Here is a 204,928-nt window from a genome sequence, read left to right as displayed (position 1 = left end):
CTCTGCTTTACAGAGGGAGAGTGGTGGGGGGGCGTGGCTTAGGAGACAGACAGACCTGGCCTGGGGAGGCCTCCTGGCTCCTCCACTCAAACACTGAAAATCAGGGGCTTTCATGATTGTGTCGACTTAAAAAAACAAACAAAAAAAAGCATAACGTGAGAGTAGCGAGTTAAGTTTTATTTGGGGCAAAATGAGGACAGTAGCCCAGGAGACAGCATTTCAGATAGCTCTGAGAAACTGCTCTGAAGAGGTAGGGGAGGGGTCAGCACTATATATGATCTTAGCGAAGGGGGTACATGTAGTCAAGCGCACATTTTGGCAGAGACCTGCTGCTCGTCTCGTGAAGGTTACTGCTAGTCTCCAGGAGCAGATGGCTCCATTAATGATTTTAGTGCTTTTCTAGATAAGAGAAGATGCAAGAATTGGGCTCATAAAATCTTCTCCTAAAAATATCTGCCTGTTCTGCCTGTTTTTCCCAGAGCACAGAGTGCCTCATTCCTGATTTCCACCCTGAACTCCTTTCAGGGTGTGTTGAAGGTCAGCGGCTACAGGGGCTAGTGACCTAATCCTTGTAGAGGCAGATGGCAGTTGACAAGTTTTAGTTGGCAATTGTTAGGATTACATGGCAGAGTCCAAATGCAACTGAAGGCCCAGGACCCTAGAGCTTTTCCCCAAGGCACAGTCAGGCGTCACCCCAGGCCTCAGCGGCCAGTGGGGTGGGGACCCTGCCTCTCTGTGGGAGGGCCTGGGCTCTGGGCTGCCCTCTGGGAAGTAGGGTTCAGGCCAGGCGGGCACCCCACAAGCCCCACCCCACTGAGGTTAGGAAGGGGGTCTGCCCTTGGAGGGGCCCTCTGACAGCATGTCAGGTTTCACAGTGACTCTCACAGAGCCGTCCACGCCATGGATTATAAACATGTGCTTCTTCCTCCGATATTTAGGGTCTGGGCAAGTAGGGGAAGTAAGCGATTTAAAAAACGCTTTACAGACATCCAAGTACCTGAAAGCCAAATGAAAAAGCTGCCTCCGTTTTGAAGGTGAAATGTCTGTGCCCAGATCCCCAGAGTGGCTTGTTCACCTGTCCTTTCTTAATCTCGGCCTTTAGAGAGGGCACTTTAGAGAGGATTCAGGACCTGCCCTGGGACCCTCTCCTCACAGAAGGGTGGAGGCTCAGAGAGACCTGCGGCTTCCCTCAGGTCACACAGCCTGTGGGTGTCAGAGCCCAAGTCCCCACCCACTGACCCCAGCCCTTGCCCCTGCACCGCCTTGCTGCCTCCCCACCTCCCGAGGAAGCCTCCCATATAGGGGAGGCCAGCTGTGGCAGGTCCCAGGCCAGGCTAGGGGGAGGGTGGACTTAACTAAAGGGAGCACCCCTGCACTGGGCTTTCAGCGTCCACGGTCTGGATGTGATCCTCCCTCTGGAGGAACTGTCTTAGTCGGGATGTGTTTGGCTCTGAGCAACAGGGAGCTACTGAATCCTGCTCAAATCAAAGGATATTTGCTGATGGACTTTCCTGGCGGTACAGTGGTTAGGACTCCATGCTTCCACTGCAGGGGTCGCAGGTTTGATCCCTGGTCGGGGAACTAAGATCCCACATGCTGCTCGGGGTGGCAAAAAAAATAAAAAAATAAAATAAAAAAGGATATTTGCTGAAAAGACTCAGCCCACCAATTTAAGGGCAGCCGAGGGCAGTAGGGAAATGGAAGTTGGGGCTCAGGGCTCCATCCCTCCACTACCCTCAGTCTCTCTCCTCTCCGTGTCCTCCCCCTCCATCAGCTTCCTCTGAACGTGGCCCCAGCAGTGACTCTGCTGACTTCCAGTTTAATTCCCCAGGCCCTCTTATCTTCTTAGCCTGTGTCCCAAAGCCTGGAAAGGGGTCTGACCGGCACAGCCCACTTCTGGGCCCTGGGTCATGTGTCTAGTCTGGCTCCATCAGCAGGGACCCCGAGAAGGGGCATGGGTGGGAGGACAGTCATGTCCACAGTAAGAGTCTGACAAGCAGTGGCCCCCCTGGAATGGGGGCCCAGGTTTGCGTCTGGCCTGCATTTAGAGCTGTGTGACTCCAGACAAGCCGCGTCCCCTCGCGCAGCCTGTTCCTAACTCACAACTGTGGGGTGGCGCCTTGGTTTACGTTCATGCCTGTGAGCTCATCATAGATCACATATGGGGAGACTGAGGCCCCGCAGTGAAGTGACTGGTCTAGAGACATGCAGCGACATGAGGAGAGACCCGTCCCAAGCCTCTGCAGCTCAGTTGCTGGAAATGGGTTCTTCTTCCCTCCTGGTGCCTCCCAGGGTCCCACCCTGAATCACCTGCTTCCTGCAGCAGTGGTGGGGGGCGGCAGGTGAAGGGCAGCACTCAGACCCAGACCGGAGGGATATGAGAGCCTGTGGGCAGGGGCAGGCTGCTCGGGGCTGCTCTGGGCTTTCAGGTGGACCCCAAGGGGTGCGAAGGAGCCCCTGCTGCCCTCTATGAAGCTGGGTGCCCACCCCCGCCATTCTCCCACAAGGGAACATCCTGTGGAGAGTCTTGCTGCCTGCAGGTCAAGGCAGGTTAAAAACTGGGGCTCGGGAGCCAGGTAGACCTGGTCTGAATCCCCCACCACCACTCAAGCTGCACAATCCCTGCTTTGGGTTCTGCCCTCAGCCTCCCCCTCGCCCCCCTCCCCCCCCCCAAGGGTGTACAGCTCTCTCCCTCCCACCAAGGCCAACACAGGCCTCATCTTGGTTAATCCTCATTCCTCATAGCTCACCCCTCACCAGGCCGGGCAGGTGGGAGTGCTTTTTGGCAGTCTTGGAGGAGGTGTAGACACTGCCTACCACTCAGCAGTAGCTCAGCTCTTAGAAGATTGGGGGGGTGTTTACTATTTTTTAATTAAATGCTGTTTTTTTAATTAAAGGAAGCTTAACTGGAAAACTGACAAAATCTCAAAAAGAATCTAACCCTTAGAGGCCCTGATTCCTCCTCTTCAGGAAATGTGGGGCTAGGGGGGCTGCCCCCTTGGCTGGCTCAGTTTCCCTCCCACAACCCCTCCTGGAAAAACCCCATCTAAATACCTGCATATTTTGGTCTTTCACCTGGAAATCTCCTGCCCTACAATTTGGACTATTCAGCAGTGATTTGCAGGCTCATGCGGGTGTCAGAATCACCAGAGGCAAGTGAAAAAAAATTCACATCCCTGGGCCCACCAGAGGGTATCTGAATTCAGCAGGTCTGAATCAGTAGTGAGGCTGGGGAATTTTAATCCCAGTCCAAGGATTGTGATGGGGATTAGGGGACACTTGCAGCCATTCTGTGTTCTGACCACCAGAGGGCGTCGTGGACGGAGGTGAGCGGTCTCCCTTTGAGGTCTTGTTTCTCCAGACAGGTTGCTGGTTCCTCCATCAAGGACTTGCTGGTCAGACGACAGGCTAGGGGTGAACCGTGTCCCAGTGGGAAGGAGCTTCCACAGAGAAGGAAGCTGGACGTCAGGAAAGAGGCTCACAGTGGGCAGTGATTCTTGCACACTTGGACTCCTGAGCTCAGAGAGGCCAGGGCCCAGCCTGGAATCCCTATCAGCCTGTCCTGCTCTGGGTTGTGCTGTTTACCCAACACCGATGCAAGGGCAAAGGCTTAGTGGCAGCTGCTCTGGCTCCCAGCCCACCTAGGGCTCTTTGTCCTGCCAGGGATGGGGGCAGAGGGTGGACCCCAGGAATTTCAGCTATGAGTCAGCTCTGAGCGCCCAGGGGATGGGACAGGGGCTGCTGGCCAGGGATAGATGCTGGCCGGCGGGACCCTGCTTCCGCAGCTGTGGGTGGTCTTGGTGATTCAGTTTCCCTCTGCCTGCCTAGAGGGGGCCCGCCCTGGGCTGGGAGAGGGAGGAGGTGTTGGGGTTAGGGAGGGGCGAGCGAGGGGTATTAAGGGGCCCCGTGGTCCAACTCTTCCGGATGCTGAGGCCCCCATGGGATAACTGTGGCCAGAGATTGGGTGGTTCCGAGACTGGTCCTAGGATGAGGTCTCCTGGGGGGAGGGTGTCCTTGAAAATGTAATCTCCTGAGAGGCTAGGGCTTTTTATCAGGCTCCCTCAGAAAAATACCCCAGGGTCTCCCGCCCTGTGTTCATCTCTATGGAGGGCCTGCCTTGGCGCTGGGTGGGGAGGGGCCTGATCCCCCACCGGTGTGGGAAGGGGGGACGACAGGCTGACCACTCCAGCTAGGAGGAGGTCTGCTGATGGAGGTAACGCTAGGCTGATGGAGGAGGAGCTGCGAGCGGGCGGCGTGGGGGAGGGGCGAGACATCCCTCTCGGCTTCGGGGGCGGAGCCTGGCCGGAGGTGGCGCGTGGGGCTCAGCCCAATTTTCCGGGTGAGGCTCGAGGGGCTGCCGCGGAGGCGGGGCCTAGAGCACAGAGCCTCGCTCTCCGCCAGAACCCGGCGAGAGATCCCGCCGCAGCCTGAGCCGCCGGGAGAAGGAGCTGGCGCGCAGGCCCTGCCCGAGCCGAGCTGAGTCGAGCTCGCCGTCTGACACCGGCCGCACCGCAGGCCGGCGCGTCAGCCCGCCGCGGGGTCTGGGCACTGTCGGAGGTAGCGAGCCCGACCACCGGGACCACCGGCACCACCGGGCGCGGGAGCCCGGATCGCCCTTGCAGGCCTGTCCTGAGCACGCTGGAGGACCTGGGGTTTGGACTGAATAGAAAAGGGATGGAGAATTCCATGTAAGCATAACGTGGGCGCTAGGAGGGGAGAAGAGTGGAGACTTTGCCTGGCACGGGGCAGAGGTGCCCGGCGCTTACTAGGCCAGGCTTCAGCACCAGGGAGCCTGGCATCCCAGCAGAAGCGACCTAGGCTCTGCCCTGCCTGAGCCGGGGACACAGCATAGCTCTTGGACCTCGGCTGCCGCAGGCCGGGCACCAGAAACAGTGCCCTCACCTGAGACCGAGCGGGATACAAAGTGGGGCTCTCTGGTGGCCCAGAGCTGGTCGCTGGGGAGCCGGCCTCCTGCCCCGGCCCCACTGGTACGGATGTGCCGCTGCCCGCGGGAGCGCCATGACGGCAGGATGACCTCAGCTGAGGCAGTGGCGGTGGCTGGCGGTGCTCGGTGGGCGTCCCCTCAGTGGCCCCCTGACACCCCGCAGGCCCTACGGCGGCCTGGCCGGGCCTGGGTGGCTGTGGCAGCGCTGGTGTGGCTGCTGGCGGGAGCCAGCATGTCGAGCCTCAACAAGTGGATTTTCACGGTGCACGGCTTCGGGCGGCCCCTGCTGCTCTCGGCGCTGCACATGCTGGCAGCTGCGCTGGCGTGCCACCCGGGGGCACGGCGCCCCATGCCCGGCCGCACCCGCCGCCAAGTGCTGCTGCTCAGCCTCACCTTAGGCGCCTCGATGGCCTGCGGCAACGTGGGCCTGAGCGCTGTGCCCCTGGACCTGGCGCAGCTGGCCACCACCACCACGCCACTGATCACGCTGGCCCTGTCCGCGCTGCTGCTCGGCCGCCGCCACCACCCACTGCAGTTCGCCGCCATGGGCCCGCTCTGCCTGGGGGCCGCCTGCAGCCTGGCCGGAGAGCTCCGGACACCCCCAGCTGGCTGTGGTTTCCTGCTGGCGGCCACCTGCCTCCGTGGGCTCAAGTCCGTTCAGCAGAGTGAGTACCCAGGACACTGGTTGAGGAGGTGGGGTTCGGGGTGGGAGTGTGGCCTGGGTGGCCCTGTGAGGGGCTATGGCCATTATCCAGTTTTACAGATAAAGAAACTGAGGCGCATGGCTTGGGAAGAGTTAGGAACTGAGGCTCAGAAAGGGCCAACCGCTCAGTGAGTTCCAGGCCCCAGACTTAGGCTCTAGAGGCCCAACCAGTGTTTCGTCCAGTTGGCTGCCATAGATCTGTGGTCCATGTTTTGTCAAGCCTGGATCTCCATACCTGATCAAGGAAGTCACTATATTGTCCCCATTTGACAGGTAGAGGGGCTTGCCCTGGGCCATGTGAGCAGCGGAGGCAAGATTTGAACCCAGGCAGGCAGACTTCATGCCGTCCGAGTGATGTGGCATAAGGCTGTGGACCCGAGGGAGGCCTGATAGTGGAGACTGGAGAAAGAGAAAGAGGGCAAGGCCATGAGCTGGAATTTGGAAGTCGAGGGCTTTTGCTCAGTCTGGGAAGGGCTGGTGTTTACTGGGAGCTGCAGTGTAACTGGTCCCATGCTAGGTGTTGACCTTGAGTCGTCATGGCAACCACCACCTTCATCCCCATTTTAGAAGATGATGGAACTGAGACCCAGAGAGGTTCATGATTTGCCCACAGTCACACAGCTCCTAAGGACTGGAATCCTAGTCCATGTGGCTCTGGACCTCAGCTCTGATGAAAGGGGGTTGGGGGCTCTGGACAGAGGGTAAGGTGGAGGCTCCAGGCCTAGACCCTGCTAAATCACTCTGCCTGAGGGTGGAGACCACCTTCCTGCCTGTCCTACTGAGGGTCCTTTGAGTCACAGCCTCCACCATCTCTCTGCCTCAACCCAAGGGCGCCCACTCAGGTTGAGGAGGCTTGGGTTCCAGCCACACCTGGGCTCGTGCTTCCTGGGCAAACTTGGGCAGAAGGGGAGATCTGGATCTTGTCTGGGCCTCAGTCTCCCCATCTGTTTGGTGGAGGAGGTCAGAGCTGATAGTCCCAGGGCTTTCTTGGTCTCCCTCCCTTGCAGCTCTGAGATCCTGTGACCCAGGCCTGGGAGAGAGAAGGGGCTGCTCCAAGGGCCCTGGGCTGGGGTTAGGGCAGCCTGCAGCCAGGGAAGGTTGAAGTCAGAGCTCAGCCCTGCCTTGCAGTCATTGGAGCCAGGACCCAGAGTCCCTGTACCCATCCTCCAGGGCCCTGAGGTGGGACCAAAGCCCAGTTCTATTTTTGCCTTCAGGTTACATGAGAGCTGGGACCTGAGCTCTGGGCATGAGTCAGTGGGAAACTTGACCTTGTACCCTGCCCTGGGCAGGGCCAGAAGGCTGGGAAGGCCCCAGCCTCAAGGCTCACATCACGCCTGCTGAGGCCCAGCGCTTCTCACACAGGAGGAGCCCCAGCCTGCAGGACAGGCTATGGCCGGCCAGGCCTCGGGCACATGGACATGGGGTGGCAGGTGCCTGGCATCAGGCTGCTCCTTGGCTCTGCCAGCTCTCTCCTTGTCTCCTGCCTGCCCCTGAGGCTGGTTGGATGCTTGCTCCAGGCTCCCACAGCATCCTCTGCTTCCTCCATCAGGACTCCACATGCCTTGTATTATAGCCTCTTGTTTACCTGTCTGCCTTCCACCAGACAGGAGCTCTGAGAGGGCATGGCCTGGTTTTGAGGCAGCTCCATGTCCCCAGCACATGGTCTGGGGCCTGGCCCAGGTAAGGTACCCCTTAAATGGTGGATTTATTAATGGTCTGATGGCAGACTTGGCAGGCTGGTTAAACTTCTTGGCTCAGCGTGCTAAGGAGGGAGCTTAGGAGGCTGGAGGCCCCACCAACAGAGATGGGAGCCCAGCAGAGGTGGGGAGGAACAGACTGGAGATAAGGGGTGAGATGGGGTTTGGACAAGAAGAGGTTTCTACTGCCAGAATTTCCAGGCAAGTCATCAGGGCCAAACTTAGACTAGAGTGTGAATGGCTGACACCAGCTCCTTCCCTGAGGGCAGACTCCATGGGAGCAGAGGATGAAAGTCCAGAAAGAGGAGTGCCCAGCAGCCATGGGCAGGTCCAGCAGCTTCTCTCCTTCCTGAGCCAGTTGTGGACCTGGGGGGCTACATGGGGAGAGGAGTGATGCCACCTTCCCATTCACAGAAAGGCTGGGAAGTGGGGTGCCAGCGTGCTGAGACTTGTCCTCAGCTACATCCACCCGCATGAGGGAACAGCCTGACCCTGCCCGCTGAGCTCTCAGGCTGCTGGGGAGAAGTAGAGATCACAAGGCAGGGGAGAAGTGCTAGAGCCAAGGTGGGCATAGCTGTGGTTGGGTGGCTACTTCTAGGGGAAACCAGAGAAGGCTGCCTGGGGGAGGAGGCAGGCAGTGATGGTGACTATAATGTAATAATAGTGGCGAACACTTGCTGAGCCCTCACTGTGTGCCCACACCATGCCCAGCTCTTCATACAGCCAGAGTAGGAAGGGGTGTTCTGGGAGGGAGAAGCAGGGCTTGCGAGGGCACGGGTGTCAGCCAGCGGGGGCAGCATATGGGGGATGGTGACAGCTGCTGTGGCCAGCACTTGCTGCTGGGCACCAGGCCCTGCGCTCAGCACCTCACAGGCCCCCGTGAGGGGCATGTTGACACCTTGCCCATGCTCCCACGAGGGGACAGGCATAGAGAGAGGGCGACTTGTGTGATATCACACAGCTCGTGACGGAGCAGAGACGGGATAAGCCAGAAGCCAGCGGAATGGGGTCTAGAGAACATTTGTCCACAGGTAACTGAAGCTTGGCGTGTTCAGATGCTGAAACAAAAGTGTCTTTGGAGGAAGAGAGGTTGTTTGTTTTTTGTTTGTTTGTTTTTGGCCACACGTGTGGCATGCGGGATCTTAGTTCCCCAACCCCACGCCCCCTGCATTGGGAGCACAGAGGCTTAACCGCTGGACCTCCAGGGAAGTCCCAGGAGAGGTTGAAATGCAGGGTTTGGTGGGAGCTGGCAGAGGAGGCGTCGCTGAGGAGGCAGGATGACAGGCTGGCATTTTGGGGCCCCGGGTGGGTGGCCTCTGGCAGAGGATCCCTGCTCTTTCCCTGGACTGCAGCAGAGGGAGGCGGAGGGCTGGGTGGGATGCAGAACAGGAGCAAGGGGCAGGGGGAGAAAGTTAGGACCTTCCTGCCTGGCTGCCTCTCAGAGGGTGAAATTTGCCAAAGGTGAAGTTCACCTGAAATCCTAAACACCTTCCAGTGATCGCACCTATAACACGCAGGCCACGGGCAGCTCGTAATGGTGCTAAATTTGGAGCGGACGAACAGGAGCCATTCCAGTTATCTGTTCATTTCTAGAAATGCTTGACAGAGGGACTGTTGCCTAGAGAACAAAGCCAAAACATCAGAATGAAATCGAGAGAGAAATAAGATTTCCTATTCTAAGCATAGCCTATGAGTAAGCACCTCTGTGGCTCTTTGGAAAGTGTGTGTCAGAAAATGCATGGAGGCTCAGAGAGCCCTGGGAGGGTATGGGGAGCCATGACTCATCTCTCTCCACAAAAACTGTCTCGTTGCCTTCATGCAAGTACTATCATCTCATCTGAGCCGGGTGTGATTTTATGATGGGCACCGCTGCTTTTGTGAACCAGCTGGGTGGTAACATGAATACACACACACACAGGCACACATGCGCAAGGTGGTAGGATCCCCTCTTTCCTTGCAAAGACTAAGGTTTCCTCTGTGTCCTGGATTCATCTTGACAAGCCCCAGCGTTGGTAGCAAAAGATGCTGATTATCAGTGATAAACAGTGAGTGACAGCCGGGAGCAAACAATGACCTTCTTGTTGTTCCCTGTCATCCCAATGGTCATCTAGTGATCGAACATTTGATTCAAACGGTTTTTATTATTTCAAACTCTCTTTTTTAATCTAAAAGCCACATAGCTAGTAAGTGGCAGAACTGGCCTGCTGGTGGCCTGTCCCTACTCTGGCGTGGGAGCTGCACTGTGGGGCTGAGAGTGCGAGAAGGGCTGAAGCCAAGAAAGCTGGGTCGGGGCCGCTTGGTTCAGGGCCTTCAAAGTTGGTTAAGAGCCCAGGATGTTTTTCTCCAGGGCCTGGGGAGCCCCTGAAGAATTTTTTTTTTCATGTTTATTGATCAGTGGGACATCACAAGCAGATTATTGTTTCAGCCTGTGGGAGGAGTAGGTGATAACGCTTATTTATCTTATCTTTCTACATTTACTGAGCACTTATCTTCTAAGAGCTTTATGTACATTATCTATTTTAATCTTTACAACAACCCTGCATATTTAAGGTTTTATTATCCTCCGATTTTGCAGGTGAGGAAACCTAGGCCTATAGAGGTTAAGTGCCAGGTCACAGGTAGTCAGGAGCGGACCCGGGTCACCACGGGGGTCACCACTCAGGCAGTCTGACTCTGGATTCTTGACCTTCCCGTTACAGAGCGGGAGCCACTAATTCCACCTGAGGGGTTGGGGCAGGCAGGCTTCCTGGAGGATGGGCAGAGGAGGAGGTCGTGCCGGGTTGGCCTCGTGGGGGTTGTCTCGCGCCGGGTGCTGATGGCTGCTGTCCTGGTTGCAGGTGCCCTGCTGCAGGAGGAGAGGCTGGACGCGGTGACCCTGCTGTATGCCACCTCGCTGCCCAGCTTCTGCCTGCTGGCAGGTGCGGCCCTGGTGCTGGAGGCTGGCGTGGCACCGCTGCCCGCCCCCACCGACTCCCGCCTCTGGGCCTGTATCCTGCTCAGCTGCCTCCTGTCTGTGCTCTACAACCTGGCCAGCTTCTCCCTGCTGGCCCTCACCTCGGCTCTCACTGTTCACGTCCTGGGCAACCTCACTGTCGTGGGCAACCTCGTCCTTTCCCGGCTCCTGTTTGGCAGCCGCCTCAGCACCCTCAGCTATGTGGGCATTGCGCTCACCCTTTCAGGAATGTTCCTTTACCACAACTGCGAGTTCTTGGCTTCTTGGGCTGCCCGCCGGGCCTTCTGGCGGAGGGACCAGCCTGGCAAGGGTCTCTGAGACCTGAGGGAGCACAGGGACCACGCGGGACTGCCTCAGCCTGAATCCAGCCTTGGCCAGTGGCCATGGGAAAACGGGGAGAGTGGGCAGCTGCTGGGGCCGTTGGGGGAGGTGGGTCTTCCTGCAGGGCCACCTTGGAGGCTGGAATGGGGACTCCCAGAGAGACCCACCTCCTGTCCCTGCCTGCCTCTCCTTATCAGAGACCCCACTCACCACTGGATGGTGGGTCCAAGCCCGGCACAGTCACTGTGCTTGTCAGAGTAATTATTACGATTAGTATCAACTACTACGCTGAAAACTGCTGGCCAAACTTTGAAAACCTCACCGTGTTCTAATGATGAAGATGATGATGATGGTGATGATGATTATGATGATTCTTAGGGGTCGCACAATCCTTCCTCCAGGAAATGGGGGAGGCAGCTAGGAGGCCCAGGGAAGGGCTTCTTTGCTGCTGGGCTTCCTTAGGGAGTTGGGGTCGTCTGTGCCAACTCCAGGCAGCTGCTGTGGCCTCAGCCCTGGGCCCCCCAATTTTGGGTCTTCCGTCCTCAAATAAACTATTTTTGCTTGTACACCTGTGTCATTCCTCGGGGTGGCAGCCAAGGGCCGATGGCTGCCAGCTGCCCACAAGGAAACGAGGACCCCCTCCCTTACCAACCAGGGCCTGGCCAGGCCCCCACCCCAGCCCTCTGCTCCGGCCCCTGCACGCCATCTTCCCACAGCCCCGGGGGCATCTCCTAAAACACACGCTTTCTGTGGCTCCACACTGCTCTTGGGACAAGGTCAGAGCTTCCTGCCCCAGACCACAGGGCCCTCGGGGCCTGGCCCCACAGCTTCACCAGGCTCCTCTGCCCTCTCCCCTCTCCCCTCCTTGGGCTCCACCTTCCATCTGCACCCGCTTCCTTCAGGTACCACCCCCCCGACACCAAGCCTCCCCACCGGAGCCTCTGCACGTGCTGGTCCCCTGTCTGCTGTTCACTTCCTACATCTGCTTCTCCCTTTCTCATGGCGAAACCCTTGCCTGGGGGTGAAAACCCAAACATGCAACCCTCCTCTAAAAGAAAAACCAAAAAAGAAGCCTGAGAAAGGAAGGGCCTGGACGAGGGGCTATGCCCAGGGCTGTGGGTGCAGAGGGCAAGGAATCTGGTGGTTCCATGGAAGGAGGAGCACTGGGGGGTGGGGGCACCTGGAGGGCTGGCCGGACTCAGCTGCATCACGTCTCATCCTTCCCTTGGCTGTAAGCACTTAATTCCCGCCACCTACCTGCCTCTGCTGGGGGCCGCCTGTTAAAAACCATAAGGTCCCTGCCTGGGTTAGAGAGACCTGGGGCCTAATCCTGCTCCGCCTGCCTCACTGTGTACCTGGGGTAGGTACCTCCCCTCCCTGAGCCTCAGTTTCCATATCTACAAAATGGGCTGATGATCCCCGTGGAGAGGATTCCAGTGAGGAGCCTGGTAGGTAGGGCCCGGGGAGGAGAGAGAACGATGGGGCCAGTGGGCTTGGTCCCTATCTTGGGCTAGTCATCCACTCTCTCTGAGGCTCTAGGCTCATCTGGAAAATGGGAGGATGGGAGCTAGACCAGGCCGGGGTTGGGGTCTGGGGGGCCTGGGACTCAGGGAGGAATCATGCATTCCTTCACGTAGCCAGAATTCGTGGAGGACTGCTGTGCCAGCCAGTGCTAGACAGGGCTGCATGGAGGGTCGGACCCAGGCTGGGGGTGGGGGCAGTGAGGGCCTGGGAGGCACCCGGCCCGGGCAGGACAGGCGCAGGGTTTCCTGGCTCTGGCCTCAGCCCAGGCCCGTCTTGCGGAGGGGAAGTGGTCCTAGGCTGAGTCACTCACCACCCACACTCCCTGTGACTCAGAGATGCTACCGGCCCAGCCCTGTCCTGGTGCAGCCTGGATACCTCCGGGCTCCGCACTGAGGCTTGGCCAGACAGGACAGAGGATGAATGGCTTCAGGTGGATAGGGCCTCCTTGGTCCTCAGGACCCTTCCCCATTCAAGGAGCCCCCTGCCAATAGTAGGAGCCTCCTGCAGCGCCCTGGCCCTGGCTCCCGGGCCCCAGGGAATGCTTGGCTTTAGAGTGAGCCTCCCATCCGATCAGAGCCAGCCCCGGGCGGTTGTGGGGGCAGAGTGGGGGGACTTGGAGCTGTGCTTGACCTGGGGGCCACCCAGCATTGAGGTGATTCCCTCAGGGTCAGAGTTAAAGCCCTCCCTACCACCCCTGCCAGCAGTGGGCACAGTGAGCACTGGCCTGGCAGTCAGAAAGCCTGGGTTTGTGTCCTGGCCCCCTTTCTCGCCTGTCTGACCTGTCTGGTCTCTGCCGGCTTCACAGGGATACTCACAGGGAAGGGCTTATCAGGTGATTCCCATTGACAGCCCTCTGGACTCTGCTTCTCACTTGTTCTGTTTCCTCGGGCGAGACACTTCACCTCCCCAGCCTCCCTCCTTGTACCCAGTCCCTGCTGGGAAGCCATCTCTGGATAACAGATGTCACCTTCCTTCGGGGGGCATGTGGGGGGGGTCTCTTCCCTACACTCACCCCTGCCCTGCCCCATGCCAGGCTGGGTTGAAAGCCACAAAGCTCACCCCAGCTCCCTGCACCTCTCCAGGCAGGGCCCTGAGCACATCCCACTCTCAGAACTGCCTGCTCACCGCTGTCTCCCCAGCACCAGCACAGAGCCTGGCGTGGATGGAGTAGGCGGGAGAGAATACCAGTCAAGAGCAGTGTTTGGACCCGGGTTCAAACCCCAGCCCTGGTGTGTCTGAGCTGTGTGACTTTGGGCGGGAGTCTTCCCCTCCTGTGGCTCTGTGTGTTAAGTGGGGACAGCGGCAGAGCCTCACCCCGTCTGGCTCTGGGAGGCAGCAGGGGCTAAGGTACATGCCCAGTGCTTAGCGACAGTGCCTGAAACTTGTGGATGAAAAATTAACCAGTCGATCTAAGAAAGAAACGGAAATTTTATTCGAGCCAATTTGAGGATGATAACCCAGGATGAGCATCTCAGAAAGCTCTGAGGACTGTTCCGCCCGTTAGCAGTCCAGGCACAGTTATGTAAGTTTTTTTTAAGACAGAGGGCTGTACATCAAATGACATATTATTGACAGTTTACATAATCCAGATCTAAGCATCATCGTGGTGGGTCATGTGACCCCTTACAAGATCAGGAAGGGGTGTTATCTTTTAAGGAGTTGCCTGGATGCTGGAAGAATGTTGCTCTTTATGGTTGAGCGGGTATTCCTGCCGATGGGGGAGGTTTGGTCGATGCATAAATGCAGATACACAATGCACAGTGTGGGGAGAGAGGAGGCCAAAAGGCAGAGAAGAATTTTATATGTTTAGATTTATCCTGTCTTGCCATTAGACATGAATTTTATTTCACGAACCTAACAGGTCCTCGAGACATGTTAGCGGACTGGCTCACTACAAACGCCTCCCAGTTCCTCTCCCAAGACTTCCCCTGCTGCCCCCACCCCCAGGCTTCCCCTGCACATCGAGGGCCCCAGGGCATGCTCTTGCCCCAGCTCCCACCCCCTCACCCTGCCTTGGAGGAAGCTGGGTCTGTGCTGGGCATCCTGCCATTGTGGATTCAGAACAAAGCTTCTGCCTTGTCTCAGCCCCAGCTGCCAGGGGGCCCCTCCCAGCCTCCCCAGGGGAGCCTTGAATTGTCATTCCAGGGGGCTAGGGTAAACAAGGACTCTTGCTCCCAAATCAGCTCAGGGATGCCAGGGACTCCACCATCACACCATTCCTGCTCAGTTGTAAATACTTCTGAGAAATAACGCAAAATACAGTGGAGAGCCATGGAAGGTTTTGAGCAGACAAGGACCGTGATGGAACAACAAACGTTTTTTGATAATGGCCCTTCAGTTTAGTCTGGATCCTACGTGGAGGAGAAATTGAAGGGGCTTGGGACAAGAGGCAGGGAGACAAGGGAAGAACTATTGTTGTGGTCCATTGAGCAGATGACAGTGGGGCCCGTGTCTTGGGCGTGGTGCAGAGTAGCATCACTTGTACTGATTTGGGGTAACAAGTTATCCCAAAACATTATGGCTGAGAGCAATGAATATAAATTATCTCAGCTTCTGTGGATCAGGCATTTGGGAGTGGTTGAGTGGAATAGTTCTGACTCAGGGTCTCTCATGAGGTTGCAGTCAAATGTCAGCCAGGGCTGCAGTCATATAAAGGCTTGACTGTGGCTGGCAGGTCCACTTCTAAGATGAATCATTCACATGGCTGTCGGCAGGAGACCTCAGTTCCTTGCCATGTGGGCCCTTCCACAGGGCTCCTTGAGTATACTCATGACACGGTAGTTGGTTTCCACCAGAGTGAGTGATTCAAGAGAGCAAGAAGCCACAATGTCCTTTTTGATCCAATTTCAAAAGTCACACTCATTTCTCTAATATCTTCATTTATTAATTCAAATTATTGTCATTTCTCTGATGTCTTATTGGTTACAAGTCAACCCTATTCAATATGGGCCCTCCCACCTTGACTACATAAGAGCATGCACCAGGAGGAGGGGATCATTGAGGTCAGTTGAGATCATTGAGGTCACCTCTGAGGCTGGCTACCACATCAGCTTGTTGAGTGAGTGAGTGAGGACACAGCCTGGGGCCATGTGGAATGAGTCTGGGAGCTTCCTGCTCCAGGTGGGATCTCATCAGCTACACTTCTGAATCCTTCCTGACACAGTACTATACAATCCTGGCCCACAGCAGGCGCTTGGCAAATGCTTGTCTCTGTGACGGCTGGAGGCTTCTTCCTCTGCTCCCCACTGCAGACAAGGAGAAGGCCTGGGCTCCTGGGTCTGGTAGGTAAAGCTCTGGTTCTCTGATGTTTCCAAGCCCACTCCCCGTGACCTCTCCAGCTATATGAGGCCACCCCTGCTCCCTGTGCCTGATGGAGCCTTCCAGTACCTAGGCCTCCTTCTGCCCCCTCCTGACTGCCACAACCCTCATGTGCCCCCTCCCTCCTTCTCCGAATACTGCCAGCATCCCAGTGGGTAGATTCTGGCTCAGCAGTACCTGCTGCCTGGGCTGGGCACTTCTCTTTATATGTTTAAGCTTTCTTTGGTGGAAGAACCCTTGTCCATGCTTCTTATGCTGGAGCCCGATATCAAATAAGCCAAAGCAGAGTTGCCCTAGATGAACCAGGAAACCCGCACACCTCTGCCAAGTTTCCCAGGTGAAAACCACAGATCTTGTTCAACCCTTATACACATAGAAAACTGAAGCCCAAAGAGATGGCCTTGGTCCACTGGGCTGCTACAACAAAATGCCACAGACTGGGTGGCTTATAAACAATGGAAATTTATTGCTCACAGTTCTGGAGGCTGGAAGTCTGAGATCAGGGTGCCAGCATGGTCGGGTGAGGGCCCTCTTCTGGGTCACAGGCTTCATTTATAAGGGCTTCATTTATAAGGGCACTAATCCCATTCTTGAGGGCTCCACTCTCATGACCTCATCACCTAATTACCTCCCAAAGGCCCCACCTCCCAATACTATCACCTTGGGCATTAGGTCTCAACATGTGAATTTTAGGGAGACACCAGCTTTCGGACCATAACAGCGATCTTGCACAAAGAGGGAGCAGCAGGGCGAGGTCTTCATCTCCTAATTCTTGGGATTCTGCCGTTCCTTGCTCCCCACTCTGTTGTGAAGAACAGAGCCAGGGTGTGAGGTTATAGGGTTGTGTGGGGTCCGGCCGAGGTTCACAGGGGGTGTCAGCCGGATATTCCCCAGCTCAGTCAGCAAAACATTTTTTTCTTCAGGGGAAAGGCATTACAGATATTTTGCCAAGGGAAGTCTAGAAAGATCTGTGGTAAGAGGCTTTTATGTGTATTTAAATCTTTCTGCTTTTGAGTGTCTCTTGGCACCTGTGAGAGGGGGAGTAGGATGGTGTATTAGTCCAGGTCCTCTGAGAAGTAAGCACCAAGATGGGATTAAAAGTGCACGGATTTTATGAGGGCAAACATTTGTGAGAGAAAATGGGAAGGGGGCTGGGAAGGCTAGGAGAGCCCATCAGACTGTGATGCAAGTGGAGGAGAGAGGGAAGGAAGTTTGGCGGGAAGCATTCTTGACCACACAGTTGACAGCAAGGAAGCCAATCAGAAGAATCCATGTCTCCCAGGACCGGGCCTGCCTTAGTATCTCTGCTATATTGGGGAATTGGCTAGAGGGAGCCTGAGGGAAGTCTAGTCTCAGCATAAACATGGCGATGGATTTCAGAGTGTCACGGCGGGGCCCTTGTTCGGTATTGCATCCTGTAATCGGAGCCCTGTGGGACACGTTCTTATGGCCACCCCAGATGGCATGGTGACTCCCATTTTACAGGCAGAATTCCAGAAAAATTCCAGGGTCTGCCTGAAGTCACAAAGCAGAATGAGAATCCTCACCTCTCGACTCTCATCCCAAGCTCCTTCCTGTGTGACGTAAGTCCTCAGTCCAGAGGTGGTTGATGGATTCTTAGTGCATCTGGACTTAGCATCCCAGGTAGGTAAGCAGGGCTGTGTGCTTCAGGGTCAAGAGCTACCTGTCCCTAGATTTGTAATGAGATCACCACCTCAACAGAGGCTGTTCAGGGAAATCCTCAGGGCCACCGTTTATCTGGCAGGGTATTATGAACTTCACAGAAACGTCTCACACCAAATTTAATTGACTTTAATTCATCATAAAGAAAGAAAGTGATTCTGTACTTTTGGAGTAGGAAAGTTAAAAGTTCATGAAATCAGAGGCTTGGAATCTCTGCTCCAAGCCAGGCTGTTGGGCTGTGAGGGACATTTCATTCTCCCCTCTTACAGGATTGCGTTAAAACTCCAACATGACAGGAATTCCAATGGTCAGGACTCCGCGCTCCCACTGCAGGGGGGCACCGGTTTGATCCCTGGTCGGGGAACTAAGATCCAGCCTCTCTACTCTGAATCCAGAGGAACAGAGTAGACTGTTTGCAAAAAAGGACTTGGACCCTCTCAAGAGCTTTCAACCTCAACTTCTTCCACTTGGGATGTGAAATGCTGGTCCTGCCATATCCAAATCTGAATATTGAAAGAATAATTTAAAAAAGAGGATCCAAAATTATATTTTCTCAACTATGAACAAAAAAAAATGCATAGAAAGAAGGAAATATATCACAATACCTAAGTGTTGACTTGGTTACTGCTTGAGGATAGTATTGTAGATGGACCGTATTTATTTTCCTTTTTCCACAAATGAGTATGTAGTTTTAAAAATACATTTCTTAGGGTTCCAGTTCTGACTAAGATGGAGTAAACATAGTCTGTCCTTCCACTGAATGCAAATAAAAACCCTGGACAGAATGCAGGAAGCAGCTCTCTGAGGACTCTGAAAAAGAAATGGTAGCAGGTGGACTGGGAAAGGGAACCAGAACTTGGAGTATAAACAATCTGGTGGCGGTCTCCTGTTTTGCTTTTTGCTCCTGTATCTGCTGGCCTGGTCTCAGAGGCAGCGTGAATCCTGGAACTGTGCAGTAGACATGGAAAGAAAGAATTCCAAGAGCAGCCCTGTCTTTCTGGTCTGAGGAGTAGGAAGGAAGGCCTCTTCAGGACATAAAGAGTGAGGGAAATCTCTTTTTTTGTTGTTCTTTTCTCATATAGTCCTGTCCCCGGGCAAGCCTCATATTGAAGTTGAAACTGGGCAGCAGAAGTAGCAGTAACAGTGGAAGCCGGGAAAGCACCTAAAACTCGGAGGGGAATCCTTTTGTCTTACCAAGAGAACTGTGGCTTGAAAGGTGTGTGTGCTGGGGAGGAATCCCCTTGCTTTTTTCTCTCTGTTCGTCCTGTCACCTGTCCCAGAGCAGAACCGGTCACAGAATGTATGCAGGAGAGCAGGGAGACTAAAAGCCCTGATTTCTAGCTGGAGGACCAGGGAAAGGGTGGTCTTGAAACCTGGGGAGTGTGGGAGAAACTGTGGAGAGGAAGCTTGAGAAATGGATCCCATAGGCTCACATGTATGGATCTGACCCTAAACAGTATTCCAATGACTTTGAGAATGAAACTACTATGCAGACCACCCGGATTTCAGACTGGGCCCTGGGTGGCACAAGCTTAGGGCAGATCTGACTTACGTTGCAAAAGTTTTGAAAACTGATAATTGAACCATGGCCCTGTTAAAAAAAACAAAATTCAACTGCGTAAATTTTAAAAATCTTATTGGCTTTATTCAGTGATTCATGAATTGGGCAGTATCCAATCTAGCAAACAGAAAGAGCTCTGAGGAGCCGTACAAAATGAAAGACTTTTATAGGCAAAAGGGAGCAGAAACGAGGAAGTTATTCTAGGCAGAAAATCGCATTGGTTATTGCAAGGTTACTTTCCTTTAGGGGATGGCAGGGGTCTATCAGGCAGATTACCTAACTAGTGCTGATCAGGTGATTCCTGTTTGACTGGTTTAATATTCCATTTCTGGGATAGCTGAAACTGTAGTTAAGTCTCAGTTTGGTGATGTGGGGCTTAGCATAAGTGACTCCATTTGGGGCCTGTTGTCTTGTTTTTAACAGACCACAGGAGGCAGACCAGAACTGATCCTAAATGGATCAAATGCCTCCTAAAACAAAGACTCAACATTTTCCATAGTATTTAACCAAGACCTAGAGTCTTACAATATAATATTCAAAATGACCAGGATACAATCCAAAATTACTCTGCATACAAAGAACCAAGAAAGTCTAAACACTGAGATGACCCAAATGTTGGACTTATCAGAAAAAGACCTTAGAAATGAAAATATAGAAAGTCTCAACAGAGAAATAGAAGATATAGAAAATAACCAAATAAAAAATTTTAAACTAAGAAAATACATTAATCAAAATCTGAAAATATATCAGATGGCCTTAGTAGCAGAATGGCAGAGGAAATTCAGCAAACTTGAAGTCAGATCCATAGAAATTATCTGTAATAAGCAGAACATCCACCTCTGCCAAATGCCCTGTTCCCTGGAACATGTGAACGTTACTTTACATGATAAAAGAGAGTTTGCAGATGTAACTGAGGTTATGGACTTTAAAATCCAGACTATCTAGATTATTGGGTGGGCCTAGTCTTATCACATGAATCCTTAAGAGCAGAGATTTTTCTCTGGCTGGATTCGGAGGTGCAGCAGAAGGAAAAGTCAGAGGTATTCAAAGCATGAGAGGGACTCAACCCACTATTTTTGGAGGGGCCACATGGAAAGCATTAAAAGGACTGTGGGCAGCTTCTAGGAGAACAGAGCAGCCCCCAGCTGATAGTTAGTAAGGAAGTGAGGTCTTTTTCAACTACAAGGAACTGAATTCAGTCAACAATCTCAATAAGCTTGGAAGCAGAATCTTCCCCAGAGCCTCCAGTAAAAAACACACATGATTTCAGCCTTAGGAAATGCCTTGATTTTGGCCTTGTGAGACCCTAAGCAGAAGACTCAGTCAAGCCCAGCCAGACTTCTGACCTATAGAAATTGTGAAGTAATAAAAAGGTGCTGTTTTAAGCCACTAAGTTTGTGGTAATTTGTCATAGCAGCAAGAGAAAACTAATACATTTCCCAATATGACTAGCAGTGAGAAGTAGTAAGATATTAATTTAAGTGGATTATGAAAAGTTATATGTATATTATAATCTCTAGTGCAACCTCTAAAAAAACTATACAAAATTAAAGTGGAATACTTAAAAATATTAATAATTCAAAAGAAGGCAGGAAAAGGGAAATAAAGGGATGAAAAACAGAAAGGACAAATAGAAAACAATAAAATGGTAGACTTAAATCCAAATATCAATATTTTGGGCATAAACACACCAATTAAGAGACAAATTGGATATATTAAAAAAGACCCATCTACATGCTGTCTACAGGAAACACACTTTAGGTTAAAAGTAAATGGATATAAAAAGACGTATCACGCAAACACTACTTAAAACAAAACTGGAGTGGTTATGTTAATGTCAGACAAAATAGACTTCAAAAAATTAAGAAGGATAAAGAGACAGTGCATATTGATAAAAGGGTCAATTCACCATGAAGACATAACAATCCTAGGTGCGTATGCACCTAAAAACAAAGCTTCAAAATACATGAAACAAAAATTAATAGAATTGCAAGGAGATGTACACAAATCCACAATTTTAGTTGGATACCTCAACATTCCTCTCTTAGTAATCAATAGAACAAGTAAAAAGAAAACCAGGCAGAGTGTAAAAGAATTGAAACCACCATCAATCAACTGGTCCTAACTGACATTTATTGAACACTCTATCCAAAATAATCTTTTTTCCCCCAAGTGCGTATGAAACATTCACTAAGACAGACCATATCCTACATCATTAAGTAAACATTAACAAATTTAGAAGAAATGAAATCATACAACATATGTTCTCTGACGTTGATGGAATTAAACTAGAAACCAATAACAAAGAGATGGTTGTAAAATTTCCAAATACTTAGAAGTTAAATTACACATTTCTAAATAATACATGGGTTAAGGAGGATATTACAAGGGAAATTAGAAAATGTTTTGAAATGGACAAAAATGAAAATGCAGTATACAAAACTTTGTGGGATGCAGGTATCAAATCAATAATCTAAGTTTCCACCTTAGGAAATTAGAAAAAAGAGCAAAATAAACTCAAAGCAAGCAGAACTATGGAAATAGTAAAGAGCAGAAATCAATGAAATAGAAAAGGGAAGAACAATAGAGAAAATTAAAGACACAAGGTAGGTAATTTTTTAAAAAGATTTTTTAAATTGATAAACCTCTAGCCAGACTAACAAAGAAATAGAGAAGACAAATAATCAGTGTGGAGAATGGAAATGTGATGTCACTATAGACCCTGCAGTTAATAAGGATATTAAGGGAATACTATAAACAATTCCACATGCATAAATTTGACAATTAGATGAAATGGACCTATTCCTTGAAAATCACAAACTATCAAAACTCACCAAAGATGAAATAGATAATTTGATTAATCCTTTAACTATTAATGGAATTGAATTCTTTGTTAAATCCTTCTGAAAAAGAAATCTACAGGCCCAAATAGTTTCACTGCTGAAGTCTACCAAACATTCAAAGAAGAAATAACACCAACTCACATATCTCTTCCAGAAAATAGAATAGAGAATACTTTCCAACTCTTCCTTAACCTAATAAAGGGCAACTACAAAAAGGCCTATAGCTAACATCATAGTTAATGGTAAAAGACTGAACACCTTCTAAGATTAGGTATAAGGTAAGACTTACTATAAAAGCTACAGTAATCAAGATAGTGTGGTATCGGTAAAGAGAAAGACACGTATCAAACAGAATGAAGAGTATGCAAAGGTGCAAAGGCAGCTCAATGCACAAAGGACAGCCTTCAACGAACGGAGTTGAAACTATTAGACATCCACATGAAAAAATATGAACCTCAAACTAAACCTCACACCTTATACAAAAGGATCATGGAAATAAGTGAAAATTTTAAACTCTCAAACATTAGAGAAAATCTTTGTGATATTAGGTTAGGCAAAGTGTTCTCAGACGTGACATCAAAACAACGATCCATAAAAGGAAAAACTGGTAAGTAGCACTTCATCAAAATTTAAAACTTTTGCTCTGCAAAATACACTTTTAAGAGAAATGAAAAGACAAGCTAGACTGAGGAAAAATATTTACAAACCCATATCTGATAAAGGACTTGTATCCAGAATATACAAAGAATTCTCAATATTCAATAGTGAGAAAACAACTCAATTTAAAAACAGGTAAAAAAGTTGAATAGACACTTCACCAAAGAGGGAATGTGGAAGGCAATTAAACACACAAAAAAATGCTTAACATCATTAGGGAAATGCAAATTAAAACCACAATACGCTAATACCACACACCTATCAGAATGGCTGAAATAAAAAATATTGGCAGTTCCAAATACTGGTGAGAAATTGGATCTCTCATAGTGGAAGGCAAAATGGTATTGCCACTCTGGAAATCTGGTAGTTTCTAAAAGTTAAACATAACCTTTACCATACAACTGAGCAATCCCACTCATAAACTTATGTTCACATAAAAACCTATACACAAATATTTGTAGCAGTTTTATTCAAAATCGCCCCAAACTGGAAACAATCCAAATATCCTTCAACGGGTGAAGGTAAAACAAACTGTAGCGCATCCAACAATGGAATACCACTTAGCCATAAAAAGCAACATGTGTGAATCTCAAAGACAGACAGAAAGTAGCCAGTCTCTAGGTGTGACATTCTCTATGATTCTATGTATGTGACAATGTGGAAAAGACAAATCTATAGGGAATGGAGAACAGATAGGTGTTTGCCAGAGGTTGGTGTGGGGCAAAGGTGTGACTGCCAAGGGGCAGCATAAGGGAATTCTTTGGTTGATGGAACTGCCCTGTGTCCTGATTGTGGAGGTAGTTACACGAATGTGTTAAAAAACAGAGAACTTTACACAGGAGAAAGTTAATTTTATGGTGTGTTAATTAAAAATTTTTAAAAACTGAAACAAAAGATATTCAAATAAATTTCTCTTTAAGAATGTTTTCAAAGAAATTTTCCACCTGGGTTTCTTCCTGATGGGTTTCTGCAGCTTTGGGGGGGCTCTGCCACACCAGCCCTGGTGTTTGTGGTTCTGTTTATTCATCTGTAAGATGAGATCAGTCTCGAGTAGCGATTTTCCTTCTCCCCCGACCCTAAAATTACACCCCTGGGCAGGCCCTTTGCGGAAGTGAGGGTGGGGCAGGTTTGGAGAGAAGGAGCATTTGGCCTCCAGTGGGCTCTGACCCACAGAGCGGTTGTGCTCTTGACTGGCCCATGTACTGTTTGTCTGAAAATCTCTGGATTAGAATTGCTGCTCCTGACCCAGATCCACACACACCTGGGGGGTTTGAACAATCCTGGATTTTAGGGCCCACTCATTTATCCCTTTGGCACATACCCCACTGGACCCCAGCGGTCAGCCAGACCAGCGCACTGGCTCTAATGATCAGCAATCTAAACAAGGCCCTTTGGGGGAAGCTGGAAGTGTGCTCCTCGTTCTAGGAGTCCCAGATTGCGCATGGATTAAACATTGTGCTTAATCCAACGGGAAGTCTGAAAAGGCTTCGAGGTCTAGGCCTCCTTAAAGGCAGGGTCTGAAAGGACTGAAACCATTTTTCTCCCACACAGGATGACTTTTTGGAAGAGCACTTTCTAAGCAATAAAGGGCTGTGCGCAGATCGGGGAGCTGCTGTTGTGAAGACGACTTGCTGGCCCGGGCCAGCAGGGCCAGAGTATCATTCTTGATGAGAGCTGCTGGTTACACCGAGCACCAAGCACCTACCATGTGCCAGACACCGTGCTAAGGAAGCACTGAATCTTCACGACAACCCTGTGAGGAAAGGGCTGTCATCGCCTGGACGAGGAAACTGAGGCTCCAAGAGGCCCCAGATCACACAGGCAGGAGGTGACAAGGCTGGGTTCCGGTCCCCAGCTCCAGCCTTCTGAGCCGAGGCCTGTGAGAGGAACCTCTGAGCCTGATGTCAGGCCTGCTCTCCACACGTGCCCCGAGATGGAGACCAATACCACCTTTCATCAAAGGCTGGTAGGGGATCTTGCCACGTACAACAGCGCTCAAAAAGAAATGTTTTTAAAGAAATTTTATACAATGGAATGCTTCCTTTGAAAACTATCTTATGCGTAAATCCAGTCTAGAAAACCAGAGTTGAAGGTGGAAGCAGGGTTGGCTTGGGGCCCCCAGGGCTCCTGGAGTACCGCTTGAAGGCTACTTATCCAGTAGGTTGGCACTTACTGTGAGAAGCATGGGAGGTGCCATGATGCTTAAGGCTGGCTTCGTGTTCAAAAGAATGAGGCGGGATTGTGGCAGACTCATTCCTGGGTTGGTCGGTCGCGGGGAGGGCTGCAGAATACCAAGCTTGCCATATGCATTGGGTGCTGGTCCATTTGGTTCACTCTCCCCTCTGGTCAGCAGCTATGAGTTGTCACTCGCAGGGTAGGAAACTTATCTTCACCATCTTACATTTAATAAGCTGAATCTTTAAAGATATGAGTTATAAGATTAAGAGCTGCAGTACCCTTCCTTTTTTCTTGCCCTTAAAAAAGGCATCATCTGGTTTTTCTGTATCAGTGAAAGTAGAATGTTTTAAGTACAGATCTTGGTGTAGGATCAATGGCAGATCTGTACCTCTGACCTGGGGCAGGGGCTGGTGGAATGGCTCACAGTGGAATCATCAGACGGACCTCCTTCTCATAGATGTCGGGGATCACTCCCATGGGGGAGCTGACCATGTGCACAGTGTTCTTGCCAAACAGCTGGAACTCATAGTGGATGAGCTGCTCCCAAAAGCCATTGTTGGGCCGGATGATGGGCCGGCATGACTTGGTCCATGTGTGGGCATCCAGCAGGGACATGGCGTGGTACTTCATGAGATAGGCAAGGCAGAGGGCGGCCGAGCGGCTCACACCGGCGGCACAGTGCAACAGGGTGCGGCCCTGCTTCACTTCCACGCTGTGGATGTGGTCTGCAATGGGGTCGAAGAAGTCACAGAGACGTGACATGGGTGTGTCAGCCACAGGCACCTGCACGTAGTGGATGTCCTCGTATAAGGTGTTCACCACCTCCACTGAGACGTTGATGACCGTGGTGATGTGGTTGCTGGAGAGCATGAGCTTGTTGTTGGCGGCTACCCCGTTGCTGATATACAGGCTGCTGGTGATCTGTGAGAGGCCGCTGACCGAGGGCTGCCGGAACTGAACTGGGAAGGCACACGGAGATGCTGTCATCGGGCCGGTGGGTCAGCGGCCAGTGAGACATGGACACTGCACCTTCCTGCTAGGCTGTGTCCGTAGAAAACTGCAAGGAGGGAGAAGGGACAAATGAGGAGCCAAAGTTCTGTCCCCCCACTTAACATAATTCAGTGGCTGCCCACTGTCACGATGAGATGGAGCCCCTAAGCTTGGCTGTCAAGGCCATTTGTGGCCCAGCTCCTGCCCATCTCTTCAGCCTCCTGTTAACCTTTCCCGCGTCCTGAAGGGCTCGGCTGGGCTGAGCCACTTACAGTTCCGTATGGACACTGGTCCTTTCTGGCCCAGGGCCTTTCCTGCTCTCATCCTAGAACCCCCTTTCCTTACAAGCCTGTCAGGTCCTAATCTGTTCCATTCAGCAGAGGACTGTTGAGCATTGGGATCTTAGCCAAGGGTCACTTCCTGAGGGAAACCTTCCAGAACTACACCCCTCACCCATATATGATCAAGTCCCAGCTCCAGGCAGGCCCTATGTGCCCTGCTTCCTAACATTTCCTGAAGAAGTGCTTTTGCCGTGATCTGTCTGTGAGTTCTCTTGGGATATCACTGTGTCTATCTTCACTCCTACTATATCACCAGTGCCCAGTTGGGTGTCCCCACAAGTAGGTGCTTAAAAATATTTGCTGAATGAAGAAATGACTCCAACAACCACAACTCTGCCTCCTGAGAGGTTTTCTGGAAAAGATGAGGTCTCTGGCCATGTTTCTCTAGAATTTTGGGGAGGAGCTGGGTGGAGGTGAGGGTGGTTCTTAGGCTGCTGGAGAGGAAGGCCAAAGGCTGCATAGACAAATCCTACCTGCCAGTACCCCAGAGTCCAATGCAATAGGCTCACCCCAGGTAGGGCAGATGGGGCTGGTTTGTTCTAAAAGTCTTGTGAGGGTAGGGGAAAAGCCCCACCCCCAACCTCACCCAGTTGGAAGCCTAAACGCTAAGGAATGTTCCGGATCCTCATCATCTGAAAACCTAGAGAGAAATGGACTGAGGGCCCCCAAAACTAGTACCCAGTGGGCAACAGGAATAGGGGAGACTGCTGTTCATCACAGGGACAAAAAGTGTGCAGAGGAGATACTGCTCTGCAAGGTGAGGGTAGTAATGAGAGGAAAGTCATTTTCATGCTAGTCAAGAAATATTTATCAGGCACTGTAGTAGGTACTGGGGATACTGAAATGTACAAGTCAGCCATGCCCCCCCCCCCCCAGAGCTCAAAGTCTAGTGGGAGAGACAGACATTAAATAGGCAATTATGGGCGCAACAGAGTTGGAAAATAGGGATAACAGTGCCTACCTTATAAGAATCTTCTGAGGATTAAATGAGGTAACCCGGGTAAAGTGTTTAACAACAGGGCCTGGCACATTTATCTACAAATGATAACTACTGTTGCTGTTGTTAGGGAAGTTAAAATGCAGGGCATTATGGGAATGAAGAATAATGGTATTTATTTCAGGCTGGGGCTAAGGAGTTGCGAAGATCGCCTGAAGAAATGACACAAAGATCTGAAGAACGTTTCGCGTGAGGGGGAGGGAGAGAGAGAAAGAGCGACTCGGCAGCATCTCAGTTTCACCATTTTATAGCGTACAAAGCCTTTGGTTCGATCTCCAAAACAGCATAACGAGCCGGTGTCTGGAGTTAATATCTACATTTTACACACGGGGAAGGTGAGGCAGAGTGGGGAAAAGGACCTGTCTAGGGTCACAAAGCAAGGTTCAAAAGCCGGTCTTTCTGGCCTCATTATGTGTGGGAAAAGTGGGCAAACACCTCGGAGTTTTCGTTAATACTGGGTTATAAACGTGGAACAAAGTCCAAGGGTTGACGGGAGAAAGGGGCCGCTTCCAGGGCTGAGTCAGGTAGGTTTCCTGGGGAGTTGGCGTTGGAATGGGCTTCTTCGCCCGCTCAGTGTCAAGACCTCGGTGTCTTACCTCTCTCTCGCGGGCGGGAGGGCAGGTTAGTTCAGGAAACAACCTTGGGCGAGGGTCTCCAGGTGAGAGAAGACCGGTCACGACCCAGGAGCCGCAATCCCCGCCGGCCCGGTGCTCCGGTTTCCATAGCAATGGTCCCTCGTCGCGGGGAGGAATGGGCCGTGCTGTGGGTCTCCGGAGAAACCCAGGCCTCGTCTCCCCGTCCCGGAGCTGCCCCGCCCGGATTCACCCGGTTACCCGCCCTGCGATCACGCGGGGACCACAGCAGTCCTAGTCAAGAAGTAGGGTCTGCTCTGCGCGCTGCAACCAGCAGCTTGTCACCCAGCCAGTCTCCATGGCAACGCGCCGGGCCGCACCACGGCGGCCGCCGAGGGACAATCCTGCCGCGTCCGCAGCCTTCCGGGCTTTGCGCACAAGGCCCGCCCACCCCACTCCCCCATCCGCCACCCCGGTCCCGCCTTCCTCTCGCGTCTCCCGGGCAACGCGCGGTGTACCGCGCCTCGCGTCTGCGCAGAGGCTCGCTCCGCGTCTGCGCCAGCCTACAGAGCTTGGGTACCGACCTGGCTCGCGTTCCCCAGTCGCTCCCAAAGGTGGAAGAAGAGAATCCTGCAGTTAGCCAGCAGCCCAGGCCCTCCGTCACATGGAACCTAGGCTCGCCCATTGCCTGTGCGGTGGCCCCCCGGGCGACCACCAGTTCTGGCACCAGCCCGGCCTCGGCCTTCTTCCGGCGCAGTAGGCTCGGCAGCCGCCCCGACATTCACGTACGGACCAAGCCGCAGATCTGCTTCCTGCGGCCGCGGACCGCTCAGCCGCCGGTGCTCTTCAGGTGCGGCCCGGGGGCCCAGAGCGTTCGTCAGAGCCCGGGCCGCCCGGGGGAGCCGAACTCCCTCAGACCCCTGCTCCCTAAGCCGGCCGAGGGGACCTTGGCCCTGGCTCTCCAGAGCCTCGGGCCCCTCAGAGCCCGGCCCTTTCTTAGACCCCAGGAGAGTCTGAATTTCCCAGTCCAGCGCCTCGCCCGCCGTGGAGCCCGAACGCCCTCAGTCCAGACTCCAAGGGAGTCTGGAATTCCCACCTCCAACCCACATATCCTCCGAATCGCCGCGGGCCCGGCCCTCTAGTCTACCAGGTTTGACGTCGTGTATCCCGAGGGTCCCTAGCACCCTCTGGGCCGAGCCTTGAACTTCCTTAGAGCCTGATGAGGCGCAGGTCCCCTCAGGCCTGACATTCCCCTCCTCAGCCTCTACTTTCCGCAGTGGCCCAGGGAAAGCCCCCAGTTCCCTCAGCCGGGCCCCAATCCCCACAGACCCCAGTCTCCCCTCCCCTCCTCCATTTCACAGCCCCCTCACAGCATCCTCCAGCCTCCCACAGAGGCCTTGCTTTGGAAAGCAATTTGGTTCAAAATGATCATTATTTATTACTTGTAAGGGAATATTTCCATAAAACTGCCTTTTCCCCCCCTTCCCAGGAAGTAATGGTAAATTTGGTGCACCACTGAGTGGGTGAAGACTGTTTCATGTGTCTTTAAGTATTTTAGGTCTTTTTTTTTGTTTTTCTAATGGAATTTGGGAGACTTTTGTTTTGTGAGCATCTTGATCTCTAAACTAGCCTTTTCCAACCCCTCATGTCTTTGCTGTCAGAAAAAACATAAATGGGAGATAAGGGGTGTTTGTTTCTACTAGTTTGTAAATGTAAAAACATTCATAAAACCACAGTTCCAAACTGGCTGAAAATGAATTAGGAAAAACAAATTTTAATCCTTCAAAATGTTTTATCCTTTAAAAATTGTCCTAGTTTTTGTCCTATCAAAATAATATACACTTATCATAGAAAAATCAGGCAAGGAAAATGAATGGCTAGAGACGATCACTGTTACCATTTTGGTGTATATTGTTCCAGATCTATTCATATATATGTACTGCAACATGCTTACACATTTTTTTTTGCGGGGGGGTGGGGGGGTATATGTCACAAAAAAGTATACTATTTTGTAATCTTTTTTCCCCCACCCAATACACTTTGGATGTCTGTTTTATTCATAACTGTGTAATATTTTATTGTATGACCTAACCACAATTTATTCATTTGCTTCCCTATCGTATATTTAGGTAGTTTCCAAATTTTAGAAAGAAAATATTATGAGTAATTATTTTTAAGTGGGCAAAAATATGTGTGTAGTTGCAAAACCACTTCACGGTGTCACCAAATTGTCAAAAAGTGAAAATTCAAGGCCTGGTATTATCCATTTTTGACCAATTCCTCATTTTGACCAAATTGTTATCTCTAGTTTGTCCTGGAGCACCTGGCTCCATTCCATCACCCCCATCCCATCCCAACTTCTGCCTCTCACTCTACAGAGTCTCCTCAAGTCCTTGTCCACCCCAAACTTCCTTCACTTTTCTAGACTTTTCCCAAACCCTTTTCCCTTAGAATTCCCCCATCAACCAACCTAACCTCTGTCCAAACACTTTATTCTCTTTTTTCCTGTTTCCTCTGACCTCCCCCACCCAGATCCCCCTTAGACCTAGGCTTGAGCAGTGACCCCCCCATCTCAACCCCCCTCAGATTCATCCCTCTGACTTTGCTTCTTTCACCTAAGACCCTCGCCTCCCATTTCAAACTGCGTTTTCTTAAGATGACTGCTCCTGTGGACAGTTCTGAATCCCTGTTGACACTTCTCTTGTGGATTACTTTGACCTTTCTACATCCTTCTCAGGATGGTTTTCCCTCTCAGCATCCAAGAAACACCCATTTAGTGCACATTTCCTACAAGAAGAAACCTAGGCCTACTCCCTTGCTCCTCTGACAACTATGACAGGGTGGTGCCTCTCCCAAGAAACTTGGGGAAGCCTCAGCCACTACCCCAGGATCCCATCAGATCAGGTCCTGTCCTAGCCCTGGCCTAGCCATCAAGCCTGTACCACCTTCTCCTCCCTCTCCAGCTTAATGAATTCCAGTGAAGCAGCAGTGAAAAAATTTTTACCCAAGAGCCACTTATCTCGGGTGATTATTCGTGACAACCTCAGTGCACAACGAATCTATGAGATGGAGGTAAAGTTGTCACAAGCTTTTGCATTAGAGGGTGTTAGTGGCTTGATCCATGTTCATTTCATTCTCCCCAAAACCTTGCGGGGAGATCACAGATCTTAGAGGTGATAGGAAGCCATCAAAATACTCTAATACAAGCCCATTTTACAGAGGAGGCAGTTGAGACTCAGGGTTACTGATTTGCCCAAGGTGTCACAGCTGTTCCTGGGCTGAGGGAACCAAGGAGACTCCATGTCTCTTGGCTCCGGTGGCATTTTTTTCCCTCAAAGTACATTAGCTTTCTATTTAGGGACTCCCTGAATGGATTCCTACTATCTCCCATAAAAAGAAGTCTTGGCGCTTGAAGTGGCATTGACACCATTTGGTCACTTTTTTCCTTCAGGGATTATCCCCCACTTTCCACATGAGAACTGAGGCTCTTCTACTTTTTGTTTATGGACAAGAAGGGTTTGACCTGCTTACCCAGAAGCCCTCAGAAGAAGAGGGAAACCGCAGCATCATCATCCCACAGACCCTGATTAATTCATTAAATACATCTTTGGGGCCTGCTTGGGACAGGCACTGTCTTGGGCACTAGGAAGAGGCTAGTGAACACGATGGACTCTGAGAATGTACTTGTTTCTTCCAGCAGAGCAGGCAGCCCAGAGTTGAGCTGCTGTCCCCTTCTTGACTCTCTTGAACCTCCCTCCATGTTCCAGGACCAAATCTGGATGGGCGCATGGGATTCTGACATTGAAAACAGTGGGAAAGATGTAAGAGATGGTGTCAGATCCTCTTAAGGGTCACAGAGACCAAAAGAAGACTGGAGGCCTGGATGTTTCTCCCTCTGCTAAACTTCCAGTGGCGTGGTGTAGTGGAAATAGGGTGGACTTGGACATGGGCAGGCCAGCTTTGTGTGAACTTGGGGAGTCACTTTTCCTCCAGGACTCTTTTCTCATTTGTAAAATAGGATCTGTTGGGATCCTCTCAGTTGCAGGTGACACAAACTGAACTTGAACTCGTTCAAGCAAAATAGAGAATGATGAGTTTACATAATCGAGGGTAGATAGGGCAGGGTCACCAATGTTTGGGATGAGAGATGGCAGGGGCTCCAATGCCATTGGATGTGTCTTCCACTCTCCCTATCAGCTCCCCTTCTGCTTCTTTCTGCATGTTGGCATCGTCATCAGGCTGGCTGTCCCTGGGGAGCATGGCCACAGGAAACCCTGGCCTGTAGCCCAGAAAGGAAATGGAGTGCTTCCACTGTTGGTCAAGTTAGACAAATCCTGGAGAAGGACTCCAGTTGGCCCAAGTTGGGTCACGGGCCCATCCATGCCCCAGTCACTGTGGTCAGGTAGTGTAGGCTACTCTGACTGGCCCAGGATGGGTTGGGGGCCAACCCCTATAGCCAGTGGATTTGGAGATATTGCACCTCTGGTAAGTGGGGTGAGGATCTGTGAGATATAACTGGAAACTCTCTTGAGTTGGCTTTATATGTGCCATCCTCCAGCCATCCAGAAGGTCTCCTTTTGAAGCTGTATTGAGCCCTTACATGTTTTGGGTACACAATGTCCATTATGTATTATTATCCCATTTAATAGTTCAGCAAACCGAGGCTCAGAGATGGAGTAACTTCACTAAGGGCTGTCATTGTGGACTTGCAAACCCAGGTCTGACTGACCATGGTGCAGAATGTTCTCCCTAAGGACAGGGACTGTCTTCTCTGTAGACCCAGTGACTTGCTGAGGGCCCAGCTTGTAGGAACTCAGTAGATTTGAGAGGCTTGAGTGGCAGCGTGGCAGTCTTTCTCTCTCCCCCGCAAAGTGCTCCCAGCTTTGGCTAGCCACTGGCTTCTCAGGGCCTCCAGGAGGGCAGCTAAGAGCTAGTGTCCTGGGAATCCTCTGAGCAACGCTCTGAGAACAGTGGATGATGGCCGGTATCCCTTTATCTATGGCCACAGTTCTCAACCAGGACAGCTTTGCTCCTCAGGGACTCTGGCGCTGTCTGGAGGCCTCTTTGGTAGCACAAGTGAGAGTGGGATGGTGCTACTGGCATTTAGTAGGTGGAGGCCAGGGATGCTAATGCTGCTGAATATCTTATAATGCACAGGCCAGCCCCCCGCCACAAAGAATTGCCTGGCCCCGTGTCAGTAGTACCAAGGTCAAGAGACCCTGATCCATAGTAAAAGTGCAATCACTCTGTGCCTTGCTTAGAAATATCTGGGCATATGTCCCACCTTCCTGACTACGTTGTAGTTGCTGTGAAGACCTGCAGCTGATTTTTCATAGTATCCTCTCCACAGCTACCTCATTGGAATAAGTAAATGAATAAGACAAAGGATATGCCTTCCCAAAGCTAGCAGTCTTGTTAGGGACAGGGTAGAAATGGTAGAATAGAATAAATAAGTAGAGTTCAGTGTGACATAGGGGGTGTCACCAACAATATGTGGGGGGCATCAAGTGAGTAATAGGGACTGGGTGATAGGAGTTAAGGAAGGGGGTTTACAAGATGCACCCTTTCTCCTCCTCCCCTCCCCTCTCTTTCTCACCACTCTTCAAATAGAGATGTTAGGTCAAAATCAGGCTCTGAGGCTGCAGACTGTCAGAAGGTACCATAGGAGTTACCTAGCTCAATGCCCTCACTTTGAAATAGGGAAACTGAGGCTCCCTGTGAGCCAAGTTATTGATGAAATATTGGGTCCATCTGGCTCCTTTTCCACCCTCATATCTGGAGCACAGATACCTCTCTTACTGTGAAGTAGCTTCTTCATCCTAACCTCATCTCTGTTTTTTGTAAGACAAGAGCTTCAGACAAGACCAAGAAAAAGATGGGCCACTTGTATGACCACCTGAAAAAAAAATTCATGACAGACCAGCTCAGAAAGCTGGGGCGCTGGCGACGGGAATCCATGAATGTCCGGCAGTACCTGGATAGCATCCGAGTGTACAAGGAGCCTAAGAAGAAAGACCAGCCACCCTAGTCAAGGTAGAGTGATCTGCCCTGGGGCCATGACGACACTAGGTGGACGGGAGAAGAGCTGGAAGGGAGCCAGTCTACACCGTTGTAGAACAACAATAAATGAGACCAGTGGACAGTGGAGCACAAAACCCCTTAGCAATTCTAATATTTCTTGCCCTGTCCTATCCCCTCTTTTCTGGTGAAGGTGATTCTGATAGTCCTGTAGCTGCTGAAGTGGAAACGGCTGAATCGAACCGGCTTCCAAGATTAAGGCATGACCTTTGGTACCCACATGTCTGTTACAATGCCAGGCCAGGTGCGCTGGGACAGTGGTACCTTGGATGGGAAGGGCTGGGTAATGCTGCTGCCTGGCATTCCAGTGGTAAGGAGTCAGGGTGGGGCATCAGGCAGACCTGGGTTAAGGTCCATTTCTGCCATCCATCAGCTGTGTGACTTTGTAACCTCTCTGAGCCTCTGTTTCCTTATCCTAAAGAATGGGGAAGTAGTGTGGGAACCTACCTCCAAGAACTGGCATGAGGATGTGGAGCGCTTGGCCCGGGGCCTGTCATTCTCAGTGGCTCTCATCACGATGCCTGCAGTTAGCTTCCAGCCTTGTCAGTCCCCACCTCCTGGGCTGCCTGCTGTCCTAGCTACGCCCTGACAGCCCATGACATGCCTTTACTTGCTCAGGCTCCTCATCTAGAATGCCTCTTCAGCTCCCCAGGGCTCTCAGGAAGCTCTCTGCATGCTTCAAGCCTTATCTCAATGCTATACCCCCCACCCCACAAGCTTCTCTGACCGTCTTCTGCTTCCTGCCTGCCCCTCCCCCACCCTGCCCAAGCCACATGGGTTCCCCTCCACTCTGAACTTGGCTTACCTGTGGTGGCTTCACTCTGCCTTCCGTGGTGGATGTTTGGGTATTTGTCCCAGCCCTTGATTAGACTGTACAGTCTTTGACAGCGGGGGCCAAGGATCCCCCAAGATTTAGTTCAGGCCTCTTCCGTGCCATTTCCCCCGCCCAGCCCCACCAGAAAAGGCTGCTTCTTCCTGTGCCAACACATCTGTCTGCACTGAGCATGCGGTTGGCCATTTCTTGTTGCTCCCTGTCTCCCTGACCACGTTGTGAATGTTTTGATGGCCAGGATGCTGACTCGTTCATCTCTGCAACCACAATGCCCAGTAACATTGAGTAGTCACTCTATGTTTTTTGGATAAATGATCATTCCTTTGTTTAATTACAGCTTCAGCACAGTGCACAGAGTAAGGGCCTAGTACATATTTTTTTAAGTTAACTGAGTCCTCTCACTTTACAGATGAGGAAACTGAGGCCCAGAGAGGTGACCTGACTTGCCTAAGGTCATGCAGCAAGTTAGTGGCAGAAAACTAAAAGCAGGTTTCCCGACTGCTGTGGAGTGGTCATTCTGCATCACCACAGTTGCTAGGTAAGGACCTCAGTCCTCTTGGTGGCTTTCAGAAGCCTTCTTCATTCATCCTCGTCCTCATCCTCATCCAGTTGTGGGGAACCAGATGTCCATGATGCTTTTACTTTCCCTTTTTTTTTTTTTCTGGCCGCACTGCGCGGCATGTGGGATCTTATTAGTTCCCCAACCAGGGATCAAACCCACACCCCCCTGCAGTGGAAGTGCCAGATTCTTAACCACTGGACCGCCGGGGAAGTCCCCAATTTTCTCTTTTAATGGTCTTCTTTTGAAAACATGCTACTTTTCAGTGGGAGCCCAAACAGACTTTTTCTAGGTTTTTGTCTGTTTTCTTGGCTGAGCACAACTGATTAGAATAATTGACTTTAAATATTAAAATTTTATTACGCAAGCAATATGACTACATTTGCCCAAAACAAAAATTCTTCTATTAGATCAACCACTGCTAGCATTTTGATTTGTTTCTTATATTTTGTATATTCATTTCATTTCAACAACAGTCTTTTTCCTTGGCACTGTACCTAGAGAAGGGGAAAGGGAGGCTTTGGGGATCCTGGTGTCTTCAGAGGGCCCACAGAGCAGCCCCAGCCCCTCTTTTCTCCAGAGTATCCCCAGGAATTCTCCACCTACTAGATCTTCCCTAATGCAGCCTCTCTGAGCTGCACCCCAGTCTAGCCCCTGGCCACATGCACCCTTCTTCCCTAGACGGCTGGCCTTGGCAGAGGGTCTTTGCATCCTCATGCTGTGGCCCAACGGACTGGGGGACCCCTGGGGGTGGGGCGGGTGGGGGAGTTGGGATGTGAACCTAATAAGTCAATTTATAAGCCACTAACTCATCTCAGACTGTGTGGACTTAGTCTTCCCATTTTTGCATGAAAAAACCAGAGGATGTTGCATTTAAGTAAGGAACAAGAAGTGATGGAATTCTGGAGAAGCCGCCTAATTGTTGAGAGAAAAAAAAAATAAAAGGGAAGGAAAATCAGTGAAGGAAGAATGGAGGAGTGTTGAATGGGAAGATATTATTTGAGAAAAAGAATCTTGAAGCTAAGGAGGGCCTTAGGGATTCTTTAGTCCAGAGGACACACACACACACGGAACTCTTCAAATGAAGTCTCACCTGGAAGCCCATTCCAGTAAAACCACTGACATATTCACATTTATTGAGCACTCATATTCCAGGCACAAGGCTCAGCTCTTTTCAAACATGAGTCATTGATTCCTCCCAACAACAAAGTAAGTAATTTTCTTAGCCCTGTTTTATAGATGAGAAACTGAGGCTCAGAGAGCAAGAATCCCACCTAAGATTGGGCAGCTAGTAAGTGACAAAGCCCACCTCAAGCCTGTCTCATCCAAAGACCATCTCCTAAGTGCCATGTGATAAGCTCCCAATCTTTATCACTCTAGTTGGAAGTGGAGGCTGGGGACCCTGAGCCCTCGGGAGCATGAGTTCACAGACAGTGATGTGGCGCCTCAGCTGTGTCGTCAGCTACCTGAGGTTGGCTGTTTCACAGACAGCTGGACTAAACTCCAGGTCCCCCTTCTACTGGGTAGCTAAGGGGAACTTGTCACCCATTTTGGGATGGACAGACTGTTAGGGAGAGTTAGGCTACGTTAGCTGTGGACGAGGCACATGCCCACCCAGGAAGTGGAAGAACAGAACACAGGAGTCCTGACCATTGCCCATTAGCTATGTAAAGATGTTTTCAGTTTTGTCCTCAGGAAACCTTTGTGGAATATCCTTTGTGTCTGAAGAACCGTGCTGATGGCAAGGGGCAGATGAATGATACTCTTTTAATGGGATTGAGTGTTTTGGATGTACCTTTAGTTCTTGCTGAAGACACATTTCCTTCCCTCCTCCCCTTTCACCACATGCACGTCACTCCTTTAGGGTACTTGAAAAGCCTTCCCAGTTTAAAAATCTTGCTAGGTGCACAGTGAACCTAGTTCCTTCTCCAGAGTTTCTCCATAACCTGGAACAAAAGGAGGGAACTTCTGTTTACCAAGCACCTGTTACACGCAAGGCATTTTATATCCTACCTCACTGAGTCCTCACAACTGTACTCTTCAGGTATCACGCCCACTTTTAAGGTGAGGAAACCAAGGCACAGAGAGGCTAAGGAACTTGCTTGGAGTCGCTAGGTTTGAACCAGGGTGTGAGACGCATAAGGCGTGCTCTTTCCACGCCACCCGGCCGCCCCAGTGATGCTCGGCTTCATTGCATGCACCGCCCTCAATTTCAGCCATTGTCAGCTGCAGGAACTGCTCTGTGAGGGATGCCCATTCATGGCCCTGGACCCTGACTTTCCTCCTAGGCTACCACTGTTGGCCATGTGGTCAGTGACACGGCAGGGAGGAATTCTTGGGTGAGGACTTGTTCTCTTCATGGCATGTCCCAGCTCCAGGCTGTCAGGCAGGGGCAGTGGCTTCAGATCCCAGCAGGTGGATGTGGAGCAGCCTACCAAGGGGCTAGGCAGCTAGAATTATAGGGGCAGTTAGGGAGCAGGGGAGGCAGTTGCAGCTAAGAGTGATCCCAAAGTTCTTACATATCCACCCCATCCATCTATCCACATACCCATCCACCACCCATCCACTCACTTATCCATCTGTCCATGTGGCACTTCACCCCACAATCAGAACACAAAGGTGGAGAAACTGATTTTCTTGTTTGCTGTGACACCTCTCACTTCTCCCAATCATTGTGGGGAAGTGGGGTGACCTGCCAACTGGTAGTGCCTCTGCCCTGATTCACTCCAACCTTGGGCAAGTCACATCTCCGCGCTGAGAGTTTGGGGAGCTGGAAAAACCTCAGAGCTGCCTCATGCAGGCCATTTCTCTTATTTCATCAACGGGTGACAGAGGCAGAGAGTGGGGAACTGACTGGCCAAGGTCAGATAAGGAATTAGTGTTGGATTTGGGACTGGATGCCAGGGTGCTGCCACTCATTTGTAAAGTGGGAATGGGAATCCTGGCTCTCCTCACTTCCTGGGATTGTAGGGAGGACCCCACAAGATAAGTGGTGGGAAAGTGCTTTGAGAAGTGAGGTCACCAGGGCAGAAAGTCCCAGAGATGCAACCAAGGCCCCAACTGCTGGGCCAGCACAGATCCCACAATGACCACAAGGGGTCAGCAGACGCATGTGCACTCAGCTGGGATCTGCTGGAAGGCACATACCTGTGAGCCAGGGCCTGGGAGGGAGACCGAATCATTTAATTCCTGGCGACCCCTAGCACAAACAAGAGAATGGATGCATCCCAGCCCAGCCCATTGTTGAATCGGGAAGTGTTACTCGGGTATTACAATTCAGAGCCTCGTCCAGCCGCTGACTCGGGAACTCTGCAGGGTTTTGAGGGCTGAGCCAGGAGCAGGCCTTGGCTGGGACGCCCTGTCTCCCCCAGTAACCTTTCTCTGGGCTTCAGCTCTCTCACCTGCAACTGTTCCAAGGGGGGTGGTGCTGGTGGCTGATGTCTGCACTTCCTTCTGTTCTCAAGCCTGGGATGTGGCACAGAGCTTTGCACACATAATGCTCCATAAATGTCTGCTGAGTAACGTTTACTCAGGAGCAACTCCTGCCCCGAGCAAAGCCAGAAAAATCCAGGTCAGCTTGTGGCCACAGATACAAATGTAGATGCTGGTTTGTGTCTCCTTTACCCAGGAAAAGAGATGCACAAGCTAAGAGGGAGGCAGGGCAGCATGTAGCTAAGAGCACAAATTTGGAAGGAAGGCCTCAGTTCAAATCCCAGGTCAGCTGCTTTGCAGCTCTATGCCCCTTAACAAGTGCCCTGTAAAATAAGTCAGTGTAGATTTCCTCTGCTGTTATGCAATTAGATCTGGCTTACCTCTTGTCCCTTTGCCGAATGAGAATATCTGGCTGGAAGCTCTGCGTAGGGCAGAATGTGAAATAGCAGAGTCAGGAGGGTTGTGTTCTGTGGTGCCGACATCCACTCTGCCACCCCTTGCTGACCTCAGGTGTTTCATTCAGTTTCTTTAGAGAAGAGACATACTGTTTTCCGCCTGGGAGAAATGTTCTCTGCACGTTGCAAACTTCAATGTAGAGAGGGGTAGGGCAGTGGGTTGGAGCAGTTATCCTCCCACCAACCCCGCCCCCCCCCCCCCCCCCCGCCGTCCCTGCTCCAGGTTGTACGTGAGTCTATGTTTATTATACACTGAGCAGATATAAAAGGATATTGGAAAATATGTGTACGGCATACAAATAATACAAGAGACCCATGGGCTCACAAACCTGTTTGAGGAATAAAATCCCCCATTTTAGTTCCCTGTTCTTGCTCCTACCCTCTGTCATAACCTGTTGACTTTGAGCCCAAAGCCTCCCTGGATTCTCTCAAGCCAGCTGGCTCCTACCTCCCCTTTAGCTGGCTTAGACAGTGTTCTCAGCTGCTGCTTCCACCTGTTTTGCTCATAAGAGCTCTCATCCTCTTTCCATATTCTAAGCACTTGTTGAAATCTCTCATTCATCAGTGATCCATCTTTCTTTCTACCTTTCTTTCTTTTTTTTTTTGGCCATGCCACACGGCATGCGGGATCTTAGTTCCCCGATCAGGAATCAAACCCGTGCTCCCTGCAGTGGAAGCTCGGAGTCCTAACCACTGGGCTGCCAGGGAATTCCCTCAGTGATCCATCTTTATTTAAAATTGAAACACCCCCAACATGGCCTTCCCAAGCCCTCTTAACTGTTCTCTTTTTCTCCATGGCATGTCACCTTCTAAATGATTTATTTGGTATATTTCTGTCTCTTCTTACTAGAATGTAAGCTCCAGGATGGCAGGAATTTTTGTCAGATTTCTTTCACTGCTCATTCATCAGGGCCTAGAAGAAGACTTGGCATATGATATGAATTCAATAAACATTTGTTAAATAAAGTCTTCTTTCTATCTCTATTGCTGTTGAATGCTTAGTACTTCTGGAATTTTTTATACTTTTGTTTCAGTGGGGTCTCTTTGGGTCTCAAGAAAGATGGAAGGCAAACATGGGTTCTTGTTAGATACCCTGAGCTAAAAGTCTCAGTGTCAGTGGTCCTTAATGTGGAGGGATCATGGACCCCTTTAAGATTATGATGAAACGTACCACAAATCGGCACTTACACTTAAAATTTACATATAATTTATGAAAACCATACACTTCATCTTAAGGACCTGTTCTCTTAGACCATTTCTGGAAAGATGTGTAGAAACTATCAACACACTAGCCCCAGAGAGGAGGAAGAGGGGAGTTCTTCTTTCATTATGTATCCTGTATACTTCAGTTTTATATAGTGCAAGCATTACAATTTCAAAGTTTTAGAAACCAGTTAAATATTTTAAAGAAACCTATGTTCTAACCCCTTGAGGTGATCACAAGCTCACATGTGTTCAGGGGCCAGGGAGGTCAGTGCACGTGGCTTTAGGACAATAGGCAGAGGTGGGAGCTGTGGTTAAATGGAGCTTGCACACCCCACCCCAAGATGCTTAAATGCAATGGCATGAAAAACATGGTGTTGATCAAACTTTTCTGGCCTGTTCTTTTTTTTAAATATATTTATTTATTTTTATTTTTGCCTGCGTTGGGTCTTCATTGCTGCCTGCGGGCTTTCTCTAGTTGTGGCGAGCGGGGGCTACTCTTTGTTGCTGTGCACGGGCTTCTCATTGCGGTGGCTTCTCTTGTTGCAGAGCACCGGCTCTAGGCGCACGGGCTTCAGTAGTTGTGGCACACAGGCTCCAGAGTAGTTGTGGCACACAGGCTTAGTTGCTCTGCAACATGTGGGATCTTCCCAGACCAGGGCTCTAACCCGTGTTCCCTGTATTGGTAGGCGGATTCTTAACCACTGCACCACCAGGGAAGCCCGGGATAGATTCTTTAAAATCAGTGATGTTAACCTTTCTGGGATCACAGACTCCTTTGGGAATCCCATGGAAACTAGGGACCTTCCACCTAGGAAAATGCACAGACAGGTAAAACTCCATAGGCTACTGCAGCATCTTCACAGACCGCCAGCTAAGATTACCCAGGGATGTCCAGGAGCTCCAAGAACTTCGCTTTCGGATGCGTTCCTTGTACTAAAACGCTCGGCTTACTAAACTCTTTCTCTATTCCTTTAGAGAGCCTGAACTATGTTGCCACTTGCGGCGAAGTGCCCTGGCCGAAGCAGAGGCCAGCTGGCCCAGGCGGTGGTGGGGCGGTGGCTTCAGGCCCCTGAGCCTGGTGGCAGCGGGAGGGACCCATAGACAGGTAATGGCTGCCATGGGGGGCGGTGGGCGTCCTCCTCAGCTTTTAGCATCATCCGGCTGGGCCCCTGCGCTTCGGGCGCATGTTCTGGGTTTTGGGGAGCGAACCTGCCCGGGTCAGAGGCGGGGAGCTCCGGCGCGGGGCCCGCGAACAGAGCTGCGCTGGGAGCCGGCGGGCTCCGCATTCATCATTGTTCCCACAGAGCCTGGCACGGGTTGGGGCGCAGGCAGGGATGGTGGTTCGAAGCGCGCCGTCCCTTCCGCGTCGCCCGCTCGCCGAGCTCTCGCCCCACAAGCGTTTCCTGGGCGCCTTCCAAGGGCCAGCCCCGGAGCCGAGAGCTGGCGACGCAAGGGAGGGACGAGGGTCCAAGTCCAGCCCGCTGACGAAGACGGCGCGGGGCGCACGGGCAGCAGAAGGACCCGCGCGCGCCCCCGCCGCGCGCTCGTGACGGCGCCCCCGGCCCCGCGCCAGGCCTCCGCCTCTCGCTTCCCCCCTCCCCCCGGCTCGGCCGCGCTCCGGTCGGCGGGCTCCATGGGGAAAGCGGCCGCTCTGTGCCGAGGCGGTGGCTGTAGCGGCCGCTCCCGCGGGCTCTCGTCGTTCTTCACGGTTGTCCCCTGCCTGTCCTGCCACACGGCGGCGCCGAGCATGAGCGCTTCCACGCCCGGCTCCGAGCCGGAGCCCAAGCCTCGGCACCAGCCGGTGCCCCAGCCCAAACGGGATCTGGTGTCAGAACAGGAGTCGGAGCCAGTTTTTGAGACGGTGCCAGGATCGGAGCCTGAGTCCAGGAAGATGTCTGAGCCAAGGCCAGGGTTCAAACAGCAATTGGAACTGCTGCAGGGGTTGGGGACCGGGTCAGGGCCCCGGGAAGAGTTGGGCTCAAGCCTGGGGGCTGGGCCCTTCACCAAGACCCCATCCGAGCAGGTGCTGACGCTGGGGCCAGTAGTGGGGAGCGTGCCCTTGACCAAACTCGAGTCCGGGTTGTTGCTGGCATCAAAGGCCCCGCGACCAGGGCAGGTGAAGACACATCTTGGGGCTCCAGTGCCAGGGAGTGGCACACCCTCCGCTCTCCCGATGGTCTCACTTCCTCTGGACAGCTTCAAGGGCTGGCTTCTCAAGTGGACCAACTACCTGAAGGGCTACCAGCGCCGCTGGTTCGTGCTCAGCAACGGCCTCCTGTCTTACTACAGGTATGGAAGTGTCAGGGTGGGTTGGCTGAGTTGGGAGGGTGGTGATGCTGCAGCCATGGTGACAGAGGGCATCCAGAGTTGGAGGGCACTGCCATTGGCCTAGGGATGTTTGGGAACGGGCACTCCAGCAGGAGAAATAATGCCTCTGGCCAACCTTCAAGGGCTGGGGCCCTGACCTCAGGCAGGGGAGCCCCTGTGGACATGACCTCTGGCAAGCTTGGGTCTAGGGAGTGAGCAGTGACGTTGGGGTGAGGGAGTGATTTGGGACCTCGGGACCCCTCTGGTCCTGTTAGTTGTGGGACCTGGGGCAGCCAGCCAGAGTCAGCCCCCAACGTCCTTGATTCAGGAGCTTTCTGGTTCAGGAGCTAAGATCACTGTATTAGGGACTGAGGGGGACAGTAACCTTGTTCAGTCCTTGGGACCCACTCACGGGAAGGGCTCCTGCTCCCTCCTCAGTTGGTCAGACTATTTCCCACTTTTCCTGGTGCCTGCTGGTTGCTGGGCCTTGGCCTGGGGGCACAGCAGACTCACAGACGCATCAGACGTGGCTTCTGCCCTTCAGGAGCCCATCTTGGCATTCAGTGGAGAACCAGGAAGCGTCCCACTGTGGCCTTTCTTATTCTAGAAGCAACGTGGGATTCAACAGTGAAGTCCAGTGGTAAGATAGCTAACACTGTGTTCCACTGAAATGGATTGAAAGGGGGAAAGATCCTGAAGGCCGTCTAGGTATATTTCCTGGGGATGGTCGGTTTAAACTTTGAGATCTCTGATCACTCTATACTATCAATTCTCAAACCTGAGCAAGCACTGGAATTCCCTGAAGGGCTTATTGAAATATCAAGTGCTCAGCCCCGCTGCTGAGTTTCTGCTGCAGTGGGTGTAGGAGGGGCCTGAGATTCAGCTTTTCTAACAGGTTCCCAGGTGATGCTGCTCTGGGCCACAGTTTGAGAAGCACAGCTCCATTGTCATTGCAGACAGGAGGGCCCTGCCATTCTGTTTGCTGAAGCTCGGGTCACTTTGCTCACTTCACTCGGCTGGGCAGTATCTCTTCAGGTCAACCACCGGAGCATTTATATGGTCCTTCCTCGCCTTTTTGGAACACAGCTTCTAGAGGATAGTTGAGTCTGTGATGCCACTGAGAATTTGGGAGCTCCACTGAACTTATGTGATGGTTCCCACTCAAAGTGGGGATCACTGTCTTTAATTCCTGGCAGGGGAGAAAGCTGACCTGTGTTTCTATAAATTTATTTATTTTATTTTATTTTTGTGTTGAGTCTTCATTGCTGCACGCAGGCTTTCCCTAGTTGCGGCGAGCGGGGGCTACTCTTTGTTGTGGTGTGCGGGCTTCTCATTGCGGTGGCTTCCCTTGTTTCGGAGCACAGGCTCTAGGCGCGAGGGCTTCAGTAGTTGCAGCACAAGGGCTCAATAGTTGTGGCTCGCGGGCTCTAGAGCACAGGCTCAGTAGTTGTGGCGCACGGGCTTAGTTGCTCCGCAGCATGTGGGATCTTCCCGGACCAGGGCTCGAACCCATGTCCCCTGCATTGGCAGGTGGATTCCTAACCACTGCGCCACCAGGGAAGCCCTGACCTGTGTTTCTAATGTGTTCATCTCATGTGGTGTCATTGGTGCCCCTCGGCCCACTTGGCTGCACCATACAGATCACAGGACAGAGTGTTCTTAGAATTTGGCAACTGAGCAAAAAGAGATCCTTTTCCAAATGGTGTTTTTATCCCACTTCCCATACTCCGTCAGGTGTGTAAACATTTTACCAAGGCATACAATGATAGGGATCATCAGTGATTTGCTATAAATGTCACTCTGTCTTCTTATAGGCAAGGGACATAACACATAGGGCATGTCGACTGTGGACCACACTCTCTGTTTTATGTTATGTTCATTTATTTCATCATTGAAATCACACTGTGAGGTGGGTTCCAGGATTGTACAAATGAGGAGTTCTGAGGTTTGCCAGAGGGATGTGGCTTGTCCAAAGTCACTGGGCAGGGTAGGCAGTAGAGAGAGATTCTGACCCAGGCCCTTTGCACTCCAAAGTCTGTGCCTGTCCCAGATGTGTGTCCTAATGCCTATTCATCCTTGAGTTCAGCATTTCTGAGTTATGTGCATTTTACCAGGTACTACTAGGGGTCAGTATTTGAGGTCAAGGTAATGTTTATGAGTCTAGGGTCCCACAGTGACAGGAAGGCCTAGTTCTAGTGGAAGTAAAATCTGACCTTATGTATTTTTATTTTATTTTAATTGGAAGAGCAAAAAAGTCCCTCTTTTTTTCTTAAGATAACTATGTATAGACAGCATTTCAAGATTATCTCAAAAGTACAGATTCTCTGGGTAATTAAGAAAAATTCTTCTTGCTTGCTGATAAGGTTGTGGGGACAAATAATGGTTTTGGGGGGAGAAGGGGGTGGGGACAAGTTTTCTTGTTGTGTGCTTGCACAGTCCAGCTCTGTAGTTTCATTTGTGGACACTTCTAGATTCCAAGGTGGGCAGAATTGTTGCTCGACTCACTTGGGTAGGATGAATGATCCCTGACATTTGTACAGCCCTCTCCCTCCTTTAGCCCCACGTGAGGCTGGCCACGAAGGTGTCTTCATTCCCATTTTAGAGGAAGGGAAACTGAGGCCGAAGGAGCAAACTTTAGTGGTGTATCCTGAGGCACCCAGCTTGCGGGCTGTGCCTCCAGTGCCACAGGAGATGAGTCAGTCTCCAAGTGCAGAAAAGGCTCGTCCGAGGTGGAGCTGGAATCACCACTTCTCCCTGCACTCCAGTTCTGCCTTCTGGAAGACGGCTTTGGTCTGCTCTTCCTCGGGCCTCGCAGCACTTCAGATGTTTGACACCACTCTCCTGTCCCTGCTTCTGGTCTGAATCCTGCCTTCCAGACCAGGCCTGGCTGTCGTGCCTGCTGGGCTCAAGGACTGAGCGCCCTTTGGGCCTGCCGCTCACAGTCCTGACAGCACAGGTTATCCAGGGCTCCATTTGCACCTAGCGCCGGGCATGGGTCACCTCCTCCAACCTGCCCCAGAACCTCAGTTCTCAGTAGTTCTCCAAGTGTGTGTGGTTGGAATAGAGGCAAATTCAAGTGCTCGGAGCTGCAAACAGAATGAGAGAACTTTTATTCATGATCTCCTTTCCTTAGGGGTCAGGTAGAGTTGGCTTTAGTCCTGGGATGACAGCTGGGGAAGGAATCAGAGCTGCTTCTCTTGCTAGCTTCCCTTTTGGAAAGACCACTCTCTAATTTTTTTCTTTTAATTAAGCGAAGCCTGGTGTTTGGAGAAAATGCGGGCACGTGTCTTGTCCTCCCTCCCTGATCCCATCTTCCAGCCTTCCCCCCTCCAAGATAACCATCGTCCAAATCCTGGTCACCATCCACTTTCTTTTCTTTTCTTTTCTTTTTTTTTTTTTTTTTTAAGGATTTATGCTATGTTTATTTACAAACATATCTAGGATGCTGAGTTCAAGAGTTTGATCCTTTTTTCAAAGAGACTGCACATCTTAAAATGTTCCTCTTCGTATCTGTCTCATGGATTATTTTTTAAGCAGTTGGTGTCTTACTATATAGAAAGGTGCAGCAAATCCAGACCCAAAGTACAAAGTCATCATAGCTAGTAACCGCCACTTGTTTTCCACTGAAAATGGTATATTCTTCCCTGGACCCTCCCCATAGTGGCTCCTACGGACCACAGAGGTTGTGAACCTCCGGATGCTTTGTCCCAACATAGCGCTGTTGGAAGCCCTGCGAAAGGCGCAGAAACTTAAGGCGGAAGAAATGGCGGCAGCACACCCAGCACTCCTCTTTTCTTTTTATTTAGTTTTATTTAACCTATATGCAATTTTTTTTAAAAAACACATTTTTCATTTCAACCATTTGAAACTTTATAAAAAAGCATATTGTACAGCATATGATTTTGGGGGACTAGTATTTTTTTTTTTAAATTTATTTATTTTATTATTATCATTATTTTTAAGCTGGTGGTTTTTTGTTTTTTTAAAAATTTATTTATTTATTTATTTATGGCTGTGTTGGGTCTTCGTTTCTGTGCGAGGGCTTTCTCTAGTTGCGGCAAGTGGGGGCCACTCTTCATCGCGGTGCGCAGGCCTCTCACTGTCATGGCCTCTCTTGTTGCGGAGCACAAGCTCCAGACGCACAGGCTCAGTAGTTGTGGCTCACGGGCCTAGTTGCTCCGCGGCATGTGGGATCTTCCCAGACGAGGGCTCAAACCCGTGTCCCCTGCATTGGCAGGCAGATTCTCAACCACTGCGCCACCAGGGAAGCCCTGGGGGACTAATTTTGACTGCTTTATAACAGCCCAGGATGTGAGCGCACTTTTTACTTATTCATGCTCCTCTTGATGGGTGACTACAAAAATGCTTGTACACGTGCGGGCGTTCCTCTTGGGTGAAATCACTGGGTTGTGGAGAATATGAACGCCAAACTCTTTTCCAAAGCAGTTGTGTCAATTTATAGTCCCACTGGCAAGAAATAAAGAGATTTTTGTGGATCTCTATCCTTTGCTGAACTTGGTATTGTCAGCATTGATTTTGCCAATTAAATGGTTATTGCACTGTAGTCTTGACCTGCATTTCAATCCCCATTATTTTTACTTTGATAGAAAATCAGTGGGGGTTTGGATTAGAATTTCTCCATTAAGTATCGCTTCCTCGAGTGCTTCTGCCCTAGATTTTGCTGGAAAAGCTCATTCGATTGCTCAAGTTTATTCTAAGGGAGAAAGTACGTAGTGCCAACAGCTGGGCTTAGTAAATTTATATTATCAAGAATAAAAAGATGCTCTTTGTAAATAGTGTCACATATAGAAAGTATTTCTGGGAGGTCTGGGTAATTGTTGGCAGGTTTTTACTTCTTTCCAACAATGTGCTAGGAATATAAATACAGGAGACAAGGTTCTTATTCCGTTGCCTGGCACTCTTAATCCCATATCTATTTGAATTTTCGAATATCAATAAGGGGAATATGGTTTTGAGCTCTTTTTTTTTTTTCTTTTTTGGTTGTTAGTTCCCACTTAAAAAATTTCATCCCCAGTTCTCATCTCCCAGGGAACATGGAAGAATTCATAAATGATGCAGAATTTTCAAAGGTATTAGCCCCAGAAAGTCCTTACGGAAAGAGTGTTTTGAACATAAGTTTTATCCACATTAATGACAAAATTGATTTGATTAAACAAAATTCTGTTTTGTTGTATACAAGTTGCCTGTTTGGTGACATTATAAATGACATCTGTTTCCCAGGAAATGATTTCAAACAAAATATGAAACAAAAATGTTTTGTTTTAATTTATTATTGTTCAGACTGATGTATGGGTAGGAATGGCAAAGCCAGTTAGCAAGGAAGGGCTCAAAGAAATTAGTCTGGGTCTATAAGAAAGAAGGCTACAGTCAAGTGAAAGTAAGTTTTGAAAGTCCTCTGGCTGAGAAAGCCCACTGAACATATGGTGAGCTGGGCCCACTTTGGGGTGGTGGCCAAGACATCTTTGCCTCTAGGATGGATCAAGTACTCCTTCCTCCAGTGGGGCCAACTCTCAAAGGCAAACTCTCATGGAGACTATTTTTTTTTAAATAAAGTTTTATTGGAACACAGTCATGCCCATTCATTTTGTCTGTGGCTGCTTTTTTTTTTTTGGCCGCGTGGCTTGTGGGATCTTAGTTCCCTGACCAGGGATCGAACCTGGACCCCCAGCAGTGAAAGCGCAGCGTCTTAACCAGTGGACCACCAGGGCGTATTTTTTTTTTTTTTTTTTTTTTTTATTTATGGTTGTGTTGGGTCTTCGTTTCTGTGCGAGGGCTTTCTCTAGTTGCGGCAAGCGGGGGCCACTCTTCATCGCGGTGCGCGGGCCTCTCACTATCGCGGCCTCTCTTGCTGCGGAGCACAGGCTCCAGACGCGCAGGCTCAGTAGTTGTGGCTCACGGGCCTAGTTGCTCCGCGGCATGTGGGATCTTCCCAGACCAGGGCTCGAACCCGTGTGCCCTGCATTGGCAGGCAGATTCTCAACCACTGCGCCACCAGGGAAGCCCCCTACCAGGGCGTATTTTTAATATCAGTTTAGGTGATGCTTGAAGGATGGAGATGGAAAAGACTATCCAGTTGCAAAGTGTCCCTGAAAACATGAAGTTGAAGGTGCAAGTCTTCAGGTTAAGCCGCTGGGGTTTCCACCTCAGAAGGCGGCCTTATTATATTGGATTCAGCCTTAATTTGAAACATCATCCAGTGTTTCATACTATGAGGCCAGGTAGGAGGCTGAAAAGGAATGCCCAGGTTGATAATGTGTAAACATTGGTTTGAAGTCCGTTTCTTTAACATTTAGCACGAGGGTGTTGCAAAGAGCCTGCGAGTGGACTGGCAGAGTGTTTTGGAGAAGCACAGTGCATTCTTAGCAAGGTCTAGTGACACGAATTATGATTTCCCCCCACAACCCGCTCCCCTTCCTGACCTTCCTCTTTCTATGAATAGCTGAAAACCTCTGAGTCACGCTTGCTGCCTCCTACCTGCCTCACCCCACATCAGATGGAACTGCTGAGCCCTACCTGTCTCCTTCCTTTCATCCATCCTTCCTCCCCATTCCTAGCACCACATCCTGGCTCAGGTCTGCCTTCTGCTGAGCTGGTGCCCCAGCCCCCAGCTGTTGCCCTGGACAGGGTCCCCGGTGTGGTGCCACCTCCCTCCCCGAGGGCCCTGGATTTGCCTGTCTTCTCCAGGCATCTCTTTCAACAGTTCCAACCCCTGTGTTAGCAGTCCCCCACTTTGGGTTTTTCCCATTTGAAATATCCATAGTAGCCCCAGACTGACCTAAGGACCACATCTTCCTCCTTTGGGAGTTTACAGGGTTTGTGTATGGGCATCTCTGCAGACAGCTTTGTGCCAAAGGAACACCGTGGCCAAGTTTGGCATCTTCTTCATGTTCTACATGAAGCCTAGCATGGTGCTTTGCCACTGATACGCCCTCAGTAGCTTGGTTAATCTGAATGGATGAGTGAGTGAATGAATGAGAATTGCCTGCAATTTTATGGGGTTTCAGAAAGCAAGTATGTTAGTGCCAAACTTGGACTTTTCTTAATTTGTTTTCAATTTTGAAAACTTGTTTGCTGAAATAAGATTGGGAAGATGAATTGGAGGTTGCCGGCTTAGCCAGGAGTGCTGGAAAAGTGATAGTTATGAACTGCAGATTATCTGGATATGTTACGTTGACAGATTTGAATGTGTTGAAATAGGCTCCTCCATGAACCAACAGCCTTGTATCTGTGGTCCTCATTTGTATTTCCATAGGGTTACAAGGGTTTGTGCATGTTGTCTCTGTGTCCCTAGGATGATTTGTCACTTCATAAAGTGTGGCAGTGACTGGATGAGTGGCGAGTAAAGATAAAGCTTTTAAAAGGGCTTTTCACAATCCCAGAGCTCTTTAAACTAGTTTCATGTGCACCTGACGGTTTGCTTTGCATGTGTTATATGTGCAGGACCCTGTGGGAAGCAGGCTGTGTGTCAGAGGTGAGGCCTCTGCCCTAAAATGTTAGATCTAACTGGATAACAGGCCCTCACAAACATGGGGTTCTCTGTGGTGTCAGAGCGATTTCCAGTTCACGCTTGCGGTGAGGAGTGCAGCCTCTTCCTTATTGTCCTGTTAAATGGGGGAAGAAGTGGGAACTCGTGGGCAGCACCAGCCTGCTGACTCAACCGGTGCTAAGGCGCCCACCCACCTCACATTGGGGAGACTCCTTGCTGGGGTGCCATGTTGGGGTCTCCAAGACTAACCCAGATTCCATGACCCACTGGGAGGACTCCCAGCACTCGGCTCGAGGTGTGCTCGCAGCCTGCTTTATTACAGTGAAGGGAAGCAAAGCACAAGCAGAAAGCGAAGAGGGGCATGGGATGAAATCTGGGGAAGCGAGGCACAGGCTTCCAGGGCTCCTTTCCCAGTGGAGTCATGCAGGACATGCCAATTCCTTCAGCAGCTGGTTGTGACACACATGTGAAAGGTTGCCAAGCAGGGATGTTCGGTAAAGACTCAGCGCTCAGGGATTTTATGGGGGGTCTGGTCACGTGGGTACCCTCTGCCTGGCACGGTCCCAGAGTCCAGGCTCCCAGAAGGAAAGCAGGTGTGCAGCACGGACCACACATTGTTTGCACAAGCAGGTTGGGTGTAGTCAGTCACGCTTACCAGTTAGGGGAACCCCGAGGTGTTGCAGGAGCTCGCCAAATCCAGACTCTTAGGGCCAGCTTTGGATGCAGGCCTTTCAAAGGATGAGCAGTCTCGGGCTCACCTCCTTCCTCCCCGCAGACTTCAGTGATGTCAGTCAGGTCAGGACCGGCGCTCTCTGGTTCAAGGAGAGCAAGTGCTTACACTTGGCTCTGAGTGGAGAGGGGCTTCTTGTTTCCTGCCAGGCTTGCAGGGCGTCTCACACAACTCGTGGTCCGCTGCTCTGTGTGCTGAGGGCCTTCTCTTTGGGACCTCCGCCCACGTGGTTGGCCCTTGATTGCTTCTCAGGCACTTTTCTGACCTAGACCTCCCCTGAGGCCCTTTGGTGGCTCAGGTTTGCAAGTGACAAGGGTACACTTGCCACATGGACCTCCTTCCTCCGCAGGACCTTCCCTTTTGTGCCTTTGGTGGAGTGTCTGGTGTGAGTTCTTCAGCTCCTGCTGACCCTTTTACCTTCTTCAGGGAGGGTCTGTTATTCTAAGATTGGGGCCGGTGAGCAGTCTAGAACATTGTGACAGCAAGCGTGCAGCTTTGGTTGTATCAGTCATTGAGGGCCACAAGGCAGCGTGGGAGACAAGCACATGTACTGTCATCAACCCACTGGGTGGAGGAGGAGGAGGAGGAGGAGGAGGGAGGCCTGCATCCATCTTGGCCAGTCAGTAAGAGCCAGCGGGTTCAGGCGCAGTGCCGTGGGGCCTCCCAGTGGGCTTTATATTCAAGCCTGCGGCTTTTACACCTCCTGTAATCTTCTGGGATGCAGTTGGCAAATGATGTCAATAAAGAAAGACAGGCCTGTGAAAAGGATGTGAGGTTCCTTAAACCAAGATCAATATCTCCTTATCCCAGGGGGAAAGAGATACGGAGGAAATGGGCCTGTTTCCTGGAAGACTACTCTGGATACTGACATGTGGAGAGGAGGAGATGGTAGGAAACACCCCTGAACTAAATTGAAATTGGCAGCTTCATGTGTGGTGAGTCATGTGCCAGGTGTCACCACACAGATGTGGCTTTAGGAGGCTCATCACACACATGAAGCAAACTGTCATTGAGTTTTAGGGTCATGCTGGGTGCTGTATGCTTTTCTTCTTTTACGAGCGACTCTTTCCCGCGTCCGTTTCCGTTTTTAAGTGTTCTCGGAGGTCTGATCACTTAGCTTCACTCCTCTCAGCACCTCGTCATGTGCTTAGCCACAGCTCTGCACCTCAAATGCTGATTTAACAATCTCGACTCACACCATTTGATCTACGTTGCTGGGCCGTTGCCTAAACCAAGAAGAGGGCAGGTGGCATTGCTGTGCTTGCATCGGAACCGGCCAGATTGTGTGGTCCTTTGAAGCAGCAGTAGCTGCTGTCTTCCTGAAGTATAAATTATAGTTTGTGGCTTCCCTGGGCTCACCACTCACTGCCCTTCCCAGTTGGGTCCCCCCACCCTCCTTCCTCTAGCCTTGACTCTTCATCTGCCCAACTCGCCTTATTCCCCCTCTGCAAACCACATGCCTTTCACTCTCTCCTCCAGATCCCTGCACCTGCCACTCCCTGCAGCAAGGAGAACCCTCCTCATTGCTGCAGACATCCTAGCCGAGCAGTCTGATTCCAGGTCATCTCAGCCTGGGCCTGCCTGGATTCCCCTGCCATGAGCTGGGCTGGAAGAACCATCCTTCCTCTGATGCCCCTTTGTCTGTTGTGTCATTTGGCCGTGTACCCCTGTTAGCTGAATGTTGGTCTGTCTCCTCCCCACCAGAGCATAGGGCTGTGTCTTCCCACTGTAGTGTCCCCTGGGGGGCTGGGCATAGTGCCTTGTACTTGTAGATTCTCAAATTTCAGTGAAGTTTTTTTTTTCCATAGAAGACACTTTGTAATTTTAATCTTTCTGCATGTTATAAAGACCATGAACATGCAGCCTGGACTATAGCAGTAGCTCAGGGGGAGTCACTGAATTGCCAGGAAAATGGAGTGACCACCGGGGCTACACATGGCCCAGCTTTTCAGCTCCTTTCTGAGGTTTATCCTGATGTAATGACATTGAGAGCTCACTGTTTTCATTTACATTTAAAACTCTGTTATAAAGAATTTAAAACATATATAAGAGTAGCCAATAGTATAATGAACCCCCGTGCACCCATTATCCAGTTTCAACAATTATTAACTTCCTGGCCAATCTTGCTTCATCTCAGTGCCCCCACCCCACACCATTTTGAAGTGAACCGCAAATATCACACATCACCTGTAAATATTTCAGTATGTATCTCTAAAGGATGAGGATTTTAAAAAACATATCCACAACACCATTGTTACAACTAAAACAAATTAGCAATAATTCCTTGTTATCATCAAATATCCAGTTAGTGTTCAAAGTTTCAATGGTCTCAATTGTCATAAATTTTTAAAAAATGTTTTATTTTATATTGGAGTACAGTTGATTAACAATGTTGTGTTAGTTTCAGGTGTACAGCAAAGTGATTCAGTTATACATATACAAGTATCTATTCTTTTTCAGATTCTTTTCCCATTTAGGTTATTGCAGAACATTGAGCAGAGTTCCCTGTGCTATACAGTAGGTCCTTGTTGGTTATCTATTTTAGATATAGTAGTGTGTACAGTACATGCCAATCTCAAACTCCCAGTCTATCCCTCCCTCCACCATAAATGGTTTTTTGATACATTTGTTTGTATCAGGACCTAAATAAGGTCTACCTATAGAATGTCCCACAGTCTAGGTTTTGCTGATTGCATCCTCCTGGTGTAGGTTAACGTGTTCCTGTGTCCTCTGTAGTTCCTTAATTTGGTAGATCTAGAAACTTGATCAGGTGGTGATGTGTTCTTCTATCAGGAGCTCATAATGTCTGGTGGCTTCTAGGTCTATGACATTAGCAGGTGGTAACAATCAGTCTTAGATTAACCTAATTCTATCATTCTTCCTCATTTATTAGAAGGAATACTTCTATAAAGAGAAACTTACCCTCATCTACTACTCATTGGTTACTCAGGGATACAGTTCACACAGGAAAGGCAGGATAAATGCCATTTAGCCCTTAATGATGCTCGTATCATCCTGCCTTAACTTTGCTTAGTGGGGGCGTCTTCAGTTGGCTCTGGAGTCCTCTGGAAAGGACCCTGATGGTATTGATAGCTTCCCATGTCCCGCTTGAAAAGATGTTCTAGGCTCTTCTTGAACTTGTCTTGGCTCAGCCCTGGAGTCAGCCATTTCTGACTATACTCTGACTGGGAGGCTGGCTGGTGCTAGGATGAAGCATATGGACACAGGAATTGGCCTTGACACCGGCCTACTTTGACTTGCAGGAATCTTTGAAAAGAGGGGAGACAGAGGTATGAAACCTCGCTGTTCTATTTGCCCCATGTCCTCATGAGCTGGGCAGAGGCTGTCCTATCTGTATTTAAGGTCTTTGGTTCAACAAAGAAAAATTCAATGCATGAAATGAAAATGGTGATGGAGACCATACCCTGTATTTTTTCTCTGTTCTATCTTAGATTCTAATAATGACCACATTTGAACACTGCTTAATGGTGTATAAGGTGCTTATGCGTGTGTCATCCCACTTGATGACAACCCAGGGAGAAAGGTAGTTATTATGTCCTGATGACAATTGAGAAAGCCAGGGTTTGTCCCACTGCAGTGGCATCACTTAGTGGGTGGCCTAGCTGAGATCTGAATCCAGCACTTTGTGGAATTCCACACCACCGGAGCCTGTCCTCTTAGTGTCAGAAGCTCTGACTGTCTTCCCACCCAAACAAGCCATCCCTCCAGCTCTCCCTGGGGTAGATATGTCCCTGGTCCACTTGGAGACCTGTGAGTGGGCAGCCTCCCTCAAGAAGGGATGGTTGGGGGGCCTTTGCCCCCTCTTGGTTCCCCACCTGTTGCCTTCATTCAGGAGATACCCTGTCTGGCTCGCCTGTCTTCAGGATTGGGCCCTGCATGTGACCACACAGCAGGAGTGCTGGCTCTGGAGGCCTCATGAAAAGCTAGTCTCGTCCCATTGTGATCAGGTACTTGCTAAACAGTGAAACTGTTGGCAAGGACAGCTGCGCATGTGCACTAGGCTTATCTGTTATCTATCGCTGCATAACTTGGAGGCTTAAAACAACAACAATGGTTTTATTATCGCTCACAGTTTCTCTCAGTTGGGAATTCAGAAAGGGCTTGGCTGTACAATTCTGGCTTGGGCCCTCTCATGGGGCTGCAGTCAGCTGGTGGCTGGGGTGGAATGGCAGGTTCTGGAGCATCTGGAGGCTGGCCGGGCATCTCTCTCAATCCATAGAGTCTCAGGGCTTCTCCTTGTGCTCTGTCCACATGGCTGGTTTGGGCTTCCTTGCTGGTGACTTCAGAGCAGCCAGACTGCTTCCCTGGAGGCTGGCTTGCCTCAGAGCATGAGTTTCTTGTCCCAAGAAAACGGGGCAGACACGCACGGACCAGACCTGATCCAGAGACTACATTTTCAGCAGTACCGCTTTGATCACTGACCCAGAATTAAGGTCAAAGTGGCTTCCTAGTAATTTTCCCTTCAAATCAATAACGTGGGACATATTGAGCCCAGGAATTAAGTCCACAGTTGTCTTGATTTCTTAGGCTTTTTGATTGCAAGTAGCAAAAGCTTTCCAGAGCAACTAGAGCGATGTGTGTGTGTGTCTAAAAAATGCTTTCTTGTGAGACCACAGAATGGTTTTACAAAGGCTGCCTGGCAGTTTGCACACTTTTCTCATTTCTGATGTCTGATTTACTTCTTATTTTCCTCCCTGTAGTCCAGTCTGTTTTGTTTTTTTGCTCCTTGGGCCATGTGGCAGAAGGTGGCTGCTGCCTACAGCTCCTGAGTTCATGAGTTACAGGTATAACCGTCAATACAGCAGAGGCTGTCAAACTACCTTAACCCAATTTCTATGAAGGAAAACTGGATTGGTTCCATTTTAGTCAAGTTTAATCAACTGGAGTCTGGGAACAGGTCTGGGTCAAAAATGACTGCTCAGGCCACCTGGGAGTGGGGCTGGGGCAAAGTTCCAAGTAGGTTTGTTAGATTTAGCAAATAAAAATATAGAATACCCAGTTAAATTTGAATTTCAGATAAATATCAAATTTCAGAATAAATAAATAAAATTTCAGTATAGGTATATCCCATGCAATATTTGGGATATACTTATACTAAAAATTATTTGTTGTTTATTTAAAATTCACATTTAACTGGGCCTCCCATGTTTTTTTAATTGTACTATGTATTTTAGCTTAGGACTTTGTTTTTTTCATCCTGTATTTTATCTGGCAACCCTATTCTTTCTTTTTTTTAAAATTAATTAATTTATTTTGGCTACGTTGGGTCTTCCTTGCTCTGTGCAGGCTCTCTCTAGTTGCGGCGAGCGGGGGCTACTCTTCGTTGCGGTGTGCGGGCTTCTCATTGCAGTGGCTTCTCTTGTTGCAGAGCATGGACTCTAGGCGTGCGGGCTTCAGTAGTTGTGGTGCACAGGCTTAGTTGCTCCGCGGCATGTGGGATCTTCGTGGACGAGGGCTCGAACCCATGTCTCCTGCATTGGCAGGCGGATTCTTACCCACTGCGCCACCAGGGAAGTCCCTGGCAACCCTATTCTAAGGAGGACGAGGGAAATGCCACATAGTGTCTGCTACAGCCCTTCCTTGCCTGTTCAGAAGCTGTCAACAGTGTAATCTTAAATATGTATCCTTAGAGGGCTTTATTTCTCATAATAACATTTGTCATATTTAATATGTGTCAGGCCCTGTGCTAAGCACTCTGCATGGATTATTTCACTTTATCCTTTGAATGAGCCTAGGGGTTGTTGGTTCTATTATTATTGTCCCTGTTTTACAGATGGAGAAATGGGTCTAGAGAGGTTGAAAAGACTTGAAGATTTCACGACTAGTAAGTTGTATAGCCAGATTCAAGTCCAGGCCAAGCTAAGTCCAGAGCAATTGTTTTTAGTTACTACACTGTCCTGATCCCCTTTTTCCCCAAAAGTTTTGAAAATAGATGTGTTTGAATTAGAGGTCCATGTAGTTTACCCTTTGTCTGTTCTAAGGATCCAGTTGTCTAGCTGCTGGATAGAAAGTGAGAGGAAACACATGAAAGTACCTACTAGGACCCTTCCTGGGTCCCAGGAGTTCTCTCAGTCCCAAATTGTCCAATTCTTAAGTATTGTATTAAAATATTTCCATCAGATCATGTATGGAACCACATCTTTCATAATCAGGGTCTAACCATTGTTAGATTTGATAATCTATAGGCTGTAAAGACAGTGGGAAATCAAGCTCACCCCCAGCCCTGCTGCCTTTTTTGGTCATTAATTAGCAGTGTAATTTTTTAAATTATGGTAAAAACACATAACATAAAATTTACTATCTTCACCAATTTTAAGTATACAGTTCAGTAGTGTTAAGTATATTCACATTGTTGTGAAACAGATCATCAGAGCTTTTTCATCTTGTAAAAATGAAACTCTTTACCCGTTAAACAACTCCCCTTTTCCCCTTCTCCCCAGCCCCTGGTAACCACTATTCTACTTTCTGTTTCTATGAATTTGACTACTTTAGATTCCTCATAAAAGTGGAATAATCACAGTATTTGTCGTTTTGTGACTGGCTTAATTCACTTAGCATAATTTCCTCAAGGTTCATCTATGCTGTAGTATGTGACAGGATTTCCTTGCTTTTTAAGGCTAAATAATATTCCATTGTATGTATAGGCCACATTTTGCTTATCCATTCATCTGTCAATGGACATTTGGGTTGCTTCTACCTCTTGGCTATTGTGAATAGAACATGGGTGTGCATCTCTTTGAGACCCTGCTTTCAAGTCTTTTGGATATATCCCCAGAAGTGGGATTGCTGGATCATATGGCAGTTCTATTTTTAATTTTTGAGGAACCTCCATACTGTTTTCCATCATGGTTGCACCATTTTACAGTCCTACCAACAATGCACAAAAGTTCCAATGTCTTCATATCCTTGCCAACACTTTGTGTTTTTTTAATATTTATTTATTTTATTTATTTATTTTCTTTATTTCTTGGCTGCATTGGGTCTTCGTTGCAGTGCGCGGGCTTTTCTCTAGTTGTGGCGTGCAGGCTCCAGAGCGTGTGGGCTCTCTCCTTGAGGCACTGGAGCTCAGTAGTTGGGGCATGCGGGCTTAGTTGCCCCGTGGTATGTGGGATCTTAGTTCCCCAACCAAGGATCGAACCCAGGTCCCCTGCATTAGAAGGCGGATTCTTTACCAGTGGACCACCAGGGAAGTCCCTGTTTTTTGTTTTTTTGTTTGTTTGTTTGTTTGTTTGTTTAATAATGGCCATCCTAATGGGTGTGAAGTGATATCTCCTTGTGGTTTTGATTTGCATTTCTCTGATGATTAGTGATGTTGAGCGCATTTTCATGTGCTTGTTGGCCATTTGTATATTATCTTTGGAGAAATGTCTATTCGTCATTTGTCCATTTTTTAATCTACTTGATTTTTTTGTTGTTGAATTGTAGGAGTTCTCCATATATTCTCATTATTAATCCTTTATCAAATATATGATTTGGAAATATTTTTCTCTCATTCCATAGGTTGCCTTTTTACTCTTTTGATTGTGTCATTTTATGTACAAACATTTAAAATTTGACGTAGTCCCAATTGCCAAGTCCAGGGTCATGACGCTTTTCCCCTGTTTTCTTCTAGGAGTTGTATACTTTTAGGTCTTAACGTTGAGGTCTTTAATCTATTTTGAGTTAATTTTTGTATACAGTGTAAGTTAAGGGTCCGATTTCATTCATTTGCACGCAGATATCGAGCTTTCCCAGCACCATTTGTTGAAGAGAACTGTCCTTTCCCCATTGAGTGGTCTTGGCACCCCTCTCAAAGATCATTTGACCATATATGTGAAGGTGAAAACCAAACCCTTTTGAAAAACACGGACACTCATTGAATATGACAACGTGTCATCTTCAAGGTCCAGCTGCAACTCTGTCATCTGGGACCATGGGAAGTTAAATCTAAGAAGGCAGACCGCTAAGGTCCCTTCTCACATCTCTAGGCTTCTGTGACTAGCTACAGAGTCCTCTTCTCACAGAGTGTTTGCCATAGCCTAAGAGGAGGTGGGTGGAGATCAAGAGCAGACACTTAGGTTGCCAACAAGACTGCTGACAGCCCTCTGCGTTTCGACACTGGAGCCTCCTTTTCCACCTTCCCTTCATCCCATACCCGTACAGCCCACCCACCCTCAGGACCAGCCTCATCTCTGCCTCTCCAGGATCATCTCACCTCTTCCTCCACGGTCACACTCTGATGACAGTGGGCTCTGTGACCATCCTGACAGGAGAGAGAGTTAGAACTGGGTCCTCAGCTCACTCTCCTCCTGGATCAGGCAGCTCCAAAACAAATCACCCCCAAACCCAGAGGTTTAAAGCAAAGGGGGGTTTATTCTTGCTTGCGTATCCGCAGGTGGCCGGGACAGCTCTGCCTCAGGCAGCGGCACCTGGGACCCTCCTCCACTTTGAACAAGTGGGCTGAGTGATATGTCATCTGTGGGCATGTGCAGCTGCTTGAGGGCAGGACCAGTAGATCATATTTCAGTTGTTTCCTCCTAGAAGGCCCATTGCACGTTAGATCAGTGTTCAGTAACTCTTAGCTGGCCACACACTGGACAGACCTGTCATCGGTGCCTGGGAAGCTAGTGGTGGGAGAATGTCTAGGTAGGAAAGGAACTTAAAGGTCATCTGGTCCAACCATCTGTCTGTTCATTGACTTCTTCCTGTAGCATTTCTGGCCCCTCAGCACGAGCTTTGGGCAAACCTCTCAGGTGACAGAGAATAAACCTTTATCTCCAAGACAAACTGGTGTTCCTGAGATAATTCTGAATGTTAGAAAATTCTTCCTCTGTTGAGCTGAGGTGGGTTTCCAGGCAGCATTTGTCCTCATTGGGGTGTTTTTCTGTCCTGCACAGCTGGACTTATCCCTTCCATGTGGCCATACTCTTCATCTTCAGAGAGGCTGGCTTGGTGTCCCTGTGTATTATCTATTGCTGCATGACAAATCACCCAACATTTAGTGGCTTAAAACAATAATAACCATCTCACCGTTCCTGTGCGTCAAGAATTCATGAGTGAGGGACTTCCCTGGTGGTCCAGTGGTTATGACTCCACGCTCCCAATGCAGGGGGCCCAGGTTCGTTCCCTGGTCAGGCAACTAGATCTGCATGCTGCGACTAAAGATCCTGCATGTCGCAACGAAGATCCTGTGTGCCGCAACTAGACCCAGCGCAGGCAAATAAATAAATAAATAAATATTAATTTAAAAAAAAGAATTCTTGAGCAGGTGGAGTTGGAGGGCTTCTGGCTGGGGATGATTTCATGAGGGCGACACTCATCTGAAGGCTTGACTGGGCCTGGAGGCTCCACTTCTAAGGCAGGCAGCTCCCTCACTTGCCTGGCCAAGTGGTGCTGGCTGTTGACCGGAGGCCTCCATTCCTAGCTCTGTGGACCTGTCCAAAGTGTCCTCACAATATGGCAGCTGGCTTTCCCCAGGGGGAGTGATCCAAGAGAGAGCAGGCAGGAACCGCAATGTCTTTTCTGACCTACCCTCGAAGTCACACTCTGTCATTTCCACTGTATCCTCTTAGTTATACAAGTCAGCTCTGCCCAGTGGGGGAGGAAGGCTCCAAACCTTTGTGACCTTCACTTTCCTCATCCGTAAACGGCCCTACTTGGCTGTCTGAAATAAACCGTGAAGAAGCACTTGGTAAACTTTCGTAAGTGAAGGGGATGTTCTGAATGTCAGGGTTTTTCTAACAGTGAATGCATAACGAGTGAAAACCTCCTGTTGAACCCCACACTCCTGTTTAACCGGTCCAGTCAAGGAAAGCAGGGCTGGATTTGCCAGAGGATGAAGAAGACATACTTGAGGTCTCTTTCGGGGGTAGTCATGCCGGGGACTATCTTTCTAGAGTTGAGGAACCGTGCTGGGGGGAGACCCCTCTCTGCTGACAGGGCCCTTCCCTTGTTCAGTCCAAATGTTGGAGGGGAGACAGAAGGCACACTCTTGCTGGATGCTGTGAAGGCCCAGGAGATAGACTTTCCACAGAGGCCCCGACCTCATCTGTCTTGCTCACTGATCTGACCCCAGGGCCTGCCCTGCCACTTTGACTGAACGAAAGAATGAACGTGCCCTGCAGGGGTGATGGTTGTTTTAAACTCAGCCTCCGTTTGGGAGTCTGTGCCTGTGCTGTGGGGACTTTGGTTTTGCAGGCTGCTGTCACGGTTTGACAGGAGCTGAGCTGCTGTTTCTGCTTCCATTGAAGCTTGGTGGGAGTCACTTTTACGTAAGATTATTTCATCTAATATTAACGTCAATGCCTATAATACCGGAGCCCATGAAGGGAAGAAGTAGAATTCCTGAATAAATTAAGTCTCACCATCAGCTCTATAAACTCGTGTAGTAATATGTGCATTTAAATTTGTAATTGTCCTTAGTGTGTTAAATTTCGACTTCAGTGTCTCCTTAATTGACTTCTAATCCCTGGCATTTCAGTCTTTCTCTTGTCTTGGTAACTGATTTTCTTTTTTAGAGCCTCCTTTGCTTGGTGTAACATTATTAGGGGGTATGTTTTAGTGCTGCTGAACATTTAAGCTCACAGATCACTTGTAAAAGGAAGATTCTAGGTTGCTGGGACACCCTGTAGATTGTGGCTGCAGCTACAGAGATTGTGTGCTGATTTAAAAAATTCAAATCCGTTCAAGTATCCTGAATGTGTAGGCGCAGGACTGTGCTCAAAATAGATCCCGCCCTGTGCCCTAGGGACCCGTCATCGCGTTCCTTGATTCCCGAGACACTCAGCGCATAGCCTTGTGCGCTGGCTCACGGGGGCTCGTCACCAAAGTCCTTCATCGCTGCTGTTGGCCGTTGCTGTACACAGGGAAGAATTTAAAATGCGATAGATTTTAGATGGATTTTATTTTTTACTATGGAAATTTTCAAATGCATAAAAGTAGATGATGGCCCATCACCCAGTGTTAGCCAGTCTCACTGTAAGGTCAGTCTATGGCCTCCCCACCCTCCGTTAACTTGAAGTAAGTCACAGACATCTTTTACTTAATTCTAAGAATTAAGTTAAAAAACAATTTTAATAATAATGAATATTTGTAAATATTTCATTATATATCTCTTTAGAGATGAAAGTTTCTTTAAAAATTAACCTAAATGGCATTAACATGCCTAAAAATTTAACAATAATTCCTTAATATTATCAAATATCCAGTCAATATTAAAATTTCTCCATTGATTTCTCTTTAATTAAAAAAAATTTTGTAGGCATTCAATAAATATTTATTGAATGAAAGTTTCTTTGAATTCTATAGTGCTTTGCAATTTTCAAAATTTTTACACGCATGATTTCATATACTCCTGTAATAAAGTTTCCCCATTAGTTTAAAACTTTTTTAGAGTTTCCAGAAATCAGGATCCAAATAGAGTCCATTCATTGCAATTGTTGATATTTCTCCTCAGATTTTAAAAAATATTTTGTTTTGAAATAATTTCAAACTTAGAGGAAAGTTATGAAAGAACTTCAATGTACCCACCCCTCAGGTCCTCCAATTGTTAATATACTACGTTTACCTTATGATTCTCTCTATATATTATATTTATACATACTATTTTTAATTCTTTTTTTTTAAGATTTTTTTTTTTTGATGTGGATCATCTTTAAAGTCTTTATTGAATTTGTTACAATATTGCTTCTGTTTTGGTTTTTTGGCTGCGAGACATGTGGTATCTTAGCTCCCCGACCAGGGATGGAATCTGCACCCCCTGTATTGGAAGGCGAAGTCTTAACCACTGGACCGCCAAGGAGGTCCCTTTTAACTCTTTAAGAGTAAGTTTCAGACATGATGCCGGGGATCACTTAATACGTCAGCGTGTATTCCTAAAACAAGGACATTCTCCTATATATTCACAGTGTAAACACTGATACAAAGCTACCATCCAATCCGTGGACCCTGTTCATATTTTGCCAGTTGTCCCAATAATGTCCTTTCGAGGTAGAAGATCCACTCCAGGATCATAGATTGCATTTGGTTGTTGTGTCTTGTCACTTTAGTTTCAGTCTGGAACAGTCTTCCATTTTCCCTTGTCTTTCATGAGCTAAACGTTTTTGATAAATTCAGGCCAGTTACTTTGTAGAATCTGCCTCAATTTGGGATTGCCCGGTGTTCCCTTATGTTTAGATTCAAGTCCTGCATTTGTGGCAGAAATACCACAGGATGCATACTGTGTCCTTCACAGTGCATCATATCAGGACGCACACGATGTTGATTTGTCCTACCACTAGTGATCATCATTTGGTTAAGATGGTGTTTGCCAGGTTTCTCCACTGTAAAGTTAATTTTATAATTACTAATTAATGACTAATTAGAAAGTATTTTTATGGGGAGACACCTTAAGGCTATGTAAAACCCTGTTCATCAACAAATCTCCCCACTGATTTTTTAAAAAATATTTATTTATTTATTTGCTTGCACTGGGTCTTAGTTGCTGCAGGCAGGCTCCTTAGTTGTGGCATGCATATGGGATCTAGTTCCCTGACCAGGGATCGAACCCGGGCCCCCTGCATTGGGAGCTCGGAGTCTTATCCACTGCACCACCAGGGCAGTCCCTTCCAACTGATTTTTAACACCCTTTGGTGATTCTTGCCTGAATCCGTTATTACTTTGTTGGTTGCCAATTGGTGATGGTTGCCAATTGGTGATTTTCTAATAACATCATTCCTTCCATATTTATTAGTAGGCATTGTACTATAAAGAAGAGCTTTTAATTTATCCATTTATTTATATCAGTGTGAACCCATGGATTTCTAGATTATCCAATGGGTTGTTATCTGTAATTATCATTTATTTTGACACTCAAATTGTCCTGGTTTTGGGTAAGAGGAGTCCTTTTAAACTGGCTCCTGTGTCCTTTTGACATTCCCTATTTGAACACCTCCTTCCTTTTTTTGTACAACAGAATGATCCTGGTTCTTCTGTACTGGAATCTGCCATTTCTCCAATGAGCCCTGGTTCCTTTTAGTGGAAAATGGTATCTAGAAGCCAAACACTGGGTGCTAGGTGTGCTCATTGTCATTGGGGCATTATTGCTTCTAGGCTCTCTTTGTGGATATAGTTTTTTCTTACCTTTCTCTTCCATGTTTCCAACTTCAGACTCTGACAGTAAGAGATCTGGCTCCCATTATCCTCAATATATTTACTTATTTGCTTAGTCCCTTGTATGAAAACACCCTCCTGGTCACGCTGGCCAAATCTCCTCTGTTCCTGCTCAACCAGTCGTGCTGGCTGAGTTATCTCGACGCTGGTATTGCTGATCTTGGTGGCGGTCTTGGCCAAACCCCTCTGCCACAGGGCCTGGCTGTACTGTCTGAATCCCCACAGCTTAGTTTCTCCTGGGAAAGGGGAAGGGGCTCCCCAGTCTCTCTTGATTTATGGGTTCTTCTTCTCTCTTTCTCTTTTTCCCCTTGCAATTTATTTGTTGAAGAAACGGGGTCATTTGTTCTGTAGTTTCACACAAACTGGATTTTGCTGATTGCATCTCCATAATGTTATTTATCATACTCTTCTATCTTCTTTATTTCCTGTAAACTGATAGCTAGGGATTCCATCAGAGTAAGATTAAATTATACTGGCAGAATGGTTCATGGGTATATTGAAAAGGGGCATGTATTGGCTGGTTCTTTCTTTCTTTTCCCCTTCCTTCTTTCCTTCCTCCCTCCCTCCCTCCCTCCCTTCCTTCCTTCCTTTCTTTCCCTCCCCTTCCCCCCTCCCTCCTTCTCTCTCTCTCTCTCTCTCTCTTTCACACACACATATGCACACAAACATCAGAGGCCATTGTTGACAATTTTCTAGACCCATTAGTTTATTACAGTTTGCAAAATGCTGATATTCTATTATTGCCTTTTTCAGTTATTAGAGGCAATAGTTCTATAAAGAGAAACTTCCCCTCATCAACCATTAGGTTACCCAATGGTTTAGTTAATATGGAAATGGTAGGAAAATGCCCCATGCTTTCTTTTATTCACCAATTATCACACAAATAAATGGGTCCCTAGCATCCCTCCAAGGTTACTGATGACTTACTTTTTCAGCTTCATTATGAACTCCTTGACTTGATGTCTTTTAATGTATTACAGCTGTTATTCTTGTTCTAATCTTTGAGAGATAATTCACATACCATGCAAATAATCCACTTAAAGTGTACAACTTAATGGTTTTTAATATATTCACAGATATGTACAACCATCACTAAAGTCAATTTTAGAACGTCTTCATCATCTTCAAAAGAAACCCCATACCCTTTAGCTACCACTCCCGTGCGCCCCCAGCCATCTGCTCCCAGCCCTAAACAATCACTCAAATCCTTTCTGTCTCTCTGTATTTCCCTATTCTGGACTTTAATATGGATGGAATCATACAATATGTGGAATTTTGTGCCTGGCTTCTTTCACTTAGCATAATGTTCAAGGTTCAACCAAGTTGGACCCCATTGTATGACTCTTTTTGTCCATTCATTCATTGATGGTATTGTTTCCACCTTTTAGCTGTTATGCATAATGCTATTATAAATGTTCGTGTACAAGTTTTTGTGTGGGCATATGTTTTCATTTCTCTTGGGTGTATACCTCAGAGTGGAATTGTTGGGTCATGTGGTCACCGTATGTTTAATCATTCTTTAGTGTTTTTGAGTATGTCTCTTTGGATAACTTTTTTAGTGGTTCTTCTATATATTACATTACATATACATGACTTATCACAGTCTACTGATGTCATTTTACCAGTTTTAGTGAAGTATAGAGACCTTACCTCCTCATAAGTTCCTTTACACTCCCCCATTTACAGCATAATTGTCTTAAATATTTCCTCTACACACATGTAGAACCACATCAGACAGTGTTTTAATTTTTGCTTCAGCCATTAAAACATTCATCCATTTTCTACTTGACAAGACCTTTTTAGTCTAAATTTGAGATCTAAAGCATTTGCGTAATATTCTGTGACAGGCTTTCCACTTAATAATCTGAAGAACCACCTTACGTGTCACTGAGTAGTTCATGATATTCTGATATTTTGATGGAACCACAAAAAGCGTCTAATGGATTTTCAGTCAGTGATGTTGACGGAGTGGGGTGGTGTTACCCCCATTACTCCACCTTTAGCGTGTGAGGTCGGCAGAACTTCCGGTGTGGGCCAAGCCTGGATCATCTCCCTGGGTTTGTTCCTCTGCATGTAACACGCATGCATTAATTCACTCTGCCAGCCCATCATCTCTGAGCTCCCACCATGTGTCACGTGTGTAGGGACAAGACAGGCCAGGTCTGTGGCTCATGGAACTTCTGTTCTATCTTGTAAGCGGCAAATACAAACAATGACTGGGTAAAGCAGAACATTTTTTCTGGATGGAAACCCCAGTTTTCTCCTTGAGAAGAGCCCTGTGCTGGTGGCAGAGAAACTGAGTTCTGGTGCTGGCTTTGTTGTTTACCAGCTCTATGGATGGGGGCACATGATTTACCTTTTCCTGGCCTCCTCTCCTTTCTTGGATATAAAATGAGGCTAATTTCCTCCTACAGGTGCCTGCCATATAGAATATACTTGATAAAGATTTGCTGAACAAATCAATGTCTGCTTTGCCCACTTTCTGGGCCCTTGCAAGGATCAAAAGACTCATGTTTGTGACAGACTCTTACAGAAAGTGAGGTACTACCTGGATATAAGTTGTCTTGATAAGTGTGCTGTCTTTTATAAATTACTGTCATCCTCCATTTGTGTAAAAATGTAGCCTCGTGAATTTCAGCAACTGGAGGATGGATCCTGAGTCTCCTTTTTAGTTTTTATTCTAAAAATTACATTAGAAATATCCTTCCTGTAGAACTTGTGGCAGCATTTAACATTTCTCAAGGGAAACTCTAAATGGCAAAGAATGAGGCCAGAAGCAAAATGAAATGGGGTCAGGTCTGGTAGTGATGGTCTCATCTCCGGAAGCAAGCACTGCACTGTAGATGCTTCTGTTTGATGGGCCACGTCTGACACTTGCCATGTCGAGCATTTTCTAAATAGAGGCATCCCACCAGCTTTGGTGACTTTTGAGAGCACACATGAAGCCTGGCGGACAAATCTGTGAGGCCCTGTGGGTAAGAGGCAGGGCTGTGGGTGGGTGGGCCTCGCTCTAGTGGCGCGGTCCCCTTTGGGAGCTCCACTGAGCTGCCCACATCTCCGAGGCTCACCTTCCGCATCTGGAACAGAGAGGTGACATTCCTGCCTTTCTTGTCACACCTTAAATGACTAACCTGTGTGAGACACTTCTAAGGTAATCCCTCAGGATGGGGTAGTTAGAACAAACAGCTGAGCTTCATTACTTAGACCTGGAAGGGTCCTAACAGCATCCCCTTGGCCCGAGAGACAGAAGAACTGAACTCTGCTGTTTTCTCCTGCCCGCGTCTCTTACAACCTTCCTCACTGCCCTCCCCACCTTCCGACATCCCTTCTGTGACTGCTGCTCACGTGTACCAGCAGGTTCTCAGTTGAGAATAACAGTAAACCAGCTCTGGATATGTTAAATCAAAAAAAAAAAGTATTTACTGGAAGGATCTTCAGTTGCTCACAGGATCCCTGGAAAGGCAGAACAGAGATCTCAGAGGAGAGGTGAGAAGAAGGCAGGCTGGGCAGCCGGATCCAGGCTTAAAGTCGTGTCACAGAACCATCCCGGCAAGGACATTGCCACCGGGGCCCTGCTACCTCTACTGCCGCTGAGAACCAATTGTTGCTGCTGCCACCACTGCCAGCAGAGAATTCTCCCCATTCCTGTTCTTTTTTATTGACCACACGACTTGCGGGATCTTAGTTCCCAGACCACGGACTGAACCCGGGCCTTCGGCAGTGAGAGCACGGAGTCCTAACCACTGGACACCAGGGAATTCCCCCCATCCCTGTACTTTTTTTTTTTTTTTTTTGATTACAGTTTTATTGTAAAGAATACAAATCAGAACCAGCCAAAAGGAGAGATACATAGGGCAAAGTCTGGGAGGATCCCAAATGCAAAGCTACCCTTTTCCTCTCTCCGTGGAGGTAGGATGTGTTCCCTGTACTTTTTTTTTTTTTTTTTTTATTTAGCGCAGGCGGCCCGGGGCCGGGGCCGGGCAGCCCTGCCCTGGGACGGCGCCCTGGCCGCGCGGGCCCCAGCCGCGTCTCCGGGCACCCGCCTCCCGCCGAGCTGCACGTCCGCCGCCCCGGCCTCCCGGCCTCCGTCCCGCCCGGCCCTCCGCCTCCCTGTACTTTTAAATGTAAACTTTTAATAAAGTACAATATACAGAAAGGAAAGTGGGCAAATCACAAAATGAACACACTGAATAAGCTCTGCCCCGCTGAAGAAATAAAACATGACCAGCCCTCCAGGAGTCCCCCCATGTCCCCTTCCAGTCACTGCTCCCCCAAGGGTAACTGCCGTCTGGACTTCTCACCTCAGAGCTTTCTTTTGCCTGTTACTGTACTTTTTATCAGTGGAATCACACAATACGTCCTCTTGGTGTCTGACTTCTGCTCAACATTATGTTTGTGAGGTTCTTGCAGGTTGTTATGTGCAGTTCTAATGCTTTTATTCTCATTGCTATATAATAATACACCACCATCGGATAAACCACCAAACAAATAAACCACCATTTGTTTATCCGGTCTAGTGTGGACAGATGTGTGTGTTGTTTTCAGTTCTCGGTTATTAGGACGATGCTGTGGAAGTTTTGAAACATGTACACGTGTGCACATCCCGAGTGGGGAGTTCTGTAGGAGCAGAATTGCTGGATCGTGGGGCGTGTGTATATTTACTGATAACTGATGACACTGAGCACTGCTTTGTACGTTCATGAGCCGTTTGGATATCCTCTTTTGGGAAGTGCCTGCTTAAATCTTTTGCCCATTTTGAAATTGGATTGCTGGCCTCTTTATTACTGATTTTAGGAGTTCTTTATATTTTCTTGACGCAAGTTCTTTGTTGGATACATTTATTGCGAATAACTCTCCCAATCAGTGGCTTGCATTTTCCGAGTGTACGTTTTGCATCTCTAGATCCAGATTTCAAAACCTCTGCAAACACACAGGATTCGCCTGGTTGCTAGGGATCCCAGACAGCAAACATCACACCTTGTTTGCAGTCACAGGATTGCATTCCAAGATGATGTAGCCTCTGGGGAGGTGCCTGGGTCAGGACTCAGCCACGCACAGCAGACATGACTCTGGCTAGTGCGAGCAGAAGGCTGTGCGGCCAGGGGCGGGGTCACTTCCCACTCGCTGGGAGGGCTGGAGGAGCGGGCTGGAAGGAGTCAGGAGCAGTCTGGGCCCCCAGACTCTCACCACCTCTGCTGTGACGGGGCGAACCGCTGACACCACTGCAGGGAGCCCTGGAATCTGGGGCTGCCAGAGCACACGCCCTCTGTCGCAGTTCCTGCCACCACGATGGATGCCTTTCCTCTTGCTCACTTCCACATTTAGGTTTTGTGTGAATGCATGTCGTCGGTGGAAACTGATTCCTTGGAATCTTTGATGCAGGTTGTTTTTGGCTGTCTAGCCACTATGGTGTCGGAAGAGGGGAAAGCTCGAGCGGGACGGGCAGCTTTGGGGCAGGGCTGCTCCAGTAAGGAGAGGAGCCGTGTGGGTGCCGTGGTGCTGAGTATTCTAGGCGGGAGCTGTGTGGAGGGCGAGGTGCAGCCCTGTGGTTGGTGTGCTCAGCTGATGAACAGGCTCAGCTGCATGTGAGGTTCCAGAAGGTCATTCCTCCACCCATCTGTTCAGCCATTGTGTTTAGTGTCCTAGGCTGCCGTGATAAAGCACGAAAAACTGGGCGGCTTAAAACAAAGGAAATGTATAGTCTCACACTTGTGGAGGCTAGAAGTCCAAAGTGAAGGTGTCAGCAGGGCTGTGCTCTCTCTGAAGGCCCTGGAGGAGAGTCTGTCCCAGGCCCGCCTGGCCTCTGATGTTGGCTGGTGATCCTTGGCATTCCTTGGCTTGTAGATGCATCACTCCCATCTCTGCCTCCCTCCTGTTTCTGTGTCTGTTCCTCTTCTTATAAGGACACCAGTCTTATTGGACTAGGGCCCACCCTAATGACCTCATCTTAACTTGATTATATCTTCAAAAACCATATTTCCAAATAAGGCCACATTCACAGGTGCTGGGGGTTAGGACTTCAATAAATCTCCCTGGGGGACACAGTTTAGTTCACTTTTATGCCCATCATCAACTCGGGCCTTGGCTGGACCCTCTCTTTTGGCTGCTCCCCCATGCCGCTGCTCTGGGTTAGCCTGACCCTCCTCCTAGTCTGTGCTTGGGCAGAGTCCCTCACTGTTTGAGACACTGCTCCAGTGTACGCCTTGACCCCTCTAGGACAAGAAAGGGTCATTCTGTTTCCTGAGATCCAACCACCGGCAGTTTATCCTTTCATTTTTGATTTTAAAGCCAGCTTTTAACTGACAACTGATATGTATGTAGCATGCAATATATTGTATGTGTGTAACAGACACATAGAAAAATAGGTAAATTACAAGAGTGTAACTCAATGAATTTTTATAAAGCGAACACCCCCTTTGTTTTGAGTTTATTTCCCTCTGCTTATTAAATAGTACCTTGCAATTTATGGGCCTGTCTCTTTCACAAAGCGGAATGTTCTTTGAGGCCAGAAAATGTGTCTTATTTACCTTTATATCTACCACCTCTCCAGTTTCTAGCACAATTCCTGTATGTGGTAACCCACAGGAAGTACTTGCCAAATTAGAATTTAGAAGATCGGAGGGGAATTTACCAAGTGAATCAGAGTCAGCTTGAGCAAGCGTTAAACAGAAGTCTCATACAAGGCTGAGTGCTTTGCTCCACATTAGTAGCCTTTGTCTTTCTATGTGTCTGAGTTAAAACTTGTTGCCTGTCAATTTTTTTTCTTGCCTGTGGACATTTTTTTGTGTGTGTGAAGGTCCTCCAGAACGCATAGCCCAAGGCAGGGATTAAAGAGTTGACACTTTCCATCGACAGATGAATGGGTAAAGAAGATGTGGCACATATATACAATGGAATATTACTCAGCCATAAAAAGAAATGAAATTGAGTTATTTGTAGTGAGGTGGTTGGACCTAGAGTCTGTCATACAGAGTGAATTAAGTCAGAAAGAGAAAAACAAATACCGTATGCTAACACATATATATGGAATCTTAAAAAAAAAATAAAAGTGGTTCTGAAGAACCTAGGGGCAGGACAGGAATAAGGACACAGATGTAGAGAATGGACTTGAGGACACAAGGAGGGGGAAGGGTAGGCTGGGATGAAGTGAGAGAGTGGCATGGACTTATATACACTACCAAATGTAAAATAGATAGCTCGTGGGAAGCAGCTGCATAGCACAGGGAGATCAGCTTGGTGCTTTGTGACCACCTAGGGGGTGGGATAGGGAGGGTGGGAGGGAGATGCAAGAGGGAGGAGATATGGGGATATATGTATATGTATAGCTGATTCACTTTGTTATAAAGCAGGAACTAACACACCATTGTAAAGCAATTATACTCCAATAAAGATGTTAAAAAAAAAAAGTTGACACTTTGAGAGATGCAGTCGAAGGGCAGTGAAGCAGAAATGGGGAGTGGGAAGATGGAAGTGACAATGATGCAGTACGTTTCCTTTGCTGGATGTCGCTTCACAGCGAGCGGCAGAGACACAGCGGGCCTGGCGCACATACTCCTCCAGAAGACACACGAGGAGAAAACACACCACTCAGCAGTCCGCAGAGGCGCAAGTGGAGGGAGGATGTATCTGCCCCATTCACTCCCATCTCCCGTTTCCCACTGTCATTTTACGAGAGTCCAGAAGTGGAGGGACAGTTGGGCAAGGAGGAGGCACCGACTGAGAGACAGAGGAGGCGGTCGAGGGAATCTGGGGAGGTGCACAAGGTTTGTCTCCAGCACGCTCCACACCTTGCGCTACTCAGGTCCGCGCATACCTTCATTGGTATCTGCTCTCCCACTGCAATGGGGGGACCACCACCCTCCGAGAGAACAAAGACACGTTGACCCCTTCCCTGGGAGGGGACGTGGCAAGTCCAGTCAGCGACAGGGTCCCCTTCCTGGTGGCCAGCTGGGGTCGCCTGGAAGACTGAAGCAAGAAGGTTGTGAAACAGGCTCCTTCGGTGCTGCTGTGGCTGGTCCTGATGCTGTGGTCGACATTCATCCTCTTCTTCCTCCACCACCCCTTCTGAACCCTCTTCACTCTCTGCTAGCACCATGCAGATTTTCAACTGCACAGGGGGTTGGGTGCTTCTAACCCCTGATGTTGTTCAAGGGTCAGCTGCATATCATCTTCCCTAAGGAATGTAACCAAAGCAGGAGAGAATCAGAAACAGTAGTTCAAATGAAAGATAAATGTCTTACTGAGTGTCAAGTCATCTGACTTTGGAACTGGTAGAAGAGTCAAGGAAGTAACAGATGATGAACAGCCAGGGAGTGTAAGTGAGCATTAAAGAGCAGCAGGAGTGCCACATGAGCTCCGGCACTGGCAGGGTCACGTGCTGACCAGTTGCTCTTCCTTTTCCCACATCCTCTGTGGAAAGAGCTTTAGTACGTCAGGGGGGAGGCAGGGGAAGAGTGGTGTCTGAATTTCCTTTGAGTGTCTAAAGGAGTGAGTTAAGTAGATCCAGTCATGATAGTTGGATCTCACTTTTCAGACACTGGTCACAGTTGGAAATGGCCCACACTTTAGTCACCTCCGCTTCCCCTTTGGTACCATTAGCTCCGTGATGTTGTAACCAGCCAAGGGTCAGTCCCTTGTCGCAAGGGGTACTGTGTCAGCCCAGCCATTGCCTTCATCTCCTGGGGCCAGAGGAGAATGGTGGCATCCTTGCTCTGCAGATCTCAGTTCCCAGGTCACTCCTGGCGGTGTGGTGCGGGGGGCCTCCAAGTCTACCCCCTGGGGTTCCGGGTCTCTAGTCTCAGTTTGAGTGGCAGGTGCCCACCCTGCTCCATCTCTGTGGTTCTGAGACTTGGTGGAAAGAGCCTGGGATGGAGTCAGGGGTCTGTGCTGCCTAGTAGGACGCTGGCAGTCACCCCTCTCCATTTCCTGGTGTCTGCAAGGGTTCAGACCACAGCAGGCATGCCCTGTATGTAGCACTGACACAGGCCCTCCTCCCTCTGCCACTCTCCCCACTGAGACCCCCCCCCCCACAAGCCAAATCCCTACCAGTCAATCCCGAGAGGCCTTATTTCCCATCGCCCGTGCCAGCTCCAAGGGTCTGAGATTCCAAGGATGTGCCCTGAGGCTTTTTTTCAGTCTAGGACTATTGAGTTTGGGAGCCTCACCCCATCCCTTCTCTTGCATCCCACAGAAATCAGGGTGAAATGGCCCACACCTGCCGTGGCACCATCAACCTGTTCACTGCGCACTTTGACACGGAGGACTCTTGCGGTATCGTGCTGACCAGTGGGGGCAGGACCTACCACCTCAAGGCCGGCTCAGAGGTGGAGCGGCAGCAGTGGATCGCCACCCTGGAGCTGGCCAAGGCCAAGGCTGTCCGCTTGATGGGCAGCCAGTCAGGTAGCGAGTGCTTGGTGCGGCGGGAGTACGTGCAGTGTCGTGGGTCTGGAGAGAGTGGGAACTGAAAGTGTTTGGAGGCCAGTGGTGACCAGGCTAGTTCAGACCAACCTCGGAAGGTCAGGGTGCCTGTTTGCCCTTCCCGCTCAGCTCCGTGCATCCTCAACAGTGGGATGTTAGGTGGTCAGGGTGGCTGGCAGTTCTCGGGATGGAAATGTTGAGGTGGGCAGGGCTGTGTGTGTCTTTCTTTGGACAAGTCTGGCTCCTGGGCTTCAGCAGAACTTTCGGATGCTGCAGTGGGTCAGTTCCAGAAGCAGAGTCGGGGTGGGAGACCAGGATGGTGCACTTGTGCCTCAGGCCAGACTTTTTCCGAGGTCCATTTTGGAGATTGAAAACCATTTAGCCAGAGATGCTGTCTTTGCCAAGATGGAGGGTCGACTCAGAAGTCCTGAGCAAGACATTTTACTTTTTACTTTAATACATTTTTAAAAATATGTATTGTCTTTATAAGATTCATAAACCAGTGGTTTCAAAGCATGTGCAGTGCAGTCTGCCCTTGACTCTTATCCCCAGCTGCCCGCCCTGTTCTCCCACCCAGGGGCAACCAGAGCTACCAGTATCTTATGTCTTTACATGTGTATTCAAATAAGTACTTATTTTATAGTAAATTCAGTCCCCCATCTTGCTTTTTTTCCATTTAGCAATAGTATATCTTGGAATTTTTTCCTATAAATACATAAAAAGCTTCCTCCTTGTTTTTACAACAGTACAGTACTTCATTGTACGAATGTACCCTAGTTTATGTAACCTATAGCCTGTTGATGAACATTTAGGTTGTTTCTTTAATTTGCTATGACCCGCCACGCTGCAGTGAGTAACCTTGCATTTCATTTCATGTGTGTACAAGAATAAATGAAACGTACGTCTCAGGAAGGGGGGTTGCTGGGTCGGTGGGACTGTGCATTTGTAATTCTGAGACACTGTCACGCTGCCTCCCACCTGGGTCGTACCAGTAGATGCCTGCAGCCCTGTGTAAGAATGCTGGCCTTAGAGCCTTGCCCGCCCAGAGCAATAGCAGGTTTCTGATGGGTGAAAACTGGGTCCACACATAGGGAGGGGAGAACTGGGAAGCTGTGATCCTTTTGAAGTTATAAGCACAAGGTGTGTGTTTATATAGACCTGTGTGGTTTTTTTTAAATATAAATTTATTTATTTTATATATTTATTTTTGGCTGTGTTAGGTCTTCATTGCACGTGGGCTTTCTCTAGTTGCGGCGAGCGGGGGCTACTCTTCGTTGCAGTGCGCGGGCTTCTCATTGTGGTGGCTTCTCTCGTTGTGGAGCATGGGCTCTAGGCATGTGGGCTTCAGTAGTTGTGGCACACGGGCTCTAGAGCACAGGCTCAGTAGTTGTGGCGCACAGCCTTAGTTGCTCCGCAGCATGTGGGATCTTCCCGGACCAGGGCTCGAACCCATATCCCCTGCATTGGCAGGCGGATTCTCAACCACTGTGCCACCAGGGAATCCTAGACCTGTGTGTTTTTTAAAGGGTCAGGGCTCCAGGTGAGAAGGAGTCACAGCCCCTGTTCTCCAGGATTGTCTCCAAGGCTGGTCCGGGAGATAGTGAGTCCTGTGGAAGGAGCTCTAGCACAAAGCAGGAGGAGGGGCTAGTGACATCAGTCATTGTGCCCCATACTCAGTCTCCCTGCATTGGGGTCTCTCCCCCAGCACTAGCTTCTCAGTACACATGGAAGGTCATTGGCTATCAGTCTGACCTTCTCTTTTAGTCTCACCCATTTGGAGCGTGGGTCCCCCCATGATGACTCTTTTTCTTGGGGTCAGCACTCTGTGGCTTGGGTGTGTCAGCAGTGATGCTGAGCTTGGCCAGGGGTCCCCAGGGTACCACTCCATTTCCCAGTGAAGGAGGGTGTTTGGGGGCATCTCAGGTATAGGCTGCATTGAGACCCCCAGCAGGACCTGTGGTCTCAGTTTGGATGCTTGTAGCAAATGATGTAGCTGGTGTTGTGGCTGGGCTCGGGACAACCCCGTTGGCCAAGTGCAGGAACATTGCTGGTTGTGGAAGAACTAGCTTCCTCTTAGTAGCTTCTAAGTAAAATCAATCAATCAATCAATCATTACGTCATTTTTAGGAACTTCTTGAAAATAATGTAGCAGGTAGCGCTTACTGGATTCATCATTCTGGAACAATTTTCCTGGGACAGACAGCAGCAGGGGTTTCTTTTGCAGCTGGTATGGAAGTACTGTTAACTCAGCTGACAGTGCTAGGGATTGCTAGCCTGCACTTCCTCTAGGAGAGTCTGGGACCCCTGAGGGAGCAGCCTCAGGCTCACATTCCTTTATTTCATGTCCTTTAGGCGTGGTCAGAGGCTGGAGATGCACCACATGTCTTGTGTTCCCAAGGGGTTAGCCTTCTGGGTAAGGACACAGGACAGACATTCAGGTACAACTCAAAGTAACGCATGCTACCTGTCAGTGAGACATGGTAGGATTCCTCTCCTTTTGGTGTCTTGAAGCACAAATATTTCACTGAAGAGAAGACACAGATGGCAAATAAACACATGAAAAGGTGTTCATTATCATTAGCTATTAGAGAAATACAAATTTAGATCACTGTGAGATATCACTACACATTATTAGAACAGCTAAAATAAAAAATAGCGATAATACTAAATGCTGGTGAGGATCCATCATAAGTTACTGGTGGGAATGTAAAATGGTACAGCCACTCTGGAAAACATTTTGGCAGTTTCTTAAAAAACTAAACATGCAATTACTATATGACCCAAGAACTACACCCTTGCATATTTAGCCTAGAGAAATGGAAACTTATGTTCACGCAAAAACCTGTACACAAATGTTCATAGCAGCATTATTTTTTAATTAATTAATTAATTAATTAATTAATTAATTTTTGGCTGCGTTGGGTCTTCGTTGCTGCGCTCGGGCTTTCTTTAGTTGCGGTGAGCGGGGGCTACTCTTCGTTGCAGTGCGCGGGCTTCTCATTGTGGTGGCTTCTCTCGTTGTGGAGCATGGGCTCTAGGCATGTGGGCTTCAGTAGTTGTGGCATACGGGCTCAGTAGTTGTGGCGCATGGGCTTAGTTGCTCCGCGGCATGTGGGATCTTCCTGGACCAGGGATTGAACCCGTGTCCCCTGCATTGGCAGGCAGACTCTTAACCACTGTGCCACCAGGGGAGTCCCTTAGCAGCATTATTTTTAATAGCAAAGTACTGGAAACTTCTCAGATGTCCTTCAGTGGATTGAACAAACCCTGGCACATCCACTGAATGGAACGCTACTTGGCAGTCACAATGAATGAGCTATTGATGCGTACAATAACTTGGACGGATCTCAGAGGCATTATGCTTAGTGAAAGAAGCCATTCTCAAAAAGTTGTATGATTCCATTTATATGACATTCTGGAAAAGGCAGAAACTAGAGATGTAGAGCAGGTCAGTGGTTGCCAAGGGTGAGGGGTGAAGGGAGGGAGTGATACAAAGTTGTAGTATGAGGAAGTGTTTTGGGGGTGATGGAATTGTTCTGTGTCCTATCGTGAAGCTGTGTCATGAATCTATACATGCGTTAAAATGCATAGAACTGGGGAATTCCCTGGCTGTCCAGTGGTTAGGACTCGGTGCTTTCACTGCCCTGGCCTGAGTTCAATCCCTGGTCGGAAAACTAAGATCCCAAAAGACGAGGAAAAAAAAAAAAAAAAAAGCATAGAACTGTGCAGCAACAAAAAAATTGCTGTGTGTTCATTTGAAAATAAAATGCAGTTTTGACTTCTGTCTCTTCTTGGTTCTCCCCGCCCTACAGACCTGTCCAGCTTTCCCTCTCCTCATTGGCACACCGTCTTGCCGCCAGGCCGGCTTGCAAGCTGAGCCTCCTGCTTACAAACCCTCTTCGTTAGCACCCAGCCCCTTCCCACACCCTGTTTCCCCTTAGGTCTGCTTCCCCTTCAAGGAGAGGCCATTCTGGAAACCCTCCCTGAGCTGGCCCCCTGCCTGGGCTAGATGCTTGCTCTCTGCCACCGGGCTCAGCCCCTCATGCGCATGCACAGTGGCGTGCTGGTTAGTGTGAGCATGAGTTCCCGGAGCCTCAGATTCCCTGTCGGTCAGTCCACCAGAGGCTTTGACTGGGTGCCTCCCAACGTCCTTCCAATTCAAAGATTTCTAAGTCAGTGGGAGCCACCTTTCCTGGGTTCAAACCATGGCTTAGTAACTGTGTGACCTTGGGTGAGGTGCTTGATGTCTGTTGCCTCTTTCTCTCCTCTGTAAAGCAGGCTTAATCATAGAACCACCCCTTAGAGGGGCTGTGAGGACTATCTTAGACAGTGCATGAAACGAACTTAGCACATGGCTTGTCAAATGCTCAAGAAAAGTCAGCAGTAGTTATTGATAATAGTCACCTTGGCAGCTTTAAAATAATACAGGTTCCCAGGTCCCCCTGCAGGGATAAATCTGAATGAATGAGAGCACTGGGGACGGCGGGGTGGGGGGCGGGGGGCGGGCACCTGCATTAAAAAAAACTCTTCCTGGATAGGATTGCCAGATTTAGCAAATAAAAGGTCAGGTCACCAACTTTCATTTGAACTTCAAACATACACAGATGTTTTAGTGTAAATGTGTCCCATGCAATAGTTGGGACATACTTACACTGAAATTCATTTATTGTAATTCAGTGTAAAGGGCGTCCTACATTTCATCAACCTGCATTTAGCCGCATCCTGGGGGACTTTGATGCTCAGCCCACTTGGGTGGGTGTGGCCCAAAGTGGAACTTCTCAGTCAGAAAATAGAGAGTATCCTTTCACTTGACACAGTGGGGAGCTAGAGGGTAGTTTGTTTGCTTTCCTTGCTCCTAAATCAGTGCGTAAGGAAGCACCAGAAGTTCGGCTGGCTTGCAACCTACCTCTCAGAATCATTTTCATATCTTCAGGTCCGCCTCCCAGTGGGGGCTCCAGGAGGCTGTGAGCAGTGAACCCAGAGCCGGACACCTCTCTCTCTTGGGCCTTACCTCCAGGGGGGCTAATCCAGCCCCTCAGGGGCTGTCTCTCTCTCTCTTGCCCTGCTCCCCCAGGCTGACCTGTCCCCACCTTGATGTCATAGCCCTATTCTGATATCACAGCCCAGCACTTGGAATTATCCCAGGCAGCCCAGATTCTGCCCTTAGGGCAACCAAAGCGGCGTTTGAGCAGGGGGTGAGGGGGCCGTTTGTGGCTGGTGGCCCTAGGGACTGACCCTAAAGAACATCTGGGCACCCTGCCATCCTGTTGCTTCAAGATGAAAATCCTCTAAAAGTTAGGACTTGGAAGGCTTTCCTGCTGTCCCTATTGGCCATGGTCCCCCAAGGTAGAAATAAGTCCCTGGGGAGTGGTGGTGGGGGGGTAATCTGGCTCTGGATCAGCTCCTGGAAAACCTTCTGCCTTTGTGCCTCGGCAGGCAAGTGGCCTGGAGAAATGGTGGTCTCGCCTTGGTCCACTCAGCACTGTTCCCATTCAAAGGAATGGCTTCCTAAACTGGGGGTTTCTGACTTGTTGGGGAGAGCTGTTCCTTAGTGCTCAGAAAATCCCTGCAAGCACGGAGCCATGGCTTCTCCCATGGCCACCCCCAGAGGCTGGGTGGGGACAGGGGTGTGCTTGTCTCAGGACAAAGGGAAAACATAGCCACATTCAAGCTATTAACCCTTGGACCCCTTAGTCCCAAGGAAGAGGAGCCGCATCCACTTAGCTGGGCAGAAGGTGTAATGAGGTCTCTTGTGAGCTCATTAAGTTAGTAAAATATTGAGTGGCATGGATTAAACAACACACACACACATGCACACACAAACCCTGAAAAACTTCTCTCTAACTTTGGTGGGCACAAAGGCTGCTGGGGTGAGTGCATTAAAAGTCTTAGGGGAGGACCACCAAGATTCTGATGAGATGATCGGATGGTGCCCAGGGTCCCCCATTTTTAATATGCATTCCATGCAGCGCTCCTGCTCGCCCCCCATGGATCTCATTTTGAGAAACACGGTCTGCTCAGACTCCTGGATGGCTTGCTGCAGCTGCCTTGCTTCCCCCATTTCCAAATTCCGTGTTTTCCGTGGAGTGGGTTTTTAAAAATTTTTTTATTGAAATATAGTTTACATTTACAATGTTGTTTTAGTTGGAATGGGGGTTTAATTCTGTTTTACTACCATGTATTTTTTTGGCTCCTTTGGGTCTTCGTTGCTGCATGTGGGCTTTTTCTCTAGTTGCGGCAAGCGGGAGCTACTCTTTGTTACAATGCGTGAGCTTCTCATTGTGGTGGCTTCTCTTGTTGCGGAGCACGGGCTCTAGGCGCGTAGGCTTCAGTAGTTGTGGCTCGCGGGGTCTAGAGCACAGGCTCAGTAGTTGTGGCATGCGGGCTTAGTTGCTCCCCGGCATGTGGGATCTTCCCGGACCAGGGATCGAACCTGTGTTCCCTGCATTGGCAGGCGGATTCTTAACCACTGCGCCACCAAGGAAGTCCCTACCACGTATTTTTTTTTAATTCACTGGAACCACAGAGACAAAGGGGATGGTGTGGGGCGTTCACCAGGTGCACTTGTATCCGAATTCTTGTCCCCTTTCTTCTAGGTGTAGGTGCAGCCTTTTTCTCCACCTAAGAAGAGGGATTATGTCCATATTGGGAGTACTATACTATACTATACTATAGTATACTATACTATACTATACTATACTCATCAGAGACTCTCTCTTCATCGTCCTCACCTTGACTGAGAGAGTGGGACAGTGGGTGTGAACTGTTGGTCATTGAAACTGATAGTGGTGAAGGGTGTTGCTGACCAGAGGGGTTGGCTTTTGTTTCTGTGGTGGCCCCGGGATGAACATTTAACGGTACCCCAGGAGGGGAGCCATTGCTCATTGATGGGTCAGCAGCTCAAGGTGGGAATTCCCTGCTTGCTTTGGCTGTGAATTCGGGGCTCCAAGAGCATGCATGCCACACAGCCCTCTGAACAGATAAACAGATCTATGTCTAGTTTGGAGGGGAAGTCGGTTTCTGGTTTCGAGTCCTTTGGATTAGGCAGTGTCCAGCCTTCAGGTGTTCAGGCCTGGAGCCCCTCGTGATCTCAGCACTTCCCTCCAAGCTTCTGGCCCAGGTGGGAGGCATGACGTGTCCTGGCCCTTGGTCCTTGTCTCTCAGGTTGCAGGACAGAGGGGTTGACCTCACCCTACCCCTCCAAAACATGGATGGGTCAGCCTCTCTTCCCCTCAAACTCTTCTCTGCCTTGACTCACACCTGGGCCACCTCATCCAGACCAAGGGAGGAATGAGGGGCAGTTAAGATTTCCCCTCAGCGATGCCAGGACAGGAAGCTGAGCTCACTCCATTCCACATGCCCACCCTGGTGTTTGGAGAGAGAAAAACCTGTGCCCAATTTGAGAAATGAGGCCTTGGGGATTTTGTCAAAATAGAGGACCAGCCTCTGCATCCCGAGAGCTTGTTGCAGGCAGACCAGTGGCTTTTACTTTGCAGCTTCAGCAGCACCTTGTGTGGAGTTGTTGCTCACTAAACGTGTCAGTTGAAAGAGGTCCAGGTAAAATCCTCAGGTAGGACAGTTGGACTCAGGGATGCTGCAGAACCCCAGGGATGGGATTTTTTAAAATCCTTTTGTTGTTATGGAAAATTTATGACATAAACAGAAGCAGACAGAAGTCTCAGGAACCGGCACATACTTGTCACCAGCTATCAACTCAGTCTTGTTTCTGTGCCTCTACCCTCTTCCCTAATCCCGTGTCATTTTGAATATTTGTCAATATTTCAGGATGCATCTTTAAAAGATGATTCCTTTTTTAAACATTTAATATTTATTTCAAGGTACTGTTATCACATCTGCAAAATTAACAATGCAGTGGACTGAAGTTTGTTTAAAGGAACCTTTACTCTCCCTGGTGACTTCGAGGGTGTGAGGGAACTAGAAAAGGGGGTGCAGTGCCTGAGAAAGGGGGACACACATGTGCTTCCAGCAGAGAAGACTGGGCTTTATTCAGAGTCTGAAGGAACCCAGGGGAAAGTTAGCGTCCCTCAGCTGGGAGAGAATTCTGGCCCTTCCCGAAGAAGCGGGGCTTGGCACAGAGCAGGAGGTCCTGGAAGGATGGAGACCTCTGATGGCTTGGCCTTGCCAGGGAGCCTGCAGGGGGGGGGGGGGGTTGGGGTATGAGTTGGAGTCAATTCTCAAGAGTCCACATTAGCAAAGGCAAGAGCCACCAGAAAGGAACTTAGCAAAAGGATGGTATTTTGTTGTGCAAGAGGTGTTGACAGTTTGGATTTAGATGTGATCCTGTGACCCATACAGATGGCAGCGGCTACCCCCGAGGGACTCGTGTAAATCGGTGCTAGCTGAAGAGGCTCAGGGTAACTGGGTCACCAGCGAGTTCAAATGTTTGTGCACAATTCGAGCAGACTGACGCTCAGTTCTCAGAGAAACTGAGTTGGATTTTTGCAGCGAGGGCATTGTTTGTTCTGACCTCGCCTCTTCCCACAGGGCCCTCTGCCGGCCATCCCAGAGGTGGCCCCCCTATTTCAGTAGAAAAATAGGCATTCTGAAATGTTTGTATTGGAGGTGGTCTTCATAAGAGGATTAGTAGGTCAGAGTCATTTGACGAAAAAAGTAGACAAAAAAGTCACTTGTCTACATTTGATACATTCTTACCATTAAGATGCTTTAATTAAGCAAGAGGGAGGAGATAGGATATATGTATATGTATAGCTGACTCACTTTGTTATAAAGCAGAAACTAACACACCATTGTAAAGGAATTATACTCCAATAAAGATGTTAAAAAAAAAAATGCTTGAAGCATCATTTTCCTGCCAGGGCAATTATCCTGATTACTAACTGCTTCCTTTGTAACTAACCTTTGTAACTATAGCAGTTGCCTTTGTAATTACCAGATTCAGAAGGCTTATGCTTTGTTGCCATTTAGATGTTAACCTGCTGGAGGATCTGTGGGCATGAGTGCCAAGCCTCTGATGCAGGTGGGGCTGGCAGCTCATTGTGTCACTGGTTCCAAAATACAGCATGTGTCCTGAACCCAAGGTGAGCAGGGCTAGGATATCTTCCTGGGATCCTCCTGCACTTTACTTTGCCAGCTTGAGCTTTGATTTGGAGGTAAACTTTGAAAGGTCAAGGCTAGGTATTCTGGGCTATGGAACTGGAAGGCGGGGCTCTGTTCCCCTCCCCCCCCACAACCCTGCTGCCCTGGGCAGTTGCTGAGTCTCATTTGCATGATGGTGTGAAGGGGCTTAGTAAAAGCAGTGCAAAATTTGGGATCCTGGCTTTGCTTTGAGTCACTGTGTAACTTTTTAAAAAAATGTTTTTATTGAAGTATAGTTGATTTACAATGTTGTGTTAGTTTCAGGTGTACAGCAAAGTGATTCAGTTATATATATGTATCTATCTATATATATCTGTATATATATAGATGTATATGTTCTATTTCAGATTCTTTTCCATTATATATTATTATAAGATATTGAATGTAGTTCCCTGTCCTGTACAGTAGGCCCTTATTATTTATCTATTTTATATATAGTAGTGTGTATCCGCTAATCCCAGACTCCTAACTTATCCCTCTCCCCCCCATTTGCCCTTTGGTAACCATAATATTGTTTTCTATGTCTATTTCTGTTTTGTAAATAAATTCATTTATATCTTTTTTTTAGATTACACAAATAAGTGATATCATGTGATATTTGTCTTTTTCCATCTGACTTACTTCACTTAGTATGATAATCTCTAGCTAGGTCCATGCATGTTGCTGCAAATGGCATTATTTCACTTCTTCATGGCTGAGTAATATTCCATTGCATATGTATTCCACATCTTCTTTATCCATTCCTCTGTCAGTGGACACTTAGGTTGCTTCCATGTCTTGGCTATTGTAAACAGTGCTGCTGTGAACATTGGGGTGCATGCATCTTTTTGAATTAGAGTTTTTGTCTTTTCCATTGTGTGACTTCGGACGAGGCCCTCAACTGCTCTAAGCCTTAATTTCTTTGCTTCTCAAAGGGAGGAATAATGCCTATATCCTGAGATGGTGGTGAGGGTAAATAATAACAGCAACAACAACAATAATATAATAAAAAAACCCAGACCCTGTCTCCACCCCCCACCCACACCTGAAGGGACCGGGGCAGGGCTGGCTACCTGCTCCAAGCTGCTCTGGGAGAGGGACTGTGCGGCACAGCTGACCGATACCAGTCGTTATTACCACCCACCGACCCTGGCTCTTCAGCTGGCTCCTTAGTCCAGTACTGGTCCGTGGCCTGTTAGGAACCGGGCGGTGAGCGGCGGGCAGGCGAGCGAGTGAAGCTTCATCTGTATTTATAGCTGCTCCCCATCACTCGCATTACTGCCTGAGCTCTGCCTCCTGTCAGATCAGCGGTAGCATTAGATTCTAATAGGAGCGCAAACCCTACTGTGAACTACGCATGCGAGAGATCTAGCTTGCGTGCTCCTTGCGAGAATCTAATGCCTGATGATCTGAGGTGGAGCTGAGGAGGTGATGCTAGCGCTGGGGAGCAGCTGCAAATACAGATTATCATCAGCAGACAGGTTTCACTGCACAGAGACCATAATAAATCAATTGCTTGCAGACTCACATCAAAACCCTATCAGTGAGTGGCAAGTGAAAACAAGCTCAGGGCTCCCACTGATTCTGCATTATGGTGAGTTGTATGATTATTTCATTATATATTACAATGTAATAATAATAGAAATAAAGTGCACAATAAATGTAATGCGCTTGAATCATCCCGAAACCATCCCCCCACCCCCACCCCGGCCCGTGGAAAAATTGTCTTCCATGAAACCGGTCCCTGGTGCCAGAAAGGTTGGGGACTGCTGCCTTAGTCGACAGTAGGTCTGCATGCAGTGGTATCATGCCTATGGGGATGTCTCCTCACTGCGCTGGAAACACCTTTATAGACAGGGACCTGTTTACTAATTCTTTTCTTTTTTTCATGATCTTCTATTCAGGGTCAGTTGGTGGCAGGGAACAAAAACCCACTCAGAGTGTCCTCAGTAAAAGTAGGGCTTATGCAGCACCCTACAGGGACTCTCCCATGTCCCCTCTGTTTCCTTTCCTTCTATGGACTGGCTTCTTTGTTCCTCTATATCTTCGTTCTCCCGGGAGCTCTGACCTGCCCTGGCTGAGCTCGGCCTCGTGGCTGCTGTCTCTGTGCCCCAGATTCAAATTCTTGGGCAAGGGAACCCGGAGCAGCTTGGAGCAGGTCCCCAGCCCTGCTCACATCAGGTGCAGCTCAGGGTGGGGGTCATGGCCACACCTGAGGGGCGACCTGAACGTGTTTAATGAGGGAGTGTGAAATCCTGCCCACTCTTCTGGGTCCCCCTGAGATGTGACCTCTTCCCTGAGCACCTCCAGCCTCCGTGGAGTGGTCCCTCACTTCCACCCCCAGGAGCTGGCTCAGGAGGGAGAAGGTGAGGGCACGCAGCAGCTGGACGGGCTGTTCGTGCTCCGCGTGCTCTGTGACTGCCCTCTCCCGTGCCCAGCCCAGGCCAGGGAGCTGTGGAGAGCCAGGACCCAGCTCTGAGGGAGGTCAGGCGGGCAGGCTGGTGTAACAGCCACAGATTGTGGAAGGGAATCCTTGGGGGATAAGACACGTCCCCCGGAGGCAGGGGCAGGAAGCACAGAAGCTTCAGAGGCCCCTCACAGGTAGGCGGGGTTGCCAGAGAGGCCCTGTGAGCATAGGAAGAGCTGGGCCCAATGGAGGCTGGTGCCCCGTCCACACACAGCACACCGGGCACAGAGCACCAGCCACGCAGGGCCTCGGTGTGATGCCTGCACCTGGGGCCAGGCGAGCTGCCACCCTGCTCAGGAGAGGGTGCCGGTGGGTTGGGCTCCGGGCTGGCCTCCTCCCACCGTGTCTGCCCCGGTAGCTTCCCTTGTCCTGTGTCTGCTAGTCTCTTTCAAATAGGTTTGTAGAGAAACCTGTACAAAAGGTTTGAAAACCATTGGTGCAGAGCTTTCACCTGAGATCGGGATTGGCTTTGAAATGGAGGCTGACCTGAGGGTGGCAAGGGCTCGGGCCAAGGCGAGGGTCAGGGCCTGGCCGTTTTTACGATCTCCCTGCCTCCCCCCACCCCCACTCCCCAGACACACACACAAAAGGAAGCCAGTGGGGACAGCTCCCTGGAAGGCTTCCCAGACCTCAGCCTGGGTTTGCACTTGACCGTGTTTAGCTGGCATTGCTCTCCAGGGGCCACCACATCCTGGGTCCCTTCTCCTCCCACGGAAAGGACTGAGGCTGTGCCCGTGCACAGGCCCTCTGTGCCTGGAGGCAGAAGGAATATTCCGTCCAGTCCCCACATGTTTGGTGTGCACAGAGCCACACACTTGTGAGCCACCTCAGTCCAGGTGAGAGCGGGTTAGAGCAAAGCTGGGCCAGCAGGTAGCCAAATGCCGAGAGAGCTGGACCCAATGCAGCCGCCCAGGCAGGAGTCGGCCTTGGACACCGCCCTCTAGAGCAGGAGGAAATGGTTGTAATGGGTTTGTGCGGGACCAGGGCGGAGACTGCAAGCTGGGCTTCCAGTGGGCGAGTTCTGGTTTTAGGTGAAAGTGGTGGGTTTTTCTCTCCCACTGGCACCCACCTTACATTTCTCTTTTCTCTGGAAGACAGTCGGAAACACTGGGTTGCTCGGAGATGAGGTAGCCTCTCCTGAGGAATGGAATTTCCATTTTAATGAGGCCCCTGAGTCAGGGCCCTCTGCCTGCCTGGGGAGAAGTGCCACTACTGTGAGCCCATCTTTCCTCATCTCCGTTAAAACACCAAGAGTGGGGAGGTCACACTGGCCCACGGGACGTCTTGTCACTGATGAGGCAGCTGTGTTCGCAGAGAACTCCTCTTCATAGAGGTTTTGTGAGCGCAGCCAGAAGCCAGAATCCTTACCTTCAGGACTTGGCCACAGAAACCCTCGAGCCCAGACATCCCGGAGGCAGCCCTGCCGGCTCCGGGCACACCTGTGACTGGTTAGGCCTGGCTTTGAGGCCGTTGTGAGGTCTGGCTCTCCCTCTCTTCGGCTGAGTGACATCCTCTCCGGCCTCAGGTTCCTGTCTGCAGAGGGGAAACGACAAGAGCCTCTGGGCAGGTGGACAGCGGCGTGAGCTCTGTGCACTGTGGGGTCTCCCACACTCGATGGCTGTTCTTATGTCATGAAGGCTTTTCTCCAGGACCCCCTCCTGACTCCCCAGCCCAGGTCTGCTTCCCACCCGCCATGGGTGCCCTCCTGGCCCCTGGTGCCTCTCCTTTGAGCATTCACCATCCTGTGGGTATTATTCATGGTGCTCTCATCTGTTTAACGTCTGACTTCCCTGGTCATCCCTCTGCCCAGGCCGGGCTCATCTCAAAGTACGCACAGAACTGTTGGGTGGATGAAGGAAGGGATGGAGGGAGGGAGGGAGGGAGAATGAGTGAGAGAATGAGTGTGAGGAGTGGGTGCCTGGTGCTTTGGGCAGGCCTGGTGGCTCCTTTGGTCCGTATGCTCTGGGTGCAGGTAAATTGTGGGGGTCCTCACAGAGCCAAGTTTGAAGAGCGTCCTTCCAAAGGGCATTACCAGGAGCGTGAGAGGTCAGGAGGGACTGCATGTGACTCCAGGCAGCTCAGCCAGAGACACCACAGCGGGAGCAGCTGTGTCCTTCGCAGTGGGCTGTCCAGCAGCAGTCACTGTAGTTATCCCTCCTCTGGCTGATGTTCACGCGATCTGGGTGGGAGCTGGAGACGTTTGGCTGTGTGTGATAATGCAGGGGTCTGAGTTGCACCTGTGCAAGATCATGTGTAGTGGTCTTCATCTCCCGAGTGGAGGGCCAGCCCCAGGCCCCAGCGCCTGGGTCCTGACCCCCAACAAGGGGTGGCTCCTGGGAGAAGGAAGGGTCCCCTGGGGCTGGTCCTGCCTCGGCTGCTCAGCTGTGTGGTGTAAGCAGCCCCCCAGCTTTCACTTCCTCGTCTGTGAAGTAGGGACGGTCCCAGTCCTGGCCCAGGCGACTTCACAGGGTGGCTGAGAGAGGCTGGATGAACCTGTGCAGGAGAAAGAGTTGCAGGTGTCATTGTTGGGGTTGTCATCATTGACAGGGGTGTCCAGCTGTGAAGGTGGGCCCTCCTCAGCCCCCGCATGGGGAGATGTCCACTGCGGAGGGCGTTGCCACTGATCAAGTACCCAGGCGTCAAGCTAGCCAGGTGGCTTTTGTTAGGAATCTGCCATTTTCCAGGACCATTCTGTGAGAATGCTGGAGGTAAAAAGGGTGTTCTTAAACATTTCTGCCTTTTAAGAAAAAAACTTTATTGTTTTGTAAAAAGACTGAATGGAAAAAGAAAAGTGCAAACCATACTGGAAAATGGACCAAAGGGAGAAAAATCTCAAATCTACTAACCTAGAAATGATCATTGTTAAACCTTTACTGAACAGCATTCCAAACATTTCTTTATGCGTATGTATGCGTTTGGATCTAGATATGTAATTTCACACCACTGGGAAAATTCCCAATATGCAGTTTTGTAACTGGCTCATTAAATTCAACATGTTGTGGACATTCCATGCTAATAAATATGCATCTGTGGCATCACTTTTTATTATGGAAACTTTCTAATGAGCTACATACATGTGTATATAACATACTTGTACACATGTAGAGTCCCATGTTCTTATCACTTGCCTGTCAACAATTATCAATTTATGGCCAATCTTATTTCATCCCACTCCGTCATCTGGTTCCCCCATTATTATTTTTTTATTGTGGTAAATACACATAACATAAATTCACCATTAGTGACATTTAGCACATTCATAATGTTGTGCAACCATCTCCTCTATCTAGTTCTAGAACATTTTCATCACCCCAAAGGAAACCCCATGCCCATTAGCAACTACTCCCTATTCCCCCCTCCCCTCTGCTCCTGGTGACCACTAATCTGCTTCCCCCCGCCATTAATTTAAACCAAACCCCATCTGCAAACATTTTATGTGTATCTCTAAAAAACAAGGACTCTTTTAAAAGCATCAATTTGAGACCACTATCACACCTGAAATAATAATTCTTTAATGTTATCACCTGTTTGAATATCTAATTATAATGTCATTTTTAATGGTGCATGACATTCCATCAAATGGATATAGCATAATTTAATGAAACATTTTTTAGCCATTCAGGTTGCTTGCAGTGTTTCCCTATTATCTAAAAAAGCACTGGACAAGCATTTCTGTGCTCATTTTTTTCTTTCTTCTTCTTCTCCTCTTCCCCCTTCTCCTCCTCCTCCTCCTCCTTCCTCTTCTTCCTTTTTTTTTTTGCCCTGGTGTGATTATTTCCTAAGAGTAAATTCTTAGAGTAAGGATAACTGGGTCAAGTGCATGCTTTCCATTTTGATACTGTTGGAGAGTTATAAAGGTTGTTCCAGTTAACACTCCCTTAGCAGAAAATGCACGGCATGGTTAAGGTACGCCCACAAATACTCTCCTGTGAGCCTTCGCCATAACTTATCCAGAAGTGCTGCTGCTCTTCCATTTCTGCAGAAATGCCCGCGTTGCATTGGGCTCAGGGTCTCCCAGATGCGATCACAGCTCAAGGCCATCAACTGATAACTGAATTCGGGAGAAAAACGCCGTGGCACCTACAGTGAGAGCCCACGTGGCCCTTCTGCTGAAGGAGGGCGTGGAGCTGTCGGGGAGAGTGATGACCGCAGCCTCGTGAGCAGGAAGACGGAAGGCCCCGTCAGTGGAGCCAGGCTGGTTCGCAGACACACTCATCAGTCTGGAAACTGGGGAAGCTGTGGGAGGAGATCCATACTGTCTCTCGGAGGAGAAGGAGGAAGAGGGAACCGGTGAGAAAAATCATCCGCCGCTCTTACTTAAACTTGACTTTCTATGCTATTAAAACATTACAGCGATAGCAAAGGCAATTTAAGAGAAGAAATGAAAACATTGCCATGATCCAGCCATTGCCATTCCTTCCCCGCTCACACCGCACACACCCACACACAGTGGAGAGCTCACCTTCCACTCGGCTTTACAGCATCAGTATTCCGGATGAATGTTCTGCAGCCTCGCTTGTCACTTTTTATGCTTGGCTTCTGTTCTGTGGAGAGCCTGTGGCCCCAGTTTTCTTACCCTGTCGTCCTTTGGCTGGACGCTCGGGCAGCTTCCAGTTGTGGCCTGTTACAAATGTAACGCCCCATGGACCATGTCATGCATGTAGCTCCCTCTCTTTTCTAGTACCTTCCTAGGAAAAGTTGCATTGGGTAGGGGTGCGATGGTGTTGTGGCTCTTGATTCCACTCTCCTCTAGCCTTGTTGTTTCCAAGAAGGGGATGAGTGCCGCCCCCTCACCCGGAGGGCACATGGTCATAAAGCATAAGTCAAGTAGCAGTAGCACAGCATGTGTATAATCTAGAAATAATTATTCATATACTGTGGGCGCATGATCAAACATTTTTTCACATGGGGTGCATGATCATAACCGCTTGGTGGTCTGGCTTGTGGGTTCTTTGAGGGCCAGCATGACCTTCTACTCACTCTCTGTGCCCACCACCAGCACATCCCACAGACGTTTGACAGATGCTTCCAAAAGGTGGTCCCAGACAGCTCTGCCACCTTCCTGCCTCAGCCGCCTGGGCCTCCCTGCGCTTCCAGGGCTGCACTTGTTGCTGTGGGAGCTGGACAGATGTGACTCCAAGTAACGGGAGCGCACATACTGCCCTTTCCTGGGAGAGCTGCGGAAAGACAGGCAGCACTTTTTTTAAAAAAGCGTATCCAGGGCTTCCCTGGTGGCGCAGTGGTTGAGAGTCTGCCTGCCAATGCAGGGGACACGGGTTCGAGCCCTGGTCTGGGAAGATCCCACATGCCGCGGAGCAACTAGGCCCGTGGGCCACAACTACTGAGCCTGCGCGTCTGGAGCCTGTGCTCCGCAACAAGAGAGGCCGCGATAATGAGAGGCCCACGCACTGCGATGAAGAGTGGCCCCCGCTCGCCGCAACTGGAGAAAGCCCTCGCACAGAAACGAAGACCCAACACAGCCATAAATAAATAAATAAATAAATTAAAAAAAAAAAAAAAAAAGCGTATCCAGTTTCCTTCCAGAATGAAGTAGCAGTAGAGCCGAGGGGACAGAGGAGGGTTCAGTCTTGTGCTTGGGCGTTGGGGGCCCTAAGGCAGAAGGACTGCGGCCCCGTTGGTGGTCGGGTGCCCTGCCCCGGCCCCCCTGCGCAGTCCTGCCCTTTGCTCCTGATCCACCTCGCGTTCCCGCCCAGCTCTGTTACGCAGACACCAGCTCGTCCCCACGCTTCAGACGTGCCTCTTGCTCTTCAGTATCCCTTGGTTCATTATTTTTCCTCTTACGTGTGTATTTCACGTGTGCTAGTCAGATTCTCATTTAATACGAAGCAAAAACCGTTAATCTATGTGCCGTCTATTTAAAACCAAATGAAGGTGGCTGAACTGAATGATGGCTCAGGCTGAGCACTCAGTCCTTATGGGGCTCATGGCCACTCACGGTGAGCAGAAAGGTGCGGTTATTTAGTGTTATTTAAAAACTGCGAGTCGCCCAGTATCGGTTTTTCTGGATTCCAGTGCCACTGCTTTGGCAGTAAACATGCCTCAATGATCTGTCTCCTCTCAGAAAATGACCAAGTGATTATCCATTAACCGGTCCTGTGATTATCCATTAACCGGTCCTGGGGACACATTCAGTCACCAGTGGGTGGCATAGCTGCTGAAACTCTCATCAGTGCGTTTTCCTCAGCTCAGCCCCTACTGCGTAACGACCCCATCACTTGTGAGATGGGGACAAATGCCACAGGGTTGTGACTGCCATTTTCCACATTCCGCTGCGGTGCACCCAGGCCACTAAAATACCGTTAAACCCTTTTAATTTAATCCCTTTGGTATTTATGGATCTAACTTCTGTCACATCACCACGTTTCAAGCAACTGCAAAGTAAATGCCATGTACCAATTTTATTTTAATATTAAAAATGGATTTTTTTTGTCCCACTAATACATACACATAGGAAAGGAGGAGTGAAAATAGTGCTAATAATGGAAAACAGTGCCCCACTCTCCCTCACCCCCCACCCCCTGCCTTCCATGGTCCTGTGTTTAGTTAATGCCGTGGTCCCTACCACACACTGAGTCATTTGTCCTTGGGCTCAGACCCCAACTTGAGTTGTGGGTGTGGAGAGGTGGGTCCTGGGGGGTCTCTCGGCCAGGGTACCCACCGTCCACCTCTCCACTGGAGCCTGCACTTTCCAGACACATGCTAACTCTTGGTTTCTTTGTGTAAGATGACTGACTGCAAGTGGGTTGAAGCATTCTGACTGGGCCCACTTGGAGGGAAGGAGACCCATTAAGGAACAGACCCCATTTCCTTTCCCCGCACCCAGCTGCTGAGGATGACCCTGGGCGGTCTGGGTCCGGTGCAGGCACGGCTAAGGCACCGGCTCAATGAGTTGTGAACAGTCCGCTGAGAGGAAGGCACGGACACAGGGGCAACCTCGGCGCCTTGCCCGAGATCACTGTTAGGAAGTGGTGATGCTTTGATCAACATCTCTCCGTTCAACTAGACTGTCGGCTCCGAGCAGCGTGCAGAGTGCAGGGCCTGCCACACAGTAGGTGCTCAGGAAATGAATGAGTGAATGGATAGCGGTGCCGAAATTCAAATGTAGACTTTTGCAGCTTCAAAGCTGTGCCTTGCTGCATCCCCTGGATGAGAACACAGTGAAGAGCAAAAACAGGCAAGGATCGTTTTGTTTGTTATCTGGTGGGGGCATCCAGGAACAGGGAGCTTTGCTTAGAATCTGACCCTGGAGCATGAAAGATTTATTGCAGCTTCCCCAGAGCCTGCCTTCTTAGAACAGCCTCGGTTTTACTGCATTGAACCTCAGGGAGCGGGAGATAGAGCATGTGAGTGGGATTTTTATTGGCTGTACTGCTGGTGTCTCTTTGCCTAAAAGCAGCTAAAGAAGATAATCTGCAATCACAAATTGAATTCTGTCTAAAGAACACCTCTGCCTCACGCAACGTTCAGTCCTGGCTGGTTGGGGTGGGGATTCCCTGGGGAATGTGAATGTTGGCCATGTGTGGCCGTGACCAACGTGGCTGGTACACTGGCCTTGTGTGGGCTGATGGGGGGGGCAGGGTCTGCCCAGTGAGGGAAGGTGGGGCCCAGGGGACAGCTGGGCCTTCAGCAGTGGCATGTGGGAGGACTGACCACACGGAGGTGACAGGTCTCGTGGCCTTGGTGGCTTGCAGTAGCTGCCCCACCTGGAGGGTGTTCTCAATGGACAGCCTCTCTCTCTCTCTCTCTCTTTTTTTTAATATTTATTTATTTATTCATTCATTTATTTGGCTGCACCGCATCTTAGTTGCGGCATGCTGGATCTTCGTTGCGGCGTGACGGATCTTTAGCTGCAGCATGCGAACTCTTAGTTGCGTCATGTGGGATCTAGCTCCCTGACCAGGGATCGAACCCGGGCCCTCTGCATTGGGAGCGCAGGGTCTTAGCCACTGGACCACCAGGGAAGTCCCTCACTTTTTTAAAATTAGCTTTCCTTTTTAAAAATTGAGATATAATTAACATATAACATTGTGTAAGTTTAAGATGTACAATGTGTTGATTTGACACATTCATTTATTTTATTTTTTCTTCTAGTTTTATTGAGATATCATTGACATACAGCACTGTATAAGTTTAAGGTGTACAGCATCACGGTTTGACCGACAACCGTTCTTTATTGTCTTCAGTGTATGTGTGTGTGTGTGTGTGTGTGTGTGTTTTAAACATTGTTACTGAGCATAACTGACATGCAGTAAACTGCCTATATTTAAAGTGTACAAATTGATAAGGGTTGGCATATGTATATACCTGTGAAACCACCACCACAGTCAAGATTAGGGACAGTATCCATCATCCCCGTGCCTTTTTGTAAATCCTCTTGAGCTCTTCCCACCTCTACCTCCCCAGGCCACACTAACCTGCTTTCAGGCACAACAGAGTTTGCATTTTCTGGAATTGTACACAAGTGGACTTGTCTAGTGTATTTCCTTTCCATTTGACTTCTTTCACCCAGTATAACTGTTTTGAAATCCCCTCATGCTGTGCACACATCACTAGTTTTTTCCTTTCATGGTATTCTATCATGGGATGTGCCACAGTTTATCCGTTGCCTGTTGATGGACATTTGGGGTGTTGCCAGGTTTTGGCTATTGCAGATAGAGCTGCTATGAACATTTACATCCAAGCGTTTGCATAGACATGTGCTTTCTTTTCTCATGGGTAAATAGCTAGGGGTGGAATGCCTGGGTCATAGGGTAGATGGATGTTTAACGTTTTAAATTAAAAAATTTTTTTAATTTATTTTATTTTTTTGGCTGTGTCAGGTCTTAGTTGCGGCATGCGGGATTTTTCACTGCGGCACAGGCTTCTTTCTAGTTGTGGCGTGCGGGTTTTTTTTCCTCTCTCCAGTCGTGGCACAAGGGCTCCAGGGTGCGTGGACTCTGTAGTTTGTGGCATGCGGGCTCTCTGGTTGAGGCACGCGGGCTCAGTAGTTGCGGCAGGCTTAGTTGCCCTGCGGCATGTGGGATCTTAGTTCCCTGACCAGGGATCAAGCCCGCGTCCCCTGCATTGGAAGGCGAATTCTTTACCACTGGACCACCAGGGAAGTCCCAATGTTTAACTTTTTACGCAACTGCCAAATTGTCTTCTAAAGCGATTGCACCATTTTATACCACCACAAGGAGTGTGAGAGAGTCCAGGCTCGGAGAGGCTGAGTCAGCCACCCAGGACAACCTGAGGAAGTGTTGAACACAGGTTTTCTTGGTGAACACACTCATTTTGCATTTTAAAAATGATTGCGTGTTTTCTCAGGCATTACAGCGTCTTATATGTCCTCTTTGCTTTAAAGAACAGGGGACCTGTGTACAGGTCGTATTCATCAGTACCCCTGGCATGGGGGGTGGACCACTGAAGGCAGCTCACTGTAGATACAGGTTCTGCCTCTTTTCATTCCCCCGGGGCCTGAAATACCACATCTCAGTGGCAGGGAGGCTTGTTCAGAGATCATATTTCCATCTAAAGGTAAACGAATAACTCTGCAGTACTGCTAATACTGTAGCTCCCAAAATATGACTGATCATGTAAAATCTTTGCCTTTGGGAATGTTTGGAAAAGAATGCAATTTATGGAGATTCGTTATTTTTGGAAATATATAGAAAAAACATGGCACCTTGATGCAAAATGTGCCTTTTCTCAACCTGGTGTTCCTTGCCAACATCGCCCCTGGGGCCTAGAAGCTTCCCAGAGCCCTGCCTACTTGGGTCAGCCAGGCAGTGATAGAGCGGAAAGCTCTGTCTGAGAAATGACCACCATAATCACTCAGGACTGCGTTAATTGAAAGTGATCCTCAGAGTGTGAGATCTGCAGAATGACTATGTCCTCCCATGAAGCTGCCTCAGAAGCAGGGACAGCATTTTTAGAATTTGGGTCTGTGGTTGCTTATTTAAATGCTGTAGGTGAAAAGCCTTGGTTTTCATTCTAAAAACCGGAATGCTGTCTCCAGAAATAGATTTATGTACCTATGGGAATTCACTTAGTGATAAAGGTGCCATTCGAATCACTTGGAAAAGAAGAGACTGTTAGCAAGCGTGTTTTAAATTATATCCTCTGGAATTTGTTTTTGTGCAAGGTGTGAGGTAGGCATCTAATTTTGTTTTCCGAAAGTATATCTAATGTTCTCAACAGAATTTATTCTGTTTCTGAACACTCTGGTCTCCACTGATCTCTTTGTCAATTCCTGCACCCGTATCCCACAGTTTACTCCCTGTAGCTTTATAGTCTAGTTTGACAGCTGATAGGATAAATCCTTCCTCGTTGTTCTTTAATTTCAAAAATTTATTGGGATTTTCCCCTTCTATGTAAATTTTAGAATCAGCTTAAGTTTTTTTTTTTTATGTTTTATTTATTTATTTTTGTCTGCGTTGGGTCTTCGTTGCTGCACACAGGCTTTCTCTAGTTGCGGCGAGCGGGGGCTACTCTTCATTGCAGTGCGCGGGCTTCTCATTGCCGTGGCTTCTTTTGTTGCGGAGCACGGGCTCTAGGCTCACGGCTTCAGTAGTTGTGGCACGCAGGCTCAGTAGTTGTGGCTCGCGGGCTCTAGAGCCCAGGCTCAGTAGTTGTGATGCACGGGCTTGGTTGCTCCGTGGTATGTGGGATCTTCCTGGACCAGGGCTCGAACCCTTGTCCCCTGCATTGACAGGCAGATTCTTAACCACTGCACCACCAGGGAAGCCCCAGAATCAGCTTAAGTTTTATTTAAAATATTCCATTGGGATCTTGTTTGGGGTTGCCTTTAATTTACAGATTAATTTTTCCTCTCTTTGTAATGTGTGGACCATGTTTGTCCTGTGAATGTTTTTTTTTTAAATTTAGTTTTGGCTGCGTTGGGTCTTCGTTGCTGCGTGCGGGCTTTCTTTAGTTGCGGCAAGTGGGGGCTACTCTTTGTTGTGGTGCGAGGGCTTCTCATTGCGGTGGCTTCTCTTGTTGGGGAGCACAGGCTCTAGGCGCACAGGCTTCAGTAGTTGTAGTACGTGGGCTCAGTAGTTGTGGCTTGCGGGCTCTAGAGTGCAGGCTCAGTAGTTGTGGCGCACGGGCTTAGTTGCTCTGCGGCATGTGGGATCTTCCCGGACCGGGGATCGAACCTGTGTCCCCTGCCTTGGCGGACAGATTCTTAACCACTGCACCACTAGGGAAGTCCCTTTGAATAGTTTTAATCATAGATCTGGAGCAGCCAGTGCCTTCCACATATTAGTTCTTAATATTTCTGAGTTAGAAAACTTGCTTTCATGCTAAATTTTATGGAGGTTATTATATTTTATTATACAGTAAATCCTTACTGCACATCTCTCTGTGCCAGACAGTGTTAGGAGATAAAGATACAGTGGAGGGGCTTCCCTGGTGACGCAGTGGTTAAAAATCTGCCTGCCAACGCAGGGGACACAGGTTCCAGCCCTGGTCCGAGAAGATCCCACATGCTGCAGAGCAACTAAGCCCGTGAACCACAACTACTGAGCCCACGTGCCACAACTACTGAAGCCTGCATGCCTAGAGCCCCTGCTCCGCAGCAAGAGAAGCCACCGCAATGAGAAGGCTGCACACCGCAACGAAGAGGAGCCTCCGCTCGGCGCAGCGAAGACCCAACACAGCCAAAAATAAGTTTATTTAAAAAAAGAAAAAAAGATTCAGTGGAAAACAAAACGAGTCTCTGCAGCCAGGGACATCACTGCCTGCTGGGGGGAGGCAGACAGATCCACAGAAAATCATGGTGGATTGTGTCTGATGCTTCACCCTGGCAAAGGAAGCATGAGGAGGGGAACCTAACCCAGTCTGGATGGTCAGGGAAGGCTCCCTGGAGGAGGTGATACATAAGCCGAGACCCAAAGGGCAAGGAGGAATTATCCTGGTGAGGGTGAGTGGAGTACAGTGAAAGTGAGGCCCAGAGGTGGAGGAGAGCGTGGCCATCCTGAGCTGAAGACAGTTCTCAGGTGGCAGGAGCAGGGAGGGGTGGTGGCGGGAAGGGACGTCCCAAGATGAGACTGGAGAGACCAGCAGGGACCAGATCATGGATCGTGAAATGCCTTCCCAGCCGGAATCCCGGCTGGGTCCCAAGGGCTGCCGGCTGGAGTCTGGCACTCTGAGCTCTGTTCCTCTGGCTGCAGGGTGGAGAATGTGTCAGAGCGACGCTGGATGGTGGCAGAGGGGCCAGCGGATCCAGGTGGCAGGTGGTGCTGGCCAGAGGTGGTGGCAGTGGGGAAGGAGAGAAGTACTGGGATCTGAGAGAGCTTCAGGGGGCAGAGCCAGGCTCTGGGTCCTGTTTGTCCCTCATGGTGTCTGTAGTACTAGAACCCAACCGAGCTGGGTTCCCAGCCATGTCACTTTCTAGCCACATGACCTGGGACAAATGATCTAACCCAACACCCCTTCCCACTCAGCCCGTTCCTTTATTTGAAGAATTGGGCTGTTGTGAGGCTGTGTACAGTGTCAGCACTGTGTGTGGCCCGTGTGGCACCAGTACAGGTGACAGTGGTGATGGTGATAGTGGGGACAGTTTGATCAGCCACAAAGTGTCCTGCGGGTTAGGAAAGGGGAGGGAAAGGAGTGACGCTGGCCCCTTCGATCCTCTGTCTCCCCAGTGCCTCGTCAATCCCTCTGAAATCGCTGCCAAGGCACAAGGTGCAGAATCCCACCCAGTTCCCAGGGAGCCTTTTCCTCCAAAGACTACCTTCAGTAGGGAGCACCCAGCCCTCTGCAGCATGGTGAGCAGGTGGTGGATGGTGTGCTCAGAGCCAGGCCCTGGCCTCTAGGCCACATTCTGCCCCTTTTACTTGGGGGGCCCTCCGTCCGAAGGCCGAATGTGCTCTGGGGTGGCTGACAAACCAGCCAAGCCCTTTGGTATGATTGACTCTGACAGACTCAAAGGGGAGCATAAAATGATTTTGCTGTGGCTCAGACTTGCAGAGCTCCTGCAATTACACGTACCCTTTCATGTAAAATTAGATTAGCACTGCAGCTCCAGTATAATGAGTCTCTAATGCCAGGGACCATGGTAATTAATAAGTTGTAAATGTTGACTTTTGATTCGAGGCTTCTTGGGGGGTGAGTAATTAATTTTTAATAGCTTTGGATGAATCTACATGCAATATCATGAAAGGGCGAAAAAATGGCTTGGCATCAGCCCATTTATGGGTATGGAACTGTCTGCTGGCCGTCTCTGAGTCTGCACCATAAAGGAAAAGTGAACTTGAAGGGTGTGCTCCTGGTGTTGAGTGGTGACACATCAGCTTCTGATTGTTGCAGCCTCTTGAAAGCGCTGCATTGTTTTTAAACATGAAAGGAGGCTCTTGGAGGGTTTACTGTGCCATCTCTGAGATGCATCCTGGAGGTTGCAGGGAGAGGTTCTGGAATGAAGCCCAACCCTGACCAGAGGGGGAGGGCCTGAGTCTGGCAAGCAGGTGGGGACCACATCCTCTGCAGACGCAAAAGCCTGGATTTCTGGGCAGTGAGGTCGGCCCTCTCTTAGAAATGATCTGGCCCATCCTCTTTCCAGATTGCACATCTCCCACTGTTTCCAGGGGCCAGTAGCTAACACAGGTGAATGAGGTTTCCTTTCCATTGACCCAACCAACTCAGTTCAGATAATTGCAAAGAGGAAAAAATCAGTCTACAGAGTACACAAAAGTCAGGAAAAAATGGTGAAAGAGCCCTGGGACAACCCAGTGCCGCTCTGGGGGATTCACCACATAGAACAGGCATTTGCTTGGGCTCCTGAGTCCATTGGAGACCCTAAGGGGAGAGAAATGGTGTGAATGGAGGTGGTTTGGGTGCAGCCCTTCCGGGAGGCAGCCCCAAGGACCGGAAGGTGGGACAGACCTCAGTTCTGGCCCCAAGAGCCCAAGGCAGAGTGAAATTTTCTCTCCTTGAGATTCTTTCTCTGTAACAGCTTTGCCTCCTCCTCCAGTGGAAACTGTGTTCCCATTTTAGACTGTAGCTTAATTTGCTTTTGTGCCATGTTGCTTGGGGGTAGGAGGGATGTGAATCTCGGTGAGAATGCGTGTTTCTTGTACACCTCTCCATACATGGCGACACTGGCTGTCATCTGAAAGAAACAGAGGTGGCGAGGGTGACTCTGTCTCCCTGTTCCCAGGCGATCGGGCCCCTGGGGTTGACAGACATGCAGTTTTGTTGTAGCCAATGTTGTTTTTGTCCATTGGCTGTGGGCTCCTTGGGCTGGAGGCAGAGGTTGGCTGGGTGACACCCAGGGCTTGTTCTCAAGTTTCAGCCTCAGCCTGCAGGCATTCCTGGATCAGGAAAGACTTTGGTTATGTAGCCCCACGTGACACTGTTGTTGACCCCCCCCACCCCCTCTTTTTAGGGAGGGAGAAAAAGAAGGGATAGAAAAGATTTGACAACTTGAAATGGTGTCACCCACTTTTTAGAGGTTTTGGCTGCTTGTCTAGTTTGCACACACACGTGATCCGTGTGGATGGATTTGGAGGGAGACAGGAAAGAACAAAGCCAGAGGCCCCCTGTTAGTCCTGAGGATTCAAGATCTCAGTTTGGGAGCTGGATTTGGAGTGTGTGTGTGTGTGTGTGTGTGTTTCCTTCAGTTTCCACTGCTGCTTGTTCTCATAACCTGTGTGCCTGTAGCTTTCAGGCAATATAAAATAGCAAGATTCCAGGCGAAATGCAAAAAACAACCCTGAAGGGATGCAGCAAAGTGCATTTTTACCAAAGAGAGAGGGAGAGAATTGGAGGAAGACTTGATAGGTTAAACTTTTTTTGTTTTTGTTTTTTTTTGTTTGAGATGTAGTAATTTTCTGAGAATCCACTGGCAAATGCGGTTAAGGGTCTTTTCAAGACCGATAAACTTTTGGATAAGCCATTTAAAAATCAGTTAAGGGGTGTTTCTTCTGTTATCTCTGTGCTTGCCTTATTGCATCACATGGCTACCCTGAAACTAAAGGGAATAGGATCTGATAATTGGTTTTTAAATTCCATTGCTTGGAAGGACTTTGACAGTCAAGGCCAGTATGATCCCTGTTCCAAATACTGCCCTTACCCGTGTTGCGAGAGCTTACATATATTGGGGGATTCTACATACAATCAGTCCTGTGTCTTTACGATATCTGTTCCAAAGTCTTGTGAAATATGTTGTCAATTTTAATTCTACTTTGTGGATAGAGAAAAACGTATGGAATGGCAGAGGGCCTTAGCTAGCCCAGAACAGCGAGACGGAGAGGGTCACAGTCATCTCCCAGGGCTGGTTGCAGGTCAGTGGGGATTTCAGGAGCCTTTGCAGTAAATGGTTCAATTCAGAACCCAGCTAGCCTCCTACTCTGTCCCCAAGTCAATGGGTATATAGATAGATATCGCCAAAGTGCGGCAAAAGAGTCAGAGGACTGATGATTAAAAAAAATCCATAAGCATTTATCAAAACAGCAAGAAATTAAGTGTTTAAGAACCATGTACAGAAGCTTCAATCACCATGGTTTGCATGATAAGAAATAGTTTATGAATACAAGTATTTTTTTCATCCACCATCTGCAGTATCGTTTACTGAAGAAACTGAGGTTATAAACCTTCCTGCAATTGCTTCCTGCAGACATCTACTTGCAAGCCCAGGGATAAAAAAGTTTGCATTTGTATTTTTTAATAAATAGTCTCTCTGGGATTTAATTAGTCATTGTGTCTATGCATGAATCATTCATAATCTGGGTTTGTCACTAGCACATGCAGTTAAAGTCAGATGAATAGAAACAGTATTTTCAAGCAAAATGTAAAATACTCTTTGGCCGATTATGATTGGTTGACAACATGTTTTATAGAGATAAAAGTTGATTGGTAGCTGTTATAAGTTTTGGTTTGTCTTCTTGTCTGTTGGGGAGAAAACCAATACATAAACCTCAAGGATCTTCTTCACGGCACTTTGAGGACCCAGAGTCTCTAATGCTCCCCAGCCCGCCTGACATCAGAGAGACACCCTGAGCTCGTGAGAGTAACGTTAATAATCGCTGCCACGTTCGCCTGCTGTGTGCTTGGCATCTCTACATCCTTTATGTGTAATCCTCCAAGTAACTTGCCCACACTAGTGCACACTGAGCTAGTACATGGCAGAGCCTGGCTTTTGGACCCAGGTCTAGCTGACTGCAGACTTTCTGCTCCATCCTGTCTACCATGTTGTCTGAAAGCTGAAGGTAAAAAAGTGATTGAGATTGTATTTCAGCTAAAAGGATGATTTAAAAAGTGATTAAAGTTGTACACCAGTATTCGCAGAAGCGTTATTCACAATCACCAAAAGGTGGAAGCAATCCTAGTGTCCATCAACGATGAGTGGATAAACAAAATGTGATATAGTCTCACAGTGGAATATTATTCAGTCTTAAAAAAGAAAGAAATTCTTTTTTTTTTTTTTTGGCTGAGCCACATGGCATGCAGGATCTTAGTTCCCCAACCAGGGATCAAACCCCTGCCCGCTGCATTGGGAGTGCAGAGTCTTTAACCACTGGACCACCAGGGAAGTCCCAAAAGGAAGGACACATGCTACAACACAGATGGTCCTTCTCTCTCATTTAAAAATTCTTAATCAAGCATTTTTTATGATTTCGTTCTTTCCTCTCATTCTTATTTGTACCTTTTTTCATTCTTTTAATAAAAGAGATTATAATATGAATCTTTGACGTATTATAGTCTACTTTAAATTAGTACATTTACCACTTCCCAAACAATTTAAGAACCTCACAAGTTAAATTCCATTTATCCACTCCCACGCTTCATATTCTTGTTTTTTTTTCAATATACAGACATGTTTATTGACAAAGCGGTAATTCCTTTAAATAATTTGTCAACATAAATATGTCAAATGGGTTTTAAAATCATTTCTCTCTCTGTTCCCCAACAAGAATTACTCTACTGATATGATATTGCTGTTCACTTACTGCTAAACCTAAACTAGTGAAATGATAATGGGTAACTGTTATATGGCACATGACAACTAATTTGAGTGGTAATAATGAATGTTTAATGATCCTTCTTTCAGGCATGAACATAAAACTTTTCATGTATACCTTAACAAAATTATAACCATTAACCTAAAAATTATAGTTGCAACTGAAATAGTAGCCAGGAATTATAGATTATAGCCAAGTCAGAATATTGCATAAATATTCCATATGAACACAGATACAGGGGGCACATAGGAAGCACCAGTGTCCTGTTTTCATTCAATCCAAATCCTTGTTTTGAAATTTATGAAAGTTGTGATTAGTAGAGAAGATATTTGAATCAGATATTAAAAGGCTGTTATTTCTATCAAATAAGTACAATAGTCAAGGTCATTTTCACTTTTCACTAGCTCACAATTTCTAAACACAAATAACATGTATATAAAAATGTGTCCACTATATGGGTAATATTTTTAGAATACTCTATTTAGATCAAGGAAAGAGTGAACATAAAATTTATCAGAATTGCAGAATTTTTATACCTTAAATTTCATTTTTTATATCTAGATGATTTTCCAGTTGTGTCCCTCTATCAGACTATAAATGTGACGTTGGGAAAAGGAAGAAAGAGATCTGAAAAATGAATAAAGTGTTTTAAAATGGTCTTTTTTCACTGACGGAAAATATCTTTGGTTACATTTCCAAGTTACATCATTCTTGGTATTCAGTTAAGAGCCTCATTTCATATGCCTGCGATGTTGCAAAGAAACACCTCTGCCTCCTTTCGGGTTGGGTTTGCTTTCCTTGTTACAGGGTAGTTGAAAACCAGTGCCACTGCAGTCACAAATATGCAATTTTACATCAAATCCCAGGGCTCTCTATTATTTTTTAATTGTTTTAAAAGACACATTGTGCTTATAAAATTCAAGAGAGAAAAAACCCTAATAACATAAAAAAGAGTAGCCAGTAAAATCTGCAGTTTTTCCCAGTTATGATCCTCTTTATCAGAAATTAATGTCCAGTTGAATGGTGCATCATACTGGCACCAGCTCATCAATATGATTCTGCCTCTTTAAAACTCCCGTTTACAGGCCAAGGTGGCATGTGTTGGGTCACATTCTCCAGCTGTGTACATACTCACTGAACACATTTCTAACTAAGCAGGCATTCTTGACTAAAGCCAAGGCAAGATCAAATGAGAAAAGGAATTCCAAACGTCCTTTGTAAACTATAAAGTCCTTCAGAAATATAAGATGGCAGAGTCCCTCTCATCAGGAAACTTGCACAAACCTCTTAGATAGCCTCATCCACCAGAGGGCAGACAGCAGAAGCAAGAACTATAATCCTGCAGCCTGTGGAACAAAAACCGCATTCACAGAAAGATAGACAAGATGAAAAGGCAGAGGGCTAGGTACCAGATGAAGGAACAAGATAAAGCCCCAGAAAAACAACTAAATGAAGTGGAGATAGGCAACCTTCCAGAAAAAGAATTCAGAATAATGATAGTGAAGATGATCCAGGACCTCGGAAAAAGAATGGAAGGAAAGATCAAGAAGATGCAAGAAATGTTTAACAGAGACCTAGAAGAATTAAAGAACAAACAAACAGAGATGAACAATACAGTAACTGAAATGAAAAATACGCTAGAAGGAATCAATAGCAGAATAACTGAGGCAGAAGAACGGATAAGTGACCTGGAAGACAGAATGGTGGAATTCACTGCTGCGGAACAGAATAAAGAAAAAAGAATGAAAAGAAATGAAGACAGCCTAAGAGACCTCTGGGACAACATTAAATGCAACAACATTTACATTATAGGGGTCCCAGAAGGAGAAGAGAGAGAGAAAGAACCCGAGAAAATATTTGAAGAGATTATAGTCAAAAACTTCCCTAACATGGGAAAGGAAATAGCCACCCAAGTCCAGGAAGCACAGAGAGTCCCATACAGGATAAACCCAAGGAGAAACATGCCGAGACACATAGTAATCAAACTGGCAAAAATTAAAGACAAAGAAAAACTATTGAAAGAAACAAGGGAAAAAAGACAAATAACATACAAGGGAACTCCCATAAGGTTAACAGCTGATTTCTCAGCAGAAGCTCTACAAGCCAGAAGGGAGTGGCATGACATATTTAAAGTGATGAAAGGGAAGAACCTACAACCAAGATTACTCTACCCAGCAAGGATCTCATTCAGATTCGATGGAGAAATCAAAAGCTTTACAGACAAGCAAAAGCTAAGAGAATACAGCACCACCAAACCAGCTCTACAACAAATGCTAAAGGAACTTCTCTAAGTGGGAAACACAAGAGAAGAAAAGGACCTACAAAAACAAATCCAAAACAATTAAGAAACTGGTCATAGGAACATACATATCGATAATTACCTTAAACCTGACTGGATTAAATGCTCCAACCAAAAGACACAGGCTTGCTGAATGGATACAAAAACAAGACCCATATATATGCTGTCTACAAGAGACCTACTTCAGTCCTAGGGACACATACAGACTGAAAGTGAGGGGATGGAAGAAGATATTCCATGCAAATGGAAAACAAAAGAAAGCTGGAGTAACAATACTCATATCAGATAAAATAGACTTTAAAGTAAAGAATGTTACAAGAGACAAGGAAGGACACTACATAATGATCAAAGGATCAATCCAAGAAGAAGATATAACAATTATAAATTTACATGCACCCAACATAGGAGCACCTCAATACATAAGGCACCTGCTAACAGCTATAAAAGAAGAAATCGACAGTAACACAATAATAGTGGGGGACTTTAACACCTCACTTACACCAATGGACAGATCATCCAAACAGAAAATAAATAAGGAAACAGAAGCTTTAAATGACACAATAGACCAGATAGATTTAATTGATATTTTTAGGACATTCCATTCAAAAACAGCAGATTACACTTTCTTCTCAAGTGCGCACGGAACATTCTCCAGGATAGATCACATCTTGGGTCACAAATCAAGCCTCAGTAAATTTAAGAAAATTGAAATCATATCAAGCATCTTTTCTGACCACAACGCTATGAGATTAGAAATGAATTACAGGGAAAAAAAACGTAAAAAACACAAACACATGGAGGCTAAACAATACATTACTAAATAACCAAGAGATCACTGAAGAAGTCAAAGAGGAAATCAAAAAATACCTAGAGACAAATGACAATGAAAGCACGACGATCCAAAACCTGTAATGAAAGTTACAGTAATGAAATTGAAACTGTGATTAAAAATCTTCCAACAAACAGAAGTCCAGGATCAGATGGCTTCACAGGTGAATTCTATCAAACATGTAGAGAAGAGCTAACACCCATCCTTCTCAAACTCTTCCAAAAAATTGCAGAGGAAGGAACACTCCCAAACTCATTCTGTGAGGCCACCATCACCCTGATACCAAAACCAGACAAAGATACTACAAAAAAAGAAAATTACAGACCAATATCACTGATGAATATAGATGCAAAAATCCTCAACAAAATACTAGCAGACAGAATCCAACAACACATTAAAAGGATCATACACCATGATCAAGTGGGATTTATCCCAGGGATGCAAGGATTCCTCTATATACGCAAATCAATCAATGTGATACACCCTATTAACAAATTGAAGAAGAAAAACCATATGATCATCTCAATAGATGCAGAAAAAGCTTTTGACAAAATTCAACACCCATTTATGATAAAAACTGTCTAGAAAGTGGGCATAGAGGGAACCTACCTCAACGTAATAAAGGCCATATATGACAAACCCACAGCAAACATCATTCTCAGTGGTGAAAAACTGAAAGCGTTTTCCTCTAAGATCAGGAACAAGACAAGATGTCCACTCTCGCCACTATTATTCAACATAGTTTTGGAAGTCCTAGCCACGGCAATCAGAGAAGAAAAAGAAATAAAAGGAATACAAATTGGAAAAGAAGAAGTAAAACTGTCACTGTTTGCAGATGACATGATACTATACATAGAGAATCCTAAAGATGCCACCAGAAAACTACTAGAGCTAATCAATGAATTTGGTAAAGTTGCAGGATACAAAATTAATGTGCAGAAATCTCTTACATTCCTATACACTAATGATGAAAAATCTGAAAGAGAAATTAAGGAAACACTCCCATTTACCACTGCAACAAAAAGAATTAAATGCCTAGGAATAAACCTACCTAGGGAGACAAAAGACCTGTATGCAGAAAACTATAAGACATTGATGAAAGAAATTAAAGATGATACAAATAGATGGAGAGATATACCATGTTCTTGGACTAGAAGAATCAATATTGTGAAAATGACTATATTACCCAAAGCAATCTACAGATTCAGTGCAATCCCTATCAAATTACCAATGCCATTTTTTACAGAACTAGAACAAAAAATCTTAAACTTTGTAAGGAGACCCAAAAGACCCTGAATAGCCAAAGTGGTCTTGAGGGAAAAAAACAGAGCTGGAGGAATCAGACTCCCTGACTCCAGACTATACCACAAAGCTACAGTAATCAAGACAATATGGTACTGGCACAAAAACAGAAACATAGATCAATGGAACAAGATAGAAAGCCCAGAGATAAACCCACGCAGCTATGGTCAACTAATCTATGACAAAGGAGGCAAAGATATACAGTGGAGAAAAGACAGTCTGTTCAATAAGTGGTGCTGGGAAAACTGGAGAGCTACATGTAAAAGAATGAAATTAGAACACTCCCTAACACCATACACAAAAATGAACTCAAAATCGATTAGAGACCTAAATGTAAGACCAGACACTATAAACCTCTTAGAGGAAAACATAGGAAGAGCACTCTTTGACATAAATCACAGCAAGATCTTTTTTCTGATCCACCTCCTAGAGTAATGGAAATAAAAACAAAAATAAACAAATGGGACCTAATGAAACTTAAAAGCTTTTGCACAGCAAAGGAAACTACAAATAAGACGAAAAGACAACCCTCAGAATGGGAGAAAATATTTGCAAACGAATCAATGGACAAAGGATTAATCTCCAAAATATATAAACAGCTCATGCAGCTCAATATTAAAAAAACAAATAACCCAATGCAAAAATGGGCAGAAGACCTAAATAGACATTTCTCCAAAGAAGACATACAGATGGCCAAGAAGCACATGAAAACCTGCTCAACATCACTAATTATTAGAGAAATGCAAATCAAAACTACAATGAGGTATCACCTCACACCAGTTAGAATGGGCATCATCAGAAAATCTATAAACAACAAATGCTGGAGAGGGTGTGGAGAAAAGGAAACCCTCTTGCACTGTTGGTGGGAATGTAAATTGATACAGCCACTATGGAGAACAGTATGGAGGTTCCTTAAAAACCTAAAAATAGAATTACCATATGACCCAGCAATCCCACTACTGGGCATATACCCAAAGAAAACCATAATTCAAAAAGACATGCACCCCAATGTTCTTGCAGCACTATTTACAATAGCCAAGACATGGAAGCAACCTAAATGCCCATCAACAGATGAATGGATAAAGAAGATGTGGTACATATATACAGTGGAATATTACTCAGCCATAAAAAGGAACGAAATTGGGTCATTTGTAGAGATGTGGATGGATCTAGAGACTGTCATACAGAGTGAAGTAAGTCAGACAGAGAAAAAAAAATATCGTATATTAACGCATATATGTGGAACCTAGAAAAACAGTTCAGATGAACCGGTTTGCAGGGCAGAAATTGAGACACAGATGTAGGGAACAAATGTATGGACACCAAGGGGGGAAGGTGGCGCGGGGGTGGGGTGGTGGTGGTGTGATGAATTGGGAGATTGGGATTGACATATATACACTAATATGTATAAAATGGATAACTAATAAACACCTGCTGTATAAAAAAATAAGTAAAAGAAAATTTAAAAATAATAATAGAAGAAATATAAGATGGCAGCATTCTTAGGTAATACTACAGAAGGATACTAAACTCCTGATGAAGCTCCGTTTGTTCACCTCATTGACCTTGCTGTTGCCCCTACACAGACATGGCATTTAGTCAATAAAGTCTTTGTCTCTCCTGGGTTCTTTCTAGCCTTCCATTCTAGGTTTCTTCTGATGGAGAAGAATTCCTATTAAAGCATGTACACCAATTAATTATATTTTACCAGGCTTATTTTGCTATGCACATATACATTGACACTACATACAGTATGTTAAAGAACATGTTAAGAAATATCTGGAAGTTTATGTATCTTTTTCATTTACCCTGTGTTTTATGGCCTTGTTTATCACCTCCTTGTACCAGCTCACCAAACTTCCCTGGAGGAGCTGCAGACCAAACTCCTTAGCACCCAGTGGCTCTGAGCAAACATAGAATATAGTAGCAAGATGCAAAAGTAATGAGACAGACCAAAGGCACACATCAGAGGAACAATTTGTGAGTGGGGAAAGGGTTTTTTGTTTGTTTGTTTTGCTTTTTGTGGGATAGGGAAACACCTACTTTGGACAGTGGGAGAGAAAAAAGCTGCAATTGGTCTTTTTAACACACACAGAACAGGTTACTATTGTGCTAAAAATATGTTTATGTGTTAGGTTCGTTGAATAATGTGAAGGGTGGGCACCCAGAAGGAAGACATGGAACCTAATGGGCTCAAATATCCTCTCTTATTGTTTGAAAAGTTGTCTGGAAAGCAGTGCAAAGCCTCTTCTTCCTCTCGGGCCTGACGAGTCTGCTGCCATGCTGTCCCCAGCAACGCCATGGGGTGGTGACTAATTGCCCCTGTAAGTCACCACACCACTGTGCTAGTCTGTTTATTTTTCTGACAGTAATTTAGTGTTTGCTCTTTCCCACACTTGTCATTCCATGTTTTCCCTCACATTAGAAGCCCAGGGCACTTCTGTGAGGGCAGGCAAATAGCAGGTAAGGGAAAGGAGATACAACACTGGGCCTCGCCGGGAAGGACGCGTGGGCTCGCGCTGGGGAGGGAGCCCCATCAAGTAGCACCCGCCTCATATTATTGTTTATATATTTTACTCACATACGTTATAAATTCCACAGAGCATTGTAATTGTTATTATTATTTTTTTAATTAATTTATTTTTGGCTGCGTTGGGTTTTTGTTGCTGCGCGCGGGCTCTCTCTAGTTGCGGCAAGCGGGGGCTACTCTTTGTTGCGGTGCGCAGGCTTCTCATTGCGGTGGCTTCTCTTGTTGCAGAGCACGGGCTCTAGGCACATGGGCTTCGGTAGTTGCAGCACTCAGGCTCAGTAGTTGCAGCACACAGGCCCTAGAGCGCGCGGGCTTCAGTAGTTGTGGCACACGGGCTCAGTAGTTGTGGCGCACGGGCTTAGTTGCTCCGAGGCATGTGGGATCTTCCCGGACCAGGGCTCGAACCTGTGTCCCCTGCATTGGCAGGCGGATTCTTAACCACTGCGCCGCGAGGGAAGTCCTGTTATTGTTGTTTTAAACAATATTTATTCATAAATAAGTACATTTTAAAGAACAGTTCTGATGTTCTTTATGCCTTTCTGCATTTCTTTGCTTCCATCTGGGACCATTTTCTTCAATCTAAAGAACTCCTTTAGTATTTCTTGTGATGAATGTCGGCTGGTGGAGAATTCTTTGCTTTTTGTTTTTTATTTTTTCTGAAAACATCTTTATCTCATCTTAATTTTTGAAGGATCTTTTCACTGGGCATAGAATTCTAGATTCCTTCCTTCCATCCTTCCCTCCCTTCTCCCTCCCTCCCACTTTTTTTAAGCTTTAAAGATCCTATTGTCTCCTTTCTTCTATATTTTAGAGTAAAAAGACAACAATCAGTCTTATTGCTCCTTTGAAAATAATATATCTTTTTCCCTCTAGCTGCTTTTTTTTGGCACGTTTTTTATTTTTTGGCCACACAGCACAGCACGTGGGATCTTAGTTCCACGACCAGGGATCAAACTCACGTCCCCTGCACTGGAAGCACAGAGTCTTAACCACTGGACCACCAGGGAAGTCCCTTCTGTAGCTGCTTTTAAGGTTTTTCTCTGTATCTGATTTTCAGAACTGCCTATGATGTGCCTGGGTAAGGTTTGGTTTAGATTATTTCTCCTTCCTGGGGCTCACTGAGCTTCTTGAATCTGTGGGTCTTTCGCCAGATTTGGGAAAATTCATGGCCAGTATTTCTTCCCTGACTGCTTCTGACCTATTCTCTCTTCTCTTCCTTTTGTGGGACTTGAATTACATGTATTGGGTTGGCCAAAAAGTTCGTACGGAAAAACCCAAACGAACTTTTTGGCCAACCCAATATTTTAGACCTTTTGGCCATCTCCCACATGTCTTTTATGCTCTGTTCTGTCTTTTCCATCTTTATTCTCCCTGGATAGTTTCGATTAACCAGGCTTTGGGTTCATTAATTCTACTTTCTGCTTTACCCATTCTGCTGTGGAACCTAGTCAATGAATTCTTAATTTCAGGTATTATATTTTTAAATCCTAGAATATCCATTAGATTATTTTTATAGATTTCCAATTCTGTTGAAATTCTCCATCTATGTATCTGTCTTGTCCTTTTCTCTTTTTTTGACTTATTAATCATAGTTATTTTGAAGTTAGCTTCTTGCCAGTCAAGCTGCTTATTAGGGCACAGTAGACATGCCAAGTGGCTCTTTTCACTGGCTCTTGACATTTCAGCCATTTGTATTTTTGAAAGTCTACATTTCTCTTCTGTAGCATTTTCTTTGGTTTCCCTAACTGCCCATGGGCTTCATGCAGGGAGAACACTAAGTCTTTGAGAACTTCCCAGGGGTTGTGAGGACACAAATCCCCACATTTATGGAGGTTAGCTGCTTGGTGACGGCTGAGGGAAATGCTGGTCCCCTGGGCTTGGAGCCACCTAACTGAGAGCCCGTTGGTCAGTCAAGGCTACAAGGATGGTATTCAGGGTTGAATTTATTTGTTGTTCCTGTTTTACTCCTTGTATATCACAAGTTTTTAAACATTATAAACATATTTACAAGGGAAATAACTGATATTAAGCTCAACTACCTATCTAATGTTTTTTTTAAATTCTCTTCCATTCTTTGTTAATATATATATTTCAGATAAGATATACACACACCCAAAACATACGCACACACACATATACACATATTAGGTTGGCCAAAATGTTCATTCGGTTAATGAATACATTGTTCAATAAAGTTCTTCATGAACATGAAAAATGTCTTTCATTTTTACTTAAAACCGAACAAGCTTTTTGGCCAACCCGATATATACCCACATATATATTTGGGGGTTAAAATTGTTTATTGTGGTAAAAATATCCATAACAAAATTTGCAGTCTTAACCATTTTTAAGTGTACAATTCAGGGATATGAAGTACATTCATATTGTTGTGCAACCATCAATGCCATCCATTTTACAACTCCGTCTTGCAAAACTGAAATGCTATACCCATTAAACAATAACTCTATTTGCCCCTCGCCTCAGCCCCTGATAACCACCAAATACTTTCTATGATTTTGACTGCTCTAAGTACCTCATATAAGTAGAATCATACAGTGTATGTCCTTTTGTGACTGGCTTAGTTCACTTAGCATATGCCCTCAAGGTTCATCCATATTGCAGCATGTGTCAGAATTTCCTTCCTTTTTAAGACTGAATACTAGTCCATTGTCTGTATAAACTACATTTAATTCTCCATTCATCTGTCAATGCACACTTGGGTTGCTTCCACCTTTGGGCTATTGTAAATAATGCTGCTATGAACATGGGTATACAAATATCTCTTTGAGACCCCACTTTACATTCTTTTAAGTGTATACCCAGAAGTGGAATTGCTGGACCATATGATAATTCTGTTTTTAATTTTTTGAAGAACTTCCATACTGTTTTCCATAGCGACTGAACCATATTACATTCCCACCAACAGTTTTTCCACATCTCCCCCAACACTTGTTATTGTCTGTTGTTTTTTCTTTAAATATTAGCCATCCTAATGGGTATGAGGCGATTTCTCACATGTTGATTTGTATTTCTCTAATGATTAGAGATATTGAGCATCTTTTTATGTTGTTATTGGCCATTTGTATATCTTCTTTGGAGAGATGTCTACTCAAGTCTATTGTCAATTTAAAAAATTTTTTTATTTTTTAAAAAAAATATTTATTTAGGCTGCGCCGGGTCTTAGTTGCAGCGCACAAGATCTTTGTTGCAGCATGTGGACTTCTTAGTTGTGACATGCATGCCAGATCTAGTTCCCTGACCAGGATTCGAACCCGGGCCTCTTGCATTGGGAGCTCGGAGTCTTACCCACTGGGCCACCAGGGAAGTCCCTACTGTCAATTTTTAAATCAGGATTTTTTGAGTGGTCTTGGCACCCTTATCAAAATACCTTTGACTATACATGCAAGGATTTATTTCTGAAAAGCCATTGGGTTTCTAGTGCTAAAAATTGTTCTGTGGATTCTCTGGCAGCCTAGAGCCTCTTTCTCCCCTGCCTGCCATCCCAAGGTCGTCTTGACAGGATGTGGCTTGGGGGTGAAGAGGGAGGTGGCGGCGGAGTGGGGGAGAGAGGGAGGGAAAATGTATATGTATTAGCTCAACTTCTAAAGCACATGTAAAATTATGCCATTCTTGGTATTACCTGTGATGGGTTTGCTCATTCAAGAACTATTGAGCACCTCTCAAGAGTATATGAACATTGTGCTAGAAACTGACAGGCTCCCACAAAAACAGAAGACAAAGACTCTTGTAGGCTGCCTGGAGAGGAAGGATACCTGGGCTTGGAGCGGGAGGTGGCAGTGTAGGTGGTTGGAATGATTAAGTGTCTGGTGCATGGTACTGGTAGGGAGTGCTCTGGAGGCTCAAGGAGGTGGAGGCAGAGGCCACGGTGCGGAGCCATGCCCCAGGACAGTAGGCTTCTGCTTCTCATGCACCAGATCCAGCACTGGCCACTGAAGCACTTGGGAGCACTTCTGGATTAAGGGCTCTGCAGCTGCAGTGGGTGGGCAGGGAACCTGGATTCCAGGTGAGGGATAGTGGAGCAGAGGCTCAGAGTTGACAAGGGACAGTCAAGGTCATGAGGCAAAGACTTGAGATATCATGGCCAGAGAGCAGAGCTATCACTAGAGGGGCCTGGGAGTTGAGATAAAGAGGGAGTATCTGCCTGGGACCTACAGGGTTAGGCTTGGAAGTTGAACCTTACTTGGTCAGAAGCAGGGCAGTGGTATTTCAGGTTCATAACAGGGGCAGTGACAGTCCGTACTGGGTGTCTTTGGAAGAGTCATGTGGCCAGAGAGGAGGCAGGGCCCGGGCAGGAGGCTGCTGTGGTGGACTGGGGACAGAGGAGGAGGGCTAGGACCGGGTCCCTAGTAGGGTCAGAAGGAAGGAATGGGCCAAGGGCTGCAGGAGCTGGGGCAGGCTGGTCGTGGGCGAGGAGGAGGGGATGCACCATGGAAATGCTTGTGTTTTCAACGCACAACAGAGGGAGCAGAGCACAGCTGGGCTGGGAAGGCAGAGGGTGGCTCTGCTTGGGATTTAACAGCAACATCAGTAGTAACAGTGGCATTCCAGGCAGGTCAGGGGTGGTTTACTAGTCACAAGCAACAGTGGCAGTCAGTTTGCCCACCAGGATGAGAGTGTGTAGTGAGAAGGTCAAAGAGCGAGGCCTGAGCCATGGGGCAGAGGGAGGAAGAAGATTTGGGGCAGAAGTGTCTTCCTGCCTTTGTGGATGAGCATCAGTGGAATGTGTTCCAGTTTTTAGGCTTTTCCAGAACCTGAATAGAAAGTTAAGATCTTGCTGTATGGCTTGGATTGTTTCTGTTAGTTCCAAATCCTGAATCTTTTGGGGTCTTCAGTATAAATAAATGTGGGCATGTCATGTCAGTAGAAATTCTGGGCTTTGTGCTAGTGTGTGTGTGTGTGTGTGTGTGTGTGTGTGTGTGTGTGTGTAGAAATGGCCTTCCCTAGGTATCCTTCACTGGCCTCCCAGAAGGTGAGGACGCAGACATGCTGGTGATTGCTGAATGTGCCATAAGTTAGACAAAGGAATTAAATGGAAGGAATCATTTGTCGCAAATTGCTCAAGAAATTCCATTCCAAACAAGGAAATGTACAAAGACTTGAGACTCTCCTCATAAGTGTCAACGTGTCCACTCGGCAAATGTTGGGTGTTTGGAAGGCAGCTGGGCACCCCATCCCCCTCATCTTTTGCCTGTGACCATCGCAGCAGGAAGCCCACACAACCCAGTGCTCCTGGAGCCTGACCTGTTTCTTATCTTTGGATTCTGATGGTATGCTACCTTAAGAAAACAACAAACAAAAAAAAGCTCTTGGAAGTAATTTTCAAAGGAGAAAAAAAGATGTTAAGTTAAAAGACTGTATAGGTAGTGGTTTTGCTTATTTTTTTAAGGCACCACATGTGGATTGTGATTCTTCTTCCTTGATGTGAAAACGGAAGGAGCCCCTCTCCGCCCTCCCCCCCTTTCCTGAATGGCGGATGTCCACTCCTGTTCCCACCGTGCCCTTTGTGAATGTGTCAGCTCCGTGCTGTCTGTGTAGCAGCCATGGTCCATGTATGTTTGAGCAAAGTCCCTCATGCCTGCTTGGACAGCATTTATTAACCGTGACTTGAACTCATTCCATTTGGATTTCCCCCTTTAAACTGGGCTCTCAACCAAATAGTAAAAATGAAGTTGTCTTTGGACTTGAATTAATGCGACATAAAAAGTTGTTGTTCTAAAAAGAATTAAGGGGCTTCCCTGGTGGCACAGTGGTTAAGAATCTGCCTGCCAATGCAGGGGACACGAGTTCAAGCCCTGGTCCGGGAAGATCCCACATGCCGTGGAGCAACTAAGCCCGTGCACCACAACTACTGAGCCTGTGCTCTAGAACCTGTGAGCCACAACTACTGAGCCCGTGTGCCACAACTACTGAAGCCCGTGTGCCTAGAGCCCGTGCTCCGCTACAAGAGAAGCCACCACAATGAGAAGCCCGCCCACCGCAATGAAGAGTAGTCCCTGCTCGCCACAACTAGAGAAAGCCTGCGCAACAAAAGACCCAACACAGCCAAAATAAATAAATAATAAAATAAATAAATTTATATATTAAAAAAAAGAAACCCCTAGCAAAATAATAATAAAATAAAAAGAATTAAGGCAGGAGTTGCCAGTTTCGTCCAGTGAAGAAAAGGGTCGCCTCATCTTGGACTCCAGAAAGGCCTGAGGGAGGCCATGAAGTGGGCAGGGCCTGGGGTGACTGTCCAATCTGTGGCGTCCCCTCTGCTTGGTCAGACAGGCGCAGTTATCTCAGACTTGGAACCAGAAGGAACCCCACCCCACCCCCACATCCCATAGGGAAGCTGAGGCTCACTGAGGGCAGAGGTGAGGGTGGCCGCATGGTGGTGATGTTTCTGGTCTGCGGCAGAGGCAAAGTCAGAACCAGGGCTCCTCCATCGAAGTCTGGGACTTTCCTGGCTGGGGGCGAGGAGCAGTGGGAGGGATTTGAACAGAAATGAAAAAACGTGGAAGCGGCTCTGTGTGATGTCACCAGGCTCCAAGCAGCCCCATCTGTTGGTTGATTGACATTCTGGCACCAAGGATGTGGGGGAAGGAATTGAATTCCAGGTGGGATGGGACCCCAACAGCCCTCCCTCCCCAGGTTCTGAAACAGGCTCTAATTGGTTAACTCCTTGCAACCCCAGGGTATATGACAGTGGAGAAATGAGGGCTTGAGCCAAGGCTCCCCCGCCCCACCCCCCGGGCCCGGTGAAGGGCCAGCCTTCTTTGGCCTCGATCGGACCCAGATAGCGCCCTCAGTGCCGGCTCGGGTTCCGGGCCATGTGCTCGCGCATTTTAAGAGGCTGAGCTGCGCTTTCCGCCGCCCGCCCGCGTCCCGCCACGGAGAGCTAGCCTTTGTCTAGACTGCTGGGCTGGAGGAGAGCTAATCCCTGCTCGGGACGGGCCTGGAAGAGGCGCGTCCAGTCCTCCCGGGACTGGCGGGTGGCCTCGCGGGGCGCCCTTCGCTCTTGGAGCGGGGCCTGGGGGGGCAGAGGTGGCCTCCTAAGGCTGGTGGGGAGGAGGCTGGAGGAATGAGGACGCGCCGCGCCGCTCCCCTGCTGCGCTCAGGCTGACCGACCGGCGGGCGGAGTGGGGTCTCGGCTTGACTGCGCTCGGAGCGCGCGGGCTGGCCGCTGTCCGCGGTGCTGAAGAGGCGGCCGCGGCGGGGAGGCGGGCCCGGGGCCGCCGGGCAGCATACACCCAACCCGGGGACCGCCCTCCTTCTCCCGTTCTTGGCGCGGCGGTAGAAGCCGGCACTGCACCGAGATGGACTGAGAGCGTGGCAACGGAAAAGCGGCGGCGGCGGCAGCAGCTGCAAGAGCCCCCGCAGACTCGGGGCCAGACCCACTTCCACACCCAGGAGCCCCTCCCTGGGGTGAGTTGGGGCAGACAGAGCAGGGATGGGGCGGATGGGTCCTGGGGGCATGGGAATCTCTTGGGCTTTAAAATTTTCCTTCCCCACTGTAAATTTCTTCCAGCCCTGATCTTGAGTAGCTACAGGGCTGAGGGCTCAGATCTCTGCCCTGGTACTCCCCCAGTCCTGGGATAGAGGGCAGGGACGTCTGCCCTCACAAGCCAGGGGACAAAGGGTTCATCCAGAAGTCTAAGGACAGTCACAAGGCATGTCCTCCTCCCAACCCTGGGTGCAGCTCACTGCATGGCACTGGGAAGGGCTGTTTGTCCAGGCTATTGTCAGAGGAACAACACCTTCCCCTCCCTCTCTGTGCAGGGGGCTGGGTCGGGGCAGCCTGGCCACTGGAATTCAGCCCAGACAGAGGCCAGCCATCTTTTAGCAGGGAAGACAGGCTTGAGCCTTCACTGGGGCTACAAGTGAGAGGTAAAGTCCTTTCCCTGCCTTCCTCCAGTCTCCTTAGGCACCTGAGCTGCCATGACCAGGGCTTCAGGGGCCAGTGTCACAGTGCACCTGGCTGTTGTGAGTGAACTGGACTCAGGCAGAGGCGCTCTGGAGTGGATACTGGGCAGCACTTCCTGCTAGAGTGTGTGTGTGTGTGTTTTCCCAGCACACGAAGGGGATTTTAAACTCTGGTGGTGCCTGTCACAGGAAAAGCCCTTCTCCAGCTGGCCTGTGCCTCTGAGTAAGCAGTCTGAGGTCACGCTGGGCAACTAACTACCTAGTCAGAGGAGCCCTGGGCTTCCTCCGTCGCTAAAGCTGCCCCCCTCCTGCCTCAGCCATCTGCTGAAGGGGGAGATGTGCTTAAACTTGATGGGTCACCTCTGCCTTCGATCCCACCAGCATTCGGTTCCCATCTCCATCACCTGGCAAGGTCAGACAGATAGACCTCTTGATTCCTAAAACCTGATGGGCGGGCTGTTGGGGGGCTTTATGGCCTCAACAAAGGACTTTTGGTGTGTTGGGGAGGTGAGGGGCTGGAAGGAGGGGGACCATGTAGAAGTCTAGTTGTGCTGGATTCCAAGCTGTGTGAGGTGCCTGTTCTAACCTGGTGGATGTAAATGAAGCTTCTAAATCTCGACAGACTCATGCTGGAGGACTGAGGTCTGTGTTTTGTTCCGTCCGTCTAGCCTAAGCTGTGGGCATCAGAAATGACTCTGGTGGGCAGCTTCCTTGGACCATCGGGTGCCTCACAGTGCCGATGAAATGAAAGAGAGGTGAAAAAGATGTGTGAGATGATGTGCTGATTTTAGGGTCACTGTGAGCTGCAGTGGTGCTGCAGTGCTGATGGAAATGTGTGCCAAGGAGGTGCTAGCATTACTTGCATAAGGCAGACCACCCAAGTAACATTTGTCTCTGGCCAGTGTTCTGTAGAGAGGAAAGGTCATAAGGGGGAAAGTATGGTAACTGCACATCTGACATATACTCGACTTACATTATTCTTGATCGCTTTTTTCCACCCAGAAGCATTTTTGTTTTGGGTAGCTAGGTTTTTTCCTATCATGTAAACACTTTGTATTTTGGCCAGATGAATAAACCTTGGTAGAGTGTAATTGTCTGGAAGGATGGCTGACTCATAACTGTACTTTGACATCCTTGTTGACATCCTTGTTTCATTAAAATATGAAGTCCAAAACATATAATGGCAGGCCAGCTAAGCAGCAGACCATTGCTTCTGTTTTGGGAAAACAGTGTATTTGAGCTTTGCATGTTGTTTGTTTTGAAAATACAGTTATAGCCCCAAAGTTTTCCGTAACTAGATCAAGCTGGGGTGTATGTATATTTTTAGCATGCTCCACACCTGTAATGCAATCAGGCTACCTATTTTTATTCATAGTTTGAACAACTTAAAACCTCTTCAATAATTAAGGTGGCCTCAAGTTCTCTGTAACTGAAGAAGATAACATTTGAGGGTTGACTGGATGATGCACAGTCCTAGATTCAGCTCACAGTCTCTGCTCAGAAGTCCTGTACTTGGTTGAACACGTGCAAGCCTGCATCTATGCACAATTGTAAAATGGGCATGAAAAGTAGGAACCAAACCTTTCTGACTGGATTTCTCAAGGTCAAGGCAGAAAGTAAAGATATAGTGATGAATATTTAGCAATAGATCAAATTTTATTTTGTTGAAAGCAGTTGATCTCGGTTTCCAGGTAAAATGGTGTTAGGGATGGTGTAAGAGCTGTGTTGTGTAAAGAAGTGAAAAGAGTCCCAGCTTTGTAGATTAAGAGACCTGGGTTCAAATTCCCATTTTCCCTCTTATTAACTGTATGCCATGATGTGGTCTCTCTGAGCCTCAGTTCTATTATTTGTGAAATAGAGAAAGTAACAACTCCCTGGTATGTAAACTTAGCACGGGACTATAGGTGCTCCGTGTTATCCTGAACATCTCTTGCCATAGTCTGCCACCACCGGTTATTAGGAGAATGTGAGTGTGTTGAGACAAAATCTCCACACAGTGGTGTTCAGTCTCAAACCATGAGGGCCATGAAAGGACTCAGTAGTTTGCCTTGGGGTAGCCTGGTCCTGCTGGAGGTGGTGTTCCCAAGGTGGGGACTGTCCCTGGGTCTGCTGTCATCCAGGGACATTGGCTGGGCAGTGGTGGAGCTTGGGCAAAAGGAGTATTCTCTCCTGGAGGAATGGAGCCTAAATGCCAAAGTCCGTGAGGGCTCTCTGTTCAGAGAAACCCCTTCCAGGAAAGGGTTTGTGGTTGCTGCTGTTCCCCCTGAGGTTCTCTCTCTCTGAGACGTGGTTTTCCTCCAACAACGTGTGTCTTCTCCTCCTGCGTCTGTGCCCCAGGCCCCGTGGTTATAGCAGCTAACACTGGGTGGGAGCTCACTCCAGGCCAGGCTTTCCTGTCCATCCTCCATCCTCATGACAGCCCTGTGAGGTATGAACCATTACCACGCTTGTGATACAGATGAGGAAACCGAGGCCAGGAAAGGTTAGATCACAGGTGCCCAGGGTCTGACTGTGTGGCCCCTGTCTCTCCAGCAGGAGGAGAGGGCCGCGGGTGAGCTGATGGCACAGAAAGGGTAGTCACCCTGATCTCCAGGCTCACAATTCAGTGCTCCCTCCTCACACTGTGGCGACAGCACCCATTGCTGGGCAGCAGGAGGAGGAATGATGAGCAGGGGTTAGGGTCAGCCGGACAGAGTCCCAGCAGGGAGGGGTTAGTGTCCGAGACTTCCCTTCCAGGCCTGCCAGGTTGGCTTATCCTCACACGGAGGTGGGGCTTGGGATCTGGCAACAGGGACAGCAGCAGACCTCGGCTGTGAGCAGAGCTGGAAGGTGAAGGGTCCTTGGAAATCAACAAGGCTGAGGCTGACCTGTTAGGTTATGAAGAGCCTGAGGCCCTGAGAGGGAATGACTCATCCATGGGTGTGTGTGTGTGTGTGTGTGTGTGTGTGTGTGTGTGTGTGTGTGTTTATTCCATTTCCCAGGGCAAGGGCCCCCCCTAATGGACCGCTCCAGCACTGCTTCTCTGGGGAGCCTGGGATTTGCTGGTGGCTCTGTCAGAAAGGGCTTCCTAAGACCAGGGACCTCTCCGATCCCAGAGATGACCCTGAAGTGGGCAGCTCCCTTGGCCCCTGGCTCCCCTGACCGGGAAGCAGCTCCATCTGGCCTCTGCTGGCACATGGGTGCATTTGCAGACTGCACTGATTTCCATTTCCTCGGGTGATGAGGTAATTTAAAGGTTATTCAGTTGAGTTTCTAGTTCCCTTGGCTTGAGGCCTTTCTCTAAAAACACCTGCTGCTAACAGCCTGGGCACCAGGCATTGATATAAAAAGACATGCTTGTCGCCCATAAACTTGAATTATTTAACGAAGCGCGTGGGTCTCTTATAGCTGCTTTGCACACATGCCCCGTCTCAGTGGTTTCTTAATGAGTGTACCTGTGAGCTTGCTTTTTTAATTGAACGGCACTTCATGAGGCTAAACCGATCGCAGCCCCTGCGAGCACGCTGCTCTTCCTAGGCTGCCATTTGCAGTCACTGGCCCCCAACCTCTTAAGTCTTCCACCTTGAACCTCAGCCCCCATGAGCTTCGACTCCTTCCTCTCCTTGCCGTCTCAGGCCATTCTCTGTCTGTTCTTCTACCACACTTTCTCTGGATTCTGTGCCTTCCCTCCGGCCATGCTGCCACCGCTCTGATTCAGTTCCTCATTATCCGCTGACTTTTTGCCAGGTCCTTTGACCAGCTGCTTCCCTGCTTCAGGCAGCCCCTTTTAGATTTGCCCCAGTGTGCTTCAGGCAGATTAACCTTTCAGGAACTGGTTCTGCTCTTGTCACTGCTCTCCTGACAAACTTGCCCTGGCCACTTCCTGCCTCCGGCATGAGGGCAGATGCCTCAGCTCGGCCTCAGGCTGACCCAGCTCCCTGCACTGCGAGCGCAGAGCCAAGGTCTCTTGTGCAGCCCGGCCCTCCCTCCTCTCCTGGGCAGTGCTCCTCCCAACGCCTGGACATGTCCCTTCACTCTCCCACCTCCTCCAGGCCCAGCTTCAGAGCTGCCCTCCTCCAAGATGCCCTCCCGCTCAGACTTTTCCTCCCCTGCCTGGACCCAGAGCACACTGGCTCAGTCATCCATTCACAGGGGTCAGAAGAGCCTTGCCACAGGTGAGGTTCAGCACTGGGCACCAGGAATGCCAAAGTGAGTGGATTGTGGGTTGTATTGTGTCCCCCCGCCCCAAAAGATATGTTGAAGTCCTAACCCCCAATACCTGTGAATGTGACTTTATTTGGAAATAGGGTCTTTGCAGATGTCATCAAGATGAGGTCAAGAGGGTGGTCCCTAATCCAGTGTGACTAGTGTCCTTACAAAAAGAGGAAAATGTGGACACACACACACACACACACACACAGAGAAGGTCATATGAAGGCAGACACACAGGGAAAGGCCATGTAAATATGGAGTTATGCTGCCACAAGCCAAAGAACACCCGAAGAGACAAGGGGCTCCCAGAAGCCAGAAGAGACAAGGAAGGAACCTTCCCTACAGCCTTCGGAGGGGCATGGCTCTACCAACACCTTGGTTGTGGACTTCTAGCCTCCAGAATTGGGAGACAATACATTTCTGTTGTTTGAAGCCTCCCAGTAGAAAAATAATACAGTGAGAATAAGCCCTTCCTGGCCCTAGAGGTGCTGACCATCTGCAGGGAGACAGACAAGATCCTTCTGAGTCAGTGTGATGAGTGCACAAGAGAGGTGCGCGGATGTGATGGGAACCCTGAGGAAGGGCCCTCCCCCAAGCAGCCTTCCATCTCCTCTCTGGGGTGACAGTAGTCAGTAAGGTTCCCTTAGGGGGGCCCACACCCCAGTGTCCAGAGATGACGGGAGCCAGCCAAGGTGGGGGACAGGCAGGGCATCCCGGGCCAGGCGAGCAAAAGCATGGGAGGGAAGAGCAGCTGGTGGAGCCGAGGAGTGGGAAGCAGGGGGCTGCTGAGGCCCGCAAGGCTTCGCTCCTGGTAGGCTGTGGTTTGCCGAGGAGTTTGAACTTAAACTTGCTGCTGTGGGTATCAGGGAGCCATGGAAAGGAGGTGACAGGGAGCAGATGGTGTTTTCAGTAAATGGTTTCATGGCGGCATGAAGGATGGATCCGAAGGGGTAAAAGAAAAAGCTGAGACCTTGGAAGTGAGCCAAGGCGTGGAGAAGAGGGTATGGATTTGCAAATTAAGCTGAATTTAACATCATCAGGACCTGGGGGCCCTTTGAATGTAGGGACTCAAGGAGAGGGAGAGACACCAGGAGCTGACCCTCAGGTCTCTAGCCTGGTGCCTGAGGGCAGAAAGAAATGTCTGGAGAGGGAAAGGTTGTCATGAGGGAGCAAAGGAGAGATGCTGGGCTCAGCTGGGGACAGGTTGAGTGTGGGGGACATCCAGGTGGCCATGGAGGTCTGGAGCTTGGAGGGGAGGCCTATTCTGATGGTACAGATGGGAAAACATGAACAGGGAGATGGGACACGGCACCCTGGCCATGGACACCATCACCTGGGCCCCAGCATGGAGCGGGAAGAAGATAGGGGTGAGGACTGACTCCTGCCTGGGAGCTGGGACAGAGGAGGCTGGAGGATAACGGGTGTGTGGCAGCAGGACCAGGAAGCAGGGGGCGGTTGGTGTGACTGGGACCTGCCGCAGTAAGGGCCCCAGGAAGGCCTCAGACAGGGCTGCTGTGTTCAGGGGTGACTCTTCTGAGCAGCAGTGCATCCATCACTTCTCGCCTTCCCTGCATCTTCTGTCTACACTGCCTACCACATCCCTCTCCCAGAGCAGGCCTGGCGAGGTGAGCGCAGGTGGGTGCCTGGGCACCTACCTGGTGGCCTCTTCTGGGCCTCATCCCTGAGCCACAGCTGGTGTCTGTGGCAGCCTGGTAGCTGGGGTGGGGGGGCGAGGCCTGCAGCCTGGCTGGATGACGGGTGCCTGAGCCCCCTGCCCCCCCCACGCCTGGTTGCAGCTGTGTCCGTTCTTTGCAGGGCCCGTCACCATGGGCGGCTCTGCTCCTCCGCCTCATGCGGATCATGCCACGGGTGCGGCAAATGCTCCAGCCCCTCTCTGATTGCTGCCTGCCAGGTTGGTCTGTGTGCACTGATGTGGTGGTTTCTCTGATGTGACTTCTGGGCCCTCCTGCCCCCAGGAGGTACCTCCTTCGTGCCTGACCTTCCACCATTAGAGAGTCTTCTGTAGGGTCCCATAAGTTTCGACATGAGCAGGAGTTGATTCTGGTGTACTGTTTCCAATGGTAATTTGTTGAGAGATTACTTTAGGTTAGGAAACATAAAATTGTAAAACATTTAAATGATTCTAAAATATATGACAAAATGTAGTCATCTTTCGTTACCTCCCTCCATCTCACGCCCTGCTAGAGATACACACACCCATCTGTTAACAGTGGTTCTTTCCCAGATTTCCCCATGCATTTACAAAGCCATGTAAGTCCACAGGCACCCATGCATACATACTTACATGTATATGTGAGATCATTTCATGCATATTGATAAGCAGCTTGCTTTTTCCCTTACCAATATATTTTGGAGATCTTTACATGTCAGTACAAATAAGCGTATCTCATTTCTAAAATAACAGCATGGAATTCTGTAGTGTATCATACTATGTTCAATCATTTTCCTCTTCATGGATAGTTTCTTTACCTTTTATTACTATTTCAGGGATGCTGTAGTGAACCTTTTGGTATATGCATCTTTGTGAATGTGTGTAAATTTTTCCAAAGCATAGATTGCTAGGAGTGGAATTGCTAAGTTACAAGGGCATGACCATGATAAATATCAACAGACACTATCAAATTGTCAGCCCAAAAAAATGCATAGATTTGCATCTCCCAACAGTGTGGGTTGTCCACAAAGGCTACCCTATCATTCTTTTTACTCTTTGTTACTCTGATGGGTGAATGAAAAGGCATTTCCTTGCTCTGTTTTGCATTTCCCTTATTACCAATGAGACTGAGTATACTTTTTTCTGTTTACTGACCAATCATACACATTTTGTGACTTGTATATTCATATTCTTTGCCATTTTACTGTTTTGATGTGTGTATTTTTTTATGCTGATATGTAGGAGCTCATTTTAAGTTATGGTTATCTCTCCTTTGTTGGTTATATATTTTGCAAGTATTTTCTCTTTGTTGCTTATCTGTTTATGGTGCCTGTGGTGCTATGGAATTTCTAAACGTTTATGTTGTAACATCTGTCAATCAGAGGCTTGTTTTTTAGTAGTGGGGGAAAAAGGAGCTTGGAGGTTTAAAATGTTGCCTTCTTGATCCTTCTCTGGTCTGTGCTTGCTCTTTGACTTTGAACAAAACCCCTTAACTTCACTAAACTTCCGTTTTGCCAGCTGTGTCCCAGTGCTGTCTGTCCTGCCCGACCTCACCCCAGCTGCTGTGAGGATCATGGGAGAAGCTGTCTTCAGGGCTTCACAGCCATTCTGAACTTCAGTTAAACCAATTCATTGATGGACACTGAGAGCCAGTCTTCTGACACAGGCCTCATCTGGGTCAGAGGTTTTCAGGGTGCCAGGACCCTGCCTCTGACTTTTCCCAGGTGTTTTTTGAGTGCCTGCCCTACGTTGGTGATGTCACCCTCATGACTCTGCAGAGGGAAGTGTATTAGTTTGCTCAGGCTGCCATAACCAAATACCACAGACTGGGGGGCTTAAACCACAGAAATGAATTTTCTCACCATTCTGGAGGCCAGAGTCCAAGGTCAGGGTGTCAGCAGGGTTGGTTTCATCCTGAGGCCTCTCTCCTTGGCTGTCTTCTCATTGTCTCCTCACGTGGTCATCCCTTGATCTGTGTCCTAATCTCTTCTTCTTTTAAGGACACTGGTCATATTGGATCAGGGCCCAATGTGTGACCTTATTGTACCTTAATCACCTCTTTAAAGGCCCTGTCTCCAAACATACTCACATTCTGAGGTACTGAAGGTTTGAGCTTCAACGTATGAATCTGGGGGCACAATTCAGCCCCTAACAGGAAGACAGCCCCGTGTCTGGATGAGAATCATGGAGGTGAGGCTCGGAGAGGCTCCTGTACTTCTTTCCAGTCACCCAGTGAGCCAGTTGCAGATCTGAACTCAGGCCCATGAATTAGACCCCTAAGCCCACGCCTCCCCAGGCAGCTTGACTGATGTTAGGACTGTTTTGGCTTTCACTGCCTTGACTTCCTGCCCACTGGTCACTGGCCTGTGTCCCCGCCATCCTGTGGCCTCAAAACTCATGCTCCCTGGGCAGGGCACCTACTCCCAGCCGACTATCCTGCACCGCCTTTGTCCCCTCAGGAAAGGGTTTCAAATAATAATTAAAATTTTTGAATATAGCTTGTTCAGTTTTTGTTGTTGTTGTGGGAAAGATCGCACAGTGAGATAAAGAGCATTTGGAATACAGGAAACTCCCCAGTAACCTCACACCCTCACAAAACTGTTTTTGATTTTTGCACTTTCCCTTCCCTTCCCCTCTCTGCACATACAGTTGTATTTCACAGCTTTGGTATCACATTAAAGAGGGCCCTTCATGCTCTGCTCTTTTCACCCCACATTATCGCTAACAGTTTCCCTGTCTAAAGCGATCACTTTAATGGCTGTGTAATATTCCATTGAGTTGAGGTACTCTAATGATTTGAATCATCCTCCAATTGTTGAGCGTTTGAGTTTCCCATTTGCACTATTATAGATAACAATGCAATGAATGTCTTTGTACTGAAAGCTTTTTGCTTCTCTTGAATTGTTTCCTGAGGGAAAATTCCCAGGAGTTGGATTACCGAGTTAAGGGCAGCGGTATCATCATGGCGCGTTGAAGAGCTAGAATGTCTCTTTCTGCAAGGAGCCTACGATGCTCCACGCCACCAACAACGAGTGAGCACGCCAGCTTCACTGTACTCTCGCTGGCATTAGGTGTTAATTAAATTCATTTCTGACCATTTTAATATACTTAAAAGAGTACCTATCTCAAGGCGGCTTTAATTTGTACTCCTTAAATAATCAACAAAGAAGGAGGAACATTCTGCAATGGATTTGTATTTTCAATTCTTTTTGTTGTCACTTTCTTTTTCTTTTTTCTTTTTAAAGGAATAATTGGAGACTAGACAAATGGATATTAATCCCTTGGGAATCCCAGCTCTTCTGTGGTTGTCTTGAGGGATTTGTTGGTAAAAGTAGTATTTAGACTTTGACAAGCAAAAGGCCTTTTGGTCAATAACGGACATTAGCAATGGAGTGGGGCCAGATGGGCCGGCCGCTCCGGGGAGCAGAAAGGTCTGAGAAGAGGCCACGTCCTCAGAGCGACCTGGTGGGACCTGACCCTAATTCTCTGGCTGGTCCGAGGGCAGGCCACCCCTTCCTAGCACATGTGCAAGGATGCAGCTTGCCCCAGGGCAAAGCCCGGCAGGCTCAGCTCCCAGAGAGGGCCCCCATCTCTTCGGCTGCCCCTCGCAGCAGAGGGCACGTGTGGGCAGAGTCAGGCCGAGGCAACATCCCTGGTGGAGTCTGTCTCATCTTTACCTTCTTTCAAACTGACTTGAGTGGTGCACTCTCCCCCATTCCCTTTTTCTGATATAAAATAATCAGTGATAAATTGAAAAATTTTTTCCCCTCGAAAGTTTATTTTAATTGCCTAGCAACACATTATCATAAATTTCTCTCAAATTAATTCTTTGGCTTCATTGCAGGATCATTTATTAATGATGATGGCAGTCAGCATCTATGCATGGCTATTCTTAGAACACTGCTGTCTTAAAGGGCTTCATTCATAAGACATCCCCGCAAGGAATGTGTGTGCTAGACTGACCCTTGGAGAACTTGATCCTCCAGACAACACAGAGAAGGTCAGCACCTCTCTTCTGTGGGCCCGAGCCCCTCATCAGTGGTGAGCCTGAGGCCCAGAAGGGGAACCAGAGGTCCACATTGGTTTAAAGCAGTGGCCAACTCATGTCAGGTCAGATTTTGCCCCTGCAGGACTCCCAAGCCTGTGCTCACCTCTGCGAGGTCCATTCAAGGTCCAGACAAGGGCAGAGGTGCAGAGGGGAAGGGGCTGCATGGTGTTGTGCATTAGAAATGCCCTGTGTGGGGTCAGGGAGCGGGGTCAGCGGTGGAAGGCTTGGGAGGCCAGAAGATGGTGTGGGTGTGTAGATTGAGCCAAATAGGGCTTCCTATGAGTGATAAAGTTGCTTTCATCGATTGATTCATTGATCAGTTGATTGATCTGTTTATTCCTGGGCTCACTCATTCAGTGCACGTCTACTATGTGCTGAGCCCCGCTGGAGGCTGAGAATAGTGAGAAAAGACCACAGTCTTTGCCCTCAGGAGTTCACAGTCTGGTGTGGGAAATAGACAAATAAACAGGAACCCACAGCAGAGCATGCTAGGTCCTGGGAAGGAAAGAAGCAGCCCTGGGCATTCTGGGAGCCCAGACTTGAGAAAATTCCCTGTGATCATATTATTTTAACGTTTCCGTATATGCCTAGCTTTCACACAATTATTAACTATATTGCATGGTTTGCCTTTTTCCTCTCAGCATTTTGTGTTTAAGCACAGTTTCTTATTTCTGCAAAGTCATCACCTACATACTATGTGGTTCCAAATGGTTCCGTGATATTCCATGAAGTTGATGAATTAAGCATTCACCTGCCGTTAGGCTCCTTGGCTGCTTCTAGGGTTTTGCAATAAATGGCATTGGATGCCGAGCCTTGTACTCCTTTCCCCTTGTTCTGTTCACACTGGGTGGGAGGTGTAGACGTGCTTATGGTTCTTATAGACCACGGCCACGTGCCCCTCCCCTCCAGTGCCTCACGCCAGTTTCTGGGTGCCTGTTCCTCTATTGCCTTCAGTACTGGGATGAGCAACAGTTGCACCCACCCACCAACACACACGGGTACGTGTGTATGGATTTTAGTTGAGTGGGTGTGCGCACCATATCATTGAGCAAAGGAGGAAACATGTTGGAACTAGAGTCTGATGAACAGTGTTCTGGTAGCAAGTGGAAGAGGGGAGGCCGGCTTCTACAGGGAGACTTGCTGCAGCTGCCACCCAGGCGGGACGTGACGAGGTAAGTTGTCACCACCAACGTGAGAGCAAACCAAACACTTTATTTATTTATTTTTTTAATATTTATTTATTTGGCTGCACCGGGTCTTAGTTGCGGCAGGCAGGATCTTCGTTGCAGCATGCGGGATCTTTTAGTTGCAGCATGCGGGATCTAGTTCCCTGACCAGGGATAGAACCCGGGCCCCCTGCACTGGGAGCGTGGAGTTTTAACCACTGGATCACCAGGGAAGTCCCAAACCAAAGTCTTTAAAGTGACCAAATCAACTGGTCTTGATGTGGGGTCAGATAGAGCTTAGAGGGAAGGTTGCAGCTGCCTCCAAGGGTTGCCAGAACAGGGTATTTGGGGTGAGCGGACCTCAGGAAGGTCACAGAGTTAGTGGCTTGGTTTTAGAAGGTCACGTTTAGAGTGTTGGGGACCATACACCTGGAGCTGTTCAGGAGATGCCCTCAATGGGTGAAGTGCAGAGCTGGGGTTCAGCCTCACCTGCACGTGGTCAGGAGGGAAACTTGTATGGGGCCCAGGGCAGCCAGCTGAATGTATGGAATTACCCACCGGTCATCGTTTGCTTGGTCTCTTGGCCTTCTCACTCCTGGGTCAACTAAGACTTTTCAGCTCATGTATTTCCTTCTTTAAGGACAAATTGGCACCCTCTGAGTACTTGTGAAGCTAGGCTGTAGATTTTTAAGTATTTTACATGAGCAGAATCTGGTCATTGTTTGATGTGACTTATAGTGTAAAAGAACTATGTAGAAAGGAGAAATAGCGCGTGTGTTTGCCTTAGTAGGAGTGCATGATTTTCTTCTGTATTTTCCTTTACTATTTTAGTTTCCTCCCCGGGTATGCTTTGTTCCCTGTCTTCTCCTGTCGGCCAGGTGTGGCTTTAGGTGAGGGTGGGCGGACAAAGCAAACAGGGTCACTGACCCCAGTGCTCACTCACTGTGAAGGCAACGCGAGGCCCTCAGCCACTCTGCCTCCTCCTTTCTCAGCTCTGAGACAGAGGGCACGGCTCTGCATTCGAAAGATTCTTCCAGCTTCCAGAGTTCATGACACTGTGTCTGGTTCAATATCCTGGGTTTACTGCACATGCCCATCCTGTAAAAGTCACCTGTATGTTCATGATGCTCCTGTCTCACCTCATCTTTCCTCATGAGGCCCCTGGGGACCAGGAGCAGCATTCTGCTTAAGGGACCCCGCAGAGCACAGTTCAGGGTGTGGCCTCCAAGGTCAGCCAGAACAGGTCGGCTCCAAGCATGTTGATCCTGCACAAGTCATGGTACGTCAGAGCCTTAGTTTCCGCATCTGTAAAAAGGGTGTTTGAGGAACCTATCCTTGGGGTTAAATGCAGAAACTCAGGGAATGCAGGTAAAGCTCACAGCCCAGCGCTTGGCACTGGTCAGCACTCCGTCACAGGTGGCCATTTGCACCATTGTTATGCTCTTCATTTTGTAGCCAAAAACCCAAGGCCCAGAGTGATTTAGCCACTCCCCAGGCCTTATCCTCCCCAGGCCAGTGAATCTGACACAATCGCTAAGGATTCATTCTTTAGGTGGAAGAAGTACCAGTTGCTTCAAAGGTCCAGAAGGGAAGTGTAATGACCCCGCACCACCTTCCCTGAGTCTATTACATGTTATAACAGGAACTTTGTTGTATATTTGAAAACCTTTAAATTGGTGAAAATTGATTGATTTGGTTTCAGTAAATTGCACTTGATAAATTCCATGGACTGAGTTCCCAAGAGGTGGCAGTGTTGAGGAGGGCTTGGTTGGGGGCAGGGGAAAATGGTTAGAACGCAGTCCTAGGGCTCAGTCCAGTGGGAGAAACAAGACGTAGGGCACAGTGAGGTTGGGGCAGAGGCCAACGAGTGGGGCTGGTCCCAGCTTGGACTGCTTTACTGTGTGTTCAAGCCAAGATGTCAGTGTGGCCAGAGCAGAGGGAGGGAGGGGAACAGGATGGGCCTGCTTGGGGGCTTGGAGACCTCTGAGGGGAAGAGTGACAGAGTCTGACATATATTGGAACAGGTGTTCTTGGGATGTTACGCTGAGCATAGACGGTGGAGGCCAGAGTGGAAGTGGGAGACCCTCTGGGAGGCTCTGGAAGAGTTCACAGGCAGGATGAGGGTAAGTTAGGCCCAGGTGGCAGCAGCGCGGTGGTGAGAAGGGACAGGATCCTGGCTGTTATCTAAGGGCAGAGTTGTGGGGATGTGCTGACCACGTGGAGGTGGGTCTAAGGTACAGAAGAGTCAAGGATGACTCCAGGGTGTCTGTCCAGAGCAACTAGGAGGATGGTGCTGCCACTAGCTGAGGTGGGGAGATGGGGAAGGGTGGGGGCACAGGTCTAGGGGTGCCATGGGGAGCTCAGATTTGGACAATTAGGTTTATGATGCCCATCAGACATCCCATGGAGAGGTCCTGCAGGCAGCTGGACAGGCGAGTTGTGTTCAGAGAGGTCTGGGTGGAGACAGACATTTGTCCCCAGATACCCACAGCCCTGTGGTAGTAGCGCCAAGGGGGCCGGGCTCCCTGGGGCCCAGCCTGTTGCGTTCCTCCCTGACACTAGATAGGTGGCTGCAGGTGGCGGGATACAGGTGCGCCAGCCTCCACAGCAGGTCTTAGAGGTGACCCCGATTTCCTGGAATCACCATCAGGCCCTGGGCGGGTCATTCCCATTTCCCACTTGCCCCTTGTCTCTCAAGGGCATCTTTACCTTTGAAATAAAGCAACGCCGAACCTGCTGCTGCAGGGGGCGGCACCTTCGCTCGGGTTTTTGTATTAGACGTTTAAATGGGGGGCCTGCCCTGGCGCCTAGGTCCCAGGTGTCCTGGGACGGTCGCACGGGCGAGCAGGCGGCGTGCGGGCGGAGACCGCGCTCCCGGGGGAGGAGAAGGGGCGGGCGGCCCCCGCACTGCTCGCGCTGTGCCCGGCTCCCGCGGCGCCGACGGGGTTAACGGGCTCAACGGGCTCGTGCACCGGGCGGCGGTCGGGCGGCAGTGGTGCATTGTGGTAACGCGGAGCCGGGACCCGCGAGCGTCCGCCGCCTCCGCCGGGCGGCCCGCCGAGCTGTGCGCGCGTCCCTGCGAGCCCCCAGGGCGCGGCGCCATGTAGCGCCCGGCTGCTCGGAGGCCGCCCTGCCGCGGGGATGAAGGGACGTGGCTGCTGGGAGACGGCCTCCGTGCGCTCCTTCTGCAGCTCCGGCTGCCTGAATAAACTTAAGAAGGGTTAGTGCTGCCCGGCTTCCGCCCGGAGGCCCGGCTCCCCGCTCACGCCCGCCGGGCGCCTGGCTTGCTGCATGATCAGTCCACGCGAGCCTCTGATGTCACTCCCTCGCGGCGTGGGGAGCGCGGGGAACTTCGGGGAACCCTAGTCCCCGTACCCCGCCGACGTGAGCTCCAAACTCGCTTTACGCGCGGGGTATTTTGGAGACGGGGCTTCGGCGAGAGACCTATCCGTCTGATTAACCTCTGCAAAAACAAACCAAAATATAATCCAGAGCTTTCTGGAAAGAAGGGGGAAGTGGCGGCCTTGTTTAATCCACCCACCTACCTCTCCTGCTCCAGGGTCGGCTTGGGGCCCGCATGCCCTGGCGCCTAGGTAGAATTGCTGCTTTGCCCGCAAGGGCTTCTTCCCTTCCCGGGGCCACCCTGGGTGTTGGCTGTGCTCAGTGCATGACCCAACCCCCTCCCCTTTGCCCTCTGAGCAAGCTGCAACAGATCAGGAGAGTCACTGTAAGTGGCCACCTGGGTTTGAGCAAGCACCAGCCCTGAAGCTGCTGCCCCCAGGGATGGTGGTCCTGAATGACAGCTCCAGGCTGTGCAGGCGCAACCTCCTGAGAGCCCTTTGTCAGCAGTGGGGGAAAAAATCTTAGCTGTCTTATAGGCTAAAGCCTTGCAGACTCTTTAAGCTCCTTTGTGCAATTTCTGATGCTTGAACATCATTTTTGGAGATTTTGCATGAGTGAAACTTGCTGCGTTTTCCTTAATGAATGTTTATGTTATAATTTGAAACTGGAGAAAAATTAGGATTTTTTGTCCCTGTAGACCTGAAAGACACAGAGGGAGTTAATTTCACTTAACACCAATTTATTAGAAACTGGTTCCTTTTAGGAATTAACACCCTCTGATCTGTAATAAACCTTGTCATTAACTTTGCCTGCTGACTGGTCCCACTAATGGCTTCCGAAGGCCCTGGCCCAGCACCGACTCCAAGTCTCAGTGCCCGAGCCACATTTAACATTGCAGGCTCACCTGAAAACAGCATCAAAGTCTTTGTACACGTTTTAAATTTATTTCATGGGGAACTGATACTACAGCTCTGTCTTAAGAATTCTTTAAAGACACTTGCAAGTGAATTTTGTCCAAAATATGTCTTCTGGTTTTAGAAGATTGGTCTTAATTTCCAGTTTTTATTTTGGATATAGTGTCATTTCTAATGCAATTATGTTCTTTATGCAAAGTTTAAATGATGTTCCTGTTATCAATTTGGATGGATTTATTCTGAGGGTGAATTTTGGAGTTAGGAAAAAAAAAGAAAAGTTAGGTGTTAAAATTGAATTTCGTCTACCGGCCTGCCTGATGACCTTCTTGGTTGCTGTTCTCCAGAAGATTTGCTGCTAACAGGAACACTGGGCCTGGTATCCACTTGCTTTTTGCTTGGTTGTAGGAGGGATGTTCACCTTTGTTTGGAAGCTCAGGTGACCAGAGCAGCTGTACTTCGAGAGTGGTGACAAGGTAGCCTCTTTGGTTGCCAGAGCCCTGCAGGCCAGGCCTTCCTACTCCTCCTGTCAGTGATCCACTCTGCACGGTGGGTTTGGGGACGAGGAACTCAGCAGGTACAGTGTGGTACAGTCTGGTACAGTGCTTAGAACAGAGCCTGGAGCGGGACTCGCTGTGCTGGCCAGAGGAGGCCCAGGAGCCCGCACAGCATGCAAGAGCAGCCAGGACTCAGCTCAGCGTCAGAGGCCCCACGGGCAGACTGCAGAGTGTCTCCCTTGGGTGCCCTGTGTGAAGGTGGACCTAGGAAGGCCAGAATGGAGTTTTCAGGAGAAACTGGATATCTCTCAGTTTTTAAATGTTGGCCAAAAAACATTTTTTACATACTCTTCAAAGCCAAACAGTATTTCTGTAGGCAGGAAAATGCCTATGAACCTTGCTGGCTAAAGAGAGAGGAGCAAGAGAGGCAGAGATGGGGGCATTGGGAGGCCTGCTTAGCTGTCAGCCCTGGGAGGTGGGAGCCTCCTGGCCCCTCACACCGTGGGCATGGCAGTCATGGACAGAGGCCTCTCGTCCCCAGCTTGCAGACAGGGTGAGACTGGTCTCGCGCCTCCTTTCAGACACATTGAAGGATACTGAAATGAGAAGTCGCTTCAGACAAATTTCCGCTAGAAAAGGGTTCCAGTGAAATTGCATCCCTCCCCTGAGCCCACCTTTGTGCAAGCTGAAGGGGAGCTGGGCTTGCTGCCTGCCCCGGGGAACTAGGGACTGAGGTCCAGGCAATGATCATTTCAGTGGCAGGACAGCATCTGGGCTCATGGAGGTTTTTCACATGGGTTGTTGTTCTAGGGGTCCCACAGCATAGCCGGGGGCCCAGGGGACCTGGGTTATTGTCCTGACTCTGCTGCTGGGCTTTGTGACCACAGGCAAGTGCCTGACCCTCTGTGAGCCTCAGTTGTCCCCACCCCTGTCAATGACAGCAGGAGTGGGTTGACAAGGACCTGGACGTGGGAGGAGGAGCCCGAGAGTCCGTTGACAGGAGGCTGCTCGTCAGCAGGCAGTGTCGTGTTCAAACCCCACCACTTGCCTGACCTTCAACTAGCTTCTGAGCCGTTTTGATTCTCAATTTCTTCATCTAAAGGATGGCATTAAACCGACTTACCTGGCAAGGTGGCCGGGAGGTTGAAATGAGATAATATGTGTCTATACCTACTAATCGGTCAGTCTGTCTATCTATTTATCTGTGTCCCTCTCTCTGTGCTTCAAACAGAGCCAGGTGCCTCAAATGCGGAAATGCCCTTTCAGGATCTCTCGTAACCTCTGAATTCAGCCCTTGGCGGCTTACTCCTTCACCTTTGTGTGTGTACGTGTGTGTGTGCAGATGTGTGTAGGATTTCTGCATCTCTTCTGGTCGGAACGCAAAGCTCTGACATTGCAGAAAACAGGGACCCCTCGCCCTGGCAAGGTAGACTTAGCAGAGGTCAGGGCCAGGTGGCCTTGTGCGGCCCTGCTCATGACACTGCTGAGGGGGCCCCACTTTCTCATTTGGGACCTCAGGGAGCCCCTGGGTGCCCACCAGCCAGCCTCCATCTTCTGATCGGCTGCACTTTTTGCAGAAAGCTGAACTGAGCTTGGCAAAGACTGGCTGATGTGTCAGGGAAACAGGAAGGGATCGGGGATGAGTGCCAGATACTAGATGGAGAATCTGGACTCCCCAGGAACCTGGCCTGAGTGGAGGCTGCAGCGGGTGGGGCTGGGGGCTCAATTTCTGGGGCAGAACCCGGTGATTATAGAATGTGGTGATTTGGGGGGATTCCTTCTTGAAAGAGGCTAAATGCCAGGGGGAAGTTCCAAATGTGTGGTTGCTTTTGAGTCAGAGTGAAGAGCAGTAAATGGTAAGAGAAGACAGAAGCATTTGTCTTTTCTATTTAGCAGAAAATCTGGCCAGTCTTTCACTCTGTGCGAAGAAATAGCCCAGCAGCTGTGCAGGAGCCACAGTGTCCACAGCCAGGCGACAGGAGTTGAGCCCGGAGGGGCCGGGCATGCTGGAACCCAGCCAGCGTCCTTCTGATCCCTCACACCCATGCCCCCCCGGGAAGGGACAGACAGTGGGGGACAGCCCTGGCTGGCCAAACTCAGCACAGGAGGAGCCGGAATGCCGTGTAGAGGAGATCTGAGCATATTCACACAGGCTGAGGCACACAGGAGTCCTTGGGCTCTGAGGGAAGGTGCTGTTGGGGGCAGAGAGGTGGGCAGGGCACCCAGCACAGAAGGCCCTCTGTGGGCAGGTAGCTAAGGGGTGGGCTGCATGCAGGCTGGCCCCAGGTGGAGGGAGCATAAGTGTTTGATTCTCTCCTGTTTGGGGGAGAATCAAACACTTGTGCATGTGCGTGTCACTGTGTTGCGGGGGCAGGCGGACAGGTACGGAGGGTGGAGAGCTACGGGCAGGGGGAGGGGAGGAGAGGAGGGAAGGGTAGGGAAGGCTATGCCGGGCTGTGAATGCTCTAGAGGAAAGACGGCCGCGATCAGGAGTGACCTCTGCCTTGGGGAGGCAGAGAGTAGGAGCTGGTCGTCCACTTGCGGCCGTTCCCTCGGGTAGCAGGCTGCCAGCGAGGAGGACATTGGCAGTGTGGGGGTGACGAGTCTGTGACAGGCCCCAGGCTGCCCCGGCCAGAGTTCTGTTGCCATCGGTGGCCCCATGGAATCTGGGGGATGACGTTGTCTCTCTGGGGAGCTGGTTCGTTTGTCTTTCAGGGGTGGGTATGCAGGGCTGTGATGGCCCACTTGGCGCCCATCTTTAGAAAAAGGCACCCTTTTTTCCTCAAGACCCTTTGCTTCCATGTATCCTGAGATATGTGGAAGAATCAGAATATGTTGTGATATTCTGATTTGTCAGAGCAATACTCTTTTCTTTAATTTGCTGGATGTGTGTTATAATAAAAACCAATTCCCAGTGTCTGTGGTGAATGGTGCCTCCTAGAGTTGTGCAGTACACAACCTGCTCAACCATATGCAACAGCTCTGTTTATATAAACATATATTAGGAGCAATGTTTGGCTGGTTCTGAGGATAACACAGTGACCTTTGTCGCCTCCAGGCGAAGAGAGAATGAATGGGCTGCCCGGGTGCCAGGCCAAGCCAGGTGACCCTGCATGAGGCCTGGCGGAGGCCAAAGTGGGAGCCAGACTCAGAGTGGCCCTCGGAAGCTGAGTGGGGAGCAAAATGGCGAGAGGGGCCTCCAAGCCACTGTGGAGAGAGGGGCAGCCTGAGACTGGCCGCACGGGGTCAGGCTTGAGCCCCAAGGCCCCTCCTGCCCAAGATTGAGAGGTCTGCTGTGGGTACATCGTCCTCTGACCTCATCCAGGAGCATCCTAAATCTTGCAGCACTGCCCTCTGTGGACACGAGTCAGTCCCCCGACACCTGGTTTTCCTGTAAAGTGCCAGTCAGCTTAGACCGGCAGCTGCATCTGATCAAATAGATGAGCAATATGAATAAAGAGGAAGTTATGGGCCTCGGGCTGCCAAAGATAAATTTCCTTTTTTGTCCTGTTTCCCTCTGACGTGTGTTGATTTACGCCTGACGCACATCTTCAGGAATAGTAGTTGCTCAGGCTAGGCGGCGTGGCAAGGCCGGAGGATGGAACCCCACCTGGGCAGCCCTCTGCGTCCTGGCCTGGCGTGCCCTGCGTCCTTGTGGCCGTAGGTGGGAGCTGGTTAGAGGACAAATGTTTTTCCTGAGAGGGCAGAACTAACAGCTGGCCAAGCCCCCGGGTACATTCCTCTGCCTGGGATATTTTTACATTAGAAGCAGCACAGTTCCTACGGGGTGGGGTCCCCGGAGCTCGGCTCTTAGCTCGTTAACCATTTGGCAGCTGCTCAGCTGCTTCATGAGATCCCCTCCCCAACCTCGCCTCCCCCGCCCCCAACACACACACACTTTGTTCTTGGCCAAACTCTGAGTTTCATCTGGGCCAGTCCTCTGCATCCTGTACGTTCAGTGTTTTTAAGGGTTATTTACCGTTAAGGCAGCAATTCCAGATGTTCAAGATCATGGTGTTTCCATAACTTCGTTACCCCTCATGTCACTGTTTTTAGGTCTCTATTTTTAGTCAGTGTTTTTCCTTTATGTGAACATCCTTTTTCCATCATTGAGATAATAAAACATCACCGTTGTCACATGGCTGTACATCATAAGCTCTTTCCCATGTTTTCACAGACTTAATGTGTATCCGCTGAATGGCTGTGGAAAGCCTTTTCCTTCTGTTAGACATTTCGGTTCTTCCCAGATTGTCACCAGAGCCAAACTGCCGCCTGAGCGTCTTGCGGCATGTAAAAATTTTCTCTGCTGTTTCTTTCCGGGACACACACCCAGGAGTGCGATCGCTGAGTCAAAGGGTGTGACTGCTTCCCTCTGGCACCCCATCACCCTCGGCCAAAGTGTTCTGGTCCATGATGCTCTCAGGGCTGGGTGTGGAGATCTGCTTCTCTCCACCTCCCCTGCATTCGTATTTTTCTGAGAGTATTTTTTGACCAGGCATAAAATTGTGCCTTGTTAGTCTTTCAGCTTGCAATGGACTAACCAAAAAAGGATGAATTTTCCCCATAAGTTTGGTTATTATTTGTGTCTACCCCTCTGCAGCTTGCCAGCTGCATCTTCTCCTGCCCTTGTGTGGAAACCCAAAGGGAAGCATTGTAAATCTTGTTGGTTTATGTCGGATATGGCTGGAACCCAAGCCAGACAGGACTTCTTGGGACCCTGGCACTGCTCTGCTTTCTTTGGTGGGTGGGATTCAGAAAAATGGTCCCTGGAACTGTCATCCCCTAGCAGGCTCTGCTGTGTAAGCAGTGGGGCCCCCTGTTCAAGAATTATTAAGTTTCAAGACAGAGAAAGCTGAGCATTAAACCAAGGGAGGGACCCTTCTGACTTGGGGCCTTATTGTGACTGCATAGGTCATATGCCTGTGACGGCTACCCTGCCCCATGCTCTGGAGTCATCTAGTTGGAAGTGGACAGAGTTTGGAAGTGGCTTGCTTGACTGAGCTGAATCCACCTGTTAGGTTTCCCAAGGGCCACTCCAGACGCAGATCCAGGTATGGGTGGGCTTCTGACATGGGGCCACTTGTGGCCACCTGCAGCCCCTGCTCCTGACCGACACTGGCCATGCACCTCCCCCCCCAACCCCTGGCCCCATCCTGGTCTACTTAGCCCTGGAGTTAGTTGTCCTTTTCTCAGTGGTCATTTTTTTTTTTAATTAATTTATTTATTTGGCTGCATTGGGTCTTCATTGCTGCGCGCGGGCTTTCTCTAGTTGCGGCGAGCGGGAGCTACTCTTTGTTGCAGTGCGTGGGCTTCTCATTGCGGTGGCTTCTCTTGTTGCGGAGCACGGGCTCTAGGGCGCACAGGCTTCAGTAGTTGTGGCATGTGGGCTTCAGTAGTTGTGGTTCACGGGCTCTAGAGCGCAGGCTCGGTAGTTGTGGTGCATGGGCTTAGTTGCTCCACAGCATGTGGGATCTTCCCGTACCAGGGCTCGAACCTGTGTCCCCCACATTGGTAGGCAGATTCCCAGCCACTGTGCCACCAGAAAAGCCCCCTGTGGTCATTTTTGTGCCCACTTTCACCTCACCCTGACCCCTGGTGGCTCATTCTGGTGGAGAGCTGGCCCTTCTGCTCATCTTTGCCTGCTTTGGTCATCTCACTGCCCTGAATATTTAACATTTCGTGCTGTTTTTCCAGCTAGAGCTTTCACTTCTGCCTTACCCACTTCTCTCTTACCTTACCTCCGGAGCCTTCTCCTTGCCAGCCTGGGGCTAGGAGGAGCTGCTGCTTATATAGTGAGAAACTGGTAATCCCTGTGGCTGCAGATAACTGCTGATAATCAGTGAGGCTGGTTGCACTTGCTGTTAATTGGAAATGCCAGGCTGTCCCCCAGGTCACAGTCCTCATGCTCCTGCCCAGAGAGCAGCAGTTCCTCGGTGGGTGTTAACTCTGCAGGGGACGCTGGGTCTCCATAGGAGGGGAAATGATCCTGTGGGTCATCTGGGAAGTGGCATTCCTTGGGCGACGGGCACCTGGGGCTGGCTGCCCAGCCGGCTGCAACAGCAGAAGTGTCACTCCAGGAGTTACTCCGCCGTGAATTGCATAGAGTTTGGAGCTTTCTTAAATGGCCCTTGGCTTGATTTAGCTCTTACTCTCGTGGGAAATGTGGCCTTATACTTGTGGGGTTTTTCCACATTTTTCAATGATTGAACCAGGAAGGTGTCGATGTGAGAGTTCTCACGTTGAGCTGAGAAACATTCAGTTACCACACAAAGGAAAATCATGTAGCCATAGAATCCCCGACTGTCACAGTTGGATGAGATTATTGCCATTTGGTGGTTAAAATAATTTTTGACATTTTTTCCAGATTACAAAGATAATTCATCCTCATTGCAGAAAATTTAGTAAAGAAAAAGCATTTAGAAGAACATTAAAAGTGCCTGTAATTCCATTGCACAAAAATAACCCCAAATGACAACCACGGCGCATTGAGAACCTGTGCCATACGCCCACGTGTCTGGGTGATCTTCTCTGTCAGTCTCTTTGGTCTCTTTCACCCAGAGCCTCAGGTGGCTTGAGATCCCCCCCGACCCCAGTTTTGCAAGTGTGAGAGCTGAGACACAGAGACAGACAGAATTTGCCTGGTCACACAGCCTTAGTAAATACTCAAACCCAGCGCTAGTCTCACCACACACCCGCATCAGCATTTAATAGCATTTTGAAACCAGCTGAGAGTTGGAAATGGCATCTCATTCTTTAATGGGCATCTCTTTGATTTCTAAGGGGGTTGAATCTTTTTCATCAATTTATTAGCCTCTTGCAAGTCAGTGACTTCTTTGTCATGTGCTAGTTTTGTCTAGTGTTGCATCTGAACCACATTGATATGATTATTGTAGTTGGAAAGTATGTTTCCTGTGGTAGGTCGAGTCTTCCCTTATCAGTGTTTCCCCCCACCAACACTTTATTATGAAAAATGGCAAACATAGAGGAAGGTTGAAAGAACTGTGTAGTCAACACCTATATTCCCACTACCTAGATTCTACCATTAACATTCTATTATATTTACTTTATCACCTATGTATCCTTCTGTCCATCCCTCTATCCATCAGCCCATCTTAATTTTTTAAATGCTTTTCAAAGTAAATTGCAGACATCAGTACTCTTTCCCCTCCCAAACACTTCAGCATGTATATCATTAACCAGAGTTCAATATTTCATATCGTGGATTTCACTAATCATCGTTTGAGTTCTGATAAGTGTGTGCACGCACCTTTGCGACCCAGACCCTGTCAAGATACAGGACATGTCCGTCACCCCAGGGTTTCCTCAGGCCCCTTCCCAGGCAGTCCACACCCCACTCCCAGAAGTACTGCTGCTCTGATTTATTTTACCACGGATTCATTTGGCCTGTCTTAGAACTTCACATAAATTGAATTATGCAATATGTACTCTTCTATGCAAGGCTTCTTTCACTCAGCTTAATGTTTTTGAGGTTCATCCATGTTGTCATGTGCATCATAAGTTTGCTCTTTTTCATTGCTTAGTATTTATTTTACTGTATGAATATACCATAGTTGATCCATACTCCCGTTGATGGCCACTTGAGCTCTTTCCAGTTTGTGAGCTGTTACAAACATCTCTTAACACTAGAACTTGTCACCATCCCTCATGTGACACCAAGCTGTCCAGTTTAGACAGTCCCAGGAACAGCCTCATGCAGAGCCAGAGCACTCAGTGTGGTCCTCAGTTGTGGCACAAGGGGACTGAAAGGTTAAACGTGCCTGTCTTCCAACTTGTATTCCAGTGTTAGGGGTCCCTGGGGGTGTGATCATAAAACACTGAATTCCCTGAGAATAAGAATTAGGTCTGACTCACATCTACAGAATAATTGAAAAATACAGCAAAACATGAGGAAATACAAATGCATAAACCCACAAATATACATTTTGATGTACATTAAGTGTAAGTTTTTTGCAGATCTCTTATCATGTTGGGGAAATTCCCTTTTATTCCTAGTTTGCTGAGAAATTTTATGATGAATGGATGTTGAATTCTGTCAAATACTTTTCCTGCATCTGTTGAAATTATTATCGCATGGATTTTTTTTCAGTCTGTTAATATGATGAATTATATTGGTTTTTTATATTTTGGCCCTCCCCCCAGATTCTTCTGATTCTTCGGGGTAGGGCTTGAAGATTTGCATTTCTAACAAGTTCTCAGATGTTGTAGCATGTATCAGTACTTTATTCCTTTTTGTTGCCAAATAATAATTCCATTGCATGCATATATGGACATTTGGGTTATCTTCACTTTGGGGCCACTAGGAATAATGCTGCTGTGCTATGAACATTCATGTGCAAGTTTTTGTATGGACATATGTTTTCATTTTTCTTGGGTATATACCCAGGATGGGATTGCTGGGTTATATAATAACTGCCAAACTGTTTTCTAAAGCAGCTGTATCATTTTTTATTACCATCAGTAGGAAGGTTCCAGTTTTTCTGCATCCTTACCAACATATTATTTTCTGCTTTTTTTTTTTGGCTGCACTGGGTCTTAGTTGAGGCACGCAGGCTCTTCGTTGCAGCGCGCGGGCTTCTCTCTAGTTGTGGCATGAGGGTTTTTCTCTCTCTAGTTGCGGCATGCAGGCTCCAGAGCTTGTGGGCTCTGTAGTTTGCGGCACGTGGGCTCTCTAGTTGAGGTGCAGTCTCAGTAGTTGTGGTGCACGAGCTCAGTAGTTGTGGTGCGTGGGCTTAGTTGCCCTGCGGCATGTGGAATCTTAGTTCCTCGACCAGGGATCGAACCTGCGTCCTCTGTGTTGGAAGGTGGATTCATTATCACTGGATCACCGGGGAAGTCCCTATTTTCTGCTTTTTAATGGCTAATTATACTAAGCATTTTTTCATGTGCTTATTGGCCATGTGTATATCTTCTTTGGAGGAATGTCTATTCAAATCCCATTTTTTAATTGGGTTGTCTTTCATTGATTGATATTTAAATGTTGAGCCAACCTTGCATTTCTGGGATAAACTTCACTTAATCAAGATGTATTACCCTTTTTATGTACTGCTGGATTATATTAATACTTTTCTGAGGATTTTTATGTCTCTGTTCATGAAGGATATTGGTCTATAGATTTTGTTGTTGTTGTTTAGTTTTCGTTTTTTTGTAATGTCCTTGTCTGGTTCTGTTATCAAATAATACTGGCCTCATAAAATGAATTGGAAAGTATTCCCTCCTCTTTAATTTTCTGACAGAGTCTATGTAGGATCGGTATTGCTTCTTCTTTAAATGTTCGGTAGAATTTGTCAGCAGAGCTGCTTTTTTTTTTTTAATTGAAGTATAGCTGATTTACAATGTTGTATTAGTTTCTGGTGTACAGCAGAGTGATTCAGTTATACACACACACACGTATATTCTTTTTCATTTTCTTTTCCATTATAGGTTATTACAAGATACTGAATATAGTTCCCTGCGCTATGCAGTAGGACCTTGTTGTTTATTTTATATATAGTAGTTTGTATCTGCTAATCCCAAACTGCTAATTTATCCTCCCCCCACCACTTCCCCCTTTGGTAACCATAAGTTTGTTTTCTACATCTGTGAGTCTGTTTCTGTTTTGTGAATAAGTTCATTTGTATCATATTTTAGATTCCACATATAAGTGATATCATATGATAATTGTCTTTCTCTGTCTGACTTACTTCACTTAATATGATAATCTCTAAATCCATCCATATTGCTGCAAATGGCATTATTTCATTCATTTTTATGGCTGTATTTTTATGGTAATATTCCATTGTATACATACACCACATCTTTATCGATTTATCTGTCAATGGACATTTAGGTTGCTTCCATGTCTTGGCTGTTGTAAATAGTTGTCAGCAGAGCTTCTGAGCCCTAAGTTTTCTTCTTTGTGAGATTTTTAACTAAAAAAATCAATTTTTTAATAGACTACTCAGGTTATTTTTGTTCACTGAATGAGTTGTGGTAGTTTTGTATTTCAAGAATTTATTTCATCTAAGTTATCAAAGTTGTGAGCACAAAGTTTTTAGTGATATTTTCTTATTATCCTTTAATGTCTGTAAGATCTGTAGTGATGTCCCCTCTTTCATTGATGTTATTGGCTATTGATCATATTGATATTTTCAAAGAATAAGATTTTGGTTTTATTGGTTTTATCTACTGTTTTTCTTATCTGCTCTTTAAAAACATATGTAATATAGATATCCTTCAAAAGGCAAATTGAATCATACTGTACATACTGTCTACACCTCGATCTTTTTCATTGACTATGTCTTAAATTTTTTTCATATCACACAAGTCACGTACCTGCGTGTCAGTAGGATACATTACTAGAACTGACTCAGTAGATGGTTATCCTCTTTTTTCTTTTAAATCAACTTTATGTATAATTTTAATTTGATAAAATGAACTGATTTTAACTGTTCTGTGAGTTTTTACAAATGTATACACCTGTTTATCCACCAATCCAAATAAGATATAGAACATTTTTATCATCCCCAAAAGTTTCATCATGCCCCTTTTCAGTCACTGCCCCCCATACCTAGCCCCAGACAACCACTGATCTCCTTTTGGCACTATAGTTTTAATTGTCCTAGAATTTCATATAATGAAATCAAACAGTAGTATGTGTGGCTTTTTCATTCAGTATAATGTTTTCAAGGTTCCTTCTGTGTGAATACATAATTTGTTCCTTTTTATTGCTGACTTTTTTCCATAGTGTGAATATGCCACAAGTATTCATTCACTTGTTAATGGACATTTGGGTAGTTTCCAGTTTGGGGCTACTATGAGCTGTGAAGCTGCTATGAGCATTTAAAATTAATGCATTTAAATGCTACGAGCATTTAAAATTAATGTATTTTTGTGGACATAAGTTTTTATTTCTCTTAGGTATACCTAGAAGTGGAATTGTAGGTCGTGTCGTGTTGTAAGTGTATGTTTATCTTTATAAGAAACTGCCAAACTGTTTTCCAGAGTGGCTTTACCATACTACGTCCCACCAGCAATGTTTGAGAGTTCATTGCCCCACATCCTGTCAACCCTTGCTATTGTTAGCCTTTTAAAATTCCCCTATTCTTCTGGGCATGTAATAGTATCTCACTGTAGTTTTAATTTATACTTTTCTAAATACTAATGATGTTGAGCATCTTTTCATGTACTTATTAGCCATTTGTATATATTCTTTTGTAAAGTGCCTTTTCAAATCCTTGTCCTATTTGGTGTAGGGGTAGAGGTGTATTGTTTACCTTATTAATGAGTTTCAAGTGTTCTTTATATATTCTGAATACAAGTTCTTTTTCAAGAATATGTATTGAGAAAAAATTCTCCTAATCTGTGGTTTACCTTTTCATTTTTAATGGTATCTTTTTAAGAGCATATAATTTTAATTTCAATTAGATCTCTTATTAAGTTCTTCTATGATTAGTGTTTTCTGTGTTCTAAGACATTTTTGGCCACCTCAGGATAGTGCTGATTTCTTCTAGATGTCTTATAGTTTTAGCTTTTACATTTAGATTTAAGATCCATTTTCAGTTAATTTTGTGTATGGTGTGAGGTAGTTGTCAAGGTTATTTTTTTCCTCCATGTGGATATTCAGTTGTTTAAGCACCATTTTCTTAAAAAAATAAAGTTTTTCCCTTATTGACTTACCTTGACACCTTTGTTGAAAATCAGTTGATCATACATGTCAGGTCTGTTTCTGAACTCTCTATTATGTTTCATTATAAATCTATACTTATGCCAACACTATACTCTCTTGATTATTATAGCTATATGGTATATCATGATAACAGGTTGTATAAGTCCTCCAGCTTTATTCTTCTTTTCCAGAACTGTTTGGCTTGCTTTTCCATATAAAATTTAGAATTGGTTTGTCAGTTCCTACAAAAATGTCTGCTGGGCTATTGGCAGGATTGCATTGACTCTATAGATCGATTTGTGGAGAATTGATAGCTTAACAGTATTGAAGTTTCCAGTCCATGAATATGGTTATTTATTTTTGTTTTCTTTAATTTCTCTTAGCTATGTGTTTTCATGCACATATTTTACTAAATTTACCTGACAATATTTACTGGTTTTGATGCTATTTTAAATGGTATTATTTGTTAAAATTTTTATTTTCTAGTTGTTCATTGCTAATATTATAGAAATACAGTTGATTGTTGTATACAACCTTTTATCTTGATATATTCACTTGCTAGTTCTAGTGGCTTTTCTTTAGATTCCTTAGGATTTTCTGTGTTTGCTATCATGTTGTCTATAAATAAAGGCTTTTTCCTTCTTCCTTTTAACTTGTGTGCTTTTGATTTCTTTTTCTTGCCTTGTTGCACTGGCTAGGACCTCCAGTATAATAATGAATAGAAGTGGTGAGAGCAGACATGCCTTCTTCCTGATATTAGGGCAAAAAGTTCAACTTTTCATTGTTAAGTATGAAGATAGCTGTAGGATTTTTTTTTTTTTTTTTTTTTTTTTTGGCTGCGTTGGGTCTTTGTTGCTGTGCACGGGCTTTCTCTAGTTGCAGCGAGCAGGGGCTACTCTTTGTTGCGGTGCGTGGGCTTCTCATTGCGGTGGCTTCTCTTGTTGTGGAGCACAGGCTCTAGGCACGCGGGCTTCAGTAGTTGCAGCACGTGGGGTCAGTAGTTGCGGCATGTGGGCTCTAGAGTGCGTGGGCTTCAATAGTTGTGGCATGCAGGCTCTAGAGCGCAGGCTCAGTAGTTGTGGTGCATGGGCTTAGTTGCTCTGCAGAATGTGGGATCTTCCTGGACCAGGGATCAAACCTGTGTCCCCTGCATTGGCAGGCAGATTCTTAGCCACTGAACCACCAAGGAAGTCCCTAGGATTTTTATAGATGCATTTTATAATAACAAGAAAGTTCCTTTTCTTCCACGTTTTCTGAGTTTTTATCTTGAATGGGTGTTTTGTCAAATGCTTTTCAGTACTTATTGAGTTGATTATGTTTTTTCTTTATACTGTTAATATGAATTGTATTAATTTCAAATGTTAAACCTTGCATTCCTGAGATAAACCCCACTTGTTCATGATGTATTATCCTTTTTAGCTGAATTTTATTGGCTAATATTTTGTCAAGGAATTTTGCATCTATATTTATGAGTGATGTTGGACTATAGTTTTGTTTTCTTGTAATGTCTTCGCCTGCTTTTGTTATCAGTGTAATACTGGTACCTCTTATGATGAGATAATACTGCCTCATAAGATGATTGTGAATTGTTTCCCCTTCTTCTATTTTTTGACAAAGTTTGTATATGAATTGTGTTATTTCTTCCCTAAATATTTGGTAGAATTCACCAGTGCAGACATTTTGACCTGACCATTTTCTTTGAGGAAAAGGTCTTTAATTTTAAATTCACTTTCATTATAAAGGACTTTTATTTTTTTCTTGTGTAATTTTTGGTCATTTGTTCTTTCAAGGAGTGTTCCAGTTCATCAAAGTTGTCAAACTTATTGGCATAACATTGTACATAATATTTTTTAAATATCCCTCTAATGTCAATAGAGCTGTATGATGTTTCTTTCATTCCTATTATTGGTAATTTGTATTTTCTTTATTTCTTGATTATTCTAGCTAGAGGCTTAAATTTCATTGATCTTTTCAAAGAAAATCTTTTCAAAGCTTTTACTTTAATTTTCCCATTGTTACTGTTCTCTATTTCATTGGTTTTTGCTCTTTTTTTAAACCATTTTATTCCTTCTACTCACTTTGATTATAATTTGCTCTTCTTTTTCTATTTTCTTAATGTGGAAGCTTAGATCACTCATTTTAAACCTCTCTTCTTTTTCATAATAAGCTTTAAAGCTATGCATTTCCCTCCAAGCACTGCTTTAGCTGCATCCTATAAATTTTTGATATGTTGTACTTTATCATTCATTTAAAAATATTTTCTAATTTTCCTTGTGGTTTTTATTTGACCCATTAGTTATTTTAAAGTGTGTAGTTTAATTTTCATGTATTTGGGTATTTTCCAGGTACCTTTTTGTTATTGCTTTCTAATTTAATTCTGTAGTAGCCAGAGAACATATGCTTTATCATTTTAAATTTGAGACTTGTTTTATGGCTTAGCATTGCTCTGTCTTGGTGAATACTTCATGTACTGTTTTAAAGAATGCGTATTCTACCATTGTAGGATGTGGTGTTCTATAAATGTCATTTAGGTCAAGTTGATTGATAAAGGGTACTTGAAGATTCACATCTTCTAAATCTTTGTTTTGTCTCTACCTTCTAGCAATTGCTAAGACAGTAGTATTGAAATCTCTAACTATAATTGTACATTCCATTTCTGGCTTTGCTTCATATACTTTCAAGCTCTCTCATGAGGTACATGCACAATCAGGAGTTTGTATCTTCTTAATGAATTGACTTCTTTTGTTTTTTTTTTTTTTTTTTTTTTTTTTTGTATTGTCTGAAACATTTATATTAACATATTTCCATACATATTTCCATACAAGTACAAATATAAGATTTTTAGAAATTTCATGTAATGTCTGAAACATTTATATTAACATATTTCCATACATATTTCCATAGACTTCTTTTGTTGTTATGAAATTTCCCTCTTTATCTCTGTCCTCAAGCCTCTTTTCAGATGTTTTTAAGGCCATACAGTTTTCTTGTAATTGCTGTTTGCCTGGTGTTTCTTTTTCTAGTATCTTACTTTCAGCCCATCAATGTCTTTATATTTAAAGTGCGTTTCTTATAGAAAGCATATGGTTGGTTATTTTATCTATGGTTTTATATTTAAAGGGGTTTTATATAGACAGCATATAATGAGTCTTGCTTTTTTATCCAGTCTGATAAAGCCTCTGACTTTCAGAGTGTTAAGACCGTTTTAATTTAATGTAGTTATTGATATGGTTGGGCTTAAATCTACTATTTTGCTGTTTGTTTGGTCTCATCTATTTTGTTCTTTTTTTCTCTTTTCCTGCCATCTGTGGTATTATTTTTAGTATTCATCTTTTTCCTTTTATTAGCTCACAACTGTACATCTCTCTTCTCAGTGGCCGCTCTAGGGTTTACATTGTGCACCTTTAACTTATCACAGTCTTCCTTCAAATCATATACCATTTCAGCTATAAGTAAGAACCTTGCAACAATATATTTACTTCCATGGGCCCCACCCTTTCTGCTGTGTCCTATTTTACTTTTGAAGATACACTTTTTTTACTTGCTCTATACAGTTATCTTTAAATGAAATTTAAAAATGAGAAAACCAACATCTTTTATGTTCACTCACATATTTATTTTTTCTGTTACCAAACCGAACTTGGGTCTGCTCACCCACTGCACAGCAAAGCCAATCTACTGACACTGGTTTGTGGTGAAGGAAAGTTTGGTGCTTATTTGCAGGGCACCAAGCAAGGAGAACAGTGGCTTATGCTCAAAGACCCAAACAAGAGACAGATGGCTTTCAGGGAATGGTTTTAATTTAAAGGCAACATTTGGGGTGAGGGCTGCAGGGTGCATGACCTTCTTCGGATTGGTTGGTGGTGAGGTAACAAGGTGATGTTTCCAGAATCTTAATCATCAACCTCCTGGTTCCAGCCATTCTGGGGTCTGCATCCTTGTGCTCAGCATATAGCTACCATCTTCCACCTGGGTGAGGGTCATCATCCTGCAGAACTCAAAGATATGTGTCAGATTGTTATGTATATCCCTTGAGGAGGAACTAGGACTCTGTTTTTTTTTTTTCTTTTTCCTTAAATTTATTTATTTATTTATTTATTTTTATATTTGGCTGCATTGGGTCTTCGTTGCTGCACGCAGGCTTTCTCTAGTTGCAGTGAGTGGGGGCCGCTCCTCGCTGTGGTGCTCAGGCTTCTCATTGCAGTGGCTTCTCTTGTTGCGGAGCATGGGCTCTAGGTGCACAGGCTTCAGTAGTTGTGGCACGTGGGCTCAGTAGTTGTGGCTCATGGGGCTCTAGAGCACAGGCTCAGTAGTTGTGGCGCATGGGCTTAGTTGCTCCACGGCATGTGGGATCTTCCCGGACCAGGGCTCGAACCCATGTCCCCTGCATTGGCAGACAGATTCTTAACCACTGCACCACCAGGGAAGTCCCAGGGCTCTGTTTTATGCTGAATATTGTCATTACTTTTCTTGCTTAACTGCTTTTCCTTTGTTTTTACATTCCCCCACCTCCCTAACTAGTAAATGCTTGTGCCTGCTCTTTGGAACTTAGGGAAGGTCTGGGGGACTAAAGCCTTTTTCCTACAAACAAGACTCGGAGGGGCTTTTGTACCTGGAAGTCCCCGCAGGGTCCTGCCCGGTGTCATTTCTAGCCGTCTTCACTCCCTTGTCTGGATCTGAGTTTCCATTTGGTATCATTTCCTCTCAGCTTGAAGAATTTCCTTTAACGTTTATTGTAGGTCAGGGAGCCACAAATTCTCTCAGGTTTTATTTGTCTGAACATATCTTTACTTCATCTTTATTTTTGGAGGACATTTTTATAAACTATAAAATTCTAGGTTTTTTTTTTCTCTCTCAGCTCTGTAAGGAAGCTGTTCCTTCTTTGTCTTCTGGCTCATGTGCCCACTGCCCTGGCACATCCCCGTTCATGGCCCCAGCATCCAAATCCCAGAATCAAGCTGCCCCTCAGATGACTGGGGGCAGCACCTCGTCTCACAGATCCCCAGCACCCCTGGCACTTAAGGAGGCCAGAAGTAGAGCCCACAGCACAGGGGTGTGGTGACCTGTGAAGTGCATGACCTTGGAAACATCTGGATGTGCATGTCTGGAAGTGCATGTCTGGAAACATCACCTTGTTACCTCACCACCAACCAATCTGAAGAAGGTCATGCACTGCGGAGTGGCTTTGTGTTGCCAGCAAGCAGTGACCCTCTGTTGTTGCCTGGGTCTCTGCCTCAGGCTCACCTGCTCCAGAAAAGGGGCCTTTTGTAGGACACAGCCATTCCATGGCCCCAAGTCCTCCGGCCCTAAACGGCCTGAATATTCCTCAGCTCAGCATAGCCCAAAGGCCTCACGGCCCCCCACTACCTGTTCCATCAGTCCCTCCCCCTTCCAGCCAGGGTGGGCCTAGGACAAGGACACCAGAAAGTTGTCAGCCACAGTGACCTATTTAAGGGGAGCCCCGCCAGGCCAACGTGGAGCCAATGGAAATGGGTCTCGGGTGGAAACTTGGCCCAAAGATGTTGGATCTCTGCAGACCGTCTGGTTGTAATTCAAGCCCGCCTGGCTGTGGGGTTTCAGATTGTGCAGGACTGTGTTCTGATGCCCTTGCTGACTGCACGGTACCTTTGGGTGGGTCCAGGTTTCTCCCTCAGCCCCGTGGCCTAAGTGAGAAGCCCCTGGGCTCTGCAGTTGAGGGGAAGGTCTCAGCCAGGCTCTGGGGACCTTGCGTTGCCCGGGCTGTGAGGAGCCTCCCCGCAGGCTCAGGCAGCAGCTGCTGAGCAGGGGTCCCCAGGACTCAGGTAGAGAGCCCGCCGGCACAGCCCCAGGTGGGCAGGTGGCCCTCCTCTAGGGCTTTGCTCTGAGACAAGGTTCTTCCTTCCCCGCTCCCTCCCCCTCTTCCCTTGTCTCTGCTGGCTTTTCCTTCCCCTGGCCTCACAGTGGCTGTCACTTCCACCATGTCACCCTCCCCACAGTTCCCTGTGGCAGTATTCCCTGCCCAGGCACCAGCTCCTAGTCACTAAGACTTGGCAGTTGGAAACAGCCCCCTTCTATTTTTAGGGACAATCACTTGCAGTTTTCTTCGCAAATACCATCACACATTGGAATTTCTAATTTCCATTTCTTTTAGAAAACAGAAAACCAATTTCTTGATTTACAGTAAGCAATGTATCAGCCAAGAGCCTGAGAATGATGCTTGCTGGCCCGGCAGAAAATAGTTCTCCCCTGACAGAGGCTGGGCGAGCAGATGGTCAGAGCCAGGGGCCGCTGGGGAGGTGGGGGCCATGCCTTCATCCCTGCCCTCGGGAGCAAACAGCCAGCGAAATCCCACCTCGTTAGTCTTTGGCCAAGCTCCTCGCAAGCAGGTTCCTTCCCGAATGTGGACTTTTCTGGGGCCTCACTATTTTCAGATTGATTTTCCTCTTTAGCAATCACTGCTCAAGTAGCTTTTCCCCCTGAGCCAAGCCTTGGAAGCCACCTGCCCACAGTGGTGTCTGCACGGTCCTGCTGGTAGGGCCCCTCGGAGCTGTGAGGGGTGGCTGCCCTCCTCGTCCAGCAGGTGCGGGGACGGGGCTGGGGAGGCGACGGTGGACATGGGCAGGGGCACAGCTGACTAATGGAGGAACGAGCCGTGCAGAGGGCAGGGGTGCTGGTGACCGACGCCCTCGAGCCTTTTCCACTGCAGGCCTTTCCTCAGCCCTGTTTCCTTCCCCCACCTCTGGGTCTGAGCCCCGCTTCTGACTCCCAGATCTGGGCTCTGCCTGCCTGGCTGGGATGCAGTTACTCTCACAATCAGCATTCTGCTCCATCTCACGGTGGCAGGGCCTCCATGGATCCTGGCCTCTGGCCTGGCTCCCAAGGCTTCTTCATAAATGACCAGTTCTGCTGAATCATCAAATCCGGGGTGGAGTTAGGGTAGCTTGCTTGGTCACAGGGTTGTTTCTTCCCCCTCCCCCTCCCAGAGCACAACTAGCAGAGAAGCCCCCAGGCCCAGGGTCAAATGCACGTCCGCATTAAGGCCTGCATTAACTGTAGCTGGTGGACCTTCTCCGCAGAGCAGTGGGTCTGCCCGGTAGAGGCCCTTCCTTACAGGAGCAAACACTGGGGCCCAGAGAAGGGAGAGACCTGCTCAAAGTCACACAGTCTGTTGGTGGCCGAACCAACACTCAAGCTGAGGACCTGCCCACCCAGCAGTCTCCCTAGCGACCTGGGAACATAGGAAACACAAAACAGAAGGCTAGACTGGGAACTGGAAAGCCTTGATGTCTTCCGGGTGCAGGAATGCCTTCTTCAGCCGCACTGACCCTCATCCCCAGCCTCCCCCTGTCAGTTCTGGGTCGGGGCTCCCAAGGATGTGGGTCACGAAGAGGACTGTCCACTGCCCTCCGTGTCCTCCAGGAGGAGTGTTCAGATGCCTGCGAACACAGGGCCTGTGCCAGGCTCCTAGCTGCATGGACAGTGACCCAGAACTAGGAGAGGAACAAAAGGGCCTTTGGAGGAGCCAGACAGCCTCCAAAAATATCCCTACCTCCTGCCCCTTTCTCTCGGCCTCACTCTGAGCCGGGTCACTTTAAACACATTCTGCCAAGTGTACTCTTCTGGTGTTGCCATCAGAGACTGGCGGCCTTCCCTTCAGGTGACCCTTCAGGTGGTCGCCTCTGCCCACCTGGACCTCAGACCGGCAGGGAGCAGGCAGTCATGGTAACCTGGCTCCAGGTGTGCCTGGATCGCGGGGCACACGCCTTTCAAGTGACGAGAGTTCCCATCCACCCTCCTGGCCCCTGAGAGGTCCCTTGCTTGGGTGTTCTTGGTCGCTGGCAGTCATGGAATTGGAACAAGGGACAGTCCCCGTTATGGGTAGCATGTGGGAGCGGGCGGGAAGAGATGCCACTGGCATCAGACAGGTTGATGAGGTTATCTTGAGGAGGATTGCTGGTGATTGTTTCTTTGCTACTTTATGCTTTTCTCTACAGGGCTTTTTGACTTTTCTACCTTCAGCATGGCTCTTTTTTATAGCCAGGTAATAATGGCTGATGTTCGTGGCCTCACTGTGGCAGACACTGTGTTAAGCACGTTACAGGCATTGACCCGTTTTACAGATGAGGAACTGAAGGTAAAGAAGTTAAGTAGCTGCAAGGTCTCAGGGGTGATAAACAGCAAACTGGGACTTGCAGGTCTGCTTGACTCCTAAAGGGGAGAGCGTCTTACGTGGGCATTTAAATGAAAGGGGTGGCTCTGTCCCCTTTCTGTTTAAGACACAACTTGGCCTGTCCACCCTGCATAGAGCGGACTATGAGACTCCACCACCCAGGCAGGGCCTGTGGGTCTCCTCCTCACCCTCCCCGCAGAGCTTGGCCCAGGGCCAGGCCCCCACTCACCACCCACAGCCAGAAGAAGCAGGAGGACACTCTGAGGTCTGCAGGGCGGGAAAGAGGAACTTTGCAGGGACTGGGCAGCTAAGCGGGGTGGGTCATAGGGTGAGCGGGTTGTGATTGCTGCGTTCTCTCAAGAGCCAGGGGAAAACCCTGAACCCGTCACCGCTCACCTGCACACTGCCCTGGGGTTCACAAAACGCTTCCCACCATCGTCCCTTGTGGCATCCGTTCATTCAACAGGTTTCTGTTTGGCACCTCCTGCATGCAGGCCCAGGAGGTGGAGATCAGCCAGGCAGACACAGCCCCTGCCCCTCCAGGGCCCGTCGGGCTCCTAGGTGGCGGGACCCCTCTCCCAGCCCTGGCCACCCCCCTCCCCCGCCTCCTCCCCGACCCAGTCACTCTCTGTCATTGATGCCTAGAGGCGGCCGCACATGGAAAGCTCTTTAGCGTGATTACGTGGGCGTCTGATGATTTCCAAGGATAAGCAGCTGTGGCTGTCTTCGGGCCAGGAAAATGTAATCTGGCAGTTTCCAGTGAGCGGCTCAACTATGCTGGCGCAGTTGGGGGTGGATCAGTGGGTTCTCGTGTGGGTCGGCAGACCTTGCTTCAGTTCAGTCCCACTTGCTTTGGCTGTGAGACAGGTGTTTGTGCTGAGCAAGATTAAACACTCTCACAGGTGGGGCTCCTTGTTGTTCATTAAAGGATCCTTCTCATTGGTCAGGGATCGCTGGACCCACAACAGGAAGCGGAGGGGATGGGACCGGGGGGGTGGGTGCCCTTCTCTGGTGGGGAGAAGTGTGAGGTGGGCTCAGTGGCCTCTGAGGAGTTGTGCTCACGGTTGGGCCAAGGACGGTGCTTCCCCCCTGCCCGCGAGGGCAGAAAGAAGCCGTTCCGTGGTGTTCCCGCCACGGCCCCAGCAGCTGGTGCCACGGGGAGGCCACGGCTCGTAACCTGATGGGATCTGGGGCAGCTGCTAACAAGTAACGACGTCGTGGAGAAACAGGACCAGAGGTGAGACAGCAACACCCAAACTGAAATTGTGTTATGTGGACAAAGGCTGGATTTCAACAGCGAAACAAGGACGTTGTTTAATTTCCTGAGCTGGCAAGCCGAGAGGACTTTTTTCCTTTTCTTTGGTTACCCAGAAGGCAGTGTAGGGCCCTGGAGAGAGGGGAGCCCCAGGAGCCAGGTGCCTGGAGGCCACGTGAGCCCCTCGGCCTTGGTTCCCCGGTCTGCAGAGCTGGGAGGCAGCACCTGGAGGTGGGGTGCAGGGTGCGGGGGACAGATATGGGGCACTGAGGAAACGTGTGGCTGGAGCCTCGGATTATGAGGTGTTAAAGCTGGTGAGGCCTCGCCAGCATCTAACCCAGCAGTTCTCACCCGGCTGCTGTGTGAAATCTCCTGGAGAAACTAAAAAAAAACTGATGCCCTTCCCGCCACCAAGGCACCAGGCGGTCCCCCTGACCTGGAGGCCGGGCCTGCAGGGGGCTTTCTGTGAGCCAGGAGTGAGCAGACAGGTGGGATGGAGTTTAGAGGCTTGCAGTGGAGGCTGGGGGGAGCACGGCAGCCCCCCGAGGAGGCTCACTGTTGTCTGGGTGGGGCGGGCGCCTCGGGGAGGAGCCACCGTGCTGAGACGCAGGTGGGTTCCTGTCTCGACATCAGCAGGTTGGAGGAAGAGGAGCGTCCGTGCTCCAGCTGCCCCTCTCTTGCCCCTTAAACAAGGGCTCAGGTGAGAGCAGCAGCGCCTCGCCCCCAGTCAGCTGGCACCGGCAGGGGGTGGGCTGCAGTGTCTCCGCCCAAACCCAGCTGGCGTGGGGTCCGGCCCTCACGCACCTGCCTCAGGTTGGCTGAGGGGCAGCCCACCTCTGCACCTTGGGACCTTGGGGTGAGACTCAAACCAGGACGGGGCAGATGAGTGAGTCTGGAGCGGGGTGGTGGGTAGGACACCAGCTCTCTGCAGTGCTGGATCTGGGACGGCCCCCCGTTCCTTTAGGAGACCCCGTGGAAACCCTGGTTCGGTTGGAAGCTCTGGGTGGGCTGGGCGCTCTGCGGGCCGGAGGGGGCTGTGGGTGGCAGGTTGGCTTCAGCATCTCAGAAGATGCCATAATTGGAGCCTGTGCCTCTGTTTTTAGGCTCCATCTCTGCACCAGTGTTTATTTCCCTGGAGGTGGGCCCTGCTCCCAGAGCCGTCCATCATCCTGAGGATGCTGTGTGGCCCCAGGTCACAGCCCTCTGCTGAGGAGGAAGGCACCTGGTTCTGTGGGCGTCCTAGCCGTCACTTGCATACACTTATTTTTCACTCATCGTTGTGGCTCATGGCTCTGACCCTGTGCCCTAGCCCCCTCCAGTGAGAGGAAAGGGGGTTTGTTTCTTTGCTCTCTGAGATTTTTGCCCAGCCTTCCGCTGCTTGCTGGCCTCTACAGCCAGCCCAGGGGTCCCTGGGGGTGTTTTCCCCTGGGAAGATCAGAGATTCAGTCACCACAGATACTGGCCTGCAGCTTCGTGTTTGTGGGTGAGGTTCCTGCCCCTGCATCCCCGGTGCACTGGAAGCAAAGCCTGACTTTTGTGCCAGCCCGGGGCACCCATCCCTGGGGCCTCACCCCAGCCTTGTTGATAGCTGTCCAGGTTGGGGTGCCACCCCTGCACCTCTCTCCAGCGGAAGCTGCTGGAGAGCCTGAATGTGGTCTCACCCTGTTCCTGGTGCCCTCAACACACCCCATGCTGATCACCAGAGGTGGTGGGGGGAGATGGGCCACAGAGGGCCCACGAAGGTCATATGATGCCGGTGCTCTGGCTTGTGTTTTCCATCTGCCTACCAGGGTTTCACGATTTATTATTTATTATTATCTGATTTTTCCATCAGATTAGATCCCTACATGCCTTCCGGTATCCTCAAGGCCAAGCTTCTCAGAGCTTTCAGTCACCTACCTCCTTGGCTGGGAGGGACGTCATTCATCCTATTTTTGGAAGTTTTTTTTTTTTTTTTTTTTTAAATCACTGGTTCCTTTTTCTGCAGAAGCCCCTGCAGGACTAGTGTCCCACAGAATCTACTTTGGGAAAGACAGACCTGCTTTCCTTCTGGATTTCCCAGTCAGGAAGGACTGGCAGTACCTTGGTGGGGGGGGCACTCCCGTTCCCAGGGGCCCCCGGTGGCTCCCTGTCTCGTCTGACCTGGTTCCCGTGCCTCACTCTGCAGCGCGGAGGCCTCCGACCTGCCTCAGGGACTGCACCTCAGAGGTGCTCATCCTCAGGGCTCCGGCCCGCCCCACCACCAGCCCGGTGCCCCTGCTCCTTCATCTCCCTGGAGCAGCACCCTCCTCCTGTGTCACCCTCCTGCAGGGTGCGCCTGTAAGGCAGCCGCCTCCTCCCACGGCCTCTTGGGACCCCACCCCGGGGCTCCTGTCTGAGCCCTTCTCTGTCAAGACTAGGAGACCTCTCAGCCTCCCTCTCCCCATTGCCTGAGTGGGGCCCTCCTCCAGGGCAAAGGACCACAGGAGCAGCGTCACCCCAGGCAGGGCTCACCTCCCCACTCGCCCGGTCCAGGCCAGGTGGAGGTCACTGGCCAGCGCAGGCTTCACCTCAGGCTGGGTGGAGTGAGCTGCTGCAGTCTCTCAGCCTCAGGGCCATGGGGGTGGCAGGTGCCATCAGACTCTTTGTAAAGACCACTCTGCCAGTCCCAGCTCCACCACTCAGGAGCCTTGGGGTCTTGGGCACAGTCCATAACTCTCCATGCCACCCATTCCTCTCCTGGGTGTGGTTCGTGCAGCAGACTGTATCATAACGTGGCGAAGTCATGACCCAAGGAAGCACAGGATAGGCTGTCACTGAGCAACAGGGCTGTAGGGTCTCAGACCCACCAAAGTCACTTGACCTCGTGGACCTGCCTCAAGGCCTGTTTCTGTTGTCAGCATCCAGCTGATTGGATTCTGCAATTGAATTTGGGCAGCTTAACAAACCTCCGGAAATCTAAATAACCGTCAGCAAACCTGCTGTAATTGAATTTTTGAGATGCTAACACTGCAAATTGGAAATGGCTGTTCTCTGCTGAGAGTGCAGGGCCCCGCGGTTCTCACTTGAAACCAACGTCCGCTGGCTGTGCTTGTCTCCTCAGAGGCCCTGCGGTGGGGTCTCTGCACAGCCAGACTGCAGGAAAGTTCTTAGTGTTCAGGCGAGATGAAAGCCCCCCATGGGGTCCTGGGGGCCCCAGGTAGGTGTGGCCACTCAGGGTCCCAGAAGGACCCTGCAGGGCTGGAAGGCTGCAGGGCTCGGGGGTTAGGCCTTGTCCCCTCCCTGTCGTGCGGAGAGGGAGGGGAGCAGCGCCTGTCCCCATTAATCCATTAACCACGCTGCTGGGTCAGGGAGCACCGCTGGGTTAGGGCATGATGTCAGCATCGTCAGCTGCCGTTCTAAGTTGGGTCTCAGGCCACGGGCACAGCGGGGCCCACGCTGCACTGATGCAGGCTCCCTGCCACGGTGGAGCGGGGAGCAGGGATCCTTCCCCACCCTCCCTGTGCCCTCTCTTCTGTGGAGTGGCAGGGGGCTGGGACGGGGCCAGCCTGGGATGAGCAGGCACTCAGACAGCATGTGTCCTGTCCCCCCGCCCCTTCCCCACACCAGCCAGTGGCACTCCTTGGCTGTCTGCTGGCCTCCACCTGCCTTGCGCCACCCACCCATGGATGGCTGTGGGTCCCCTTGTGTGGCTGCCTCCTCCCGTGACTCCTGGCCAATGGGACAAGGCTTCTCTCTTATCTCCCTGACCCCTCTGGGCCCTGCCCGGTCAGTGGCCTAGTGCCTGGCTAGCAAGTTTTGTACTTTGTCATCCAAGAAGCCATCACCTTCTTTTTACATTTTTGGATGTTACTCCCATCAGCCGGAGGCAGGTCCAGGGGCAAGTGCTGGGGAGCCCGAGGGAGGGAGCCCGAGGGCTCAGGGCAGTGCTCAGGTGAAGTGATGGGTACTGGGCCTTGGGGAGCAGCCATCTTTTTTTTAAAAATAAATTTATTTTATTTATTTATTATTTTTGGCTGTGTTGGGTCTTTGTTGCTGCGTGTGAGCTTTCTCTAGTTACGGCGAGCGGGAGCTACTCTTCGTTGCAGTGCGTGGGCTTCTCATTGCAGTGGTTTCTCTTGTTGTGGAGCACAGGCTCTAGGTGCGCGGGCTTCAGTAGTTGTGGCACGCGGGCTCTAGAGCGCAGGCTCGGTAGTTGTGGCGCATGGGCTTAGTTGCTCCGCGGCATGTGGGATCTTCCCGGATCAGGGCTCGAACCCGTGTCCCCTGCATTGGCAGGCGGATTCTTAACCACTGGGCCACCAGGGAAGCCCCGGGAGCAGCCATCTGCAGACGGAGGAGAGGAGGAAAGAAATCCGGGGAGTGGCAAGGAGGTGAGAAAGCCACGGGGTCTCCCTGGCACTGGATGGGCTGAAGAGCCAAGAGGAAGCAAGGGCGTGGAGCGCAGGCAGAGCCTGGCCTGGCTGGGCGAGGGCGGGGGTCCCTGGCTTCCTGGCACCTAGAGGTGGATGAGCCATCTGAATGTCCCTCCCTGTTCAGAATCCTGCTGGTGTCCCTGGACTTGTCTTCCCACCTCCATAGGCCTGTCCCCTTCCACTGCAGTCCTGTCCCTCTGCCAGGACCCATCTAAGCACCACCTCCCCCCGAACCTTGTCCTGCCCAGCGCTGGGTGGAGGTGCAGAGGGAGGCGTGAGTGCTGGGCTTCCCCAGCCTTCACCTCACCTGTCCTGAGGCCCCTCCTCAGCCAGGGCTGCTGTCACTCATCTCCAGCCACAGTGTGTGAGGGGAGGGGGCCCTGGTCATCCTGTGCCTTGACCCCGAGGAGCTTGTGGGCAGGCAAGGGCAAAGCCAGATTCCCCAGAGAAACAAGCAAGAGACAGTGCAAAATGGGGCAGCCACAGGGCCCCTGGCTCCCACATCCCCACCATGTCACCTCCCCCACCTTCCAGACCAATCTGTGCAGCCTTTTGGTTTCTTGGTTTCAAAAGCTGCCTCCCCACCCAGAAACTTGATACATTTTCCTCAAAGATGGGGAAAAAAAGCTCCACTTCTAAAAATAGCCCACCTGGCTCTGCTCTGCTGGCTGTTTCCATGGCAACCCACTCCTTCCCAGGAGTTCCAGGTGAAAGAGGGTCCCGGCCCTGGTGCGGGTGCCCAGTGGCTCCTCAGCTGCAGCCGGCTACTGAAGGGTTCAAGGAGACCCCCGAGTAGGGGTGGGGGCACAGCAGAAACACCGGGGCTCCCTCAGGCTCCAAGCCTCTATGATTTGAAGTAAACTCAAGACTGGTTATGTGCAAAAAGTGAGCTGTGCTGATGAGGGTGACAGGGATATTGGTGGGTGGGGGGCCAGGAAGTCCCAGCTCTGCCCTGGCTGCACGCTGGGGACTTAAATCCTTTTCCAGAGGAGGTATGAATATCCCCAGAGTATGGACGAGCACCCTTAGCCAAGGCCACGTGGGGTTGAAGCAGGACTGCTTGCCTCAGAACCGGGCTCCTCCGCTGTCCCAGGCCACCTCCCTGAGCAGTCAGGGAGGCATGTGTGCCAGGCTTGAGGGGAGAACAGAGAGACCTGTGAGGTCTCTGTGCCCAGGTGGGAGTCTCAGTGCTTATCTAGGGAGCGTCCAGGGACCACCCCTCAGGGCAGTAAGTCAGAGTACTGATCAGCTTCTGGTGTTGCTGGCAATCCTTGGCTTGCAGATGCTTCACTCCAGTCTCTGTGTCATCACGAGTGTTTCTGTGTCTTTGCTCCTCTTCCTATAAGGAGGTCAGTCATATTAGATTAAGGACCCGCCCTATTCCAATATGACCTCATCTTAACTAGTTATACCTGCATCAGCCCAAATAAGGTCACATTCTGAAGTTCCAGGAAGGGCATGATTTTGGGGGGACACTAGCCAACCCAGGATAGCCCCTAAGGGTTGGAAGCTCATGCACTTGGGAAGCTTGCCATGGATGGGAGGCCACTGCCGTACTCTGCTGGCCTGGCCGGGATGGACTGAGAAGTTGTGACTGCTGCCTTGTAAACACGTTGGTAACCCGAGTTTTATGGATTTATTCTCATCTAACAAAAAGGAAAATTCATTCTTGCATTTAGCTGGTGAAAATCAGTGGGTATTTCAGGAGTCGGTGCTTTTCTAGAAATGGTCGTGTCTGAGAACAGGCTGGAGCCCTTTATTCCACGGTCATCTGCTGCACGTGATCCCGCCATCCCCAGAGCTGCCTTCACCTTACCTCGAACCCCGCCCCTGGCTTGGAGGCTGGATTGGTTGTTCTTTCCATGTTCCACAGTCTGGAGCTGCTGTTTGCTTTTGTCACTTTAGCCAGGGAGGCTCGGGGTGCCACTGGCTGAGGAATGTCAGGCCTGAGTTCCCCAGGAAGTCTTTCTCATTAGAAGGTGCAGGCTCGTTGGCGCAGAGTTGCCTGGGGAAGAAGAGCAGAGTCACCTTCCCCATCTGCCAGGCCCGCTTCCTGGTCTCAGAAGCCACAGCCTTTGCAGCTGGTGGAGCAACTCACTGGGCTCCTGCTGAGTCGCTTTTCTGTGAAGGTTTGATCTGAACGTTAGAAGCACACCCGGAGCAGCAGCGTAAGACAGGCAGGCAGAGCAAGGCCTGGGGAAGCAGGGGTTCAGCATGATGGTCCTGGCAGCTGGGGCCGGGAGGATGGGAGGGCAGAAGCCCCTGCCGCCTGCCCCCTGCCTGGGCCTCCCCTTTGCCCCCTCCAGCTCTCCAGTCCTTCCTCTGTCACAGACCCTCCAGTTTGGCTCCCTGGGGTCACTGTCCTTGGAGGCTGGCCGTGCAGGGATGTGGGCTCCTGTTCCCTGGCTGCTGGTGGTCTTGGCCAGATGCTTCCTGCCCTGAACCTCAGCCCTCCTGCTGAGATGAGGGTGTGGGTGGCAGGGTCTGCAGTCCCCCCGCCACCCCCAGGGCAGACATTCTGGCTCTGTCCTCTTCCTGGTGAGGCTGACAGTCTCGGGAGGGGTGGGGGAGGAGGGTGAGATGATGTAGGCTAGCAGGGAGAGGGCAGGGCGAGATGCTCCCGTTAGTGACCCCCTCAGTGTGGCCTGTGCTGAGAGACCGGGGGAGGGACCCCAGCCCCACCACTTACTCTCCGTAGGACCCGTCCTGCTCTGAGCCTCTGCTTTCTCACCTGTAAAATGAGGATGCTAAGGGTGCAAAGATTAAGTGAGTTATTTGTCCAGTGCTTTAAGGAGTGCCGGCACCTTGTGTATGCCCTGGCCAGTACTGCCACTGTCCATTGCTGCCACCGTCCATTGCTGTGGCTGTTTGCTGCCGGACGCCACCTTCCCACCCAGCCCTTCATGGCTGAGCAGTAGGAAGCTGCCTCTTCCAGAGCTTGCTTCCCGAGCTGCCGAGACTGGGCTGGGTCTGAGTGCAACTCATGCAGCATTTCCCGGGGCGCACCAGCTGGTGCAGAGCCAGCCAGAGGCCAGCATGAGTGGAGCAAGGCAACTGACCGCAGGGAGCTCGGTGGGGGCGGGTGAGGGGCCCTGCAGGCCAGCGTGTCCCGGGGAGAGCGGGAGAGACGGGCCTCGGGCGCAGGGGTTGAGATTCGGTGTGGAGGATGGCAAACGATTCTCGCCAGGCAGAGGGCAGGTGCCATGTGCACTTTGGGCTCCCCTAACCGGCCCCTTGCTCACACCCACTGCCCGGTGAAGGGGGTCTCCTGTTCAGTCCCGCCCCCTCCACCCTCGGCCCCGTGCTGGTACCTGAGCAGACCTGAGTGTCCCTCCCCACCGCGCAGGGACAGCAGGCTCCTCATGTCAGCGGCTGGGGCAGACGTGTGAGCGCCCCTGCCTGGCGAGGTGCCCCGGAGCTCAAGCTTCTGCTCTCCGACCACCTCATTTTTCCTACACTGGGGGCAGCCTGGAAGCTCCTCCTCATAGCTGCTCTGTGCTGAGTCCTGGCCTTCACGTGAGCTTTGAGGCAGGCCAGGGCTCCCCCGTGGGTGGCTGTGTGGTTTCGATGTGGTCCTAGATTCCAGTTGCTGCTATTCTTGTATTTATATAGTTGCAGAATTCCTGTAGGATTTTAAGTCCGTGGATAGTTCAGTGTCTGCTGTGCTGTTGAGATGTGGATTGTTACTTTGTTCCTCTCAGATGCTCACTGTGCCTGAGTTTTATTCCCAGTGGGAGTGGGGACAGTGAAGATGTGTGGGGTCAGAAAAGCCTGAGAACCCCCAAGGCCACAAGCTTGAGAACCACAGCCTAAGCGACTTTGCACGTATGAGCGTTTTCCTTCCTTGGACGACATGCCCCACCAGCAGAGCTCCCGTCCGGGGGGCAGGTGGGGGTGTGGGGGGCAGTGGAAGCCGAGGAGCCCTTTTCATGGCTCTTGATGGGTAACTGCCAGTTCATCCTTCAGAAAGCACAAGATGAGTTAATGCCCTCTATTCTTTTTGCTACTTTGAGGAATGTCACATTGAGCGGTTTCATTTGCATCTCTGATGTTGAGCTTCATCTGCGTGTCCCACATGGATTTACTCCTTGCAAAGACCCCTGACCCTGAACTGAGACCTGGGACTCAGCCTGGCCACAGTTCACCATTTGGGGGCCAGGGTCCCCTTCATTGTTCAGCTCTGCCCTTCAGTCTGTCACCAGCCTCCTCTTATCCATGGACCTCTGCTCAAATGCCCACATACTCCGTTTTGCCAAGGGATGAAGGCCCAGGCTCCTTAGCTGTGCCCTCTACCCTCTCCAGCTAGCTCCTCTGTGCCCCAACCCTACTGCTCACATCCTTCTCCAGACCCTGCGCTTCTGTGTGTGACCTGCCGCTTCCATGCAGGCCTCCTGGGATGCACCCAAGATCATTCATCCAGTCACTCCTCCTCTCGCCCCTCCCCCCCATCCTCCCTCATTCTGATCACACTGTCCCTCTGAGAGGTACTCTGCCTGCGCATCCCCATAGAACAGACTTTGCTGGTTAGGTGTCTTCGCATCCCTCCCCCAGCAACACAGCCAGCAACTTGGGAGCAGAACAAGCACTTTCCTGTGTCCCTGGCAGCTGGACCTGAACTCGGACCCTAAGAGCTGCTTGCTAAGGTGCGATTACCCACCCTCTGCCCGTCCTGCAGGAAGATGCTCCGAGTTAGGTTGGTCAGTTCTTTCTCAGAGCACAGGGGGTCACTTTCAGGCTGACCCGCAGTCAGCATGCCCCCGTGCGCCCCTCCCAGTGCCCAGCGGCAGCCGTGCTGACTGGTTGGTGGCCATTCTGGTTGTTTGACACATTGAACCTGGAAAGTGAGAGGAGGTTGTGTTGTAACTAAGAGCCTCGGCTCTGAAGCCGGATAGGCCTGGAGGCTCCAGAATTTCCCCGCCTGTGGCCCTGGGCAATTTCAAAGCACCTTTCTGCCCCTCAAACCTACCTCACTGGGTCATCAACGTGCATTAACCAAGGCAGCGCCTTGCCCAGTGCCTGGAACCCAGGAAGGCAAGATACGCATCAGCCATCGGAGCCTTTCTAAGGTGATCCAGAGAGAGGAAACACCCCTGTGCAGACCCCCCTGGGTTCAGATCCAGCACTGCCCCCTTGATAGCAGGGCCCTAAACCGGTGGCTTGGTGTCTCAGAAGCTGCGTTTTCGTGCCTGCGGAGTGGGAACAGCTGCTGTCTGCCGGCCACTGAGGCTCAGCGTTCACGCTGGTCAAGTGAGTGGCCCAGGGCCTGGCCTGGCACGTGTGGTCTCCAGACACTGGGTCATTTCGGGGCTGCAGGTGGGCTGGATGGGGTGGGCGAGCCCTGCCCCCAGCCTGGATGCTGCCCCCTGCCGCCTCCTTGCTCCGGGCACCCCTCCGAGGCTGGCCAGGCCCCTGCCCCCAGCTCAGGGCGTGTGCGGAGCAGTGTCTCAGCTGTGGCCACCCCCATGCACCCTGTCTGCCATGGGAGGAAATCTGTTCTCTCACAATGCGTCCTCTTTTCAAAAATTTCTATCTTCGGTTACAGATTTCCTTCACCAAAAAAAAAAAAAAAAAGTTTCTTGCTGATTATTTCTGAATCAAGGCATCTCAGACACCGCTCAGCAATTATAGCCTCTGGTACTCACAGGCCAGTGTCAAAGTAGCAGCAGGGCCCGGGCCAGCTCCCCACCCCACCCCACTCGCCGCAGAGCACCCCGGAGGCTCCCACAGCCCTGTGCCCCTTTGGACACAAGCTGGGCTGGCAGCGGGCCAGGCTGCAAGGTACCTCAGACTCCCAGGATGGGGTGCCGAGGGCACCTGGGGTCGAGTAAGCAGGGAGGGGGTGGGGCGTGAGCACCTGCCTGGCCCCTCATGGAGGGCCCCAGGCGTGAAGAGGGTGGCTCTGGAGGCAGACAGACTAGCCAGGGGGCCTGGGCCAGGGCTTCACCTACCTGAGCCTCATCACCTGTCTGTCCCCTGGGAGTGGTACAGTCCCTACCCTGACAAGGCCATTGAGAGGCCATAGCCAGTGTCTCCACACAAAAGACACCCATAGGTGAGCGTGGCCTTGCTCCTCAGGGGAGACCTGCAGGAGGGGGTCACCGCTCAGCAGTGGGGAGGGAGCTGTGACTGCGGCCTGGGGGTGGTCTTCAGGCCGCCTCTGAAGATGGGGCGGCATTGGGCTGGGCAGGGGTGAGACCCCTGAGGAGCTGGGGGTGGTGAGGAGGTTCCAGGCAGTGGGGACACAGTGGGGACACAGTGGGGACACAGAGGGAAAGGCCCGAAGCACGAGCGCTCGTTGTTTGCAGGGACTGGGGGTGGGCGGACAGCGGAGGGCAAGGTCAGGTTGGCGGGGGAAGCATGGGTCAGCCGGGGCTGGGCCTGTGACGCGGGGACAGTGTCCGGGCTTCATTCAGGGTCTGTGGGGTCTGGGTTGGGAGCCGCTCCCGCACAGCCATCTCCACCTCTTCACCCAGACAGCCCACCCCTGCCTGCACATCAGCTTAGGGGGTGCTGGTGCCCCCTGCAAAGCACAGCCCAGGCCCTGTCATTCAAGCTGGGCCCCTCTTCCATCCCCCCCTCTGACTCCAGAGGGGCTGTGCAGACACCTCACCCTGGCCAGGAGCCGGGAGCAGGAGCCGGGAGCAGGAGCCGGCACCGCCTGGGCCTCTGGGTGTGTGTTGCTCCGTAAGAACCACGGCGACGCCGCGTGTCTCCACAGATGACTCTGGGGACGACGAGGACGGGACTGCCTCCCCAGCTGACAAGAGCGAGCTACACGACACCATCAAGAAGCTCTCCCTGAAGCTGGACGACCTCAGCACGTGCAATGAGCTCGTGGCCAAGCACGGCGTGGCACTGCAGCGCTCCCTGAGCGAGCTGGACGGCCTCAGGATCCCCTGCGAGAGCGGCGAGAAGCTGAAGGCGGTCAACGAGCGGGCCACCCTCTTCCGCATCACTTCAAATGCTATGATCAACGTGAGTGCCCGCCTGCCCGCCAGCGCGTCCCAGGGCCCCAAGGGGGAGGTGGCTCCCCGGTCCCCGGGTGGGTGGCCAGGGTGAGGGACAGGCCAGGGCTCCCTCTTGCTCCCGTCATCCTCCGTGTCATCTCATCCACGCGCTGTCACGGGGTGAGGACACTGGTTTTCATTGTTGGGTGGAGCTCGGAGTTGGGTGTGAGATCCGGCTGAGCCCGCAGGTGGTTCAGGCCTGGGCGAGGAAGGCAGCGCCCAACCTGAGCAGCCGGCTCAGCACACACAGTAGGGATGCGGCTGCCACATTTTTCCGCAACAGCTGCTGCTGCTCTTTCCCCCAGTACGTGGCCCAGATGCAGCAGGATTGGGGCCTGTAACCATGGGGGGCTTGCATGTGTGGTGGGGGTCCCTCAGTCAGAAGAGCTTTCGAGTTGAGGCCACCACAGTCGTGCCAACCTGATAGTAAGTAGCTGAATGAGGACCCACGTCTGTGGACTGAGGGGTTCAGCCCCAGGAGTTTCCCCTTTTCCAAGGGTTCTGGGAGCCACACAGCTGTGACCGCGAACCGGGAGGGTCTCTCCGTGGTGGCAGAGAGTACAAGGCTGAACCGAGCTTCTGGGCCCTTCCTTTTTCTGCCTGATGAGTGTTCCCCAGAGGTGCATGTGCTCCCTCTGGACACAGGTCTGATGGCCACAGCCTCCTCCCAAGGACAGCCCCCAGGATGAGCACATCCCAGCCAGGATGGCACCGTGGGAGCTGGGGGCCAGAGCACAGAGGTGTGGGGAGATGGAGGCCGCCGCAGAGGAGGTGGGTCCAGAGAACACGGTTCAGGCAGGCCGGTCAGGCTGGCCGCAGAGACAGTGGGCAGTACCAGTGCCCAGGTGAGCCCCAGGTGGGGGACTCAGCCTCCAAAGCAGGGGGGTCAGAGCGGAGACTAGGCTTTCCGTCCAACACCAGGAAACCTGAGGGCAGGGTGGGAAGGTGGAGGCTGGAGCCCACTGCAGGCCAAGATCCTGTCCCCTCTTCCCAGACTCCAGGGAAACACGCACAGGTGCCCGCAGGTGTGGACTTTGTCCATGGCACTCAGGGGTGCAGTGGCGCCCATGTGCCGAGAGGCTGCTGGACCGCAGCTCTGTGGCTGCCCTGCTGTTTGGCCCTGTCGCTGGTCTTCCCTCTCCTTTTCCCATGTCCACCCTCTCGGCCCTCTGGCCTCCTTACAGCCCCCAGACTCTAGGGGCCTGGGTCACTGTACTTCTTCCGGTGACAGGCACCGATATCGAGCATTTAAGGCATAATGATGCATTTGTGTTTCCCCGCGGTTTCCCTGGCATGGCCTCCCCACATGCGGAGACTAAAGCCACATCGTCTTGAGTAAGCGGTTTTGGTTTTTCCCAGATAATGCACTGCTCAGCTGGCGTCTCTAGCGAAAGTATTTTATCAGGCATCAGAGGCTCATCTGTGTTTATGAAGCCATAAAAACAGCTCGCCACCTAAGTGCGTAATGAATTGTTTGATGGGAAGCTCAGGGGTTGATTAGGAAGCCTGTTAGCAGTTCTGGCACCAGGAGAGCCGCACCCAAGTGACGGAGCCTGCACCCTGGGCCAGGATCTGCGCCCCCCGCAAACGTGAACCTGACGTGAGGGCCTCTCCCCATCCACCTCCACTGTGGGGGCACAGAAGTGAGGTGCTGGGAGCCCAGGCTAGTGCAGAGTCCCGCGTTTCTTCCAGGGACGCTTCCTGACAGCTGCTCCTCACCCGGCAAGAGCCGGCTCAGTTCTGGGAGGCTGTCAGACCCTGAACGCCCAAACCCCCGCTGTGTGCAGAGGGGTCACCTAGGTAAAGCGTCCCCACTCCTGGCCAGGCCTTGGCCTCCACCCCTGTTATTAGGAGGGGTTTGGACCAGGGAGCTGTAACTAAGGCATCCATGTGGCTCCCGCCCCCGAGCCCCAAGGGGAGCCCACTCCCGCCCAGGACCACTTACCCCTCCCCACAGCCTCGCTAGTACCGCTAATATCCACGTGGAGACAGAGGCGCAGAGAACTCCCTGAGCTGCCCAGGGTCACCAGCTGCTAAGTGGCCAAACTGGACGCAAACCCAAGTCTGTGTAGCGCGCTGCTGGAGTCACGGCCCTCATGACGGTGAGGGTAAGACCCTCAAGGGCTGCAGAGGCCCCCTTCCACTCTGAGGTCAGCACATGGAGGGTGGCCTCGCATCCACCTGGGGCAAACCCCCATTCTCAGGGACCTGAGTCCCTGGTGTGCCTTTTACCTTTAGGCTGCAGCCCTACCAGGGTCTTTCCTGGGAAGGTGGGGACCCAGGATGGGTGGAAGCCACCCCCAGCTGTCCCCAGAAGGCACAAATCCTCATCCCTCAGATCCCCCCAGATCTCACTGTAGGAAGAGGAAGCTGCTTCCCCAACACTGGCTTCCTACTGCCTCTCCACCATCCCCTCCCTGCCCCCGGCCCTGACTGACGGGAGCCCCTCCTGGGGAACTCAGAGAATCTCTCCTCCCACCCGCCGCACAGCCAGGGCAGCCCCCTCCTGTGGATGGTGAATGGCTCTGGGTTTTCCACCTCGTGGGCGCCGATTAAGCCTGGGTCATGGAAGTGGAGCAGAAAATGGGGGACGGCAGGCCACACAAAGTCCGCAGGCAAACACATCCTGTGGAGGGCCCTGGGCAGGCTGCACTTTCCCCACACAGGGAGATGGACTGCTGCTTCTTCACTTTTCCCCAAGACGGCCAAGAGTCTGAGGTTGTTCAGCCTTCAGGAGAGAAGTAGAGGGAGATTTCTAAACCTCCTTCAGATTCAGGAGAAGGCATCATTATCATTAGCCTTTAGATCCTGAGCTCCCAGCAGGGCAGGGAGGGAGGCTCTCTGGACAGTTTCCAAGATCCCAGGAACCGTGGCTACTGAGGCAGGCCTGTCCCTGTGGCCCTGCTCCCCAAGGGGGCATCTGGCCCTCCCCTTGAGGATGGCCCCTTTTGTGCGTGTTCGAGGGAACAGGATGTCTGGGGGAGGTTCTGGATCAGGAATATTGAACTGTATTGCCCTTGCCTGTGCTGTACCCTCTAGAATACCCCTTCCCCACCCTTCAGATGCCTGGCAGATCCCTTTTTATCCTTCAGAACCCCACGTGGATGTCACCACGGCCGGGAGGCTCTCCGAGTTCCCCATCAGGAAGCCGTTCCTCCTGGTTAGATCCCCCAGTGGTCCCAGCCCACTGAGCAGTGTTTAGCCCATTATTTCAATGTCTGATCCCCCACCAGGCTTTGTGGCCCTTGAGGTCAAGCTCAGGTCTTACTCACCTGTGGCCCCAACAGTAGCCCAGTGCAGTGGGAGTGCCCGATACACTCTGTCTCAATCAAAGTGGGTCTTGTATCTCAGGGAAAAAAGTTCTAACTGGCCCACATCTCACTTACCTGCTAAGTGACCATTTACAAAGCCATTCTAGCTAGCCCCGTTTGCTCACCTGGACAAGGTCAGTGAGAAAGTGCAGGCTCTGAGCAGGGTGCAGAGCTGCTGGTCACCACCCCTCGCCACCCTGGTCACCTGGCCTTGCAGAGAAATGACCCAGCCTGGTTGCTGAGACATAGGAACAGAGCTTTATGAAATCAAGTCATAAACGTGTTTTTTTCCACAGGAACGTCGTACTGAGCCCCGGCCTCCTTCCCTCCTTTTGTGGTTTTGGTTGGCAGGGTTCTTTCTAGCAGGCCTGGGAGGGTGGTGCCTGGTGGACCTTCAGGAGGCCTCGGGGGGCAGCAGCTGAGCAGGTCAGCGGCCCCATACTGAACTTGGGGCTCATGCAGTTAGGAAGGTCCTGCCTGATGGGATTTGAACCCAGACCTGAGTGGCTTCCCACTGAGCCTGCCCCGGGCCTGTGCCAGGTAAGGACTCGGCGAAGACCAGGCAGACCCGTCCGGCCCCTGAGCCCATGGTCCAGGGATCTTCCTTGTGATGCTGAGTCTCACGTGGGCTCAGCAGTACAGCCTTTGGGAGGAGTAGCTAAGCAGGGCAGCAGCTCACACACCCACCGGTGAAGGCCAAGTGTGTAGAGGGCCGTGGAAGGGCTGGGGAGCGACCCTCGGTGCCAGCGCGGGGCCTGCAGAGGGAGAGGTAGTGGCCACAGAGTGGGGCCAGAAAGGGTCACGAGGATTTCTCCCAGGCAGGGAAGGAAAACACTAGCAGTGGCCACTTGCTGTGCGCAGGGGGTGCCGAGCTTTTTATACATGGTTCCCTGTAAGTGTTGCACTGGGACGGCACCCACGCCATCAGGCTCTAAAGCTCCCCCACCCTTTTACCCTTCCTGGGCCTCTGCGGACCGTTCCCCAGTCGTGGTGGCCCCTTGGGCAGGACCTGGTCTTTGGGTGAAGCTCGCTGGCTGTGTGGATGACGGCCTTACCACCTGCTGCCCTGGAAATGAGAGCAGACACATCCCTTCCCACCTGGGAGGAACAGGTGTGGGGTTCACATGACCCCTGACCGTCCCCGGGGGCCCAGCAGCCCCTCCCAGCCTCCTCTCCCACCTGTTCCCCGTCTGCCTCCCGTCCCCTGCCAGCATTGCCCACTCACCTAACCTGAGGAGGCCACAGCCTCTCAGCCCCTCCCCACCTATCGCCCCTCAGAAGTACATTACCTCTCCTGGGAAGCCCACCCGCAAGCCCACGGCTACTCCCAGGGCCCATCTTACAGTCCACCTGGCTGGGTCGGCCCTGGGTGCCAGGGGCTGGTGGGGCCCTGGCCAGCAGGGAGCCAGGACAGGAGAGAGAATCAACTACCCATGGTCACGTCGCCTGCAAGGCGTTTTGCATGCACAATCTCCCCCCACCCACTCAGCCGCTTATAGTGGGGAAACTGAGGCAGCTGCTAAGGATAAGAGCTCAGGTCTTCAGGCTCCAGAGCCTTCCGCCTCGCAGGAGGGAAATAAACCCATCCCTCCCTTGAGCGGGGGCAGGAGGGTCAAGAACCCCTCCTCTGCCCACCTTTACCCCACTCCCAGCTCCGCATCCCCACCCCACTCTGCTGACCGTCGCCCTGTCTGCGGGTCCACGAGTCTCGTGGGCTTTTCTTTCTTTCTTTTTTAAGTAAATTATTTGTTTAATTGAAGTATAGTTGACTTACAATGTTGTGTTAATTTCTGCTGTACAGCAGAGTGACTCAGTTATACACATGTATACATTACTTTTTATATTCTTTTCCATTATGGTTTATCCCAGGATGTTGAATATAGTTCCTTGTGCTATACAGTAAGACCTTGTTGTTTCATGGGCTTTTCTACCGCAGCAGTGTGCAGAGACAGGACACGGTCTCCCTGGTGATGCTGGGAGCCCTGGAGCTTCCACGCCTGGCACAGTGTCCAGCATATGGGAGCCTCAGTGAATGAGAGAGAGAGAGTTGGTTGTGAAAGAATGTGGGAGTGACTGAGTGAATTGCTTAGTGTCTGGCAAAATTCCCTAGTGGGTGATTTTGTGAGTCTGATCAAAGGCAGTGCAGCAGGTCCATGCTTGGTTCACCGTCTGGGTAACTGCGTTTGCTGCCATTTAGAAGGAACTTCACAGCACAGTGAACAGCCATGGTTCAGAGACTGAGCCTCGAAGCACTGCACGTGTGCAGGGCTCCCCCCGCCTGGGTGTGGGGACCGCAAGCGGCACCTCCCTCCCCGAGAACCAGGGTGCATGTGGTGTTACAGCATCACAAGGTTTGAGGTAGAGAATGGCAGAATTAATACATGTTACCAGCTCAGGCTTTGGGTATTTGTTTCCATAACGTGAAAAGAACGAACTCCCATTTTCTTCTTTTTTCCCGCAAGTTTGTCTTTGTGGGAAAGCAGAGCACCCTGGTTTGGAGGCAGGCCTCTGGGATGGTGGCAGTGTGATAGCAGGCGCCCGCCCCAGTTTCTTCCCGTTACTTTGTTTGCTCCTCACAACGGCCACGTGAGGTTGGTGTCATTACAGCTTCCTTGTCATCGTTTGTATTATTCACGTGCCACCCCCGAGGCCCAGAGCGGTCATTTTGCCCAAGGGTGGCGGGCCCGGCGGCTGCATGAGCAGAGAGGGTCACAGCTGTTGGCCCTGGGCTGTCCCCACTGCTGGCGTGGGGCTCTTTGCAGAGGGCCAGGGCTGTGTCATCTGTCACTAGGCCCAGCACACCTGGGCTCCCCTGTGGGTTGGCCTTGGGCCCCTGCCCTGGGCAGAAGAGCCCCACAGTAGTGCCACGGTCATTCTGGGGCGAGCCTGCCCTGGGCTGGTGGGGTGCACGCTCCCCTCCCTGTGGCGGAAGCAGGGTCTGTCCGCAGGCCAGGGCAGTGGAGCCTGGCAGGGAGAGAGCCGCTTCTGTGACTCTCAGGCAGGCCCGCAGGCAGCCACAGTCCCAGCGTGAAGGCCGAGGGTGGTGCCCACCAGGCCCCCCTCCGAGGGCCCAATGGGACGGACCTGGCATGCTTTTACCAAGGAAGGTAGTGGGCCACGAGGGACGCACGCTGGTGCCCGCAGTAGAGCCGGCCGGGTGGGATGGGGCGCAGATCCTGATGGCAGGGGCACAGGGAAGTGGTGGAGGACGCATGCCCAGCATAGCTGGGCCTGGAGGGAGGGGGCTTCAGCTCCAGTTGGAGGAGCTGTGAGAGCACGATGAGGGGGGAGCAGAGGCACTGGGGGCTGGGGGAGGCGGCCGGTGGGAGTGGGAGCAGGGACGCAGATGAGGATAGGTGGGGGAGGTGGGGGGTACATAGACACAAAGGCAGCAACTCAGGGCACTTGGCCAGGACCTTGGATTTGGGGCATCATAGAAACCGACCAGATCAGAAGGGGCTGTTTACCGCTGGAAATGCTCTGAGGCTTCGCTGAGCCCTGTTTGGAGATCACGAGGGGCTCCTCGCACCCACCCAAGCAGAGTGGTGGTGAGAGGCCCCAGAGCCGCCCTCCTCGTCCTTCCGGGGCCCATGGGCAGGTTCCCGTCCAGCGGACCTCTGTTCTGCCCCTGACAGCTTGCTCACTTGGGGCTTGGGGAGATGAGTAAAAATAGATTCCAGGACGGTCTAAAATCGGTTGGCAAACTGGCAGCCAGATGGTGCTGGTTCCTGTGCACGAGGGGTAAACTATTTTGAATGTGGAAAGGGCTATTTTAAAGTTTGAACTGAAGTGAGAAGCTGACTCCCCAGTGCTGTGAGTGAGTCACATTAAGGAGAAGCCGTGACCATCCCCTCCGCGTCCGAGAAGGGCTGGCCGCTGTATGCGGGGCAGCCCGAGCCGAGGGCCACGTGAGAAGGGGGTCCGGCCCTGGGAGCCGCCCAGCCTCCAGGGGCCGGGAGGGTGGTGGATGCGGAGCATGGCGGCGTGGCTGAGCCTGAGCCAGAGGGACCCCCGGGAGAGCCTGGCACCCCCATCGCAGCTCCTGGGGGACCCGCTCTTGGTCTTGGAGCCTGAAATGGCTGTGCTTCGTCCGGCATGGCTGCCTCCGAGCCAGACAGTCCCAGCCTGAATCTCAGCCCTTTCCCACCGTCGGGAGGTAATGTGCTGAGGTCAGCCTGTTGCTCCTCAGTGGGAGGGGAAGGAGAGACTCTGTTGACCCTGATGTGTCCCTAGTGTGAGCTGCTGGCCATGCAGAGGGGCCCAGGGAACCCGTGATTCTGCACATTTTTCTCCTGTTCGCCACCTTTATTATTACTACAGACCATTGAGAGGCGGGTCCATAGTGACACTGGCCGTGTGAGGATCGATGTGGTGGGGTAGATGGTGGGGCAGTCTCAGCCCTGGCCACCCACTGACCTGGGAGCCCTGCGCCTGAGAGCCACGGCAGGCCAGTCACGCGGCTGTCAGCCACAGGGCAGGTCCTGGCTGGCTGCAGGTGGAAACGTGGCCCTTTCTCCCTTCCTCCCTGCGAGCAGGGTGACCGGGGGAACCTGCTGTGTGCCGACAGCTGGGGACAGTCACTGAGCTGGCCCTGTCCGCCCAGGGCACCCGCCCAGCCTGGTACCACCAGGCATTTGGCCCTTGTCCCCACCTCCTCTGTGGCTCCAAGGGCCGCCCACCCGACATCCAGCGACTCTCCGGCACCCTCCTCATGGCCCAGCTAGGACGGCAGTGACCGTGCAGGAGACTGATGGTTTCCACGTGGCCACTGAAGGCTGGGCCTGAGCGGGGTCCCGGCTCTGCAGACCCTCTTAGAGCTTGAGAGGCTCCTCGGGCCATACACAGGGCGGGCATGAGACCCAGGCCACTGCCCACATGCCCTGCTCGCCCGCCTGCATTTGAGGAGCAGCGAGGTTGTGGTCGGGATTAGGATTAGGAACAGCAAAAGCGATTAGTGTTCGTCCTTCTTCCTCCTGGGCACAGCTGGGCAAGGTTTCCGGCTCAGACACTCTGCATCTGTCCTGCGCAACACCTGTCGGAGTGACCGGTAGCCACTCCCCTTGGGCCCCGACACGCTTCCCCGGGCAGGCAGCCCTCACAACCCCCTTCACGGGCCCGGCTTCTGGGAAGGGAGAGTCCCCGGTGGGTGCCTCCGTGCAGGGGCATGGGGGAGGTGCCGCCATTTCCTTTCTGGGCTTTTGGTTCTCACTTTGCTTTGGGCATGTCCCTCCCCACAGAGGTAGAATCGCATTGCCCACAGGACCCTGCACCTCTTCATCTCAGGGACCCTCTCGACGGCCGTGGGGGTGGGAGGAAGGGGCAGGCCTGGGAGACTGGAAACCAGTTCCCGTCCAGAGGACGATCTCCCCAGTGGGTCACAGAATCAGGGACTCTGCAGGGGTCCTGGGGTTCAGCCCTCTGTTCACGAGAACACTGAGGTCCAGGAAGTTATGGGCCTGCCCCAGAGTAGGCAGCGAGGCGATGCCGTGAGGGGCCTGGATGCTGGCCCGGCGTGTGTGAGTCGGGGGCTTTGGGGTGGCCTGTGGCTCTGCTCCTGGTCAGGGCAGCGCGTGAGCTCTGAGAGTTGTGGCGGGGCCTCAGGGGAAGTGTGACCGTGTTCAGGGCCAGGGTCAGCCAGGCCCTTCCTGGGCCCCTGGGAGCCACCCCCAGCCGCCCGCCCATCGCCGGGCCCCAGGCCTAATCCAGCTTAGCGAGCACACGGCGCACAGCCCAGCTCAGCATTCCAGGGCGGCGGGGCCAGACCAGCACCTGCCTCCGTTCGCGGCTGGCTGGGATGGGGCCTGGAGAAGGTCAGCAGCATCAGAGGAAACCGGCGCAGTTGGGGATGGACACCAGGTAGGCACCTCAGGGCAGAGGGGGCAGGCGGGCTCTCCACAGCCCGCAGGGTGACCAGGGCAGCTCATCAGCTGCAGATGACCCCCGCACCCCGGAGTCAGTGGAAAAGGCCCTGGTCCAGCCACATGAGCCCCTCGATATTGGGGTACAGCAGCCTCCACCGTGCCCCCCTCTTCAGGCAACCCTGACATGCTCTGATCTTCATCGCCCAGCCCAGCTGCATGTGGCCCCCATGAGGCCCCCGCTGTCCTGGGGATCTGACTTCCTGTCCCTCTGCTGCTCCACATCAGCCTGTCCTGCAGGGGCAGCAAGGTGGAGGGCACCCCGGTTCTCAGCCGGCAGCCCTGGCTGTGTGGGCAGCAGCCTCCGCTGCAGGGACCAGGCAGGGCTGGGTCCTGTTGCTTGAACAGGGTTATTCCCCGACATCCTTGTTAGCGAGCATCTTCAGGAGCCCAACCCCACTCCAGGAAGGCCCTGGGACCCCACATTGCCTCAAGGGGCATCCGGATGGGGGTAAGGATCCAGCTTGACAAAATAAACAGCGACAGCGCTGGTTCCACGCCCTGGGAGACTTGGACCCTGGTCCTACACGCGTGGCCTGTGGCCTTGAGCAAGTCCCTTGGTTTCCCTGAGCCTCTATGTCTTCCTCGGTCACGCTGTTAAAACGGCCACCTCAGTGCTTGTGAGAGTGCGCCACCCCTCCCCGCACCGACAGCCCTGACCCACAGCGGGTGGGGGCTCTGAGGGAGGTGGGGCCGGAGAAGGGGAGGAAGGCACGTGGTCACACAGGAGGGAGCGCGTGGGGCAGGACGGGGCCCCAGGAGCTGAGTGTGGAGAGGGTCTGGGACCAGGTCTGTGAGAGGCTGTTGGCTGTCTCAGAAAATGAAACCGACACTCTGTTTTCCCTTCCATATCATTCCTATAGTATTGAGAGCTTCACGAACATCAAGGGCAGGAGGAAGGGAACCTAATTCATCTCTGCAGCACGATCATCTTTCCCTCTTTTCTTTTTTAAATTTAATTTTATTTTTTATTGAAGTTGATTTACAACGTTGTGTTAGTTTCAGGTGTACAGCAAAGTGATTCAGTTATTTATTTATTCTTCAGATTCTTTTTCCTTATAGGTTATTACAAGATACTGAGTATATAGTTCCCTGTGCTATACAGGGAACTATAAACTTGTTGGTTATCTTTCCTTCTTTGCTTTTGCTGCTAGGAAGGTCAGAGGCCATGTAGAGCTCTCTGACATGAGTTTGTAGGAATTATTTACCATGACATTTGGCTATTTTATACTGTTATTTGTGGCTCTTTTATAAGCCTTGTTTTATTTTTATTTTTATAAACTGATTTATTTATCTTTGGCTGCATTGGTCTTTGTTGCTGCGTGCGGGCTTTCTCTAGTTGCGGCGAGCGGGGACTACTCTTCATTGCGGTGCGCGGGCTTCTTATTGCGGTGCGCGGGCTTCTCATTGCGGTGGCTTCTCTTGTTGCAGAGCATGGGCTCTAGGTGCGTGGGCTTCAGTAGTTGCGGCTCATGGGCTGTAGAGCGCAGGCTCAGTAGTTGTGGCTCACGGGTTTAGTTGTTCCACAGAATGTGAGATCTTCCCAGACCAGGGATTGAACCTGTGTCCCCTGCATTGGCAGGCGGATTCTTAACCACTGTGCCAACAGGGAAGTCCAATAAGCGTTGTTTTAAATGCTGTGAATTATATGAAAGGAAAGTGTCCGTGTTAAAACTCAGAGAGATGATTGCAGGAGCTGTAGAGGGTTGGCGGGGAGTGACAGCGACAGGTACGACGAAGCAGCGCTAAGGAAAGGCGAGGGCAGAGTCCAGAGGCCCTTGTGCAGCTGCCAAGCTAGTCTGATGGGGCAGGCAACCTGCCACCGGGAAGGGCATCCACAGACCCTAAGAACCAGAAAACATGAAGCACCCATCGTGTGTCTCACCTCTAACAAGGCTCCGTGCATGACACAGCCCGGGCCCCTGCACCTTCTCCCCAAGACAGCCAGGCAAGGGGACCGTGCCTCGTGTGGCCTGGGGTCCTGTCCTGTTCGCCCATTGTTGACCTGGGCAGCCCCTCCTCCCTGGGCCTCAGTCTCAGGGGGACAGGAGGATCCAGCAGGGGGCTTAGCGGTGGGCCCGGCGCTGCCCAGGGAGACAAGGGCACCCCTGCCAGAGCCAGGCCTCTGGGGTGCGTTTCTGACAGCACCGCACACCTGGCTTGGTGGTCTGAGAGCTGCCGGGGCAGCGGCAGAGTGACGGCGCCCCTGCAGTTAGGACTCCTTCCTTGGTCAGCAAACGGGTGGCTGGAGCCCAGACTAACCTGACTGGGCAGTGGGGCCGAGCTTAGGGTCAGGGGAAGCAAGGATGAAGTGGACACAGGCCACTCAGGAGCCCAGCTTGGGGGTCCCCCAATTGCATGGTAGTCAGTGACTGCAGCTCTACACCAGTGGGCGAGCCTTATAGACCCAGAATAGCCCCAGACCTGCAACAGCCCTGGATGCAGCTCTCTTACCTCCAGAGCCTGCTAAGTGCATAAGGAGATTTCTTTCCTTCCCCACTAAAGTCTCCCTCCCCCTAACCTGTGCCAGGACACCTGTCAGCACAAATCCCTGCCCCTTCTGGAGAAGCGGGTTACAGTGGCATGTGGCTGGGCAGGGATCAGACCTGCCAGGGAGGGCAGGAGGCCCTTGAAGTGCCCCCTCCCCAGAGCCTTGCTGGGGAGCTGCTGGGAACTGAGCCTCAGTTTCCTCATCTGTCAAATAGGGACGATCCCTCTCCTCCCACCTCAAGGATTTTGCTGGGTGAGCTGAGACCGGGGGGTGGGGTGTGCTGCGAATGCAGGGTCTGTGGGGCTTTACCATTGTGGCTCACGGACAGGACATGGGCTCAGTGGGGCTGAGTGACCCATGCGGGAACTGGGCCTTCCCAGTCCTGATCATGCGACCTTTTCCACTACACTTTGCTGGTTGCCTTGGGCCTCCGTTTCCACATCTTCAGAAAGGTGGGGTGGGGGAGCCCCTGCCCTGCCCACTCTGCATGGTGCTGGGGGTGAGGTGAGATGGGATGACGGAAGGAAGGTGCCCAGGGAGGGCTTGTTAAGGAGTGACGTGCGGGGCCAGATGAGTGGCCAGCCTTCTGGAGCCCCAGGCTGGGGCCCTTTCCAGCAGCCAGGCCGCCACTGGGGCTTGGCTCCCTATGGGGCGGGAGAGCCAGCCGAGCCCAGGCAGGGTGAAGGCATGTGCTCGGGCGCCAGCCGTGATGAAGGGGGTGTCCATTGAGTGCCCCTTGGCCCCGAGCTCCGCGTCACCTCCCTGGCTCTTCCCAACAGCCCTTCAGGTAGTGCTGTACGGTCCCTGTCACACAGGAGGGGCACCGTGTCTCTCTCCCTGCAGGAATCAAGTCTGTAACCCTCAGTGTCAGACCTCATGTGATGTGCGTGGAGCCCAGTGGCCGGTGGGAAGGGGCTGGTGGGGAGTGGCGGCCTGAGATCACTGACGCAGGTTGGGCCGGGAACCATGTCCCTTCCGACCACGTTAGAGGAGTCCAGAAAGGGCAAGTCCAGCGGTGCCCTCCAGGGACAGCTGAGGCCCAGACCCTCTTCTCTACTGTGATGACAGGGGCAGAACAACCATCCTGTTTCCTAAGAGTGTGCTGGAACCACCTATGGACCTGGGAAGCTGAAAAGAATCTGGATGTCATAGTAGGCCACAAGTTTGAAGGGGGAACCTTAAAAGCAGAGTTTATGTGATACAGACTTTGAGGTAACTTGGTAGAAAGTTCGAGTCCCAGTTCCTCTGTCAGACAAGACCCTTTAGCTCTGAGCCAGGCGGTGTAGCAGAAAGGTGGCTTGCCTTCCTTCTGTGCCAAAGCCAGGGTCTGGCCTGAGCTGCTGTGTTGGTTCCAGTGGGGACAGGGGTTTTGACAAACCTAGGCCCAGCCCACAGTGAGGATGCAGCAGCTGAGAGCTGGGGCCCCTGCCACCAGGAACACCCAGCACCCCAGCTGATACTGGCGAGGCAGCATGACCAGCAACACCGGGTTTAGTGCTCTCAAATGGCATCTTGACTGTGGGGCACTGACCAGGGCAGATGCCAGGCTGGTTCTGAGAAAGCCGGGGTCCCCATGACTCCACGGAAGCCACAGGGGGCAGCAAAGGTGTTTCTGACCCACCTGCGAAGGGAGGGGGAGGGGCCACGGCACCCCCGGGCCTTCCTCTCTGCCCTGCCTGGCTCACAGGCCACGCCCCCTCGCAGGCCTGCAGGGACTTCCTGGAACTAGCGGAGACGCACAGCCGGAAATGGCAGCGGGCTCTGCAGTATGAGCAGGAGCAGCGCGTCCATCTGGAGGAGACCATCGAGCAGCTGGCCAAGCAGCACAACAGCCTCGAGCGCGCTTTCCGCAGCGCCCCCGGCCGGGCCGCCAACCCCACCAAGAGCTTCAGCGAGGGTGAGCGGGCGTCTGTCCATCCATCCGGTCCACCCTCAGTGTCCCCTCTGTCAGCTGGCTCGGCTTACACAGCCCCCCCAGGACACGTACCCCTCAACGCGCCTACGTCTGGGCCCGCTTGGCCGACGTGCCTGTGTGCCTCTGTATCCCCCACGCCCTCACAGTGGGCACAGTCTCCCCATGTCTAGCCTCCCAATCTCCAGAGAAGAGCTCAGTGAGCCCAACTGTCCCCTCTGTGGCAGGGCTGCCTGGGTGCCAGGTGGCTGCCCACCTAACCTGGGGCTCAGGGTCACGGGTGCCCTGGGAAGGGGGTGCATCAGAAAGGGAGGCTGGGCCACAGAGAGACTGACCAGCATGTTTAGAGATCAGGGAAAGCTTCCGGAAGGAGGGAGGCTCTGAGCAAGAGGGTGAAAGTGCGTTCCAGGAAAGGGAACGCAGGCACCACAGCCAGGTGACAGAGGTGGGGAGGGGCCGAGGGCTCTAGACCTCCCTGGGCAGGCACAACTGTTGAAGTCGCAAACTGAGGCAGTGGCTCTGTGTGTCTCTAGGAAGCCTCTTAACCACCAAAGGCGAGGACAGTGAAGAAGATGAAGATACCGAGTACTTCGACGCCATGGAAGACTCCACGTCCTTCATCACAGTGATCACTGAGCCCAAGGAGGAGAGGTGGGCCCGGGGCTGGGCGGCCACCTGGAAGGAACCTCTCCCGGCTCAGCCGCGCCGGCCTGTTCTCGTGCTCCACCTGTTCTTCGCACTTGGGGTTTTCTTTAAGTCTTGCTCCAGATGGTATTTTTGCTTAGATTGGTTCTGTTCTTCCTTAAATCAAAAATACCCAAATAGAGTTTGTATTGGGATTTCATTTTAAATGGACAACAGGGTATTGGCTGCATCCAGTTCCTGCCCCAGAGCCGCACACGGTCCCAGTCACTCCACCCACTGTGTCAGCATTCCAGAGCAGACTGGAGACACAGAAAGCCTCTTTTATTTTCTATTTCAAAGCCTTTGTTTCATTTTTCATAAGAGCTTGCTCTTTCAGGATCTTTCTAAATACACATTAATAGTAAATAAGACAGTTACTAGCACTGAAAGCCACGTTGCCACACTCCCTGGGACCCTCGGGAAGCGCCTGTGCTTGTGGACCGAGCTGGCAGGACACGTGCGGAGGGAAGCGCGTGAGCTGGGTGGGAGGCAGGGCTGTGGTCAGGGGAGCATGCGGGGCTTGAGCACAGATTTTAATATGATTCGGGGTTCAGTCCTCACCAGGGTTGCTATTCTCGTCAGGTTGCCTTAGGTCCTGACCCTAGAAGGGTTGGTGGGTATGGCAGCGTTCGGGGACACAGAAGTGGCCAACGAGCCCCACAGGAGAAAGAACTGACCGCAGCCCGTGCTGCCCACTGACACCCTCACCACAGGTGTGTCAGGACCACGTGCTCCACTGCTCGCCCTCAGGAACTGCAGACTTCCCAGCGGCCTCACTCTTACATATGTGCTGTTGCCTGCCCACCCCATGCTGCCTTCCCTGACCCCCCTGAAGCCCAGCCCGGCCGGGAGGAGGCCGGTGAAAACCTGTGGCTGCTCCTTTTTTGCCTCTGTGGACCAGCGTGTTTCACCACTTCCCTGTCCTGGTTTCTCCCAGGGAAAAGGCATGGTTTGGATTCCTCTTACCCCTCAGGGAGTTTCTGGTCCTATCAGTGGTATATTTCCATTTCCCAATCATATTTTTTATACATATATTTATTTTATTTATTTATTATCATCATCATTTTTGGCTGCGTTGCGTCGAGCAGGGGCTACTCTTTGTTGTGGAGCACAGGCTTCTCATAGCGGTGGCTTCTCGTTGCGGAACACGGGCTCTAGGCGTGTGGGCTTCAGTAGTTGTGGCACGCGGGCTCAGTAGTTGTCGCTTGCAGGCTCTAGAGCACAGGCTCAGTAGTTGTGGCGCACGGGCTTAGCTGCTCCGCGGCATGTGGGATCTTCCCAGACTAGGGATCGAACCCATGTCCCCTGCACGCGCAGGCGGATTCTTAACCACTGCGCCACCAGGGAAGTCCTCCCAATAATATTCTAAAAAATTTTTTAATTGAAGTTACTGGGTTGGCCAAAAGGTTCGTTCAGGTTTTTCTGTAACATCTTTTTGGCCAACCCAATACATATATTCTTTTCCATTATGGTTTACTACAGGATATTGAATATAGTTCCCTGTGCTATACAGTAGGACCTTGTTGTTTATCTGTTTTATATATAGTAGTTTCTATCTGCTAATCCAAAACTGCTAATTTATCCCTCTTCCCCCTTTCATAACCATAAGTTTGTCTCCTGTGTCTGTGAGTCTGTTTCATAAACAAGTTCATTTGTGTCATGTTTTAGATTCCACATATAAGTGATATCATATGATACTTGTCTTTCTCTGTCTGACTTACTTCACTTAGTATGATAATCTCTAGGTCCATCCACGTTGCTGCAAATGGCAATATTTCATTCTTTTTCATGGCTGAGTAATATTCCATTGTATATATGTACCACATCTTCTTTATCCATTCCTGTCAGTGGACATTTAGGTTGCTTCCATGTCTTGGCTATTGTAAATAGTGCTGCTATGAACGCTGCATTTCCCAATAATATTTAAAAATCGCTTATACTGCTCTCAAAATTAGCACAGCTTAGCTGTTCTGAAATTCCATTATCACCTGGTAGTGTCACCCTTTGGGCTGTGAGGCCAGGGGGGTCCTGCTCAGGTTCCCTCTGGCTCCCAGTCCACTCCCCTATTATACCTGGAGCCCCCAGGGCCTGGGCTTGCCTCCTGCATGCCCCGCCCTGGCCTCCTTCCATACCTCAGCAACAGCCCAGGCCCCTCTGCTCCCACCCGACCAGCAAGCAGGTGACCCTGTGCTCAGTACTCTTCCTCGGCTCCCCTGGCTCCTGGCACAGCCCCCAGTGCTCACGCAGCCCCCCAGCTCGTGCTGCAGCTGCACTGGGCAGTGGGCAGATCCTCTGCCGGGTGCCGCCGTGTCTGCAGTGCTTTCCCCCTCTCCCCAGGGACCTGGGTGGGTTCTTCCCATCCGAGGCCCTAACTGCCTAGTGCCCGTCCCCTGACAGGGCTGGCCTAGGTCACCCCTCCTGGGAGCTCCCTCAGAGCCTGGGCCCCTCAGCCAGAGTGCCCCCTGCTGCTCTGGCCACCATCTCACCACAAGTATTCCTGGGCACAGAGATCCATCCGACCCACTTCCTTCCCTTCCTGAATCCAAGTCGAATGCGGGAATCAGACCAGCACAGTGAGGACACAGTGGGGTCTGTCCATGCCAGAGGGGACCCACGGGGCTCCCGGGGGCTCTCCCAGAGGTGCCCACCCCTTGGCTTCTCTAGGTCCTGGTCAGCCAGTCCCCAGGAGGGGCCTGTGTGCGGGGACCCCTGGTGAGAACTTGGCTGGGCGGCTGCTGCCACAGGGCACCAGTGGGTGGGAGCCCCTCCAAACTGCTGCCCCAGGTCCCTCAGCCCCACCTGAGTCCTGAACTAGAGACACTCCCATTGGAGATGCAGGCTGCCCCTCGGACCTCACTGAGGGGACTGGATAGAAGGGGGGCCGGGTCCCCAGGAGGCCTCAGGATTTGTAAATAACTTGCCTTCCCTTTTGTGTTTCCTGCAGAAAAGCTGAGAGTGGGACTACAGGCTCCGTGGAATGGACCTCAGACAATGTGAGTGAGGTGGGACCCCGAAGGGGGGGTGAAGTGGGGAGGCCAGCACTTTGAACTCGGGCCCCCCAGGGGCGGGCCCTGTGCCTGGTGCCTTCATCTGAGCTCAGGCAGAGCCTTCCCCTCCCGCCAGCAATGTCCCAGTGCGGGCCTGGTCCTCAGACCGCCCTGGGCCAGAAGCGAGGGCGAGGCCTGGGGGCAGAGGAGGCGACCTGGCCTCTGCTGATGGGCGCACTCTGCTTCTCTGGTAGGTGCTAGACAGCACCTCGCTTGTGCCCCAGGGCCCCCCCAAAGTCAAGAGGCGTGTCCGCATCCCCGACAAGCCCAGCTACAGCCTTAATCTTTGGAGCATCATGAAGAACTGCATCGGCCGGGAGCTCTCCAAGATCCCCATGCCGGTAGGGGCCGGGCAGGGCGGCCAGGGGGGCCCTGGGGGCTGTTTTCTTGTGCGGGGACGGGAAGTAATGGCCTTTGGAAGTATACGCAGCCCTGGGTGTCATTTTCTTAATGAAACTTGAGGAGCATGTAACGTGTTATTGAATCGTGTTCCATCCGCACTGCTGAAATTCCCCCAGGGCAGAGGTCTCATGCTTGGAGGTAAGGAGCCAGGAAGGGGCTCTGCATTGATCAGACAGGGGGCCCTCAAAGTGCCTCCCACCCTGGTGGATGGGGAGTGGCAACATTGGGCTGTGTATGGGGCTGGGTGGACCCTCCTCCTCCATGCTGGGCTGCCCCTGGTCCCCACCCCAGCGAGGTCGCCAGCAGGCCAAGGGCAGGGCTGGCGTCCTTGTGCTGCCAGACCACAGTGGCATCTCCATGGAGCGGGAGCTGGGGGCTCCAGGCCAGACTTGGTTTCACTGTGTGACCCAGGACAGAAGACTTGCATAATAGCTCAGAATACGAGGTAGACCCACTTCATCCATTCATTCACCTATTCATTCATTCACTCATTCACTGATTCCTATGATTCACTGCTCTGGCATTTACATCCTAGGAGGGGAGAGTGACAGTAAATGTAACAGAATTCTGCCAGATGCAGCGGGTCAGAACGTGGTGAGGGCTGTGGAGAAAACTGAGGCAGGAGGGGTAGGGAGGCAGGCCAGTGAGTGGGGCTGTGGCTTTAGACAGGTCCTCAGATGAGCCTCTCTGTGAAGGTGGTCTGAGCAGTGATGTCCCTGAACATCTGAGAAAAGCAAGGCTGCCGTGCCGACAACCCCAGGTCTGTGCTCGGAGCGGTGGACGGTCTGTGCAGACCCCCGACCTGACACCCCGCCCGCAGGTCAACTTTAACGAGCCCCTGTCCATGCTCCAGCGGCTGACGGAGGACCTGGAGTACCACCACCTGCTGGACAAGGCAGTGCACTGCACCAGCTCCGTGGAGCAGATGTGCCTGGTGGCGGCCTTCTCCGTGTCCTCCTACTCCACCACCGTGCACCGCATCGCCAAGCCCTTCAACCCCATGCTGGGCGAGACCTTCGAGCTGGACCGTCTCGATGACATGGGCCTGCGCTCCCTCTGCGAGCAGGTGAGGCCCGCGCACGCTTCAGCCAGGCCTGGGGGTCAGAGCCAGACAAACGGGACGTGGCCTCTGACCGAAGGGGCCATCAAGCCAAGGTCCGGTCAGGCAGCTGGGCCTCATGCGGCGGGGGCAGGTCAGGGGCGCCCCACGGAGCAGGCCTCCTGGGGACAGTGTGGGCCGCGTGGAAGGAGAGCTGGGTGAGGACAGTCGGGTCTGGTGGGGGAGGGGAGGACGCCTCTCTCGGCCAGAAGGCATGGAGCAGTGGGGGAGGGGTGTTTGCTGGACGCCATCAGGGATTCGGGTGGGCTAGAGCATGGGGTCACCACTGAGCTGAAAGGGAGCAGCCTGCGCCCCACGGGGCCGCAGTCAGTGATGGTGGAGGCCATGAGTGTGAGGAGCCCAGGACCTGTCCTGGGCCAGGGCTCAGCTCACCTCCATCCTCTCCATCCCTTCTCCAGGCCTTCCCCGCAGGTACTGGTGTCCCCAAGGGGCGGAACCAAAACTGGGCCCCTCGGGCACCTCAGCCCAGCTCTGGCATCCTTGTCTGAAGGGGGCCAATTCTGTTGGTGCTTCACTGGGTGCCAGGAGGACCCAGGCAGGGGCTACATGAAGGCGCCCAGGATAGATTCGGGTCGGGCTGCCACTGAGTGTCTACCGTGCGCCAGCCGCTGCTGTGGGCCCAGGGGTTGAGCTCAGAAAGCAGACAGTTTGCAATCCGGTGGCTGGTTTCAAAGGCTTGCTCTGCCTGCTGTGCGGGCCTGTAGGAGGCCAGACCAGGGGAGGTAGGAGGTTGAGCACAGGCACCTTTAAAAAGAAGAGCTAGGGGTTTGCCTTGGATATGGGTAGGGAGGCTGGGGAAGGCGGCAAGGATGACCCAGGGTTCCTGGCCTGAACTACTACTGAGTACATTTCTTCGTTGAACATAGCTGATCAAGTAACACCCTCAGGAGTTGAGGGTGCAGCCAGCTGGGAAGTGGCCTGTTCTCGTGGGCAGGGGGGTGGGGAGCAGGTACTGTGGATGTGGATGGTTCTGGCTCTTTTAGGAAGGCCCGAGAGCAGTTTGGCAACACAGAGTGAGGGAGAGAGAAGGAGCCGAGGTCAGAGAGAAGGGGGCAGGCGGCAGAAGGCTCTTTGTGTGGGAAGAGTCACAGGAGGGCAGAGGAGGCAGTTTTATGAGGAACCGCCCCCCTCACCGGCTGCTGTGGGGAGAGTACAGCGCAGGGATAAGGGTGGAGCAGGGAGGCTGGGGAGGCTGGAGGCGGGGTGGGGGAAGGGCAGATTCTGGATGCTGTTTTGAAGAAAGAACAGCCAGGATTTGCTAAGGATTTAGATGGGGAGCATGAGAAAATGGGGCCAGCCACGACTCCAGAGCATTTGGTGTGAGCAGCTGGACCGACTGGATCGTCTTCCCGAGAAGGTGGTGCTGACACTGAGCTCCAGGGCCAGGTCGCTGGGGTCACGTCCCTGAATTTGCTGGTGGGTGGGCTTCAGTGGGGGCCCTGGCCACAGGCATCGGGCAGGCTTGGGGACGGCTCACTCATCACCCAGTTGCTGGCAAGTTTGGCCGGTGCTTCTGAGACGTAGGAAGGATGGGGGTGCCTCCTATGGGGACTGTCAGGAGCTCTGGGCCATCTGCACGGAGGGGTGCAGGGAGGCTGGAGCCCACTGCTGCAGTTCCGGGGCGAGGCTGGGAGACGGGAGGCTGGGAGAGGCTTTGCCCTAATCCTGTGACCAAAGGAGCCACAGAAATGAGGAGGGACAGATGAGGAAAAGATGGCAGTGTCCTGGTGGTGAAACCATAGTCAGGGTGCCCAGTGCTGGAGGGTGCTGGAGAGGACGGGGTGGAGGCACCGGGTGGGCAGAGGAGGCTGCACTGCCATCCGGGCTGGGACAGGACACCAGCTGGACTCCAGCTCTGGAGCCGGGCTGGCCGGGAGGCTTCCCATCCTGGGCCTCCTCAGTGCAATACAGCACGGCAGACGCAGCCTCTGCAGGCGATGGGCAGGTTAACTAGAAAGTGGGCCTGAAGCCCCTGGTAGAGCCTAACGCCCTCACTTTATTCACCCTCAGCACAGCCTGTCACAGTGTCATCACCCTCATTCCACAGCCCAAGTCAGGCGTGAAAACGCCCCGGCCACCAGCTCAGGCCCACAGTGGTTGGGGCGCCCCGGCCCTGCCCCCCTCCAGTGCCACCCAGGCTGCTCCCCCGGGCATGCCGTTGCTTTCCCACTGGAGCACTGTCCTTCCTGGGGGGCCTAGGCCCTGCCATGTGTCCTGGTTCCCAGGGCCACAGAGCCGTTCATACTGGGCACGGGGCAGGCTGTCCCCCGGCCGGTTGGGGGCAGGCCCGGGCCACGTCCAGCAGACGCTCACGGCCTGTGGGTCTGGTCTCAGGTGAGCCACCACCCGCCATCGGCCGCACACTATGTGTTCTCCAAACACGGCTGGAGCCTCTGGCAGGAGATCACCATCTCCAGCAAGTTCCGGGGGAAATACCTCTCCATCATGCCGCTAGGTGAGCGGGGGCAGAAGGACACTCTGGATGAGGGGGAGGGTTTGCCAACCCAGAAGCCAGCTTGGTGCCTCCAGGGGTGACGTTAGTCCCCCCGTAGACTTCCTGGATGTCCCCCTGACCTGTACCCTATCCCCAGTCTGCACAAATACTGCTTCTGGTTCTCAGGACCCTGGGACCTTGGGCGGTGGGTCAGGCTGGCTGGGACCCAGCATGGCAGGCCATGACCTCTGACCCTATATCTGGCCTCCAGGTGCCATCCACTTAGAATTCCAGGCCAGCGGGAATCACTACGTGTGGAGGAAAAGCACCTCGACTGTGCATAACATCATCGTGGGCAAGCTCTGGATTGACCAGGTCAGGGGATGCCCTCGGGGAGGGGCCGTGTGGCCCAGGGATCGGCCGCTGACCACTCCCCTCCCTTACCAGACAGGGGACGTCGAGATTGTGAACCACAAGACAAAGGACCGGTGCCAGCTAAAGTTCTTACCCTACAGCTATTTCTCCAAAGAGGTGGCCCGGAAGGTAAGCAAGGCCACCTCTCGGAGCCTGTCAGGGGGGAACCCCAGAGAGGGGCGTGTGCCTACGCTGGCCCTGCCAATGTCCCCAGGTGACAGGAGTGGTGAGTGACAGCCAGGGCAAGGCGCACTACGTGCTGTCAGGCTCGTGGGATGAACAGATGGAGTGCGCCAAGATCGTGCAAAGCAACCCCAGCAGCCCCAGCTTGGACGGGAAACAGAAAACGGTGTACCAGACGCTACCGGCCAAGCTGATGTGGAAGAAGTATCCGCTGCCGTGAGTGGGGCTGCGGGGGGAAGAGCAGGCAGGGAGCCAGGGAGGCGACAAGGAGGTGAGTGGGCAGTGGACAAGTAGGCGTCCCCGCCCGGCCAGCCAGGAAGCAAGCGGCGGGCACGGGAGGGTTCAGGCCACGCATGAGGGGAGCCAGACACCCGACTGTAAATAAGCGTGACACCATCAGGTGGCAGCACGTCCTATGCAGAGACTTTAAACAGGCTGATTGATAGGACAAGTCCCCATAGTCCAAGGAATGAAAACCAAACATGAAAATAAGTGCAGGAAACTATAAAAAGTGGCGCAACTGATTCCAAAGAGAATGAAACAGAAATTCTACAAAGGAAACATAAAGTAACTGAAATTGAGAACTCCATGGGAAGGTTTAATAGAGAGAACCCATTGACCGAATATAGGTCAGAAGGAATAATCAAAATCTTCAGATAGACAAAACCTGGAAAAGCCAAACACCTAGAAAGAGAAGGCTGGCCACCTGGTGACCCAGGGTGAGTCCCTGGAGCAGCCCCACAGGCTTCCCCGGAGCCTGGGAGGGTGCAGCGTCAGGACGCGTAGGGCACGTTGAGTTTGAGAGCAGGGTCCAGCAGGCTTCTGGTCAGAGTCCAGAAGCAAGAGACCATCTCACGAGTCTTATCTGAGGAGAAAACAGCAGAGATTTTCCACATCTAAATCTATACAGTGAAACTGTTGAATCTAGATCAGAGAAAATATTAAGCAGCCAGATTTTTAAAAAGATGTACTTTCTGAGGAACGGCAGACGGACAGCCATCTCCTCATCAGCAATAACGGGAGCCTGAAGACAGTCAAATGAAATCTTACACGTGCAGAAAGACTCACTGCCAGGTGAGAATTAATTACACACCCAGCAAGAACATCTTTACAGAGTAAAGTTGAAATAGACATTTTCAAGCCACTCATTTTGCCACCAGGAGACCAGCACTAAGGATAGAGCTCCCAGATAGAAGAACCAAGATGTGTGAAATGAGGAACAAAACCTATGTGAACAGTGAATAAATAAGAACAATAATGTCTCGTGGGGTTTAAAATCTAAATATTAAGTGCAACTGCACAATCAGGTAAGTCAGAAAACTGGAAACTTTTCAAAGGCCCTTGTGCTACCCAAGAGGAGGGTCAAGATGCACACTAATTTCTGACTATGTGAACTATGCATATTGTAATTCCTAGAGTAGCTACTAAATTAATATGTTTAATTGGAATCCCAGAAGGAAAGGAAAGGAAAGAAAAAATAGAAAGGAGAGAGAAATAGTTAAAGAAATGATGGAAATAAATTTCCCCAAATAAAAATAAACAGATGAAAGACCTTGGGTTGAAAGGGCCTGCTGCAGTTCCAGAGACAAGAAACAAAGAAAAACTTCTGCCTAGACCACAATATACTGAAAATTAAGGACACCAAGGAGAAAATTCTAATAGCTTCCAGAGAGAAAAGATTTCAGTAGAGAATGAAGAATCAGATTGACATCAGATTTTTGGAGTAATATTTCAAAGTAATGAAGAAAATGAAATTAGAAGTTAAAAGTTTCTGTCCAGCTGAGCTATCATTCAAATATGAGGCTGTGATAAAAAAACAAAATGGTCTCAGGTGAACAGCCTCAGAAGGTTTGCCACACAAAAACCCACAATGAAAACAGTAGTTTAAAAGGGGGAGGGAAAAAATCCAGAAGGTGCTACAGTAGGTATATGAAATAAAAGGTTGTGTGCGGGAGGGATTTTTAAAATAATTACTAAGACCAAAGAAAAACAGAAAATGTTCCCACAATAGTCCAGAATTAAAAGTGTAGATGATGTTAACACAGTGGAGTCTAGGGAGACAGAGGACACCAAGGGATGTGAAGGTAGAGACCAACAGAAGATTTTTAAATCAGTAAAAAATATTAAAAAGACAAATAATAACAGCAAGTTAACACAGTAGAAATAAGTCCAGGCATAATAATATAAATAGATGAAACTCACTAGTTAAAAAAGCAAAATATTGGGTTGGCCCAAAAGTTTGTTCGGGTTTTCCCTACCATTTATGGAAAAACCTGAACGATCTTTTTGGCCAACCCAATACTAACTGACTGGATTTTTAAAAATCCAGATGCATGCACCTTCTAAGAAAGATCCAAAGCCTAAAGATGGGCAAAGGTTGAAAGTAAAAGATAGACATATCATGAAAATACTAACCAAAAAGCTATAACAGCTATATTAATATAAGGTAAAAACAGACTTTAAGACAAAAGCATTATTAGGAATGGAAGAGTTGCTACATGATAAAATGTTGAGTTCTTCGGGAAGATATGAACAGTATGCATGATACAAACATTATGCATGTAGTGAAAGAGCCTCAAAAATACACAAAGCACATATGGAGAGTAAAGGGAGAAATGGATAAATCCATCACCACACTGGAAGACTGAGAGATTTCAACACACCCTTCTCACTTGTTGAGAGTCAAATGGGGAAAAGCAACCCAGCAAGATGGAGAGCGAAAAAACACAGGATATACATATACTTATGGCTGCAACAGAGGACATGCTTTTTCTCAAGTATACGTGGAATTTATGCAAAAATCAATCGTGTACTAAACCCTAAAGAAAGCCTCAACAAATGTACAGAGGGTAGCACACAGACCACAGCCTATGATAAGACAAATTAGAAGTTATGAACAAGATGTCAAAAAGTCCCCACATATTTGGAAAAAAATTTAAGTTGCTAAATAGTTCATGGACAAAATAATAAATTAGAATGGAAATTTTAAAATGCCTAGAACTGAATGAGAAGAAAAAGATATCAAAACTGGCTGGATATACCAAAGGCAAAGTTTCAAAGGAAATGTATTGCCTTAAATAGGTATATAAGCTTATTAAAGCTTTTTCATTCTAAGAAATTAGAGAAAGTGCAACATACAAACTGAAAGAAAGAAGAAAATATACCTTAAAAATAAAAGCAGGGCTTCCCTGGTGGCGCAGTGGTTGAGAGTCTGCCTGCCAATGCAGGGGACACGGGTTCGAGCCTTGGTCTGGGAAGATCCCACATGCCACGGAGCAACTAAGCCTGTGAGCCACAATTGCTGAGCCCGCGCGTCTGGAGCTTGTGCTCCGCAACAAGAGAGGCCGCGATAGTGAGAGGCCCGCGCACCGCGATGAAGAGTGGCCCCCACTTGCCGTAACTAGAGAAAGCCCTCGCACAGAAACGAAGACCCAGCACAGCCATAAATAAATAAATAAATGGATCATCACATTAAAAATAAATAAACAAAATAAATAAATAAATAAATAAATAAATAAATAAAAGCAGAGGGACTTCCCTAGTGGCACAGTGGTTAAGAATCCACCTGCCAATGCAGGGGACACGGGTTCAAGCCCTGGTCCGGGAAGATCCCACATGCCGTAGAGCAACTAAGCCCGTGCACCACAACTACTGAGCCTGCGCTCTAGAGCCCGCGAGCCACAACTATTGGGCCCGCGTGCCACAAGTACTGAAGCCCGTGCGCCTAGAGGCCGTGCTCCGCAACAAGAGAAGCCACTGCAATGAGAAGCCCATGCACTGCAATGAAGAGTAGCCCCCACTCACCACATCTAGAGAAAGCCCATGCACAGCAACGAAGACCCAACGCAGCCAAAAATAAATAAATAAATGTATTAAAAAAAAAAAAGTTTAAAAAGTCAGAAGTTGGTCTTTGAGGGAAAAAAACAGAAAACTACTGGCAAGACTGATCAAGAGAGAATATAGAAATAAATATTATTAATGTTTTCATTATGTTTATTATATTTAAAGTATAAAGAGATTATTAAAATTCTGATTGGAAGGACAAATTTTTAGAAAAATATAAACAAGAACTGAGTCTAGAAGAAAAAAAAAAAAGCATGACTAGTCCTATAATTAAAGATACTGAAGCAGTAGTTTAAAAATTTCCACAGGGAAAACACAAAGCCCAGGTAGTTTTATAGGTGAATTCTACCAAGTTTTCAAGAAACATATATCCTAATTTTATAGAAAATCTTCCAGACCACAGAAAAAGAAATACTTTCCTTTCTTATACTGTGAGGCCAGTATAAGATACCTGATACCAAACCAGGCTAAAAGAGTAGTAGGAAAGTAAAAGTTCTACCCTCTTTCACTCATGGATAAGCACAATTCCAAAACAAGACATCAGAAAATCCAACAGTATATAAAAAAGATAACATTCTTCAGTCATGTTGAGTTTATCCTGGGTACACAAGGATGAGTCTGTACTAGAAAATCCATAAATTTGTTACATTAACAGATCTGAACAAAAGGCATCTTAGGTGCCTCAATATAAGATTAATATGCAAAAGTCAGTTGCATTTCTATACACTAAAAGAAAACAACTAGAAAATACAGTTTAAGAGAAGACACCAATGATCATATCAGAGAATATCAAGGACCTTGTAATAAATCTTATCATATATGTAAGACCTCTACAGAGAAAATTATAAAACTTTGCTGAGATATCAAGGAAGAGCTAAATGAATGGAGAAAGATACCACGTTCGTGGGTAGAAAGGCTAAGTACTATTAATATGTCATGATCTAAAGAGTCGGTAAATCAAACAAAATCCCAATAGTGATTTTCATGGAACTTGATATTATGATTTCTTAATTTATATTGAAGAATAAAGGGCCAGGATATTTCTAAAAACAAGAGGACTTGCCCTATTAGATACTTATTTTGAAGCTATAGTGAAATAGAATAGTAAGCCTGGAAACTATGCCCTGGATGTGTATATATCTTTGGTATATAACAAAGGTGCCGTATCATATCACATGGAGAGATGACACCATCCACTAAAAGGATCTGGGGAAAATGGTTACCCATAGAGAAAAAGATTAAGTGAATCTTTCCCTTACATTATAACAAAAATCAACTCCAAATAAAGGTCTTACAGTAAGTATTAAGTTTGACTTACTGTTAAACACTAAGTTAAACTCTAAGTAGAGGGACTTCCCTGGTGGCGCAGTGGTTAAGAATCCACTTGCCAACGCAGGGGACAGGGGTTCAATCCTTGGTCCGGGGAGATCCCACATGCTGCAGAGCAACTAAGCCCGTGCGCCACAACTACTGAGCCTGCGCTCTACAGCCCATAAGCCACAACTACTGAAGCCCGTGCGCCTAGAGCCCGTGCTCTGCAACCAGAGAAGCCACCACAATGAGAAGCCCGTGCACTGCAACGAAGAGTAGCCCCCACTTGCTGCTACTAGAGAAAGCCCACACGCAGCAACAAAGACCCAATGCAGCCAATAAATAAATAAATAAATAAATGTTCCTTTAAAAAATAAATAAATAAAAAATAAATTCTAGTCTTTCTGTATCCATATACTATTAAAAAAACCCCAAAAAACCCTAAGTAGAAAATATAGATGAGTATCATCTAGAACTTAAGGAAATATATCTTAAATAAGACAAAAACACTGATGTATTCAATTATATTAAAATGCTTCTGTTCATTAAAAGAAATTTTGCTGGGGCTTCCCTCGTGGCTCAGTGGTTAAGAATCCACCTGCCAATGCAGGGGACATGGCTTCAATCCCTGGTCTGGGAAGATCCCACATACTGCAGAGCATCTAAGCCCGTGCGCCACAACTACTGAGCCCCCGTGCCACAACTACTGAAGCCCGGGTGCCTAGAGCCCGTGCTGTGCAACAGGAGAAGCCACCACAATGAGAAGAATGAGAAGCCCATGCAATTGCAACGAAGAGTAGCCCCTGCTCGCTGCAACTAGATAAAGCCTGTGCACAGCAACGAAGACACAACGCAGCCAAAAATAGATAAATAAATAAATAGGAACAAAAAGAATACATACAGACCTTCTAATGAATAAATAAAGCAAAAACAATCCAATGGGAAAGTGCAATTCATGAACAAGAATTTCACACAAGAAGAAATATATGGCCAATCACCATATGAAAATGATAACATCATTGGTAATCAGGGAAATGCAAATCAGAACCACAATAAGATGCAGTTTTACCTTCATTTGATTTGAAAAAATGAACAGTCTGGTAATATCAAGTGTTGAAGAAGATATGGATCCACAGTATCCCTTATACATCACTGGTGGGAATGTGAGCTGGTACGACCATGCTGGAAAGCAGTGTGGCCTTACCTCCTAAAGAAGAACATCACAGACTCTGCAGCCCAGTAATCCCACTTCTAGGTGTATACTCAAGAGAAATTCCTATAAACGTACAACAGGAAACATGAATAAGATTACTCAAAGCAAAACTTGGAAACAACTCAAACTTATTGGATGAATAACTAGTATATTCACACAAGGCAATATTTACAGTAGTTGAGACAAATGAACCACAGCAACATACAATACAGATAAATCTTAGTAATATAATATTAAGTTTAAAAAAAGCAAATCCCAGAAGATTACATACATCATGATATTCTTTTTACACAGTTAAAAACAAGTATCTAAAATATATGTATATGAACACACACACAGACATACACACACACTTAAGACTACTTAAAGATGCAATAAAATTATATTAAAAGGAAAGCAAAGGACTGATGAACCCAGGAGTCCTGCCAGTGGCTACCTGAGAGGAGGATGGATTGGTGAGTTTTCCCTATGGTTAGATGTAGATTTTGTCAGGATTCTACCTTTTGTTTAGGTGGCAAGGTCGCATTAATACAAGCAGGCCGGGGCTTCCTTCGTGGCGCAGTGGTTAAGAATCCACCTGCCAATGCAGGGGACATGGGTTCGAGCCCTGGTCCAGGAAGATCCCACATGCCGCGGAGCAACTAAGCCCATGCACCACAACTACTGAGCCTGCGCTCTAGAGCCTGCGAGCCACAATTACTGAAACCTTTGTGCCACAACTACTGAAGCCCACGCACCTAGAGCCAGCGCTCCGCAACAAGAGAAGCTACCGCAATGAGAAGCCCACGCACGGCAACGAAGAGTAGCCCCTGCTCCCTGCAACTAAGGAAAGCCCGTGCGTAGCAACAAAGGCCCAATGCAGCCAGAAATAATTAATTAATTAATTAATTGAAAAAAAAATACAAGCAGGCCATGTAAGGACCAACGTACCAAGTATTATGACTAATTCAAAACTTTCACAGTATCAAAGCAGTATAAAAAGAAAAAAAAGAAATAAGATAGATTTAAATCCAACATATTAGTAATTACATTAAGTGTTCCCATAAGCTTTCAGACAAATTTTTAAAAATCAAACTTTATGTGGTTTACAAAAAATACATCTAAATAAAATAAAGATTGGAATAAAAGGATGGAAAAAGATATGTATACATAGAAATACTAACCAAACAAAAGCTGCCTTCAGCTATAGTAATATCAAAACAGACATTAAAACAAAAGACCAAAAAGTGACAAAATGATAAAGGTTCAATTTGCCAGGAAGATTTTAAATTTGAATATACCCTGTACCTAATAACAGCCCCAAAATATACACAGCAAAAGTTGATAAAAATATAAGGAGAAATGGACTAGTTTACAACCAAAGTGGGAGATTTTAACATACTTCTTTTAGTAATGGATAGCAGAAGAAAAAGTCTGGAGGACAAGTTTGAACAATAGAACCTTCAGGACAGCTGTAGAACACTGCACTCAACAACTGTGGGAAACGCAATTTCTTTGATTACATGTGGAACGTTTGCAAAAAGTGACCATATACTGGGCCATAAAACAAATTTCAAAGAGATGAAATTATACGAAGTATACTGTTTGACTCCAAAGCAAGTGTGCTAGAAATAAAGATGACTAGAAAAATTACCATATATTCATAAACTTAAGAAATGTACTGCCAACTAATCCATAGGACAAAGAAAGTATAATGAAAATTAGAAAATATAACTGCATTATAATGAAAATAATACATAACAAAAATGGTAGAATGCAGCTAAAGCAGTAGTTGGAGTGAAATGTGTAGCCTTGAAATGCACATATTAGAGAAGAAGAGACATGGGAAAATACGGAGCTAAGCATCCATCCCAGGAAGTTAGAAAAGGAGCAGCAAAAGAAACCCCAACAAAGTAGAAGGAAGACTATACAAGCAAAATCAGTAAAGCAGAAAAACCTAAAATAGGATCAACAAAGTTTTATCTTCCACCAACGAAGAAAACGGACAAATCTCTGACATGACTGGGTAGAGAGAAGGTGCATAGCACCAACATTACAGATGCGAAAGAGGACACTGCTGTCACACACATTAAAGGAATAATAATGAGGACATTATGAAACACTTCGGGCTGATATATATGAAAAATTGGACAAGATGGGCAAGTTCCCAGAGAAGTACAATGTGGCAAAACAGATGCAGGTCGGTGGAGCCTGCAAGGTGCAGGGAGGAAAGGGCGAGGTGGACGCGAGGCCAGGTTGGGGGGGTTCATGGGGTGGACATGCAGGAGGGGAAGCAGAGGGGGGACCGAGTGCATCCCGGCAGCTCACCCCATGGGGCCCCGCAGGGACAACGCAGAGAACATGTACTACTTCTCGGAGCTGGCCCTGACCCTCAACGAGCACGAGGAGGGCGTGGCACCCACCGACAGCCGCTTGCGGCCCGACCAGCGGCTGATGGAGAAGGGCCACTGGGATGAGGCCAACACGGAGAAGCAGCGGCTGGAGGAGAAGCAGCGCGTGAATCGGCGCCGGAGGCTGGAGGCCTGCTCGCGGGGCTGCGGTGCAGAGGAAGGTGAGGCCGGTGGGGAGGGGGACCCCCGGGAGCGAGGCCAGCGGGAGAGGGGACGGGGGTCTCCCAGGAACTGGGAGGAGATGAGGGGACTGGAAGAAGCTGAGGGGGAGAGAGGGGGTTCCCTGGGGGCAGGGAGGGGTGCTGGAGAAGGCGGGCACCCCAGGGGCGAGGAGGAGGGCCAGCAGGAGAGGGGACAGGGAGTGGTTTCCTGGGGCGCTGGGAGGAGGCAGGCTGCCCGCCCGCCTGCCCACTGTGCCACCCAGCAGAGAAGGAGGCTGAAGTGTACGTGCCGCTGTGGTTTGAGAAGAGGCTGGACCCGGTGACTGGGGAGACGGCCTGCGTGTACAAGGGTGGCTACTGGGAGGCCAAGGAGAAGCAGGACTGGCACATGTGCCCCAACATCTTCTGAGCGCCACCCCCCTCCTGCAAATACAGGCGGCTGCACAGCCTGGTCCACCTTCTATTTAATGCACTCAATTTAGTACTCAGCTGCCCTCCCCACCTTTTCGTTCTTCTGTTTTTTAATAACACTTTTTTTGGGCTCCCACCTTGGAAGGAGGAAGTGCTGACCCGGGTTCTCTCCAGCCTCCAGGTGCCCTGGGTCTCCTATGACCCTTCATCATGGACTTGAGCCCCATCAGGACCCCCAGCTCCAGTTTCCACACCTCAGGCAGGCTGGCCCGGGACCTAGGCTGCTCCAGTCACTAGCCCCCCAGGGAGGAACTGGCCCCCTCCCAGGGAGCCGCTTTTGACTTTTTTAGAAAAAAAATGATCTCCATTTCTTTCCAGCCAAGATATTTAGTAAATATTTTTAGTACAGCACTTGGTGGACAACTTTCTAAGTGTGCTTTCTTGCCACAGAAGTGTCCTGGCAAGAGCCCCTTCTTTTTAAGACATTGGGAAGCCAGACGGACCCCTTTGAGTCGGGAGCATTTTGTAGCTCAAACAGCAAGGCCGTCTGTATGTGAGCTGCCCGCCCCCCAGGAGCCCAGGACCCCCCAGAGAAGGGAACCAAGGGCCGCCAGGCCCAGGAGAGCACAAGTCAGTTGTCTCTGGAGCTAGAGCCCCACGCATGGTGGGGAAGGGGGCACTGAGGGGCCGCCATGTGGATTTGAGGGCAACAGCCCCTGCCTAGCCCTGGCCGTGCTGGGGCTGCTCCCCAGCCCCACAGAGGCCGGGCCTGCGGCGCTCCTGCCACAGAACCCGGCCCCAAATCAGCAATAAGAACCAACCCTCGGCTCAGCCTGGGTTGGTATCCTGGGCACCAGAGAACCCAGAGTCCCGTCTCTGGGGTGCCCCATCTCAGCACCCCTGAACTCTTTATTTGCCTGATATATATATATATATATATATATGATATATAAATATATATAAAATAGCTATTTTGCTTAAATTTTTATGGTATGTAGAAGTGAGAAAATGATGACGACAGGGTGCTCCTGTCTGAGTTTGGCCCTCCTGTCAGCTGTGCCCTGCCCTCTCCTCAGATTCCCTTCCAGTGGCTTCTGCCAACTGTGGGGGGGGCCTGGGCCACTGTGGCCACTGTCCCAGCCCCTCAGAACTCCTACTCAACCTTTCACACTTCAATTTGGTCCTGAAAGTTCATCACAAAGTTTTACTTTCTACTCCAGGACTGGTTTTGTTTTTATAAAAAAAACAAAAGTGAAAACACCAACGTGTGAAATGCCTTAGGGTGCCCACTGGAGGGCGGGTGGGCAGGCAGGCAGCCCCATGAGGCCTGCGGCAGAACTGTTCAATGTTCTTTTTCTCAGAACTGAGTGAGCACCTTCTGACCAGTAATAAAAATCTTGGAGTTTTCCACGGCCCCATCCCTGAGTCTGTCTGTGACTGGGAGGAGCGGGGCTGACACGGGAGAGCAGGTGACAGCCCACAGGTGGCATGGGGGAGGAGTGTGGGGCTCTGTTCTGCTCAGCGCCAGAAGCAGGCAGTGGGAGGTTGGTCTGGATGGGGAGGGCCAGGGATGGAAGACCTGGTGGGACAGGGTCTGGGCCAGGAAGGCTGCAGAGGGCTGAGGTGGCACCTACTGGAGGGTCACAGTTTGGCCTGGGGCCAGGCCAAGGCCCTCACCACTCTCCACAGAGAACACTGGCCCTGGTGAGGTCTAGGGTTGCTCAGTGACCATGACCTGACCTCAAGCAACTTGGATCACTAGCTCCCGGGACCCGAACAAGGGTGGCTGGTCTGGCCCAGTGGGTCCTCCTCCCACTGCCAGCACTTCCAGGTGACAGGATGGAGTGGGGCAGGGCACCACAGGGGCATCAGAGCCAGGCTCTAGCCACCTGTCCCAACACCCCAGTGCTGTGGGATCCAAGGCTGGTACCGTACAACTCCTTCCTTTCCAGGGCCTTAACTTTCCCATCTGTGGGGAGGCAGGCACCGGTGAGTCCCTGCCGAGGTGCTGGAGGGGCAGCCCTCACTGGAGAGAAGGGCATGCGGTGAGGCAACCCCAGGATAGCCCTGACCCAGGAGGCAGTGGAGGATCTGCCAGGGGAGGGAATGGAATATAAGAATAGAATTTTCATATATCCAAATATGACAACAGCAAATAGAATCCAGCCACATACAAAAAACTGATACCCCAAATTGGTAAACATATGCCCAAGCTGGTTTTACACAGTTATGCAAGAATGGGTCAAAATTGGGAAGCTTTTAGTTGTAAATCATTCATTGTACCAACTAGTTCAAGAGGGACTTCTGCTTCTGGATGGTAGACTAAATGCCTGGATTATCCTTCTTTGTGGAAAACTAGACATGTTGGATAAAATTTTAAAACACCTTAAATGCATCCATGAGCTGGAATGGATATAAGGAATCCTCAGGCCAAAAATTAAGTGGGTGTGGAAACCTGGGGAGATAAGAGCTCTGAAGTCTGCTTCTCACTGGCATTTACTGAGCCCACTGAGCCTAAGTTTTCACTGCCTCAAATGACCTGCCTGATATAGGGCATCCAGTTTGAGATAATCTCCCTCAAGCTGGGCCCCCCAAGGGCTATACCTTCAATATAATGGTGACTCAAGAATAATAAAATACAAGGAAAATTGCTTGTCTTAAAGGTTAGTCATAAGCAGAGCAGAAAAAAAAATCCCCTAAGAATCTGTTATCAGGAGCAGACCCTCACTTGGCTTCACAGCCCAAATACATGCTATCAGGATGATCCAATAAAACCTCTAGTAGAGAATACAGCATGGTCCCAAATTGGCAATGTCCCCAGTCACATGAGAGAAACAAATCCTCTCTAGAGGTTCTCCCCTTCATTCCAGACCTTATGGAACCCCAGATGTGAAGGTGAAAGGAAAACGAGCAGCTCACAGTATAACATCTCCAAACACACAAGGAAATACAACACACATTGGCATAAGCAATGGCCGACAGAAATAACAGCAGAATCAGATGTAACAAAACTACTCAATATAGCAAACAGACACAATATAAAATAAGCATGTTTAATATATTACTAGAAACAGAAAGGTGGCTTGAAAATGAGTAAAAAGCATTCAAAAATACTAAAGAACTTGCAGAAATTGAAAAAAATCACTAAAAACAATGAATAATTTTATAGCAGATTACACATGAAGAGAGTATTGGTGACATGGAAGTGAGATCTGTGGAAATTTTCCAGAAAGCAACACAGACACACAAAGAGGTGAGAAGTGTAAAAAAGAAATTAAGAGACATGGAGGATAAAGTGAGAAGATCCCACGTGTGTCTAATCAAAATGGAACAGAAGCAATCTTTGACGAGTTAATGACTAAAAAATTAACTTTTGAAAAGAAACACCAATATACAAAGTCAATTCCAACAAATCCTAATCAGGGTAAATAAAAAGACATCCACAGCTAAATACAATATAGTGAGATCGCAAGACCTTTAAAACAACAAAATTTTAAAAGGAGCCAAACTTGGGTGGGGGATACCTTGAAAGAGCATTGATTAGAGAGTTCACTGTCTTCTGACCACCAAAGAAAGTCAGAAGACAATGAAGTGATATCTCCAAAGTAGAAGAGAAAATGTTAGTGTTCCTAGTGAAAATATCTTTCAGGGACCAAAGGAAAATACATTAACAAAATGTCTTATTAAAACAATACTGGGACTTCCCTGGTGGTCCAATGGCTAAGACTCCATGCTCCCAATGCAGTGGGCCTGGGTTTGATCCCTGGGCAGGGATCTAGATCCCACATGCATGCCACAACTAAGAGTCCACAGGCCGCAACTAAGAGACCACATGCTGCAACCAAAAGATCCCACATGCCGCAACGAAGATCCTGCACACGGCAACGAAGATCCCACGTGAAGCAACTAAGACCTGGCACAGCCAAACAAATAAATAAATATTAAAAAAAAAAATTAAATGGCTCATGGAGTTAGACTTTGATGAATTAAGTATTGGACTGGCCAAAAAGTTCATTCGGATTTTTCCACAACATCTTACTGAAAAACCCAAACGAACTTTTTGGCCAACCCAATATTATGTAAAACATATAGAAGAATAGGAATACTAAATTTCCAAAACAGAGGAAAAACACTGTATGTGGGGGAGAAATTTTCAGTCAATCTAAAAGAAAGCAGGAAAGGAGAGGAAAAAGGAATGCAGATAAGCTGGAATAAAAATTAAAAAATAAGAAGATGGAAATAACCAATATATCAATAATTACACAAAATTTAAATAAGTTAAATGCTTTGGGTAAGAACAAAAAATATCAAATAAAAACAAAATCCCACTATACGCTAGTTACAAGAAAACACCTAAGACATAAATACACAGACAAGACAGACTTTGAGGCAAAAAATATTACTAGATGTCAACTTTCAGAAAATAAAAAAAGCAATCACTTCTTGGCCTTTTGGCTAAGATCAAGTGTAGAAAATTTAAAAAGCCACTTTATAATGATAAAAAGTAAAATTCATAGAGTTCTAAAACTCACAGGCACCTAGTAATATCTCAAAATAAAGTAAAATGGACACAATCAGAAGGAGAAATAGATAAATCCACAATCATAATGGAAGATGTTAACATCTCTCTCCCAGTAATGAGAGCTCAGACAGACCAAAAATATCAGCAAGGGTTCAAACAACACAATTAACACCTGGTTAACAGGCACATACAGGGAATTACACATAACTGCAAAATACATATTTTTGAAATGCACACAGGACATTTATGAATATTAGCCACATACTTGGGCCGGTTGTCAAGCCTCAGCAAATTTCAAAGGATTGGCATACAGACCACGTTCTCAGATCACAATGAAGACAGTTCAAAATCAGTAACGAAAAGGTAATTAGAAAAAGCAACCATGTTTGAACATTAAGAAATATGCTTTTAAAATAACTCATGGATCAAAGAAGAAATCAAAAATCAGAAAATACAATTAAAAATTAAAATATTATATACCTAAACTTATAGGACATAGATAAAGCTGTACTTAGAGGGAAATTTATAGCCTAAAAGCTCATGTTGTAAAAGAATAAAGGCTAAATAATAAGCTAAACATCCAATTTGAGTAGGAAAATGAACATGAGGATAAACCCAAAGGACACATAAGGAAATGAAGATCAGAAATTAATGAAAGCGAAAACAAACATAATAGAAAAAGGACCAAGAAAGCTGAGGTTGATTCTTAGAAAAACTAAAACTGACAAACTTTAATGATAAGGAAAATGGAAGGAGAAAATGGATGAACCCAAAAAACAATATTTGGAATGAAAAGAGGACATAGATAGAGATGCTACAGATATTTTAAGGGTATTGTGAATAACTCTGTAACAACATCTTTGAAAACTGAGATAAAATTCTAGAAAAATAAAACTTAAAACTGACTCAAAAATTAGAGGGCTTCCCTGGTGGCGCAGTGGTTGAGAGTCTGCCTGCCAATGCGGGGGACACGGGTTCGAGCCCTGGTCTGGGAGGATCCCACATGCCGCGGAGCGGCTGGGCCCGTGAGCCACAGTTGCTGAGCCTGCGCGTCTGGAGCGTGTGCTCCGCAACGGGAGAGGCCGCGATAGTGAGAGGCCCCGCGCACCGCGATGAAGAGTGGCCCCCGCTTGCCACAACTAGAGAAAGCCCTCGCACAGAAACGAAGACCCAACACAGCCATAAATAAATAAAATAGTGTTTAAAAAAAAAAAAAAAAGTAAAATATACAAGAAAAATAGTCATAAAAAAAAAATTAGAAAAACGTGAACAGTATTATAACCTTTTAAAAATTCAATCAGTTAAAAAATCTCCCCACACATATACACACAAAACTCCAGACACAGCTGACCAAGGACTAACCAACCTTACAGAAACTATCCCAAGAGGGATACTCCCCAACTCATTTCTTGAGGCTAGTATAACCTGGTCACCAAAACCTAACAAGGACAGTACAAGAAAGGAAAATCACAAACTAGTGTCACTCACATGCTGGTACAATTCAAAACAAAATATTAACAAATCTAGCAATATAGAAAAATTAAAATCACTCCAGAAGTGCAAGGTTTAGCCTATGAAAAACTAACCAATGTAATTCACCATGTTAACAAATTAAAGGAGAACACTGAATGGTCATCTCAATGGATGCAGAAAACACTTGAGAAAAAATTCAACATGCATCAATGATATTTAAAAGGAAAAAAACGTTTAAAAATAGGAATAGAAAGAAACTTCCTTAATCTGATGAATGGTATCTACCAAAGGGGAAAAACGCTTTCTCTCTGAGATGGGGAACAAAAGGTACCCATTTTACCCTTTACATTCAACACTGTATTGGCAGTCCTAGCCAATGCAACAAGGCAAGAAAAATACATGAGGTATGAGAATTGGCAAAATTATCATTGCTCCCAGATGATGTATCATAGAAAATCCAAAAGAATCTAAAGATAAAATAGAATCATCAATATATAAAAATCAATTACATTTTTATTTACTAGCAACAAACTGTCAGGAAATAAAGTTTTAAAAAATATTATTTACAGTAGCATCAAAAATCATCAGATACCTAGGATACATAGGTACATACATAGTAACAAAGGACATACAAGACTTCTAAAGGGAAAATCACAATACTTTCTTGAAAAACACTAAAGAAAGATCTAAATTAATGGAGAGTTATACCATCTTCATGGTTTGGAAGGCTTATAAAGATATCAATTCTTCTCAAACTGATGACATACAATCAATTCCAATGAAACCCCTATAGCTTTTCTCATGGAGCTTGATAAAATGATTCTAAAATTTATATGGAAATGCAAGGGACCAAGAATAGTCAAGACACTCTTGAAGCAGAAGAAGTGGCAAGACCAGCTCTACTAGACATCAAAACTTATTGTAAAACTATAATAAATAAATCAGTGTGGTACTGGCATAGAGAAACAACAAATGTAACTGAATAAAAATCCAGAAACAGATTCATACATATATGAACATTCGATATACAAGAGAGGTTGCGCTGTAGATTAATGAGAAAGGTAAGACTCTTCAATAAGGGGTGTAAGGACAATCAGGAAGAAGGAAGGAACTGGAGCTCTACCTCATACCATACACAAAAGGCAATTTCAGGTGGATTAAAGGTCTATATGTGAAAGACAAAACTATAAACACTTTAGAAGACAATACAAAACAGTATCTTCATGACCTCAGGATAGGGAAGGATTTCTTAAATAAGTTACAAAAAATGCAAACAGTAAAAGAAAAGACTGATAAATTAGTCTATATTAAAATTAAGAGGGACTTCCCTGGTGGCACAGTGGGTAAGACTCTGTGCTCCGGGGGCCCGGGTTCGATCCCTGCTCAGAGAACTAGATCCCACATGCATGCTGAAACTAAGAGTTCGCATGCCACAACTAAGGAGCCAGCGAGCCTCAACTAAGGAGCCCACGTGTCACAACTAAGGAGCCCACAAGCTGCAACTAAGGAGCTCACCTGCCACAACTAAGACCTCATTCAAGAAAATTAAAAAAAAAAAATTAAGAACGTCTCATCAAAAGACTATAAAAACGGAGTTAAAAAAAAGTATGCCAAAGAGTGGAAGATTTTTGCAACACAGATAACTTATAAAGAACCTGTATCTAGAATATACAAAAATACAAATCAATAAAAAGAAGACAAAAGAATAGAAAAATGGGAAAAAGTCTTGAGCAAACACTTTATCAAAGAAGAAATTCAAATAGTCAATAGACATGAAAAGATGCTCAACCACATTAGACATCAGGTAAATGCAAATTAAACCATAATGAGATAACACTACACACCCTTCAGACTGGCAAAAAACAGATCAAGTCTAGCAATATCAAGTGTAAGTGAGGAAGTAGAGGAATGAAGCACTTAGTGCCAATGGGCATGTAAATTGATACAACTGCTTCTGAAAAGAATTTGGCATTATCTAGTAAAGTTGAAATGGGCATGGCCTATGATGCAGCAAGTCTCCAAGGATTATGCATGCAACAGGAGACATAAACATGAATGTCCACAGATGTACTGTAATAGCAAAAAGCTAGAAACAACCCAAATGCCAGTCATAGAGACATGGATTTTTAAAACTGTGGTATGTTCCATTGTAGGTGTAATTTGTTTTTATTACTGTATAATATTCAGCACTATGATACAGTAGTGAAGATGAATAAATTACAGCTACACTCAACAACATGTGTAAATTTCTGGAACATAATATTGAAAAGAAAACAAATTGCAGAATAGTAAATAAAATGTTATGTCCGGGACTTCCCGGTGGCACAGTGGTAACGAATCCACCTGCCAATGCAGGGGACACGGGTTGGAGCCCTGGTCCGGGAAAATCCCACATGCCGCGGAGCAACCAAGCCCGTGCGCCACAACTTCAGAACCTGTGCTCTAGAGCTCACGAGCCACAACTACTGAGCCCCCGCGTGCCACAACTATTGAAGCCTGCGTGCCTAGAGCCTGTGCTCCACAACAAAGACAAGCCATCGCCACGAGAAGCCCGCTCACTGCAACTAGAGAAAGCCCGCGTGCAACAACAAAGATGCAACGCAGCCAAAACTAAATAAATAAATGTATTTTTTTAAAAAAGTTATGTCCATTTAAGTTCAAAAACAGGCAAAACAAAGCAATTATTTAGAAATACAAGCCAACATGGTAAAAGTATAAGAAGAGCAAAGAAAAGATAAACACAGAATTCAGGTTTGTGGTTACCGCTGAGCAAGGAAGAAAGGGGAAAGGACCCAGGAGGGGCACACAGGGATTATAAAGTAATAACAATGTGTGTTTTCTTAAACCAGGTGATGGATGTACACTGCATATTCTTCTTACCTTATAAATATTTTATACAGTATTCTTTTGTAGCTGCTCAATGTCTAATAAGAATAATCGCTAAAACAGTAGCTTAAAGGAGAAAAACCCCATACAATTTTATCAATAGATGCTGAAAAGGCATTTGACAATGGGGGATGGGGATG

At 49.4% G+C, this 204,928-nt stretch overlaps 5 protein-coding genes across 12 annotated transcripts; 3 read left to right on the top strand and 2 right to left on the bottom strand.

Annotated features, from left to right (window-relative positions):
• The first annotated feature begins 4,244 nt into the window (after nt 1-4,244).
• On the top strand, nt 4,245-11,185 carry SLC35E4 (solute carrier family 35 member E4). The gene is made up of 2 exons (XM_059895161.1): nt 4,245-5,610; nt 10,183-11,185. The coding sequence occupies exons 1-2, from the start codon at nt 4,995-4,997 to the stop codon at nt 10,614-10,616; spliced, it is 1,050 nt and encodes a 349-aa protein (XP_059751144.1). The 5' UTR covers nt 4,245-4,994; the 3' UTR covers nt 10,617-11,185.
• A 9,972-nt stretch (nt 11,186-21,157) lies between these two features.
• DUSP18 (dual specificity phosphatase 18) lies at nt 21,158-27,919 on the bottom strand. The gene is made up of 3 exons (XM_059895162.1): nt 27,868-27,919; nt 27,308-27,577; nt 21,158-25,440 (listed from the first exon to the last, which is right to left on the bottom strand). Exon 3 carries the CDS (start codon nt 25,368-25,370, stop codon nt 24,804-24,806), a length of 567 nt encoding a protein of 188 aa, XP_059751145.1. The 5' UTR covers nt 25,371-25,440; nt 27,308-27,577; nt 27,868-27,919; the 3' UTR covers nt 21,158-24,803.
• Nucleotides 27,439-33,641, top strand: C14H5orf52 (chromosome 14 C5orf52 homolog). The gene is made up of 3 exons (XM_059895236.1): nt 27,439-28,133; nt 30,247-30,355; nt 33,129-33,641. Exons 1-3 carry the CDS (start codon nt 27,439-27,441, stop codon nt 33,309-33,311), a joined length of 987 nt encoding a protein of 328 aa, XP_059751219.1. The 3' UTR covers nt 33,312-33,641.
• On the top strand, nt 33,246-197,325 carry OSBP2 (oxysterol binding protein 2). Of its 8 annotated transcripts, XM_059895148.1 has the most exons (15): nt 33,258-33,316; nt 34,603-34,731; nt 72,729-72,937; nt 164,374-164,630; nt 178,087-178,279; nt 178,828-178,945; nt 181,923-181,971; nt 182,220-182,366; nt 183,248-183,493; nt 185,882-186,002; nt 186,253-186,356; nt 186,429-186,524; nt 186,610-186,794; nt 195,270-195,496; nt 195,760-197,325. In XM_059895148.1, the coding sequence occupies exons 2-15, from the start codon at nt 34,649-34,651 to the stop codon at nt 195,903-195,905; spliced, it is 2,181 nt and encodes a 726-aa protein (XP_059751131.1). In that variant the 5' UTR covers nt 33,258-33,316; nt 34,603-34,648; the 3' UTR covers nt 195,906-197,325. The 8 variants fall into 8 exon arrangements, with proteins under 8 accessions (XP_059751135.1, XP_059751131.1, XP_059751133.1 ...); XM_059895152.1 differs by lacking the exon at nt 34,603-34,731 and having other exon boundaries at nt 33,246-33,316; XM_059895150.1 differs by lacking the exon at nt 33,258-33,316 and having other exon boundaries at nt 34,553-34,731; nt 183,281-183,493.
• LOC132347716 (cytochrome c oxidase subunit 7C, mitochondrial-like) lies at nt 45,562-45,942 on the bottom strand. The gene has a single exon (XM_059894474.1). It carries the CDS (start codon nt 45,864-45,866, stop codon nt 45,675-45,677), a length of 192 nt encoding a protein of 63 aa, XP_059750457.1. The 5' UTR covers nt 45,867-45,942; the 3' UTR covers nt 45,562-45,674.
• Nucleotides 197,326-204,928: the final 7,603 nt, after the last annotated feature.

Source organism: Balaenoptera ricei, chromosome 14 (assembly GCF_028023285.1).
Source record: "Balaenoptera ricei isolate mBalRic1 chromosome 14, mBalRic1.hap2, whole genome shotgun sequence".
In the NCBI taxonomy this organism is placed as follows: Eukaryota; Metazoa; Chordata; class Mammalia; order Artiodactyla; family Balaenopteridae; genus Balaenoptera; species Balaenoptera ricei.
The sequence above is the reverse complement of the archived record's forward strand: the minus strand, read 5'-3'. Positions and strand labels throughout refer to the sequence as shown.

Excerpts from the sequence above, each read along its gene's own strand:
- LOC132347716 (XM_059894474.1), bottom strand. The coding sequence starts at position 45,866 with ATGTTGGGACAAAGCATCCGGAGGTTCACAACCTCTGTGGTCCGTAGG.
- SLC35E4 (XM_059895161.1), top strand. The coding sequence starts at position 4,995 with ATGTGCCGCTGCCCGCGGGAGCGCCATGACGGCAGGATGACCTCAGCT. Across the intron at positions 5,611-10,182 it reads GCTCAAGTCCGTTCAGCAGA|GTGCCCTGCTGCAGGAGGAG; the intron begins GTGAGTACCCAG and ends TCCTGGTTGCAG.
- C14H5orf52 (XM_059895236.1), top strand. The coding sequence starts at position 27,439 with ATGGTCCCTCGTCGCGGGGAGGAATGGGCCGTGCTGTGGGTCTCCGGA. Across the intron at positions 28,134-30,246 it reads CAGCCGCCGGTGCTCTTCAG|CTTAATGAATTCCAGTGAAG; the intron begins GTGCGGCCCGGG and ends CTCCCTCTCCAG. Across the intron at positions 30,356-33,128 it reads AACGAATCTATGAGATGGAG|ACAAGAGCTTCAGACAAGAC; the intron begins GTAAAGTTGTCA and ends GTTTTTTGTAAG.
- DUSP18 (XM_059895162.1), bottom strand. The coding sequence starts at position 25,370 with ATGACAGCATCTCCGTGTGCCTTCCCAGTTCAGTTCCGGCAGCCCTCG.
- OSBP2 (XM_059895154.1), top strand. The coding sequence starts at position 41,479 with ATGGGGAAAGCGGCCGCTCTGTGCCGAGGCGGTGGCTGTAGCGGCCGC. Across the intron at positions 42,135-72,728 it reads GGCCTCCTGTCTTACTACAG|AAATCAGGGTGAAATGGCCC; the intron begins GTATGGAAGTGT and ends TGCATCCCACAG. Across the intron at positions 183,494-185,881 it reads TGCGCTCCCTCTGCGAGCAG|GTGAGCCACCACCCGCCATC; the intron begins GTGAGGCCCGCG and ends GTCTGGTCTCAG.